The sequence below is a fragment of the Podarcis filfolensis genome (assembly GCF_964270895.1).
Source record: "Podarcis filfolensis genome assembly, chromosome: 10".
NCBI lineage: Eukaryota > Metazoa > Chordata > Lepidosauria > Squamata > Lacertidae > Podarcis > Podarcis filfolensis.
The window spans coordinates 29,675,155-29,939,176 of record NC_139612.1 but is presented as its reverse complement, the minus strand read 5'-3'; the positions used below and the strand labels follow the sequence as shown (position 1 = coordinate 29,939,176).

The following is a 264,022-nucleotide window of genomic DNA, read 5'->3' as shown; positions in this document are numbered from 1 at the left end:
TCACCAGCACATTAATGCTTAACACCTGTATTAGTTTGATCTCCCTGCAATGTTGTTGTGCAACTGCTTCAGCATCACATTTTGGGGACGTGTTTCTTCATGCGAACATCCATGCATGTGAAAAAAGCATGGCTCGCTATTTTCCCCACAAGAATTCTGCCGTATGCCACTTCTACACAGACACAGACACACGCACACACACACATGCATATGCATAAATATCAAGCCAGAAATTTGAGTGATTTTCCCACGACTGTTCACATCTCTCCATATCCAAATTGGAAAGAAATAAAACATACACTAAATAGATTCATATAAAGAAAATACCATAAGCTAATGAACATGCTCAACGAACATGCTAAAAAAAATAAATGGTTTTCCTTTACAGGAAAACACTAAACATACCAGGAATTTGCAAGAAACACCCTTATTTCAAGTACTGTAATGCTGCAACGTTAATATGCTTACCCGTAACAACTTGGAGTGTATGTCTGAAATTTCATCCACTTCTGACGGTGCCAGGTTGTTTTGATACATATTTTGATATCTGTTCGCCAGAAGACAAGACACACAAAGTCAACTTATGTACAATGGCCCACAGATCTGTTTAGCATGATCAAATAATTGTTAAAGATAAAAATAAAAAACCCTATTTGGTGATATGCCAAAATAAAATAATAACAATTATTCTGGATCCAACAGAACAGTACATCCACAAACACCTGAAATAGGGAGACCTGGCTATAAAATTGAGCACTAAATGTGCATGGAGATATTTCTGTAGACCTTGAAAGCAGTTTTGCTGAAGGCTAGTTAAAAGTAGTTTATGTAGTTAACCTACATTTTAGGGTAACAAAAATTATTTTATTTATGTTTTATATTTATACCCCACCTTTCTTCCAAGGAGCTCAAGCTGGCATACATGCTTTGCCCGCCCCCCGTATCCCTACAACAACCTTGGAAGGTAGGTTAGATTAAGTGACTGTCCAAAATCAGCCAGTGAGCAGGGTGGAGGCATTCTGTAGCAAAGGCCCATCATTGTTCAACAAGACTAAGACTGGATATTATCCAATGACATGAGAAATGCAGACCTGCCCAGCATGTAGCATTCGTTCTAAAAAAGAGCATTTATATACTCACATTTCCCCAGCTTTTTCTATGTTTCTGTTGCAAAATTCCAGCTTGATAACCACCTCTGTCTTTTTGTGTAACGTTTCATTGTAATCCTCTTTGATTATTTCGCTAGAATGAAGACCAACTGTGTCAGCACAGATATGAAAAATACCGGATATGCTAACCGCATGATACAACAGAAAACATCTGCTCTATTATAAAAATTGACACACTCCCACCAACCCATGGAAAATAAATATGCATTGTTCAACTTCTTGTTGGTTGTCTTAACTGTTTTTATATGTTATTGCATTGGTACGTTCCGAACGCCGAAAACCCGGAAGTAAATGCTTCCGTTTTCAAACGCGCCTTGGAAGTCAAACGGCTTCCACTGAGTTTTTTTCAATTTTCTCTTTTGAATTTGCAGGCTGCCCTTTGTGCCTCAGTTTTTGAACGTTTCGGAAGTCGAATGGTCTTCCGGAACGGATTACATTCGAAAACCGAGGTACCACTTTATAATGTAAATCACTTCAGTATGCCTCATGGGAAATGATTCATAAATGAATTAAGTGATAAGTAATGAACATCAACTTCTTCCTGAAAAGGTACTATATTCTAAGAACGGGTGGTGACCATTTTTGGCCCGATTGCCAACCTGCAGGTCCTTCTGGACCCAGGAGAGGGCAGAACGGAGACAGAATGGGGCATAATGGGGCAGGGTGTGATCTGCTGGAATGCAGGGGAGCTGGGAACGGAACCTCCATGCAAAATGGCAGCTGCCTGTAAACAAAGGCCACAATTCTAAGTACTGTTAATCGGGTGATAGTCCTCTTCTGAGTAAACAAGCTTAGAATGCCATAATCCTGCATACAAGAATTGCATTTGTAGATGGAATTTGATGATTAACAGAAACTTAAGTTAATAGTTTACTGCAAGGAACAGGAAAGCCTGTCACGCTATAACTACCTCCTATGCAGACCAAAGGATACACTGTATTTTTCGCTCCATAAGACGCACTTTTTTCCTCCTAAAAAATAAGAGGAAATGTCTGTGCATCTTATGGAGCGAATGTGTGGTCGATCGCTGGCTCCCTTTCTGGCCCTGCCCCCTTGCCCAGGCCTCCATTGTTGAATGTTCTGCAGACGGATGCTATTTGTTTCCCCAGCGACATGTGACTGGCTGATTAGATTATCTGTCTGGAAACTGTAGAAACGGCTCCCTTTCCTTTCCTAAAGAAGCTGCAGAACTGTGAGTTGAACCCCATAACAACAGGATTTTCCCCCGTTGCAAAGTAAGCTTAACCACTTTGAGATGATCCTCAAAAAAGGGGCTTTCCCCCTTTCCTCCTCTAAAAACAAGGTGCGTCTTATGGTGAGGTGCATCTTATAGAGCGGTAATTCTATTCCAGCTTAGGTTTGTCTATAGCTGGATGTGCACGGCAGTTGTTGGGCAGAGATCTCTCTGGGGCTTTCCACCTTTGTAACTGGCACTTGGAATACCCGGGGTCAGTAAGTGCCAGAGAAATGATTCACTCTGCCCCATCAAGCAAATCACAGCGCCACTCACATTAACCATCTGATGCCCTTCCGCATCAGTTCCTGGTACAGCAGTAAAGCATGGGCAACTCTGCAGGCGTAACAAACAACCCCTGTAACCGCCTGGAAGACCAAAGAAAGGTGTGAGCAGTATACACTACAGTTTGTCACAAGCAAACAGACTGCGATAAAAACTGTAGGAGTAAAAGAAGCATATTTTTAGGAAGCTAAATCATGAAAAGGTTGTACATTGAAGCAGGTGGGAATACTGAGCAACACACTTATCACCAAGACAGAATTAAAGTTTGAGGTTTCTAAACTTTAGTTTTACAGTCTGGACTTCCTAGACATCTGTGAGGTGTAAAAGGAGCACATACACTTTAGAGATTTTGGGATATTGGGCTGGGACAAAGGGTAACAAAGGCAACAAGGAACTCAAGATACTACCTGGTAGGCAGGATACTGTATATTAAAGTTGGGGTAGAATATTTGGGCTGAAGGGGAGACTCCATCTAGAACAGGGGCTTATCAGGTGTTCTGCCATATCCAAGTTCAGTACCAATACATGTATTTCCCTTCTAGGAAATGGTTCCATGACACAATTATGAAGAGATACTCACTTTTGCCATGCTTGCATCAGTATCTAAGTCATAACGTTGATGGACCTTTGGAAGCAGAACTAGAACAGAAGTATTTTTTAAAAAATAAGCAAATAGTACTCAAACAAATTCAGAATATAAAAAATAAATAAATTATAATTAGGATTGCTTTATTTCTTACAATTTCCATTCCACCCTTCCTCACATGATTTTCCAGGACAGCAAACCAATTACTTGCTCACAGTTTTTAAAAAAGTAACTTATTTGGTCACATAGAGGGCTGATGTTCGAAACAGGATCCAACAAAGTAACGTGTTTAAAATAATAATAATAGAATCAAGTAATAACAATTCAGTTCAAATAAGTCAGCCATTAAAAAAGAAAAGAAAAAAACAAGAGACTCCATCATACTTTCGTCATAGAGTAATCCTGTGATTTTCACAGCCTCCCTGCTCACGACGATTATGGGATTTTCTTCAGTGGTTCTGGGGAAAGATTGTGCCAATCTGCTGGGCTCTAGGACTAAACGCCGGCCTTCATATATCAGTTCTTGATTAACTGAAGCTATTTTTGTCTGTTTGTAGACCAAATCATGAAACATGGCAGCACTGTTTAAAAAGAAGAAGAAGAAATACATTTTTAAAATGGCTCCTAATGCAGTAATAAAGACAGAGTGAAGGTGAAAGAATTCAGAGTTAATAAGCAAAACTGTTCTATTCAGAGGTAACCTGATCCTATCAGTTTGAAATGTCACCTAAGAATAAAGATATGAAAATGCTGAAATACTTACTTATTATGAATGTGAATATAAATTTTGTGTGCAGTCATTTGTTGCAGAGAGAAAACATGAATAATTATTCGGTGGAGTATATCGCTAGTCTCTGCAAAAAACTGATCAAATCCCCAGCACTTCTCTTGATCTGCTTCAAGAATATTTGCAAGAACAGGTGTGAGTAGTACTTGCAGGCCCCTAAAATAGAAAAATGAACACATTTGTTTTCAATTCTGAGTAAGTACGACATTCCTTCTTTTCCTTCTGCCCACTCTTGAATCTGCTGGTTTTTGTGTATGTATAACAGCACTCCCAGGAGTATAAAAATCTCTAGGCTGCCTTGCCTAGGATCCGACCGGTCAATGATTACTCATATCCTCTATGAAGCAGGGAAGACATTACCCACTGAGATATTTCCTCAATGCTTCCTCATCTAATTAATCAGTATTTTGTACAGTGCGAAGGGTGTCAACTATTTTCTATTAGTGGTGGGACAGTTGGTGGCAGCAACAAGAGAGACGTTTGCTGAGCACATGCCCATCACGCTATGTTATATTGCAGGATTCATGCATGAAATGCATTTGCACCTATATTGCAAGAGAATGCTCTTCACTTGGGTACATCATTTCTGGAATTTCTCATAGTAATTTAATAGGGTGGGAGCAATGTATTGCAGAATATGCAGCGACAACCCAAAGGCAGAAAAGAAAAGGAAATCCACCAGCAGATTCAAATGTGAAAACAAACTATAATTCCAAGGCAGCAAACCTTAGGGCACTTATTTGAAAGCAAATTCTATTGAAATTCATGGGTTTAGCTTCCAAATAAAACTCTACATGGACCATACATTTTGCTTTCCTGGTTAAGTGTTGCAACTAAATAGCTGAACCGTGGATGAGGATGGGCCACAAGCCAGGATGTGAAACTATGGTTTGCAAACCACAGTTTGTGCTGATTTAAGCATTTCATCTGTACCTTACAAGGCACAGATGGTTACAGCTGTTTCCCCAGCTCCTAAGCTAGAAAAAAGAGACTTCAGCTGTACAAACAGAACCTTGGCTTCACTAGTTAGGATCTTAACCAGGATTAAAGCAATGAACCATGGTTACTGCCAGACATATTGAGTCTAACCATGCTCCAAGTTGGGGCAGTGATATATCATCAACAACTGAAGCATAATGAACAAAAAGCCCCAAAACCTTGGGTTTCCAAGAAGAAGTTGTTTCTTAGCATCCTTAGCAGCAACATGAAAGAGAGATATGGTATCAGGATCATGAAGTTGAAAGAGTTATTGGAGGTGACCTAGTCCAAACCCCTTGCTCAGTGCTAGCATCTTCTTTGAAACCCCTTAGGGTAGTGATAAAGCTGGGTATAAAATCCAAACTCCTCTTCTTCTTTACATCTATGTTTCACCTACACCAATTTGTCTGAGCTCTAATGTTGTTGTTGTTTAGTCGTGTCTGACTCTTCGTGACCCCATAGACCAGAGCACGCCAGGCACTCCTGTCTTCCACTGCCTCCCACAGTTTGGTCAAGCTCATGTTGGTAGCTTCGAGAACACTATCCAACCATCTCGTCCTCTGTCATCCCCTTCTCCTTGTGCCCTCCATCTTTCCCAACATCAGGGTCTTTTCCAGGGAGTCTTCTCTTCTCATGAGGTGGCCACAGTATTGGAGCCTCAGCTTCAGGATCTGTCCTTCCAGTGAACACTCAGGGCTAATTTCCTTAAGAATGGAGAGGTTTGATCTTCTTGCAGTCCATGGGACTCTCAAGAGGCTCCTCCAGCACCATAATTCAAAAGCATCAATTCTTTGGCGATCAGCCTTCTTTATGGTCCAGCTTTCACTTCCATACATCACTACTGGGAAAACCATAGCTTTTACTATATGGACTTTTGTTGGCAAGGTGATGTCTCTGCTTTTTAAGATGCTGTCTAGGTTTGTCACTGCTTTTCTCCATCTGCAGTGATCATGGTACCTTTCTAAATAACAACCTTGGGCAATAAAACAGTGGCAATAAAATAGCATGTGTGGGAAAGCAAACGTTCTATATGCACAAAAATGGTTTCCAATACCAACACAAATGAAGTGAAATACGTCTGATATCCGCTAAGGAAAGCAGAGGGAGAAAATACACTCAGCATCCAATTACTTAAGTGAGTCAGCAATTTGATGAACTTACTTTGAAAGACTGCAGGAAACAGGCATGTCACGACTCCATTCAATGGGGCCATTTTCTGCTTTTTGTACTCCAGATATTGCACCGGAAAGCTTTCCAGTTATAATTTTATACCTTTGGGATATTAAAAGGTAAACTGCAGTCATTTGAAAACATAAGAATTTCTTTAAAAGCTTAATCATAATCTTAATAGGAATTATCTGTTTGTGACCTTGGACCAGGTTACTGCTCAGTTAACACTGTGTTAACAGGCAAATTTCCAACGCACAAGAGTTTTCCAGAATCTTTTCTCAGGAATGTGAAGTAACTTATGTTGTATAAAGATCTGAGACAAATTCATATTTTTTTGGGGGGGGGGGAGGAATAGAACATGCCTCCAGAACCAGAACTATTAGTTATTAGAAACAGCAATCAATCATTAGCATTTAAATAATAATGATGATACATGATTATTGGACTAGAGGTATAGTATCTGTGTAAAACAAACAGAAGTATTTCATTAAAAATTGTGGATGAAGAAAGCTTGTGTCTTCCCTGATAAATTTTTGCAAGGTCCTTCTTCCCCAGGCAGTCCTCGATGACACCTCCCTCACTTTTCCAGAGAGCCCTCTAACCCTTTGAAACAGCTTATTGGGTGGTACATAAGGAAGGAAGACTCAGCAAGAAAAGCATACTCCAACAGGAGCACCCCTGAAGCCGAGTTCCCCTAAGCAGAACTCTGGATCCAATCCATTGGCTTGCTTTCTCTAACTTGCTAAAGCAAGTTGGAACCCAAAGCAGATCAATTCGCAGGTACGGCTAGTGATTTACCATATTCTCTCTCTACTAAAAGACACGATAATGTGTAATTCAGTGGCATGACTACTGCATAAATGTCACTCCCAGATTCCGAATGACAGCCACTGCTGATGTGAAAATCCTGCAGGGCTTTAAATTATATTAAGGTTGCCATGTGAGTTGCTACCATGAGTGACACTTTTTGGAAGTTTCCATCTGGAAGCTGAATGTATGGGTTGGATCTAGGGGTGAGGAGAAGGCCCAACCCACAAGTTGGTGGAAGATTATTACGGGACAAAAGAGAACTGAAATCCTTGGTGCGCTAACGTTTGCAACAAGGTCTAATATAGCATCTCAGGAGACACACTTGTGCTATGTCCATGTTTTACAAAGTCTCCTGCTGGCTCTTCTGCAACAGTCTGCACCAAGCCAGGAACTAATTCCACTTGGGATGCTACTAAGTGGATGTGCCCTGTCTTCTTTTAATTGATGGCCACAACTTTGGAAACAAGGTAAGAATATAAGGAGAGCTTGCCTGCTGGATCAGGCCAATGGCCTATTTAGTCCAGCATCCTGTTCTCACAGTGGCCAACCAAATGCCTGTGGAAAACCAACAAGAAGGCTGTAGCACAAGAGCACTCTCTATGTTGCCCATGTGGCTTCTAGCAAGTTATTTCCTACAGGGTGTTAACACATATATTCCAAACACAGTTCTCATGCTTTGATGAAGATGCCAAATCAAATCTGCTCTCAACACAACTAGAATAAAAAAACCCCAGTTCTACATGCTTGCAAAAAAGCAAAGTAATTTGACAATAATTTAACAAATTCACAACAGCTGGTAAAGAATGAGGAAGTGGCAGTACATGTAAACCCAGTGTTAGGAATTCAAGAGTTTACCCAAATCACACAAGATTTTTATTCCCTCAATTCTTACGTCTTCATTTTCTATTTTTATTTGACAGCACAATTTGTCGATAAAGCATTTCCTCTAAATTACCTACATCACTTCCTTGTTTCTGCGAGGCCCTTCGAAAGGTCGAAAGGGTAAACTTCCAGTTGCAGCGTGGTAAAATGTCACCCCTATGCTCCACAAATCAACCGTTGCCCCATATTTTTTCTGATGTTCTTTTCTCAATACTGCTCGTTCGTACATATCGGGATGCTAAAGGAGTAAGGGACAAAGAGAAGCAATATTAGAATAAATTGCTTCATCAGCAAGTGGCACAACATACTACGTGTCCAAACTTTCCAATTGCTACATTTAATAAAGGCTGAAATTACCCTTGAATGTGCCTTTGAATGTGCGCCATGGACAAAACTGGCCTCTGTCCCTCTTTTGTTCCCTCCCTCCTCCGATGCCCACTCGCATCTCCATCACAATATGTTGCTGATCAATGAATTCACAACTCAGATTCTGCTAGCAGCCATGCAGACTGTTGCTAAGATGTTTGCCCCAAGCATCAACCGATTACAGATTACACAAATAAGGCTAAGAAAAAAATAAAATGTGTGTAGGTTTACCAAGTATTCTTCTGTACCGTAGAGGGAGACAAATTGTTCATCATCATCCAGCTCCCTAGCAGCCCCGAAATCTGTCAGTTTATAAACAGATTGACCATCTTCACCTATAACCCGCATGATATTGCCTGGCTTGATGTCACGGTGCACTATGCCATTCTCACGAAGATGGTTCATGCCAGCCACTTAAATGCATGGGGAAATGATGAGAAATATATGTAAATTTTAAAAGACAGTTACATTTTTATTGGATTTATTCCTCTAAATCTGTATTTATAAGCACTGAAAGAAAGCATGCAAATATCCTGGCTGAAATTCTAAATGAGTTTCCACTGAAAGGAGCGTTCCACCGAACAGAGTTCCACTTTTGGCATTCGCTTCCCAGAAGCAGCAAGGGAGGAGAGAGTGATTTCTACTGATTCCCTTCCCACCTTTGCCCTGCAGTCCATTGGAAATCTGCCCCGTAAGGTTGGGGAAAGCTCGGGAACAGCATGCAGGGTGGCACACGGGCATAGAGAAATTAGCAAAAAATACCACCCTACTCCTCCTCTCCAGTGAGAACTTCTGTTGCATCACAGCATGAATGGAAGGAGTCCTGCTTAGGGCTTCCAAGGTGATAACCAGCAACTTTGAATAAGGCATAGAATCAGACCAAAAGTCAATGAAACAATTGCACCAATTGAATAGCAGGATCATGATAGCTGGTTCTATAGTCAATGTTCTAACTGCCCCATTTGGACCAGCTTTAGATTCCAAACATGGATCAAAAGTACGTTTCCGAGCACAATTGGTGCTGACCTTTAAAGCCCTAAACGGCCTCGGTCCAGTATACCTGAAGGAGCGTCTCCACCCCCATTGTTCTGCCCGGACACTGAGGTCCAGCTCCGAGGGCCTTCTGGCAGTTCCCTCACTGCGAGGAGCCAAGTTACAGGCAGAGGGCCTTCTCAGTAGTGGCACCCGCCCTGTGGAACACCCTCCCACCAGATGTCAAAGAGAAAAACTACCAAACTTTTAGAAGACATCTAAAGGCAGCCCTGTTTAGGGAAGCTTTTAATGTTTAATAGACTATTGTATTTTAATATTCTGTTGGAAGCTGCCCAGAGTGGCTGGGGAAACCCAGCCAGATGGGCAGGGTATAAATAATAAAGTATTATTATTATCATTACTATTATTATTAAAGGAGCACCATGCAGAGTGCACTGCAGTAGCCCAGTCGTGATGTAACTAAGATATGTGTCACTGTGGTCCAGTCTGTTTTCTCCAAGAAGAAATGCGATTGGCACACCAGCCTTCCTTAAGGGAAAGAATCGTGAGCACTCTTGGGAGGACCACTTCCTGTTAGCTTATCCACTCCACAGTCTAATAGATGGGAGTGGCATGTGTACATTTAACAGCAAAAGTTACCCCTGTGTAGCTTAGTACACCTGCATGCGTCAAAACCAAACTTAAATGAGATTGAATCTATCCTATGGTTCCATATCTGCATGCAAATATGTTCTAACTAGGCTAAGCATTCGAAGACAGTGCCATAAACAAAGTACTGTATTTTTCACTCTATAAGACACACCAGACCATAAGACGCACCTAGTTTTTGGAGGAGGAAAACAAGAAAAAAAAATATTCTGAATCCCAGAAGCCAGAACAGCAAGAGGGATTTGGCTTCTGGGATAGCCTCTTGCTATCCTAGCTTATGGGATAGCGGCGCGCAGCCTCTCCCGGGCAGCGGGAGGAAGGCTCCCCCAAGAGCCACGCTCCCTTTAAAGAGCACGCAGAGCGTGTGTGCGGCTCTTGGGGGCTTTTCCCCAAGGAGGAAGAAAGGCAGCCCTTCTCCCTCCTTGACGAAAAGCCCCCAAGAGCCGCACACATGCTCCAAGCGGCTCTTTAAAGGGAGCGTTGAGCAGAGCCTCCCGCCTGCATTCGCCCCATAAGATGCACACACATTTCCCCTTACTTTTTAGGAGGGGGAAAGTGCGTCTTATAGAGCGAGAAATACGGTAAGCCCATTATTATGTGACATTAAAGTACATAAGGAAACAACTTCCACCTACCAACATCTCTCAATACAATTAAGAATTCTGCTTCTGGCAACCCGTAGGCATTAGCCGGCTCTTCTAAAACTGTATATAAACTGCCACATGGGCAAAATTCCATAACAAGGACTTTATGTCTAGAGGTTGTCTAGAAAAGAAAAACATGAAAGGTTTGCAAGTTAACATGCAACAAGTCCCAGTGCCAGAAGGAAAGCAAAAAAGCTTCACTGCCAAAAAGTTTAGCCAGACCCACAGTTAGTCTAGAAGAAAGATGTAAGTTCCTTTCCTATGGGTTAAGAAAGAAAAGCAAATAAAATTATCTTGAGCAGAGATAAAATCAATGTAATTTACAACTTATGGTCTTTAAAAATCAAAGAGAGAAGAAGTGGAAAACTGCTAACAAGGGTTTTTGTCCACTCTTTTCTCCACCACTCAAAAGGTCAGTCTTTCTGGCTGCCCAGAATATACTTGATTCCCCTTAGAAAGCAAATGATACTATGCACATTTCTTGGAAGTTTTTCTGAAATTGATGTTAGTTATTGCCATCAGATATTAGGAATGACGAGCAATTCTAAGAAGGAAAGCTTCAAGGATGAATTCCTTTATGTGTGTCTGCCACACCATTATGTGGAAGCATCATTTGAAAGCAATTCTATTCTGTACTGAATGCAGTCATTAAGGGAAGACTCTTAAAAAAAGAAGGGCCATTATTAAAAATCAAACAGGTGTTTCATAATTATGTACATCATATGCAATAATGCAATGCAACCTGTTCTAAGGCACATTATTAAATGTTCAAAAACGTATCAGAAATCATACACTGTCCCTGTGAACCTCAAATCAAAGAAAAGGCATTCTGATCACTGGAACCCGAAATAAAATAATAAAACAATGCTCAGTAGGCTACCAGAGCAATAGAGTTGTTTTTTTAAAAAATACCTCTTCTTCTATGGCAAATAATTTGACAATGTTCTTATGATTCAGTTTCTTCAACACTTCAAACTCTCTCATCTGAACATCCACGGGACGAAGGAAGCTAAAGTTATTGAACACTTTTACGGCATACAAGTCTCCTGTTTTCTGTAAAACAAATAGAGAGTATTTTTTTAAAAAAGAGAAAAAGCATTTCACACAATTGACTAGGGAATAAAAACCTTGTTCCTGCATTCATTACAAAACTCTAAAAATAGACTATGCATATGAATAAAATAAAATAAAAACCCTCAACACAGTGGGATTTACTTCTGAATAAACATGTATGTGAGTTTGCTTTAAAAATAATGTGGGGAGGGGTTTACACTTTGAGTTGTATCCAACAAACTCAATGCACACATGGAACAATTTCTGTGGCCACAATGGAACTTCTGCTCTCTTTCCTCAGGTAAAGGTAAAGGGACCCCTGACTATTAGGTCCCATCGTGACCGACTCTGGGGTTGCGGCGCTCATCTCGCTTTATTGGCCAAGGGAGCCGGCGTACAGCTTCTGGGTCATGTGGCCAGCATGACTAAGCCACTTCTGGCAAACCAGAGCAGCGCACGGAAACGCCGTTTACCTTCCTGCCGGAGCGATACCTATTTATCTACTTGCATTTGACATGCTTTCGAACTGCTAGGTTGGCAGGAGCAGGGACCGAGCAACGGGAGCTCACCCCATCGCGGGGATTCGAACCGCCAACCTTCTGATTGGCAAGTCCTAGGCTCTGTGGTTTACCACAGCACCACCCGCATCCCCTTTCCTCAGGAGGATTGGGCAAAAACCCAGAGAAGATTTGGGGGGGCATGTGGGAAGGGAAAAAGAGAGAGAAGTGGGGAAGGGAAGTTTGGATGTGCTTGTTTTTAAATACTTGGTAACTATGAAAGATAACAGACAACTTCAAAATGCATGTGTTGAATCCAAGGGTGTCCATACATGTGTGAATAAAATTTCCACTTGCGGAATGGGATTTCCCTTCCCTATTCCCCAAAATCTGAAGGATTTGGGGCCCTTCCAGAGCAGAATTGGTAGTGCGGGGGTTTACAGTGGGAAGAAAGAAAATCCATTCATGCTATGTTGGATTAAATGTTGTTACTTCAATACCCCCCCAAAAAAAGGAATAAATGTCATTTTCTAAAGGTTCCAGTGTGAATAACTTGCTAATTACTAACTAGCACTTTACCTTCAGATTAAGGAGGGATATGATTTCAGTTATCTCCAGTAAGATTTTCTTATACTCTACAGTATGATAAATCTTTTATATTTCATGAGCCAAGCAGTTACATGTGAAAAGGGTATTATAATTAGACCCTCTTAGTCATGCCTCCTGTATTTCCAATAATTTGCACTGCTCATTGTATATTCATTTCATAAAATAAAAGGGAAAAAACCCATCTCATTTAATTTTACAATGACAACAGAGACTACTTTAAGATCGTATAAAAGCCTTTCCAGCAGACTGCTAGAACTTCTGTCTCTATACAAACCTTGTGTCGTCCACGAAAAACATTTGCAGTAGCTCCTTGTCCCAGAATGTCCGAGAGAAGCCAGAGATAATTCGAAGTGCTTTGCATTTTTGCTCCTGATTGGGCAATCCTTGTTTGATCTGAATAGGGAAATAGATACTCCGGAGTTAATTGCCACAGTGCATGTGACAGTAGACAAAAGTTTCATGTTTTATTCAAAACCTAAAGGAAGTACCCTAGGAAGATTAGCCTGAATAGTTTCAGAAATTCCTTTTCACTGAAATCCTGGAAACCACAGGATGAAGTAATTCTAGTTCAAACCTATTATTGGAAATGGAGTTTCAAAGGTTTATTTCTGACTTCTGAATATGGATGCAGAATAAAATGGAGGCCATTAACAGAACTCTATGCGTTGTTTTCAGTCCCCATAGGATTTTTATCATTTTCTACATTTGTTTTCAAAATTTGTCAAGTTGTTCACATTTAAGTGTAAAGTCTGCAAAAATATGATACAACTCCATGGAAATTATGTTACCAATGGGCTCCACAATCCAAAACATGATCACAATATTGCTTCACAATATCATCTTGCAAAAGTAACTGCCCATGTAAAATTCAAAGCAAGGCTACATTCATATTAACTCCATTCTGATCCTTTCTTCTGCTTTCTTACCAGCTTAATTCATTTTCTATGATATATTCACAACTAGCCTTCCATGCTAGTGCTCCTTTTATTTCTATCTCTTTTGATTTTCTTTTCCAGCTTTCTGCCCATTTTGTCTTATTATTATTTGCAAGGTGTCAAGTACCAGATTGGGATGCTTATAGAGATTTAACACTTGCAGAAACCTATCAAAAGTGAGAATGGGGACAAGGCAATTCCAACATGGATCCTTCTCCCTGAATTAAGAAACACACGAGAGAATTGGCAATGGTTCTCCTTGCTTGCTGAAGCTAGCTAATCGAACAGTCACAGCCCAACCTGCCTCTGAAAGTCTTAAGAATGGTTACCACTGAATCACCAATTGAGATAAGTCAGGGGTAGGCAACCTAAGGCCCAGGTGCCAGATGGGGCCCAATCACCTTCTCAATCCGGCCCATGGATGGTCCGGGAATCAGTGTGTTTTACATGAATTGAATGTGTCCTTTTATTTAAAATGCATCTCTGGGTTATTTGTGGGGCATAGGAATTTGTTCATTCCCCGCCCCCCCAAAAATATAGTCCGGCCCACCACAAGGTCTGAGGGACAGTGGACCGGCCCACGGCTGAAAAAGTTTGCTGACCCCTGGTATAAAGCCAAACCAGCCCTGGAGGTAAAAGCAGTGCATAAAAAGGGGGCATTTCTGGCAACAGAATTTGGTGTGAGATCACTTTGGGATGCAGGAGTTGAGATTTGCTTTCCCTTAGTAAAGGTAAAGGGACCCCTGACCATTAGGTCTAGTCACAAACAACTCTGGGGTTGCGGCGCTCATCTTGCTTTATTGGCCGAGGGAGCCGGCGTACAGCTTCTGGGTCATGTGGCCAGCATGACTAAGCCGCTTCTGGCGAACCAGAGCAGCGCACGGAAACGCCGTTTACCTTCCTGCTGGAGCGGTACCTATTTCTCTACTTGCACTTCGACGTGCTTTCGAACTGCTAGGTTGGCAGGAGCAGGGACCGAGCAACGGGAGCTCACCCCGTCATGGGGATTCAAACTGCCGACCTTCTGATCGGCAAGTCCTAACCTCTGTGGTTGAACCCACAGCGCCACCCGCGTCCCTTGTTTTCCCTTAGGCACAGCCAAATTCCACCACCGCTTGGGCCAACACACTTGATGCAGCTTCAAATGCCAATTCCTGCCTCAGGATAAGACGTAGGAGAAGAACAGCAAAGCAGAGACTGAAGAAAAAAATCTACCCATGTTTGGGTAGATTGGCTTGCTTCTCCCCACCTGTCCTGTTTAGGTAGCTTAATGGTTCTCCTCCAAGTTTATTTACGTAATTCAAATCAGCTGAAGTGTGAGCTAACATTTACCCTGAGTAATAAACCTTATGTTTTCTTTATCGCTTCAACCAAAGGTTTTACAAGACTATTTCTTTCTACAAGCATGCCGCAATATATTTACCAAACTCCAACAGGGAAAAGAGGTGCAACACGTAGAATTTTGATTGATTGCTCTTTCTATTCTCCTGTAAAAGCGGCCACAGACTTTTCAGCCCTTTCTTGATCTAAAGCTTCGCATGCAATCTCCTGCTGGAGACAGGCAGGCCTTGTCCTTGCACCCATCTGTCTCTAGCAATGCAACTTGCAGATTTATTTTTTTAAAAGCATTTACAGAGATTTATAAATCCAAAAAGGATTTTCCCCCCTTCTTATACGGCTTCAATTTGAAATAGCTTAGCAGCAATTGCGGTTCATTATGACACACCTCTTCCTCCTCCTCCTTTTTAAAATGTATTTTATTGATTTTCAAGATGCAATTCCTTCTTCATCAAAGTTGACATAATAGAAGGGTTAGCGTATTGTTACTATAAATAATCACCACTATAATACTGCCCACTTGCAGAGAACTTTACAATCTATATGGTGAAATTCTATGCAGATGTGCTCAGAACCGTGTCCCTTGACACCACAGATCCAGCTTGGTATAGAAGTTAAGAGTATCAGACCATCGCTGAATACACACTGTACCTTCAAAGCACACTTTCTCCTTCAAAGAATTTCCAGCTGACAAGTTACAATTTACCAACCTAGCCTACATCACAAGTGTTGGACAGATCTGTCCCAGGGATCTTTCCCAGAGGGATTCAAGTTTCCCTCTAAAAGAAGGAGTCTACACCACGATCAACATAAGCAGATTTACTGTGGGCAAAGAACTCCACCCCCCCAGCAGCAGCTCCTGCTGGAAAGAGGGGATTGCACATTCCAGTTCACATCACAGATAATTTATACCCTAAGACCGTTCAATATCCCTACTACAATTCCTATTGGTTAAGAATTTGCAGTTTACAGGCTTCCCGATCTGCCTGCATCATGTCTGCTCCTAAAAACTAAACATGTAAAACAGGTACCCCCAACAATAACATATATCCCATGTCCATTCAAATTAGCAGGTTTTTACAACAGGGGTGTAATATTCATGAAGCATTTGAGCACGCGTACTAGTGCTTAAACTATCATCTTCTATTTCTCCTTGTTATCTTGGCTCACCTCTGAACTATAAATCTGTATGATATTTACAACTCTGGTTGTAAAACACGCTGATAAACAGTTCTGCAAAGGGGGCCTCCTTGGGGCTCCTTTGAACCTCTTTGTTCACAGAATCGGTCTTAAGGCAGGCATGGTCATCCTCACCATACCTTCCTTAAGAATAAAACTCATTTTCATTCATTTATCCCACAACAAGGAAGATAAAATGGGGCTTGGTGAGCACACAATATGCATTACCTTGAGCTCCTCGAAGGAAAGATGAGAAAGAAATTTCACATAAACATGCATGCATGTATACATACATATGTACATTATCGCAGCCTTATTCTTCCTTCCCCATTCTGTAGCCAGCTGATGAAGCAAAGTCATCATATTTACCTTTTCATGGAACATTAGCTAATTCTCATGACTACCCAATGAGCCTATCAGCACAATCATATGCATATTTATTTTGAACCCCAGGTGAATTCACATGGGGCTTACTCTCAAGTAAGGAAAAACAGGATTTAAATCTTTGACACCAGCCCCCCTGACACAAGGGGGGGAATCTGCATCACTCCAGCTGTTTTGTGATTTTATATTGTGAATTTACATTGTGAACCACCCTGAGACCTGCAAGTATAGGCCAGTATACAAGCTGAATAAACAACAACAACAACAACAACAACAACAACAACTCATCAGTGCCAGGCAATGATCTGGAACAATGGGAGTTAAGAGTCCTGCAGCAACACCAGGTTCTAGATTATTTCATTAAGATATACAAAAGAAAAGTTAACATTGAGTGGCCTAAGTCTATTTGTGAGAGGGTGAAAGCTGAATCTAAGGCAACAAGCCCGTCATGGAACTATGGAACGCTGGCCACAGATCTGCAAATCACCCAGTGCTCCACAGCTGAGCCCATAAATGATCTTTACTGCCAAAATGTTATGATTGCACTTGGGCAACAGGAAACTTCCGCTTCCATGCGCAATCAGAGAAAGCCGCTTCTCTGTACACAAGCTCTTCAATTAGAAATATGCAAATCACACACCTCACAGTTGAGCCCATAGGGGGATCTCCACTGTCAAATATTATGTTTGCATTCCAGGAAGCAGAAAACCTTTCTGGTGATTGATCCACGGCGAATGCTGCTGCACACAAGCGATCCTGTTATAAATGTGTATCTGTGTGAATACACCCTAGTAAGTAAGTGCTAGGTCACGAGGGGCAGGAGGACAGTATCTGGGGTGCTTGGTTAAGAGCTGGAGGAAGGAATCACGGAATTGTAGAGTTGGAAGGGGTCCCAAGGGTCATCTAGCCCAACCCCCGGCGATGCAGGAAGAATTCTTGCCCAACGTGGGGCTCGAACCCACCGCCCCAAGATGAAGAGTCTGATGCTCTACCGACTGAGCTACAATGTGACACCTGCCATCTAAAGAAAATGTCAGCGGGGTGATGGGTGGAGGAGAACAGGAGGAAGGTGGCAGCAGTGCCACCAAGTCCCCGAATAGTCAAGGAGGGCCGGCTAGATGCCCAACAGAGGCTCCTGGATCTTTTATTTTATTTTTATAAAATATTTTTTATTAAATTTTCCATTTTAACAATCCAATCGAATCCCATTAAATATTCCAAATTATACAAATACATATCATATAGTCCGAATATTCTGCAAAATTATAAATTTTGGCTCCTGGATCTTTTAGATATGCACACATCGGGCCTCGCTCCTCGCTGGGCACGTCGAGAAGACTGCGCAGCTCGGAGGGCGAAATGTTTAGAAGGCAAAGGAGCAAAGACGCCGGGCAGCTGCAACGAGGGAAGGGTCAGGATTCGAACCCGGCTCCCGGGTCGCTCTGCGTTGCGCGGGGTCGCCTCTGTTTTGAAGCGCCCCTCTCCGGAGGGTTGCACCAGAGCAGGGCAGTGCCGGGAAATCCCCGCTGCCGTCAGGCCTGCAGAAAGGCTGGCCGAAGCCTCGTCACTCGCTCGCCTGGGCGAAAACGAAAGCCAGGCAGCCACGTTCCCCGCCGGCTTCGCCTCTTCCCTGCGCGCGCCCCTCCCCTCCACGCCGCCTCACCTGGGTCCCCTCGACAGGCCCCTTCCGACGGCGAGCGCGGGAAGCAGCCCCCGGCCGAAGCAGCCCCGCTCTCCTCGCAATCGGCGCGGCCCGCCGAGCAGCCTCCCTCGTCCGGCTCCCGCTCGCCTGCTTCCGGCTTCCTGACGCTTCGGAGGCGGGGCAGCTCCGTGCGAAAGGACCCGGGCGAGGCGGGAAGGTCCCGGGGCTCACGCGCTTGCCTGCCTGCCTGCTTGCTGCCGGGCGAGGCAGGAAGCAGGTTTACTCGGGAGTAAGGCGCGCCCAGCCCCTGCTGCAGCCTTCGTGGAACTAGGACAGGCCCAAAGGGCTCAATGGGAGGCGGAGACATTTTCACAAATGTTGGCTCTCGGCGGTGCATCCTGGGGTCAGCCAACTTCAATTCAAAAAACGGGGTAGGGGCAGGCCTGCCCAATCTTTTTTTAAAAAAATTTATTTATACATTTAACTGATTTTACCATAATTTTAACATTTCCAAACTTGACTTCCTTCCCCCTCTTTCTGTGGTTCCTTACATTTATTTTTAATATCTTCTGCATATCCAAAATAATTTTCTTCATTTATTCATCTTCTTTAAATATGTACTCTTATGAAGCTGCAGGTTATTACAATGTTCCTGCCAATGTTTTTATCTTGTTTACAATTTATCTGTAAATATTCAATACATAAACTGTTTCCGTTCTTTTACAAAACGTTTTGTTATCTTGATTTCTTATTCTTCGGGTAAGTTTCGCCATTTCTGCATATTAAGTTTTTGTATCCATTCTTCCTTTGCACAACCGATCACAAGACATGGTGCACACAAACCATTTGAATGGCAATGCCCATCCACTTGGTGCCCCCCCAGCCCCCTCGAATATTTTTTTTGGGGGGGGGGAGGAGTGAAGAGAGCCAGTGTGGTGTAGTGGTTAAGCGCGGTAGTCTCCTAATCTGGGGAACCGGGTTCGCGTCTGCTGCTGCTGGGTGACCTTGGGCCAGTCACACTTCTCTGAAGTCTCTCAGCCCCACTCACCTCACAGAGTGTTTGTTGTGGGGGAGGAAGGGAAAGGAGAATGTTAGCCGCTTTGAGACTCCTTAAAGGGTAGTGAAAGGTGGGCTATCAAGTCCAAACTCTTTTCTTCTTCTTCTGAAGAGACCTTGGCCCCTACGAGTTGGCTCCTATGCGCTCAGCCTAACCTACCTCATAGGGCTGTTGTGAGGAAAAAGGAGGCCTCACGGATGCCGTGCTGAGTTCCTTGGAGGCTTAAGGGCAGGAGATAACAACTCAGGGTTCTTGCCAAAACAATGTCTTATACGGATAAGCCTGCAAGTTAGGCCTGCAGTTGCCATAGCTTGAAAACTGCAGGGCACAGTTCAAAACGGAATTGTGCCTAAAGGAGAAATAGAAGGGGCTGGCCAGGGTGGAAGGACATAAAGTGTAGATGTTGTGAGCAAGTTTTGCAAAGACCAGATATACAGGTGGATGCAATTGACAGGCATCCCCAAACATTTCCAATTGTTTTAAAATGAAAGAAACTGCCAGTAAATGAGCAGGAACAGAACTATTTACCCTTCTCGAAGAAGGCAATCGTAGATTTCAGCAAATTCACCTGCCTGACGAAAACTTAGCAGGCAGCATCTGTGTGCATGTGGAATGAGCTTGCGGACTTGTTTTGTGGAAAGGCAAGCAATACGTAGAATCAATACAATTGGAAGGGACCACGAAGGTCATCTTGTCCAACTCTCTGGAATGCAGTAATCTTTTGCCCAACCTTTTAAATAGTGCTGAAATTAAACCTAGCGCTGGAGTGTATTAATGCACTTGTCCCTGCTGTTTCAAAGTTCTGAAACACGGGCAGATACAACACAAAACACTGGAATCTCAGTTCAATGCTAACTACTGATCGGGTCTCAAAAGGGCAGCTCAATGATGAAGATACAAAAAGTGTGATGACCATAACAACTTTATTTTGTAATCACCACCGACAGGGGTCAGCAAACTTTTTCAGCAGGGGGCCAGTCCACTGTCCCTTAGACCTTGTGGGGTGCTGAACCATATTTTTTGGGGAAAAATATGAACGAATTCCTGTGACCCACAAATAACCCAGAGATGCATTTTAAATAAAAGCACACATTCTACTCATGTAAAAACACCAGGCAGGCCCCACAAATAACCCAGAGATGCATTTTAAATAAAAGGACACATTCTACTCATGTAAAAACATGCTGATTCCTGTACCATCTGCGGGCCGGATTTAGAAGGTGATTGGGTCAGATCCGACCCCCGGGCCTTAGTTTGCCTACCCATGACCTACTACGACATTACGACGTGGCTTTTAGGCATGGTGACTATTATAGTACATCCGTTATCAGAGATGGTGTGCCTCTGAAGATCTTGATGGCAACTCAAGGGGGAGAGGACTACTACACTCATATCCTGTGGTTTGTCCTCTAAGAATCACAAGATGGCATTTTATGGAGATAAGCATGTGGCACAGTGCAGTTCACCAGCCACAGCTTATCATATACCTATCTCAGCAAGACCACTTCCCCCTAGAAGTTACTGCAGTGCCTATACTTGTGTGTGGTCAAGGGATTGTCAAGGATAATGGAAGAAAACTCCATTGAGCCCTATACTGAGACTTCCCCAGGGGTACAAGAAACTTGTAAACACCACCAAATACCTGCTCAGTCATGATTTTTTGGGGGGAGGGTTAACCCCCCCCGAAAAGACCATTCTATGTAGTGTGTATAGCACAGACACAGCCTTCCATTATTTAACCACAGATGCCAAGAAAACAACCAATGACTCATGAGAACTTGTGGATTTCATTGAATAAAATTTATTTTTCTGTATAAAAATGCAGAACCAGATCTTCTTGTAAATCTGATCTATTAATAACTGTTTTGTAGCATACACTTCAGCATTAAGACCGCTCCAATGAAACATCTATCTACAAAACCAAGTTTGATTGCTTTATTTTATATCACCGTGCATGAACAAATGAATTTCATTTCTAATATGCAAATATCTTACTCAGTATTTAAAAATGTACACAATTTATAACCATTCCTATGGGCTTGGAAGGAATTTATACATTTTTTTTTTAAATTTCAAAATAAAAAAGGATTTTTCTTTTTGCTGTACTAATTACAGCACACAATTATCAGAGTGTTTCTGAGTAGGCAGGCAGGCAAGACGTGTTGCCCATATGCCGCAGGTGCATCAACCAACACAATGTAGGGCATTTCATTTGCACTTTTACACCAAAAGGCTAATACACATACTGATTGAAGCACAGAGCGATGTCTTCCAAAAGAAAAAGTAAGCCTGAATGGCACAGGAGTTTGCATTCATACAAATTAATATCTGGAGATCCTGATTAGGGGAAACAGTCAAAGGTTTCAGTAGATCTCTTAGGGCTTTGCTCTTTGAAAGAATACCTGTTTTTAAAAGAAAGTAAGTATCGTTTTAGAGAAGAAGAAAGCACAGAAGAACAGTACCACTAAGCTAAGAATAAAAGTACATTGCCAGTGGCAGAAATCAGGTTTAAATGGGACCATTTGCAGCTAACAAAGAGAGTTATCAAATCTCTGGGAGGAATTCAGCGTAGCGCTACAGAAATGTGAAAGTATTGCAGATTGCCAGACAAGGCCATCTCCCCCCTCATTCCCACATGAACTGGGAGATACCCCCAACCTCCCAGAACCATTTTGGGGGTATGTGGGGGGAGGAAAGCCCCATTGTGCTAGTGGAAGTCCTTGAGCAAGCTTCCGCTTATGGGACTCATTTCTTAGACACCATGAAGAGCAGTAAGTAAGTTGGCAACTGAGTCTCCCACCTGGATAGGAAATAGATGTGATTCTTATATTGTGTGCTATTTGCCTTAAGGGTAGTTTCAGCCCTCCAAGATAAGTTGATAAAATGCTTCAGCAACTTTTCACGTGCTATTTTTAAGGCAAGTCATCAACACAGCTATCTTGGCCATAGTTAAATTGAAAAGTCATATAAAATACTGTAAGCTGCATATGAAATTAGTAATTCAACCAACGCCACCTAAAACGTTATTTAATGAAACTTACATACTGCTTGACTAAGAAAACCTCCGAGCGAAAAGAAACATTAAAACTATCAATTGAAAACACACACCTAAAATATTCAAAAAATGAGTAAAATGGAAAGGGGTGAAATGCTACAACCTCAGCCCAGATCTGTTCAAGGATGTGGCTAATTTTCCCTTACATTCCCTTCACATTATTAACGCATGAAAGTGGTTTCTATGTTGGTATAATAATAGCTTCCTGTAGCAAGCAGTATTGTTCAGAGTTAATACTGGTTTGAAAAATCTATAGCCTCCCAGATGTTGGGACTCCCACCAGCCCCAGCCAGTAAGGTCAGGGAAGATGGGAGCTGAAGAACATCTGGAGGGCTGCAGGCCCCCGCCCTTAATTCAGAGTTTATGGTAAATGCAAGCAGATACATGCAAGGCCTATTTAATCCATGACAAAATGCCTTCACCCGTGAAAGATGGAATACTGATGCAAATTTAACCTACCTTTAAGTAATTTTTAAAAACTTTAGCATCAGGCTGCTGAAGTGCTTGACAAAATTCCTACAAGAAAAACAAGAAAAGCACCATAATAATGAGCAAATAGTTTGCACTGTTGTGTTGAAGTAACATGGTTATTTTTTTCAGCAACTACGAATGTGTTCCTTTCAAAATAAGAATAAGAATAATGAAAGATTCAACAATAAAAATGCTGTATGTGGAAACTGTTTCCATTGTACCTGGAAATTGTTTCCAATCCTAATGAAAATGTAACCATTTAGAAATGGGATCTATCTATAGATCTGTGTGTGAGGAAGCAGGTGACTATGTGTGTTTGGGCTCCTGCATGCAATGATCTCTCTGTCACCACAAGGATAACTGTGTTATCTCTGTGAAACCTTAAATTCTGGTGGTGGCTTTGTTTCTCCCTGCACAAAACCTTCTACAAGCACAGTTCTCATATAGCAAGACAATCTGTGTGCAGAAGTATCTTCTCTAGTGCATATAAAATACACCTTGCAGATACAAGTTAGTTCTCAGTCATCTTTTAGAAAGTAAATGACACTTACTGTTTAGGATAAATAGACTGATGACAAGAACAGTCATGCGCTTTTACCTCAATTATTAGATGCGCTGTGCACCTTGAGCACCAGATAAACAATCTGCTCCAGAAAAATCATCAAACTCTCTTGCTATAACTTGCAATCATACTACAGTATGTTTTGCTTGAAAATAACAAACGTCGTTACCCACAGGAAAACCCAAACTGGATTAGCTCCAAGGATTTTTGGGATCTCCACCTTTCACCTCAGCTTAGCATGCTACCTCATTCAACAGGATCCCACCGCCCTCAGGGGAACTGTGGAGCTGCCAGGAAGATGGGATGTAACCTTCACTAGTCCTGTTAGATCCAATCCTATGCATCAGCCAAATAATAAGTTTTACCTGTATTATTTCAGGAGCTACCTGCAGCGAAGGTAGATATTCTTGTTGGAGATACTGTATACATTCAAGGCCCTACGAAAAGGAACATCCAAGCAGTGTTTTTGCAGTTAGGTATTTTATCATTTGAACCTGTTCCACATTACAGGTTTTTATCCAGTTAATAAAATCATAGATTGGCTTTGGCCAGTGTAGCCAAAAACTGGAAGAGGGGGATCTTAAACCAAATTGATTTAAGATCCTGACTTGTTCCAAAGCTGGGAACTATAGTTTTCTATTTCAGATTAAACAGGAAACAATGGCTAATTAGAAACTTCATAGTTTAAGCATGGCTTGAGCAAAGGGGCTGCATGTGAGGGCAAAAAGCTTGTTCATATCTCAGCTTTTTAAATCAAAATATGATTGTCTGAAGTGGGGCTGTATCACTTCTACATTCAAAAAGGCACCACACAAGCTAAAGAAAAGCAAACATTAAAAAAAACGTAACTGTGTAAGTTCCTATGTTAGATAACACCACACCCCTCCTATCACTTTGCATATACAGACTGTCGTAACTCTGACATATGACCATTTTGAAAAAAACAGGCTGCAAGAATGGCAAAACATTTTTAACTAATCAGGAGGCTCAGTATTTTTGCAGCCAGAAGGAATGCAAACTCAGCTGAAATGTGCAAGTACCCTGTTCCTGTGACTTATTTTTAAAAGCAACATTCAGGAAGTTTACTTGCAGAATTTTCTTCCTGGATTTCATACAGGAGTATGACCAAGCCAATACAGACTAGGGGGAAAACACAAGCAAAACAGGAAATCCACCCTCCACAGAGCCTCCCTTCTACAACCTGCAAATTGTGAACTGAAGCAGTGTTTTTGACAAGGTAAAAAAAGGCTATTAATAAAATAGTCACTATTTCCAAAAGCCTTACCCTTTTGAGATGAATTGTTTTTAGTGTCACTGCACACTCGGATAAAGCCTTATAAAAATGAAACAAAAATACTTCAGCACAAACATTTGAGTATTGGAATTTCGGTAGTTTGAATTACATGCTACACTTACACTTTCTGGGGCTAATAGTTCATTGTAAAAGTAACCTTTGTTAGCAGCAGAAAGGCTTCAAAATAAAGCCAGGGCTTTGCACATTCTTCAAGAGAGCTTTAAGCTTACTAGAGTGGCTAACTATTTCTACCAATGCCAGAATTCTAAGCCAGATGGAATCTGCTGCCAGATTTCAGGATTGCTGAATTCTCTTGTGGAGTTTATCAGGAGCTCTAAACAATCTACATTTGACAGACTGAACCCAGTGGAGGCCCTGAATTCTACTACTTGTGTATGTCGGCATTCAGGGTATCAGCCATGGAGACATGATTTACCAAGAAGCCACATGGCTCCAACTGCCTCTTATGTATAGGAGTTCTTTTAAAAAGCACCAAAGGTTTCCATATTCTGTGAACAGGCTTTCCAGATTCCTCTGAGCTCCTGCATCTTAGAAGACCCCAGGAGAGCCACCCACCACCCAATTTGGTGTGCCTACAAGACATTTAGCCATTCACTTCCCAATGTTGTCAGGCTTCGGAATACATACCAATACTGTCTGTGCATCTGCTAAGTCAAAGGTTTGCTTTAAAGGTGCTAAGAAACATGCAGGAACAATGTGTTTGTAGACAAAGTCAGCAAAACCCACAGGTCCATCTTTGCCTCCTGAAAAAGCCAAACAAGAATATTCAGACTTTTCTCAGGTTCTCATCACCAAGGGTAAGCATCACACAGTATGAAGAAAAAGACACATTTGCAACGTTTGAAGGCGGAACACAAAAACTGAAAATCATTTTTCTTGCGGGTATCAAACTTAAGCCATTATGGTATGAAGGCAACCTTACCCCAGAGTTCCACTAATTTGGAAAGAATAATAAAGCATGTCTTCTGAGAAATAGGATCTGGGTAATCAACTGCTCCTTGGATGATTGTGAACAACACATGTTCTACATTCTCTGCACCTAGAGGAAGGAAATCTCAATTAAATCTTATTCAAACCAATGAAGTGGCAATAAATAACAAATTGTTCTGGTCTGTCAAGAACAAAGTGCGAAGCTGGCCAATTTGTTTTCCATATATAAATCATGTGTTACAAAGCATTTCCCCTCCAAGGAATACACACATAATAATTGTACAGGGTTATAGCTGACCTAAGGCGTACTCAGAAAAGATCTACTGAAATAAATGAACTTGGTTAGATACAACCCATATGCATTTTATCTAAGCAACTCACTTTAAGAACTTTCTAGAACTGAACTACACAGTTCTTTCACTGCTGAAGAACCACACTTCCATACTAGAAGAATTATATGGCTACGAAACCAGTCTCCCATCATGAGCCATGCCTTACCCTGATTGGCTATGACTTCACTCATTCCACTACCAGTGACGGTTTGCAAAAAGGCAAAGTAACTCCTTCGTAACATCTGCTTTTCTAATGAAGCGGATTGGTCATTTTCTTCAGCTGGGCGGTGCAGGACTTCAAAAATAGCACGCAGCAGAGGCATAAACATTTGTTGGAGAAATGGGGAGACCTGGTTCTATTGGGACAGGGAATATATAAGTTGACAAAATTAAATTTATGGATGAGCAAGAGCAAAACATACCATAAACAAAAAGGCAAGCAACTTCTCTTTAGTTTATTATACTTCCATATTAAAGATACAAAGTTCTAACGGTAAGTCTATATATCTAAATGTACAATGATTAACATTGCTTATTTCTCTCAACTCAAACTTATTAGATCAATGCAAACTTCCCAAGATAAATCCAAATTTTGTGATAACAGAGAGCATCTACATTAAGAACTTCCTCTGCCTTTTTAGCAGGGATTCCTGGAGTTGAAATACAAAAACTGCACTTTCACATAAAAGACATTTGGCATTTGACATTTGACTGGATTTCTGCAGTACACAGAGTGCTATTTTGGATGACACCATGATGATGGCCAAACGATTCTCAAGTCTTAGTTTTAAGTTAGTTAATTTAGTTATAATTACCCATGTGGAATGGCACTTTCAGCCAGCCAAACAAGCCACACAAGATAATTTATTGCTTTATGTTCACAAGGCATTATATTAAAAATAGTGTTGAAAAGCCTATGGAAACTGCTTTACATTCCTTCCCTTTGAACTATGCAATTAATTGGATGATGCAGATCTACTCCTGTTTTACAGAGAATTAACTGCAGCCAACCCATTGGGCTGGTCCGTCGAGAACCCCATCTCTTTCCTTCCCTTGGTTTGACTAAATTCATAGCTTGCTGTTGAAACCAAACTGGGTAATGCATGGTTTGCCCACAACCTGGGGACTAAAATATGATCTGAAATGGGCTTCAGTCCCCTATTTTGGAGCAAATTACAGTTTGCACAAGCAAGGGAGAGAATCTCATTATAAGAAGGAAGCAAGGTTTTTTTAAAATGTTGAAGGCTCAACTGCACAGCATCACTGACTGTAGCTATTATATTAGAATTCTGCATCTATCACTAACACATGAATGCCCTCAATTGAATACAGTCTCTTTTTCAAATTCCTTTTCCAAAAAATTCACTTTCTAACAGAGGGATTAAAAAGAAAATAAAATAAAATCAGGCTTTCCTGCAATTAGACATCCTGCTTCGGAACGTATATTTTCAAACATCTTGTTTCTAAAAGGTAACTGCTGCCCTTCAATACAAAATATTTCCAGGGCAGCTTGCAAATACAACCGACAGGTAAAAAACAAATGACACTAAATGAATGATAAATTCAGGCACTAGACTGATAAAATTTGTTAAGGGCCTGGAAAAACAAAAAAAGGGTATTTGGCACTGAAAACACACTGAAGGAGGTGCCAGGCATTCCACAATTGGGGCACCATCACCAAGAAGGCCCTTCTGACTGCCACCATCCACCTAACTTCAAATGGTGAGAACACTCAGAGCAATGCCTCCGGTGATGATCTCACTTCGTAGGCCGGCTCAAGAGACACTTAGTTTAGTTCCTCACCTTTTACATCGAGGGAGATGCCTACCTTGAACTTAGCTGTGATCTGGTTTATGAGAGGGATGAACTCTTGAAGGTCTTTTGCCTCACAATCCTTGAGCATATGTTCAGAGGCTGAAGGGATAAACGGAAGAACTTCCTCCTCTAAGCAAATAATCATTCGGTGAAGGAAGGTGCGGACACCGCTTCGGAGAACTTCCTTCTGCAAGGGGCAGCTGAGAGCCGGTAAAAAGGTTTGCAGGCAGTCCAGATACACTTCAGAGCAGCCACATTGTTTTACTGTCTGCTTGTTGCTGAAAGCTTTGCTAGTACGGCTGTGCAAAAGAAGAAGAAGTCAAGGTTTTTGCCATACACAAGCAGGCAGATCCTTAGGTTGAGCCATTTAAAAATATTTCAGCTATGCTATTCTCAAATCAGACCAGTACTAAAAGCAAATCTGATGCAACAGCTAAAACATTTTTATCATCGTTGCCATGTTTTAGTTAAAGTCACACTTAATTGCACTTTGAATTTACAGGGACTTTTCTGAAGAAATTTTGTAAATATATGCCTAATAGGCTCTTTGGGCTACATCCTACACTATTCGAAGGAACCGGTATATAAATATTTATTAACAACACATTTAGTCATAAGTATTTTTTTCCAGATTTGGGAGCAATAGAATTCGGTTTCCACAAGGCCTTTTTATTTTTGTAGCTCTCAATATTTCTAGTCACAGAGGGATGTACTTTTAAGAGACTTCCTTCCACCACCAAATCAGATTCCCAAGCTTTATTCCCATAACAGGGTAGGAAATTAAGCAATATCAGGAGGGGGAAACCCCCCCCCCCAAGCTTAAGACTTTAGCAAACATGTGAACCTCTGCTAACACTGGAGTTTGCAAACAGCCGTCCGCAACCCTCTTCTTCAAACTTATACCTCTGTATGCATGTTGAATAAACTATATATTGTTCCCACCTTGCAAAGCCAACAGCATGATTCAGACAATCAGCTAATGCCATTTGTCTATCCTCATCTTGTGCCATCATAAGTTTTTCTAACAGCACTTTAAACTTCTCCATTAGAGGAGTCAAAAGATTTCTCATTAAAGCCTGCTTCCGTTCTGCAGAGTAGTCACTGTTCACTATTAGTACTCCAGCAGTCTCATAAATGAACAGTTGGTCATCACTGCTTAAAAAAGCCTGGTAGCCATTTTCCTGGAACCAGAAAACAAAGGAGAGCTTTATGTTCAGATATTTCCTGTTAAATTCTACTTGCAGAAATCTAGAATAGCTTTTTTTTAAAAAAATCAAACACAAAACAACCTATTTGTACAGCAACACTCCACGCTACCTTACCCCAAGCTGCTCAAATCTTTCATGAGGCTGAGTTACCACTATGGATGCTACTTATTTGGAAATAATCACTTCCGTTAGTATATTCCACCTACTTTGCATGCCACAACAACAATGTGAAGTTGATCACAAAAGTCTCAAACGCCTATGGGTCTGGAATGCAACATTCACTCTGGTCTGCACTGGAAGTTCCCAATGTAAGAGATACTAAATGGGTCCAGGAACCAATGAGAGATTTACATTCTGAAGGACTTCTTGTTAAATGAAGAAACAATTGTTTAGCTGCTCAAGTTCCATGGATTGCATATAAAATAGTGCTGAGTAATGATTCCCATCAGCGCAAGAATTTCCACTTGTGCAACTGGACTCCCCCCCAAAAAAAATCTGTTCTAGGGGTTCCCCCAATTTTCTGGAGCAGATATGGGGAAGCCATGGGTGGGAAGAGGAGAAGTCCCACCGCACAAGTTGAAATCTCTGCATGTTAGTTGAATAATGCACATTGTATCCTATTTAGGGAATCTGTATGAAAACAATAAGCAGTTAAAGATGTGAAGGCTGGGGGGGGGGCAAAAACCTGGGAAAATGGAGGTGGGGAAACAGTCTCCATAGGTAGTACTATGCTATATGATAAGAAGGGTATTGGTAAACAAAGGATGGCTCAGAAGGTTTAAGCAGCTCCAGGGTTCTAGAAACCCGGGTCATGAACAGCCATAACACCCAGTCTATAATCTGACATTGTATCTATGGAGTGCCCCAGGAAGCTTCCGACGTAGGTTTTTAAGATCATTTAAAGAACAACCCAAAGGAGGCATACATTGGTAAGTTGCAGACTATAAGCAACATGACTACCTGACAATCATGCAAGCAACATGTGTGCATTTGCATTATCTCCTATGTATTGACAGCAATTCAGAATGTGTAACGTTGTCCTGCCTTCCTCCCCGCTATTATGGGCCCAGCCTCTTTGACCTTTTCATTGAAGACAAAAGGAAATACTTACAGGTGGAGAAAGTTCTAGGAGATCTTGTATTCTGTTCAGCACATCTTCAATAAAAGGGTTCATTTGTTTGCTGAAACACAGGAGTCAAATATGCTTACAAACATTTTACAGTAATGGATGTGTTGAATTGTACAGTCCAACAGTATTTTTCATCAATTTAGAAGTTATAACATCTTGTACTGCAAAAGTACAAAGGGGGGGGGGAGTACCCGAATCTTCTCTATTTATTGGAATGAGTTGTTCATCAGTAGATGCAATCTTAAGCCAAAAACACTTAATTTGTTTATTTAGAATTAAACCTGTAACCTAATAGAAACACATTTACGGAAAACACATTACCAGAATTTTGATGTCCTGGAGTAACACTGAACTGATTTAGAAGAGGTGGGTTAACTACTGAACTTTTCCATAAGTCTCCAGACCCAAATTTTCAGTCGTGTACAGTATTTCTAACAACACATCAAGAAAACAAGAACCTGAATTCATGGCCTCAGTATTTGAAGATAAAAATTAAAGCTGAAGATCGGTAAACCTCACTTCTATTTTAGTTTAGAAAAGATCCTTCGGTAGCGTCCTCCAGACTCTGCACAAAGTGCCAAGCTTATTATGACTATTTATATTTTGTTGTGCCTTGGCATTGCTAGTGAATTAACTTATGTAAACTTTTTGATGTTGTGAGCTGCCTTGAGCATGGCTGGCCATGGAAAAGTGGTTTGCAAATACGCAGTACCTCGGTTTACGAACTTATTCCGTTCCGGAACTCCGTTCTTAAACCAAAACCGTTCTTAAACCGAGGCACGCTTTCCCTAATGAGGCCTCCCGCCGCCGGTGCCCTTCCACTGTTTGGATTCCATTCTTAGACCGAGGTAAAGTTCTCAAACCAAGACACTATTTCTGGTTTTGCAGAGTTTGTAAACCAAATCGTTCTTAAACCAGACTGTTCTTAAACCGAGGTACCACTGTAAAGAATGATGATGCTTATGAAGCTTCATTTTCCGGGGGGGGGGGGGGCGGGAAATAGCACTTTTATTTCTGAAAATATTCTCGTTAAGTCTCTAGGTTTCAAGCAACTTACTTGAGGGATTTGACAAATCTGGAGAAAAGATAAGCTGCTCTGCTTCGCACTTTTGGATTACTATGGCGAAGACCTCTGTGATCCAAGAAGGCCATCTGCAATTGAAGACAGAAAGAGTTTGATTGCTTTAAGCCACATTGCACGATGGAAAAGGGTAATAAATTGGGAAAAGAGGTAAAACTGTTTCCCAAACTCCTTTTACAAAAAACTGTCTGGGGGTGTAGAAGCATTACTGATAACCAATGCAAATAAAAAAAAAATAAAAGGAAGCAATTACTATGGACTTACTAAAACATTTGGAATGTGCTGAGGTTCAATGGAGAAAAACTTTTCATATCTGACCACAGTCTCAAAGAATTCCAGGGTTACTGATGTATGCTGATAGGTGCTAATACCCGATGTAACCAGCTGCAAGAGAGGGGAAAGGACGAGTCACCTTAACTGAAGAAAGGCTTGCTGAAAAGGAAAACTGTCTTGAGTTCGTTTTGTACTTACAGTCCGCATCATGTCCTGCAGAGCCCCAGCTTTTGTATCACCTGAAAAGTGAGCCCCGTGAGACACTGGAAGAGCTTCAGCCAGCATATACAGCAGCCTGATTGCGACTTCCACTTCCATAAACGGCTTAGTTTGCCAATTCCTATAAAACATAATAGAATAGGCCCAAGTAAGGCATATGCATGCACACACACACACACACACACACAAATTTAAAAAGACCCCAAAATAGCCACAATCAATCTTACAGTGAATGACTTATTCGTCCCACGCAGATTGGAACAGACTGATAAGAAACACACAATGGCCAAATTAAGCACCAACGAATGAATCCTGACTTACCAGGTGTTAATAAGATTATATTGGATACCAGAGACTAGAAGCTCCAAAGGAGCATACAAAGATTCAAGTATTTTCTCTGTATCATTTAATGTGGACGAGACAAGTAATCTCTGGGATTCTTAAATGTCAACATAAATTTTTGATGCTTAAAAAAAAAAAAAAGCAACAAATGACCAGGATGGACTAGAGAAAAACTTAACAAAGCTAACACAAAACTTACTGCAATGTAGTGTTAAAAACCCTCCGTACGGAAACCAGGAGTAATTCAGGCGAAACCTGTGCAAGTCTGTCCAACAACAGCTTAAGTTGCTTCCGATATTCTACAAACATCGCTTCATCTTCACCCTGTCAACGTGTGTATTGGCATGAACAGGACCAAAGGTGTTACTTTTTATTCTTTGAAATAAGAACAGATAAAACACAAACATACGTCTGATCTTTTTGACTGCAGGGACGTAAAATTTCTTTGTGTAACAATGAAGTGTTTAGCTAACTAACTTGTGATAATATTGTCTCACACTGGCAAGAGTCATTCATTCCGAATCATGGAAGTTTGCAAGAGTTGAGTTAGTACTTTTGTCAAGCTGCACACACCACCGTCAAGTGGTCACATGGAAACTAACCAGAAGTTAAGTCTTTGAACCATCGCCCCACTGCAAAATTCAAAGAGCCCTTATTTGGTTTCACACTGCTTTTGGTCTTTATGAAGACCACCAAACTGGATGGGCCTTCTCAACATAAAGAAAGGAAATGGGCAGTAGCTGTTTATCCTCAAGTTTCTTCAGGGGGTTAGCATAGTATTAGGGGAAAGCGTGGCTCCATAAAGGTAGGAGTTTCACTTCAACTGAATCTACTCAAAAAGGCATTTGTACAAAGAAAAGAGCTATGCCTTAGAATGTTCAAAGGCCCTTCCTCACTGCTTTGGCTTCTTATGCCTGCCTGACACAAGGAGAAGAACAACAAAAAGCTCACACATTCCTCATTTCTACCCGCGTTTGATAAAAATAAGATTTCTGCTTCACATGCAATGAGGACGCATGCAGAGAGCTTCAAACACATGCATTTAAGAACACACGTCCATGTTTGCTGCTTGGCGCTGTGGTCCCTAGAAACTAAAGTGTCCCCTTCTCCCTGTCCTATATGGAATGTTTACATTGGCACGTATTTGAATACTAAAACAATTCCTCAAGAGTTACCAAGACATTATTGAACCACTTCTCGAAAAGCTAAACCATGAAAAGATAAAACCTGCCAAATGTGACAGCTAACCTCATTTTCAAAGTTGTATTCTTCATCATAGGTTAGTTTCTTCATAACAGCCAACATAATTGCCTGTAGTAATGGAAAACAGTTGATCAGCTAGCATCAAACTCTCGACTTAAAAAAAGAAGAAGTATGCACTGCATCATCTCTTTTAAAAATAAAATAAGTCAATTCAAAGGGTTGTGTCCAGCGAGGCAATCCCATTAATGCAAGGACTTCCTTCCACCTATGCAACAAAACTTCCTCTCCCTGTCCACTCTCTCCAAAATCTGCTTCACAGGGTATGGGGAACGTCCAGAACAGAAATATAGAGGGATACAGGGAGCATGGTGGGGAGAGGAGGTGCTGTTGTGCAGGCACAAGTCCTTGCAGCAACAGGATGATGTCACTGGATAGAGTCCAATACATTTTAGTCATAATGAGGTTTTGGGGGATAGAAGACAAAAGAGATCTTTCTTTTCAGTTACAAGCTCTGGGGAAAAAATATTTTAATCACTCTTACCTCTACATTAGCTTTCTGCTGTTCTGAAAGCATAGGAAGCTGCAAAAAGGAAGAACAAACTTTACTTTTGAAGTGTCTCAAGCAATTTATTAATCACAACAACAACAACTCTGGGCAGCTTCCAACAAAATATTTAAATACAATAGTCTTCAGATATTAAAAGCGGCTGCCTTCAGATGTCTTCTAAAAATCTGGTAGTTATTTCCTTGACATCTGGTGGGAGAGCGTTTCACAGGGCGGGTGCCACAACCGAGAAGCTCCCCTGCCTGGTTCCCTGTAATTTCGCTTCTCGCAGTCAGGGAACCGCCACAAGGCCCTCGGTGCTGGACCTCAGTTTCCGGGCTGAACAATGGGGGTGGAGACGCTCCTTCAGGTATACTGGACTGAGGCCGTTTCTGCATATTAACACCAGTCATTGGTTTCAGAAACAAAGCATAGAGATCTGTTTGGTTTTTTAAAAATCAGATATTTCAGAGAACAAGATTTCACCAGGCTGCATCTCCTTCGAAATGAAGCTTTACTGTTAGCCTTCATGCAAGAAGAGCAATTTACCTGCTTCAGTATATGCAGATAGTCGTAACAAAACCCAATAATATTAGAAGAAATATCATCATCCTCATGAACCAGAAGCTGCAACATTAGGGCCACTTTTGCTTCAATAGCTTGCAGAGTATCCTGGGCATTCTTCATATCTCCAATTTTCACAAGTTTAGTCCAACTAGCTATCAGTGCTTGTCCCATTCCATTCACCAGTTTGGAGAACCTGGCTAGAAAGTCCACATCTTCTTCCTGTCATGTTGGTTAATCAAATTATTATTAAAATTTTAGTTTATGTCACCAAAGCAACTAACCTACCTGAACCTCTAATTACATCAACCAAAATGGCATACACATGGATACGGTTATGATAGACTTATAATTGCATTTATTATATTTACTTATGCTGCAATCCTAAACACACTTCTAGAGAGCAAGCTCCATTGAGCTTAGTGGGATTTCTGAGCAATTATCTGCAGGGAAGTTATCAGAAAATGCCAAAAATGTTTCCTGAGGATCAGAGGCAGAATATCCCTACATATCACTTGCCAGGGAACAATGGCATGAGACTATTGTCCTCACTTCCTGCTTGTGGACCTACCATAGACATCTTGGTGGCTGCTGTGGGAAACAGGATGCTAGGGAGGCCTTTGGTCTTGTCTAGCAGGGCTTTCCTTATGTTCCCGGCAGATGGAAGCATCCTATTCAGCCCTACAGCAGCTGGAGGTCAGCTAATGATGCAAGCAACTTAACACAGTTTGCACGGAAGCCCTGAAACTATCAACCCAGTAGGACTCTATGCACATTTGCTAGCATATTTATATGACTGGCATCAGATATACTATATTTTTCGCTCCATAAGACACACCTGACCATAAGACACACCTAGTTTTTAGAGGGGGATTCAAGGAAAAAAATATTCTTTAAAGGGAGCACTGAGCAGAGCCTGTATGCATCCCAGGCTCTGCTCAGCGCTCCCTTTCACGAGCTGCATGGAGAGTGTGTGCGGCGCCTGCAAGTTTTTCCCCAAGGAGGGAGAAGGGCAGCCCGTCACTGATGTCGCTCTTTAAAGGGAGCTTTTCCGGGAGGTGGAGGAAGGGACAGAGGGGCTAAGCCAGAAGCTAGAACAGCAAGAGGGAGCACTGTGCAGCGCTCCCTCTCGATGTTCTGGCTTCTGGGATAGCTGCACAGCCTGCATTCGCTCCATAAGACGCACACACATTTCCCCTTACTTTTTAGGAGGGGAAAAGTGCATCTTATAGAGCGAAAAATATGGTAATTGCCAATCTCTACATGCGTAGGATTAGGTGCGATTGGGGTGGTGAGAATCAGTTTGGAAACAAGATAGTATTAAGACAGAAATAAGAGTTTGGGATGGGAGGGAAGAGTAGCAAATTATACTGGCATAAGGGGAAGAACCAGCAGCATTGGCAAATTGCATACAGGCTCTGATGGCATTGGCAAAGAAATATATGTTACCTATTTCTTACGCACACAGCAGCTGCCGACGCTATCACGACACAGGCCTATCAGCACAAGCTTTTTCTCTCTCTTTACGGAAGGCAACTCACCTGGTCAACACTGAAGAGGCCAGCCGACTGTAACACTTGACACAACGTTTCCACCAGTTTTGTTTTATCAATTGGGTCCATTCCTTTATTTACAATTTCAAACAAGCAGTCACACGCTTCTTCCCGTAGAACCTCTACAGACATGTGACCTAGCAGCATGTTTATAAATCTTAAAAGGGATACACAAAAGTTTTACTCGGTAGATGCAAACATCTGAGTTACATTTACCAATTTGCTATTGCTTGTTTTGGACAGGAAATAATATAACCGAGCTATAATGCCCAAACAACCTCAAGACTGTTGCTTCTGGAATTGTGTTTTTTTTTAAAACCAAATTTTATTTAAGAAATTGAGTTTAGTCTGTGCATTCCTAATTCAAAAGAAACATTACCTTTCATTGGCGATTAGGCTCAATTCTATCCAAGAGACGTAAGCTCCAACTACTTCAAGGCACTGACATGTCAACTCTGAATTTGTGTACTGATACGTTTGTAAAATTTGGTACCATGATTCCACCAAACTTGGAATGCATTGCTCCCTCATAGCATCTTTTAATAAGGTATTTCGGCGGGCTTCCTGTAAATGTAAGAAGTTTGTCAGTCTTGGAAGGGAAAATGCTGGTGCCAGTCTAGACACTAACATTTAAGCTTTTAAAAAGGAATATCAAATGCCAACTTTGGGGGTAGCACCCTGACTGCTTTCTTATACACCAAAAAATGGAGGTAGTGGCTGCAAGAATTCCAAAAGGTTGTTTTAAAAAAGTGTTAGGTGTAAAAGCTGGCTGGCAAAGAATCTCTGCTTTGAAATGTCTGTTTAAATAACACAGTTTTTAGAAGGTGTCAAAAAACAAGCAGCCATGACTTCTGCTTGAAAACTCGATTGGCGAGGTATTCCACAAGACCTGCCACACTGAAGGCTTGGCCCCTGGTAAAGGCCAGCTGGCCCTCAGGGGCATGTGGGACCACCAAAATTGTCTCATCAGAAGGCTTCTGTGTTTGAAGAGGAGCAAAAGGAGTCAGGCAGTAGCTGGGACTGTCCTACTGAACTCAGTAGGACTTAATTCTGACTAGACATGTGTAAGATTGCACTGTGAGTTTACTTAAACTGCAGACAGAAACTTCAGAACAGAAAACACCATGAGAGCAGAAATCATTTTTTTAGAAATGCTTTTCACAGGCAAGGCAAGTTAGGAAAACAGGATTTACAGAACAGTGTACATTTGAATTGTAAGAAGGGAACTTACCTCTGATGTATGAACAACATCCCTATCGACCAGTTCGGCATCGACTGCCATAAGGATTCGAAGGTACAAGTCCACACCTCGAGGATTGAGACCCACCACAGACAGGATATCAAAGAAAAACTTGGGCCATTTCGTGAGATATTCAGTGACAAACAGCAACGCGAAGACTTGTGCAGCTTTGTTCCGTATAAATGTTTTCTCCGATTGAGAATTCACCATCTGAAAGGAACCAGCATTTTATAGTAACATTTCAAGATGCAGTAGGTTCAAAATATGCAAGAATATATTGGAAAAATTTTGGGAACAGCGGCAAGCAGATATTTGCATACAATATTAATAGCCAAATTGTGAAGAAACCTACCTGGGCCTGTAGCCATGCTATGAGTGTTTCCCTAATTAGCTGATGTTGTACCTCAGTCAACTGGGAATACCTGAAACACAGGACAAAACAACATTCAACTTGCATATGTATATTTTAAACCCTGGAACCTGCAGCCCATCAGCATCATCTGTGCCGTAACTGTTGTGTGCTGGCTGATGTTCAGTTAGTGGGATGTACCATGCACTAAGAAACCACACAAGGATTAATATACACCCTCCAGGAAAATATGCAGGCATCAGAACCACCCCAATTGTCAGGGAGCCCCAAAGGTTTTTCATCAAACCGTCCAGCACAAAACCTCAGTAGCGCTTTGGATGGCACAGAGTGAACCTTTGGCTGTTTCAGTGCAGCTAAATTAGACAACTGAGAGTGAAATAAATGCATTAAATCGGGGGTTTCAATATTCAAGGAAGAAAATAAATGAGACACATGAACTACTAGAAACGCAAGCAGTTATAATTTCTCTACATTTACTTTCCGTTTGCTGCAATTCTATAAATGTAAAGATGCCGCCTCACTTGTATTTAATTTGATGTTCCAGGACTTGAAAGCAGAAGAACTTGATGTGATCATCGCTGAAACAAAGAAGAACGGTACAATCAATGCACAATCAAACAATGTATGTAACAGTCACTCGGCATGAAAGGTGCATTCTGAAAACTGGATACAAGCACCAAGGTTTTGTGGCTAGATTCCATTGGGTATCGTGGCAGAAAACTAAACCCTTGGGGTGGGGACACAGTGATTCCAGTTTCAGTGGGCTGTGTATTCTAGGGCTACACTGAACAAACCTAAAATTCAGTATTTAGCATCCTGAGCACCTGCGCTTTCACTTACAAAATCATTCCTTTTTAGAGAGCTGCAAGTTGTATGAAGTCTAGGGGAGCTGGGCATGTGGAAACTGGAAGCTGCTACCTGTTAGTTCTGCTGTTCTGCTGGCAGCTACCGGCTGTGCATATTTTGTGGTGGGTCTAGTTCCAGTCGTTAAGCTGGAGCAACAAGCCACCCATTGAATTCATCTGGTCTAGTGACCTCCCTAAAATTGCTTGGTTCTTTAAACAGAGACATGTACATCACCAAAATAATAATAATTAAAAAAAAAATCTTATGTCAAGGTGATATAACTTCAGGACATTCTCAGATTAAATGTAAAAAACAAAACTATTTATTATCTACCTGTAGATTCTTTGGGCTAAAGCTTCAGCACACACTTGCCAAGCATCTGGAGAGATCTTCAGCTGTTCAAAATAGGCCAATGCCTAAAATGAATGAACAAATGAATAAATAAATTCCTTTATACTGTAAAGTTTCCAGAAACTGTAAAGAAAGTTGCTAGAGTAGCCACTTGAGGAATCTTCTCCAAAATAATGTAAACATATGGGGTTGACTCAATGAAGTCTTCCCATTAATGCATGGACTATAAGACTCTCTCTCTCTCTCTCTCTGCCTCTTACCCCAATCTGGGATGGGAGAGTCCTCTGGAGCAGATGAAGTGGAATGCAGGGGGCATGTGAGGAGATGAGAGAGAGAGAAGTCTTGTTGCACAGGTAATTCTGTGCACTGGGCAACTTTCCTGGACACAACCCTGAATACAAAGTTCTCTGTAACTTTAAATCAAGCAAGGTGGGGTGCAGAGGAGGAGAAAAATGATGTTGACATTATGCCAGTTTTGCAAGTACAAGGTTGCCTATGGAAAGGGAAACAAGGGGGACAACTACCAAGAAAAAGGAATTGGAGGGAGGGATGAGAGGAGGAAGCAACTGAGAAAAATGAATTGGGGTGGGTGGCCAAGGCACAGGAGGTAGAGCAGGCACAGGCAAACTCGGCCCTCCAGATGTTTCGAGACTACAATTCCCATCGTCCCCGACCACTGGTCCTGTTAGCTAGGGATGATGGGAGTTGTAGTCCCAAAACATCTGGAGGGCCGAGTTTGCCTACGTCTGAGGTAGAGAGTTGAGAAAGAGAGACCAGTACGAAAACTAGGTACCAAAAGAGGGTGGAAGCCTCATACACTTTCACACCAGTGGAATCTTCGACTACGGTCTGAACTATTTACTCTAAGCTGAAATCAACATCCTGTTCATGTCCAGTGAGCTACCTGTTGTCACACAGATTATGAGAAAAAAGTATAATTAAACTTACTCGTTGCCTGAAGTCTAAGTCAGCATTCGGGTTTAATCCCAGAAGAGCTTGTTCATCCATTTCTGCTATGCTCCAGCTTCCCTATTTTTAACAGGATTATCCCATTCACCCACAGCAGAAGCTGCATACATCTGCAGAGAAAACAAATCAAGAAAACAAGGAGTCTGAATCACTGGTGCTGATCAATACAATTCCTTATTTTCCCGTATCAGGTGCTGAAGCCTAACCATGTGAAATGCAACTGCCCTGTTTATTAGAACAGGGGAGAGGGACCTGTGGCTCTCCCGTTGAACACCAACTCTGATTAGTCCTTGCCACTATGGCCAATGATCCAGGGCGATGGGAATTGAAATCCAGCAACATCCACAGGGCCACAGGATCCCCACTCCTGTTGTAGAACTTGCTGTATATAAACTCAACAACCAAATGAAAGCTTGAACTACAATGGGAGATGAAGGCTCTGGGGCAAGGAGGGCGGTTAGAGGTCATAAACACAGCAACTGTGTTCTATATTAAATAATACAGTCGTACCTTGGAAGTCGAATGGAATCCGTTCCGGAAGTCCGTTCAACCTCCAAACGTTTGAAAACCAAAGCATGGCTTCTGATTGGCTGTCGGGCATTCGGCTTCCAAAAATAGTTCGCAAACCAGAACAGTCACTTTCAGGAGTCAAAACATTTGGGAACTAAGCTGTTCCAAGGTACGACTATATGCAGTTTAGTCCAGAAAGAATAAAGAATGAAGACTTGCTGCCATAACGTTGCCACAGAAATCTTTAAAGGGTTACCAAACCTCCTTGTACAATTCTCTTCCTGAATAAAATAAAATAAAAATGAAGGTATGGCCTGGCTGCCAGGTTCAGATTTTTACTAAGGCAACAATGGGTTGTGTGGTTTGTCTGTGCAGTACATATGAACTGAAAGGTGCAGAGATGAATAAAAGGTTTGTGTTATCTGGGGAGCAGTTCATTGTTCCACTGCTGCAGGATCTTCAACCAACTCATCAGGTTTCCTAAAGGACACTTTGGTGCCAAGGCAGCAAGCCGAAGAACAATTGTTAGTCACACCCTTGCTTGGTGCTGGTTTACGGGCTTTGGAAAAGTTATATTTAGAGTGGGATGGCCTTTAATGTTCATTTGAAGTGTCACAGAGATGATCATTTAAAACAAGTCCTGCTACTTGCTAGGTCTGTGGCGTCCTGAGGCCAGATTCTTTGAGGCTCAAATGGGGAAATATGGGAAGTCACCAGAGCTCAGAAGCTCAACTACAAGTGTGTGTCTGGAACTGCAACCTGGTCTACATCAAGCACTGCATGCAGATGAGATACTTCAGGCTGCATATCAAAAGTTGGGGTTGGGAACGTTTCCAAAAAGCGAAATCATTATATCAACACATTTCAGCTTACAAAAACATATATTTCAATGTGCCAAAATCTGGATACCCATGTGAGCAAGACGTTTTTTGCACAGTTTTATTTGGAATGTAACAAAGCAATCTAGTTGTTCACAATTTCATTAGGCGTTTATACCACTGCATTAGAAACTACTCGTTGCTCCCCAATATAAAACACACTTGACCTACATCTTTTGGATTTTGTGAAGTTGACATCTGTTTTAAATCCTTACATTGTGTGGGCCCCTGCCCATCAAGTACCAGTCAGTATGACCAGTGGTCAGGAATAATTGGACCTGTAATCCAACAGCATCGAAGAATTCTACAGGTTAGCCATCCGGAGATAAAGATTTATCACAAGAAAGCTTTCTGCCCTTCATAGAGATTCCACAAAATGAGCAGTGTATTCCTCTACATGTTTATCCAGAAGTTTGATTCAGTTCAGCAAGTAAATGGGTATGGAGTTGCATTCCAAGTTGTTTTCATTTTCCTTCCATTTTTGTAGAAGATATAGTGACCCAGTATCCTGTACTGGAGTTAGTATTTGATCTGATGGATTTCCACCCTCTAGAGTGGGGCTGGGAAACCTTTAGTCCTTCAGCTGCTAGCTACAATTCCTATCATCCCTATCCATTGGCTGTGCTATCTGGGACCGAAAGGAACCAGCAGTCTGACATGACTAGTGAAAGAAGACACATTTTCATTTTAGTGCTAGAATGTTCCTTGAGTAAGTACACTGAAGTTGAATGGTACAAGAACTAGGCCTCCCCATGTTGTTGTAGGAAAGAAGGAACACTGTTCTCTACCTCCTGGGGCATCTAATGTTTGCAAAAGACAGTATGACACTGTGCTGAAATTCTTGCAGCACACAGGATTTTATGCAATATGTAATTTTACTCCCTCTACAGACTTAAGGGGAGGAAAGAGCCCTACTCCTATACAAAGCCCTGGTAAAGACTACAAGACCTTAAAGGATTGAATACTTTGAACATGCACCTCAGTAGAAGTGTGAATTATCCACCTTATTTATACCAAAAAGTTCAAGTATTTCTAGTGAAAAACAAGAAACTCCTGGACTCATAAGTGACACCCCTTTTTAAAAATACCAGTACAAACAACATCTATTTTAGACAGACTCAAGACACAGTCATTTTGTTTCAGGAGCGAATCTGTGCAAACAACATCAAATTTATCTGTTCCCACACAGATAAATAAAGCGGGACACAAGACCTTAAAAAGCGAGGATTGCCAACATGTGCCCACTGAGATCTTCCCAGTCACTTACATGGTCCCCTTCTCTCATTGCAATAAGGCTTGAAAGAAGCATTATACCCTAGCCAATAGAATAGGTTGCAATGTGTGCTTGGTTGGGGTGAGTGTGTGGTGTCTGTGTGGGTTTCTCCTAATTGCAGATGTACTCAAGGGCCCAAAACAGCTGTCACCCCCTGCACTGAAGCAACTTTAACCGTCATACAGAGAGTCCCAAGCAACAAATTTTAATTTCCCCTTTATTTAAACTGACCTAGGGAAGAAGAAAAGAAACAGTGAACCAAAAGCCTAAAGGATTGTTCACAATCAGACTGACAGCACAATCCTGTACTTGTTTCCTTAGAAGTAATTCCAGATGGACGGGGCATAAATAATAAATTGTTATTATTATATTCCTCCTGTAGTCAATGGGGCTTACACAGTAGCAACTGTATTTGGGATTGGAGGGTGGGGGAAAGTGTCAGCCTACATCTGGTTGCTGCCTCCTGCTACATTATTAGTGTCTTTTGGGTCCTGTTTGCTGTTATTATCCAAACAACCAAACTCACAGCCTTTCCCTCTGCATTTATTTACAACATCATGGATTAGACTAGAAATAAATGAATCATTTAAAAAGTAAAAATGCTGTCATTCATTACTACAGTATTCAGCTTTCCCAAGGTAGCTATTTTAAGGGATGATGAATTAATGTCACACATACTCCTATGTAATGTGACATCACTTTCAACACTTGATCAGGGTGTGTGTGTGTGTAGGTGTGAACTGTCACCACTATAAACTACTGTAGTCAAGGAGATATGGAGCTTCTATCTATGGTGATTCTTACACATGCAAATATTACTAATTTAGGGCTATCAGTGAGCAAAGAGGCGTTTTAAGGGTGTGTTCTGAACACTAACAGGCTTATCTTAGAGGTACTGTTCAGTGTACTGCAGTTTTTTAATTTCAATCCATTGCAGCCCACTTGACTGACTCCCATCCCTACGAGCACATTCACAGCTCAACTGCACCATCACGCAATGACTCGCACGTTATGATGCACAACAAAGGGGGGGAAAGTTTGGCGTCAGCTGAAGTATTGCTTTTGGATGGCTGTAAAGTGATGAAACATCAAGCGACGGATGGGCATGTGTGAACCGATTCTTAATGCAAATTAATTACCCCCCTTTAAAAAAAAAAAAACAAAAAAACCCAAAAACGATTCCTGCCCTTGATGCTTCTCACTAGCTACCAACCAGTCGATCGGGCTAAGAAACCGGCCCCAGCCCCACTCCGTACCAACTCAGCAGCTGCTGCGCAACGGGTGCAACGGGTTCATGTGCAAGAGGCCTTCGGGTGCAGAACTGCTTTTATTTCTTATTTAAACTATCCTCTCCCCTCCATGCTAAAAAGAGGAGATTAGCCCCCCCCCCGCAACACGTTCCCTAGTAGGCACGATCATTGGCCAAGTGGGGATTTGAGAGAGCCGGATCCCCCACCCCGAAGGCGAGGAGTGGGACCCACAGGGATCCCTCAAGTGGGGTCCCATCTACTGGGAAGAGCAGCGCAGCCCCCGAACCTGCCCGACGGGTCGACCCCACCACCGCCCCCCGAGGGGCCTGCCGGGGCCAAGCGCACCCCTTTGCTGACCCGCCCCCCACCCCAATAGGGCGCCCCCCCAGCCCCGCGGGGGCCACCAGGTGGGCCACGCGGGAACGAGCACGCGCCCCGCGCCCCCTTTCGTTACCTTCCCAGCTATTCCATCAGGGAGGGGTGGCGTCGTCGTCCCGCACTCCCGAGAGGCCGCCACAACCGCAGGGGAGCCGGGCAGAGGAAGAGCCGCCCTCTGCAGAGTGTGCGAGGTCCGCCGCCGCGGGGCCACTTGCGCGCCTTGGCTGGGTTGCGGGGAGACGCCGCGTAGCCCACCTCCCCCTTTCCGCCCGGGAAACTGCCACAAGCCCAGCGAGACTACAGCTCCCAGCCTGCCCCGCGGCAAACCCTTTGAACAGGCACGCGGTGCGCCCTGTAATAACCCAGAGCAAGGAAAAGCCCTGGACCCAGGAACAGGTTTTTCCCGACGCTTGCTTTGGCTCCTACCAATCAAGGCGGTAGGCCGGGGTGGGACGGGGAATGCTTTCTCCGGGGTGCAGTGCATGCTGGGACTTGTAGTCATCGCGCAGAGATCGAGAGCGCCGCATGTCCTGTAGGTTTTCGGCTGTTTTTTTTTGGCCGTAAAAGAGACAGTCATCGCCACAAATAACCTGAAGCTCCGACTGGGATCAGTGGCTATTTTGGCTTCGTGTGTGAGATCCACAAGTCATTTAAACAGACTACCACCCCCTTAAGCCTGTCCGGTTGCATTACTTCCTCTCGACCGCATGCGAGCTGACAACCGGGGACGCTCTCGGGGCATGCCAGCGCTGCACACATTTCTGTTTAGCTATCATGGCTTCCCCCAAAGGGACGCTGGGAACTGTAGTTCTGTAAATGAGATTAACCTACTGTAATACATTCTGAAGACCCTCAGCTAAACACTGTGGAAGGAAAAACACAACAGTGCAGCCTATGTTTACGTAAAGAAGACCCACTGATTTCAACGGGGCTTTATTTCCAAACAAGAAGCTACACTGTTTTAATCTTAAAACTAGTATAAAAGCTGATTCTTCTCTGGACTATGGTTGGAAAGCAAGTGAATGAAAAGTTGGGGCAAATATTAATGGGAGAGTTCACTGCAGGGTAATCCAGAGGGTTTACTGTTGTTGTTACTGTTTCTGAGTATCTGGGCTTATGAAAGACATCCTGTCACATTGCTAATTCCTGTGTTGATCAGTTACTGCTAATCCAAACAATGGACTTACTTACCTTTTACCCACCCCTTTTGCACTCTCTATGTATTTATGATGGCTGTTAATTCTTGGGCAGATTAAGCCTTAAAATGTAGAGAAGCATATTCATGGTAATGCTTGCAAGCCAAGCAGTTGCGTTTTTGATAGCAGTGATTACCCTATGCTACCATCTTCCCAGTCAGTAGTGAAAATTTAGGGAAAGCGCCACAGATTTAAAGTCAAATCCAATTGAGCATATACAGTACATTTCAAATGAGGGCAGGTGGGAGGTGCAAAGTGCCTTGTAATTTGGACTGCGTAGAGATTATAACATCTCTAATCCAGGAAAAGGGGAATTTATGTTTCAATGAGTTCTAGGTCAAGCAGAAGTATATCACTCTGAATTTTGTTGATGGAGGACTGAGAATGCATTTTCACTAGGCCAATCTCTAATGAGGTGGTTGTTGATTCTCGCTGGGTGCATGATAATAATTTTCTGCTGCATCATGTGATGTTCCTCAAAAGGTCTCTGGGAATACAAGACCTATGGCATCTTCCTCTCCGAAACGTGTGAGAATAGCTGGAGTGGAGGGGACAGATGATCCAGCATCAGAATTGATGCTTTTCTCATACAGATTATGGCATGAGTGGCAGCTGTCCTGCCTTGAACACAGGCAACTGGGGGACTGTAAATTTGCTAAGCATAGCAACGCCATCATTTTATCCTTTCAGAATGACAGAAGCATCCGAATTTAAACTTTCAGCTGCCTTATTTGCAGTGACGTGCCTATGAGAGACCTACGCTATTCACGTAGATTTTGTCGCGCCGCGAACCACAAGCTATACACCCCTCCTTGAGGCCGTTCACGTCAATTCCGTTGGAAAACTGACTAATAAGCGACGTGTTCCGTCTCGAGACGGACGTTTCTCGCGCCCATTCAGAATGCTTTCCGCATGAAACCAATAGCGGGCGGCAGCTCCCCCGGAAAGGCGGGGCGTCGCGTCGGGTTGGTGACGTGCGGGTGTTCGCGCATGCGGGCCTTCCTTTTCTGGGTGGCAGCGAGAGAGGCAGCACCATGAAGGCGTCGGGCACCGTAAGCGAAGCGCGGGTCTCGCGGGCTTGCGGGCGTGTCGGGCAGACGCTTCTAATAAGGCAAAGCGGGCGGGGGTGGGGGAAAGCGGCTGAGGGTGGTGGCGGCGGCCCAGGGAGGAGGCGGCTTTCCGTGGGTCTTTCCTCGGCCTTGTCTGGCTCAGGCCACGAGCGAGCGCCCAATATGGCGGCCTTGGCGCCGTCAGCTCCTGGCAGCGTGGAGCCTCCGGGAGACGCGCTTGGCTGAGAAGCCCCGCCTAAGGCGGATGGTTCCCCCCCACTCCAAGGCCGTGGTATGGGGAGGCTTCCCCTTTATATCAGGCCTACTCCTCTCGCCTCCATTCCACCCTCATGGGAACATGCAGTTTCCAGTCGGGGCTGGTCTTCCTGCATCTTTTGAACTGGGCAAACTACTGATCGTTGAAATATACTTTCCCTGTATGTCAGGGATGGGCCGATATGTGTGCGCACAATGTACAGAGCTCAGTATGATTAACGTCAAGATACCGTTGCACAGGTGGCGCTGTGAGTTAAACCACAGCGCCTAGGACTTGCTGAGCAGAAGGTTGGCGGTTCGAATCTCCGCAATGGGGTGAGCTCTGGGGTGAGCTCCCGTTGCTCGGTCCCTGCTCCTGCCAGCCTAGCAGTTATAAAGCATGTCAAAGTGCAAGTAGATAAATAGGTACCACTCCAGCGGGAAGGTAAACGGTATTTCCGTGCTGGCCACATGACCCGGAAGCTGTACGCCGGCTCCCTCGGCCAATAAAGCGAGATGAGTGCTGCAACCCCAGAGTCGGTCACGACTGGAACTAATGGTCAGAGATCTCTTTACCTTTACCGTTGCACAAGTAATTCATTTTTTACAATCATCTTGCAGGTAAATACACCCTGGCTCTAAAAGCAGTATGGATTTTTCATGTTTGTTTTCTCTCTCTCTTTCAGCTGAGGGAGTACAAAGTTGTTGGGAGATGCCTCCCCACTCCTAAGTGCCCAACACCACCTCTCTATCGTATGCGCATCTTTGCTCCTAATCATGTTGTTGCAAAGTCCCGTTTCTGGTACTTTGTCTCTCAGCTGAAGAAGATGAAGAAATCTTCTGGGGAAATTGTGTACTGTGGACAGGTAAGACCACGAACAAACTTAAATCTTAAAGACCTGTTTAATTTTGTGGTTGGAATGCTTGCTTATTTGCTTAACCCAACATTCCCAGGTACCTAGCTTGTATATATCACCTGTGGGAAACTTCTGTCCCTCCAGATGTTGCTGCATTACAACTCCTACCATCCTTGTCAATTGGCCATGCTAGTTCAGCAGCATTTGGAGGGCCAAAGGTTCCGCATACATATATTTGACCAATGCTTTCAGAATGTCTGGTCTAGCTTTTTTGGCTTCGTCAAAAGTATTTAAGTGCTGTAGGTTGGCTCAAAAATTTTGCTGAGTATTTCGCTGCACATTGTCAGTGCAATCCTAATCATGCTTACTCAGAAGTAACTCCTATTGAATGCAGTAGGGCTTCCAGGTAGGTGGGAGTTAGGATTGCAGCTTGAAATGCTTTCCCTCCATTTTGAAAACACTTAAAATTAATGTTGCTGTGTTTCTCTGTAACATGCTACTACTTCTTTGAAGAATCTAATTGGTGTAGCGTGTGGATTTGGCAGGATATTCTGTATTACTGTAATGTTTTGGGCATTTTACAGTTTTTAAAAGGGGTAGACATAGGACAAGGACGTAGAAAAATATTCCTTATAAACCTCCAAAGTAATCTCTTGATTTCAGCAGAATTTACATAGGGTAGTCAAATCCCAGGTGGTATGGGATGATGGGAGTTGTTGTCCAACATCATCTGGGAACCCAAGGTTGAGAAAGCCTGGTCTAGAGATTGTTTCTCATTTAAAAGAATCCAAATTGGCCTGGAAGGGTTGAGATTGAAAATTGGTTATAAAAATCTAATTCACATGGAGAGATTTCTTTCTTAAAATACTATAATTTGAGTTCACCCAGTAGAGCTTATTGGCAATAAGCTGGAGTCAAATGAAAGAAAGTGAAACTTAACACTTAATCTGCAGCTAATTTACCACCACAAGATGTGTTGATGGCCGCTAGCATAGTTGCATTAAATGGTTAATTACTAAATGAATCTTTCATGCTACAAGGCAGTATACTTCTGAAAATCAGATACTAACCTTCATATTTATATACTATTTTGAGCTTCTGAAAGCATCTTCTGGCATTCTGTCCACAGTTGTTTTTAGATTAATTCTGCAATCATAAGCACACTTACGATATAAGCCCTTTTGAATACAGTGGGGCTTCTGAAAAAACATGCATAGGATTACACCAGGATCTCCGAAACTGGTGTCATCTGGATTTCAGAACTGCATCTCTCATCAGCATTTGACAATGCTTGATAGGACTGATGAGAGATGGAGTCCATAGCAGTTGACGGGCCACAGATTAGTCTATCCTGCTGCAGATGGACATTGGTTTGCTGTACCAAGGAAATTTTACATTCTTACTAGGTTGTTTTGTGATGCCTGCATATTGGTTCCAGGAATGATCCACATACAGTACTTAAAGCAGTACTTTGTACTCAGCAGCATTTTGTAGTAATGAAAGCCATATATACCATATAACAGAGATGAGGAATCTGTAGCCCTCCAGATGTTGCTGAAATAAAACTCCCATCATCCCGGTGTTAGAAACACAGATATGAAAGCTAGGAGCTAAATGGCACCTTAAACCTTGGTTATGAGTACATCAACGGAATGTCTAGGCATGCTTCTTTAATAACAGTACAGTGCTGAAAATGAATGAACAGCTAAAATATTATGTTCATTTTTCACATGGTCGAGTCCTTCCCCTCCCACCACCTAATATTCTTAAGAGGGTCTCTTCTCCAATCTTCAGAGAGTAGCTGGAAAATGGGAGTCAGAAAAATGTCCTCCTTTGCTTCCACTCTGCAGTTTTAATCTGAAATCTTAGGCGCCATACTGCTCCCAGAGCTCAGAAACTGCTCGCACTAATGAAATTTCCTGCCACAAAATGTGCCTAGAACAATGGGAGTTTTGAACAGTTTATCATCCTGGAACATTGGCCATGATGGCTGATGGGAGTTGTAGTCTAAAACATCTGGAAGTTAATAGGTTCCCTATTCCTGCCATATAAATTTAACAGCAATGAAATCTCTCCATTCTGATCCATTTGTTGATTCTTTCACTTGTTATATAAAGCACTGGTAGTCTGTAATGTGATTTTTCTGACAATTAATGCAATCATAGGTTTTTGAGAAGTCTCCGTTGAAGGTGAAAAATTTCGGTATCTGGCTGCGCTATGATTCTCGTAGTGGAACTCATAACATGTACAGGGAGTACAGGGATTTGACAACTGCTGGAGCTGTTACACAGTGCTGTAAGTAGAGACCCTTTGGAATGTTTGGTTTCCTTTCGATACCACTATTGAAAGATAATGAAAAAGAGGAAATAATTCAAAGTTTTTATTGTGTCATCCATTGCATTTATTTTGATTAGTTATGCAACCTAAATTGACTAAGCATTTTATATAAAGCCAGGTTATAGTTGGCTGCAACCTATATTTCTGTGACTTAAGAGTTGTGGTGGTAGTTTTGCTCCACCCATGCAGATTCTTTAACATTAAAGGTTGTTTCCAACAAATGCCCTACCACAGACTTATATGTGTGCAACAGAACTTTATCTCCTGACCCTCCCAGCACCTCCTGTTCCCTCAAAATTATCTCCTGATGGTTGGGGGACCCCCGCTCAGAGCTGATTTTTTTTTGGGGTGTGCACTGGGGGGAGAATAAACAAGTCCCGCACAAGTGGAATTTTGTTCATGCAGTGTTGGATACAACTCTTAAGGTTTTTTGAAAAATAAGTTGCAGCTTTGTGTGCTCTAGTCATAAACAAGTTTGGGACTGATGCACATTCCATTGTTCTTGACGGGTCTTAGTTATGGATAATGTGTCTGGCATTCTTTTCATTGACCCAAGCCAGGTCAAGATAAGTTTCATTCTTTTAATCTGTTCATAGCCAGACTTATCTTGACCTAGTTTGGGTCAACGAAAAGGTTAGCATGGCTCAAAACCAACCTGCTGTTGTCGGACTACAACTCCCATTACCCCTAGCTCCAGGACCAGTGATCAGGGATGATGGGAGTTGTAGTCCAACAACAGCCAGGGACCAAAGTTTGAGAAACACTGTATAAACTGTACTCTGCCACCTAATTCATGTGATTTGTTGTGTGAAAATTACTTTTAACTCTTTTTTTGTCAACTGGGAACTTTGGCTGTCCTTTAGGACTATCCACATGTACAGATTACATGATGGAAGAGCCACAAATTGTTACTGGTGTTGAAATTTAAAACTGCATACAAACCCAAAGAGCATTGTTTATAATAAAATGTTCTTGCCGTGTGTGCAGATATTAAATGTACCTTGTCGCCTTTCAAGAGCTGCTGTGCCTTTGAAAGTGAAATTGAAGGTCCTACAAATAAATACAGAAAGATTGTGTATTTGTGTATGTATAGATAGTTACAGGGCTCAACCTTGTTTATGTTATTAGAATAGTTCATAATTGTCTGGCATATTACAGATCGCGATATGGGAGCCCGTCATAGAGCTCGTGCTCACTCAATTCAGATCATGAAAGTTGAAGAGATCGCTGCTAACAAGTGCCGCAGACCAGCTGTCAAGCAGTTCCATGTAAGTAGATTAAATGCGTACTTTTGACATCTCTACAAAGTTGAGAATGGAACAGTCTTCATCAAAGTGAAGTCAATAAAAAACTACAGTACTAAACCAAATCAAATTTCAATCATGTAAAATTGCCTATACTGGGTCTGCATGAGCAGATCTTCACTCAAGAGAATCCCCCATCCTCCTAGATCAATTTCTGGGACAAGAGGGGGTGCAGATTGTAGATGAGGGAGGGAAAACGCATTATACTCATGCATGGACCCATTTTCTTTTACTGTAAAAATACTTTTGTGTTATATAACATGAAACAACATGCTTTTATTTAATAAGAGAAACCTATTTCTCCTCTTGCTGCTTAGTTTCAAATTTATAGTATTATGTATACACACCTTGTTTTGTTCTTTAAAATGTTCATTTGCAAAATGTCCTCTAAGGATTCAGTCTTTGTTTCTTCTTTGCTGATTAAAACATACAGATGTTTGTTTGGTTTTGGCTTATTATAAAAAAATCATATAATTTTAATGCAGTGCAGTGTGTCCCCCTGCTTTTTTTTACCACAATGCAGATTCTGGTGCAGATATGTAAGTGGTACCATGATATTACTGGGAAAAATGGATTTATATATTTTTGTAGTCCCATCAGAAAGGGTATGGAGCCTGAAACATATCTGATATTGAAGGACACCTAAAAGACATTTTGCACTAGTGACTTTTTAGCAGCTTTGGGATGCTGCCTTTATTACATGTGCGTGGGGATTAGAAAGGTGCATCCCTGTTGCTATTAACATCCAAGATGTTAATTTATTTTTACTAACTCTATTTTTCTTGTGTAGTAATGTCAATTATTAAAACATAGTAGCCATGAATTAATTTTACTAGTTAGTGTCTAATGAACATTTACTAATGCTTTGTTTTCCTACAGGATTCCAAAATCAAGTTCCCTCTGCCACATAGAGTTCTGCGTCGTCAACATAAGCCACGCTTCACCACCAAGAGACCAAACACGTTCTTCTAAATGCAGACTTGGTTCATTTGCTCTGAGTTTCAATAAAGTTCTTTTTGAACTTCTGATTATTTTTGTTAGGTCTGGAACATAATTGTCCTAACTTTGCAAATACAATGTTGAGAGAAATTGCACATCTGCCTGTCATCCTCTTCCCACCTCTCTGCTGTGCATCTGTGGAAGGACAAGGGAGCTGATGGATCTAGAGTATCATTCACAGAACAGGATGCTCTCTGATAGACCCATATACAGACTGGCTTTGTCACCTTATCACAAAGAGCCTTGCTTTTAAGTTTAGAAAAGAGAAGAGCAAAGTTTCTCAGGTTGCTGAGGAACAGGTAATTGTTATTGCCACAAGTAGTGATTTGCTACCTTAAATTGCTAGGCACACGTCTGTGGCAGTTATAGAAACTACATATAGAAAGTTACATTTTGTACTTCTTATTTTGCCTGTCACTTTCCTTAACATGTAAACAGACTCCAACTCAACAAAACTAGCAAAGAAGAACACAATACTTCCATTATGAACACAGGAAAATGCTAAGTTGGTGTAGCCTACACATATTTATTGCTCCAGTGTGCAAACTGTGTACAAAGAAAAGCAGTCTTGCCTTGATCTTAGGAACAGCAGATGAAGTACAGAAGCTGGAGGGTACTAGTTGGCTGCAAGTAGGTGGGTTGAATGCCAGGCCTAGTGGATCCTGCCATGACATAGAGGCCTCCCCAAATTGCCCACTATGCCAGGTGCTGAAAGTGTCCCTGCATATTTGCACCAGAGTTTGTGTCTCCTATGACTGAGCTGAATATTTTGACTTGACAGACTCACTATAAAAATAGTTGAAAACATTGGGAAGGGTAATGTGAGGCACAAAAGTTGTGGCTATAGTGGGTGTGGAGAATCTTTGGCTGACGGCGTTTTCCCAAGCTATGCTACACAAAATGCCAGATATGGGGCTGGTGACGTTACAGCTGACTGTGCAACTATGGCACAGCCATCACTGCAGAAAGCAGGCACAACATCTGACAGGTGGTGACTTAAAAGGCTACTGGACAGATGCAATGCTGATACCATGATAGTGATCTTTCCCCTGATGTTGCTACTGTAAGTTTGGAAAATTTATCCAGAGATAAATTTTATGTCTTTCCTCTTAGTTCTTTCTCAGAATCCAAACACAGGAAGCAAGGACAAATTGACCAATAATCTTGATTTTACCAGAAAAATATAGGACGACTAAGAAAGCTGCAAAACAGACTGGTGGCATGTCTTTTGGTAAAGAACTGGGTGCTGAGTTGGAAGTACAGTGGTACCTCCGGTTAAGTACTTACGGTAATTTGTTCTGGAGGTCTGTTCTTAACCTGAAACTGTTCTTAACCTGAAGCACCACTTTAGCTAATGGGGCCTCCCGCTGCTGCTGCGCTGCCAGAGCACGATTTCTGTTCTCATACTGAAGCAAAGTTCTTAACCCGAGGTAATATTTCTGGGTTAGTGGAGTCTGTAACCTGAAGCGTATGTAACCCGAGGTACCACTATTGTGTAAGTGTGTAGCATGAAAAAGGAAGCCTGATACAGTTTTGGGCATGGGTGGCCAATCCCCAGCCTGACTGCGCCCCAAACCTGGCCATTATCAGTGGATGAGCAAAGAAGGAACGAGTTCCAACCCCACCGCCGATGTTCCTGTGAACATGCAGCTGTAGTACAAGGTTCGCCCATGCCGCCTTCGGGCCACCGCTCTAGGACTTGAGCCCTTCTGTCCTCGCTGCGCTCCTATGGAAATAAATTAGCCCCCGCCCCGCCGATTGTTGGATTCACTAACCAATAGGATTCGTTCCCCTGATGCCTCGTCCCCGCCCCTCACCAGCCTCGCTCGGGTTCCCCCGCCCTTTGGCTTCCCTGATAGATCACGTGGCGCTGCGCCTTCCCTACAGCCCGATTGGCTCTTGAATAGGGAAGGGGCGGGCGCGCGGGGGGCGGTTATGATGGCCGCCCTCCGGTTCACGTGACTTGTCCTTTAGGTGTATATGTCTGCGGGAGCGCGCGCGTGTGTTTGTGGATGTCTCCGCGTTGGGGCGCGGGAGAGGTGGCTGCCGTGCGCGTGGCGGCGGCGGGCGAATGGGGGAGTCTACCCCTCTGGGCGCGCCGGTGCCGGTGGAGCAGGCGGTGCTGGAGACCTTCTTCTCGCACCTGGGCATCTTCTCCTACGACAAGGCCAAGGACAATGTGGAGAAGGAGCGCGAGGCCAACAAGAGCGCGGGCGCCAGCTGGCTCTCGCTGCTGGCCGGCTTGGCCCACCTGGCCGCGGCCGAGAAGGCCTATCACAGCATGACCTTCCTGGGCCAGAAACTAGGTACCGACCGGGCCGCGGCTGCTGCTTTGGGGCCGCTTTTCTTCTCTCCCCTCCTCCGCCGCCCCATTCAACTGAGGCGCAGGTCTCCCCTTGACAGAGAAGGGCAGTTCTTCCTTGATGGGCGGAACTTCTCCTCGGGCCCGCCAGCAGTTGGTCCCGAGGTGTAGATGTTGAGTGAGGGCAGGGGTGCCAACTTGAATAAAATATCGGGGTGGGGGGCAGATATTATGTGAACTGCCCTGAGTCCCCCAGCTATAGGTAAAGGGACCCCTGACCATTAGGTCCAGTTGTGACTGACTCTGGGGTTGTGGCGCTCATCTCGCTTTTTTGGCTGAGGGAGCCGGCGTACAGCTTCCAGGTCATGTGGCCAGCATGACTAAGCCGCTTCTGGCGAACCAGAGCAGCGCACAGAAACGCCGTTTACCTTCCCACCGGAGCGGTACCTATTTATCTACTTGTACTTTGACGTGCTTTCAAACTGCTAGGTTGGCAGGAGCAGGGACCAAGCAACGGGAGCTCACCCCGTCGCGGGGATTCAAACCGTCGACTTTCTGATCGGCAAGTCCTAGGTTTAACCCATAAGAATAATAAGCCGCATCCCCGCCATAGCTGTCAACTTTCAGATTTGAGAATAAGGGATCAGCAGCTTCACCTGTCCCCAGGGACAGTCTACCGGATATCTAACAATCCGGGATAGCAGCGGGAAGCAGTGGGAAATGGCGCTGGAATAAGGGAATTTCCCGTAAAAAAGGGAAGGTTGACAGCTATGATCCCCGCATAAACAAGGTGTGGCGCACGCACCTCATTTGAATGGCAACACCCATCAACTTTGGCTGCCGCCCCCAGCTCCCTCAGGTATTTTATTTGAGGGGGGGGGGCAAAGGGACCTCGGCCCCTAGGAGTTGGCTCCTATGCTGAGGGGTTGGGCCTATGTCATCCCCCTTCTGCACTTCACTCACCTCCACACACCTTTCCAGACATCCATATCCACGACAGCCTTGGGATGTTCAGCAGAACAAACAAAAGCTAGGGACAGCTCAAAGGTATATTTGCAGGCAAAGGTGTACGTGTTTCATGGAAGAGTTGCTTCAGACTCCCAATGTTCATCACAAGCAATACATCCTGTCATCCTGCCATTATAGTTCCCGTTTCTTGCCTGGCAGAAACTGAATTCAATAATAACAATATTGAGGGCCCCCTTTTTTAACACAATACATCGGCTTTTTGTTCTGATGCAGCCTGATAGTGAAAGCAAGTGCTGGAGCAACTGCTTTGCATGCAGTTAGATCTGAGGTTCAGTTGGAAACACTGGTGTGGAGATGTTGCCAGTTAATGTAGGCCAGTGGTGTCCAAACCTTTTTCAAAGAGGGCCAGATTTGATGAAGTGAAGGGCCGTGAGAGCTGGCCAAAGGACCAACCAAAGTTGTTGAGCTTTTTTTAAGTTGGTGAGCTTTTTTTAGGCAATGCTACTGAGCTAGCTAGAACAGAAATCTGATTCATGCAAGGCAGTCTGTTGCCGAATGGAAACTAATAGGCAGGAATCATTTTGGGTGCTGGAATGGCCATTTAAATGTGATAGAAAGAGTCCCAGTTAATAGACTTTGGAAGGAGAGGGTGGTGAATGGGTCCTTCATCGTACAGGCTGCAGATTAACTTTCAAATCATTGAGCAACTTAAACGTTTGTTCAGATTTATAAAGCTACTCTAAAACAGCATTCTTTGACATGGCACTGGCAGTCCAGGTAATGTGCTGATATCAGTAACCTGTTAGGGCTTTCTGCTTCTTCTAATGCTCATGTTTGCAGAACTAGGTTGTCACATGGAACTGTCAGCAACACCAGTTTAATAAAATCACCCAATAGGCACTGTCCAAAAACAGAAAAGCATAAGTCCTTCCTGAGGTCTCATATTCTGAAAAAAGCCGTGAGACAAAAGGAGAGAAGAGTTGCAGAGGAACTTTGCACTTGCTGGAGTGGGAAAAATAAAAGCATGAAAAGAGTTAAAGAATCTTGGAGGGATTTTTAGTCCTTGCTTTCAAAATCACAGCTGGTTACAAATAAGAATTATATTACTCTCATGCACTGTGTTCTTTGCATTTGATTACTTAACTCTGCTTCCTTCCCTTAATGGGTCTTGTGACTCCCTTAAGGTGTGATGTGGCTCTTGGGAAAATACATGCTTAAGCTTTCTTAATCTTAAATAATTTAAAATGTACTTGCTTGTGTGCTTTTAAGGACTAATGAGCAGGTCTTTGAGTTCATCTGTTTTCTTTGAGTTCTGATTTGCAGTTAGAATGTTGGTATATTCATGACTGTACGTTTCACATTTCAGGGTTTAAAAAACTTAAAAGTGTTTCGTGTTGTTTGGTCAAAAACACATTCAAAAGTCTAGCTATTAATAGCAACATGAGTTATTAACTGTCAGAGACTGCCTCTAGGTCCCGGCTCACAAAGGACCAACGCTAGCCGGTAGAACGGAATAAAGTCTTTATTGAAGTATAGTTTCCATTTCCACATCTTAGCGTGCGTCTCTACGTCTATTCCCTAGATCGGCGAAGTCCCATCTGAATCTCCGCCTCCTGTACACCAGTTCAAGACCCTAGCCTTGCTCCACCTTTTGCGTCTCTCCTTTCGCCTCTGGGTCCTACCACCCCCCGGGGTTCCTTCCTTCCTGGATGCCTCGGATGCGGACCCTTCGGATTCCTCCCCCTCCCTTCGGCGGGCTTTAGGACCTGGCTCCCTTTCCGGGCTGCTCATTGCGCCTCCCTCTGGTACATTTGAACTTGGCGCGCGCGCGCTGTCTCCGACCCTCCTCTCTACCGTTTCCTCGCTCTCTGACGCAGGCGTGGCTGCTGCCGGAGAGCTGCCTGTCGCTGGTGCCTGGAACTCCTCCCCCCTGCTGCTCTCTGGTGGAGTAGCTGGTCCGGATTTCCAGCTGCTGCTCTCTGAATCCCCTCTGGTCCCTTCTTCCTGGGGTGCCCCTCTTGGTAACCCCCCAGCTCTGCCCACGGGAGCCCCTTTCTGTGAATCCTCCGATTCGCTGGACAGACTTAGAGATCTCGGACGGCTATCATCGCTAACCTCTCCTTCCGATTCCTCGCCATCCGTTCCCTCTGCTCCTGAACCCCTGACATCCATCCCCCCCTCGAAGCCCCCCCTTCCCCCCTCCCCTCCTTCCGGTGTGGGTTCTGGGTGCTCCGTCGTGGCAGGGGTGAGTGCCGGATACAGTTCTTCCCTCGTGTCGTACATTACATCGGGCAGGTCTGGCTCGTCCTCCGTGCGCTCGTCGACGTCGATCTCCTCTGCTTCCATCTCCCTGCCTTCGTGTTCAAATCCCACGTCCTCCCCCAACACGTCCATGTCCATCTCTCCCCCGTTCCCCTCTGAGGGTGATGCCTGCCAGGGACCCCCCAGCCACTTCCTGCGCCACTGCTCCTCTGGTTGATTATCCCACCAATAGGAGCGGTCTGAGGCAGAACCCGAGGGTGAACCTTCCGGAGAGCGTATGTGTGGTGCCGTCTCCTCGTCCGAGTCGAACCCCTGGAACGTGCTGCCTGAAAGTGTGGGTGTGAAGAGCCAGTCATCGAAATACTCGGCTGGCATGGGCCTGTGTGGGAAAATGGCATGGAACTCTTCCTTGAGAAGAGGCTCGTCCAAGGCATAGCCCGGCACCCAACTGTTGGCGCTGGCCGGGGTATCCTCTCTGGCAAGAAGGTATTCTACTCCCTCTTCCCCCCATCTCGAGTCTAAAATCTCTGTGGCTTCGTTGATGCGCTCCCCTCTTGGCGACCCCCTTTCCCTGGGTCCTTCTCTGGGCGGATCTGGTGCTGTGCCTGGCTCGTGAAATCTATGCGGTGCTTTGTAGGGCGTGAGCACCGATCTATGGAAGACCGGATGCATTCTGGAACCCTCCGGAAGCGCTAACCGGAAGGCCACTGGATTGACCTGTGCCTGGACTTGGTAAGGCCCTAGCTGCTTATGCCCTAGCTTCTTCTTGGCCAACGATCTGGTCGGCACTGCTTGCGCTGCTAACCAAACCCAGTCTCCCACCTGTATGTCTTCCCCTACTCTCCTGTGTCTGTCAGCCTGCAGTTTGTATGCGTGCTTTGCCAGTTCCAACTGCCTCCTAAGCTGTTCGTGGACTTCCTGCAACTCTGACGCTAATTCTTCCGCTGCCTGCGGCTCCCCCTCCCCCACTCTCTCTAAACCTGGGAAGGTTCTGGGATGCCTCCCGTTGTTGGCGAAGAACGGCGTCACCCCCGTCGACACGTGCTTCGTATTGTTGTAAGCGAACTCTGCGAGGGGCAGGTAGTCCACCCACGTGTTAGGCTGCTGATTGGCGTAGCATCTCAGGTACTGCTGCATGATGGCGTTGACCCTCTCCGCTTGTCCGTTGGTCTGCGGGTGTCTCGCCGACGCTAGATTGATCTTGACGTTCAGGATGCCCATCAACTTTTGCCAGAAGTTCGAGATGAACTGCCGCCCCCGGTCGGATAGAATAGATCGTGGCAGACCGTGGACCTTAAACACGTGGTCTATGAACAGTTTGGCGGTCTGTTCTGCCGTGGCCACCTTCGCACACGGAATGAAGTGTGCCATCTTGGTAAACATGTCCACCACCACAAGCACTGCCGTCTTTCCCCTCGAACTGGGCAGATCCGTGACAAAGTCCAGGGCCACCCGTTCCCACGGCTCAGACGGCGTCTGCAACGGTTCCAGCAATCCCGCCGGCGGTTTGTGCACTGACTTGGCCCTTTGGCAGGTGTCGCATCTCGAGACGTAATCCGCTACTTCCCCCCGCATCTTGGGCCACCAAAAGTCTCTGGTCACTAGTTCTACAGTCTTTTCTCTTCCAAAGTGCCCGGCAGTGGGGGCGTCGTGTAGCTGCTGCAGCACCCTTGCGCGGAGGTCATTCCCCGGCACGTAGAGTGCTCCCTTGCGGATGAGCAAACCGTCTCTGATCTGGAACTCGTCGTCCTTCACCGTGCCCTTGTGCACCTCCTCCATCTTGGCTAGCGCGAAGGGGTCCTCCTGCAACGCTCGACGTACGGCGTCCAGATCCACGGTCGCCGAGGCGCAAGCCCACGCTTCCGGTGCGAAAATGTGCTTGGCTGCCGACGGTGCCTCCTCCTCGAGGTATTGCGGCTTTCTGGACAAGGCATCCGCCATGATGTTGTTGTCACCCGGGATGTACTCTATCTTGAAGTCGAAGTCCGCGAAGAACTCTGCCCATCTAATGTGCCTCTGATTCAGGAACCTCGCCGTGCGCCAGTACTCTAGATTCTTGTGGTCCGTGCGGACCTGCACTGTGTGTCTGGCTCCGATAAGGAAGTGCCGCCACGCTTTGAACGCTGCATGGATGGCTAGCAACTCCCTGTCCCAGATGGTGTAATTCTGCTCCGACTTGCTGAGCTTCCTTGAGTAGAAGGCGCACGGCCTCCAGTCCCCCTGCTGGTCTTGTTGCAACAGTACAGCTCCCACGGCTCTGTCTGAGGCGTCCGTCTCCACCCTCATCGGTCTGCTGGGATTCACATGCAGCAGCTGCTCCTCGGAAGCGAAGAGACGCTTGAGTTTCTGAAAGGACTGCTCCGCTTTCTCCGTCCAGATAAACTTCTTCTTCTTGGAGCTGAGCGTGTCAGTGATGGCCGCCGTTTGCATAGCGAACCCCTTGATGAACTTGCGATAAAAGTTGGCAAAGCCGACAAACCGCTGGACTTCCTTCCTATTGCGCGGGCTTTTCCAGTCCAATACTGAGCGAACCTTGGCGCTGTCCATGGCGAGCCCCTTGTCCGACAGTTTATAGCCCAGGAAATCCACCTCCGTCACGTCGAACTGGCACTTCTCCAGCTTGGCGTACAGCCTGTGCTCCTTTAGTCTCCGCAGAACTTCCCTGACATCCCTCTCGTGCGCTTCTCGCGACTCAGAAAATATCAGGATGTCGTCCAGGAAGCATACGCATTTCTTGTAAAGGAGTCCCGCCAACACGTGATGCATAAAGGCTTGAAAACAGTGAGAGCCATTTTGTAATCCGAAGGGCATAACTCTGTATTCGTAGGTGCCCAGTGGTGTGAACATGGCCGTCTTCCACTCGTCGCCCTCCCGCACACGAATCAGGTTGTACGCGCCTCGCAGATCCAACTTGGTGAAAACGCGTCCTTTCCTTACCGTCGCGAGCAGGTCGTCTATTTTGGGCATGGGGAAGGACGAGGGCTTGGTTTTCGAGTTCAAAATTCGAAAGTCAACTACAAGCCTCTTCTGGGGCGTGTCTCGCTTCTTCACAAAGAATACTGGACTGCCCCCTACAGCTTTCGACTCCCGAATGAACCCGCGCTTCAAATTGTGGTCTATGAACTCCCTAAGTTCCTGCAGTTCGTCCTCAGACATGGAATACAGTTTCCCTGTTGGCAGCGTTGCCCCCGGCAGGAGATCAATCTTGCAGTCATAGGGTCTGTGGGGGGGCAGTTTGTCCGCCTCCTTCTCGCAGAAGACCTCCAAAAACTCCTTGTACTTGTTGGGCACCGCTTGCACCATGCCTAGGTGTAGCTGCTGTGCATCCTCTCGCCCCTCTCCTTCCTGGCAGGTCTGGATGCAGTGCGCTGCGCAGTAGGAAGAGCAGAAGGTCAATTGCCGCTGGTACCACGCTAATGCCGGGCTGTGCCTATCCAGCCAACTCATGCCCAACACTATGGGCGTGTCCGACAATTGGGTGACGTTGAAGCTGATGATTTCTCGGTGATTCCCAATTTGCATCACCATAGGTGGTGTCTGCTGCACCACCTGCCCCCCGAGCAGTTCCCTGCCATCCACTGTGACCACGTTCAGGGGCAGTGTGGCTGGCAGTAGCGCTATGTTGTGTTGTTGAAGGAATTCCAGTGCGATAAAGTCCGCATTACTGCCAGAGTCAATCGTAATCGGCACTTCTAAAGTGAGACCACTGGGCAGCTGGAGCGATGCGGTGAGCTGCACCACTGGTTTGGGCGGGAGGGGATCCGTGGGCTTCAAAATCTCTGGGGACTTCTTCACTGACTCGCCTGGCTGGCCCCCAGTGCTTCCGTTTCCCTGCCGTGGTTCACTTTGCTGAGTTGCTCCCATTACTGTCATTGAAGCTGCAGTGTGCTTGTGGAGCCTCTGGGGACACTCTTTCGCCATGTGCTTCGAACTGTCACAGATGTAACACTTCCTGTTCCCTCTAGGCTGCTTTGTTTTGACTGCTCCCGGTGTTAAGGCTCTGGTGGCTGAATGAGCTCTAGCACCGCCGATCTCCATTGGCTCCTCCCCCCCTGCTTGCGGAGGCGTTGATTGCGCACGCGCGCCATCCCTGGGCAAGAGGGAGGGCACTCTGGCTGGTGTGCGTCCCCAACGCCCTTCTCCTCTGTCCCAAGGGCGGTCCTCCAGCCTCACCCCCACTGCAAGCGATCTGTCCACCACTTCCTGGGTGCTTTTGGGTCTCTCCCCCCGCGCTATCTCATCCTTGATTTGGGGGTTCAATCCTTCCCAATAAAGATCTCTAACGGGGGGGGAATCCTTGTCCCACCCCAAGGCATTGACCAATGCAAAAAAGCGGGAGTGATACTGCCTCACGCTGGCTTTCCCTTGTCTCAGCTCAAATATGTCCTTACGGGCAATGTCAATGTCTATTTTCGATAGAAAGCAAGAATCCATCGCTTTAATGAATGCAGCTGAACTCTGGAGCGCTGGGTCCATATCTCTCCACAGATTGCGCAGACATGCTTTCGCCTCTCCATGCAAATGAGACAAGATAAACCCCACTTTTTCTTGCTCATCTCTAAACTCTTTCTCCAGCAGTTTCAGCGCAAACTGCACGTCTGCTCGGAAATTGGGGTACTGCTGCAAATTCCCATCAAAGTGAGATACAATGCTGCCTCCAGTCCTTCCCAACCCGATTCCCTCGGATCTGGAACCCGTTTGTGCCTGCTTAGTAAGCACTTCCAACCTGGCTTGGAGATCTCGGCATGCAGCAGCCGCTTCATCCTCTCTTTTCCTGGAGGCGATTATCTCTGCGCTGAGCTGCGTTACCGCTTCTCGCAGGGAAGCAATTTGCTCTTCAGTAGACATGTCGCTTGACTTTTGTGAGCTCCAAAGGCACCAGTCCTCTTTCCTCCCTGCTTCGCTCCCCACACGCCGCTTGAGTCAAAGAGAACTGATGAAAACTTCAGTCAGATGGGACTTACTGTCAGAGACTGCCTCTAGGTCCCGGCTCACAAAGGACCAACGCTAGCCGGTAGAACGGAATAAAGTCTTTATTGAAGTATAGTTTCCATTTCCACATCTTAGCGTGCGTCTCTACGTCTATTCCCTAGATCGGCGAAGTCCCATCTGAATCTCCGCCTCCTGTACACCAGTTCAAGACCCTAGCCTTGCTCCACCTTTTGCGTCTCTCCTTTCGCCTCTGGGTCCTACCACCCCCCGGGGTTCCTTCCTTCCTGGATGCCTCGGATGCGGACCCTTCGGATTCCTCCCCCTCCCTTCGGCGGGCTTTAGGACCTGGCTCCCTTTCCGGGCTGCTCATTGCGCCTCCCTCTGGTACATTTGAACTTGGCGCGCGCGCGCTGTCTCCGACCCTCCTCTCTACCGTTTCCTCGCTCTCTGACGCAGGCGTGGCTGCTGCCGGAGAGCTGCCTGTCGCTGGTGCCTGGAACTCCTCCCCCCTGCTGCTCTCTGGTGGAGTAGCTGGTCCGGATTTCCAGCTGCTGCTCTCTGAATCCCCTCTGGTCCCTTCTTCCTGGGGTGCCCCTCTTGGTAACCCCCCAGCTCTGCCCACGGGAGCCCCTTTCTGTGAATCCTCCGATTCGCTGGACAGACTTAGAGATCTCGGACGGCTATCATCGCTAACCTCTCCTTCCGATTCCTCGCCATCCGTTCCCTCTGCTCCTGAACCCCTGACATTAACATTTAATGATGGCAATGCTGTGTAAAATCCTTAGAGAAGAGGTTACTTCTAGGTTGAGTATATTCTTCCCAGCAAACTTAGAAGTAATATTTAGACCTTTCTGAAAACAAGGCATGAACAGTGCCGCAATGTGGCAGAAGGCCCCTGATGAAAAATTAATTTGGAACAAGTAGAGGTTAAACTGGGACGGAGGTGGCGCTGTGGGTTAAACCACAGAGCCTAGGGCCTGCCGATCAAAAGTCGGCGGTTCGAATCCCTGCGATAGGGTGAGCTCCCATTGCTCGGTCCCTGCTCCTGCCAACCTAGCAGTTCAAAAGCACGTCAAAGTACAAGTAGATAAATAGGTACCGCTCCGGCAGGAGGGTAAACGGCGTTTCTGTGCGCTGCTCTGGTTCGCCAGAAGCGGCTTAGTCATGCTGGCCACATGACCCGGAAGCTGTACGCTGGCTCCCTCAGCCAATAAAGCGAGATGAGCGCCGCAACCCCAGAGTCAGTCACAACTGGACCTAATGGTCAGGGGTCCCTTTACCTTTAGAGGTTAAACTTGCTAAAATGCAATCTTCTATTACGTAATAATGAAATGTCTTACAAGTCATTGTTGCTGCTGAACATCCATAGTATGGGTAATATATACTTCTTTTAAAAAAAAAATACAGGTGGACAGTCATTCTTCAGCCGAAAAGACTCTATACGAACCATATATACATCTCTGCATAATGAACTGAAGAAGGTGGTGGCAACGGGTCGGAATGCATTGGGGGGAACAGCCCCTCACCTAGAAGAACTGCTTTCTCACCTGTCTGAGCAGCTCTGTTATTTTGTTCAGGCTCGAATGGAAATTGCTGATTTCTATGAAAAAATGTATAGCCTGAGCACCCAAAAGTTTATCAACTCCGAGGAACTGGTCAACATATTGGAATCCATCCTTAAAAAATACAGCTCAAGGTCAGTGTGTCCTTTTAATGTCATTGATGTCTTTATTTTAAGCAGAAGGATTGAAAATTTACATTATAGCTTTGTCAATGTAAAAGCAGTCCGGAATCCAAATGGTTTAGTCTTTATACCATTTTACATATTAGCAAAAAATGAGTTTAAAATATATGAACAATGCCAACAAAGTGTCTGCAATTCCCCCCAACCCCGGTGTTTTATATGACCGGCTGTTGGAACAGGGATCTGGCAGTTTCTATCATGTTTGCTATCCAACAATTTCATTAACTTTCATCTTCCCCTACCCCTTAATTTTTTTTTTGATGGGCTCAGGAAGCCTGCAAATTTATACATAGTGTCTAAATTTAAGAACATAATCACAGATTTAGGGTTGGTACAAAATTGTATCCTCTCAGCCTTATCATCATGATTTTTCTAAACTGCAACATCCACTAATTAATTTTAAATAGTTCCCCATAATTTATTTATTTTTTTTTTAATATGGTTTCATATCTGTATTTCTTAATTGTCAGTGTCAGGAGTAGACATTTTTGTGTGTGTAGAAAGCAGGTGTGGAAACGACTTTGTAATGGTGTCTGTGGTAAGGCTTTTAATTAGTACACATTTCTGAGTTTTGTCATTTAGCCGCCTTCATCATCATCATCATCATTCAGTTGGCAATTTTCTGGAATTACAGTTTTTCACTAGATGTCCCCGACAAGGCTTGCATTCAGTTTAAATTCTGCTTCATTTAAACTTGGTTAGCTGAGAGTCTTATATGGTGGACTGAAGGCACATTGTCTCCAAGTAGGCAACATTTTTTCAGACACAATATCAGGAATGTTCCTCTCATTAGGAAACAATTTGAGCACTGGTCTGTGCTTTTTCTTCGTTATCTAGTTTGCAGTAACAATAAAATGGCTGTTGACCTGGTCGTTGGAACCAACTGGAGCTGAAATTTTGTAGAAATGAGTAGTGGGTCACTTTCAAGTGGATGTTTATATAATTTAATTAGTATAACTTATTCTGACCAAAGTTTTCTGCTGCATCCAAATGTGAAGCATTCTATGGTGAGTTGGAGGGGCTTTGTTTTTTTTGCAGAATTTGGGAATAAATCATATATTATCCAATACTTGGAAGTATTGGCCCACTTCACATGTATGCTATAATTAATGGTTTACCTTGAACATACATTTCTGGTGTGTTTATGTCCTCTCCACTACTGTGTGGAGGAAACAAACCATGATCTCTGGCTTAATGTTCTGAACTCTGCTTTGTTTTGCTCCCAACAACCATAATCAGTAAGCCAAGAATAAACCTTGGCTAAGATTATGGTTTGTTAGGAGCGAAACAAACCATGGTTCCTTGTTCAAATACAACGCCTAGCTGGGGATTATGGTTTGCTTTCTGCCAATGTGATCCAAGAGGAGTGAAGCAGGCATGATTTACTATGGTTGATGGCTTCTTGTGATGTGTGAATGTGGCTGTTGTGCCCCTTGGAGACAAGCATAGAAATTACTCAACTTGGATACATTGGTGAGTGGAACATGGGCGAATTGCTTATTCGGTGTACCTGGTACATGATTGTAACATGCAGAGTTGCCAAGATCTTACAATCCTATTAGAAGTAGTGACAAAGCTCTTCCATTCTGTTTTGTACCATGGTGTTGTTTCTGGGAAGGACAGCATTTGGCAAGCATGCTCTAGAACTGTACACTCTCTCTGGATTCCTGGCTGATTGAGAGAATAGCTTTTCTGTGCAATGCGTCTCATGCATCTCGAAATGTCTTCCCTTCTCTAGATTTCATCATCCAATCCTTAGTCCTCTGGAAAGTAGCTTCCAGTTAGAAGCGGATGTGCTTACCCATCTTTTGAAGGCTCAGGAACAGATCTCAGAGTGGAAATTCCTCCCATCCTTGGTGCATTTGCACAATGCTCACACAAAGCTGCAGACCTGGGGACAGATTTTCGAGAAGCAACGAGAAACCAAGAAACACCTGTTTGGCGGCCAGTCTCAGAAGGCTGTGCAGCTGCCACACCTTTTCCTGTGGCTCATGAAACTCAGGAATATCCTCCTTGCCAAATTTAGCTTTTACTTTCATGAGGCACTTAGTCGGCAAACGACGCCATCAGAAATGAAGACATTGACTGCAAAAGCCAATCCTGATTATTTTGGGAAAATTTCCAGCTTTATCAGGAAATACGATGCTGTTAACGTTTCCTTAATCTTTGACAACCGTGGATCGGAGAGCTTTCAGGGACATGGTTACCATCATCCCCATTCCTACAGAGAAGCCCCCAAAGGTGTTGATCAGTATCCTGCAGTAGTATCTCTGCCCAGTGACAGGCCTGTTATGCACTGGCCCAATGTCATCATGATTATGTCTGACAAGGCTTCTGACCTCAACAGTTTGGAAAAGGTGGTCCATTTCTATGATGACAAAGTTCAAAGCACATACTTTTTGACTCGCCCCGAACCTCATTTTACCATTGTAGTTATTTTTGAATCCAAGAAGTCTGAGAGAGACTCTCATTTTATCTCTTTTCTCAATGAAACTTCCTATTCCCTTAAGAACTCAAAAGCATTTGCAAGTCTGAAGCCTGGATCCAAAGGATAAAAGGATTTGCTATTAAAATTGTTTATTGGACTGCAAGGAAACTGGCTTTTAAGGCTTCTAGAAATGCCTGTTTGTGTATGTTGGTCATTTTTTAAAAATATAGAAGCTATTTTAATATTAAGTATTTAATGTTTAATATTAATATTCAGCATTTTTGGAATGAATAGCTTGAATGATATAAAATTGAATTGGAAGGTGGCAAACTCCTCAAATGTAGTGCACTAAAACTATCAGGATGGTGTTTTGCTCAACTGCTGTATTTTTTTTAAGTCTATATGACACTTGTTTGCCTTTACCTAAATGCACTTTATCTGCTGCTGGTCTGTCACTTAGCATTTGCTGGAAACAGATTTGAATAGGAATATGGAGTGTGAATCCCACCACCAAAAGCAATTGCTTATATTAAAAGTATTCTTTGGTCATATTCACTGGAAAATGTTGGAACTTGAAGCAAATAATTGCAATAAATTAAATGCATAATGGAAAAAATACCTTTCTTTCTCAACTCTGTAAAACCTTGGTCTGGAATTCCATAACCCACATATAAGGCCCCATTTCATCATCTTGTGGCAGTGTCTTTACAGATCCCTTTCTCTCTAAGTCTTATGCTTAGTTATGCTATAGGAAGCTGTATATACTTGTTATTATTTATTTTTAAAAAATTATATCCCATATCTTTCCTTGAAAGAGCTCAAGGTGGCTAATAGTAAAAATAGCTCATGGTTTGTATCCAGTAGTGCCACCTACATCAGCTCTGGAAGGTTTGGGGGCTCCAGAGCAGGTTCAGGGAGAGTGCCAGGGCAGAGGAATACATTTCAAGGGGGGACAAAAGGAAGAAGTCCTATTGTACTTGCAGAACTCAGCTTTTACAACCTTGGATCCAAACTCAAATACAGCAATTTAAACCATCAAGCTAATACAGATACATGACAGCATTAAAACGTCACCAGGAAGCAACAACTCTGCCGTGAAATAAAAATCAATCAGCCTCGGGGCATTTAAGGATATGCAAATTTCTTAAACTCCCTTTCCAAGTCAGCTATGTACCTAACCAAGGACCTTAGCTTTTATAGAGGTATTGTTAACTGGTTTTTCTTTTCTGGCATGCTGCCACATGCTGCCATCCTTCAGCTACTATTCCAGAACAATGTACTCAAAATGTTGTTTTTTCCTTCTAGAAATGAAAAGATCCCGACATTTGCAAAAGATTCAGAATGGATCCTCAGTATTGTCATTTGTGTGGCACCACCCCACTTTCTGTGGGGTGGGTGGGGGCTTGTGTGGGGTGGTTTTGGAGATAGCTGCTTCATGCCACTCCCTCTGACCAGTGCAGGCTGTCAGTTTGTGAACTATTCAGAAACGTGAAGGGAATTCAGGGATCAGCTGTAGCTCAGGCAGACACAGAGAGTTCCTCTTGTCTAACCCTTTATAATTGGTTAGAATTCCAGAATACAAGGTATTATATACCAAGAAATCCAAAGAAAACTTGCACGTGCTTAGAAATCCTACGTTTACTGGCTGGCAGGACACACGGGAGGGTAAGGAGGGGTGTGCCTACAACCACAGAAGTTTTCTCAGTTTGGGTGCAACCTGCCATTAGTGTGGGAGGGGGGGAAAGGCACTCGCTTTGTAATAACAGCAACCATGTGACAAAAGGTGTAGAATATCAGCTCCAAATGCACTTAAAAATGGATCCAACCACAGCTATAGCACCATACATGGCAAGTGTGGAAAAGCCCTGACTAATGCATGGCTTTTTTATTTTCTTCTCTTTGGAGAGGTTAGTCATACTTCTCTCTCGTGAAGAGATAATCACACTGTGCAAACCACTGGCATGGCTCTGTTGGCCACTTTGGAATATTTGGGTATGGAGGGAGATTTTAGGGACAAGTTACTTTTCTTTTTTTCTTAGAAGATGAGCCATTTTGTATGGTTGGGTGCTATCCAGACCCAGTGTTTTGCCAGTTTTAATGTCAGTAGGGCCTAGGATGTTGTCTCTTACCACCATTTGCCTGAGTTCCTCAAAACTCATTTTCTGTGAAAGGGATCTGTCTTACACCCTCTGCTGTGAAGACAAAAGCAATGCATTCAACTTCTCTGCAATCTCCTTTGGTTGAGATGGAAGTACATTCATTCATTTTTTGCAACACAACAGTTCCAGGAAAAGATAAATGTTCCAGTATGGGAAGAAAGAGCATATATCTTTCAGAGAAAATTAACAATAAAATAAAGACACGGTATGACTAGAGGGGGAATTTTGTTATTGATACCATGGGATCTATCGGTAGGTTTCTATGACACTCCTGCAACCACCGTCCACGCACCACCTCAAATTGCAAAAGCCTCACTGGTTGTGGATTTAATTGCATTTTCCCAATGGTGATATATTGCAGCTGAGTGCTGCAATAATTCAATATCCTGAACAGAAGCCCTTTCTTGAAGGAAAGACAGTTGTGTCCTACAGAACAAATGAACATCAGCTGTGCTACATTTGTTCTTTGAAAAACTGGTTGGGAAGATCCTTGGGGACCGGAGAATATAGTGTGCAGGTATTGTCAGGTGTGCATGCAGGAGACAAGCCCCGTGACCAATAGGACTTTGCAGGACTGGGGCCTTCCTAAGTTTGTTCTGAAGAGGCAAGGCATGGCCTCACAGGTGAGGCCGATTGGTAACTCACAGCACCTGGTGGCAAGAGCTGGGAAGGGATATAAGGTCAGCATTTCCCTTCGGCTCTTTGCCACAGCAACATGCTTCCTGTCTTGCTGCGTTTGGCTTCTTGCTTCCTGATCCTTGAACCTCAGCTTCTTGACTCCCTGCTTCTTGATCCTGGGACCCTTGACTTCTTAACTCCTTGCTTCCTAACCCTCAGACCCTTGGCTTCTTGACTCCAGCTCTCTGACCCTTGGAATCTTGGCTGCTGACTCCTGGCTTCTGGACCCCCGTTCCTTCTCCCACCCTGCCATCTTGCCCCTGGTCCTGACGTCGCCTGCCGGGACTTCGATCACCCGTGACAGGTATGGTTTAACTGTTGTGATGTCCAACTCTCTTTACGCATATTACACTGATGGCATTAGCAATAGCCTTTAGAACAATATAAATGGAAGATTAAAGTAATAGTCAGACCTTGCGCTGGTATTTAAAATCACAGTCTGTTTTCAAAAGAGCAGTTGAAAGTACACCTGTGTACACTTTGGGTTTGGTATAAAAATAAAATGGGTTTAAAAAATAATTTTGGTTTGAGTGACCTGGGAGCTTCATTAAAAATCATCACATACTTTCATTTACAACTTTACAACGGCAAAAGAACTGTGGTAACGTTTATTACTGAAATAACTACTTTTGGTTGTGTTACTAGGTGCAATTCAGCTGCATTAATTGTAAGCACTTTGATGTCACTTTCGAGACGATTGCACTGACAGTCTCTGGTGCAGTTAAATGCACAGGGCTTTTTGTCAGCTAGAACTCTTCTGCACTTCTTGGCTGGCTCCGGAAGTGGGGGGGTGGGTGGGTGAGACCTGACCATCCTCAGCAAAGCCCTGATACACATCAAGTTCATGAGGGACCCTCCCCAAAGCCCAAAGGAGACCCTCTATGGTCTCTGCACAAGCTGGATGCACAGTGGGGCTTTGCTGAGGCTGGTCAGCCTCCCAGCTAATAGCTGATGCAGAGGAAGGCTGCACCTCAACTGAGCAAGCTCCCAGCTGAGAGGTGTGCAGGTGTCAAGGCTCAGGGACTACTATCCCTCCCCTGGTGGCAGCCAAGAAGAAGCAGATAACACACAGAGTCCTTATCATGCAATTTATTCAGTATTCACAGAGAGTAAAAGGATGTAGTCTCTGCAATGATGGCGTTGTTCTCCCCTAATCTATGTCAGTCCTGCGCCCGCTAATCTGAGCCTTCTGCCGCTGAGCGCTCTGTTCTAGTCTCAACGCCCGTCTGGTCCTGGGAGAAGCAGGGTCAGGAATGCTTTCCAAGGACACTGAGTCTGTCAGCTATCTCTCCCCTGGTGCTTCTTCCTGCTGTTCCAATATTTCCCAGCTTCTGCCCTCTGCAGCCTCTGAACTATGCCCTTCTGCAAACCACTGATCTAAATCTATACTGTCCCCCTGTTCTCAGGAAGGGCCAGGAGGAGGAAGGCAGTCCCCACCATTCCTCCTCAGTCCAGCCCCTGACAGCAGAGTGCGCATTTGTACTTGTTAAGCTGCTCAGCTGAGGTTTGGAAGGCTCCCCTTTCTTGCCTCAACTGAGAAGCCTCAACAAGCCTCTGGCTAGTGAGGAGACACCCTCCACAACCCCGAAATAGGTCCTCTTTCTGCTCTGGGATGGGTCTTCTGAGGGAGGTGCGTTCCAGCACCTTTTTGTCTAGAAAAAAAGCACTGGGTATGCTATATTTTCAAAGCATTTAGATCCAATGTCTGTACAACTGGATACTGAAGCAATAAAACCTTTGTCTCTTAGCAACACGCTCAGGTCCTGCCTCCTAGATATGTTTTCATCAATACACACTTTTCTGTTTTATATCTTATAAATAAGCCACTGTGAACCTCACAGAAAACTAAAAACAAATACTACATTCCAACTGGGAATAAACCTGTATATTAACTACAATTCCTCTTCAGAATTCTACGGAATGCATATGTAGTCCCACTCCTTCAAATTATCGCGAGAAAGCAAAAGTACTTAGCTGCAATGGAAGCTAGAAGAGTCCAGCTATTGAAATAGAAGTTACCACTTGTTTGGTTTTGGAAAAGATCTTAAGGCTTGACCCTAACATACGCTGATCCAAGGCGTTTTTGGTCAGTGCCTTGATTTTGATATCAGGAAAATAATAAAGGAAGGGTTTCAGGCAACAAAAATGCATTTGTGCTCCCTCAAAGTGACAGCCGTTCTTGATGTAGTGCAGTGACCAGCAGTGAAAGGCAGTGATGAGGATGCCATCGATCTTCAAAGTTTGTACATCTGATGACATTTTGAGCGCAGCAGCTTAGAAAGGATAATGCAGCAAAAAGGCAGGATTATCAGGCAAGGCAGAACAAGGTCTACTAAAACACATTACAATCTGGAAGAAATCTGCCAGTTGTCATGAGAGTATAAAAAGTCCTGTTGGATCAGGCCAAAACCTAGCACAACACCCTTTTCTCCCTGTGGCCAGTTAGATGCCTGTGGGAAGCTGGCAAGCAGGACCTGGGTACAACTGGCCTTGTTGCTCATCTAATACTCTTCAAAATTTGGTGACCATCACTACATCTTGTAGGAGTGAATTCCATAATTTATCATTTTGTTTGTCCTGAATCGTCCAACATTCAGCTTCAGTTCTAGTATTAAGAGATCAGCGTAGGCTGGTGGACTTTCCCCCCCCCATCCACTTTCTCCACCTAGGATGGCCAGGCCACACCTACCAATAATAATAATAATAATAATAATAATAATAATAATAATAATAATAAATTTTATTTATACCCCGCCCTCCCCAGCCAAGACCGGGCTCAGGGTGGCTAACAATCAATAATAAAAACAAATTGATTAAAATACAATTTAAAAAACAAGATTAAAATACGACATTAAAACATTAGGATGCAGCCTCTTCACAGGAGGAGAAAGGAAAAAGAAAGAGGGGGAGGGAATCAAACTGATTCTAAGCCAAAGGCCAGTCGGAACAACTCTGTCTTACAGGCCCTGTGGAAAGAAATCAGATCCCGCAGGGCCCTGGTCTCATGAGACAGAGCATTCCACCAGGCCGGAGCCAGTGTTGAGAAGGCCCTGGCTCTGGTTGAGGCTAATCTAACTTCCTTAGGGCCCAGGAACTCTAGGTTGTTGCTATTTATGGACCTTAAGGTCCTCCGTGGGGCATACCAGGAGAGACGGTCCCATAGGTACGAGGGTCCTAGGGTGTGAAGGGCTTTAAAGGTCAAAACCAGCACCTTAAATCTGACCCTGTACTCCACTATATTTATGTATCTATCTAAACCTACCTATGTATCTACCTGGGTGTTGGTTTAATAAGAGAATTAGTCAATACATAGTGAGGGGTAGGGGGAAGAATTGGCTTAGTCTGGAAAAAGTGCAACCTTTGCAGTTTTTACATTCAAGAACCATTGCCCTCTGTATCACAGTCCCAGACTTTGGTGGCTCTAGTTAAAAATACCTGGGAGACAGGCTAGAGAAGCCCTCTAAAACTGATGATTCATTGATAGGATGGATCATTGGGCTGACAGGTCCAAGCCAGCTCCCTATATCTATATATAAAGCTCCGACCTGCTCTATAATCACTTCAGTTGCTCAGAATAGCAACCTAAAAGCTTTTCACATTTCAAATTCCATAATCTTGTCACTTTAGTTAAAGGCCTGCCTTCAAGATGGAGTAGATTTTTCTACCAGAAGTACACTTGCAACTCTTACATTTTTAATACGCTTCTCACTTTCAGTGTTTTCCCCCTAAAACACACACACATCACTGCCCCAACTTTGAAAACATAAAGTTCTGAAAGTTGAGCAGCAAATATATGATACACAGTGTGCTTTAGGAACGTTTGTTAAGCATGCCGTGTTATAGAGTCACAGTCATGGCCCTCTGTTGAGATGAGTCTGAACCCCATTCCACCACTATAATGAGATACCTGGTGGAGGAAGAACTGGCTTTATGGCTTATAGTTAGACAATGGTTCAGTTGGCTGATTTGAAACTTGGCGGTGCAGGGAAGGTAGGTTGGAGGATGGCCCATGTTGAATTTGGGGTAGAAAGGATCAGAAATGGCTAATTTCCAAACGTTTGATGAGAGGCTTCAGCAAGTGGTGGGCACCAGGGCAACATCTAGTATGGGATGAAGAGCCTTAGCCTTGGGGGCCAAATGGGGCCTTCCAGGACACTCTCTGTGACAGGTGATGAGACTCTTTGAAGATGCATTTCCAGCACACCTTCAAATAGGAGTTTCCTCCATATTTAATTTTAGCACTCTTGTTGATACAAACTACTTCCTGTTTGTATCAGGTACTTCCTGTTCCTGGAGCAGGACACACTCCTATCATCTGTCAGTGGGTGGCTGCCTTGCTGCAGCAAAGCAACGACGGGGAGCTCACATTAAGCTCCTGGTTGTTCCTTTGAACTCATGTCAGTACCTGCCCACACCTACTGTCAGGTGTGGAGCAGGTGGGCTTGGTTTTCCATGCCAAACTGGTGCTTCAGCTGGACCATATTTGACCCACAGGCCAGAAGTTCCTCACCCCTGACTTGCAGATTTCTATACAATGCAATAAGCAAAACTACAGTCAGAGTGGATATCACATTGAGCATGTGTGCTTTAATTTGAGAGCTGAGAACCTAATTTTAAGTGAATTGCTAATGAATCCTACATATATTTTGAAGGCCATGAAGCTTGAGCTAAGACTTACCCACAGTCCCCAACTGTAACACTTTAAAATGGACCCAAGATTTTACAAACAATTTTATTCAAATCTTAGCTAGGAAGTCCTTGGTCCAACAACTATTTTTTTTCTGGAATTTTTTGGATCAGTTAGCTATTCTCTATCATTTAGGCTGAAACTATTTTGTCCCAAATTAGCATTTTGAAAGTGCAGCCAATCTGCACTTCTTCTGTGGCTCAGGGCTGCAGAGATAAAATATTTAATGGTGCTAAATTTTTGACACTATGCTGAGTGCACCATTTGCTCATGAAGTACTGAGGATTTTCTATGCAGCATGAAAAATAACTGCACTGTTAACTGAAAAAAAGTCAATTAAATATTTGAGCTGATTATAAGAAGTAGCAGATAAAAGTGACACAGAGTCATCTGACTTCATTACATAACCTGCTAGCTAAATGTCAAAATGTTCAGATGTTGTTGGACTGAAAACCTTTGTTATCTATAACCACTGTGTGGGATAACCAGCCTCATATAACCAACATGCTTAAGTTTAATTAATGCATGAAGGGGTTAAGATCATAGAGCAGGCATCTCCAAACTTGGCCCTCCAGATGTTTTTGGGACTACAATTCCCATCATCCCTGCCCACTGGTCCTGTTAGCCAGGAATGATGGGAGTTGTAGTCCCAAAACATCAGGAGGGCCGAGTTTGGGGATGCCTGTCATAGAGTAAGCAGTCCTGCCAGGTTTAACTCATCTTGGGAAGGAGTAGGTAATCAAGTCTTTGTTTTCCTCCAGTCTGCCTAAGAAGCTCAGTGTATGAAGAGGCTAAGCTTGTTGCTCCAGCATAACCCCATGGCTTTCACAAGCCACTTGAGTTCCTGTACTAATAATTTAGGAACTTTCAGCACTGTATCTTAGCCAAGTTTTATTTCTTGTGCAGCTTTTTCTGAAGACTGCATGGAAAAGGACATGAATCTAACTTAGCTGGAGAGTTTGTAAGTAAACCATTTTAAACTTATGAAACGTGGCTTCTCCAATGCTGGGGGAAGAAGGGCTACTTTGGAACTTCCTTGAACATTTTTAATGTCTTAATCTATATTTCTATTCTTTCCTTTGCTGCATATTTTGCGATTTTAAACCTCTGCTGGGGTTCTCTCACCAAAGAGTACCTGTATTAAACCTGCATCTTGGCAGCCAGAGACTTCTCCTTTTATACCTATTTTTTCCTTGCGACCAGCACATTGGCCATGCTGGCTAGAGCTAATCAAGCTCCACAACATTTGCAGTACCACAGGTTCCCTATCCTGGTAGAGAGACTAAAATTCATGCCCTTTGATTGTCAACGGACTGTATTTTACTGGCAGCGGTTTCTGTGCTGCTACCCACAGGAAAGAGATTGATAAAGCAGATTGGAGTCCTCTTGTTACTTGCTTTGCCTTACCAGTGTGGCACCCATGGGCACTAGTGTGCCTGCCAGTACCTCCTTTGGCACTCATGAAAGGTGGCATTAAACATCCGCTTAAAAAATCCACAATGCATGAAAGGCTGATTGCTCTTCCTGCTCAGTTCTTTAAACTGGCTCAGCCACGCCTACTTTGAAGCCATTATCCCACACCCCTGTGGCAGCCATCTTGTGATAGGCCACACCCCCCACTGCCCTATATCAGAATTCCACATGTGATCACTGGCCCCCAAAGGTTGGGGCTCCCTGCTTTACAGACTCTCTTCTAGAGCTGAATTCCTTATAGCGGATCAGATTATTTGTCCACCTACCCTGGTATTGTCTATTCTGTCCGTCAGTCGCTCTAGGGTCTCAGATGGGTTTTTCTCATTACCTGCTACCCTCTCCTTTTTTAAAGCTGGAGAGATCAAGTACCAAGGCTTTCTACAGGCAAAGAATATGCTCTACCACATGGGTAGGCAAACTAAGGCCCAGGGGTTGGATCCAGCCCAATCGTCTTCGAAATCTGGCCCGCGTTTATTTTACATGAGTAGAATGTGTGCTTTTATTTAAAATACATCTCTGGGTTATTTGTGGGGCATAAGAACTCATTTATTTTTTATTTTTAGTCCCCCGCCCCAAGGTTTGAGGGACAGTGGACCGGCCCCCTGCTGAAAAAGTTTGCTGACCCCTGCCTATCATATTCTCTCCGATGGCAAATTTCTTCACACCATGAGCCCCTCCAGACATCATTTTAAAGGACTTTTTAGGGCTGATTATTTGTGCTCAGGGTGGTTATACATGATCCCACTTTCAATGTCATTTGTGTCTGCATAAGTTTTCCCCATTCACTTTCTTTACGGTAATGAGCTTAGGGTGGTGTACATTGTTTCCTGCCTCCCAATTTTATTGTTTCAACACTTATGTTAGGCTGGGAGGCAATGACTTGCCCAAAGCCACCTAGTGAACTAGGATCTGAACCCAGGTCTTAAGTCCAACATTTTAACCACTGCATTCCTTGGCTGAAAAACCTAATCTCCACCCATGCAGGTATCAGCATGCTTGCAGAAGTACCTTTGGGGGGGGAGAAGCCTCAGGGTAATGTCCCCCTAAAAACAGAGTCCAGTAAGGACCTGGAATGGTGGGTGAGGGTTGGCGTGGGGAATGGAAAGCTGGCAGAGGGCAGAACGGAATGGAGAGACTGGGATCCTGGAGAACATTCTATGCTGCAACATTTTGTTGCAGGTACCTCTTGTTCCTCTCCTAATTCCAGTGTAGCTTTACTACTCCCAGGCTGCAGCTGTATGACTTTGTGTAAGGATTCCTGCATGTTCACCTGTGGAGCAGATTATTGGATCTGTGTTGGGGAGCCCCAGGGAATATAGTTTAGGGCTGGATGGGACAAATCCCAGGGTGTATGTGTTTTAAAGAAAGCTCAGCACTGGGCTGACTGTGTGAATGAAAGCAAGCCACTAGGGGGAGATTCTGGATTAGAAACCTTAAAAAAATCACAATGCATCCAGTTTTGAGGCACACCACACTGTCTAGCTCTCGCTATAAAAGCCCAGAATGCAGTATGACACTGTCGTGAAGGAGGCTCTTCTCATGAATAAGGTTGATCCATGTGATGACACACATTGTCACTGCATGCAAGTATGCCTGGACTGATGGGGAAACTCTAAATAGCTTTGGGGATGTACACAATGGATATAGTATTCCCCCCTCTCCATTTTTGAATTAAGTAAAAGATTTAAAGGGGGGGTGTGCGCGCGCACACACACACACACACAGTGGATCTCCATTCCCTCTCTTTTAAAGCAACCTGGTGGGATGGAGGCAAGGAAAGTTAGATTCTGGTGCTGATCAGAGTAGAGGTGCTGGGAGAGGAGTCCTTAAGCCTCCTGTCTGTACTCCCTTCCTGATTGTCATTTCTGCACTCTGCTTTTAGCCCTGATGGGAATAAAAAAAGGCAAGTTGCTGAACCAAGGTGTTTTTCCTCATGTAGGTGGAATTTAATAGTTACTTAAGATAAGGGAGGGAATTGATTTACATCAGGGAAATTACATTGGAGAGTTAACCCGCCAGATTGTTTCAAGAACAAATCACAAGCCTCCCAAGGCTGTTTTAGCCCATCGTCATTTGTGTAAGCCCAGGCTGGGGAATTGGTGACAGGGTGGTAGTTGCTAAATACTATTAGGTCCAAGGTGGCTTTTTCCCCAGACGTGGCCACACTGTCACATCTTCCAAGGTGGTTAGAGCCACCCACTCATGCGAAGACTCATTCACCACACCCTGAACCCACCCAGTCTTGCTAAAGATAGCTATGGCTACCTTTAATCAGCCATGAAGGTCGAGCATCCAAGCGCCATGTTATTGGGTGCAAATTCACAAATACTCTTGTCAGTGCCACCAGGCTGCAAAGCTGAAGCTGGTCCTACAAAGCATGGCTTGATGGGGCATTAGAAAGCTCACTCAAGACGGCATCGATCGTGGCATCTTGCTTGCAGTGGAGATGACTGATTTTTGTCCTCAAAGTGCCCAACTCTTCAAGGTTTCTGAGGTGTCCTGGTCTCCCTCCCTCAATGTAAGGCTCGACAGCTTATGGATCACACTTAATAATTCCATGGGCCGATTTATCGAGGACAGAATGCAAACCGTGAAGTAGGTCCTCTTCTGTCAGCCTGGTCTTGACACAGGGATAGATCAAGAAAGCAATCTTCCTACTGAAGAGTTACTGTTGTTAATCAGAAAGATTGGACCGCCGTAGTAAATGGGGAAATTATGAATGCTCACTTTCAGAGAGCTGGTCTATTCAGGATTTTTTTCTTAGGGTATCACTCAACCAGTACTTGCTGTAGAAGGTAATGATATTCAATTGGTTACTATGGTAATGATGCACTAGTTGCCATGGTGCGCAAGTACTGTATATATATCTATTTATCAATTTATTTGAAGGCAGCAAACGGCGGCCAATTTTTCAATGTAATCAAATATGCCATAGGTAGTCTAGGGATAAAATGTAGATATGTACCAATTGCACAAAGAAATGGAGAGACCCCAGAGATAAATTCAACACTTCTTGGCACTCCACATTTACATAGCTGCTAAATATGGGTGTCCCCCCCCCCCCTCGCCGCACAACTTTGTGGAAATTCAACCCTTCCTCCCTGTCCCTTTGTCTAAAATATTCATTCATCTTCACTAGTGCCTGTTGGGACTGGGGTGGAGGCAGAAGTCAACAGTAGATGGAGCCCACTAATTCTATTTTTTGAAATAAGAAACACACAAATAATTTGTTTTGTAAAAGAGCATGACATTATGTTTCCCCTTCCCGTCCCACTCCCGCACAGACTCCTATGAGAAAGCATTGTTCCAAAGTTTCAAATGTATCTAATGCTCCTGTTTCCTTGCAAGAGATCTTTGTGAGAAGCGAAGGCTAAGGAATATACCTTACACAAATCTGGAGTGGAGTCCCCAAGAAGGTTGGATGGTGCCTTGTATGCCTCCTTCCAGCAACTCCTGCAGCCAAGCTCTAGTGCCAGATATATTGCTCTGCTTTCCTTTGGACGACATCAGCAAGGCAGAGAGGGAGGTCTTGTCGTCTGGGTAGCCTAGGACCTCCATACGCACTGCAGAGGCTTGCATCCCTGAGAGGTCACTAGTGCAACCCCCTGCAATGTAGGATTCTCAGTTAAAGCATCCATGACAGATGGCCATCCAAGCTCTGCTTAAAAACCTCCAAGGAACTGTCAGTTTTCCCCCCCAAAAGTTTATTCGGGATCTCCTTTCTTGTAACTTGAAGCCATTGCTTCAAGTCCTACCATCCAGAGCAGGAGAAAACAAGCTTGCTACTTCTTCCACGTGACAGCCCTTAAGAACTGTGATAATTCTGTGATTTTATGATCACCATGGAGAAACGCTTCTTGTTTTTTTGTGGCCCAGCTTCTTGGCCAACAGGATTCTGGTACCCCAAGAAGGGAGAAGTCAGGTCAAAGCATCACTCCTCTCTCCCTTAACCAGGATTTGACCCCAGGTCATGGCAGTTATATGCTGAATCCTCACTACCTTGGACAACTGAACAAGCTTCTCAGGCCTCAGCTTATAATCTCCATAGAATGAGTCAGTTGGCATGCGCCGTGTTATTTGTGATGGCAAGATATCCCAAGCAAACTTTCCAAAGTTTGCTCCAAGTTAAGTAGATGTAAATCAGCTGAGCAGGGATGTATTTTCCTTTAACAAAACCACTTCAGAGGGATTCCTTGTTCATACCCTACCTAACATTTTCCTGACGCTGTTGCATCCATAATAAGGAACATTTGTATTAGTTAAATATTGAAGCAGGTTTCTTGTTAAGGTACAAAAAGGGATGTGATGGAGATAAAACAAGACAGGCAGGAGATAAAAGGGTTGTGCCTTTGCGACATCAAGATTTACCATTGAATAGTAGGGTGGATATGCAGCTACCTCCCTTTGTAACTCTGTCGTGCTGAAGAGGCTAATTCTGGAGACACAGCTGCATGCAAAATGCATGATTTGGCATCAATGTTATATAAAAAGAAATGCAAGGAATGCAATGCAGTGCACTGAGTTTTCTCTCTTAGCATTCCGTTATCTCCTTCATGCATATAGTTTTCCTGCATTATTTCCTTCCAGAAGATGCAAATAATTCAAACTTGGTATATCGCCGTTCAGTTCTTATTGGCTCCTTCAAACTGGCGTTTTATTGCAGCTGCATTCTGCGACATGTTCTTGACACAATAATAGTGCTTTAGTTAGTGGTTTTATTCTGCTATATGGATGTATATGGATTTATTCTGCTTGAGTTTGTACTGTGCTGCTTCTCCAATGATACCACATTATTGCTGTCCTGAGGGGCTATGGCTCAACCAAAGCGGGACAAAATAAACCAGGACATTTGTGCTATAAAAAAAAGTTACAGGATTTCAGCATGAAGTTACAGGATATGCTGTGATTGACACAGCGGAACCACTCCCAAACTTGCTGTCACAAACAGTATTGAAAGTGGGATTGTGTGTAACCACCCTATAGCATCATGAACACAAATCATAATGAACGCAGAATAAAAAGAATGTTTGCAGGGCTCCTAGAAGGTATGAAAGTCAGAAAATTATTGGCTCATAGCTGTTTTGAAGGGAAAAATAACCTTCAAATGGGATTTTTTGTGGAGTGCCTTTTGTGTGTGGTCGACACCTCGAAGGCACTCCTTGCAGCTCCACCCTGCCATCCATGAGGGTCTTGGATGGCAGATAGCTTGGGTGAGAGCCAGATGTGCTAGTGTTATAGACAGTAATCTGTGTGATCCATGGGTAGGAATTTGTTTATATATTTTTATGGTTCTGCCAGTGAATGTTTAGTCTCCTGCCGTTTTTGCAGCTCGTTTTTTGTAGAGCAAAAATGGTGCTAGAGTTGGAGTGAATGTGTGCAAATAGAATTGTGCAAGTGATATCGGATGACTACTGGGTATTGTATGGTTTGTGTAGATGTGAAAGAATGTGCCTTAGACGAGAGGTGAGAAGGGAAGGGGTTCCTTATTTTTTAAATGTGCTGCTATCTTAATGTTTTGGGGTTGTTATTGTTTTATATTGCAGTTTTTCAGTTTCATTCTTTATTATAGTTCTTTGTTATTTTTGTGAACCGATCAGAAGTTGTGTTATTAAGCAGTATGTAAGTAAATGAATCTACTGTACATTTTGGAAAATGGCTCATTCATTTGTTCTCTGTAGTTTTGGCTGCCTCTTCAGAGAGTGTTGCCAAGCTTGGCACAAGAGTTTCCATAGTGGAGGCAGCCATCTTTGGGAATTTTGGGGCTCTAGCTGCCCTTTTGAATCAAGATGGTGGACTAAAACATGACTCTGGTGTGACTTCACCCCTTTTTTTTGGCATAGGTTTGCCACCTAGTGAAAATTGTCGTCAAACAGGGGTTCCTGAGGTGGAGCAAATTTGATCACTGTTAGGATGCCAGGTGTCATTTTGAATCAAAATGTCAGACATCACTTTGGTGTTACTTCACATGATATTTAGCATGACAAGCCCTAACTCACAAATCACACCATTTGGAAACCACAGTATTTTTTGCTTTCTAAAAAATACCTGGGCAGTGCAAGAGACTCCTCACTTAGATAAATGTATATGGAGTCATCTGTGTTCTTTGTCTACCATTTCCACTATGCACCCTTGAATGTGATAGTTGCTTTCATGAGCTGGAACTGAAAGAGGAGAGTTTGTTTGCTTTGAATCTGGACAAGGAAAAAAACGAGTTCTGAGCCTTTTTTAAAATGGCTGGTAGAAGTGGTCTTTGTACTTTGTGGCTGTCTGGGTTTGCTGTTGGCTTTGGGAACAGCACTACCTTCATGAATGACTGCTTGCTTACCTGCTCAGCTTGTACACTTGTAAATAAATGAGATATTTCCGAGCACCATAAGACTCCCAGGCTGCCTCCACTAAAGGTAAATATGACCCTGTAAAGGTGTCTTGGAACTTAGGGAATTGGGCCTCATTAACACTGAGCCTAGAAAAGGCATATGCAAGGATACGCACACGTAGAAATATGTTGATAATTAGACATCATTAAAACAAAACAAACACAGACAAAACTACCCTTATTTATTATATAAAGTTACACTATGAGAAACAAATCTGAATGTATATTGAAGCCTGTAATGGTACATGCCAAAATGTACAGTACTATACATAAAAGTGCATTGTCACAACAGCTTAACAGTACGTTTTCTTTTAAAACTGTGCAATTGTAACTCTCCTGTTGTCTGAGAATGGAAGGAATGCAATGGGAATGCAGCAGAACATGAAATGGAACTGCAACAATACAAGAGCAAAGTTAAAGCTCCTCTAAAAATGTAAAGGCACTTTCACATGTACATACTACAGATGTACATTGACACAATTAGGTAACAGTCAACAAGCAGGAAGCTACCAGCACTGCAATCTATCAAACTGACAGTCAAGGACAATACTGATTCGATTAGGTACACAGGCGGTTACCCTTTTACTATACAGCCTGTAGCTGTATCAGTCTTTCCTGTTAAATATCCATTCACTATACTTCAAGTAGCTATAACAAACCATCAAACTACACACATTTAACTCGTGTGAATGTTCTAAGCAGAAGCAATCACTGGATGCACTGTTTCTAATTTTTTTTCCCTTCTCCACTAAACAATCTCTAATATAAGCAGTATGGAGGCCGGTACAGTTATTCAGACATACAGAGTTTCCCTATGCAATTTCATGATACAGGCACCCACCTTAAGTTTTGCCACACAACCTATTAATAATAATACAAAGTCACTAGGCTATAATGCACTTAAAGGAACGGCAACGCTTCCGTTTGTCCCATAGGTCCTAGATTTGGGCTCGTTACAAAAATAATTCCTTGCAGGGGCCACGGCAACACTTCACTATGATTAGCATTAGCTAAAAGCTCACTGCAGAGTCCAGGATCTTAGTTAAGCTTCCAGGGTGCAGTCTAGGGATATGGGATCGAGTTCCTTTCTAGATAGTGGCAGCTTTGGTGAATGTAACATTTCCTATGGTCTACTGTGGCAAACAAAATCATTATATATACTGTAGTGCCAAGTGAATTCTTTGTCATCTTGTTTTTCAGATTTATGAATTCCACCCAGATCTGGTTTCCAATTTAGGTTTGTAAATAGCCCCCAGCTTCATCAACTGAGATGAAAATGTTTGTCTCTCCCCCATTTTGGGGCACAAATAACTAACAGAGATGTGTGAGCAGGGCTGGCTCACAGATGTTCATGTGGGCAACTTCTTTGCAAAGCTACTTAGGTCTTTGCCACGTCCATGCTACGTGTGATTTGGCAATCCCATTCAGCTAAATATAATTAGTAAACAAACTGCAATGGGAGTAACTCAGTCCCAAACAACAATGGTAGCTACGATGTCCTTAGGCAATTCTTTCTGCCTAACAACTAGTCTGCTCCTGTTTGATTCCGCATAGTGCGAAGGACCCAAATGAAAACATTCATTTTGAAGAATGACAAGTTCCTAATGTGGCAAGTTCTATGCCAAAAGAAACCCCTTATTTTGATCAAGCTTTTCATATGTAGACAAGTATCAGCTGAATCAATTCCTTCCCCCAACTCCAGTCTAGTACTTATAGTTTTTAGTTAAGTGTTTGCCTGATTAGTAACATACGATAAATTCTCCTGTGGAGTGAGGTGGTGACCTTGTAAAAACATTCATGGAAATGATATAGCTTACTGTTAAGTTTGTGCAAAACACTTGTTAGTTCATATGTAACAATAACAACAAAGATGAAGCACTATGCAGGTTGATAGCTTCACTCACACATAAACACACTTGAAAAAAGTAATGATATGTTAATTGGGGGGGTGGTTCTGATACATTTTGTTCAGATTCTAGAGTAGAAAATGAGATTTTTGCCCTGTGAACAACCTCTCGCCTCAAAAGGAGTTATTCCAGTTTAGAAATCAAAATTCACCTGAATAAATACACTCGAGAAACAGAACACTCGTTTGTACACAGTAGCCCCTTTTGCATGCCACAAGGAGCAATAAAACCATGACTTACTCTGAACGAGCCTTATACCAGTGCATGCTGTTCAATCTGTCCTACTCTTCTCGGAGCCAGGAGTAACAAACCACAAAACTTGGCTTTGTCTTACTTATTAACCCGCACCGGTTTGTTTCTTGCAAACAAACAGCTAGTGGCAAGCTACAAACAAATTGCAAGAACTAGCTACCACTTGTTCCTGGCTTACCGCTCATGGTTTGTTTGTTGCTCGAGTCAAGCCTTGTGGTTTGTTTCTTCTAGGAGCTAGCACACTGCTTGTTCACACAAAGCCATGTCTTACTGTGACATGCAGACCAATGTGTTTCATAATCATAAGGATACAGCAGCTTTAAAGTGTAGGTTTTCTAGGAATGTTTTGTTACAAATAATTGATTAGCTAAGACTATCTGCAGAGACATCTAAACCATCGGCTCATAGGAATGTAAACATATTTTTTGTAGTGATTTGTTTGTGTGAACAGTTATCTGAAAGAACTGGTGGCTAAAAATCTACCTTTATTGCAGTGCAGCAAGCCTGAGTGCAACCATTAGAAACTATTCTATATAGCATTTCTGACAACAGGCTTTAACTTTGATTTAGAGAGCTGCCATCTACGTCGGTGTGAGATGCAAATACATTCTCCATATGCAGTACTAACCCTACCAACACACATACAAAGTATTTTGAAGGAAATGTCTTTCCTGATTCACTTCTTAGCAATTCTCAAGATACAAACTTTTAGCCCATATAAAAAATCTGATCTATACTGGAGCCAATTACAATATAGAAGTAAACAAATCCATTAACTAATCCCTTTCAAATGGCCACTCATAAGTCTAAAAACTAGAGTAAGTGTAACTTATTGAACCTCACGGGATGCTGGCTGTGACCTGTGATGCTTTTATTAGAAAAGGTGCAGCGTGGAGTTTTCAAGTAAAAGCACGTATTCCTGTTGTTTTAAAACGACACACAATTAACTGTCCAGTTTAAAAATTGGACCCATGTTAACGTAGGTAGCTTGGAGACATTACACTAAAAAAACAACATTTTTTAAAAAACGAAACCTCTCCCGTTATAAATTAGAAACGAATGGTGTGATGGAACACAAGACATTGATCAGCGCTCCATCCTTTTGGTAGTTCACTCCACGCTTGCCACACAAACTGCTTGGTTTTCACATTGTGCAAGACTTGTCTGCTGGACCTTGGGAAGGAGAGGAAGGGCCCACGGTTGGGTTTGTTTTTGGAAGAATGATGGGCTTTGGCCTAAGGGCAGGCGGTTTCAGTTGCACCCCCATCCTGGGTGCCACCATGGGCTTGAAGGTACTCATAGTATCACTGGAAGAGCTGGTGCTACGCCGAATCTGAGGCTCCGTGCTTCTCAAGAGGACACTGTGAAGAGGGCTCAGGGATTCCGTGGAGGCGGTGCTGGAGGGGGAATTTTTCATTTGTTCCAAGGTATCCAGCACTACATCTGGGGCATGTTTTGCAGAGCTTTGACGTTCCAGTTCCCGGAGTTCATTCAGAGCTGTGTTCATTGTTTCTTCAATATCCTGTTCCAAAGGAAGAAGCAAGTTTGCTAAAGGTTAATGAAATACCAAACACCAAAGATGGCACAGGCCATTGCATTGAGCCTCCTCCCTACATCATGGTGGAAACCAAATCTCTTTCTCTGTTGTGCGAGAGTAAACATATTAACCAAGCACCAGTAGTACTGAGGCGCAGGAATGCCTCAATAGATAACTACATGTTTAGAAAATACCAAGAACACCATGTGTAGAACTATTCAGTCACAGCAAGGTGCAAGCAAGAACAATACCAGGTGTTTCCTGCTTATCTGAAGCACAATACCTATTTTTCAGATAATAATAAAAAATACTCATGTTTTTATCCTTAGCACTATACTTGGGGCTAGATGAACGAGTGCTACAGTGCTTCTCCTGGGCAACAGAGAAGTGGACACGCTGCAAGAAATATGTGTCATTTGGGATTTGCTGTGCAGACTTGCTATTTTTCAAACTTTAAAAAATAGTTTAAGAAATACTGATATTATATAAATGCTCTTCGCCATGAAGGCAAACCGGTTGGAATTCAATGCTGGGCCTATTCATGAGTACACCCACTGAAGATAATAAACATGAAAAACTTAGGTTCATTGGGTCTATTCCAAATAGGACTTAGCTGAATAGAATCCCCAAGGTTCAAAAAGGGATGTGAAAACATGTATGTTTTGTAGTTGATTTTTAAGGAGTGGAAGAGACTGGACCACGTGAGTATCTCCCGAGTTCCAAATATAAGGTGCAAACAGCATTAATTTAACATTAGTATGACAACAAAAGGAAAGGTAGTGCAAAGATCATATTATGGGCAAGGAAGATTAGATGAAATGCAGAGTGAAGAACAGATATCTGTAGTTTAAGATGAAATTGAGGAATTCCAACAAAAAAGGCACTGAAGTAATCAAGTATGGCTAAAATAAGAGAATTAGTAAGAGTCTCATTGCTAACTTCTATCTTGCTCACCTTTATCATTAAATATATCCAGCCATCATGTAAAGCACAGAATTAACTCAGAGGCAAGGCATCCCTTTTTGTGCACCTGCACACATTACCAAGCTGATATGAACAAAACACAATCAAGGAACTAGAAATAAACACTAATAGCACAGCCACCAGGACACCAGATTGAGGTTATAAGCTTATTTATCTCAAACGTTCACACTAGCATTCCCTGTAGTAGAGAAAGCAACAACTCCTATGTTAACTCTCAAGACACACCTGAGCAATTGCCTCTGGGTCAAGTGGTTTGTGATCATTGAAAACTGGGTATTGGCCAGATGATGTTGATCTTCTAATGGGTGGGCTGTCAATTTTCTTCAGGGATTCATGCCTACTAATATTGGTAAGGCTGCCATGACCAGGCCTTCGTCTCCTTTCTGGGCTATCTGTATTGAGGCTGCGGTTTTGAAGGGCAGCACGAGAAGCGCTGTGGCTTGTCATACTGGGGGAACCCAACTCCAGCGATGAATTGGCAAGGCTGTGCGGTTGATGAACTGGGCAGTGTCCGTCGCTGGTTCTGCCAGGGCGTCTGCCGGGAAGCGAGAGTTCAGATCTCTTGCGCTGCTGCCTGCACAGAGAGGCAAAGTGAAGACACAGAAAATGAAACGAAGAACATATGAATCATACCTGTCAATACATGTTGCCCAACAAAATGTGCTGGTGTGATGAGTGCGAGCTGTGAAGCAAGTCCACCAGTTCAAATATTATCTCACCTATGAAGGTCTAGATCAGTGTTTCCCAAAGTGGGTGATACGGCCCCCTGGAGGGTGCTGGATTAATCCAGGGGGTAGTAGCCTCAGTTGCAACTGGGGGGGGCGTGGCATTGAATAAAAATAAAGGGGCGGTGGAAGCATAAAGAAAGAAGCTAACAAAATTTTGAAAAACCATTTGTATAGGTTTCATCTGTTGTGTTATGACACTGGCCACTAGGTCAGGCACTGTTGTGAGATGGCAGTAATGCCTCCTCCTGGATCTGGCGGTCATGCTGGAGGTGGGGGGCTTTCTCGGGGTTGGGTGAACCCTTTTCAGCTGCACCCAGTCCCAGGAAGTGGATCACAGCTTGCCTACCTATTTGGCCAATGGCAGGCAGGCTGTGGCACCGCCCCTGGGGCAGATTGGACTGAGCCGGCAGGGGGGCGCCGAGTAATTTTTTTTTCCTGAAAAGGGGGCGGTAGGCCAAATAAGTCTGGGAACCTGTGGTCTAGATGATCTTTGTCAAGACGCTATATTTTATGCCTCAAACCCCCATGAATGAAAAACTGACACCGTTGTTTCACGGATTGCCAAAACAATACACCTGGTGTGCTTTTAACGTTCTCAAATGCAATATAAACGCCACGTATTTAGTTAATGCTGAGTGCTCAGTTCAATTTACCTTCCGGAATATATTTCGGGTTGACGATCTGTGGGTGAGTTCATATCCTTAGATGAGGACTTGTCCTCTGTTACTGGTCCACTGCTGGCTTCACTATCTGCTTTCTGGCTCAGTGTGTCTGAAAATGTATCATCCCTGAGCAGAAAAGACAGGTGACAATTCTTGACAAACCAATATTACTCGGTGGAAAGAGTAAGAGTGGTTCATGATCTTCCCCCTCTCCATTTTCAGTCATCTCATTCTCGTTAACAACCACTATAAACATTATATTCAAAGGCATTAGGTAGATATATAATCAAACGTCGGCCAATAGCAGGAATGCAATTGAAAAATTAGGAAGCTCTGCGGGGCCAGAAGAATATCCCCAGCTGAGCTTCTCTTTATAATTTGCCTTCTAGCTTCAGCTTTGTAGATGCTCCTAAGTGACATTTTGCCTTCCAAATGGCAACTGAGAAGGTATCATAATAAGGAAGCAAGCAATGTATCTTACAATTAGCCTAACAACAGTGTTGATACTTTTAGGAGATGGAAAGCACGATTTTTCAAAGAGGGAGCTGTATTTTTATTCAAACAGAATTCTGAGAAAGGCAGAGAAACAGGAAAAGTGCAATCATATACACATTTTAAAAAATCTGTGGGCTGCAAATGACATAGAATTTGATCTTGAGAAGTGAGGATGGTTTCAGTTTAAGACTAAGAATTCTCACCATACAGGATTTGGCAGCCCTCTTCCATTATTACAGCTGCTGTAAGCAGTGTTTCTGCTTATTTAAGTTATTTCTATGCTGCTCTTCATATAGATATACTTCGCGATATTTAGTGCTTTTTGTGTGTGATGATATTCACCAGTAAGAGGAACAGTCATTCCTCTTTTTTTGCTGCCTATGGAGGCCATTTTATGCAGCCAGCTACAGCACTTTAAGTTATGAGTACCAGCAACAACAAAAAAGCACTGTCAGGACGGTTCACAATAAGAAATTACAGTAAAGTATATCCCTATATGCTACCAGAGGAGAGAGGGAGAGAATGAAGAGATAAAGGACATTGATTGGCTCTTGGCAGCATGAAATTGTCCTAGGGTCCCAGTTTCCACATGCACTCCTTCCCCCTATCTGGAACCCCACTCCAGGGGCTCTGCTTTGGTTTATAGGGCCTGCATAATGTCTACGAATCAACCATCAGTACTTGACTAGACTGATCTGATTTGGCACATGACAACTTCTAGGATACTTTGCACCACTTAGCTGTTACTTACATATCTTGAACCACTATGTATTGGTGAGGTACAAGGCCATCAATTCCATTGTGTCTTCCTTCCCACCAGTCATCAGAAGCTCGATGATATAAGAGCAGGGAGGCCCCTTTTTTAAAAGACAGCTCTCGTGCAGATCTTCCAACGTAGTCAAACTTGGCAATAGCTTCTATTGGTTCACATTCTGCGGAGGAAAGATGAAGCACAATGTATTAGACGGGGGTGGGGGGGAGAGAGACAGTACTCAGGAGGAAGAATTGCTCATAAGGAACACATAATGGATGAAAGCAAAGGTGAAGAGAGAAAGACTTTTATCCAGAAATGACATACTGTTGATCAAGAAAATAAGCCCCCATAGAATTTGTGGAGCTCTTTTTCTTGCCCTTACAATATTTCAAGTGACAGGGACAAAGAGAAGACTTGGGATCTGTAAGAAACTTAAGGTTTTTGGAATGGTCAGTCGCAGAATGAATGAGTGCAATTTTCTATCAGCTGTTTACAATGACGCCAACAATCCTGCATGAGACTTTTATGGGCTGCCTTCAGAGTTTTGATTCCCTGGAAGAAGCCGTTTTAGAAACCAACTTCAGATCCAGATAATACTGTCATCAAGTTGTGGGATAATGATTCTATGATGAATCAGCCTCATGTAGCCAATACCCTTAACTCTAATTAAAGCATGAAGGGGCTAAGACCATAGAGTAAGCTGTGTTTACAAAAAACACCAACACAAGTTACAAAAACCTTTTACAGAGATTTGATAAAATGGGTCTTGTGAGCTTCAGTCAGTGTGAATACAGTTATACCAAGGAACAAAATAGTTCCACTTTTGCAGCTCCTTTGAAATTACAATGACAGAACTACTTCCTTGACCCGTTTTTTATTTCCTTCACCTATCTATAAATACAGAGGAGATAGCATGGTATTCCAACAAAAACATTGCATTTCTTTTGTGTGAATTCTACATCAGCCATGATCCATCTGTTTCGGGCTTCCTCAGGAAATTCTCTCAGATTTCCTCTGCAAACGGATACTGTAAACTATTCTATTCGATGCGAATTAGAGCAAAATAAATTCTACAATGCCTCAGATATTGCTGATGAAATTTATATTTATATCTAGTTTGGAGGCTGCCAGTATGGAGACACATGTGCTTGCAGAGGACTTCCCTGGTACCCACTGGGTCCCCTCTCCCAACCCTTCCCCCTGCTGAAATGAGGCTTGAAAAAAGCACTCTTTTGCAGCCGATAGAATAAGCTAAATCTTATGATGTGTGAGTGGTGCCCACAACAGATTCTTAGGGGGGGGGTTTGAGGGGTCCAGCTAACCCCCCTCCCACCTGCTATTAAGCCAAAGCAAAATGCACAAATGGCACCTTCCTTCCCAGAACTAATACTAGCTCCGAAGGGGGATTTTCAACAGCAACCGACCCCCCAAGAATCTGAAGACAGGCTTTCAATTGATGGCTCAAAAAGAGGTGAGTCCCTGACCAGAAAGACGACTTTGGGTAAACCCCACAGTAAAGCCAGTAAGGAAACTGAGGTGAAAATAACCCTGACCAGAGGGAAGACTTCAAGTCAAGTTCTCTGTATGGCCTGTGAGTTAACTAAGATTAATGGTCTTTCTGCTGGGATGTGGGTGGTGCTGTGGTCTAAACCACTGGGCTTGCCGATCAGAAGGTCGGCGGTTCAAATTCCTGCGATGGGGTGAGCTCCCACTGCTTGGTCCCGGCTCCTGCCAACCTAGCAGTTTGAAAGCACGCCAGTGCAAGTAGATAAATAGGTATCACTGTGATGGGAAGGTAAGCAGCGTTTCCGTGCGCTGCTCTAGTTCGCCAGAAGTGAGTCATGCTGGCCACATGACCCGGAAAAACTGCGGACAAACATCGGCTCCCTCGGCCAGTAAAGCGAGATGAGCACCGCAACCCCAGAGTTGTCTGCGACTGGACTTAACTGTCAGGGGTCCTTTACCTTTACCTTTTTTAATGGTCTTTCTGTAAATAGTGGAGGGGCAGGAAGATGAGTGCGAAGGTCTGGGTCCATGACATGATGGAGCAAGCCAAGGCCTGAGTGCTCATGCACACCTGGAGCCAGGTGCGCTAATGCCGGAGGAAACGGGCCTCTAGAGACCTTGCTGACTCCCCCCCCCCGCTCCGCATTTACTTAAAAGCAGCAACGCAAACCACAGCACTGTGCACAAAAGAGTTTAAAATGGCACTTAGAACGTGACACTGAGCCAGAAATTTGTGCTGAAATGCAGAATTCTTTCACTTGACCTTCCTTCTAACTGTGTTTCGCAGGAAAGAAGCAAGGAAACAGCTGGCCAATGACAGGCAGATCAGTGTTAACAACAAAAACAAGAAATACACAAAAAAAGAAAGGAGACACTGTGCCAGAGATTCTTCATTTAAAAGGAGAGGTGATGAGGAAAACAGCATTTCCTTCATCAATTACATATACATGGAAGGGGGAGGGGGGAAAGGCAAACAACACAAGGGGCCTACCATCTTCACTGGTGTGTGGTCCTGTACCAGCATCTAGGTCCACTTCTTCTAAGGTACCATGTTCACTATAAGGACTATCACTGTTGAGACAGTACCATATGAATTAATACCTTATGAATGGACACATTTGTCACTAAAAAATCAATTAAGCTGCCGTATTATTAGCATCGTGCTCCTGCAAACACTACTTAACATATTCAGTTAAGGCAAAGCACTCCTAGAATCTTAAAACACTTTTATTACCTCTTTTCTTTTTTAATCTAGATGTCAGATAATCTCCTTAGTATTATTTTTCTCTCTCTCTCTCAACATCTTCTTTTTAAATTGGATCGTTTTATGTAACCTGGACAGTGTTTTACCCATATGAAGGGGGGGGGGTCAAAAGGTTGCCTTAATGGAATGCTGCCTAAAGAGACAAACTAGAAGTCCTTCTAGTTACAGGCAAACCTGTGTGATATTAGTCTGGGTTTAAAATCCAAAAGCAGTCTCCAAAGAAGGCAACTGGGAGCAGAAAAGAGGTTGTAGGGAAAGGAGGAAGCAAAGTGATCTTTAATCCATTCCCTGATGGTCATTTCCCTACTCCAAAACAGCTGTTTCTAAACTCTCCTTCCTCAATATACTATAGATTTTTTTTTTAAGAAAAGACTGTCAAGATAATGTTACAAGCATCTGTGTGTAACATCTAGTTTGACCCTGAGTACTGGCGCCTGGTGTCCTGATCTCAACACTCTTCAGTGACAGAAAATCACAATGGAAAAAGAATCAATTTTGCTCTGTGGCATCAATTTCATGTTCAAACCCACAAGGGATGAACTGATGACACTTTAAAAACGTGTAAGGCCAGCTGCACCAGAAAAAGCTCCAATATGGAAATGGTATGGGTCACAAAGTATTACTCTTATTTGATGTATTTTCAGCTATTCTCATTTTAAAGCCCACCACCTTGTTTTAAGTGACAGGTCTTTAAGCGACAGGGTTAGCTGTCTGAATTTTTCAGGAAAAGAATGAATTGATGATGTTTTGCTGTTTCAGAGATTGCGTCTTGAAAACGAAGTACACTAAAAACTTACTAATTGTTTTAAGATAGATGGGAGAAATTTTATTTTAACTATCACTAGATAGGCTAACTGGGAGTAGCTGATGTTCAATAAAACCAGCCAAAAGATCTTATTTATTTTTAATGCAAATAACAATCATGCTAAATCTGTTCAGTCCTAAAGGACACTTTGTAGGCATCTTTCCCACAAATTGGTCCTCAATGCAGCTTGCAATAAAATAATTAAAGACAGAATAAGAGCAGCATAAGCACTATTTTTTTTAAAAAATAATGAAATGGTGCTAAAAGTAAGGAAGAGATAACAAGGCAGTTTGCTTCAAAATGACTTCCTGGAACGCACAAAACCTGACCAAACTGGCATGCTTTTACTAAAGGCACAAACATCTGCTTTTATGTAACATGGCCATTTATGCTGAACCATTTCCCTGTCAAGCAGACCTTAATCAACTGGCTTTTAAAACCACTATAATGATATTAGGCATAATTTCACGTAGCTGACAGACTGGAAAACACGTGGGCCACAAGCAGACTTGCTCAACCTGACAAGTTTTATTTTAGAGAAAAAACAGCTGTGGGTCGTCAAGTCAGAATATGTTTTAGGTCTGGACCCCCAATGCCAGTTTTCTGCTGAAAAATACGGTTTATTTTTATTTAAACCGTTTTAAAAAATTAATTTATTTATTTCATAAAATTCATATACTGCCTGGTTGTCAAAAGCCTCCACGCAGTTCACAAAAACCGCCTACTTTTAAGACCGCTTACTATCAATAGATCTTGAAGTAGTTCCCACGTAAAAAATATCTGATAACTGTGTTGTATATTTATGTACTTGGATTTCCTTTTTACTTAAGTATACCATAAATATACAACGCAGCACAATATCCATTTGAGCAACAAAAATCCTATCCAGATAAAATTCTTAAAAAGTGAAAGAAAAGCACATTATCACTTGTTTCCTCCTGACTGCTTGTTGCCCCTGGAAGTACTGTTTACTGCAAAAAAGGAGGAATCTGGAGCCAGGCAGGGGGCAAATTTCAGTAAAAGACTGGTGTGGGCCCTGACCTGGTTAAACAAGTGACTAACATCACACATCGTTTGGCCCAGAGTTACAGGCATCTATAGCTTTTTTTTAAAAAATGGTAAACAGGGGTGAAACTTTTCACAAACTAAAAGTCATTCATACAAAACGGAAGCAATCCGACCTGGGCAAAAGAATGAAGAGCTTACCAGTATTCATCACCAGCCATACATTTCTCATAAACGGGGCCATCCAGCTCCTTAGAATCTGGAAAAATGGTTTCGTGGTGAATGATGATAGTTTTGATTATTTCGTTCACGTGAGCCTGACACGACACTTGCTCTTGAATGTCTGGAACAGGCATCAACGTTGGGCCAAAGCAAATGGCCAGGTTATACGGATCCATCATATTTTCATCGCTGTACTGCGAAAGGCTGTTTTAAAAAAGGGGAAAGAAGAAGAGGAGGGTTCTGGGATCGTTATGTGACCTTCTGAAACAAAACTGCATGCTTAAGCTGCATAGACAATACAGTGGTGCCTCGCAAGACGAAAAGAATCCGTTCCGCGAGTCTCTTCGTCTTGCGGTTTTTTTGACTTGCGAAGCAAGCCCATTAGCGGCTTAGCGGATTAGCGCTATTAGCGGGCTTAGCGGATCAGCTGATAAGCGGCTTAGCGGATCAGCTGTTAAGCAGCTTAGCGGATCAGCTGATAAGCGGCTTAGCGGCTTGGGAAAAAGGGGGGGGGAGGAAAAAAACCCCGCAGGAACTCGCAAGACATTTTCATCTTGCGAAGCAAGCCCATAGGAAATTCGTTTTGTGAAGCACCTCCAAAACGGAAAACCCTTTCGTCTAGCGGGTTTTCCGTCTTGCAAGGCATTCGTCTTGCGGGGCACCACTGTATTACTCAACCCACCCACCACAAGCGGGTTGCTTAATCTTGCACTGAAACGCCGTAAGAGCAATTTAATTAAAAGATCTTTTTGTGACGGGCTGACATGAAGATATATGGGTTACTTGAATGACTGAGAATAATTGGTGAGAAGATGCATGGGTAACACTACACCTACACTACACGATCTAAAGGCGAGAGCATGAGGTGGGATGCCCAATGCTGAGAGGTGATGGGAGCTGCAACTCAACAGTATCTGAACAGTTACAGCTCGAAGATAAAACTTGCAGAAATGTAACAGGTGCAACAGGTTTTCTAGCCCTGAAAACCTTGCACCTGGTGCTGTCAAGGACACAGGAGTTGAACCAAAACTACATTTTGTTCATGTAAATATAGCCTGACACTCTCAAGGGCTATTTCAAACTATTTCAAACAGTTTTCAATCTCCTTTCTATAGTGATGGAAATGAGAATTCATATATTGCTATATCATCCTAAAGCAGCTGTTGAGGATAACTTAAGCGTTTATTACAACTGAAGCTTCAAATAATAATTCTTCTTCTTCTTCTCAATTATGCAAATATTTTGGGCAGTTCATTTTACATTTGCACAACTGCTGCATTCAAGTCATTCCTATTACAGCGAGATCTCTCAGTTCAGGGTAAAAATTATTCCAGTTTGTTTGGAAATCATGGCTTCGCTGCCGACTGAAATATTCTCCTCTGTTAAAATGAAGAATTAAAGATCAATAGAGTGCTTCTGATCAGAAGTTAATGTACTTACTGATTGAGGAAAGCAAAAAGATATCTTAGCACTATGAGGACTGATCTGGGCAAAGTCAGGAGGAGTTTTCGTATGTGAAGAGCTCTCTCATAGAGATTTTCTATTCCTGCAACAGACAAGTAGACAAGATACAAGTAAAATCATTGGCTATGTGACGGTACAGTATACAGCACTATGAAGAAGAAGAAGAAGAAGAAGAAGAAGAAGAAGAAGAAGAAGAGGAGGAAGAGTTTGGATTTGATATCCCGCTTTATCACTACCCGAAGGAGTCTCAAAGCGGCTAACATTCTCCTTTCCATTCCTCCCCCACAACAAATACTCTGTGAGGTGAGTGAGGCTGAGAGACTTCAAAGAAGTGTGACTGGCCCAAGGTCACCCAGCAGCTGCATGTGGAGGAGCGGGGAAGCGAACCCGGTTCACCAGATTACGAGACTACCGCTCTTAACCACTACACCACGCTGGCTCATTTCTAGGGCATCATTTCTAACATTTCCTACTATAGTGGTACCTCTGGTTATGTGCTTAATTTGTTCCTGAGGTCCGTTCTTAACCTGAAACTGTTCTTAACCTGAAGCACCACTTCAGCAAGTGGGGCCTCCTGCTGCCGCCAGAGCACGATTTCTGTTCTCATCCTGAAGCAAAGCTCTTAACCCAAGGTACTATTTCTGGGTTAGCGGAGTCTGTAACCTGAAGCATATGTAACCTGAAGCGTATGTAACCCGAGGTACCACTGTAATATTGCTGATCTCATCAAGCTCCAGCTGATAGCAAATGGCCAATTAAACTCTTTAGCGTATTTTGCCCATAGCTGGAATAAGTCTAAACTGGGGGAATAAACTCTGCTTCCCTTCTGACCAGAACATCTTGTCACTCAAAGGAAGCATCATTCCCTTTTTCTGCAGGTACATAGGATTCTCAAACACCTTGGCTATGGTCACTTACAAGCCTGTTAAGATGATTTATTCACCTTATAATCTGGTCCAGTTCCTACCCTCCATTGGCTTGCGGGGGAGTCAGGATGCATGCAGGGGGAGAGGATCCATTGGGCAAGCGGAAAAAGTTGCACAGACAAAACATTTGTAACAGGGCAGCACTGAATTTCACTATATCTCCTGTGTTCTGGAAAGGCGGCGTGCCTGCTACATTGAGAAGGTCAACGGTACATTGAGAGCAGATTCAGAAATATGTATGAATACACATATATTAACTGCAGAGGATAGCAAACTGTCTTACAGAAATTGGTTGGCGGGACTTCTGAGGTGCTAGTGCATTTATTAGTAAGTAACTTTACAAGCTGTTAAAACAAATTTAACTTACTGACACAAGAAATAAGATCATTAAATCTTTCCTTAGGAAAGACAGGGTTCTCCAGCCCTCGGAAATAGAGCTTCAGTACTCCAGCAACTGAGTTAATGTCATGATTACTTTGGTCATCTGCCAAAGGATTTTCACCTGCAAAAATAAATCAAGTTAAATACTTAATATAGGCATTCTAGCTGAACAGCATTTTACTACCTAGTAGGATCCTGAGCTGTATTAAATAAATCATAACTGGTTTAGTTAAGTCCAATCTTCGATTAAAGTGAATGTAAGAGAGTAAAATAAACCTTCCTCTTAATTGCATAGGCTAGGCACGCCTTGAGTCATCAGCTGAGAAAAAAAGTTTATTGGGTCAGACATGCAATACTCAATCCATATGGTCTATTTATGGACTAATGCACCTACTCAAAACTAGTCCCAGTGAAATAAAGATCTAATACACTTGAGAAAAATGGTCTGAGGATTGCAGCATGCGTCAAGTAAGTCTTTGCAACCATTTGTTCAGTCAAGTCACATACCAAGCAAATATAGATGTCTTCAAGGTGCACATCTTTCTTAGCGCCGAAGAAAGTAATTAAAGAGATTTCAAGAACATGTGGACTGCTGTGTATTGTGATGAGAAAAATGGATTCTAAATGCCATCCCCCAGTGGAAAAGATCGAGATTTCAGACCGTAAAATGTGTTTAAAAGAGGGATGCTAGTAGTTGAAAGGTTGTTGGCTGGGTAACTGTTTTCAGTTTAGGTAGCTTTAAAAACCAAAGCAAGATGCTTAGCACTTCACTGCAGTTGATATTTGAGAAAGTCAACAATTTATATTGATTTAATATTTCCTCATAGGTACTTAGTTAGGTGCCTTATGTGTATTCTTTCAGGCACCGGCTAAAAACTGTTCTGTTTCAGCAAGCCTGCCCCAGATACATAAATAAAGTTGACAAGTATTTTAACCTGTAATTTCAGTCTATTATGTATATTTTTAAACCGCTGTTTTTTCGTATTTTAATTTTGTTTTTTATTGACAATTTAGAGCCAGCATATATTTTGTATTATCTTCAAACCACATGGTGGTTTTATTTCATGGTTAAGCGGCATATGTGTTTCATTAGATTAAACATCTAAAGTTTTGTTTGATTAAATAAATAAAAACATGTGAGCTCCTCCACTCCCTTGATCTTTTTTGTTGCTCCTTTTCTGTATCTTTTTGAGCTCTACAATATTTTTGAGGCGAGGCAACAGGAATTGCGCATAGTTTCTCCAAGAGTGGTCACAATGCTACAACACGAGCAGTTTTGTTTCTGATCTCTTTCCTAAGGTAAAGGCACCCCTAACCATTAGGTCCAGTCGTGACCGACTCTGGGGTTGCGGCGCTCATCTCGCTTTATTATCCGAGGGAGCCGGCGTACAGCTTCCGAGTCATGTGGCCAGCATGACTAAGCCACTTCTGGAGAACCAGAGCAGCACACGGAAATGCTGTTTACCTTCCCGCTGGAGTGGTACCTATTTATCTACTTGCACTCTGATGTGCTTTCGAACTGCTAGGTTGGCAGGAGCAGGGACCGAGCAACAGGAGCTCACTGTTGCGGGGATTTGAACCGCCGACCTTCTGATTGGCAAGTCCTAGGCTCTGTGGTTTAACCCACAGCGCCACCCGCGTCCCTGATCTCTTTCCTAATGATCCTTTTAACACGGAATGTTTCAGTGGGAACTGTTCGAATGAGAAGCGAAGGCGGTCACTTGCTTTGGCTTGGGGGGGGGGATAGCTGCCTTAAGTGAGCAGATGAGTGCATGACCTGAAGCTTCAGCAGTGAAAAAGAGGCATACGTGCATGAAAGGAGAGAGTAGCTGGAAGTGAAAAGAATAAAGTGGTATTAATATTAATGTGCAAAAGAAGAACTGAGTAGGAAAGAAGTGGCATGGAAGCTACGAGACAAGTAAGGTTTTGTGGGTGACAATTTTACAGAGATTTACCCATGCCGCTTAACATGTAAGGTACTGGAAGCAATTATTACTAAAGTCTTTGGCTGCTCACATGACATAGTAATAATTTAAAATGTACAGTTTGTACAAGGACTTCCACTTGCACGATGGAAGCCCCCCCCTCCTTCTTGCTGCATATTTCCTGAATCTATTTGGGGAGTCTGAAGAAAGATTTGGGGAGTGGAGAGAGGAAGGAGAGGCAGTTTAAGTTCCACGGAAAAATTGGAAGTCCTTGTGCAAGTGGGACAACTTAATTTCATATAACCCTTAATAATAAGGAGGGCTTAGCCAAATTCATTAATTTTAAAAAATGGTTGCGCAAAAACAATCCACAAATAAGTGTTTCAGCATGATTTGATTCTTGTGTACTCCTGATTTGGAGACCTGAACTGATTCTCCCCCCCCCCCCATTTTATTTAAAGGACTGACTTTTCTCCATGGATCTATTTGAATGAAAAAACCATCTGTAAGTGTCTGGCTGTAAATTAAAATGTGCGCAGCCATATCCCCAAAGAGGGCACAAGTTATTATACTTTTAGTAACTTTCACTGTTATATCAGGATCTAAGATAATTGCTGGAGCCCAAAGGTTCAAATCCTGACGGGGTCACACACTTAAATTTCCATGTTGACTTTCACAATCGATATTATCATTTCAGTATGCATACGTATGGGAGATAAAACGCCTGAAGCCCCTCTCGCTATTGTTGAAAGCTCCTTGTTCCTGAAAAGCTGGAGAAGTTCTGGCTAAGTCCTGGGACGAGTGTATATGCTGAATTTATGAATGGGATCATTTTTTTATTCTAGTAAAAGTCATGTCTTGGAAATCCACTTTGTGGGACTTAACCCTAGTCCTAAGCAGAGTGTGAAAGACATTAAGAGAAAGTCCATAGCTTGCCTATGGCTGGGCTTTGGATCTGCTGAACCAGTATGCTAAACTGCTGCCACCTGAATGTGTTGCACCCATGAATTGCTTACACTCCTTCTGCCGTAATCTGCACGTTACCCTAAGGTATTACAGTATCCGTATTGCTGAAACAGCCCCACACAAGGACAGAGATGCAGAATCTGTCAAACGGGCCGCCGCCCGACATATTTGCTTATCAGGACACACCACTGTGGGCAATAACGATTAAGTTTCAAGGAACGGAAGCATTTCTGTGTGGTTAAAAGGTTTAGAACACTGGCTCTCACGTTACCGAAATGGAACAAAATACAATTATGTATGCATGGCAGAAAATATAATTACCTCTCTCAAATGAATTTTTAATATCATTGACTTCCACCTGGGAGCCAGATACTCTGAAAATGCCCTGGTGCTGGAGACCTGAAAAACAAGAGCAATAAAGAAATATGTGTCATTAAATTGGGTACCAAGTTATTTCAAATCAGGAGGAAATACTGACTTGTTACTGATTTATTAGACATATAACCTGTTTTGTTTCTTGTTTTTTTATTAAAAAAAGCAGTTTACACCATTTTGAAACACAATTCTGACTTCTAATGCCACAATTCTCACCATGTCTACTGAGAAGTAAGTCCTTCTGAATTCAGTAAGTGGAGTTAGGACTGCAGCTGTATCCTCCTCCTCTCTCCTGACCTCCTCTCTTAGCTTACTCCTGACCCTTTTCCCCTGCCCATTCTTCGCTTCTGCCATTATATTGTGTACATTCCATTCATAATTCCATTATTTTTGCTGCCTTTCCACAGCCTCACTGTCCCTGTTGTTTTATGAATGTGTTGTTCCACACTAGGCTTTATTCTAGAGCTCCTCACACTGCCATACTGTGAGCCTCCTTAATGCTGGATTAAAGCTTTACGACCTCCCTAGCTGTAATTAGAAAGTGACTTAAGCATCAGAAAAAGCATAATTATTAATAAGCACAATATTCTGAAGAAACCACAACTAGGATTAAGTAAAATTGAATTTTGGAACTCACCATACAAGTTGATAAACCGGATGCAGCTTTCTACAATGAGGGGGATTACTTGCCCGGAGTCCTATGAAGGAAGAAAAATCACCCAAAATATACCAATAATAATATAAGAGAGATTTTCTCTGCAAATAGGAATTATCACTGTTAGGAATCAGCCTCAAACTCATAATGATCTGTAAACACAAACCTCACTAGAACCATACTCGTTCCAGTAATGCATTTGAGAATCAAAGGCTTTATCTTAAAAAAATAAAATCTTTCCAAACTGAATTATCTTCCTCAGTTTGTCAGGAGCAGAAAGTAATGCACAGTCTTTAAAAGTATGCATTCTGTATGTTTTTCTTGAAGGCAGCTGACCAAATGTGATAGCAAGTACCTTAAAAAAACTGGACTCTTTGCTAACACTGACAAGGAAACCAATTTGAAAATAGAGAATCCTGACTTGGGAGCATGAAGAGTTGTCAGCATCTTTTTCAGAACTCCAGTTCAGATGTAACAACCTTGATCTAATAAATCTTACCAAGAATTAATGTGCTTCTGTGTTCCTCCTTTTTCTTTTTTCTTTTGCTTGTGTATTTCTAGGGTTTCTTAAACCACAGTTTAAGAACCACAGTTTCCTGTTACACCTGAGCTGGGAAACTGTGGCTTGACCCCTGTTTATTAATCAGAATATAAAACCAGGAGCAAGAAAGATGTATGGAATCTTCAAAGATGAAGAGTATGTAGGCACTAGTAAAGGTAAAGGGACCCCTGACCATTAGGTCCAGTCGTGGCCGACTCTGGGGTTGCGGCGCTCATCTCGCTTTATTGGCCAAGGGAGCCGGCGTACAGCTTCCGGGTCATGTGGCCAGCATGACTAAGCCGCTTCTGGCGAACCAGAGCAGTGCATGGAAACACCGTTTACCTTCCTGCTGGAGCGGTACCTACCGTATTTTTCGCACCATAGGACGCACTTTTTCCCCTCCAAAAATGAAGGGGAAATGTGTGTGCGTCCTATGGTGCGAATGCAGGCTTTCGCTGAAGCCTGGAGAGTGAGAGAGGTCGGTGCGCACCGACCCCTCACGCTCTCCAGGCTTCGCACACCTCTCTGCAAGCAGCGGGAGCCCAGCGCTGGGCTCCCGCTGCTTGCGGAGACTTGCCTGCATGCCAAAGCCTGCGCGCGCTGAACTCAGCGCGCCCAGGCTTCGCGGACCTCTCCGCAAGCAGCGGGAGCGCTCCTGCTGCTTGCGGAGAGTTGCCAGCATGCCGAAGCCTGCGCGCGCTGAGATCAGCGCGCCCAGGCTTCGCGGACCTCTCCGCAAGCAGCGGGAGCGCTCCCGCTGCTTGCGGAGAGTTGCCAGCATGCCGAAGCCTGCGCGCACTGAGATCAGCGCGCCCAGGCTTCGCGGACCTCTCCGCAAACAGCGGGAGCGCTCCCGCTGCTTGCGGAGAGTTGCCAGCATGCCGAAGCCTGCGCGCGCTGAGATCAGCGCGCCCAGGCTTCGCGGACCTCTCCGCAAACAGCGGGAGCGCTCCCGCTGCTTGCGGAGAGTTGCCAGCATGCCGAAGCCTGCGCGCGCTGAGATCAGCGCGCCCAGGCTTCGCGGACCTCTCCGCAAACAGCGGGAGCGCTCCCGCTGCTTGCGGAGAGTTGCCAGCATGCCGAAGCCTGCGCGCGCTGAGATCAGCGCGCCCAGGCTTCGCGGACCTCTCCGCAAGCAGTGGGAGCGCTCCTACGGCTTGTAGAGAGCTGCCTGTTTGAGGGCTGGGGTCGGGGGAAGCTCGAGCTTCCCCCGCCCCAGCCCCGCGCCTGGGGGAAAAATAATTTTTCCCCTTTATTTCCCCCCAAAAAAACTGGGTGCGCCCTATGGTCCGGTGCACCCTATGGTGCGAAAAATACGGTATTTATCTACTTGCACTTTGACGTGCTTTTGAACTGCTAGGCTGGCAGGAGCAGGGACCGAACAATGGGAGTTCACCCCGTCGCGGTGATTCGAACCACCGACCTTCTGATCGGCAAGTCCTAGGCTCTGTGGTTTAACCCACAGCGCCACCACTCAGCCTAATACAGTCGTACCTTGGAAGTCGAACGGAATCCGTTCCGGAAGTCTATTCGACTTCCAAAACGTTCGGAAACCAAAGCGTGGCTTCTGATTGGCTGCAGGAAGCTCCTGCCACCAACCAGAAGCTACTGAAGCCCCATCGGACGTTCGGGTTCCAAAGAACGTTCACAAGTCAGAATACTCACTTCCAGGGTTGCGGTGTTCAGGAGCCAAAATGTCCGAATGCTAAGGCATTCTGGATCCAAGGTACGACTGTGAACCATAGTTTATTAGGTTATTACACTTGAACTCATCCTATGTATTAGATTACAAATGTAGTGCCTTATGCCTTGTATTAGTTTTATGCCTTAGTATAATTTATGATGATGCTATACTGCTATGACATATGGCCCAAATAAATAATAACAGAAAAATTTACTCGTAATTAGTTAAACAACTGCTTTGGCCACTGGGCCCCTGTAGCCTAAGGCTGCCCTCGCTTCAACATCCTTGCAGTCCTAAGAGCATCTTCATTAAGCTATTCAAGGGAAATCAACAGCAATGCTATAGTTTTACAAAATTAATAAATGCATATATATAGAGAGAGAGGGAGGGAGGAAACTTCTATAAACCACATTCACCTTTGCAAAGCTGAAATATGCAAGGAATGTAAAGCAACCCCAAGGGTACTGTTTGCAGTAAGAAATTTCAAGATTAAAATGAATGTATCGTTAAATGCATTTCCATGGCATTATGAAATGGTTTGCTAAAATTTCACATTTACCTAATTCAATGCAATCACAAAAGCTGTCAAAGATTTTTTCAGTCCCTTTACAGGAAATAACTACAAGAAGGAATCCATTACTCAAGGTTACTATGGGATGACACGAACTGAAATAATGCATTTACCATTTTGCTAATGAGAAAAATGTTCTCACAGGTGATCCCTGGGGTTTTCCCACCACCCCTGGAAAGCCCGGTGTGCTTTTTTAATGGGCAAATGCCAGGAAGTACTAAGCACCAGCCCCTGACCCAATCACTATGAGTTCACCCCAAATTTCAGCCTTCCACAGGCCATTTTGTTATCCAAGCAAAGAAGCAAACAAGATGCAGGAGGGTCTGCCTAGACATAATTTGGCCTCAATTTGTCAGAGTATTACTACAGCTGTTCTCCTGCCGCTGCTATGAAAACTACATAGTTAGTATTCTGAAGACATATCTGTGTTCTGTCACTAGCTCTGTGGGGGAAAGCAATTATCCTCTCTCTTTTTCTGATTAATAGTTTTCGCATCCATTGTCTCCTAATGTTTTTTACAATGTTTGGATTTTGACTTTAGTACAAGAAGGCCAGGATAATTTTACCTCCTGGGTATTAGAGACTAGTCATATGCCTGCTATTATGCTTCCGTCTATGCTTTAGTTGAAATTCCTGCATTGCAGGGGGTTGGACTAGATGACCCTCAGGGTCTCTTCCAATTCTATGATTATGATGGCTAGCATGTTGATAGAGTGCCTGTACCTTGTACGGACCCCAAAGGGAGCAGACAATGAATCTCTGTGTGAAAAGAAGCCCTGCACATTAATCCTAGGGTCTTTGTAAACAGAGGCCAAATCACTCAGAGTAATTAATGAACACACGCTCATTTCCTTTACTACAGACACTTCCAGGTGCTACAACTAGCAGATAAATAGAACCAAACTGGAAATAAGAGAAGTGACACTAGGAAGGAGCAAACTACTTTGGAGTTGCCATCGCAAGTTTTTGCATGATGCCTTCTGATCCTGCCAGCTTGTTTGGACTAGCATTAGTTGGTTAAGAAATCAGTACAGTCCCCATGTGAATGACAGGTGTATGTGGCATGCTGATGAGCCACAAAACTGATTGGAAGAACTGCTACGGTCAAGTTCAGCACCTTAAAATCCTACTGAGGGCAATGGATCTTAAAAGTTCAACAGGGTATGCATTTATTTCAAAAGGATCCCATATTATTTGGAAAGATGACCTCCCATTTGTCCATCATGCTGCCATGACAAAGGGATAAAAAGAACACATGGGCCAGAAAGCACATCGTAAATGCATACCCTGGATCCAATCGCAGCTGTGAATGGCGTATGGTTAAAAATATACAGCTTATTTTATAAATTGCGAGAAGATCCATATACAAAGCATGGCCTTCGTTTGCTTATTCTAAGTAGCAGTGCTTTATGTGATACTACAAGCTGTTTGTACATCTTTACTGGGTTTAAAAAGCAAGTTACCGTGCTGTGCTGGGGAGACAGGTAGGCAGATCTGGCATTTAGGAAATGGTAACAAAAGCCAGGCTGCATCTGTCAACTTCCTGCGCACCTGCGAAAGAGGTACTATGGATCTGGGAGGTTTCACCTTTTATTGCAGAAAGTGGATTCCATCAAAGCATTAGGGATAGCTAATTTCTCTAATTTAGAGATCCATTAGAAAAACACCAGGTAAGTGTGACATGCCCCTCTCATTTCTTAATGCAGACAGTCCCCAATAATCAAGAGATGGTAAATGTTCGATTTAATAGGCTTATACCTGATGCCTTGTGTGGGAGTTCCTTCGCCCTCGGCTATAAGCGTTATCAGAACAGGGGGGGGAAACACAGGATGAAGATGTAAATACAGCAGTCAAAAAATAAACAGAACAGTACTTTAAGTAGCATAAGGAATTCCTGAAAACAATACAAGCATTGGGTTTTCAGAACCAGCATGTTGTAACATAGTCTTTTGAGTCAATCTGAGCAACACGTTAATCAGAAAATGTTGCATACCGACAAAAAATTTTTACCTTCTTTAAATAGACTGAAAATGCTAATCATCCTCAGAATTCTGGTATTCCTTCATCACTGTGTATATATTGTGGGTATATTTGTCCTGATTCCAAGAAGCATTGTACTGAGCAGCTAGGAAATAATACCCCCAGGACATCTCTGCCTCAGCATAGTATAACAGACCATGGCCATTATGGCAAGGTTTTGAAATGAGTTGCTCGGGGAGCAAGGTAAACGATCCCAAATCACCATTAAACAAATTGTATTTCTGAGATTGAGGAGGAATACTTCGTAATCTGAGAGAAGGGAATATATTTATTAAGCAAAAGATAAATAGTAACAAAGCACAAAATCTGAGAGGATGTTAAGGAATTCAATAAGATTTGCGCATTAATATTCATGGTGGGTGTAACAAGAATGCAACAAAGCTGCTAACATTAATAGTGCATATTTATTTTTGAAAACGTACGGAACAACATTGCACTCATCATCCACAACATTTATTTCCCCTGCTTGTGAACGTTATTATCATCACAGCTTTCTGTAATACAAACCACATAAAAAAGTTTCACTGTCTTACCTTGTAGTCATATATTCTGCTCTATGACCTAAAAGATAAGGGAACAATAATCTGAAAACGAATGGAACTAAAAGTGGATTTTCTATGAAACTATACATACACCATCTAGTTCCTCTTCAATCTTCAATTATTTTTAACTGCACAAGAGTTATACTTGCATGCCAAGGGAACTGTTTTCCCACTTCCAGCGTTAAAATGTTCAAAAAGCAAAGCTGGTATGTGAAGCTGCTGTACTAAAGCTTCTGTCTTATGGGAGTAAAGAGTTAGTTTGCTTGCTTGCTTGCTTGCTTGCAAGTAAAACGAAAGAAAATTTCAAGCAATCTTGAAGGCTTGCATATTTTAATGAGCTATTCAAAGTTTACATAAAGAGAAAGGGCTGGCAAGGCTGGAAGGCATATTGCCAAAGGCCGTAGAGTTTAAAAATGCATCGTCCTTAGATGTAGATGTAGTTATGAAAGTAAATATTTAAATGTGTGCTGCATAAGAATGCTTAACTGCATATTATGTAATATAAACACCTGGTGCACATCTGCCCAACACGGCTACTATGCATCCTTCATGCATTTCAGGGGCCGCAGCACAGCAGTTCCGCAGCACTACCACTCATGAAACAAATGGAGGATGCACAGCAGAAGAAAATGTTGGCTTGCCCCTAGGACAGGAAGTTCAATCACACATGCATAAAACAGATCTGTACTTCAATGCGTTCTCCTTTACCAAACAGATGCTAGTTCTATATTATTCTAAACAAGCACAATCAAGGCACGTGGGTGGCAGAACATTTAAAGTATCAATTTTCACTCTTGCATTTGCTGCAGTTTCTGCCAGAAAAAGTTTAGCACATGTGTTATGAAACGGTGATTTGAAAACAGAAATCTATCTGTGCTTTTGAGGGATGGGATGGTTCTAGTTGCACTAAAACTCAACTCGACCCACTTTTGAAATAAAGGCTTCCATTAGCGTGCAAAGTTGCTAATTGGGCTCAGAAACAAGTATCCAGCCTGTTTCATAACATTTATGATTTCACATAAAGGGAAATGTCACCACTTTCTCATAAGCGCGGTATTATCTGCAAGGGGGCGGGAGAGGAAAATAAAGCACAGAACCAAGCAAAGGGGTTGGCCTTAAAAGCTGCTAAAATATATTTGTGATTCTTACAGCCTGATCCTGAGCTCTGCTACGGAGAAAGCCAGAAGATATGACTATGCAGAGGGCAGAAAATATAGGCAGGCACTTATTACATTCTGTGGGTAGCAGATATTTATAAACTTGTTTTTGCAAGCCTGCAACAGCCTGATTATTAATCCCACTGAAAAGTATGAAAGAGAGATTTTCTGTGATTCATGATAATACAGGAAATCCCACTGTTACAAGAATTACTCTACAAGGAGCACGTTTTAAAATGCAAGGCACATTTTCTCAATAATATAATGAACAAACTGATAATACCATGCTGGTGCATAGAAAGTTTATAATGCATTCTGTTCATAATGAGGCACTATTTCAGCCTACAGGGAAGTAGTTAATAAATTCGGCAGCAGAAGATGCAAGGTAATGCTATTAAGAGACAGAGATACCCAGACTCTTAGGAGTTATAATTTAGAATGTTTCGCACACAAAATAGGTCACATATGACCTTGCACAGTGGGCTGTCCAATTCTGCCAAAGAAAGATTTCTCCATTTTCTGTTCTATTCACCCTGCCTGGGTTTTTTTGTTTCGTTCGTTTTTTAACAATGCCATGTACTCCCCGAACCCACCAAAAATACAAGCCAAATTGAGACAATCCAGTACATAAAATAAACTGGCTTTCAGGTCTCTGTCTGGGGTTTTATATTTTGCTTTGCTTTTGTTTACTGGAAAAGGAACCAGAATATTTCCTAACAGAAGTATAGATTCTGTGATTAATCTACTATGGTTTCAGGACAAGCCAGGTTCTGAAACCTTCGTTTGATTCTGGCTTGTTTATACTAACCGTAGTTTAAACAAGTCATAGTTTCCTGAGTTTAGATATCATGGGGACCTGTCATTAGTTTAAAAAAAGGAAGCAGATGCATTCAATCTCTTTCCCATATTTGCTAAAGAGGAAGAAGGGCAGGGAGTATGTGAGCCTCATGATCATTCACATAGCTTAAAATCATGGCTTCTGGCTACATCTGAACCATGGGTTTAAATATACGCATTGTAAATATTTTAGCAGATTTATTCTGAGGTTTATTCCAATTCATTTACCTTCTCCAAGTGTTCGCTGCAGTAAATCATGCTTTGCTTGGAGCTTTGTGATGAGATTACTTCCCTCCAGATACTCTCTGAATTTCTGCAAAGACACAGATCAATGCATTACGCATCTGAAGAGGTGCTATCTACATTTCAAGAACGTTGGGGTGGGGGTGGGGAGAGCGTATCACATGGAAAGCAGGCAACACACCATGAAATAGAACTGTTCCGTCTCCTGCTGGTTCGCTCTTCTCTTCGCAATGCTAGGCTTGCTCAAGTAGGTCTCAGAAACTGTTGACTTCACAGACTCTGTTGAACGACTGTGCTGGAAACATTCAGAAACGTCGTAGTCCTCAATGGTGACCATATCTTGTATTGTCTGTAAAGTAGCTTCAGTCGTCTTCTTAACCTGGAGTTAAAAAGGTGCACTTCATAGTATCAAGCAGAAAAACAGACCAATTATGTTCCACCATCAGTAGGAAGAAGGGAGCTGCTGAGTGTGCTACATAATACTTGTTTTGCATTAGTAAGAAATCCGTATTTTACTATGGCAGTGCCAAAACATGGAATGCCTTTTGACATCAGGCAGCCCCCTTCACTTCACTGTTCAGGCAAGCCCACCCAGAGATTTAGATTGCCGACATGTGTTTTATTCTCCTTTTTAGCTTATCGTCAATTTTAATTATTTTTATTGAATGTTTTAAACAGCTGCTTTCAACTGTTTTTATTGATAATATTATTGTGTTGGGATTTTTTCGTGAGGCTTTCCCCCCCCCTTGCAATCAAGTAGTTAAATGCATTTTATGAAATAAGTGCAAAAATTAAACAAACTAGGTTCCTGACTGCCCTTTTTGCTCAGTGGGCCCTGGGTCCCCTTTGAGACTCTGCAAGCCACCCTGGCAGCACCTCCTCTGTGTGTCTCCCTGGTGGTCTGGCCCTCCTTGCCCCTGTGAGCTTTCTGGGAAGGCTGCTGAAGGAAGAAGCAGAAGGAGAGGCCTACTATGGAGCTGCCAAGGGCTTCTCCTTTTCGCTCTGGATCCTATGAAAAGGAGGGAAGGGAAACAGCGCTGGTCCACCCCCCCCCTTTTTTTAAAAACTGGCCCTGAAAGGAGAAGTGCAGGGCCAGGTGTCTCTGAAGGGCCCAACTGGGCCTGCCAGGCAATCTGGCCTCTCTCAGGGCTACAGCAGCCTCCCTTTGCGTGTTCTGGGTACCAGGGCAAGCAGCAATCTGCTGAAACAAAAGCTGATTCAGAGCCACCTGATCCAGCGCATCCCCTTTCAGGGCTGTTTCCTTGAAAGAAAAAGGTCATGTCAGCCTGGGCAGTACCCTTGCCTAAGTGAGTGTTACTTTATTCCCCCTGTGGTGAAGCGGACATGCCAGCCTGCATCTTCTTTCCTCCAATGGCATCTGGCCCCTCAACAAAGCATGTTTTGAGCACAACACTGAAGTCGCTTCAACCTTCCATGCCGCTGTTTTGTTTTGTTTCCCCCCGGGAATCACTGTGGCTCAATGGACAAACATCTACTTAGCACGCGGAAGATCTCAGTTTCGATCCTGGCAGCTCCAGGTAAGGCTGGGAAGGTCCCTTGCCTGAAACCCTGGAGAGCCACTGCCAGTCAGAGCAGGGAGTACTGAGCTATATGGAACAACGGTCTGCCTCTCATTTTCGGTGCCAAATATGATATTTTCAAAAATCTTGGAGTCATTGTAAGTAGGCCCTGATATTTGTCAGACACTACGTGGAGTGTCAATGCTACGCCTGACGAACTGCTGTCCATCTTACCTCCTCATTTTCAATTTTCAATGTGGCCAGTCGTGACTGAAGCTGCTGATACCTAAGCATGAGTTCCCCTTGGACTGGCTGCTGGACACTGACCTGAGAAACCTGAATATGAAATATCAAACGAAGAGATTAGGTAAAAATTTGGGGGCGGGGCAGGGGGGAGTTCACGTCAATCAAATCACCAAACACCTGGTTAAAAAGGAACATTTTTGCCTGGCATCTAAAGGTATATAATGAAGGCACCAGGTGAACTTCCCTTGGGAGAACATTCTATAGACGGGGAGCCATTACACAGAAGGCCTGTTCCTTGATTGCCACCCTCCGGATCTCTTGAGGAGGCGGCACATGAATAAGGGCCTCAGAAGATGATCTCAGAGTCTGAGTAGGTTCATATGCAAAGAGGCAGTCCTTGAGGTATTGCAGTCCTGAGCCGCTTAAGGCTTTATAGGGTCAAAACCAGCACTTTGAATTGGGCCCTGATATGAATTGGTAGCCAGTGTTGTCGGACCAGGATAGGTGTAATATGCTCAAACCATCTTGCTCTGGTGAGCAACCTGGCCCCTGAATTCTGCACTAGCTGAAGTTTCTGAACCATCTCCAGAGGCAGCCCTACATATAACACATTGCAGTAATCTAACCTTGAGATTACCAGAGCATAGAAAACAGTAGTCAGGCTATCCATGTCCAGATAGGGGTGTAGCTAGGCTACCAGCCAAAGCTGATGGAAGGAACTCTGGGCCACTGAGGCCATCGGAGCCTCGAGCGACAGCAAAGGATCCAGGAGTACCCCCAAGTTATGAACCTGCTCCTTCAGATGAAGTGTAATCCATCAAGAGCAGGCGATCTCCCACCCATCCGGTCTAGGGAACCACCCACTAACAGTGCCTCAGTCTTATCTGGATTGAGTTTCAGTTTGTTGGCTCGCATCCAGTCCATTACTGAGGCAAGACACTGATCCAGCACTTCCACTATCTCACCGGCAGATGTCAAGGAGAAATAGAGCTATGTGTCATCAGCATACTGTAGACAACGTACTCCAAACCTCCAGATAACCCCACCCAGCAATTTCATGTAGATGTTAAACAACATAGGGTATAGGATTGAGCCCTGCGGAACCCCACATTGAAGGTTCCATGGGGCTGAAAAGTATTCCCCAAGCAACACCCTCTGGGAACAACCATCCAAGTAGGACTGGAACCACTGCAAAGCGGTGCCACCCACCGCTAGTTCGGACAGTCGCTCCAGAAGGATACCATCATTGAGGGTATCAAAATCCGCTGAGAGGTTGCGAAGAATTAACAGGGACATGTTTCCCTTGTCTCTCTCTTGACAGAGGTCATCATACAGGGCGACCAAAGCAGTTTCTGTGCCAAAACTGGGCCTAAACCCCAACTGAAATGGATCTAGAAAATCAGATTCTTCCAAAAGCATCTGGATCTGGTCTGCCACCACTCACTCCAGAACCTTGCTCAGGAAAGGGAGATTGGCAACTGATTAGTAGGTAGTTAGGTTTTCCAAATCCAGGGAAGGTGTCTTAAGGAGTGGTTTTACTACTGCCTCCTTCAAGCAGACAGGAACCACCCCCTCTCGTAAAGAGGCATTGATCATCTCCCAGGCCCAGCCAGCTGTTCCCTCCATGCTGGTTTTTATCAGCTAAGAGTGGCAAGGATCTAGAGCACAAGTGGTTGCACTGACGGATTTGAGCACTGTGTCCACATCCTCGAGCCTTACCAACTGAAACTCATCCAACACAACAGGACCAGACTGTGCTCTGGACACCCCATAAGATTCATCTGCTATTACAGCAGAATCAAGTCAAGGTTTGGTGGATGCAAGCAATTTTATCCTCAAAATGCTTTGCAAACAAGTCACAGCGAGCTACCGTTGGTTCTACCACCTCCTTTGGGCCAACCTGTAAAAGGCCCCGTACAACCCGGAAAAGCTCTGCCGGACATCATAATGAGGATGCAATGGAGGCAGCAAAGTATGCCCTCAGACTCTCAGCAGAGTGGCTCCCGCTGGGATGTATGGTTGTTACTGTATTTATGTGTCAGTTTGTACATACGTTTATGAGATAGCCATATAAGAAAAAGAAATAGCGGGAATGACGGCAATCACATGGATGTGTAAAATGCAACTGTTTTAGGCATGTGTATTTGAGGCACAGATGGGGAGTTTACAGTAATAATCACCATGGACACATAGGCAACACCCAACAGAGCCACATATTCACACATCTATAACAGAAATCGGGATAAAGCTCTGGATATTGGTTTCATCTTTTTCCCAGCATTGCTTGATGCGACATGGAAATTTGCAGGTATAGAGTCTGACTAAAGGCCATGGGAAGACACAAAAAATGAACATGTGTACTGTAGGAAGATGGTTCTAATACTGTCTCCAAGTTTCTGAAAAGTTATATGTTAATAGCCAGTGTCTCACCATACTTTTGAAGATGCTCAGGGACGCTCTAGAGAAACACGAGCAGCATAAGAATGCTATAAAAACAACTTTCCTCTTGCTCTGTTTGTATGCCGAAAGCTACTTGGCCAAGCTGCAGAGAGTTTACCCATGTTGTGGCAGATTTCAATGTGCAGTAATGAAGGGTTCATTTGGCATGGGATTTGTTTAGAGCAGCTGGCAAATTAAGTTCTACACAAAATATTCTCTTGGTGTAGTTTGTTTGCTGATCTTCTTGCGTCTGTATGAATAATGTTGGCTCTCATTTTACTCTAACTAGACCCTTTGTTTGAGTGGATAAAAGCTAGACACGAACAAAAAGGAAATCAAAGTTCACAACAGAGGGAAGTGCTCATCCAGGCACAAACAAAAATTTTGTTTGGATTTTTATCCTTTTCTGTCTATGAAAAGTCAACAGCTACTGACCTCGTCACCCATATGGGGCTGGAACTCAAATCTCATTGGAGGGCAAAAGGCTGTCGGATACATTTCCATGAATCTCTGCTTGTCACTTCGTGGTTCCAAATTGTCAACAGCATTTTCAATGATGTCCAGACCCTCGTGTCGAGAGGTTTCAAGGTTATACTCTGCAGAGAGATATGTTCTTAAGGCTCTGTTCAGGCTTGCATGATATCCAAGATCGCAACACTAACAGAATATGAAGGAGAAGAAGTTGTGTTTTTTAAAAAAGCAGAAAGCAAATTTCAGCAGTACTATCTAATGAACAAACAAGCACTTCATAAGAGAAACCATCCATAGTAAAAATATTTATCTTTCAATGGGCTTGACAAAATGTTATTTAATCTTTACCATAGTACAATTTATTATACCATTTTGAAGACAGAAAAGTTGGATCACATGGAACTGTGCACTACAATTGTTTGTTTATTTGATCATTACATTATTCCAAATTTATCTTATGCTTCTAAACAGTTTTTTTTATTTAAAAAAACACAATTCTTGTATAAGGAATGAGAATATTTAATGAAAATGGGCTACCCATCGTATAATGCATGCCTATTATCACAAGAAAAACTTTAGGAGATATGTTCAACCTAATCATAACATATAGCATATAGACCTGCAGTGCCTGTGCATAAGGGAAATGTTTACAAAATAATAATAATAATAATAATAATAATAATAATAATAATAATAATAATAATAATAATTTATTTATACCCAGCCCATCTGGCTGGGTTTTCCCAGCCATTCTGGCCGACTCTCAACAGAATATTAAAAACACAATAAAAGATCAAACATTAAAAACTTCCCTAAACAGGGTTGCCTTCAGATGTCTTCTAAAAGTCAGATAGTTGTTTATTTCTTTGACATCTGATGGGAGGGCATTCCACAGGGCAGGCGCCACTGAGGTCGGCACCATCACTCTGACTTGTGCTTGGAAACGTACTGGGAGCCAATGTGGGTCTTGATAATAATCTAATGGAACTTTAGTTAGTATTAGTTTGTCCAGATGTTAAGGGATGCCCTTCAGCAACAAACAACTGCTTCTCCAAAAAAATGGCTTGCTTCCCAACACAGCATGAAGAAAAGAAGCACCTGCATTTTCAGCAGCGTGCACCCGCATGCTGTGTGTTCACATTTAAACTGTAATTTAGTGTAAAGGTAAAGGGAGCCCTGACCATTAGGTCCAGTCGTGACAGACTCTGGGGTTGCGGCGCTCATCTCGCTTTATTGGCCGAGGGAGCTGGTGTACAGCTTCCCGGTCATGTGGCCAGCATGACTAAGCCATTTCTGGCGAACCAGAGCAGCGCAAGGAAACACCGTTTGCCTTCCCGCTGGAGCGGTACCTATTTATCTACTTGCACTTTGACGTGCTTTCAAACTGCTAGGTTGGCAGGAGCAGGGACCGAGCAACGGGAGCTCACCCCGTCGCGGGGATTCGAACGCCGACCTTCTGATTGGCAAGTCCTAGGCTCTGTGGTTTAACCCACAGTGCCACCCGCGTCCCTGTAATTTAGTGTAGCTCTGCTTTAAAGTGATGTGTGAATCAGGCCACAGTCTTAGGTCCTTCCAAACTTCTGGCTCTAATCAGAGCAGGATACTTTAGCGTCAAACAATTTTTTAGGCCCATGGGCACATCTGGATTTTTGAACAGTAGCTGCCTCCACTGGTCACTTCACTCTCTCCTAGATAAGCCTTGCCCCAGAGGGACAGAAAAAGAGAAAGTACACGTACACACACACACACACGTACACAACTGTTTTCAAGGGATCTGAGTTCAAGTTAGATCCAGCAGAATTAATGTGAGCTTTACCCTAATGTGACCCACCCTAACCATGTCAAGGCCAAGGGGGCAGTGAGTAGGGGGCTCAGAGGCTTTGTGACCCCTTCATGTAAGAATTGCATGAATACCAGCTACTTACATCAATCAGATCTGAAAGGTCATGAATGTAATACTTGAACACAGTGCCGTTTGTTGCTTCAAGGGTTAGAAGATATTCATTTCTGGCTTTAATGGATTTCAGCTTGTTTTCAGAATATTTTGCTTGACGCTGAGGGGGAAAGAATAGCATTAAAATATGGGGAAAATGCACCAGTTATCTCACTTAGCAAATTCTAAATGAATGACTGTTGTTCAAAAAGTAACAGCAAAATGACTACATGGTCAGTATGTATTAAATTGCTGCTGCTTTCCAATATCCTTGTATGTTGCTATTTTCAAGTCTCCATTGTGTATGCCTAGCTTCATTCTGCCTTAGATTTAAGATCTAATCATAATATAAAACAACAAAAGCAGCAATGGGAGTTCCAATCCCCTTTCAAGTCAACCTCCTGTTGACTGGCCATCCTTACAACAGATCTATGCCCCCATCTCAGAAAAATATTGGAACTACAATTCATTAACTTCAAATGATTAAGTGGTATTAATGGATAAATGTACTTTTTCCTTCATCTTTTCAATTTTCTTCACAGAGCTGCGTCTCTGGTGTCTGTCCTCCAGCCGAATGTGAAAAACAGGATCTCCCGACCTCCCAATTTGCTTCTCTTCCTGTTTTTCAGCTTCCTTTAGTTTGCTTTCTGCACTGATGCTTTCTGTATGATACATATGGTAAGTTTTCATGACCTATGACAGAAGAAGTTAAAGGTGAGCTTAGAGAAAATGAATTATTACCTGTTTTAGTCTTTGGACTCTGGGCAGGCTATAGAATTTTTTTAAAAAATAAAGTGATAAATAAAACCTCTAAATGTGCACAAGCTCAAACACCTGAGCAGCTTATGAGGAAATAATCTAATAATGGTGGGGCTCAGAGAATAATTCCCTATGTATCTTCACTATCTACCTTGATCAGCAAGGCACACATGGTTGATCGCAAGAACTGCATAGCTATAACCAGGTTAACATGCCATTCACGTCTGTTACTCTGAAGCTAGTATTTTTCTATGTTTACAGAGGTAAGTAGTTTTCCCTCCCCTCCTGAACATTATGTTGTTCCCTTCTAGTAGAGAATCATTAGCCCAGACTGCTTAAATAAGAAGGACACTTTGCCCCTTAATTCGAAATGCCCAGGCAAGTATAATAACCCTTACAAAATTACACATATGAAAATTGCCTCTGGGAGCTTTTTGGCTGAAGAGAGAGACAAAACTGTGTAAATAAGTAAAATAAGGCAGATGGTAGAGACATCATTAAAAAAACCCAACACCTGACAGATAAGGAGCACAGTGAAAGGAAATGAAAGTACCTGCTGTATTTAATTAGTTAATTATACAATAAAACTCAATATTTTATCCTTTTCAGAAAATGTTTTGAAATCTTAAAAGTAGGAACGGCTACATCAAACGCGTGGAAATGCAAGGCCTTACTTTAAAAAATAAAAAGAAAGTCTATAAAATACACTCCAGTACATTTATGGGCATGATTTATTCAGGAAAAACAGTCCCATCGTTTCCAGACCTTGGGTGATACCGTATTTTTCGCCCTATAGGACGCACTTTTCCCCCTCCAAAAATGAAGGGGAAATGTGTGTGCGTCCTATGGGGCGAATGCAGGCTTTCGCTGAAGCCTGGAGAGCGAGAGGCGTCGGTGTGCACCGACCCCTCTCGCTCTACAGGCTTCAGGAAGCTATCCGCAAGCCCGGCGGGAGTTCCCGTGGGCTTGCAAGGCTTGCGGGCAGCAGCCTGCAGCCCGAAGCATGGGGCGCCCTCCGGAGGACGCCCCGTGCTTCGCGCAGGTGTCCGCAAGCTTTGCGTACCCGGGGGGAGTTCCCGCAGGCTCGCAAGGCTTGCGGGCGGTAGCCTGTTCTGGGGGCTGGGGTCGGGGGAAGCTCAGGCTTCCCCCGCCCCAGCCCCGCGGCTGGGGGGGGGGGGAAATAAATTTTTTTTATTCATTTCCCCTCCAAAAAACGAGGTGCGTCCTATGGGCCGGTGCGTCCTATAGGGCGAAAAATATGGTAAATACAATTTTAACAAATGAGACTTCCAACAAAATCCTGCAGGGTCTCCATACCTCCTAGCAGGAGTGTTCTTGTTCAGGGTTTCTGCAACCACACATGCCCACCTGCAAGTATTGTAAGCAAAAGGAGCCCAACTACAAAATTCAACATCTCTTTCCATTGCCCTCCAGTTAACTGTTTTTCTTTTCCAATTAACAGTCAATCATTCTGTAGCTACTCAGCATGTTCAATCCTCATTGGGCAGGGGTTTTTTGTGTATGTTCTGCCACAATAATATTAGTAGTAGTAGTTCTGCATATCTTGGCGGTCTCCTAAGTATGTTAATATATCCCTACTATTTTTGCAGTGGTCCCATCCTGGCTCCATTTTCTGCCACTCCCAACACATGAGTTTGCTCCTAGAGGAAGCCATGGCTGCTTTCTGGATTGTTTTCCCCACCCCAAAAAACCACATGGCCTTTTGTGTAACTGCTAACTGGCTTATTTGCTGCTGTTTGTTCACTGTCTCAAGCCTGATCATAGGTTAAAGCAGTGAAACTAAATGCATTTAAATGAAAATAAAATCCATTGAAATACGTCTTGCCTAGTTACTATGCACTGTGCTTGGCTTCATGTTGTAGCTCTGCTTTCGCAAGTTCAAATAAAGCCCCCAAACTGAAGTGTTTTCCTATTGAATGAATAAGCAAGACAACAGTGAGAGGATGGACTTGAAGAACATGCATATCAGAGTGTATGCTTGAACACAGATATAAACAGAGTAGTCTTTCAAATCAATTGTGTCAAGGGACACAGTTCACTTTTTAGAATACTAAAATCTTGCAAAAGGCCTGTGGGCCTTTTGCAGTTTTTAAAAATATTCTTAGGAAGAGGTGGATTTTGGAGATACTTTTCATTCCATTTGCATGCTTCACATGCTATTTAGCTTTTTACTTTTGTACTGAACATGCTGCAAGATCACTTTGTAGTCCATCTCAAAGGATGGGATTTTTGAGCTTCAGAGAGACGCAAGACTTTCAACTGCGTAAAGAACCCCTCAGCAAAAGGGAGATATTTTTCAAAATCAAAAAGGCTTTTCATGCTCCAAGACCATGTTGGCAGGAGGTGCGAAGCACACCAGACTCCAACGTCTTCATCTCCTTTAACCTGTTCTTTTTTTCTTAAACATATGACATCCATTATCTACTGATTGCAAGTGTGAGACTAAATTCTCATGTCAGTGATATGATAATTCATTGTCTAATAATGAGGTGGCTGAAAATGAGCTGCTGGCATGGCGAAGTAGTCAACACATGACCCATTAAAAATGGCTTTTCTTCAACTTTCAGTCTGCACTGAGGCAAGGAGAGAACTATTAGGCAACTATCAGGATCACCATTGTGCCGGTGGGACTGTGGAGAGCACGGATCTCACTGTCATGTGTGCAGTTGTGCCAATGTCTTGGAAACAAAATCTTGGAAAAAAGTAATTACAGAAATCAGTATACTTACAGGTAAGAATGTGATCCTGGACACTACACTATGTATTTTGTCTATTACTGATAAAGGCACTGCAGTTAATCATATATATTCTGGAAGTTACTTGATTAGCAATCACTCACGGCTGAAAAGAATCTTCATACTATACCTTACACCAGTGTTTCCCAACCTTCTTCTGACTGTGATCCCCTTCCGACCTTGTTTCCTTCCTGTGGTGCCCCCCATGGTTGTAGCCAAGGGGGGCAGCTGACCCCCAGTAAGTAAAAGTCAATACAAATATGAGGTTCTGAACCCCCCCTAACAAAAGCCTGCTGCCCTAACAAAAATCCTGGCTATGTCCATACGCCCCTTTCTACCAGCAGAATGGTAGCTTATTTAAACGTTTTGTTTTTAAATGGAACATGTTTTATCTATAACTTATACAATTTATACAATATACAAATACATAAAATAGTAGGAGCATAATGAAATATTGTTGAATCAGAAGAACATAGAATCACTGAGATGGAATGGACCCAGAGGGTCATCTTTCTAGTGCAACCCCCTGCAATGTAGGAAACTCAGCTAAAGCATCTATGGTCATTCAGCCTCTGCTTAAAAACCTCCAAGGAAGAAGAGTCCATAACTTCCTAAGGGAGATCCATCTTCCATGTATTATAAAAAGTAAACACTTATTTGACCCCAGTTATCTGATGCAGAGGGGGAAACCTACAGAAACAGTCCAAAAGATGCACAGGGAGTTCTGTATATATGTGAGAATTTGAAAAAGCAAGCGGTCCTTACTGACCTGGTGCAAAAAGATCTTGTCATCCAGAGGACTCCTGGCTGCCTAGATAAAACACTATAGCCCCACACATCCTTACTGAACTCAGTGCGGCTTTCTTCTGAGTACACACTTAGTTATTTGCTAGATGCAAGTCAGCAGCACCAGATGACCCCACTCGGCTAGGCCTGGGGTGGATTTCACCCCATGCCTTGCAGAGCTGGGCCAGCGCTGCCTCTGGGACCAGCACTGGTGGCAGCAACACACAGCTATGGCTCGCCCAGCCCTACCCATTGCCATCCCACCACTGCACTTTCCTGACCTGGGGGATCGCAGGCTCAACTGGTCAAAATGTGAGCCTCAGCAATCGCCCCTCTCCCATCAGAAACTGTTACAATAAAACGCACGTGGCAAAAAGGAGTGTTAGGCCCTGGTGGACTGCCCCCTTACCCGCTTGTGATTGGTCAAGCCGATAGCCAGCCAATCAGGATTTATTTAAAAAATGATTTCTCCCCCCTTCACTTCTCACTTCCCTTACCAATTTAATAATATTGCCTATTGGCCTTTTTTTGGTGGGGTGGGTGGAAGCTTTTGCTTGATTTATAAATTCTGAAGTCATATTGTTAGCAATATTCTCATATTCCGCAGATGGACAAATGGACTGGTTCACACATGTCACTAAGCCATGGTTTGTTCATAAAGCTACTATGAGTTGTTGTCCCACAGACAAACTAATGAACTATGGCTCGATTCTCAAAAGTGTGATTTGTTTTCCAGCTGTCTCTGCCTTGTGTCTTTGAAAATGGAAAAAAAAAACCCAGAACAAAGGGAAATGCACACGGTCTAAAGAACATAGTGCATTTTTTAAAGCAGTGAGTTGTTAATAGTCCAAATAGCAACAACAACAAGTGGAGCAAGAAGCAATTAGTACCACTTGCAATATAACACTGTGCCACAAATTAACAGGATTCGAATGAGCTGCACTAAATACTAAAAGGTAGATCTCTATAGGTAGTAGTGAAATTCACCAAAACTAGTATTAGACTGAAATATAGACACTGCTTGTGTTTAAGCTGAAATCAACACAATATACATCTATCTGAGAGAATCCATTTTACTAATTTGGTCCCCATTAAATAATTAAACCAAGACTCTTACAAGCTATTTTATCTGCACGGTGGCCTGACTTCTCTTCAGATTTTAAGTCCCGTTGTAATTTACTTTCCAAATAGTGGTGCATAATGGTGTCTGCTGCCCCTGGGCAGAAGAAATTTGCTGCTGCTTCCATTTGTCTACTCCTTCCAGATCCCAGCTCTTCAGAATGTGCAGGTCTCTTGACTTAACCCCAACCACACACACTCTTAAGCCACAGTGGAATCCACAGGGCTGCCTGGAAAGAAAGGAGCGTGGGCATGACTTGTGCCCAAGCAACCACCAAGCAGGAGGTGGAGGAAGTGACAGCACACCCAGGATGCCAATCATGCCAGCAGGCTTGTGGCCACAAGAGGTCAGTCAGTGCTGATTTTTGATGCTCTGTCACCCGCTCCCCAGGCTTCTTCCTCTCTCTCTTCGTAAGGCCACTGCATAGGTAACAAACAGACCTCAAGGTGATGGCGTGGCCGCCCATCATTGTCCTGTTCTGAAGCTCCAGAAGAGTCCAGGCAGCTCTGATGCATTGGCATGGTTGAGCCAGGAGAACAATAATGGCCGAGGTGCAATTCTGGGTTGAGTGATGCTAAGCCTTGGAAGACTTTATCCCCTGTTCCTGGTTGTGTGAAGAGGGAACCCCCAGCCACAGATGTACCGTATTTAGGCAACTCTAATGTGCCATCAAATCGAATGTGCACCCTAATTTTTGCGACGTAATTTGGCCAAAAAAAGGTGCACATTACATTTGAGTAAATATGGTATTTATGTGACGGCAAATCAGCTTGTTCCCTCCTCAGATTTGCCATTCTGGGCAACTGCCCCAGTTTGCCCTTCCATAAATATATTCCTATTTCAAATTGGTATATTCTTCTACCTACTTTCAAGTGGAGTAACTTTTTAATGTCATAGAAATGCTTACTTTTACAGATACCTTTGAACAAAATAATCCACTATACTGTGGCAGCACTGAGATTAAAAATCTCTCCTTCTCACTCTGTTGCAGTAGATTTAAAACTTTAATCCCTTTTTTCCACCAAGTGACTCCACAGTTCTATGGCACACCTGAATGCTAATCAGGAACCAGTCATTTAAATTTTAAAATAGGTCCTTTTGGGAACTGTTCATTTCATCAAACAAGTACAAGAAACTGGGCAAACCACTGGGGCCACGTACTGCAGAAACAGATATTCACCTTTCATTTACTTGAAACAAATTTCTATTTCTACAAAGGCACGGTGCCAACAGAGCTCTGAGTGTTTTCTGGCTTTTGTTACCAATATCCATGGGCTGTAGCCAATGCTAGGCACACTTGAGAGTAGACCCACTGGAATTAATGGATGTGACTTAGGTACATTCACTTCAATGTGCCTAGTCCAAGTAGAACTTAGGTGGATACAACCCTTTATCAACAACAGACACTGTTTGGTAGATATATGCCTACACAGAATGTCTCAAAACGCACAAATTAATAGCTGCTGGAGTTTTATTTTACTGTTCATTTTAGCTTTACATCAATTTGCCTCCAAATGTTCAGACGAGGTAAAACATTTACATATTTAAAGTAAAGTAAAACCAGTTAAAAATAAAATACATTGTCAAAAGGATCCCATCTCTGGGCTCCAACACTTAAATTTCTAGGCGAAGGAAGAGTGGTGTTTTAGGCATGGGTATTCTAGAAGCACCCACTTGTTGCTTTGCTGTTTCGGACCACTGATGGAATAGCAAACTCTGCTGTCCTACCTGGTAGACAGGTGGGCAGTCTCCTTTACCTGCCCAAATGGTGGTGGTGGCAAAACTTGAAAGAACATCAGACCTACCTACTTAGAGGTTTATGTTAGGACAAATATAGAATTTTAGTATGCAAATAGTTCATCTTATTCTCTGTTTTATTCAGCTGCGAATAACGGCAGGCTTTTATTTCGACTTGTATTTCATTATACCTGTAACCCACAAACCACAGAAGCCACTCTAAATTACACAGCTAACCTTGATTTTGCACTGTTTACAAACATTCTTATTTACATTATAAAAGTAATAAAAAGGGGAGTCAATACTAAATTATCTAAAGGAACAGTGCTGCAGCATCTAATTACTCCGAACTCTACTAAAGGGCTAATATAATATGCTTTATGGAACAAAACATTATCTTTTCCTGTCGAAATAACACAGTTTTATTTATAAACTGTTTACAACTTTTCTTTTCAACTATTTAAGGAGGGGGGATTGTTATGAGACATGGGATGGCCCATAGCTCAGAGGTAGAGCTCCTGCCTTGCATGCAGATGGCCTCGGGTTCAAATCTCAGCATCTCCAGAGAACCTGGAGAGCCATGGCCAGGCAGGGTAGACAATCCTGAGCTAGATGGGCCTCAAAAAGGTCTGACTCTGTATAAGGCAGCTTCCTAAGTCTGGAGTGAGCAAGGCTTAGGACAGCGAGCATCTATGAGACCACAAGTGAAGCAGCACCCCCAAACAATGGCATGTGTTTTATTTATTTTCCCATTTGTTGAACATGGGTCTTGCTCAGAATTTTCATACAAATTCATGTACTACGTTTACCGTAAAATGCTCTGTTTTTTCCATGAGATTAGGACAATATAACAATTAGAAGCCAGTGAGCACGAGTACACCAACCTCAGAGGCTTAGCTCTTCATATCAAAAAGTCCCCTCTCAAGAGTAGTAACTGGGGTGAGGGCAATAAAGGAATTTGCTCCCATGCAAGAAGGACAGAGGCAACCATATTATGCATCCATGTATGTCAGTGAAAAGCTCTGACTGACATAGCACTGTTTCAGGTGGGAGGAGACGTGAGGTTAAGTCCAGGAACACTTAGAAACCATGGTTCATGACATTGCTGGAAAGGTGAAATTACAATGAACCACCTAAGTGCACTAAGCATACCTAGGGAACTCAAGACACCATCCAAAGTCCAGTTAAGCATATGGCAGATTTCAAAGGAACAGCGAGTCTTGAAGATGATTAGACTCCCATAAGAATGTCTCTTTTGAGACCACCTCAACAGCCTTATTTGTCAAGATGTCACCAAATGAAACACACTGTATTCTTCTACGACGTGTCAGCTCAATTAAAAACATTCAAACATGTTACAATGGATTTTCGATGAACAATTCTTTCAAGCAAAGCCAAATCAATATGCTTACCGTATAAAGCTCATTAAGAACCCTCATTAAATCCTCATGAAGCTGGAATGCAATCTCTTTGCTCTGTAATTAAAAATAAATTATTAGGAAGAATCACTTAAAACTAGAACCAAATCAAGAGGGTTGGGGAGGTACTTTTTTTACTGAAGTTTTGCAGGGAACAAAATTTGAGTATACACACACACACACAAGCTTTTTATGCCTCCTTGAGAAAGGGAGCGAAGTTGTTCTTCAGGCAGGTGTAAGGGAAGAGAATACATACCGGCTAGAAAGACAACTGAGCCAACAGTCTTCATTTTGCTACTCTGCGGCAAATAAATCTACTGCATACAGCCCTGCAAAGCAGCCCAGTGTTAGCAGCACTGGCTCAACAATGGGCTGCCATTTCTTTTTGCTGAAGCTGATTCAGGGTGAAGGCACTGCGGCTTTGTTTGGCCCCTGGTGACATCACCCTGTAGGCTAAACCTGATTGCCTATGTGGCACTGTGATACCATTACATCTCTAAGCAATCTCTAAAAAGGCTACAATCGCTCAGGGGAGCCAGGAACACTAGAGGAAAAAAACTAAGCAGCAACCCAGAGAGGAATCAGTAGCTGAGAAGAGCTGTAAACAGTCATAGCAAGGGAGAAGATGCTGCCCCCCCCCCCAAAATTTTTTGGAAATGTTTCAGGATGAAAATGTGGTGCAGGCAGTGCTTTTTTCCCAGGTGTAGCACTGACTTCGTTGTGAGTACCGACACCTTTCTAGAAAAAAAAGCATTGGGTGCAGCCATACTTCAAACCCAACCAAAATTTGCTGTTGTGCCTTTTTATACCATTCACTCATATTATCTGAAGGGCTGTGCAGTGGAGAGCTTGGCATTTTCTCTTGACAGCATTTCACTATTCCAAATATTAATGATTCAGTGATGCATTGGCAGACAACAGCTGGAGAAAAAATGCTCTCACACAGCTGAACAGCATAATTAGAAGACAGGGGCCAAACTGAAGGGCTAAAGTTCAGGATGTAATAAGCCTTTTGAAAATTAAAAATACGCTGTATTAGACAGAATGATTGTGCATCTAACAGATTCACAGGTGATTCCATTTTATATTCAAACCTGCTTTTATCTATGAGTAGTACTAAATGTTAGCCAATGGAACTCACACACTATCTACTAAGACGGTAGTAGGCTCCCTGCAGTTTTGTGTAAACTACTTAAAATAAGGACAAAACCTAGACTGCTTGTGTTCCATCAGCCTCAGGATCTCTTATCCGTCAGAATTAACCATTCTGTGTTATGTGATCCTGAGAAGTCACTCTTGCCTAAGAACATAGGGATACCTTGATGGACCAGACCAAGGCCTACCAAACCTGGCATCTTTAACAAGACTCTCAGATTTGTGTAGTCAACTAGAAACTGGCCAGTGCTCCACTAGTGGACCCTGGTCTACTTTCTAACCACCTTCATATTAAGGTAAAGGACCCCTGGACAGTTAAGTCCAGTCAAAGGCAACTATGGGGTTGCGGCCCTCATCTCGCTTTCAGGCCGAGGGAACTGGCGGTTCGTCCACAGACAGCTTTCCAGGTCATATGGCCAGCAAGACTAAACCACTTCTGGCGCAACGGAACACCGTGACTGAAACAAGAGCACACAGAAATGCCATTTACCTTCCCGCCGCAGCGGTACCTGTTGATCTACTTGCACTGGCTTGCTTTCAAACTGCTAGGTTGGCAGAAGCTGGGACCGAGCAATGGGAGCTCACCCCGTCGCGGGGATTTGAACCGCCCACCTTCTCATCGGCAAGCCCAAGAAGCTCAGTGGTTTAGACCACAGCGCCACCCGTGTCCCATCTTCATATTAAGGCCTAAAGCAATACATGTAATGCTTTCAAGAATGTAATGTTATTTATGATAAACATGTGCAGCCTTGCATACTTGAGGTTTTTGACATGTGGGTGGCAGCAGGGGCACTTATGAACGCACCGCCCCCAACAACCCTGTGCACAGCATACTCCCCATAGTCTCTGTGTTGCTCCAGGAAGACCTACAGGCAGCTGCTATTTGCATCTGCTGGAAAACACAAAGCCATGTCCCTGAGCACACAGGGGTGTCTACCTGCATTCAGGTGAAGGCGAATGCAAGTCCCCTGCTGATTTTCACTGTGCTATGTAGCATGACATTCACAAGGATGTTGGGGGTGAGGTTTACATGTGCAATCCTGCCCCTGTCCACACACAAAGCATTTATGTGTTCAGGCAAACGCCTGAAAATTTAAACAAACTTGCTGATGACTTCTAGTTTAGCAAGTTGCACAAAGTGCTTAAGTTCTTTTGCCGAAGAATGCTGACTTTCAGGTCAGCAGCAGAGTGTTCTGAGAGTGTCCTGGAATCAGTGGAAGGGCATTTAAATCTCCTAGGACACTCTGCTGCTGCCTGAAAATACACCATTCTTCAACATTGTTCCTAAACCTGGCTCTCCATGATCTTAGAAATTAGCTGCTTTACAATCCTCTCACACTCTCCACTCTCTAGTCTTGTTGCTGCGCCCCTCCACCACACTGCATAGAACTGCTTTTCCATCCGTACAGGCAGTTTTAAGTCAATTCAACATGCAGGGGCTAGCAGGGTCTAACTTATAAACGCTACATATTTTTGTGCTATTAATTGGAGACCCAGCTGTCACCTTATAAAGAGTTAAACAATTTCTCACTCTCATTATCTCCACTTAATCTTTTGGAAACAAGCAATTCTCATTTGCATGTGCAATCAAATTAATGATTACATCTTTGATTGTGTGGGTTTCTCTATTTGCAGACTTGCAGCATGTACAAAGGTTAGAAAGGTTGCCGAGAAGCCCGGCTTGAGACCAGTGCCAAAGCATACAAAGAGGGGGCCAAAAGAAGCCTTCTGCATTATCCTGACTTTCAGTGTAATTCTCTCCTTTTTTAAGCTTTCATTCCTTTTTGCCCTAACTTTGCGTTTTTATACCTGTACCCCAGAAACCCGCACCTATACCTTTTAGCACTTCCCACAGGCAAGCCAATTGATTTTACATTAAACTTGGTCCTGTTTTTTTTTAAAACAGAAATGGGCAGTGCCCAATTATTAAATAGTTCCATTGTGCATATGTGGAGAACACCCAGCCCTCTGACATTTTTGTTCAAGGCCACTAAAAGTCTGCTGATCAAAATAGTTCAAACACCACAAAAAGTGCTTAGTAGACGAATACATACTTGTAGGAACTATGACGACGTACATTTGTGCTGTAATTGTAGGATTTGGTGTTATATTTTATTGGTGTGCCATAGTCCATAGGGCTGTTGGCTGCAGCTCCCTGCAGAATGTGTGCATGTAAGGAAATGACTGTTTTCCTTTGGCAAATATGTGACAAGACTCTATGAGGTACTCAGTGTGTTTTTAGAAAGAAAGAAAAACCTTGCTGATATAGAATGCCTACTTGTATTGATAATTTCACTAATGAATACATTTAAGGATTTAACAGAGATGACTCGTATTAAAACTTCATTGAAGGAGATTAAACCAATCTTCTTGTGTTAAATTAAGGCCACTATATTCTTCCTAATTAATTTTCCCAGAGTTTACACTATTTTATTAATCTGTTTGCATTGTATTTCTTTTTAAAAATATCTAGTAATAAAAAAATACATATTTCCTGTCAAAAAAGTAACTGGCTTCGTTTATTAATGCACTGAGGAGTTTGAGTGCAAACTGATACTTGGTAAATTAAGTGGAATGACATTGCTTCTTAATCATGTCTACTCATAAGTAAGTCCTAAAATTCAACAGGTAAGTGGGGTAGGACTGCAGTCTAAGATCTTCTGTCATTATAATACTAGAATGACCAGCTGACACATTTCAGGGATGGGTGGAGCCTGATGGAGCTGGTCTTTCAGCAAATCAGATGGCGGGAGCCCTGCTTCCCATCTCTCCTACGGAAGTAGTCTGATGAAATGGCTGTCCCCAGCTTGCATGTGAGAAGAGAGGAAGCCCGAGATGCAAAGTAATGTTTATGTGTACCTTTCTGACGCTCTGCCTCCCTGCCTCTTTCGAACAAGGGCACCAGGCAGCAGCCATGCCACCTGCACAGTGACCCACTCCCAGTGTCTTCCAACACTCTGGTCACCCTCAGTGAGCAAAGCAAGTGGTAGCAGCTAAGACCATATTGTGCCCCCAGTTCACTAGCTGTTGCTGAGTATATCTAAACTCTGGAGAGTCACTTCAATTCAAAGGCACTAGTACAGCAAAATGGGAAATCTGGGAATCCAGGCATCTAATATTGGAAGACTTTCTCCTGTCTGTGACAGTAGAAAAAAAGACTACACATAGTGGATTTCTAGGCCACTGTGACCTAAACCAGGCATAGGAAAACTCAGCCCTCCAGATGTTTTGAGACTAGAAGAGTTTGGATTTGATATCCCGCTTTATCACTACCCTAAGGAGTCTCAAAGCAGCTAACATTTTCCTTTACCTTCCTCCGCCACAACAAACACTCTGTGAGGTGAGTGAGGCTGAGAAACTGGTCCTGTTAGCTAGGGATGATGGGAGTTGTAGTCCCAAAACACCTGGAGGGCCGAGTTTGCCTATGCCTGACCTAAACAGTAAAACCTATTCTTGGGTGTTTTTTTTACAGCATCTTCAATACAGATACAAGTTCTCTGAATACGACTCTGAACAGCACCTATCTTTAAGCTTGGCATATCAAAAGATGCACCACTGATCCTGTGCCCTGCTGACAAGACAGTTTTAACTCTGAGCATCATCTACCCTTTTTCCTTCTCTGCTTTTCTTTTTGCAGGTGTATTTCAATGAAATCAAGTTCCTGGGCCCAGTAATCTTAAACACTACCCACAGCATAGATTCAAAAGATCACATGCATTGTACTGTAACACTGCCTTTGAGTTAAGGTCTCCTTGAGCTTGTACATGACCTAAAAGCTGAAGGAGAAATTGAGTTTTAAAAAAAAAGTTTTATTGACTTTTAGATGGCCTAAAAAGCTTTCACAAATACCTACTTGGCATTCATGATGAAAAACAAAGGGCAGTGTTTCCAGCTAACTGGATCCAATAGCCACTGTACACCTCACATCATTCCTGGCAAGACAGCAAATGGAACCAACGTCTCTTCCCCCTGATCCTAATCAGAGAGTAGAGACAGATTTAATCTAATTAATCCTTTAAAAAAAGAGAGAGAGAGAGAGAGAAATGTTTATCACTGACATAGAATTAATAGTGCAACTGTGGTAAACATCTTAATTGAAAGGAGAGCTTATTCTAATTAAATTAAATGTGAAGTGATTATATAGCTGTTTTATCTTCCATGCCAAGGAACACTATTAGATGCCTTAACAGGCAAATAAGCAGCATTAAGTGTGAACTAAAAGCTATTCTGCAATGTAACTTTTTGTCTGATTTCTACCACAATCCTATGCATGCTTACTCAGAAGTAAATCCCACTGAGTGCCCTGATGTTTAATGCCTAGTACTGCAGCCCTTGACATGTAAATATTATTTTGCATTGGATTACATATTCCAATTGCTGTTAGGAAACCGTAATCAGGAAGGCAAGAAACGTGGAGTACAGACAGATGGCGCATGCAATGTAAGTCTGACTTTCAGCTATGGAGTAATTTACATGTAGCTGAAGGGAGAAGCAGGGTGGATTTTTAAAAGGCTGATCTTCTGACAGCTGGAAAGCCCACTGGAAATGCCCAATCAGTGCTTGCTCTGCCATCTCTTCTGTATAAAAATGGAAAGCCAAAAATATCTTCAAAAACTAGGCTATAGTTATATGGCTGATGGACATGCCATCATCTAAAAATACTTCTTTAGTTTGCAGAGAAAACAGAATAATATAAAAGGCAACATGCTGGAAGGCATCTAAGCTTGTGATATGGTGAACAGAGGTTCCACTGACCTTGCTGCAAGTTTTGCAATAAGCACAATTAATAGCTAACTACCGTATCTCCTAATTATAACACAGAAATAAAATAAAATAAAATGCCCCAATTCAGAGAGGCTGGGCACATATGTTTCTTCTTCTTCTTTCTTTGGAATAAAAAGAAGAGTGCTGTACTTCACTATGTTGTGTAGCTGCAATGGAGCACAGAACTGAAGATCCCCATTTTAGAGCAATTCATTCTCTTTGCCTCAGGCATTTCACTCTGCCACATAATTTTATTATATTTTTATTCCTCTTTTCAGACTAGTATTGTCTCCCAATGTGGCTCTCGGCAATGAGGGAGGGGGTACATCTTCAAGCAGCAGGATTATGTTGATTTAAGAAAGACTTCACACCCATCCACCACATGGTCCATTTAGTGAAAAATGGGCACACACACCCTCAACCCATTTTATAATCAAATCAGAAAATGTGTGTTTACCATCTGGTCTGGTCTGGCCCTGAGGACAACATATACAGACTGTAGAAAACCCATAATAGTTTAATATATTGTCATCTGGACAAGAAAGAGCAGCTGAAGCTTGTAGTAGTAGTAGTAGTAAGGTAAAGGTAAAGGGACCCCTGACCATTAGGTCCAGTCGTGGCCGACTCTGGGGTTGCGGCGCTCATTTCACTTTATTGGCCAAGGGAGCCGGCGTACAGCTTCCGGGTCATGTGGCCAGCATGACTAAGCCGCTTCTGGCGAACCAGAGCAGCGCACAGAAACGCCGTTTACCTTCCCGCCGGAGCGGTACCTATTTATCTACTTGCACTTTGACATGCTTTCGAACTGCTAGGTTGGCAGGAGCAGGGACCAAGCCACGGGAGCTCACCGCGTCGCGGGGATTCAAACTGCCAACCTTCTGATCGGCAAGTCCTAGGCTCTGTGGTTTAACCCACAATGCCACCCGCATCCCTAGTAGTAGTAGTAGTAGTAATAGTAGTAGTAGTAGTAATAATAATAATAATAACAATAATAATAATAATAATTTGCACCCCACCCATCTGACTGGGTTACCCCAGCCAGTAAGCTTATAGCACAGCATGGAGGTTTCTTGCTTCAACCAGTTATTTCTCAATTCTCTACAAATGGAATCTCTTTCAAGTAGTTTAAGAAGAATAGAGTATTATTCTACTTTGGTAGGTTCAATCTATGAACTTCCCTCCCTATTGTGAAGACGACAAATACGTCTCTTAATAACAAAGTGTAGGGCTTATTTTTAACCCTTCCTGTATTTAAGAAAAACCTTCATCACGAAAAGCACTTTATGGTCTACATTTACAGTAAGAAATGCTGTCAGTGAGACAGTAATATCCTAATGGATATTATATATTCATTTAAAAATTATGTATTTTATGCTGCAATCCCACACACGCTTACCTAGGATTAAGTCTCACTCAACTCAGAAGGGCTTACTTCTGAGGAAACATGTATAGAATTGCTTTAGGGCACAGCACTCTTAAACTGGGGGGAGAGTGAAGTAGTGGATGGTTTCCTAAGCCCTGTCAGCTAACACCAGCCACACATTTCTTTTTTAGACAGTAAGTTTTGCCTATCGTTTTGCAGTGGGGTTTTAAAAAAGTATGGTAGATTCAGGTTGGGCTTTGCAGGGAACGAAGGAGGTTTGGATAAGCTAATAGCAGTAGATAGCTCGTAAGACAGAGTTGTTCCGCCTGGCCTTTGGCTTGGAATCAACTTGATCCCCTCCCCTCTTTCCTCTTTCCTTCTTCCTTTCTCCTTCTGCGATGGAACTCCTATTTGGGGACTTCCCTGGCTTTTTTCTGGCCCACATAGGACCAGTCTGGATAGTTGGCCTTGGTGAAGATTTGACGTTTCCATCCCCAAATAGTTTTTGATTTGAGTTTCTACTGAAATGAGGCTGCATTTTAATGTTGTACTTAATATTGTTTTTAAGTTGTATTTTAATCAATTGTTTTTACCTAGTGTTCGCCGCCCTGAGCCCGGTCTTGGCTGGGGAGGACGGGGTATTAATAAAATATTATTATTGATCTGTGCCTGTGGAGCTTTCTTTCCATGGGTATAAATGTGGCCTCTAGAATAGAAGCACCCAGCTACTCACAGGCTCCACCCCATGCTGATTCCCTCCAGCTGGGATCTAGGGGCCAGGATTGCTCTCATAAACTACCTGGATAGCTCAGTTGGTTACAGCGTGGTGCTGAAAACACCAAGGTTACAGACTCGATGGGACAGCTGCATATTCCTGCATTGCAGGGGGTTGGACTGGGTGATCCTCGAGTTCCCATCCAACTTTACAATTCTATCATTTCAAGATGAAACCCGAACAATCAAAATACAATACCTTCTTGAACATCCTTGTGGAATCTTCACTTATCTGCATAAATCGCATGATGACGTTGTTCAGGTAGATATCACTCAAGGTTGCATGATCTTTGCTTTCCCGTCTCACTTGGTTGAGGAGTAAATACCAGCAATTTACTGGAGACAGCAGATTCTGGTCTTTCCTGTTGAGTACAGATATTTTACATCATTTGTATTTGCTACCAGTATCAATAAGAACATGACGACAACCATTTATTTGTATAAGTACATTAAGAGAATGGGTAACTTAAACATATCCAGAATTGTATTACTATATGCAGTAATAATTTCTTAACACTCTTTAAGCAACCACTGACAGTGAACATCAGGGCGACTGCAGGATTGCAAAAGGGATTATTACAATGCATATTTAAGGGTGGTGGAGATTCTAATCTTTCATGGTTGTCCTCAGCCAGGAAATGTTAAGAATCTCAGATTTACTTGACAGGGGTTGTCTATTACATTAGTAATAAAACAAAGTACCGTACTTTTCGCACCATAGGACGCACTGGACAATAGGACGCACCTTGTTTTAGAGGGGGGAGAACAAGAAAAAATAAATCTCCCTCTCTCTGCCCAGCGCCCCTTCAGCAAAGCGGCAGGAGGCGCTGCGCAGAGAGGGGAGAATTTCCCCCCTCTTGTTTTCCCCCTCTAAAACAAGGTGCCGTTTAAGGTGCGTTCAGTCGCCTTCAGGCGGCTACCTTGGAAGCCTGGAGAGCGAGAGGGGTCGGTGCGCACCGACCCCTCTCGCTCTCCAGGCTTCAGGTTCCTTTCGACCTGCTCTTTGGGGCTGGCAGGGGGAAGCCCACCACCAGCCCCAAAGAGCAGGTTAGGGAGCAGCGGAAAGCTTCTATGGCTTCTTTAGCCCCGCACGCACTCTCCCGGCTGGAGAGGTGGCGCGTGGCTAAAGAGGCTGCTGCAATAGCCGTGTGTCACCTCTCCAGCTGGGAGAGGGTAAGCGAGGCTTCTTTAGCCCCTTGGGCGCTCTCCCGGCTGGAGAGGTGGCGCGCGGCTAAAGAGGCTCCTGCCATAGCCACGCTTCACCTCTCCAGCAGGGAGAGGGTCGCGGGGCTATGGCGTCTTCGCTCCATAGGACGCACACACATTTCCCCTTCATTTTTGAAGGGGAAAAAGTGTGTCCTATAGAGCGAAAAATACGGTATGTATTTTTAAAGATATAACCATTTAAATGACACTCCATTTGCCAGCATCATTCATATTCATGCAGAAAGTCACCAAACAACAAAGCACGATGCTTCCAGTTGAACGTTGTAGCGTGCAACTGAAAACAAGGACATATCTCGGGGACAGGATGTCACCACGCTTCTTTGTGGAAAGCAGGTCACATCAGGTGGAAAGACTAATAGTATGAATGAAAAGGAGCACAAAAAGACACACGATTGTTTCATGCTTCTGCTTTCTACACTCTGATTTCATGGAGGGAAATAATGGTCCCATCCACTACACCACTTCCCAACAACCTGGCTATAGAATTACTGCAGAAATAGTGCTTTGGTTAATGGAAATGTTGTAAATTTATGTACTACCTAAATTACAGCCAGCAGATACAGCTAGCACAGTCAATTAGATGGTGTTTAGGATGCAATCTAAACTTAAACCCATGACCCCTGCCAGGGCTTTATGAGAGTGACAGGGCCACTGCCACATTTGCCGAAGTAGAAGCAGTAACATAGCTGCCCCGGCCTTGAGCTGCTGCCGTGATCAGGCCCAGATTGGCCATCATGCCAATGAATAATGGCAGCGTGACTGACTTGAGAGCCAACCATCCCAGACCAGATCAGTTCCACCTGTGAAACACCCTATTTCGGCACCTTCTGCTGACTATTGATCTCAGGCATCCTGCTGATGGCACTCCTGCCCTGCCCACATGTTTGATGGTGGAAAGATGTGTGTGATGAAGTGGCTGTTTGCATTACTGCATTGGTAATGTCTTACTCAGCTGAGCTGCCCAATCTACCCCCTTGCCCAGCTTAGTGCAAGAGATGGTTGGGTGGATCTGGCTGACAGGAACCTTGGGGATTCAGTATTTGGACCATTGTTTAGTGATCATAAACTCACAGAACGGCATCAGTCACTATCTTTCTACCTCATATCTCCTTCTCTCAAATGACAATCACAGATACCTCCCAGAGTTATCAGGAGGACCAACCAATTCTATGGTAATCACTCACGTTAAAAATCAGAATACAAATAAATGCACACTGCTGTTTTTAATACTATATAAAACTGATTCCTCCCCCCAGCAAAAAACAACAACTGATCCCCAAGTAATTTCATTTTAAGAAAAAAGCACTTAAACTACATTGAAATATCATGGTCTTGATCCAATTGGACTAGAAATAAGCCACATGCCTGCACACTTCCTCCTTGCCTGCCTGGTTTTACCCAATAGTTCTTGGTTTAAAGTCTCCCTCCAAGCTACGACATGTAACCAGAATACAGTCTTTGTTTCACATTGAAAGGAGCCCTTAAAACAGTTTCCTCATTTGGAAATTCCAACTAAACATTAGGAAGAACTTTTTGACAGCAAGAGCTGTTTGGTAATAGAACAAACAACTACCTCAGATAGTGGTGTCCTCTCCTTCACTTAAGGTTTTTAAACAAAGGTTAGATGGCCATCAGAGATTATTTGGTCAGATGGTCGGAGATTATTTAGTTATGATTCCTGTATTGCAAGGGGCTGGACTAGAGGATCCTCTGGGTCCTTTCCAACTCTACAATTCTCTGACATCATAAGAAACTGATTTTTTTTTTTTTAGGAAACCAGGATATATTTGCCAAAGCCAGGTGGGCAGGCACATAGCTTGTTCCTACTCCAATGAACCATGGCTTATCCGACTAAGATTACAATAGCTGAACTGGACTACTGAGTGTATAAGGTTTCTTGGCTCACTTGTATTGTTGATGGTCCTTAGTACTTCTTGTTTTCGCCATGAACCTTTCTGCTAATTTTTCTAAATTGCGAGAATATTCAGTCTCTATTTCCGCTTTTTTGCGAAAGAAATCTTGCAGGTCTTGAAGAAGTTGCACCCTCATCTCCGTCTGCTGCTCCAGACATTTCTGTTGCTCTATTAGCTGAGCTCGAATCTCTGGAAAGAAACACACAGAAGGTGACAAATAAGTATTAATGCAACAACCCTCCCTGCAAATAATATTTTATAAAATCATGAAGGCACTGCATTATACTTTTACCACACTGTACATCACACCATTGAGCAAGAGTCACATTACAATATGCTAGCACACTCAGCCTGCCCAGAATATGCCCCCCCCCAAGAAGTTAACTGGGGCTGGTCATAGGAAACATGTTGCATTTGTGTTAGAAAGACACCACTAGTTCCCAGTTAGTTCCCAGGCATGATTAAAAGTGCTGGTTTTAAACTTTAAGGAACATCTTTTAAATGAACAGAAATTCCCTTGTGTGTTCTGGTCATCCCCAAAAGTCCTGTTTTGAGTACCAGATCCAATGAAGTTTGTTTGGTGGCTAGGAGTAGAATTTGTTCTCCAATTTGTGGAGAGCCCTCCCAGAGGATTTTGTTGAGCTTACTCTTATTTTTATCCCACAGGAGACAGGACTGGTTTCATTCTAGAATGGTTTCAAGTGAGTTCAATTCTCAAGCTTTATTCATGTTTTAATAGGTGTGGAAATCTCTTGCTTTTGATGGGGGGATTATGGTTGTTATTATTTTTTCTTTGTCAGCTTTCAAAGGAAATTTCAAATTCTGTTTTTACGTAGTTTTTAGTGCATTTGAGTTACACCTTTTGAGTCCTATCATGGAAAAAAGACCAGGTTAAAATGAAAATAAACAAACGGTGAGTGGCTTATGGTCTTAAGAAAAATGGGTTGGCACTGAAGAAGTGCAAGCAAGTGCCAACTAGATGTTTTAAAAGACACAGAGCTCCACATCTCTTTTTCCTCACTTCTAGCATCTAACACAAACAACATGTGACATGCCATTGCACTGCATGGTTCCTTTCCTCATATTATTTGCAGAGGAGGGCAGAGGAATGCATAGTGCAATGAATGTCACATGCTGTTTGTAATTACAGTGGTACCTCGGGTTACATATGCTTCAGGTTACATTCGCTTCAGGTTACAGACTCCGCTAACCCAGAAATAGTACCTCGGGTTAAGAACTTTGCTTCACGATGAGAACAAAAATCGTGCTCCAGCGGCGCGGTGGCAGCAGGAGGCCCCATTAGCTAAAGTGGTGCTTCAGGTTAAGAACAGTTTCAGGTTAAGAACAGACCTCCAGAACGAATGAAGTACTTAAACCGAGGTACCACTGTACGTACAAGGAAGCAAGAGAAATGAGACACAAAGCGGGTGGCAGCTCCAATCTAGTTTGGCCTGGAAGTGCATGAAATACATATACAGTGATGGATTTATCCCCTTTATACAGACTGGAAAGGGGGAAAAACAAACACGTGCTTTGCATTTCCCACTACAGTTTCATCCTGCAATCTGGCACACAAACACACATTAGCATCTGGGATCCTTTATTTAGCACTCATATTTCTGTAGCAACCGAGTGCTAAGTATGTCTTTGATTACACGAGACCACCTAAAATTAAACCATTAGGAATGCTGTTGCCATAAAACATATTTTATTTTTCCTTTCTTTTCAAACACAATTGAAACACCCAACAGGGTAGAGGAGAAATTATAAAACTAAAGACTCAAATCATTTCCCTCCATCTCTCTCCCCCCCCCCGCCCTACTGTTGTCAAGCTCTGTGGATACTGGCCTCATTGGTCCAAACTTAATTATATGTGTATAATATATATATACACACAAATACATACCCCGCCCATCTGGCTGGGTTTCCCCAGCCACTCTGGGCGGCTCCCAACAGAATATTAAAAACACGATAAAACATCAAACGTTAAAAACTTCCCTAAACAGGACTGCCTTCAGATGTCTTCTAAAAGTCAGATAGTTGTTTTATTTCCTTGACATCTGAAGGGAGGGTGTTCCATAGGGTGGGCACCACTACCAAGAAGGCCCTCTGCCTGGTTCCCTGTAATCTCACTTCTCGCAGTGAGGGAACCACCAGAAGGCCCTCAGTGAACTGAGTGAACAGGGATTAGAGTGAATTGAGATGTGCATATTGCAATGACTGAAACACCAAGCAGTCACACTTCCAGGAGCAAAGCAGCTTGTAGTTCCAAAGTCTAGAGAGCTTTCCCATATCACCTGCCATCACCTGAAGCACAATATTTCTCTGTGGAGGCAGCTGACACAATTCAGCTGTAAGTCACTTAGTGATGAAACACGGAGTAACACTCATCAATGTATTAATCAACAGCGTGCGCAGAAACAGATCCAGCTCCTCCCCTGCTTATCCCTAGCTTGGCACCTGCCCTTGATACTTCTGCCTACTCTCAGCTTTCAACACTGCATGCCCGTCTTGCGTGTCTCCCGTATATCCTTATTGTTCTGATTTATCTTTGGCTTTCTGAATCTTAAGTCAGAATTTCGCTCAGGCAGCTCCTTCAGCACTCTCGTTTTAGGTTATTTGAGCAGACTGGTTGCTCAGCAGGTGCTGAAAGCATTGTTTATAACCTGCAGTGCACCTGGAGAAAGACATTCCTATGGGAGTATTACAGCATTCCCTTGGCTTCTCTTCTCTTATATTCCCTATTGCACTAGGAACTGGGAGACCAGTGTCCAAAAATCCCCATTCTGCCATGAAGTTCACCGGGTGGCAGTCAACTAAGTTTTACTTAGACCTACTGAATTTAACAGAGCTAACTTAACCATGCACATTAATTTCAAGGGTTGTACTTGAGTAAAATTAGTTGGAGACCACTCATTGTCTCTCCGCCTAACCTACCTCACAGGGTTGTTGTGAGGATAAAATGAGGAAGGAAATAACCATGTACTGCATGCCACCTTCAGGTCCTTGCAGGGAAGATGGAGTATAAATGTAATCAAATAAAAATAAATAATTGAAATGGTTGCAGAGTGTTAAGCTAGCTTACAAAAACATATACCAGCTGAAATAGCGTGACTTTTGGGGGGTGGGGTCTGACAACCTGTTTTTCTTTAAATGCTGACACAACAAAAAGCAAACTACAGAGCCCTGTCATTACTAACGGTAAACACCAAATTACTGCTAATTACTATGGGGATTTTATGGACCCAGAATTATGTTTAACTCCACCAAGACGACTGTATTCCCATCAACCATTCCACTTACCAGCAAAACAAAATCCTATGAGTATTCCTACCCTCTAAGAGCCTGAAAGCAACAGCAGCTTGCTGAGAGTGGTTGTTTACATAGTAATTATCATCTATGACTAGGTGCTCTCCAAGAGCTGTGTGATGCACCTGAATCTCCTTTTACTGTGCTACCACCACGGATCTGTCAAAAGATTTTGTAATAGCAGGGTCATTTGGCATCTGGTAAGCAGCAGTAAAGTGTGCTTGCTCATTCATCGTACACACAAGCTCAGTCCAGTCTAGCCTGACACACATTCTGCCTCTAGGACCTTAATATTTATGCTGCAACCCTATACACGCTTATAGACACTTAATCTGGGAGTGACACTGAACACAATGGGCATCACTCCTGAGTAAACATGAACAGAAATGCATGGTTAGTTTGTGTGTGTGTGTAGATTAAATTCTGTTACATTCATTTGCCAGATTGTCTCATGTGGTGGCAAAAATTAAAACTTATTAGCTGAATATTAGCTTACACATCTATTTAAATACAAGTGGCTTCAGTCCTGCAATGAATTACACATATGGAATAGGGACTGCTGGAAGTCAATCAGACTTGATAATTCTGAGGCAAAGATGGTTATCATGTTCGATGGTCTGAAAGCAGTCAGCACACAAACTAAGCATGGAGTATTCTAGGCATGGAGTTTCCCAACCTGGTGCCCTCCAGATGTTATAGCACCAGATTGCTAGCTCCTAAACATCTAGAAGACACCAGTTTCGGGAAGGCTGAACCACCTGCTGGTCTTGGTTGTTTGAAGACCTACTTTGTCTCTAGGACTGTTGTGGCCTACATCTTCAGGCCGCAGCTAGCAGTGGTAGTGGTATTCACCAACTTCACCTTGTGGCAAAGATTCAAATTCTTGTCATGGGTTTGGATCCAGCAACCATCAAACTTGCCTTTATAACAAATGGTCCAGGAAACCTCAGGGCCTGTAAGCACTAACAAGTCTGACACCATTTCTGAGGGGCTGCATAAGGATTATTGGTGGCTTTCTCGCTTCAAAAAGTTTCTCAGCTGAATGTGGTATTCCTACTGTGCTTAGTACTCCTGAAACAAAGACTGCTACATTATCTTTCTAATTTTGATAACCTGGTTTTCAACCCATATTTACATTGGCCTAATAAGGCCACAAAAGTTACTAGCCTGCAAAAAAGAAAAGAAGGCAGGGCAGGAGGAAGAAGTATCGTCCTGCTGGAGGCTGCAAAAGAAGGAATGGACAACTTCAATATAGCAGCTTCTTGCATTTCTATTCTGGGCATGGGGAGGGCTTCCCTCCTCTGGTAGCCCACTTGGTTTCTATGCTGTGCCCAGAGGCGAACAGAGTGATTCATCCCTCTTCTGCCAGCTCACTCACTCACTCACCTACATGCAGTTTCTTGTCGCCTTGGGCTACCAGGTGTGTGCTGAAATATGAGGTTGAGTTATATATACTGTACCACCATACACATACTTATCTTCTCAATCCATTTCATTCATCTATTATGTAGAGTTGGCCATGGCCTATGAAAGGACTTGCCCAAGTAAACCAGTCAGTCGCTGGAGGTCCACAGAACTACTTTTATTTTTGTTGCTGCAGACAAATGCAGCTACTCTTCTGAATTAAATAGGGATCTTGTATCCCACAAAACCAAATAGATCCTGGCACGCAAAATCCAAAACGGTTGCCTAGACTATATTAAGATGCTACTCACTAAGGTATATTAGGAGTGCCAAAATGCTCCATGTAGCTGCAGGAACCTTTGGGTGTTTTTATTGTTGTTGTTCTTGGCTATTCATAATTACAGCTGATAGTCATTTGGCTGCCTACACCCAGAGGCATCTGAATTGATGGCACTCTGCCTGCCCACAAGTTGGTAGGCCTGAAACATCACAGCGGCAATGCTGAGTTACAATTTGGGAACCATCCCCCCTGCAGAAACTGGCCATCTGTGCCAGCAATTAAGTGCTGGCATTACATCTGTCCTTCATGTTGATCACACAGAAAAGTCTGTATTCTGCTCTCTGGCTGGTGGGGTCTGGGAACTCGAGGTCAAATCAAGGGAAGGAACAGAGTCTTCTCTTGCACTGTCTTAATTTCACTGCCCAAACAAAGCAGAGATGCATTCTAATATCCTTTCATATTTATCTTCAAATTCTCAGCTTAAGGTAAGAGCTTGGGTATCAATAAAGAGCAACTTTTTGCTCTCTCGCATTCACACTGGAAATGAAACTGGAGTAGGTGAGATGATGCTTTGAGAAGGAATAATGCTGCATAGAGGGATCCTTTCACACTGCTTCCATGCCAGCTAACAAACTCAGTTCCCTCCTTAATCTCACAATGGCTGCACTGCGCTCAGGTAGGTACGATATAATGCACTATCAGCAATGTTCAGAGACATAGTGGACTAGAATGTAGCCTCCTGTTTTGTCTAGTGAAGATATACTTTTGGATATGACGAACACATAAGAGCACAATCCTCCGGAGATATCTTAGGCTCCCGTCAAGGTCAGAACTATCAGAACTCTTGACAACTGTTGGAAGGAAAGCTGAAAAAGCAGAGCTACTACAGTATTATAATCAAATCCCTGTAGAAACCTCTGCCTACAGCTAACTTGGCTGAATTGCAATAGATGCCTAGCAAACACAGGAGAGCAGTCAAAATGTACTTGACAATCTGCTTTCAGTTGTGAGGTGCTTTAGAATTAATATCTATCTATCTATCACCCCTCTTATGCTCTGAGAGTTCTAAAAGCAGGAGAGAAAATTACTTCAATAACTCTCCTTCAAATGACTCTTCGCCCCCCCCCTCCTTTTTTTGTAGCACTGTTAAAAATACCAAGCACTTGGAAATCTTTTGACAAGAGCATTTTGGAGGACAATCTTCCACTCCTCTGCAGTGGTGTGCCGTAAGATTGATTTACATTTATTAAAATATTTAACATATTTTGCTGCTGGTTCTATTCTCTCCAAGGGATAGATACTAAATCCTCTGCATTTGAGGCACACTGCCAAAGACAATTAAAATAAAAAGGGTAAATAATGGCAAAGAGACGAGGCAAACCATACTGCATAAAGCAGTCTTAATGACAGAGCAATGACACTAGGTATAAAATAAATTATCAGGGAAGCTAAGAAATTATTAAAGTCACTATAAAGTACCAGTGAGACCAAATTTGCAAAACTTCCCTAAGCACTTCAGTCAGGGTTGTTTTAATCAGTGCTTGAGGTGGCAAGCCTATGCAGCCTTAAAGCCCAATTAAACACAGTGGGACTTGCACCTCGTGTTGGATTATCAGACCGCAACCTTTAACTACAACCTGTGGGACCAGCTTCCAAGTAAAATGTGTTTAGGGTCATGATCTTTTTTTCAATCAGGAGCCTAAGGCTGCAATACTAAGCATGCTTCCCTGGGATGAATGCCAATCAATTCTATGAGTGAGCTGCTCTGAGGCTTTACAATATGGGGGAGGGGGGCAGTTCCAATTGCCTCCCCCTACCTGCAGTGCCTCCACCACATCCCATAGTATTCTAGAGGGTCTCCAAGAGTGGCTTTGGAGGGGGTATAGGGCCAGTGTTAGAAATTAGCTATAAGGTCAGCCTAACTGGTATCTGAAACATGGTGCTGTTATCACCCGATTTCTTTAAGTTCAGCATGGAATGTCAACCTATTTGCTAGAAAAGCTACTCTTTGTGGACCGTAAGGCAGAATAATGTATCAGGTTTTGTTCACACTAGCAGCTTGAAACTCTGCAAGGTGGTGGGTTTCCAAGTTGCTTTTTCTCCTGCCACATCAGAACGGGAGCAGAGATGCCTTCACCCAGTGATTTCTTCTGAGTAAAGCTTTCATCTGCACATGCGCTGTTCACATCACAACAGAATCACGGCTTCCATTTTCAAATCAGATGGAAGCTGGTTTGAGGGGAAGTGCGTCAAGAGGCGTATTTCTTGAACAGCCACAAGATACAGAGGGACATCCTCCCTTGAGGGAAAAGCCTTCTCTGGCAAGAAACAATATCTAAGGCGCAGAAGAATGAGGATCCATCAACAGTCCTAGGTATTTTTGAGGTTTCATGAATCCTTTGATATGAAAGAAGCAAGACAGCTCTTGAATATGATGCAGGATTGCTTCATTGCCAGGATTTGGGACAGGGATGAAGGTAGACATCTGATGTATCATATGGGAATGATTGTATTAATTTGTTTGTTTCTGTTGCTACAGCCTAAGGTCCCAGTGTGGGGTGCAGCATTAAAACACAACATTAAGATAAATAAAACAAAACAATTTAATGCACCATCTCTATCTCATTAATCCAAAAGTATAGCTTTTGTATTGGGTTGGACTTGTGCATCTTATCTCCCTCCCCGATTCCTTCTTGTTCAAATTATGTTTTTCCCAGGACATCGACTAAACTTTCAAATATGCAGAAGTGCATACTGAACTCCATGCACACATGGATGGGTATGTTGGATTAAAGGTTTCTTTTATCATGGGATGACAATCTCCTAGCCTAAAGCACTTGCAAATGGTTCTGCCAGACACACTGTTACAGACTTCCCCCTATGATTATCTTACAGACACAAATCCAACATCAGAAGCAGCAATATTCAAAAACTAGTAGGGCAGCATTTCAACCACCCAGGATGCTCTGCTAGTGACCATAAGATGGACATCCCAGAACAAAGGAACTTCAAAGGGAGACTGCATTGTGAAACTGCTGATTTACAATTTATCATGAAGTTTAATTCTACTGACTGTGGTTTGAATCAGGAGAACAGGTTTACCCGCTACATGTGATAATTAGTTTACCAATGTCTGTGAATGGTCACTGTCAAGTTCTAATGTAATTGTCTCTGTACTTTTTTCACTGACTCTACTGCTTACAGTTCCCCCACATGCCCACCCATGCGCAAACATACCTGCCACTTAGGGTAACACTCCATGCATCTGATGAAGTGGATTTCAGCCCAGAAACGTTTGTGCCACAAGAAATTTGTTGGGTCTCCGATGTGCCACAAAACTCTCTTGTTGTTTTCAAACACACACTTAACTTTTATTGATGTAAGAAATGAGGACTGGGGGACTCAGTCATTGAGCTGACCTCATTATAGTTGTGCATACCTCCAGCTTTGCTGGCAGAGCAGAGGCAGAGCAAGCCAATCGGGCACCTGGGGTGGTGTGTGTCCTGCAACCAGGGGCAGGGCCAGCCGGGGCAGGATGCTCCACGGGGCCTCTGAGGACTCTGCCTGCCTCCTCCTACTCAGCCGCCCTGGGGCAGTGCGGAGCCTGCGGGCGCTCAAGCCACCGCGTCACTCCCAGGAGAGACGCATGGCTCGGGCACACTGCAGGCCCTGCGGTGAGTGCCACCTGGCATTTTGTCACCCCCCTCAGTGGTGACACCCGGGGAGACCCACCCCCGCTGCACCCCACTTCCTCCACCCCTGAGCAGGAGAACAATTAAGATCGCCTCATGGAAGAAATCAGAATCTTTTAGAAATGTTGTTTTGGGGACTGGAGATAAGTTAAAATAAGTTAAAATAAAACAAAACACCACAATGTAACTGCTTCCTTGGAAACTAATAATAAGTTCTGCCCTGACAAAGCAGAAAGCTTTACACAATTTGGATAATACAGTACAAGTATAGGAGCCACGTTACAGCAGAAACTAGTGGCTTCTAGATGCTCATTGCTGTTTATGAGAACTGTAGTGTTGTTTTTAAAGAATAAAAAAACCCTGTAATATGTTTGAAAGCACAACTGAACTGCAGCACACATTTAGAAGGCAATAACAAACCTAACTGCAATTGAGACGTATTTTATTTTAAACTTCCTCACAAATCCCTTCCTCAGAAATCCCAGTAACTGTAGTGAGATTTACTTAGGAAGAAATAAGCATAAAACCATGCCCTTCTCTAATTATTTTAAATATTTAGGGCTGACAAATCTGCCATGCTTTCAGAATTATAAAATACTGTACTTTTATTAACTTAATAAAGATGTTGCAAGACTTGAGTGGTTTCTGAGTCAGAAAGTCAGGTTCTGAACTCATTTAGAGTCTAAAATGAAACATGAAGGGTAGGTTTGGACAGTCCAAAAATGGCTGCTGAGAGGATAAAGGAGCTGGTGAGAGGATGAAACACTTTTGATTATTGTTGGGAAGGTGCTTAATTCTAGCTTCCCACTGCTAGGGAGCTTAAATTGGATTGAGGAGCCTATTTAATTAAATGTAGCTTTCATTGTTATAAAGGAAGGAGAGGATGTCCCCCTTGGGTGCTGGAGTTAATGGCATACACAGGAAAAGAAAGATTTTGTATCCAGAGCTTAAGTTTTTATGACACTGGACGCCCAAAGTAGAGGTCAGCAGGTCAACCCTTCTTCTCTCATACCAGTGACCTAAATAAGGTATTGTTCATGTGTAGTTTGCAAGAATATTTTTTTAAAGAATCAACTAAAAGATGTTAAACGTCAATGCAAAACTAATGGGATATTAAGAGGAGTAAACTGAACCTCAATCATCTCACACACATCACATCTTTTTCTTCAAAGAGGCATACTGCACTAACCGTCCAACTTTTTTTCCTAGGTAGGTAATTGCCAACCTGAATTCTTTTCTTGAAATGGCAGCCCTGTTCAGCCTCCATACGAAAGGACACAGCACAGAATATATGAAAGCACCGAGTCCAAGTTGGAACAATATAAATCACTCCTGTCCCTGTTAACATATGACACTGTGGTGAATTTTTTTTAAACGTAAGGTGCTACATAGTGACACTCTTCATTTTGCTTTATTAAAACATTTTAATTTTATTTTATACCTAGAGAGAGATACAAAAGTCACCATTTGCAACCTAAGGAACAATAAAACAATGCAGAAACGAATAGAAAAGCAGTAGCACGCTTGGTTTTATTTGCATGTGCAGCTAGTTGGAGTGCCATTCCTCCCACATATGCAACAACTGGATTATTCAAGCAAGAGACATTATATTTGACAAAGAATTGGACATGAGAAAGGTTAACACACTCTCACCCTGCATTAGAAGCCAGATTGATAAAGGACAACATACTTCCCTGTCTGTCAGGTGCTGAATGAAAGCAAGCCTTGTCATATGCAATACTCCTTAATCAAAGGCAAGTTTTATCATAAAATTGTATCACCTCAGATGCTTGTATGAATGGGCCCTTAGCCACACCATGCGCTCTTTATTCTTTATTAAATGACTGTTAAATTTCCAAGTCACCTTCCTCAAGACTGATGCAATCGATGTGAATTCTGATTTGCAGGCACCCTGCATTTATAATTAAAGTGCACCTATGAGCATGTATGAACTGAAACAGGCATCTTTATTGACGGTGTCCTTGGTATTCTGACTACTCCCGGAGAGATCACCTAGCCAGAAGGATTGTTCTGCTCCCTGTCATTTCCAACCTTGCATAGCACAGACATATTTTGTGATGCAGACTCTGTTTCAGGTTACGTGCAGCTCATATCCTCATAAATTATTGGAAACCTGCACAGCTAAAATTCTTCTACTGAATGTTAAAAACAAAACGTGCCTTTGAAGGGGATTTAGATTATCCAAGCATAAAATGCAATGAACATTGACTGCATACACCTTTCTTTAAGCCAGGGATAGGAGATGGACAATGAGATGAGAAAAGAAGAATATATTTGTGTCCTGCTAATATCTGTCAGCTTCTCCACTGACAAGAGAGAAAGCGTCAAAGGCTCAAAGGAGGGCTAAGCGTGTGCGTGTACACACACACACACACACACAAATAAAAAAGAAAAATGTGTGGGAAAGCAGCAAGAAGCCATATGACCCCATCTCCAACACCTGTGCATTTAGCATTAGACTGAAAGGGTTCTACACGAGTAGTTGTGTGTTGGGCTCCTCCAATTGCACATGTATGCATGTATGTAGTAGGTCCCTTTTACATGGACACTAAAATGTGGAGATGTAATATGTGTGGCCCGCTTCCCCCTCCATACATTCAGTGAGCATGTGAGGGTTCGGAAACGTGTATGCAGTTCTAAAGTTTACCCTTGTATATGAGGAAGGAGAGGTTGCCCACTCCAAGCAGTAGGTTTCAGAGTACAATTAAAAGTGGGGGGTTGTGAATCAGTTTGCTTATTGCCATATCTTTACTCTCACGCAGTCACCATTTAGACATCTTCAGCATCATGTTCCAAAAAACACATTGAATCATCTCTGGGATTAAAACACACACTAACCAGTGTGATTGGTTCACCAATGAAAAATCATGATTTTACACATTTTTAAAACCATGGATTTTATTGAATCTGTTGCAAATAGTTTCCCAAACCACTAACAGTCTTTACTACCTAGCTGCCGGGGGGGGGAGCGGGCCGGGGGAGTGAGAAACCAACCAGTACCCTCATAAAATATCCTCACAATATCACCCATTTTGAAACACTTTAATTTTAACAGACTAAAATAATCAGCAATTACTTAGAAAAGCACTTAGACTGGCTGATTGCCCAATATAGACCTCGTTGAATTTTCATTATCTAAAATTCAATGCTACAAACAGCAAGCCAAAGACATGTAACTATTAAGCCAAGTGAGGAGACCTCCTTAAAGAGGCAGTCATTTTAGTGCTCGGTGCAGAGAGTGCTTATAAACCTGTCACTGCTCCTAGGCATTTCTTGATCTTTTCCATCTGCATTTTTTTTAAGTCGAATGATTTGTTTCACAGAACGAAGGAAACCACCCCCTTGTTTTTCGAACTGTCATTCACCCTGGGTTTAATCATTCCAAAGTGCTCTGCCATATCTCAGGCACTAAAGCCTGAGTATTTGCACTTGTTCTTCCTTTTAAGTGTGTGAGAGAGAGCATAGCTTGGCAGCTGCTTAGTTAGAATGCCAAATTTCTGTTCACTTGCTGGTTGTAATTCACCCACGGTCACGTTTCATCTGGATTACCGTAAGAGCCATTTGCTTAGGTAATGTACTTATTTAAAATGCCACAAAGCGATAAGGGGCATGTATTACATTATTCAGGCTGAAAGCCAAGGCCTGCAGTGCAGGAGGGCCCAAAGATTCTTGGGGGGGGGGCACCAAACCCAGAAAGCTTTTTAAAACAATCATATACAATACTTTACTTGTATGCAACAGTTATAGGACAATTCCAGTTTGCTTTTATTTATTTTTCTGTCACAGAAATGTACCAGAGAGGCCTGCTGTGGGAATTTATAATATTCGAATTTAACTTTGTCATTTCAGTTAATATTATGTATAAAGATGCGTGTTTCTTCTTCTCAAAATCATCTTTCATATCCAATCAGAAAATACGGACAGTGGTACCTCTGGATACGAACGGGATCCGTTCCAGAGCCCCGTTCGTATCTAGAAGCAAACGTAACTAGTGATGGCACCTCTGCGCGCGTTGCTTTTCACTGCTTCTGCGCATGTGCGTGACGTCATTTTGAGCGTCTGCGTATGTGCAAGCGGTGAAACCCGGAAGTAACACACTCCACTTCTTCTGGGTTGCCGCGGAGCGCAACTCGAACGCGCTCAACCCGAAGCGCATTCAATCCGAGGTGTGACTGTAACTGGTTACCTGGTATATAATCAAAATAAACTGGGACATATCCCCCCCCCCCGCAAAACAGGTGGAAGGGAAGGAAAGGAGGACAGCGGCCAGTATTGCCCGTGGCACCCTTGACTATCATTCAAGACGCTGCAGGGTGCCACAGCACACTGGTTGAAAACCACTGCTCTAGAGCATTGTAAAACAAGCTTGCTGCATTATACATGTGATATTTGAAGATGGCTGGGGCTTGGCCACTGGGTGAGCAGAAAAGTCAAGCCACAGTGGTCACCCGAATCGCTGCTGATCTCAATGTTTCTTCACTTGAACAGTCTTCCCGTTTCCCCTTCCAGTTCTCTTTCCTACCGAACTTTCAACAGGGCTCCATACTTCAGTGGTAGAGCATCTGCTTGGCATGATGAAGGTCCCATGGGAGTGGAAGTGGGAATGTCTCCTGTCCGAAACCCTGGAAAGCTGGTGCCAGTCAGCAAGGACAATATTACCTAGATGGACCAATGGTCTGACTCAGCACAAGGCAGTTTCCTATATTCCTATGAACTACCAGATGCCTCCTAATATGATTTTCCCTGCATGTTTCTGGGATCCCTTTAACCACTCAACCAGATTTCCCTGAGAGGCAGATCCTACCACGCTCCTTGCCAACTTCCATAACTCCCTGCAGAGACAACATCTTCATGTAGCTGCCTTAGAAAGAGAACATTTCAGCCAGCAGAGAACCCTTGGAACTGTCCAAGGTTCTGCTCTTGTCTGCCCTCTGACTGTGACCTGCCTTGGCTTCACTGGACACTAATCCTTATGCCCTTGTGGAACTGGATAGCTTACGCAGCTAGGCTTCCTCCTTCCTAAAAAACACACCAAAAAAACTCTCATAAAAACACTGTATCTTTTAATATCCATGCAAGAGTATTGGTTTTCCTAGCCGAACTTAAACTCTCGTAAGTTCTCCATGCAACCTGTCTCTCGATAGTGTAGGGCTACACGAACAACCGTTCTTCCTACCCTTTGTGTTTGCCAGTCATATGCTTTCTTCTGGTTATGCTCCCCAGAAAATTAAACTCCTGTCTGTTAGGGACTGGGAGTTGTCAGCTGTGGGCTCTTGCAGACTCTGCCATTGTCATACGTACTTGTGGTACTAGGTTGTGTTTTGTTTGCGTAAAGGCGTTGGATCACATCACGGGGCTGTTTTGTTTTTCGTTAAGTCTTTCCATGCACAGCATTGTAATTGAGCATTTGTCAGTGTCTGTGTTAATATGTCATTTCTTCTTTAAAAAGGTTTCGTTTTGCCACCTACTTTGTGGCTGGGAGTATGCAGGATGTAGCCAACGAGAAACATGCCAGATGTGCCAGTTGTTAAAAACTACAGCTTCCATGCCCAGTGTCCATGCTGGCCAAGGTCAATGGGAATTGTAGTCCACAATGTATGGAGGGTACCGCTTTGAATACTGTCCTGATCCAGCCCATATTCAGCAGAGCTTAGCAGCTGCCTCGTATCATGAGACCCCCTAAGGACTGCTGCAATTCACTGTCCCATTTTGTTTGAAACCAGTGCAACGGGATAAGCATCAGAAAGTACAATCTGAGACTTGGACAATAAATGGTTAAGACAGAAACCTGCTGTTTTGGGAGGCTAATAGGATGGCTGGTTGGGGGAGGAAAGAGAGGGAAAATAACAGAATTGTAGAATTGGAAGGGACCACAAGGATCATCTCGTCCAGGCATCCCCAACCTTCGGCCCTCCAGATGTTTTGGACTACAATTCCCATCATCCCTGACCACTGGTCCTGTTAGCTAGGGATTATGGGAGTTGTAGGCCAAAACATCTGGAGGGTCACAGGTTGGGGATGCCTGATCTAGTCCAATCCCCTGCAATGCAGGAATCTTTTGCCCAATGTGGGGCTTGAACCCACAGCCTTGAGATTATGAGTCTCATGCTCTACTGACTGAAGAAGGCACTAAGCAGGTTCTGTAGAGCTGAAATTAGAGTTCCAATGCCCTGAATCTCACTAAAATTGGAGGTTAAAGTGAATGCTGCACAGTAAAATAAAACAATTCATTGTCACAATAGGTATCAGATCCTGATTGTGCAGAGTCTCTTTGTGTTGCTCAATTTTCTACAGAACAAACTTCCCCACTTTTATTTTCAGTGCTATGTGGCTGAGCAAGCTGTCACACAGTGTATGTGCCTCCTGTGTCGATTTTTTTTTAAGGTGCAAAGAAATAAGCGTCTCTGTAAAAAATGTATTGTCTTGTGCTGCTAGAAAACAACCCGCAGAGAGGCCCAGCAGCTGTCATTGGGATTAAGTACTGAGGAAAAGCACAATCATATGAAAAAAAAAAGCTGTAAAAAGCAAAAGCAAAAAAACCCAGCACCACTGTAAGGAAGGAAGAGGCATGGTCACATTTGATTTCTCTCTTCTTGTGTTAGGAAGAGGAGCATATAATAGTAATCCGCTGAATTATGAGTCATTGAGGAAAAGGGTTTTCTTTTTTTTAAAAAAAAAGTGTCTAATTTACAACAAAATATAATAGGGAAGCAAAAGCAATAGAGAATCAAACTAGGCATTCATAGGCAGAACTAAATGAAGTGTGAAATATGTATTAATATGTTTCAGCAAAACCCAACCAAAGTTATGCACTTTGAAGACCTATTTGTTTCAATGAGTATTAAGCACAAGCTAAATTTTGTCTCTATTCATATATAACGCCAAACCACTGTTTGCGCTTCTGCATTGCTTTCAGCCTAGCTTCCTGTTTAGCAGAAACCACTGTCTTTACTCCTGAACAGGCAAATTATGGTCACCAACCCAGAACTGGAAAACACATTTTGATTTGTGGTTTCCAGTCGTGGCTAAAAGGGCAAACCACTTTTTCCTAATAGAAAACTATGGCTTGCACTCCATAGTAAGTCAGGGAGAGACTCAAAGCACATATGTGGATAAGGGAATGAGAGGAAAAGTGAGTGTTCAGACTGTCTCACTCAAGTAAAAGGTAAATGTACCCCTGACCATTAGGTCCAGTTGCGAACGACTCTGGGGTTGTGTGCTCATCTTGCTCTATAGGCCGAGTGAGCCGACGTTTCCAGGTCATGTGGCCAGCATGACTAAGCTGCTTCTGGCGAACTAGAGCAGCACACGGAAACACCGTATACATTCCTGCCAGAGCGGTACCTATTTATCTACTTGCACTTTGACATGCTTTCGAGCTGCTAGGTTGGCAGGAGCAGGGACCGAGCCATGGGAGCTCACCCCGTCGCCGGCATTCGAACCATTGACCTTCTGATCGAAAAGCCCTAGGATCTGTGGTTTAAACCACAGTGCCACCCACGTCCTGTCTCAAGTACTCACATTAAATGTCACAGCTAAAAATTGGCCACTGTTTCTTTAATGCTCAAAGAACTAAGTCAGCATGAGTCAGCGGCCTACAATGACTCATGCAACCTTTCACCTAATTGTACCTGTATATATAGAGTGGTCTGAGGGACGCGGGTGGCGCTGTGGGTTAAACCACAGAGCCTAGGACTTGCCGATCAGAAGGTCGGCGGTTCGAATCCCCGCGACGGGATGAGCTCCCGTTGCTCGGTCCCTGCTCCTGCCAACCTAGCAGTTCGAAAGCACGTCAAAGTGCAAGTAGATAAATAGGTACCGCTCCGGTGGGAAGGTAAACGGCATTTCCATGTGCTGCTCTGGTTCACCAGAAGTGGCTTAGTCATGCTGGCCACATGACCCGGAAGCTGTACGCCGGCTCCCTCGGCCAATAAAGCGAGATGAGTGCCGCAGCCCCAGAGTCGGCCACGACTGGACCTAATGGTCAGGGGTCCCTTTATCTTTATATAGAGAGGTCAATGTTGGTGTGGTGGTGGGTTGGTTGGTTAGTGAAAGCTGGTAGTGTTGATGTGTGTACAGTTGGTCGGTCGTTTTGCAGATGAAGACTTTTAATAATAAAAGCAGAAAGTACTCTGCAAGGACACTCTTCTCGTGGACTCTTTTATGCCGACAAGGGTCCAAGGACCAGGCTGAGGAGACAAAGGAAGTCAGAACCTATTCTTCTTCAAACACTGACATTAAATGTGAACAGAGTCTCTGCCACTGAAATCTAGGATACAAAGAGGTGCTTAACTTGAGCTGGGTCATGGCCTGTCTTCTTTCTAAAAATGGTATCTGTGAGAAGAACCAACTACACAGGCATCCATGCCATGCCCTTGTTTCGGAGAAGTATTGATTTGAATGTCCTTTTAGATACCACCCAGGGTTGAAGATTGAGTAGATGCCCATTTACTGGATACCTCCTCAAAAGCAACATGCCCTCTTACATATTTTTTAACACATACATTCCAAAATACAGCACAGTCACAAGAAATAGTACTACTGATTGAGCCATAGTTCAATACTTAGAAAACAAAAGATAGGGTAAATGATCTGCAAAACACATTTTCAAGTGCTTCTACTGTTCTACAAACACATTTTCAAGATCTAGCGTTACCTGTTTACATTGTTCTTCTCTTTCAAGAGTGAACACAAGAAGCCTTTCCGCTTATGCACTCAAATTGACTGTCACAGGGACAGATGAAAACTGTCCTTGATGCTTCCTTTAGTTTAACAAACAACAAACATCTCTTGGCTCTTGAAAGCTGTGTTGTCTAAACTTTAAAAGGCAGGAGTTTCTGGCAGCTGTCTACACCTGCACACTCAGAAACTGCACTCTCAACAACTGAGATGATGTGGTGGAACTAAGGTTATTACAAAGAACAAGAGTGTCTGTTGTGAACAAAAATAAAGAAAGAGTCATTCTGGCCACATGTATAGGGTTGCATCCAATCATGTCCTTCTTGAGAGCAGACCCACTGAAATTAATGTACCTAAGTTAGTAAGGTTAATTCACTGCAATGGGTCTACTCTGAGTACAACTAATGTTGGTTAGTCTGTAAAATGATTTTGTTGCTTGTTTGAAAATAAAACAACTCAATAAAATATTTATCCGCTCGTTTTAAGAACTGTCTACAGCTGTTTTTTATTTGTAAACATTTGTTCCCCAAATTGTCACCCAGAGATCTCAATTTTAAAAATCTATTTGTGATTATTATATCAAGATGCTGATAACTTTGATATCAAAGTTTTTTTATATCAAGATGCTGATAACAAGATCCACATAACTTTGCATTTTCAATGTTACTGACTCCAAGCCAGAAACAGTGATTTCTAACCTGATAAAGAGTTGATGTTTATCCTGTAACACAAGACGGAAGTGAATGCAGTGCTAACAAGGCTTGAATTGGGTGCTTTATGACCCTCCATATGTTGCTGGACTCTTAATTCTCATCCCATTCCAGCATGACCAATGGTCAGGTATGGTGGCAGCTGTTGTCTAGGAACATCTGGAAGGCCACATGTTACTCCCCCTCCTTTGTAGCCAGATGTGCATCTCAATGCAAACACATGTTTAACCTAGCTAAAGATGTTCTCCACAAATTTGGTCAAAATGTTTGGAGCTTTCAAAGGCTGATAGGTATTCAAAATGTTATGGAATTACGTCTGGCTGGACTTGCCACCAACTTCTAAACACACATTAGGACAAAGGTGAGAAAAGGCTGTGCGATTGTAAACTCTATGTTTATGACAGGAAATCCTGTGGAGGAAGAAGTCGGGGACAGCAATGATCTTGCTGCCCTTCCACATGATGACTAAATACTTGGAAAAGAATGACGACATAGAGCTTCTGATCCCCACCTGCATCTGATATGCATATGTGTGTTCTCATCCTGAAAAACAAACTGCATAGGGGTCTGTTTCCCCTTATTTATTCGCCTTGCACAGGAAAGCTTCTTGATAGATTGTGCATAGGCTTTTAAATCCTATGGAATATTCAAGTTACCCTAACTACCTTTTTATCACATTCCAGCGCATTTTCACAAATCCTCATCTGCTTCATCAGATGGCTGTGTTTGCCTCATATCTCAGGTCAACACTAATTCCCATAATGATTACGGCTCCCCTCCCCCCCCAAAAAAAACCTCCAGTCAACAGAAATACCCAACACTATTTGCCTTTGTACATGTGCGTGACTTCATTCCAAAAATCATACTAATCTGAGCTACTACGAATCTGCACCAAATTTAATTTGTGCTGACACAGATGCTACCCAATTCTGGTTGTTCTTGTTGGAACATTTTGAACGGTTTGCAGAAAACTTTTCCTTTTCCCCAGTCGCCCTTTATTTCCAAGTGCCATATTCAACATGGGAAAAGTGTGATGCTATAAAAGAATTCGCTTTGTGGATCTGCACAAGGAAGTTCTTAGGCAGCAAAGGGGAAAGCAGAGGGCTTTGGAAGTGAAAATCTCAATGCTGAACGCAGAGCAGAATTGCTAAAAGTCAGGTACCTAGTATGACAATCACACATTTGACGGCCTGTCCAACTCACCCCACATTAGAAACTTGTATATCTCAAACTGCAGCAGAGGAAACAGCACTCATTCCTTCAAGTTACCGCTGTCCTTGCATACGTTTAATGTATAAAACGTAACCACCGCGACAAATAGAAGTACAGTGGTACCTCGGGTTAAGTACTTAATTTGTTCCAGAGGTCTGTACTTAACCTGAAAATGTTCTTAACCTGAAGCACCACTTTAGCTAACGGGGCCTCCTGCTGCCGCCGTGCCGCCAGAGCACGATTTCTGTTCTTGTCCTGAAGCAAAGTTCTTAACCTGAAGCACTATTTCTGGGTTAGCGGAGTCTGTAACCTGAAGCGTATGTAACCCGAGGTACCACCGTAGCTGCAATGACCTATGCTTTGAACATGGACAAGCCGAACTGACTACTCAACCAATCATTGTTTGGTAACTGGACCGATATTCATACGAATGAATACAATGGTGTTTGGGCTCAAAACATTTTTGGGATTAATAATTATTCATATACTTTTCATATATTCTATCTTTCCTCATTCCTTATTTGCTTCCAGTTCCTCAGAGTTCAGCAATAAGAATAGCCATATTAATAGAAAGAGAAAACCCTCTAAACTGGAATACATTTGGGAATTTTAGTATTAATTCAGCGCTGAAAATATTCTTATCTTCTTCCAGTGTCACATTAGGAAAATCCACCATCTTCCAACACACTCTCAGGACTATAGAGGTATTTCAGAAGCTCAGCTGCACTAGAATTTCAGAACTAATTTTAAAACAATACATAAAACAAGAACAATTAAACTGGGTAAATGAGTTGTTGCATTTAATAACAAACACAAGAACGCACACATTACAAATATGTAATCACCCATTATGAAATGAACAATCTAAACTATTATTCTCCAGGGCTATAAAACCTACTCCATAAACAAACTTATTCCAATATTTCAGGATTACAGATAAACAAACATTTTATTAAAAAGTGAAAACTTGATTTAAGAACATTTAGTTCTTCATTTAAAAAGGCCATTCCTAACAATAATCAGCAAATGAAAACTTGCATGATTAAAAGCTCCCCATCTGGATTGCAGTTTTAGTTAGATTATAACTATAGGCTTTAACACAGATTGAAAATAACCCCCCACCCCCCACCCCAAATCAGGAAAACAATACAACAAAAAATATTTTTAACCCTGCAACTTTAAAAAATGCAACGTTTAATCTTCAAAAACGCATCCCAACCTTTTCATGAACTGTGCTCAAAGCTAAAGGATATTAAAAAAAACACTACCTAATCTTTCAGACATTAAATATTCATATGAAATATGCATTTGGAAGCTACCATCAGTCTTGATCTATGGGCGAAGGTTCTTTATCTAGACATGTAAAAGCAAGATATAACTACTGCTATGATAACAGGTCTAATCATTCCCTCCATACTCTTGCTATTCACCATATGCCGAATGTGCATAATTCATAGGTTACACCAGATGCTGTCTTAAGGAAGCACCCTTTAAAAACATTCGCTGTGCTACTAAAGACACGCCACTGTTAATTACACGCCACAAAAATACGATTCCACAAAACTGCAGCCTCCTAAATACTACACAGATGTACTGATCCTCAAGTTATACTATCAAGTCACCAATGTAGGCCATTAAGCTAATACACCAGCAGTCCAAGTTGCCTATTGGATGCATTCGATTTTATTTTATTTATTTTTAAAAAGGTAAATCAAGTCATCACTAAAGTTAAGGAAGCCAGTTGGAAAGCACAGTCAATGGAGGCTTGAGGAGACTTTGAACCAAGTATGAGCTAATGAGAAAGTAACCACACAGAAATTAAGGTTTGGTCTGGAGGATCTGTTTGATGCTAGAAGTAGACAAGAATACTGAGTTACAGATGGGCCAATGGTCTGACTTAAGTGCCTACATTTCAATGTGCTTAAGAAGGTTAACTTAAGTGTTAGATTTAGGCCAGGATATTTTGCAACTGAAAACAAAATGGTCCATGAGTCAAAAGGAAACAGAATTGTCCTTAACAAAAAAACAAGCTTGTGTACCATCAGGAAGGATAATGAAAGGGGGTGGGGTAAGACAGGGAGTAGCAAAATAAGAATATAACATATTGCAAACTTCATTTTTATTCTCTTATGTGTTCATTATGAAGTATTAGACAAGAGTCGACAATCAGACATCATGATAAACCATTATGGTGATGAGAATGAGACTGTGGGAGTCTTGGGCTTGCACGCTCCCCCTTCCTTTCCCTCCTTCATTGCAAACATGAAGATTGGAAGCTTTCATTTCCATTTTTTTATTAACCATATTTAGCATTACATACAAGCACCAAACGGTGGCTTGTTGCAACATTGCAGCTTCATAACAGCCCAGTTCACACATCACAGCATAATAAAAAAAGTAAGGTCTTATATATATATTATAATGTTCATAAATGTACCAACCAAGCACGTACATAGATATGTGGACCACATGTCTGGAGCAGCACAGGAAGACCGTTCTGAAACTATTTTGACTCCCAAACTGACCAAATGTTTTCTCTGCAAGGAGGGAGGGGGTGAGGGAACTTTCCCATTGTCTCAGGAATTGGGTAATCACCATCTCAAAGGAATGGCCAGACTACCAGGAAAGGCAATCAAATAAGGCATTATCAGATAACCTGGCAGACAGGAAAAACAACATTCAGATTTCTGTTGTAGACTGCCTTTTCTGTGACGTAGGTATGATGTTTGTGGGAGGTGGTCTTGGGTTACAGCCCTTCTCTGATGTATGTATGATGTATGGAGGGGTGGTCTTGAGCTCCAGGGCAGGGAATTTAAAATGTCTATATAAGGGCAGGCACACCTTTGTTCTGGGTCCTCCTCCTGTGTGTGAGGGGAGCACCCTGTTGCAACAGCTTTAATAAAGATCAGGCTTGCTAGCTGCTTTGCTTCTCAATATTCTTTGGTTGGCCTCTGTTATTTTCTCCTACCAATAGGGAACCCACTTAAGGACTCTATACAGGCTCTTGGATACCCCATAAGGGAAGAAGGACAGATATTGTTTACAACAACAGCAAACCAGAATTCCATAGTGTTTTATACATTAAACAAGCCAATCTGGGTTCTCTTGCTCTTGGGTCTGCTAAAGCATGAAAGAAAGAAACCATGATCCCTGGCAGTGTGTTATGGCCAAACAAGGGTATGTGATTTCTTTTGTCTAACAAACCATAACCAGTAATCCAGGAACAAACCTTGGCTACAGACTGTGGTGTTGGGAGTGAAGCAATTCACCACCCCCAGTTCAGACATAATCCTAAAGCAAGTGATTGTACTTTGTTTCCTTTTCATGCTAACAGGGAGGAGCAAAATGGCCAAGACTGGTGCACTCATGGTAAACCTCTCAAACTTAAGGTTAACTGCAGTTTATCATGATGGTTTCAATCCATGGTTTTATGTTTCATTATGTGAAACAAATCATAGTTAAGATTGACGACAGTTTAGAAGGTTCTGATCACACAACAAGCCACAGATGATAAAAAAAATGAAAGTGAAAATTGCTTTTCACAGCAACATCAGTAAAGACAGAGGTGGGCATTCAGCCTCAAATATTGCCTTGAGGTCAATGAATAATATATTCATTTTATTCTTCCAATTTAGTGCCTGAAAAACTGGGAATATTAGAAGTAAAACTGCATAAATGTGAATAAATCCATTATCACCTGGAACTCTTCTCACCACCAAGCTTTGCAACTCACAGCTGGTAAGTTTCTGATTTTGGGAATCTCTGCCCTCAAGAGCACTGCAGTGGAAAAAAACCCCCCAAGATTATACAAATTGTTTCAGGTTAACAAAAAAAAGCCAAAAAAAAAAAAAGAGCTTTCACCTTTCTGAGCATAGCCCACTTGCAAGTCTTAGCTTTTCACACACACAGTTCGCTACCTTACAGAGATAAGCTTATAAGAAATGGCAGACCATATCTATCTACAACCAACACACATTTTACAGTACCCATAGAAAACAGCTGTGGGGCTACTTTTAGCTAGTGAAAGCTTCATGCAAAGAAAAGAGCAAAATTAATGGCAAAGCCACCCTGAGTTGCAATAACTTCTGTGCTCTAGGCAAAGTATAGCCCCAGATAACCTTAATTCTATTCCTCCTTTAATCAGAGGAATAATTTACACTTCTGTAACCTAACTTCCTGTTTGGATTTTCCTCTCACTCTTTAAACTGCTATGCCAATATCGTTTCAATGTTATTATCAACTCATTACTTGATGCCTTGGTGACTCACCGGCGGTACAATCCAAGTTGTATGATTGCCTCATTAAATTCCTGTCTCACTTCCATTAGCGTTTTATAAATTCCATGGGATTTTGGTACGTTGTAGTCCAGCTCCATGTGGTTAAAGTTTTCTTTTCCTTGAATGGCTTATTTTAATGATTACTTACGTCCTTTTATTGGAAATGATAGAAACAGTTTGCTCTAAGAGGTATGTCATTAACGAAGCTAAAAGAAGATTGCTTCTTGCCTTTGGACATAAATTTGTAATACAAGCTTGATCCTTTTAGCCATAAAACACACACTATGTGTTTTCATATTGCTGAAGCTCATAATGTGTTATGAGTCCCAGTGTGATGTTGCATCAGGCCTCTGGAGGAATATAGCTGAATAGATATATATTAGTTCCAGAAGATATATGTAACCATCTCAGAAGACAAAACACATATGAGCACAATTCTTCACTTAGGAAGGCTTCTCTGTTCACATCAATTGACAAGGCAGCATGTTTATGACATCTGGTAAAATAGACCTCTACAGATGTTACTGGTGCTCCTTCATCTACTAAATACAATACTCTGGACAGGCAAAGGCTTCATCCCATATGCATGTTCTTTTACATGTCTGCAACATGTGTAGATGCTCTGCAGATGTGTTTAGGAATCAACACCCAGTAGAGTTCAGAACCTGCCGCTATGATAGCAGAATCTGCTCTATGTGTATTGTTTGCATACATTATGCAGAACTGGGTGTGGCAGACTTGAGGAAGTAAAATACAGATGCATACAACCACATGCTGCAGGTAAGATGTCATACATGCAATGCCCCCATGAATCCTTTTAACATAAAAATGCACCCCTGACCCGAAGACTAAAATAGTGCACACAAGAATTCTACCCACCTGCTTCTGCATGGAAACTCTAAAACAAAGGTCAATTGGATGCTTAAAAGACAAGAATATGGTCTTCTGTATATACAAAGGAAGAAAACTATTGGGTAACAGGAATTAATTTTCATGTATGCATTATTCAAAGCACAACCACAGAATAAGCCACATTGTGGATGTGGTTTATAATACACTTTACCCACGAGATTATGACAAAAATAGGTATGTTTCCCGCTGTGTTGTGGATAACTGGCAAAAACTGTAATTGTCTTAAAACGGTTGCGCAATGTGTTAAGTGTTTGGGGACTAGGTATGGAATGAAATATGGGACTTGGTTAAGCTTAAACTTTAATGTAAGTTAAAGCTAAATTGCCACATTCTCTGAAATAGTATGATGGGAAGTAATAGAAGTCATTCGAGCATTCTTGAAGCTACCGACATGAGTTTGACCAAACTGCGGGAGGCAGTGGAAGACAGGAGTGTCTGGCGTGCTCTGGTCCATGGGGTCACGAAGAGTCGGACATGACTAAACGACTAAACAACAACAACAATAGAAGTCATTATAGAATCACAGAATTCTAGAGTTGGGCCCTGAGGATCATCTAGTTCAACTGCCTGCAATGCAGGAATATGCATCCCTCCCATTTGGGGATCAAACCTGCAAACGTGGCATTATCAGCACCATGCTCTAACCCACTGAGCCATCCATCATCGCTATCAAGTTATTATGTTCAACAGACCAGAATAAAGACCAAAATTGTATCATGATTATAAGAAGCACAGAGCAAAGTAAAAAAGCAAGGTATCAACATAAATGCCTTTGGCTTAAGTCGACGTAGATGCAAGATAGCAAATGCCCCTAAGGAGCTCCCAAAATGATCCTTCCAGTTCAAGATGCTTAACTGCCTCCTTCCACTGATAAAATTTGGCTGCTACTAATGACACCCATGGGATTGTATCTCCCAGCAAATATTTAACACAGGACGAAGAGGACCTTTGTGGTAGCTTGGCTAAGGTGCAATCATTTGCTGACAAGCTATAGTGTAAAGAATTACAAAACAAATGAACATATCCCACAGATTCCAGTTCCTGGAGTTACAAGGACAGACCCTCAAGGAGACAGGAACACCAGCATTATCTATGCCAAAGAAATGGAGAGAAGGCAACACATTAAATCTGGACTGAGTAAAAGCCCTGTGATACATGCAAATTTGTAAAATAAGCAGCTAACTTAAAAGGATTATCATAAGAACAAGGTGAGGTAATGGAAGCCCTTCTACATAACATTTCCTGGCAAATAAAAATTGATAAATGACATGATACGTAGTCTTTAAACATGCCACAAATCCTATAAATTTTGGGGTTAGAACAATAATCCAATGAGTCATAATGCTATAGAACTCAAGTCTAGAATACCAAACGAGTATCAGCCTTCACAAGGACACTGGGTTGGCAAAGGCTGACTTAGTTGGAGCAAAAGCACTTGCAAATTAAGCTCCAATATTTCCTTCAAAAGAAACAGCTCAATAGCAGCATGTTTTATAAAAAAATATAATGGGACAACTATGACCATCCTCTTAATACACTGATGCAGAAATCCAAATCAGGTCATATAACGGTGCAGGTATATCTAAATGGGTATGGCTACGCCAGCTGTGGCAGATGTGCACATTTCTAAAAGACAGGTACCTACCCATGTTGAGACTCAGGAAAGCACCCGTGATAATGAGGGTAAGGAAAATGAGAGGAAGTCAACGTGGCTTAACAGAGTGTTGACACGTAAGATATAGAATCATACAATTGTAGAGTTGGAAAGGACCCCGATGGGTGATCTAGTTTACCCCCCTGCAATGCAGGAATCTCAACTAAAGCATCCATGACAGATGGCCATCCAACTTCTGCATGTGAAGTTCACCGAATGACCTTGAGCCAGTCATTAAGCTCAACCTACCATGCTTTGGTTCTTTTGAGGATAAGGGTGGTAGGTATAAGAAGCTCAGTGGTGAAAGAATGGCACAATGGTTAGTGTGTTGGTCTAGGATCTGAGAAAGCAGAGTTCAAGTCCTCACTCAGCTGTGAAGCTCACTGGGCGATCTTGGGCCAGTGACCATTTCTTAGCCTAACCTGCCTCTCCAGGTTGTTGTGAGGGTGAAATGGGGGGAAGGATACAGCACTTTGAGATCTTTGGAAGATAAAAGTGGTATATAAATGTAATAACTAAATAAATATAAAGTATATGTTACACAATTTATACCAGGCATAGGCAAACTCGGCCCTCCAGATGTTTTGAGACTACAACTCCCATCAGCCCTGACCACTGGTCCTGTTAGCTAGGGATGATGGGAGTTGTAGTCCCAGAACATCTGGAGGGCCGAGTTTGCCCATGCCTGATTTATACCATGCTGTTTCCTTCTAGGACTTTTCTCATGACACACATATATGCCACCCATCCCTAATCAGGAGCTGCTCTCCCTGGCCCCAAATAACTTCACTACCTCTAAGGCAGGGATGAATGGTAGCTCTGCAGACATGTGGCTGGACTTCATCAGGCCCAGTCCACATGACCATTCATCAGAGATGATGTCACAAGTTCCCCATATCTGTCTTAAAAGGAAGTAAGTGTGTCCATGGACCTGAACCTCTCTCTGGCTCACTCTTATTTCGAAGTCCAGAAACTAGCAGAACACCTACAGCAGCAGCATTCAAAGCTAACCTGAGCACCGTGACTGACACACTTTTCATTTCCCCCCCTTAAAAAAGCAACATCCCTAACACATCACACTATTATTCCAATGTGAGCTAAAGATGACTGAAGAGGAGATCAGGCGCTGTGCACCAATTCTGTTGGAATGACATCAGGGTGACAGAAAGGCCAGAGATATTGTGCTTTTTGCAGACTCAGTGGAGAAATGAGAGAAGAGGGCTGATGCAGCCAGGGCCAAGGCAATAGGGCTATGGGTGGGCAGTCAAAGGAGATTATCAAAAGCGCAAGAATGGAAAGATTTGTTAGACATGCCAGTCGCAGCATGAGAAGCGTGGGAGGATTTGATAGCCTGCAATCAGCTAAACATTAAGATTTAAGAATTCACAAGCATTTATTTTTATAGCATCTGCCACATAACCAAGGTCAAATGAAAGAGCTGTGAACATTCATCTGTTTGTATTGTTTATTTTGATTTATTTTGACTGACTAATTAGCATGCTAACTCAGCAGTACTATGCAAAGTCCTCATCTTGTCTGGTATGTAAAATAATAATCTCCAACATAATTCCATACATACATTATATAAGTATGCAGATTAGTATGAATGCTGCACTTGATAGTTCAATTTAGTAAAGATAAAGGGACCCTGACCTATTATAATAGATGGCACGTAACTTTATTAAGGGGCTTAAATATTCAGGAAAAGCATATGCACTGATCATCTTTTGTCTACAAAGAAACAAAACTGTATAAAACATTTTCCAGTTGTTGAAATTATGTTTGTATACACTGGTACCTTGGTTTACAACCATAATCTGTTCTGGAGGTCCGTTTGTAAACCAAAACAGGTTGTAACCCAAGGTGCGCTTTCACCAATGGGGCCTCCCCCAAAAAACTGTTCGTAATCCCAAAAAAAAAGGGTTGTAATCTAAAAAAAGGTTGCAAACCGGGACACGCACTTCCGGGTTTTATGAGTTCGTAATCCAAAACATAAGCAAACCAAGACGTATGCAAACCAAGGTACCACTGTATTTAAATCTAACTTAATTTCTTGCTTTGCAGGCAGACACCCGGTTTTCAATTTTTGTAGGAATTATTCTGAGGATGCACAACCCTATACTTGCATTATGCCATATCTGAAGAAGCCCCACTGCTATCTTAGTGGGAGGGCAACCAAATTCAACGTGTGCTCAGCCCAGGAAAATGCACTCACCAAAGGGCAGAGAAATGAGGGGCACACTCAAAACATCCCTGCAAACACTTCCACAGCACACCAATCAGAGTCTGCACTAGTGATGCCACCCCCAAATACCATCCCCACGCGGAGGCAACCAATGAACTCATGACACAGCAGCCCCTTGCATTATGACACACACAACAATGCCAGAGAACCACAACTCTGCCAGCTGCACTGGCTAAGCCAGGCGTCAGGAATTCCTCCAAAGGGTTCAAGTGCCATGATACCACACCTCAAGGGAAGGAATGGGAAGACACACAACACAACACCCACATTGTTTCCTGGGCACAGTGTTCACACACAGCCCTATGGGGGGGCAGATGGACGACAAGGTTCAAGACTGACCCTGGAAGAAAAAGATCTTTTTGCCAAACAGCCAAGGGAGGGGGCAACCAGGACAAGAAACAAGGGTGGCCACAGAGAGAGAGAGAGAGAGGAGAGAGAGAGAGAGAGAGAGAGAGAGAGTGTAGCAGCAGCAGCAGACTCCATTGGCTCAAGCAGCTGTGGACTATAGTCTTTCAAATCTCAGTGGTGCACACATCATAGTTGCAATGCCCTGCTGCAACCCACTCGGCTTGTCACCCAGTGTGGGGGAACCAGTTGTGCTGCCTAACTCTGCGTCTATTCAAGCCACACAGCGCATGGTTGCGAAGTAGGGAGTGGATGTTCACACCTCACAAGGGCAAAGGGTAGAGAGAAATTTAGCCACACAAACCTTTTCCAAAAGAGAGGGAGCTCCTGGGACGCAAACCCCACATTGCAAGGTCCCTGGCCAGCCAACCACAGCAGCAGACAGCTATCGGACACATCCTGGGCCTTTCCCCATCCCAGAGGAACTCATAAATGCCAGCAGCACCGGAAGGAGCCCCAGCCAAGTAAACAGGCCATGTTTCACATGCAGGGGGACCCTGATCAGAATACAGGGTAGAAACTCCCATCAGAGAGAAGGCCCCGGTTACGCAGATATATCTGGGCCAATAAAGAGTACTGCGAGGACAAATTGCTTGGTTCCTGCATGGACCAGCGAGTGCTTTGGGCTCACAGCTTCCTTTGGCAAACCTCTCAAGCTTCCCAATAGGCCAGTGCTACCAAGAAGCACCCCAACAGACCTAAATGCCTGTCCTATGCCTCTTTGTCCCTCCTTCTCCTCCCTCACGTCAACCAACTGCCTCATCCTCTAAGACAGCAGCACCCATGCCTCTCGCATACCCAGAGAGGCCTGCACCCTTCAACATCCTGGGAACCTAAGCAAGGAGAGAGGACAGGCCACTGCCCCAGAGCCCATCAAATCTCCCCATTCGGTCTACCAACTACATTCACTGGCAGGAATGGGTCCACCAGTGGAGTCTTGCAGAATATGCTGTGGGACTTCCATGGCTGCATCTACCTCGGCTGGTAAGAGCATGGTGCTGATAACGCCAAGGTTGCAGATTCAATCCCGGTATGGGACAGCTGCATATTCCCGCATTTCAGGGGGTTGGACTAGATGATCCTCAGGGTCCCTTCCAACCCTACAATTCTATGATCTGTCATGCCAGCTGCATATCTCAAGTTCCATTGGCATTACCAGAACTAAGACTCTCGGTCAGCAATTCTTTTCTACGAGGATTGTGCCCTATTTCAGCAATCCTGTCCTGAAAAGACTGATAGATCTTGAGGCAATACAAAGAAGATGGAATCTCTCTCATTGTTCTTGCCAGGCCTTTGCATTTTTGCAGTCTCATTTGTTTCCCTGGCAATAGTTGCTAAGATCACTTTCAGTGCTCAGAACGTAGCTGTCCTGCAGGACAACCTCAAGCTTCACCCCCTACAATGCTGCTGTCTGGAAAACAAATCACATAATTCTTGTGTTTTTCATTAGATTTAGCACCAGGAAGCTGAATTTGTGCCAATATTTCAACATGGCTGTTAAAACTCTTATTTGTTTCCAATGCATTCTGTAAAAACATTCTGATTTACTGTCTGGTTCATAGGTCTGATTCATCATATACAGCCACCTTCCGCTGCTGAAACTGAAGGCGTTTACACAAGCTCGGGATTAGTTTGTGTGCTTGTCAAGACTACCCATCAAAATTCCTGATCTTAATCCTATAGAACCCGATGGGATTATTTATTTCAGTTAACTTGTTGAAACTAGTTCCATACCAACATCAGCCTCTTGAGCCTTCATTGTTCTCAGGGCAGATTCTCAAACACGTGGGACAGGAGTTGTTCAAGTGATAAGTGATCATCACTTAGATAAAATAGTTTCTCCATTGATTTGGATACCTATTCGAGATAGGTATCTGTGATAGCTATTTCACACAATCAAGCTTTTGTGTGAAAGTTGCAGTTATCACTTGATAAATATCACCCCTCAGAAACTGAAGCACTGATATGTAGAATTTGTTTGACTTTAGTTCTTATAACTATTAACCATTAACTGTTAGGAGGGTTGAAATATACTAAATAAAAGTATATACCTATTGGTAAACAGAAGCAACAGCTGCCAATGCCTGAGAGTTTGGAACCCGAAACACCTAAAAAAGGGGAAGGGACTGTACTTTCAAACGGGGGACGCTATTATTATTTAAATGCAGGAAGGCTCAGCAAGGAAACAAGCATTTTGTCCAAAATAAATAGTACAGCCCAATCCTAAAATTTGGGTGCAAGTCCTGTTTATTTTAATGGGACTGACCCCCAAACAAGCGTTCATAAAACCACACTCAAAATTTAAATTGAATTTCAGATGGACATGCAGGTAGCAAAAAACAAACTCAGTTTTGTCAAAGTTAGCCAGTTTTGTCTCTCAAATGACATCTGAAATGAAAGCATTCATTCGGAACACAAACATAGCTTGGGTTTTCACAGATTTTTCACGGAACTGCAATAAAGAGTCTAAACAGACAACCATTTGTGTGTCAAGCTGTCGATGCTCATATGTTTGTATCTGGATTAAGGAATTTCCCTTGATTGAAACAGACTAAGTGCTAGGGAAAGTTGAATTACTCTGTGGTTATTTGAATAGGATCAGCAAGCCAAAGGCTGCACAGGGCAAAAGAGGTAAAGGAATACTAAGCTCTGTCGTTCCACACTGTAACCTTCTTTTTTTAACCTCCTGAAAAATAGGGCTTGAAAGGATGCCAGGTGATACTGAATTTATGAGAAACAAAAATGTGGCTCTAATTTAAATGTTGCTTTACTATCATGTAAAGCCCCCAAATGTGGGAGGGGGGGATTAAGATTATAGACTAGGCAGTACACAAACCCCTTACTACAGACCATGCAAGGGAGTCAGAGGGGGAAATGAATTTCCCATTTCACTAGAATAAAGGATTCCAACCTCCACCCAAGCCCTCCCTGTTTATGCCAAGATCTGTTTCCCTAAGAACACGAAGAAGAGGCATGGGGAAAATACCCAGAGACTTAATTAAACTATAGCAGGGCTTGTAATAAATACAGTTGTGTCAAAGAAGAACCAAACCATGTCATTTTCCCATTTTTGACAAGGTAGATGAGTCGTAAAGTTTGTTCAAGGATATCATTCTTGTGCCTTGATAGAAAACAGTCTTCGCCCTCTTGCCTGTCTTTCATTTGAGCTGCCAAACAGGGAAAGAAATGCTTAAGTTTCCTTTAAGGAATCTTTTGTGCTTCCTCTACCACTAGTTTCAAAGTGTTTCTTTCACTATTTGCTGCACAGAAAGCATCTCCATAACTAATGTGATTTTCCTATTTTTAAAGAAGCCTATAAAGGGGAATAAACAAAGGCTACTAGGTCTACTCCCCCCTTTGGTGCTAGCAAATCATTTCTTTCTATTGTTTTCAAAACAAGTAAACAATAGGCAGTCACCCCCCCCCGAATTAATTATTAAGGAAAAGGTCAGGGAGAAAACCGTGAATGAATAATTGCTTTGTTTAAAAGCACATCTTTAAGAAGTGCCACACAAGTATCCCCAAACCATCTAGGAAACATCACCCAACAAAGCATCATTGGGGTCGGGGAGGAATACACTTTCACAGCTACTAAAAGGTAAAGGACCCCTGGACAGTTAAGTCCAGTCAAAGGTGACTATGGGGTTGCGGCGCTCATCTCGCTTTCAGGCCGAGGGAGCCAGCATTTGTTCACAGACAGCTTTCCACTACTGGCACAACGAAACACCATGACGCAAACCAGAGCACATGGAAACACAGTTTACCTTCCTGCCACAGTGGTACCTATTTATCCACTTGCACTGGTGTGCTTTCAAACAGCTAGGTTGGCAGGAGCTGGGACAGAGCAATGGGAGCTCACCACATCACAGAGGTTTGAACCGCTGAACTTCTGATCGGCAAGCCCAAGAGGCTCAGTGGTTTAGAGCCAGCGTGGTGTAGTGGTTAAGAGTGGTGGACTTATAATCTAGTGAACCAGGTTCGCTTCCCCGCTCCTCCACATGCAGCTGCTGGGTGACCTTGGGCTAGGTCACACGTCTCTGAAGTCTCTCAGCCTCACTCACCTCACAGAGTGTTTGTTGTGGGGGAGGAAGGGAAAGGAGATTGATTGTTAGCCGCTTTGAGACTCCATAAGGGGAGTGAAAGGCAAGATATCAAGTCCAAACTACTACTACTACTACTACTACTACTACTACTACTCTTCTTCTTCTTCTTCTTCTTCTTCTTCTTCTTCTTCTTCTTCTTCTTCTTCTTCTTCTTCTTCTTCTTCTTTAGACCACAGCACCACAGCTACTACACCCAGCCAGTGACTGTGTCTTATGGAGCTGCAGTGGGAAACCCCTGAAGTTAGACAGAGAGATCTTGCACCACCAGAGTGTAATATCCCTCCCCACAACAGTCAGTTAATCCCTGCTCCCACGGCAGCCCCATAGGACACAGCCCACAATGTTTTCTGGCCCAAAGGCATGGGAAGCTGCAGATGGGGAGGAGAGCAAAGAAAATACTTTTTGTGCAAGCTGCCTTCCACTTGAGAGCTGGGGAATGTGTTGTATTCTCAGTGGAAGAACATCTCCAGCATCTCTAAGTTGGACTGACAATGTCCCTTCTAAAACCCAAGAGAGCCATCCAAAACCATTGGATGAACCAATGGTCTGAGTCAGTAGAAAGCAGATTCCCATGCTATATGTGGACAGCTGTACAAGTCCTTGTTAAATCTCTAAGGCAGTAGGATCCAACACAGGAGTGAAAAATACAAGGACATGCATATGAATGAAACAGAAAGGCAGAAGGGATGGAGGCAGGACACAACAAATAGAAAAGGGAGCTGACAAATGCCAGAGCAGGCCCTCCAGCTGTTTTGGGACTACAACTCCCATCATCCCTAGCTACCAGGACCAGTGGTCAGGGATGATGGGAATTGTAGTCCTAAAACAGCTGGAGGGCCAAGTTTGGGGATGCCTGCACCAAAGAGAGAGGCTAGGAAGTCCACGTTAATTGGAGTCCCCCTTCTAGGTCAGGGTAGATTGGAAGGTCACAAAGGGACCGGAGACTGGTATACGGTTGGGATTCCTAATCAAGATCCTCTCTCTCAAGTTCACTATTGACTTGCTATGGCTAGTGCTACTAAATAATGCTAGGACGAAAGATAGAATGGAAATCTTTTACCAAGCCAGGAAAATAATTTAATCTGTGAAGGCTCTTAGTTATTTGCTTTTAAAACTGTGCCCATATGGCTATAAAGCACTTTCTCTTGTTCTTCCAAGTTAGATGGACTGCCAAAGTATGAAAAAGTTGCAGATTACAGTAGTCTTCCAAACACAAAATTAATCATGCTTGCCTAATAAAAAAAAAATGGTTCCCTTAATTTAATTCAAATTTACTACCCTTTCATGATATAAAATCACAGATTGGGGGTATTGCTATTCCCTGCTGTTGAGTAGAGAAAGGACAGTGGTCTTGTTAACAGTGCGGAATGCATCTCTCTTTCTCTCTGTTTGTGCTACAGGGGGAAGGGTGTGTGTATTTGTGTTTGTGCAGCCCCCTGACCCACCAATGTATGTGCTCTGCCTCTCCAAAAAGGTTACCCAGCCCTGCTATAAATGTTAGGAGGAAGAAGTCACAAATGATTTTTAGTTTCCAGGCAGTATCAAGGATTCAGCTCTGGAGCACTGCACGTAAGACATGCAGAAATCTATACGGCTTTTGATACACAATAGGGTGTTTGTTTCTTTGCTGACCACAGGTGCACCCTGAACGAACACACCCAAGCTTTGCATTACAAATGGCATTTCTGCGCAGCCTTTTCCACAGGACAGACATGAAGCAACACAGCTGAGCAAATCTTACAAGTTATCTACCTCTATTCATCTACAGAATATATTTACAGTCCTCAACCCAACAGAGAGTATTCCTTTACAAAAAGTTTTGGGTTTGGTTCTTTTAGAAAAGCAGTAATAATGCAAATTGCAGCAGCTCTATTATATAAACACACACACACACACACACATATATATATATATATAGCGGTATATAACAATACTCGCTTGCAATCCTGCTGGTGTCACATTGCATCTATTAGCAATTGATGAATTAAGCTTTTAGTAGCAACAGTAGCCACATCCATTCATGCTGCTGACCTCTGCTTTTCTGAATGAATTAAGAGGAGGAAAAGAAAAATGTGACTTCCACAAAGCTTCCCTTCCAACACAGGAAATCCTGTGTAGTTAGACACAGTATGTGTCATGCACCGGGTTTTCATTCTATTCCCCTTTAAACGCCCACATTAGTAGCATGTCACAGGAAATTATTCCTTATTTTCAGTAGTTCCAGAACAGGGCTTCTTTGGATACAAGGTCAGCATGAATACATCACTGCCTCCTTATCATTGCAAAGCAGCTGTGCAGAGGATGCAAGACACAATATAGCCTCACGTTGCTGAATACCTCTTTTCATAGAGCTTAGGCACCAGTTTTGGGGTGCCTTTGTGTCTTCTGAATCCCCCCTTCCCGTCAAGCCATATCCAGAAAAAAACCACTAAAACAGAGTAGTCAATGGTATGCAGAAGAAAGATCCAAATCTAAGACACAGCAGCATTTAGAGAGAAATAGTGACAGGCGGTCATCAATGAGCTGAGAAACAGGAAGGGAAATTTACAAACACAGTGAAAATAAGGTTCAATCTCTGTGGGAAAATATGTCTTCCTTCTCCTGGAAAGAGAAGGCCTGAACAAAAATTCTGTAGCCATTAAAGCCCTTCCACCTTGTACTGCAGCATGCTTGTTTTCAAAAAGTCACAGATGAAGCCTCCTGTGCAGATAAACTAAAACAATATTTTGGCACTGTTTTGTTTATGGCTACCGTCAGAAGAGCTTTTGTGCAACTGCAGAGAAAAATAAAAATGCATTTGTTGAAAGAAAATGACCCTCTACCTCACTTGGTATCCAGTTAGCACCAAAAAACAACAAACCCAGTCATTGGAAGCTTTACTTAAGTAAACAGTGAAAGAAAATTATCAAAACGCTGCAGAAACAGCACACTGGCTACTGCCCAAGCCACTTACAGTACTTGCAAATATCTGGCAGAATGACTTTGCGAGATGTCAATCTTGAACTTGGAAACCTGTAATAAGGATTAGTACTGAAGGAATTGTTTCTATCACAGCCTCTCTCTGTTGTGATTGTTAGCTACTCTGGATGCCTTTGCCATTCATAAAACCAGTTCACATATGCATGTACATCACATGAATTGCACGTGTGAATGAGTCATCACAGGTCAAAGGCCACTAACAGAACTTTCATATTCTCTCATCTCACTTAAAAAAAAATGGTTTTCGGTTCAATCAGCTTTCATATCCAGCCAAAACCAACGCATGTGCAAATCAGCCTTCACGGGGTCCACACCAGCATATATCCCAGTTACAGATTCTTTACTGACTTGCATGTAGCCATTTTGGGGTACAGCTGTTTTAAAATACAGTGGACGTTTGGGTTGCGAACGTGATCCATGCAGGATGCACGTTCACAACCCGCATCTGCGCACACACGGGTTGCAATTTGGCGCTTGTGCACATGTGGAAAGCGCAATTTAGCACTTCTGTGCATGCGCGACTGCCAAAACCCGGAAGTAGCCCATTCCGGTACTTCCAGGTTTCGGCAGTCCGCAACCCGAAAAAACTCAACCTGAAGCAGATGCAACATGAGGTATGACTGTACTTTGGTTTTATGCTGTTAATTTTGGTGCTGTTAATGTACTAACTCTCCTGAGCCCACACAATATCATGTAAGGCTTCATTAAATGCCAATAAAAAAATACATAATGATGCAAGTTTAGTCACTATTTGAAATAATCATTCAAATAACAAGACGTGCATGACGAAGAACCCGAACAACTGTAAATGTATATCTCATGAAAAGTTTTCCTTTGATGAGTTTTCAAGAATAGATATACATTCTGTTTTAAGCTATGAAAGAAACATATCTTAGCCAGACATATCTTAGTATAACAGTCATCTCCGCTCTGAATGAGAAAGATGGCCACACAGCCACTGCACACTTAGTCAGAAAGTATTATTCACCTCAGGAGGAACTCTGCATTTAGAAATAAGCATGCATTTGTCAGAAAGCCATTTTTCCCAGGCACAAAGTCTTTAACAATGTTGGCTACACGGCAAATAGACTTATTCCAATTTTAGGTCAAATAAATATCCTTTCCTGTCATAGGTTTTGTTTTACTTGAATGGCACTTTTGGTAGCAAGCTGGGTGGGGGGGACAATTGCTGTGACCATCTGTGACTCCAGAATATATTCTTGCAGCTTCTATAATAAATTTGAATTCAATGCCACCACATTCTTTCCTGCTGAGACTTTCAGGCCCTTTGAAAATGTAAAGAAAACAGATATATTCAGGACATGAAAGAGAGAGGGGGCTCATCAAGCCTGACCCTGAATTTAAGCAACAGCAGACATCATTGTAACAGCATGGCAGATGTTAGTCTTTACTAACTTTCATCTCCAGACAGATTTGTACAATCTCTGGTTCCATCCTGTTTGCCTGTCTCACATGTGCAAGTCTTAACAGAATATACAAAAGTTTCAACTTTTATTTATGCTACCAGATTACAGAAAATTGTATAATTTTTATGCAGAACATTTCATTATAGATTTGATTGTGGACAAACTAGCCTACGGAATCTTTTGAATTCCCAAACTTTGCAAAGTCGGTATCTTTAGTTACTCTTTTAGAGTGACAGCCTTAGGATGGAGGGTTATATTTTAAACAGTTAAATGCCATATTAAATGTTTATTTATTCAAGTAAAAGATCCATACCCTGCCTTTATATTTCAATACTGCAAAAAAAGGAACACAGCCCACCACATAAAAAAGTAAAAAAAATTACAACCACGCAAAAGCAACAGAAAGGTTTTTTTTTTAAAAAAAATAGAATATAGTGGGATATAGTTCAAGTTTAGTGTTCATTTCTGTGTTATTTGCTTCCAGAAATTTTTTTGTTGAAATGACTCTTAAATGAAAATGACTCTTAAATGTGCATGATATTCCACTGTATTTCTGGAAGGGGTTTTTATGACATGTGAAAGCTCAAATATAATGCAAAGATTAACGGCTAGGGAAATCTCAGGAAAACAGAATAAACTGCTGTGTGAATTTAGCCTATGTCTGCTGTCATTACAGTGGTACCTCAGGTTACATACGCTTCAGGTTACATTCGCTTCAGGTTACAGACTCCGCTAACCCAGAAATAGTGCTTCAGCTTAAGAACTTTGCTTCAGGATGAGAACAGAAATTGTGCTCCAGCAGCACAGCAGCAGCAGGAGGCCCCATTAGCTTAACTACAGTGGTATCTTGGTTCTTGAATGGCTTAGTTGTCGAACAAATCAGCTCCCAAATGCCGCAAACCCGAAAGTAAGCGTTCCAGTTTGCAAACGTTTTTTGGAAGCCAAATGTATGACGTGGCTTCCGCTTGAGTGCAGGAAGCTCCTGCAGCCAATCAGAGCTGCGCCTTGGTTTTTGAACTTTTTCGGGAGTCGAACGGACTTCCGGAATGGATTAAGTTCGAGAACCAAGGGACCACTGTATTCAAGTTTAGGACCTCAAATGTGCAGACTTCCTGTACTTGGCTAGGCTTCTAAAATATTCATTTTAAAATAAATCAGAACGAAGCTACTGCAAAAGCTGATCCCATGCATGTTTAGTCATAAAGGGGCTCACTCATCTCCTTTCACTTGCTGACGTGCATCATCTCATGATGACACACCAGTGCTCTTTTAACCCTAAACCTGATGCCCTCTAAAGCAGGAGCTCCCAAACTGTGGTCCATGAACCAGCAGTAGTCTGTGAGCTTTATTCAGGTGGTTCGTGGCATGTCTGCATTAAATATTCCATATTGCCACTTAATTGTATTTTTATTGCTTCCTTATTTCTTAAACTGCATGGAATGCGAACTACAATTCAATAATAAAAGATAATAAATAATAGAAGCAATAAAATGTACTTTAAAATCATAGCACAGCACATTACAATTGCTACGACAGGCAGAAAAATCATTAGGTGGTCTGTGAAGACCCTTAGTCAAGTGGGGGGAAATTTTGGGAACCATTTCTCCATGGAGCTACAATAATAATAATAATAATAATAATAATAATAATAATAATTTATTTATACCCCGCCCATCTGGCTGGGCCTCCCCAGCCACTCTGGGCAGCTTCCATAGAAACAAAAAATACAGTAAAATATCACACGTTAAAAACTTCCCTGAACAGGGCTGCCTTAAGATGTCTTCTGAATGTCAGGTAGTTGTTTATCGCTTTGACATCTGCTGGAAGGGCGTTCCACAGGGCGGGCGCCACTACCGAGAAGGCCCTCTGCCTGGTTCCCTGTAACTTGGCCTCTCGCAGTGAGGGAACCGCCAGAAGGCCCTCAGCGCTGGACCTCAGCGTCCGGGCAGAATGATGGGGGTGGAGACGCTCCTTCAGGTATACTGGACCGAGGCCGTTTAGGGCTTTAAAGGTCAGCACCAACACTTTGAATTGTGCTCGGAAACGTACTGGGAGCCAATGTAGGTCTTTCAAGACCGGTGTTATATGTTATATACTAATATATAGTATATGTTATATACTAATCTTGACTCTATCCCAATATCATTGCTAATCCAAAGCAGAGGATGGTCACTTTCTCAATAGCGTTCTGAGCTTTCAAGGTGGAAAAATATTGGGGCTGAAAGGCCAAGGAAGTGTGGGAGCATGGAGACTATGTTGTAAGTGAGAAAATAGAGCAATTTAAGAATATGCCTGCTGCTAACATAAAATGAAAGTTAAGCTTGGGTATCTTACAATTTCCATACTTTTTAGTGCATGAGTGAATTTGCAATTCTAAGTGCCTTAACTCTTTCTGTAAGCCAAATATGTTTTCTACTTTTTTGAATATTAAAGAAGCAGAAGGAAATGAAGTAATGTACTCTTCAAGGCTGTCAATCTGTACTAAACCTCTGGCTATAGTGCCCAAACAAGAGAAATACAGTGATGGAAAAGTTACATCCCCTGCACGTAAAAAAAGGAATTGAAGATTACAGTATACTTGTTACCCATCTCAGGTAAATGACATTAAAACCAGTGCCATTAACATCGAGAAAACTGAATGGAAAGGGTTGTTTAATTCATTAGCTGGTTATTTATGAAATTTCTACAGTAGAGAAAAATGTACCAATGGGTTGCTGGCTTTTGGGAAAGTGAAAACCACAATTCCCAACCTTTAGACAAAATGCAAGCATTTTGCAGGACATGATCAAGACTTTCCTGAGGCACCTGAATCAAGAAAAGGCTAACTAAACTTCTGTTGTTTAGTTGACACAGTAATCTATAAGCTAAATACATTTTATCAAAGAGCTCATTGCTGACGTCCTTGCCAAAATGAAACATTTCTAGCATTGTGAAAGCTAACCTGTCTCTTATCACCATATTTCCAAATTATGGCACTATACCAACAATACCCAAGGAATTATGGCATCAAAGACAGATAGCCCAGTTCAAGGGGTTAAGATTGAGTATCAAATATGTGGAAACAGAACAGATTCCAAATCTTATGTACAGAGAATGAGACCATTGGTCCGGGGTTTCCCAAACATGGATCTCCAGCTGTTTTTGGACTACAATTCTGATCAACCCTGACTACTGGTCCTGCTAGCTAGAACTCATAGGAGCCAACTCCTAGGGGATGTTGAGGCCAAGGCTCCCACAATAAAATATTTGAGGGGGCTGGGCCCCACAAAGTTTGTGGGCATTCCCATTCAAATGATGTGTGTGCACTGTGTCATGTGATCGATTATGCAGGGTGGGGCTTACCTGGGTCCCCACAATATTTTATTCAAGATGGCAACCCTGCTAGGAATGATGGGAGTTGTAGTCCAAAAACAGCTAGAGACGAACGTTTGGGAAACCCTGTTCTAACCCAATACTGTCTACACTGGCTGGTAGCAGCTCTCAAGGGTTTCAGATAGGAGTTTTGGGGTTTTTTCAGTCCGACTGAGAAATGCCGAGAATTGAATGAGGGATATTCTGCCTGCATAGCAGTCCCTCCACCACTGAGCTACAGCCCTTCCCCAAATATACACCACCATGGACTGTTTTGACAATATCTGCAGTCATATAATGCACTGATTAGCTATATGAAGTCACTGATGTTTCCATTAATGAGCACAACATATTTTTAAATTTCCTTATTTGTCCTTTTTGTTTCATAAAACTTTTCTGCATCACATTCATTGTTGCACATTTTTGTTCTGGCTGTATTGACATTTCATGTGTTAATGGAGCCATAAGCATTCCGATTATGCAATAAAGACAGTCAACACAGCTGACAGAATGTTGTTAACATTTGCAGACAGCAGCTGGAAAGGAATGGCCATGTGTTTGTTTATGTAATAGACCACTATGCTCCATGCAGTTTAAGCTTTTATCTGTAACCATTTTATAGTGCTGTTCTTGAAGCAGTGAAAAACCTTCCAGTAAATGCAAAAGTAGGTCTCTTGATGTTACATAGGTTTTAAAAGATTAAAATGTCAAGATGTCAGCCTTTTTTGGTTGGTTCGTAGGTTTGCATTTTATACGAACAGTTATGTGCAGATAAGCAAAACGGTTTTCCCACGTTTCATCTTCCTTACTGTAGTTCAGTTTAAAAACTTGTATGGCTAGGCCCGTCACAGAAATCTTTTGCTCTATTTAGTATTTCATTAAAAGTCACAAAATGTAACATGACACATTTCAAGGGAACACCATGCTTCAGCCAATATGGAAATCGCACAATTGCTTTGTAGTGTTTTACTACAGGAGGCTGAATGGGATTTCCATGGCTAGGGGGGAAAGAACAGCACTGGTTGGTGTGGGTAGGCACAACCATGTTTCTTGAGAAGGAAAGAAAGCAGGAAAAGCAAAGCTGGATCTTGAGGCAAACGGCCTGGTGTGGGAAACCCAACCAGATGGCATTGGTAGGCGAGCAGAGAGTTGTGAGGCAGAACATGAACACTGGGAAGCCTGTGTGGCCCCGAGGTCCCTGGACCTGCGCAAAAAGTCTTCTTCAGCCTCCTTCTGAGGTCAGGAGGGCTGGGTTAGAAAGGGCAGCGCATATTCTGTGCCTTATATAACTTGTGTAGAATCACATGAAATATGCAACTGAAATTTGCAATTGATCCCCCTTGTCAAGAGGATGAGCACAAAAACCCAAAAAATTATGTAAGGAATTATACTCTACAAAGGTGCATGTATGGAATTAAGGCAATGAAGTTTATTGGGGTGGCAAACAGCAAATTTAAATGTCTCCTCTTAAACGAAGAAGCAGGCACAAGGCAGATTCCATCTGGATGTTGTAGTCAGAGAGGGTGCGGATATCTTCCAGCATCTTGCCAACAGAGATCAGCCTGTTTGGTCATGGGGAATGCCTTCTTTATCTTCAAGGTCTTGGCCTTGATGTTCTCAGTGGTGTCACCTCCTTCCACTGGAAGACTGCTTACGCCAGTTCATGAGGAAACATCTGTAAACTTTCAGGCATATATATATATATATATATATATATATATATATATATACACACACACACACATACACACACACATATATATGCAAGTATGATGTAGCTGGAGATGACAGCAAAGCAGTTTGGCTTCTTGCCCACGGCAGCTGTTTGGAATGAAGTCCAGGTGTGTTGAAGGGGTGTGGGGGGTGGAAGAATATAGAGACATGGGAGGGGCTGTTTATATGCAGCAAAGAAATCACTAGGCAAACTGGAGAGAGAAGAAAGGATTAACGAAGTTAAGAGTGTGAGAATGGTTAATGGGTGTTTAGAAGGGATAAAGGTAAAGGTAAAGGGACCCCTGACCATTAGGTCCAGTCGTGACCGACTCTGGGGTTGCGGCGCTCATCTCGCAGGGATAGGCTGTGCTCAATCCTACCTGATGAGTTGTGGTTCTTGGGCCCAAGAGCAGAGACCACAGGTGGCTGAGAACAGTCTGACAGCCGTGATCTTGTGAAGAACATAGTAGCAAGCCTACAGACTAGAAACTTGTTTACACACACATATGGAAGTAGAATGTCCATACCTGTATGCTGCAATAGCAGCAGAACTGAGACGTAACCCACAATCTCTTATGGGTGCAAAATGGCAAAAGAGAACAGACTGTAGGACTGAGCAGGGCCTTTGCCTCCGCATGATAGTAAATGCTGTTTAAATATTGTGAAAACAGGTCTATGGGAACAGATTATGCAGTATTCTGGAAGATTCAGCGAGATGTTGTTTAGCATCTCTATGAAGCCACAGAGTAAGATAATCTGAAGCATTGAGTGAAATGTCATCAGAGTCCGGATGAAACTTGGTTCTGTGCTTTTCATTAAATAAGCATTCAGGAGCAAATGACAAATCTAGATCAGCGGATGAAGTTAAACAAACTGAAATGGGATCATTAAGATGGAGGCAACGCTGATGGGCAATTCCAATGCTCAGAAAGAAAATATTATTGTCTAGTGTTTGAAATGAGGTGGTAGTAATTGTCCCATCTGACTATATATAGTGTGGAACTTGGGGATGGCTCCTGAATCCTGCTCAGATCAGAGTGGCTATGGTTTTGGGGCACCTTTTACCACTTGCATTTGTGTTACCAACAGAGATCTTGACACACTGATCTTATCCATGCTACTGTAACATCAAGGACCGAATACAGCAATATTCTTGACATGAGGCTCCCCTTGAAGATGACGTACAATCTCCAGGTGGTACAGAATGCTAAATCTCACATACTGGAAGGAGATTATTTATTCTGTCACCTGTGTAGCAGCTGCACTAGTTGACTGTGATGTGAACTTCTGGGCCCAATTCAAGGTGCATGTTTTTACCCTTTTAAAGCAATCCATAGCCTGCATACAACATTCCTTAGATACAATCTCTCCCGACACATTACGATAATTTGATGAGGACATGCTCTGTATATCTTTGTTACACGAGTTTAAATAAGTCTGCTTTTAGGGGCCAGGCCTCAATTGCAATTGCCTCAAGCCTCTGGAATAATTGCCCAATCGCTGCGAGTAAGAGCTGTAAATCCCACTTAATTCATGGGTGGCTTTTTGGCAAGGTAATTGAAGGGCTGTTCTGATTAATTTAATGTAAGAACCAGGACTTGTTAACCACCAGCTATTCACAGTTCTCTTAACTGCCAGGCATGAGCCGTGGGCAGTAGCCTAGGTGAGTCAAGAGCCATGAGACAGCTCGGAACCGAAAAGCAATTCTGATTAGAAGGAGCAATGGAAACCACAGGTCTATAGTAGGAAGATGCACTTTCAACACCCATCAGCTGATGGGCAGCAGAAGCATGCCTTACTCTAGCAATCAGGAGCTTTCCTTTGTAGCCACATTGGTACCTGCCCCATACCTGACATCACATATGGCATCAGGTGTGGGGCAGCTGTGTGTGATTTAGAGAAAATAGCCTGGTGGGACAAATGGGGAGACATGGTAGGCCCAGCTTGACCCATGCAGCAGAGGTTCCCAACCCTTCACTGGAGCTTGAGCAAAGCTCAGTTGAAAAAAGAAAGTACTTGTGTTTTCCTGCCTGCCCAGAAACAGTCAGGTCACGATCCAAATGTTCTTTCCTGATAACTTTCCCACATGGAGCAATAGTCGGTAGTTCATGACACCTACATTCAAATAACGTATAAAAATAAGTGTGTTTTGAGATTAGCATTTAAACATGCCTCCCAGGACAGCTTATTTTAACTATTTTTCTTAAACATAGGAATAAGACAGAACAGACTTAAGAAGAAAATATGCAGAAGTGATAATGACTGATCAATCCATTTCTAACCGTAAACCAGTCTTTGTTGTCCCATCTTTGTATCTGGAACACAAATTTGCAGATGTATCTACAAATAGAAGCCCATTATCCACTTGGTTCATAAGCCTTCTGTTCTCAATATACTTGCTTTTCAAGTATATACATGAATGCATAACCCTCTACTCATCCAGCCGGAGGGATTGATCATTATTCTACCATAGCAATGTACATATGGGCACTGTGAATGATAAAAACTTGCCTGGGATACTGGAGCGCAGAAAGAGACAACTATGAAAGCCAATGCAAAACCATAAACCTGTAAAATACAACTGTGAAATCCTGTGATACAGAGAGCCTCTGATCTATTACCGACCTAAGCAAGACTCTAGTTGGCAGCCTTTAGCCTATATATTCCATGTCCCGTCACTAATCTCCCCCAAGCCGTTCTGGAACTATCTTATTAGCATTCTGCTTCACAGTCCATAAGGGAATTAAAGATTTAGAGAATTCTCGTTTACCAAATGTTTCACTGACTTTAACCTTCTGACCCACTGTGGCTACATTGACCCATTAACATTATTAAAATCAATTGCAAGGGCGAAAGGTCTCACAGAGCAAGTTCCCTCTTTGTACAGGGCAGAAACTACCCTACACTGGGTAGCTGAAGTCAGGACACTCAGCTATGCGCATGCTGTGCTAGATAACCAGCTCTTTAATTAGCAGAACAGCTGTGCTAAAAAAATGGTGTTTGAACTGTGGTAGCTTTCTGTAAGCTATGCAATACATAAATACAAATGTGATCAGCTTGAAAGAGTATGTAAACACATTTCTTGATGAGCTGCAGGAACTTAATATATAATAAAGACATTGGTAAGTGAAAGGGAATTTAAGCTTGTTAATTTACAGGCTTTCAGGCTAATAATCATTCATGATGAAACGTCAGCATGCACTGGCTCAGCCAGTTTCTGCTAGGCAGAAATTCTAAGCTAATGCCACACAAGAAATATATATTTATATGTGTGTGTGTGCGCTGCTCCACTGGGAGACACTCTGGGTTCGAAATGTATCATTTCTTTATCATCTCTAATGCTCTTGCTCACATAGCATAAAAATATAAGCTTTCTTGATCTGTTAAACCACAAGTGTGTGACAGCAATCTTTTGAAAGTGTGTCAAATCTCAAATTAAGAAGGAAACAGAGGAAAAATGGGAAAATGCAAGACAATTTTAGTATAGGCTCTAGAGTGCCCATTATCTACATTCTGAAACACTCAAATGCTGCTATAGTTCAGCTAGCTGCGCATCTCCTGTGGAGCCTGATGTTCCTATAACTCTTTCCCAAACAAGCTGCCATTATAATCCTACAGTATTTCTAATGCTCTGGTATATGTATCTAGACACGACTTCCCACAGTGCACTGGCTGAGGCTGGCAGGAGTCACAGTCCAAAAGAAGCCTTTTGAGGGCACCAGGTTGGTAAAGCCTGTTCTATCTTATACCCTTTCTAGCAATGTGTTTTTAAGAAGGGTTGCAGATTCCATGAAGGCCTTTGCATGCATAACCATATACATGAAGGTGTCCCTGGTACATATGCTTGCATTGTATGCCCAAGTACCAAGGAAGGGGCCTACAATGTCCATACTCAGGGATACTCACAAGTCATATGCACAAATGTCAAGGAAAGAATGAACAACAACAGGGGCGGGGCTGTTCATGAACCTGCATCGCCCGACATGGGAGCAAAGAATGCTGAAACAGGGTTGAGGTGTATGAAACGCAAGTTCCAAGAGAAACTATTTGGAAATGTTTACATAGTAGGCGCATAGGCAGGGCTTACTCTATTGTTTTGTGCAATGCTTACAATACAGAACCCACATTGTTAAATTACAAGAGTAATTTATAGTGAAGCCAATAGATGAACTTCTAAAGCATTGTGTTTAGGTTCCAGGTATGAGAAAGAGAACGTAATAAATATGTATTAGGCCACAGCCCGTATATATGACATTATCTTTGGTGAACAGTGATTTGGAAGCATATATACACGCTGTCAAAGTAGCAAGACTCCCAACTCAATGCTCTCTGCTAATAGATATTATATGCAGTGCTTTAGAAGAAAGACTGCATCTGCTTAAGAGCCCGGAGACACAATATTCATGGATCTACTATACTCCCGTTATTTCCCCACTGTGGCCAAATGTAAAGAGTTACAATTATTACTTCATGGAAATCATCTTCTGGCAAATCCGACGGTGTTTGTAGTAATTCCAAACGTGGTTTACAAGAACTGCCACATCATAAAGAGTTCAATTACAGCACTCTTCTTGTAAACTACTACTTCTGCCTTCCCTGCAACCATTTTATAGAGGGCATCTTTAAATTCTCTTTTAATCACTGCGCTCAGTAGCACCGCTTCTTTTCTATCCACCCACAACATAAAGTGCATGCAATTGCAGTTAGCAATGTTTGTGGGCAAAAGCAAAAGATCCTGCCGGCTAGAAACAGGAATAGCATGCATCGTAACTTAGTTCCAAAATTCTCATTAATTCATCTATAAAGTGTGACATGTGTCAGCTATAGTGAGGAAATAGAGGCCCAATTCAGATTTAATGGGGAAACATGACTTACTACATTCTGAATAAACTATGGAAGGCTCGGGTGCTCAAACTTCCCATCTTCTCTTGCACACCCAGGATGGAAGCATCCACTTTCTGTTTTAAAGTTAGGAAACTGCACTTTAAGTGCAGTCCAAGAACAGTTCAGGATATGGAATCATTGATTCAGATACCGGCTTGTTCTCAAATGGTAATTTACACAGTTTCCCAAGTCTGGATGTCACAGAGGACCTGTTGCTTCTGAAAGAGGAAGAGAGCGGAAGGTTGAACATGTGAGCCTTGGCGCACTGTGACTTGTTCACCCGGAAATATCTGAACTGGAACCAAGCGCTCTTTTTATACACCAAACTGGCCACATTCTACATGTAGATGGCAGTTCAACTGCTTATAGTGAAACATGATGGATCGGTATGGCTGGGTGATAGCAGCATCACCCAGGTTTTTCCAGAGCTGCACAGCATATCCACTGCTTCCCCAGTATTTCTCAACCATATGACACCATTATATCCACAAAGTGTGAATATAATAACATTTCCCCACTCTCTTTCACTATGGCATGAATAACTAGGAGACTCAGGGACAATGTAGATTGGTCTTGTGATTCAAATGGGTCTACTGTGGTTTATGTGGCAAAATGTTAGCATGATAGCCAAATACTAATTTTAACTTGGGGTGCTCCGGAAGTTAAAATAATTACCTTCCCTTCCAAAAAAAGGGAAGATTATTAAAATGTAAGTTTTGCTTAATCATTTGTGAAGATGCCATTCATTTTCATCTTACAAACAATTAAGGAAAGATTTGTCCTCATTCATATTTCTTGCCACAATACTACCCACAGAATCAAGTTGGTTATTCTTGGTTACAATTTTGTTCCAAACCAAAACTGTCACCTAGAGATCCTAAATATCTTGGGACAAATTTATCTGGAAATACAATTTTATTGCTGCAAAAAAGCCAGAGACTCTGGACGTCTGAGACAGCAGCTGTGTCTCTCACCCAAACACAGCCATAAAGAAATTCACAGCTCTCCCTTTCACACTTCTGCAATAAGTGTTAGCAAATGTTCTCCCTACAATATGTGTTTACTTCTGAGAAGCAAGCTTAAGAAGTATAATATAAAGCAAGTGTGAAATATCAGCACTGCCTTTTAAACAATGAAAAGTAAGAATAGGAAAAGATAGCTTCTGTGTTTGATTTCTGACAAGTGGCTATGGCTACACGCAACACTAAATAATTGTACAGTGATACCTTGGTTCTCGAACGGCTTAGTTGTTGAACAAATCAGCTCCCAAACACCACAAACCCGGAAGTTAAGTGTTCTGGTTTGCAAACATTTTTCGGAAGCCGAACATCCAACGCGGCTTCTGCTTGTGTGCAGGAAGCTTCTGCAGCCAATCTGAAGCCGTGCCTTGGTTTTCAAACGGTTTTGGGAGTTGAACAGACTCCCAGAACGGATTAAGTTCAGGAACCACTGTACAGATACCACTGTATAGTGTAACATGCATGAGCAGAACGGACCCTAAGCAAAAATTCAGGCTCTCATTTCCGTTCCCACGAGTCTTCTGCTGCAGGAGGAGGACTTTGTTCACATTTAATTTCACTTTCCACAAATTCTGGCTTGGTGTGTCCTATGAACCACAGATCATTGTTTAAAACTGACTCGGAACAATGGGTTACAATGGCTTGCTTTGCTTAACTAACTAGTTTGGTTTAAACCATGATTTCCAAATCATATAGCACAACAACCATGGAAGCTAAGAACTGGTGACGTCCTTCTGCTGGCCACATGGGGGTTGTAAGGAGGAGTATGCAGACCTAAGGCTTTGGTTAGGCTTCTTCTTAGTCATGCATGTAGGGTCAAACCATGGTTTAGCATCACAGAAGAACAAGGCCAGTGTGCTATTTTGAAATGCAGCACACAAACGTCTTCTGGAGCCTAAATGAATGGGCACATTACTTAATACAATTCAGAGGGACAAGCAGAAACAGAAACTCCTGCACCTCATTGAATAGAGAAAATTTGCAGGTTTTCTCAAGGTTGCATGTGAAACTGTCGATTGCAAACGTAAGTGGATTTTTTCTGCCTTCTCACACATGATACATTTGACGAAATTTAACTGTACCACAATTTTATTTTCTTCTCTGAAAAAATGATAGCTCTCTTCTAGATTAAACAAATTTTCATCTACTTTGAGATGCTTGGAAGAAGACAGTTACATAGCATGGATTTTGTATACTTTGTTCTGCTAAAACTTCTTTCCTAAACAGCTGCAGCTAATACAAAATCTTTTAAAAAGTAGGGCACGGAAGATTCAAGTAAATATTAATTATTACACTGAGGCTTATGCAAATACTAAATGTTCCAAGATCAGAAAAAGCAATATACTTTAATGTCACCTCCATAATTTCCAGAATTCTGCAATGCAGCTTTTGGATGTTATCATTTAGAAGTAGGTGTTTTGTGTTTGAGAGAACTATCATGGTGCAATGACTAGAATATTAGGTTTGTATGTGAGAAGCTCAAGTCCGTTCAGATAATCAATGGCCAGCAATTCATCGGGTGACAAAATGGGCAGATCACTATCTCTCTTGTTTCACAACACTATATCATGAAGTGGCCTGGCAATGATGGCACAATTACAAGCAACTTATCTGGAGAAAATTCAGAAAAAGAAACATCTGCACCACACACCTCTGACCTAAGAACCTGGCCATTGTTGTTAGACAAACTCCAGCTATTTAAACAAATTCATTTAATGGTGCATATGATAATGTGCATTATTTCTTGGGCTCCATGATCACTGCAGATGGTGACAGCAGTCATGAAATTAAAAGACACCTGCTTCTTGGGAGAAAAGCAATGACAAACCTAGACAGCATCTTAAAAAGCAGAGACATCACCTTGCCAACAAAGGCCCTTATAGTTAAAGCTATGGTTTTCCCAGTGGTGATGTATGGAAGTGAGAGCTGGACCATAAAGAAGGCTGATCGCCAAAGAATTGATGCTTTTGAATGATGGTGCTGGAGGAGACTCTTGAGAGTCCCATGGACTGCAAGAAGATCAAACCTATCCATTCTGAAGGAAATCTGCCCTGAGAGCTCACTGGAAGGACAGATCCTGAAGCTGAGGCTCCAGTACTTTGGCCACCTCATGAGAAGAGAAGACTCCCTGGAAAAGACCCTGATGTTGGGAAAGATGGAGGGCACGAGGAGAAGGGGACGACAGAGGACCAGACGGTTGGAATATTCTCGAAGCTACCAACATGAGTTTGACCAAACTGTGGGAGGCAGTAGAAGACAGGAGTGCCTGGCGTGCTCTGGTCCATGGGGTCACGGGTCGGACATGACTAAACAACAACAATAATGATAATGTTCCATTCCTCCCGGTCCATGTTGTGTTGAATCTACACTGCCTCCTGGACCATCTGCAATATGACTGAAATGGATACCGCATGGGTTACAATGGCAAGTACAGACTGCATGGTCAGAAAAGTATTTCTAAACTACACTGCTCCTGTTTCTTCCAGATAATTCCTGTTTCTTCAGGAAGTACAGGAAACTGCTATGTAAAAGCAGTATTATAATCCTGGGATGTTTTGTACATTATATGGTCACCCACACCGATACTGCCTTGAACAGCAGTTACCAAATGTGAAATACAGCGTTTCACCATGTAGACTTAACAATATTCATTACAAACCTTTCTTTTTCAGGAAGTTTGCAGTGACCTGGAGAAGACTGCCAAATCAGCACCTCGAATTACTGAATAAATAGAGCTTGTTATATGCCAACAGCTGCCACATGGAGTAATCTGAAACGTCTTTCAAATGGCAGCTGTAATGCATAAATTGCCTTCAGAAGTATAATTGCTGGGTTCCTGTAAAGATTAATAGATAAAAGTTTGTATTCCATAGGTTAGGCTAGGCCTCAATCTGCAGTTAAAGCCTAAGATTTTTTTTTTAAATACTAATAAAACACCAGTGACCTATGACATTTCCTTGTATTCAGTCCTCCAACTGAAGAATCTCACTAAATTATCCAACTAGTTTTAATGGAATGCAAGGCACATTCTCTCAACGTGTCATGCTAATTATTTTTGTGTTTCTTCAATAAGTCAAAATACAAGACTTGAATGAAGTCAAGCTCCAGCAGCCCCTGTAGAACACTGTGGGACACAGATAATCTTTTAAATATTCTAATACTAGTAGATCTCATACACAATGACTGACTTTGACTCTGTTTATATATTATTAAGCTTAAATATCATTAAATTGTTACATGTTAACAATGGTTCCATGCTGTTCTTCTTGAAGTATTCTTCCAAGTTTTACCAGGACATGGAAAAACATAGATGACTGACTTGAAGCAGAGTGGCAAAATGAACTTGGTAAACTACCAGTCTCATCGCCCATTTGGATGCAGAGTTCAGCATGCCATACCTAATTCTGCATACAACGGCAGCCTTGTATACTTTGGCTTAAACCCAGCTACAGTCATGCACATCTAGCCAAAGACAATCAACAGCTCCAGGATGTGGGCATCCATCCCCAAAGCACACCCCTACATATCTAACTGGTCCAACAGGGGCAAGTGCAACCATGGATTACGATACACATTTCCACCTGCCTTAGTTGAAGGCACAGAAACATATTCCTGTACACATCTCACTTGCCAGATATGGCATTTATCATCATAGTCCTTTATTAACAAAGGCTATTTCTGCAAACTGAACACTTCATTTTGTGACGAAAACAGTCTATGTGCACTAGAGTGAGTAGCACGTCTATTTTCTTGTGGCCAGATATAAGAAAAAGTAAACTAGACTGCCATGATGACATGCCACAGCCATGTGAGTGGAGCTTATTCTTCATGTGTTTTGTGAGGAAAAATAGGATAATTATTTCCACTGGGATAAACTACACATTTGAGACTGTTGTTGTTTATTAAAAGTGTACTGCAAAGAACAGCCCCAGCAACCACTTAATTGGCCAAATTTATTTACCATGTTTCTTATTCCTGAACTCAATGATATAGCCAGTTATCTAAAATCATGACAGCCCAAATCCTCTTCCTTGTATGGTTATTTTATTATTATTTATTCCTACTTTGGGAGAAAGGTTGATATATTAATGTATTAAATATATGCATACATTCCTAGACCACCCCTTGGCCCAAGGCAACACACAATATTTCCAATAAAATTCGTAACATATTAAAATCATTCTAATACAAAATTGTCAACCACAGACCAACAGCCCTTGGGTCAAACTCTCCCCATAAGCCTGCAGGGGAAGAAATATCACCTTCTGACTTCACAAGCCTGGAAGTGATGACACAACTATGCCTTCAATGGAAAGGAGTTCCACAATGAGAGTTCCACAACAGAGAAGGCCCAGTTTCTCATCATCATAAACAAATCATGGCCATTGATAGGAGCACAGATAAGGCTCCCCTGCAGATCTTAGGAGCTCAGACAAGCAGATGCTGGGAGAGGTGCTCTATCAAGTACTTGGGACCCAAGTTGTGTAGGACTTTATGTGCCAAGTCAACATGAAGTCTGGTATTGCTCATAACAGAATATTTTCTTTAAAAAAATTGCCCAGTGATCTGTTCAATCTAGTATGCTCACAGAATCCACAAGCCAAAAATTATTTGGTGGTATAGGTAGTTTGGTGTTGTTACTAGTTGTCAGAGAATTTAGTACCTCTGTAGTGTTTTCTTCTTTCCCATGTTTAGCAAATGCAAAAACAAAACCCATTAAACTGTACATAAGTTTGTTTCATCTGAATAACATATACTTTCCCCACTAAATTTTTACTTTGTTTTCAACACAATACACACAACCATTTAAATTATTTATATTCTAGTACTACTGCTACTTTGTATCTGTGTTCTGATAGTTGTCCCATATATCCCTGCCGAGCAACTGAATTCCTCAGATGGCACACAGCTGAGAGTATAGTTATGTCCCAGAGGTGCACTTGGCTTGTACAAGAACTCCCAGGCAGTTTGTGTTACAGAGTTCCCTAGGAAAAGAGATTGATGGTTAAACCACTCTGTAAGGGGTAGAACAGTATCCTAACAACTCTGAGCATCCTTAAACTACAGTACCAGAGTTCTTTGGGGGAAAGGCACGACTGTTGAAGCAATATAATAGTGTTTTAAATACATAGTGTGGAAGTGGCCTGGATTCAGTTACCAGCTGAAATTAGATAGGCTCCTAGCGCTGCAATATTTAGCCACCTAAACAAAAAGCCAACTTTTTGTTTAAGGCAGCTTTCCTTCGAGATCTGATTCAATAATCTGTGCAGCAATTGCATATCTGAAAAAAGTGGGGCTTTCATACCCCCAAACTCTGGAGGCACCAGCTAGGCACTCATCCTTCAAGCTGAACACAGTCACGTAAGATTCTGAGACAGTGCTGGCAAAGAATTGGAAGGCCAGTCATACATTTCAAAGCCACGTGTGACTGTACGGTAGACAATGCATGCCTGGTCTTTTTCTGGCTGCTGCTCTACATTAAAAAGCTAGTAGGGTGGAACTATAGCCATAGGTACCCAGTTGCTTGTCTGGGAACCCTTAGTGTTGAGATCAAGGTTTCCCAAACTTGGGTCTCCAGCTGTTTTTGGACTACAACTCCCACCATCCCAAGCTAGCAGGACCTGTGGTCAGGGTTGATGGGAATTGTAGTCCAAAAACAGCTGGATACCCTTTTGGGAAACCCTGGTTGAACAGAGTTCTACCAAAGCCAACAGAACACTATGTGAAACGGAGTTCCTGATGACATCACATGTTGGATTTGCATATGTAAAGGGTATTTCATTACTATGGACAAACTCAAAATTGCAATATAAACTTTTATTATGTACACACGCTGGAGCAAATTAATGTGTATGCTCCAATATAGCCCACATTAGTTTTCGACCAATGAAGTGAAGAACTTAAATCAGCACATACAAGGAACGTGAACTAGCATATTTCTAGAAGGAAGATCTTGTTTGTTTCCAAGAGACATTTTATTCAAAAGCTGCCAAGTGCTAGAAAACAGAAGCTGCAGATATAATGAAGCTACAGAACAGGAAAGTGAAACTCTTAAAATATTATGTATGATTGTATAAACACAGTCTTCCGCTGCGACATTAAAATAAAAAAGCAATCACGGAGAAACAGAACTGATGTACAATATAGGCAGGGAGGATGTTGTAGCATTGTTTCTACTGTTAAAAGACTGATTTTTAAAAGGCTACAGAACATTTGTAACTGATTAAATAGAAGGTGCATGGTCTAAGCCAGCCATTCCAGATACACAGGAGCTGTCAATCAGTTACAACCCTCCCTTTGCCAAATCAAAGGGCATCCTGGAAGTAAATTAAGTGTAGCAATTGCAATCTACGCTGTTAAAACTGTGCAATCAAGCAGTATTTTTAAAAAGAAAAACAAGAAGAGAGTTCTCACTTCCAGTTTAACTGTGGTTGGGAAAGAGAGGGGCTGGAGAAGGCTATTCAAAGAACGGGTCTCGCAGCTTCCCTCTTGCTATGCAAGCCCATTTCCCTTTCCACACTGGATACTGTGACTCTATTAACCAGATGACTCTGTGATGAGTCTTCAGCTGGAAGCTGGGGCACTTATCACCTAAAATGGTTTAAGCTTATCCCCCATGACACACACTCGCCGACCAATTTATCACACTCTCAAATCAGCGAGTGGCCTGAGCGGTACAAAGGTGGACTTTCCCCCACCCTTTCAAACCCCTTTCGATTGGGGCGCGGGGGGGGATCGGATTTAGCCAGGATTATAACCCCCGTTATAATATGAGGATGCCAGTTTTTTGGGGGGTAATTACTCGGAATGGAAAGCTGTGCGCTCGCCTCCTTGCATTGGAGTTAAGGCAGGGTAAAAACCAAGAGGAGAGTCAGAAACGAGGAGGCGGCTTTCCTGTCCCACCCCGACGGCCGCCTCGGACTTCTTACCTTTCACTTGACTTTCATATTCGGCCACGATCTCCTTGTCCTTCTTGAATCTGCTCGGGGTTGACATATTATCCTCCCGGTTCTTCTTTCAGAGAGAGGGTAGGGAAACACTTGGCAGAGTTTCGCGCGGCACAATTTGTAATTGCTTCGCTTACAGCAGAGATCTTCCTCGAGGTGGGAAGGACGGGTGAGCGACTTCGCTGCGCGTCCCAAGCTAGATCTGCCGGCGATCGTAGCTGGAAAGGCGAGAGAGAGAGAAAGAGGGGACTTTTAGGCTAATCCCGGAGCAGGCACCATCTCCGGGGCGCGGCAGCGGCAGCAGCAGCAGCAGCAGTAACCAAAGGCTGGGCGTCGAAGCAGCCGGGACCAGCCCTTACCCTCGAGTCTCGGGAAATCCCTCGCTCTTCTCTTCCTGCGGCCGCTGCCTTTCACTCAGTCCGCACCAGAGCCTGGACGGCCGCCCGCAGCATCGCGGGACCGAGGCGGCGAAATTTCGCCTGCGGATCAGAAATTTCGCCGTCGGCTACGAGCGCGGCGAGAGCCAAGCAGGCGGGACTCGGGCAGGGGGCGCCTCAGAGCTCCGAAACAAAAGTTCTCTCTCCTCCCTAATGGCTTCTCCGCCTTCCCGCTCTCTCCGGAGCCAAGCCCCTCGCGCCGCCGCCGCCGCTGCTGCTGCTACCACGCCTTCGCCGCCTCAGCCGCGCTCTCCGCCTCCTCCTATCGGCAGCTGCCGGCCTGGGAATGCAGGCGAAGGCGCACAGCCCACCCGAAGCCGCCGCGCGCAGGCAAGGGACTAAGCCGCCAGCCCGGGAGCTTCCAAGCGCCTCGCGGGTTCTCCTTCTGCCGCCCCTCCCCTGCGCCGAGCCGACACCCCTCGCGGCCAATGGGGGCCGCGCCGCCTCGGCCGCTGCCCAATGACAGGAGGGCGGAGGGCGGGGCTTAGCGGGCCAGGCTGCCCGGATGCCTCCCCGTGTGAGCGAGGAGCGGACCCTGCCCAGGCTCGCGCCTAAAGCGCCCGCTTTGCCGGGCGAGATGCCGCTAGGAAGGAGAAGGGAGGGTTATTGCTAGCAGCTGCAAAAGGGGAAGCGGCGAGCCGAGAGGAGGGGGGGTGGGGTTGGGGGTTCTCCTCCTCCTCCCGGTTTCTCGCCCCAGGAGCATATGGTGAGCGGGGCTTTGCTGGGGAAAGGGGTGCGAGGCAGAGATAAGGTCTTGCAAGAGCCCTTGATCCTGGCGTGGAAAGTTAAACCCGCCGCTGTCTGGCTGGAAGTGGGAGGGGGGGAAGGCTGCTTAGTTTGGGGATCACGCTTTTGCAACCTTGCCGCGCAACCGCCGGAGCATTGTTTCTGTTCTACAGTATTGGCTTGGAAGCCCCAGTTCCTCAGGCTGGTTCCTGCTTGCATCGCTTGCCGCCAAGACGTTTCGTTGAAACTGCTAGAAGGCGATAGCGGGGCTCAAGGGTTAATCTCACTCACCCAGCTTCGCCCCCTCTATATAACCTGAGATGCGGGCAGCTTCCCTTCTGATGTGACCACAGTCTCGATGCGAAGTGACCACACCCATCTTTGTGGAGGGGACACACACACACACAGTCTCGGTAGACTGAAATCTGAATAGGAGGCGAGGCCCTTCTTGCCTGTGGATCTCAAAAGTGTGTATTTTAAGCAGCACGGACCAACATAAAGCAGCTGGGATTTTGCTATTGTTGCTCAATAAGAAGCAAAAATCAACCAAGCCTTTCATAACATTTTTATTCAGGCTGGCTCTGGCAGTGACTGAACATCAGGTCAATAATTGTTTTTTTTGCAGGGGAGAGGAGTATTTTTTAGTTTTTCTCTCACTCAGTATGTATTTTTGTATTTCATTGTTATCCTGCATTTGCTCCAAGCAGCTTCCAAGGGCAAACATTTGCCTCCCCCTCTCTTTTATTCTCACAACAGCCCTTGGTTAGACTGAGAGATATAGCAACTCGTCCAAGGTCAGTGAGCTGAGTGGGGATGTGGACCCAGGCCTGCTAGTCTGACACTCTTAATTTATCAGACCTCAAGGGTTCTCTAATATAAACAAAGCATTGAAATTCCATAGAAAGTTTAGTAGTCAGATATGGGCCGGCCCAGGACGTACAGTGGTACCTCGGGTTACATACGCTTCAGGTTACATACGCTTCAGGTTACAGACTCAGATAACCCAGAAATAGTACCTCGGGTTAAGAACTTTGCTTCAGGATGAGAACAGAAATCGTGCTCCGGCGGCAGTGGGAGGCCCCATTAGCTAAAGTGGTGCTTCAGGTTAAGAACAGTTTCAGGTTAAGAATGGACCTCCGGAATGAAGTACTTAACCCGAGGTACCACTGTATTGTCATTTCAAGCAAAACAAAAAACGCTGCACCTGCCTTCTCCTCTTCCTCAGTCTGCCATGGCTGCCACCACCTCCCATCCCAGAGGGCTCAGTGGTGGGAAGAAATCTGGGTTCAGAGAAGTCAGGAGTCAGCTTTGCCTTGTGCTTCTACCAGGAAGCCCATCTTATGCTTTGAGTCACCCGCCCCCCGGTCCATATAATTTAAAGCAGTGGTTCCCAATCAGTGGTCTACGAACCCCAGGAGTCAATGTAACTCACCCGGGGTGTGTGTGGCACCATTCACATAACAAAAACTAGCATAGACATAACATTTCCTAAAAAGTAAGCAGTCTACACACTGGTGGAGGAACGGGAGTGCAGAGGGAGTAGACTGCCCCGGCACCACTATTCCGGTAGGGTGCTATCGCGGCAGGCCCCCCCCCCGACACTTGCTGTGTGCTGTGCACCACACCCCCACAGGCAGAATGCCACGCCCCCAGAACATGCACCACACCCCTGCGAGTGGCACGCCATGCCCTCACGGGAGGCGTACCACGCCCCCGGGATGTGCATCACGCCCCCACCTATACACCCTATACACCCCCCTATACACCCCCCCCCGGTAGCGGAGCATGTAGCTTCGCCACTGAGTCCACAGCTTGACCCTAGAAAAGGAGTGGGACTGCAATACTTGGCTAATTGAGAACCACTGATTTAAAGCAGAAGAAGATTCATTTATTTATTTCAAAGTTCCATCCCTACCAGAGAGGAGTGGCAAACCAAGCTAATGGACTATGTCGAGACTGCAAAACTGAATGGAAAACTCAGAAATCAAGAGGACAATAACTTTATAAAAAAATGGGGAAAATTTCTAAGTTACTTAGGAGAGCACTGTAAGCAGATGGAAACATTAGCAGGATTTTTATCTCACTTATAGTGTAACAATTACCATGGATAATATGGTTTGATATAAAAATCGGAGTATGGAAGAATAAAAGGTAAAGGGACCCCTGACCATTAGGTCCAGTCATGGCCGACTCTGGGGTTGCGGCACTCATCTCACTTTACTGGCCAAGGAAGCCAGCATACAGCTTCCGGGTCATGTGGCCAGCATGACTAAGCCGCTTCTGGCGGACCAGAGCAGCACACGGAAACGCCGTTTACCTTTCCACCGGAGCAGTACCTATTTATCTACTTGCACTTTGACGTGCTTTCAGACTGCTAGGTTGGCAGGAGCTGGGACGGAGCAACGGGAGCTCACCCCGTCGTCGTGGGGATTCGAACCACCTTCTGATCAGCAAGTCCTAGGCTCTGTGGTTTAACCCACAGCGCCACCCGCGTCCCAGTATGGAAGAATATGGAGTAATAAATGTTTAAAATGGGACTCCATGGAGGAGGTGGGAGAAAGTCCTGAAATTTGGAGGAATCTCTTTATATGGGTATGTTTTTCTTTTCTTTTCTGTATATAACTTTGTACTTGTAAAACCAAATAAAAATTATTTTTTAAAAAAATATTTCAAAGTGCCAAATTGTCTATGACGACAGAAATTTGACAGCCATTCTGGGGTCTCTTGCTTGCTTTCCTGCCTGATGGCTACTTAACTGTGCAGTACTTCCAGCAGAGTTCCTCGTGTGTTGCAGCGGAAGCCACGTTCCATATATGGCCATTAGGGTGACGTATACATTCATGTTTCACAGTAGGCTTGGGAACATGCCAGAGGTCGAAGCTTTCTTTGAGCAACAGAGATAAATGTTAGTTTCTGGATTATATCTGGACTCTAGGGCAGCTTGGCTGAATTAACCACAGTAACCGTTTCCCTCCCCTCTCTTAAGGATTGCAGAAGGATTGTACATTATTACATTGGTGTAATCTTCTTCCAAGATGTTTGAAGGAGTCAATAAGCTCAGGGCTTCAGACTAAAGTCGTCTCTGACTTACATGCCACGCAATCACATTGCGGTGGCTTGGATCACAGAGAGTAAGTCCCGGGAGCATTTAGGCTTTTAAATACCAGAGGCAAAGATGGGGAGAACTTCTAAGGACACATGCAAGATTATTGCAGAAAACCTATTTTTACATACGCTGGCTCAGGAAGGCACTTCATTAATGCTTTCATTTAAAACACACCAAGAGACAGAAAATTGTTGTGTTTTGGTTCCACCCACACCCAATTTGGTCTTGAAGCCTCACTAGTTAAACTTTGTTTTTTGATAGCGTTTTTGGTCCAACATCAGACAATGCAAATCTCTTCATTTGCCCCTGAATCCTGCTTACTTAACAAGTAACAAAAGGAAGTCCATCTGCCAGCAGGCAAAATCTAGAGCAGGATAGTCTGTGCCTAGTCATTGATGCAAATCACATAAACACACCATAATGGGAATGAATGAGGCTGCAAGAGATAATGAGGCAATAATTATCTAAAACTGGACAGCAGGACTTCTTAAGTTTCCTCCTAGAGTAAGTGTCACAGTCTGTCACATCTCATGGGCTAGTTTCCTTTTTACTAACTGCAGTCTTTCTTTTTACATGCTGTATCCTGTTCAGAATATAGTACATAGTATATAGTGGTTCATATACTTATTAAACCAAACAGAAGCTTATTCTCTAAGATGCAATACTCAGTTCCCAGAGATAACTTATTTCTTCTACATTTCTGTGACATCACATGTAGCACAACTTACCCAATCTAATAAATAGATCTGTTGTGATTTATACCAGTGTTCACCCTTTCGAAGTTAACACTCGTATTGGGATATGGTTGTCAGTATTAAATATATGTTAAATAAGAATACTGTAGTAGTATTTGTAAGACTGGTACTTAGTGACATTTGTGCCAACATATACTTGTATATTGTTGTGATATCAGTGTAATCTTGTGTCTAGTTTCCAACTACTTGTGGGCTGGCACAGTCTGGCTTATAGCTAGGCTGTAAATTACTGTGGAGACTTAATGGTTAGCTACTTAGATAGCACAGTAGAAAGGAAAGATAATCGAGACTGCAGTCCTATCCCTAGCTGAACTCTGTGGGACTTACTTTTGAGTAATTTGGATTACACTGCACAAGGCAGAATGGGTTTTGCAATAACAATAGCAAAGGATTTGTTAGTGGTTTGAAATACTCAGGACATACATAAAGGGCACTTGGTACTGCTGTGCTGTGGATATATGTAGCATTTATTATCTGAGGGCACCTAGATTTGGGATCATTTCAATGCAATGACTTGAGTTTAAACATATATATTTTATACATATATGCAAAAGAATAACATCCCGATGGTACTTAACACTAATATATGTTCTCATTAACTGTTGCAATAGTTGATCACAGATTCTACTTATAAAAATACACCCTCTAGCTGAGTGCTTTTCCTGGAATAACACTGAGAGACGAAGCATCCAGCATAATGAATCCTATCAGCCTCCTTGAATGAGAAAGCCAGACACTAATTTTTCAAGGAATGGGCAGATGACAGCAATAAATTCATTAAGCCTTGTGAAAATCTTTAATAAATTATCTGCTGGGTGTATGTAGCCTGCATAAAACACTCTTCCTCTTTTAAAAAGCAAGACCTTTTATTATTAGTATATCAAATAAGAGGAATCCAATAATTGCCAGCGTTGTAAGATGCATCCCATGTGCAATGCCAACAACATTGATAGATGTATTGTATCTTCAGAGTGTGGCTATTTATTTAAAAGGTGTTACTTAATGTACAAGTGCATTCTTTGTAGCAGTTGCCGTTCCACTGTGCATAAATCTCGCAGTTACCAAAAGAAAAGCTGAAAGATTTGGGTGTAAGTAAATAATAATGCCACATCGCTAAATTCTGACTTGATAGTTTTTTTCAGTGTGTACAGCAAATCTGATTCATGCACCTAGAAATCTTTAAAAATCTCGTTTTCTTTCATATCCCCTCTATACTTGTGTGACTATAGAGGAAGTACACGGAAAAGAACTGGTCACTTTTGGCAGGGGGAATCTTTCAGAAAGCACTATCTAGAGCCCTGTTTTAATCTGAAGTGGGCTTTCAGAATAAAAATGGAAAGCCCATCTATCTTACTCATTGAGTGTTTTTAGAACAGTAGCTTGAATCCATATTCTTATTAACTATTAATAAGACAAAAGTCTATATGAAAAATGAATCACTTCATGCTACTGAGGGCTAAGTGCATTTTTAGTAAGCCAACCAGTGAACACATTACTGTTTGAATGGAAGATGCATGCTTGCAAGCTATGGTTGTATTGTTATAATGGGCAAACACCACTGGCTGCATTTTCCAGCACAGGTTCCTAGATGACTCCATTCAAACGTGGGGTTTATTATGTTAGTTTTACTGGTTATAATGCTACCCCTTCTGTCCCAATTTCTGATGTTGCTTTTACACAGCAGTACATATTGAGTAATGGGATGGTGGCTTTTTGAACAATATACTACCACGTAGCGCTAACTTTTAAATATCAATACACGGAAGCTGTCTGCGGACAAACGCTGGCTCCCTCGGCCTATAGAGCGAGAGGAGCGCCGCAAGCCCAGAGTCATCTGCGACTGGACCTAATGGTCAGGGGTCCCTTTACCTTTACCTTTAATATGCTGGGAGGAAAATTGAAATTATTGTGCTAGTAGGTTTTTCTCTTGTTTCCAGCATATTGGTCTTAATGCTTCTAGAACTTCAAAATTACTGAACCTCCTATGATCTATTTACGGTAGGTAAAGGTAAAGGGACCCCTGACTGTTAGGTCCAGTTGTGGCCGACTCTGGGGTTGCTGCGCTCATCTTGCTTTATTGGCAGAGGGAGCCAGCGTACAGCTTCCGGCTCATGTGGCCAGCATGACTAAGCCACTTCTGGCGAACCAGAGCAACGCACGGAAACGCCGTTTACCTTCCCGCCAGAGCGGTACCTATTTATCTACTTGCACTTTGACTATTTAATTTGTCTATTTAAAAGAGTGTGAATCAATTTACTGGCATAGATAACTAAATCCAAAGTTTTGCATCACAAAAAATTTAATGGCCATCATAAAACCTTTAAATATTACTAATAGGAGATCCATTCTCCAGTTGTAGATTCTTAGATAGCTAATTGTACTACCCACCTAAAGGAGGGGAGGTATTAACAGGCTTGGGGGAAGCAGCCTAGTGAGGACTGAAAGTAGGGAAATGGGCAGGCCTCCTTGTCTCTGCAAGAAGGACTCAATCTGCAACTTATTTACTTACTTGTCCTTCCAAACCAGTAGCAGAGACAAGCTGTTGTAGTTCATGAATAGGGCAGATCCATGGTTTAAGTAAAAATTCACGGCCACTAGAGTTCAAATTATAAATTGAAAGGTTTATTTAAGATCAGTAACAGACCATGGATTAAACAGAGGTGGCAAACAATGCAAACGAACATTTCTGATCTCTTATCTTTAGAGAGACTAGTAATTACACAGCATCAGACTTGCTAGACGCAAGGGACTCAGTAATCTTTTGATGATTCTTGAGAGACATAATGGGAAAACTTCATTTTATGCTGAATGAACAGTTGGGTGGGGAGAAGGCATCCAAACAGTTTGGGTCCCAGAGCTTGCCAGGTCCAACTTATGCAGAGAGATAACACCGGTTAGCACCTTGCTTAGACCATGGAGGCAGTTTTAGAAGGTGTAAATCAGAGGGGAGGTCCTTTCTTTCCCAGTGTATTTGAGAGGCCTCCTAGGGCATGACTTGAGAAGGCTCATGGCATGGAGAAGCCATACTTGTGGCCCAGATAAAGATATTCTAAAGTGACAGGCAGGTGTCACCATGGCATGATCACAGCATATGGACAAGGACCAGGGTCTGTAAAATATGCCACTTTTGATACAGTGTAAACAGATACACGTCTCCAGCGTTTTAAAAGTTTTGTTGATTTCAAGTGTCTCTGCCATCTAATTCAAAGGAAATAAAAGCGCTTAATTCTCACTGGAAGAAGGCACCCCTTAATTCACTTATCTGCATTTTCAGATACCACAGCTCCCTCATGTGGCTTGCAGAAAGAGAGATGCCCTTTTTGATTATCAGAAAAGTGTAAAACAAACAAACAAACAAACAAACAAACAAACAAAGCTCTCTTCATATTCCCACACACCCAGCCGTTAAATGTATATTTTAAGAGACAATAACAAGTGACAAGGGTTAACTGAGAAGCTGCCTTTGTCCATCTGCTGACACCATCAGAGGAGGTCTTCGTTATTGACATCATTAGAGGAGGAGGCCTTCATAGGGGTGCCACATGCCCTTCAAATTAATCTTGGGTCTTCCTGGAGTCATGCCTTTCCTGCCACCTCAAACATTCTTCCTCCTAAAATAAGGCCTGCACCGAATATCTTTTGTTTGTTCTTCAGACCAGTTGTCAAGTCTGCTCCTATCCCTCTGGACTTTTATTTCATTTTACGTATTTAGGAGAAATATCAGCTTTTGTTCCTCGCTTTGTCCACGAACCCATCTCACATTGCTGGACGCATAGGCTTATTTCTTCACACAGGTTTCAGATCATCAACATCTGTAAATCGGCATGACTTCTAATTCTACACTGCCCTATGTTATTTTCTCGCTTTCCTATCTATGTTTCCTGCTGTGCCCTCATTTTATCTCACCGCATTCTTTACTTGTCTCACAGTTTATAAACACTCATCCACATTTCACACATGTACACTAATGCAGCAATATTACCTGTCGTTGGTTTCAGACAAGGCTACAGATATGTAGAAAAGCTCTTCATTTAGGCCCTGGAGATGTGTGAGGCTAAACTATGCTAAAGTGTATATGTATAAACTACACATTTAAAGCAATCCTTCCCCAGCCCTGCCAAAAATTCCTGGGAACTGTAATTTCATCATCAACCTTTATTACGGCCCAGAGACCCAACAAATCGTTACAAAGCAATAGCTTCCAAAAATAGGAATGAGAAGGATCCCCTTGTTGTTATATGCAGATAACACGGCCATCATCTCACGTTTCAGACAGGGTTTGAATTATCTGCTGAGGAAATTTTCTGATTACTGTTCTGGAAATGGTTTATCCATTAATTATGAAAAATCTAAAATTTTAGTTTTCAAAAGAAGCTTCTCCCGGTCTAAATGGGTGCTGGATGGCCATAACTTTGAATTGTAATTTATTAAGGATTTTGGGTATTGTAGCTCTCTGAGGGCCAAACTACAGCTCCCAGGATTCTTGTGGGGTATGTGTGGTATGAAAAACCTTCCTATCAGGCATTTACACTTATACAGTAGTGCCTTTTTCAGCAAACTGCAGCCTTTACTTCACCCTGTGATGGTCAAATCTTTAACAAGTGAATTTGAAGGAAAGTAATTTCATGAATAGGTAGAGCTGACTCTCAAGCAGAGGAGACAATTCCATGTGGCAACAGGCGCTCTCAACCATTTCAAATACTATACTTTAAAACACTTTGTGGTATATGTAGCAAGAAAAGCTGCTATCTCGCCATCAGTCAAGTTTCACTCGGTAAGATAAGAATGGTATGATATCAGGTTGAAGGGTGCAAGGGACCTTTTATTTTTAGTCCTTTTCAAAACCACAGTGAAAAGTGTGTCCAAGCCCTCTTCTTCTGTGCCTAAAACAATGTTTCCAGCAGATACCTCAAGGCCCATGAAGAGGTCTGAAGCTGCAGGAGTGTCTTTCACAAACATACCTTCTCTGCTCACACAAAGAGGTCACAAAAGGGATTTGAGCTAAATTAGGCAAACCTGGCAAGAGAACAATTAGGTAAAGGTAAAGGGACCCCTGACCATTAGGTCCAGTCGTGACCGACTCTGGGGTTGTGGCGCTCATCTCGCTTTATTGGCCGAGGGAGCTGGCGTACAGCTTCCATGACTAAGCCACTTCTGGCTAACCAGAGCAGCGCACGGAAACGCTGTTTACGTTCCCGCCAGAACGGTACCTATTTATCTACTTGCACTTTGACGTGCTTTCGAACTGCTAGGTTGGCAGGAGCAGGGACCAAGCAACGGGAGCTCACCTCGTCGTGGGGATTCGAACCACCGACCTTCTGATCGGCAAGTCCTAGGCTCTGTGGTTTAACACACAGCGCCACCCGTGTCCCTAAGAGTATAATTACATCATACCAAAATAAAAAAGCACATGTGAACTTTCTGTTAAGGTAGTAACTGTTCTGTAGGCGAGTTAATATACAGAGCTGGCATCACCATTAGGCACACTGAGGTGATTGCCTCAGGCGGTTGGATATCACCAGTATCTAGAGGTGGAAAATCCTGCTAGTGTGCCTGCCTGCCGCTGAGGCCACCCATTCCTACTCTTGCGGGAGAAGTGAGGAGAAGCAGCAGCAGCCTGGTCCCATGAGCTCTTGCTGCTGCTGGCTCTCCTCCCTTTCCAGCGATGGCTCCCAAGTTCTGCAGACGCCTCTCCTCCTGCCAGACAAGCAAGGAGAGGTGGCAGCAACAGGAGCCCGACTTCTGTGGGGTAAGGGATGGGGAGGCAGCAACTTCCCATTTTGCCTCAGGTGGCAAAATGGGCCGGGCCACCCCTGCCTACTTAACATGAAAACACAACACCAAGTTCAATATTGAAAATCGTGGGGAGGATCTTCATACGCATTTCATAGCTAGCACTTGCAGATTCAACAGAATCTCCTGCACGGCACATCCAAAGTGGCCATAATATTATGTCTCTTATTCAATTCAGGTTCAGTGCACTTGTGAGCATTCCATGTCTGTGTGCCACTTAAATGAATGGATGCTGCACTGAAGAATAAATGTGATATTTAATTCCCCCACCATGGGTTATTTCATAGGTTTTGGTGGGTGACGTTTGTAGGTTAACATTTTGTGCAGGCTGCTGGGGCTCCTGGGAATTGGAGATCATCAATATCTAGAAGGACATAGATGTCTCATTTCTCCATATATTTATGGAGTTGTGAAATGTTTCTGTACTAAAGACTCAGAAAACAGGAGGAAATAAAGGCTTCTTCTAATATATATTTTCTGATGATTGACTGAAAAGTGCCATATACTGTATTGGCCTGAATATAAGCTTCACTTTCCCCCCAAATTCCGACCATGAAAGGTTAAAGTGTGGCTTATATTCTCAACCTTTTGGCTTATATTCGGGCCAATGCGGGAAATTATGACATGGTATTGTGATGCTTAGAAATATGTGTAATAAGACTTAGAACATCTTTAATTCTTTAAATAATCAAATTTAATATGGCATGACTGTAATAAAACATGAGTTGAAAAAGGAATCCAGGATATACTATTTTTCTAGAAAGGGAAAAGGTATGCTAATTTTTAAAAATTACAGGGTTACAGCTTTGCTTCCAGTACTGCTGACAAAGCAGTTATACAACATTGCGAGGCGTAGTTAGTGCTTTGCACTCTGTAATTTTCTCAAAATGAAGGGGTATTTCAAAACTTCCTGATGATAACTTGTTAAAGGGCAGGAGGGGATTCTAAAAACCACAGAAGCCCAGGATTGCCTGAGGCTGCATTATGCAGACGAACTCTGTTATAGTCAGTTAAAACAAACAAGGCCTCAAAGACGCTTTCACCTAAAACACACATCAAAAGAATTTGCTATCATGAATATTTGATATTTCACTTACTTCATCCTCTCATATGTTGTATGAAATATGAACACATACAGCATTTCATTGAGAAGGCAGGTGATGGTAAAACATTACATGGTTGATTTCAAGGCAATCTATAAATCCTGTACAGAACAACTGAAACACCCGATGGAGGGGGTCCGGATGGGGCAGAGATGCCCTGTTACCCAGCCCTGGCCAGATCTGTCTATTAAGTTGCGGGTGAACATATCAGATGACACAGCGATTCTTCAAACGGCTCTTGTTTATTCACAGGCCAGAACAGAACTGAACTGAAGGGTTCAGTCAGCCTGCTTATATAGAGCTCCAGTACAACGTAACTGTAACAATTTTCTAAAACTATCCAATCACTGAACGTCACTTTCGATCCCTTATTTGCATAACTATCTACATATCCCCCTGCTGGCCCAGGGTGAGAACTTCAGTACATAACACTGTCGGCCTTTGCTACTGGGGGAGTTCCACAGTCAGCAAGGAAATCTCATTCGTGAGGAGCACCCCAGTGCATCCAACCAACCAATTTGTGGGCAGGCAGATGCTACAGCTGGCAGTGCTCCCGCCAGTGGTAACCAGTGATGGGGCATTTTGAGGGAGTGGGCTATTCTGGCACAGGATTTGATGGATCCTGTGCTCACCTTGTTGCTGTCATGTAACAACAATGAGCACACTCTGGGCCTCTTTGCTATGCCAGCCTAGGAGGTAGTACAACAAATGAGTCTTCCCTTCCTTGTTCCACCCCTGACCAGTGTGAGGGGCAGGACCATGGCAGCATTGATGGATACACCATTCCACCAAGCCCTAGCCACTGCCAGCCAGGACTTTGGACTGAATCCTAGGTCTACTAGAAGTATAGATTATAAAGTCCTACAATAGTCTTGCCAGAGTAGACCTGGGGACAGAGTTCGCATCTGGGTCTGCCACAGGATCTAGCCTCTATGTCTGTACAGAGGTACCTCAGGTTACATACGCTTCAGGTTACATATGCTTCAGGTTACACACTCCACTAACCCAGAAATAGTGCTTCAGGTTAAGAACTTTGCTTCAGGATGAGAACAGAAATCGGGCTCCGGTGGCACGGCAGCAGCAGGAGGCCCCATTAGCTAAAGTGGTGCTTCAGGTTAAGAACAGTTTCAGGTTAAGTACGGACCTCCGGAATGAATTAAGTACTTAACCTGAGGTACCACTGTATATTTATTGTGTGACCTGTTGACTCTGATGAGTACCTGTCTTAGGTTGTGGGGTTGTGGGGTTGTCTGTAAGTTAAGTGCAGGCCTACCACAGACCCCCCAAGTATCTCTATTTTCTAGGGACACCCCTAATTTAGATAAGTTTTCTGATTTGATCCTGGAATGCCCCACTTTTCCTTAGGATGTTCCTGTTTTCACTGGAGAAATGTTGGAGGGTATGGAGTTATCCACCCCCTGAGCCATCTGAAGGCAATCCTGTATAGGGAAGTTTTTTAAATGTTTAATCTTTTATTATGTTTTTATATATATTGGAAGCTGCCCAGAGGGCTGGGGCAACCCAATAAGATGTGTGGGGTATACTGGTAAATAGTAAAATTATCATTATGGAACGGGACATCCCTATTTTCATCAGAGAAATGTTAGAGGGTCTACTACCACTCAAGACCTGGGAATGGGAAGCATTATTGTCCAGATTACTGAAGTTACATTAACTGGGAGCTTAAGTGACAACCACTGGTGGCCTGTCATTTTCTCTTCTGTATCTGTCCTACAGAAGATTTTTCCCATGTACCAGTCTGGCCCTGATTATCTGCTTTCTCCACTGTGCAGATTTGGAAATAATTATCATCATTTAACCATGGTAGGGAAGACTGTATGTGAGCCTTCTCAGTCTGCTGTCCAGGTACTGTTTGTGTGTAACTCCAGTGTGTAACTGCTCTTCTCTCTTACGGTTGTTGTTGTTGTTTAGTTGTTTAGTCGTATCTGACTCTTCGTGACCCCATGGACCAGAGCACGCCAGGCACTCCTGTCTTCCACTGCCTCCCGCAGTTTGGTCAAACTCATGCTGGTAGCTTTGAGAACACTGTCCAACCATCTCGTCCTCTGTCGTCCCCTTCTCCTTGTACCCTCAATCTTTCCCAACATCAGGGTCTTTTCCAGGGAGTCTTCTCTTCTCACGAGGTGGCCAAAGTATTGGAGCCTCAGCTTCAGGATATGTCTTTCCAATGAGCACTCAGGGCTGATTTCCTTAAGAATGGATAGGTTTGATCTTCTTGCAGTCCATGGGACTCTCAAGAGTCTCTTATGGTACTTTCTCTTTAAACCAGGCTTGGACTGGACAGCCCTTCAAATGGGGGATTATTTCAATCAGTGGACTGTACTCTGCAAACTAGAATAAACAGCCATCCTAGTTGGGTCCACTGAATATAAGGTACCGTAATAAAGGAGCAACTAAAGAAGCAGGAAGAGGCAGCTGGAGCTATATTGAAAAGGCTGGGCCAGATAAATAATCATGGGCCACGCTAGGTTTGAAGACAAGTTCACCTTGGCCCACACACAACTTCAGCTGCAGAATGATGGATGTGATTGACACATCTGGAATGTTTAAATAGCTGATCCTTCCTTGTTTTTTAAGCATCATGGCAGATGGGGTCTTTCTTTAGCTAAACAAGGATACACTTCGGTTATAATAGTGCTTTAGAAGTTGATTGATTTCTCCTTCCTCTCTACCCTCAAGTCTCTCAAAAGCCCTGCTGAGCGAGAATTGACTTTGAAAATCTGTAAGCTCCTCAGTGAAAATCTCTCCACCTTTTCGTTTACAGAACATGTTAGTAACTAGCACTAACGAAGGAACAAACAAAACCCATTTGGGCTTGCTAAAACATACCCAGATACATGGAAGCATTATATGGAGTGGTGGCAAAATTAATTGGGCCATATTTAACTAAAGAGGGAGGAAATAACTTCTTCTAGATAAATACATTAATCCATGCTTCTCCGACCTGTCAAAAAGCAGCTATAAGGATATGCACATCCAAAACACCATCTGTGGATTTATGAAGCTGAAGTGGCCTGTTAAACACAAATGAAAATCATGTCTTCCCTCCAGCATGGAAAACCAAAGTCTTTCCTGTTCCTTTTGATGTACAGCTGTGCTAACATAATCCCATATGCCTCTTGTAGGATGTGATAATATGCATGCCATGGGAGCAATAACGTGACCTTGGAGCAATAATAATTTCCCCCTCAAAAAAGAAACACAGCAAATCATGATAATTATCCTTTAGTTTATTAAGGGGAAAGAACTGGGCATTTATTGCATCACCAAAGAGATTATCAGCAGACTTTTTAGTGCTGACATTCCCTGATTAGAGGGACTGGCTCCAGACTCCACACGGAATCTGAAAAGCTGATGGGCAGTGTCAGAGCTGGCATCATCTCTGATTGGTGGATGTAATCCTTGAAGGAGTGCAGAAAATTATAATTTGAGGAGTGCTTGTTTAATAGAAAAGCATAGCATAGGGCTGGCATACACCCGAATTATCCCAGACATTAATGGAATTTCAAAGGCAGAATTGATGTCCGGTGGGGACTTCCGGAAGATGGTGCTTTGTCCTGGATCTTAGGCAAGTCATCAGTTTTGGGGTCTTCCTAAAAAAGCTTTTTGAAATATGGCAACCCTAGCATAGCAGCAAAATAGCTAATGGGAGTCCAAGCTTGGCCAAAATTTCCAAGTTCACTTATTCAGCTCAAGGTTATTTGTCTGTAACCAATCAGGAAAAAGGAGCTTGAAGTCATAATGCGAAGTTCAGTAAAATGTTAGCTCTGTCAGTCATATAATTGACATTAACCCATGTGATTGAAAGAGTGGGGATAACAGAATTGTTTTATGTTGAAATCATCTGTGTCAAATTTTAGATTGTAAACTCTTTGGGGCAGCAACTTGCCCTTTCATACTTTGTGCTGTTGGTGTGTGTGGCAATTTACAATCTAAATGATAAGTGACAGCACCCTAGCCATATTAGCAAATTGCAAATATATAAATATATATATATAGAGAGAGTGTGTGTGTGTGTGTGTGTGTGTGTCTTTTGGCTACAACTGTAGTACCCTAGCTAGCTTTCTCTAAATTCAGACTAACCAAGATTACGTCATCCTGCCCTTGTGGAAATCACATTCCAGGAAACAGCAAGAGGTTTCCCCAGGGGTATTGTCTCACATCCCTTATGATTGTAGCAAACCAGGTTGGAGCAAACTCATTCTTCAACTCAAGTTACTGTGGAGTTAAGATTTATTTGATTTCTCAGCAAAGATAATTTGGGAATTGTCTCCTGGTTCTGTGTTGTACCTGGGAATTGTAGTTGTCAGTTGCCACCACGGCTCACAGCTGCCACAAAGACTTGCAGGAGAACGAGCAGGGAGTTTTAGATATGGTGGGGGAGAGCAACTGCAACCACAAAATCTATTCAGAAGGGACAACTGAAATAATGGACTGAAACAGAGAGAAGATATTCACAAGATTGCTGTTGGGTTGTGTGTTCTGGTCATGTGGTTCACAGCAATCAACCAGAATTTAATCATGAGAAAGGCTTTCAAAAGGAAGATCTTTGGTGCACTCATCTGTAGAGCAGCCAGGTCAGCCTGAATGCTGACCTCAGACATGCACAACTTTGCTTTGAGTCCTCAACCAGAGTAGGACTTCTGGAAGAAATGATACTCAGTTTGCAATAAAACCAAGCACGGCACGCTGGACAAATTCATATTCCAAATCAGGATATGATGAACTTCAGCAACTTTGCTATAATGTTCTTTCTAAAGCATCAACTGATCAATGTCTGGTAACTGGTGATAGCCAAGGAAGATCTACGGTACATCCTGATAGTTATATTTTCTTGATCTCACCCATCTTCAACCAGGAAGGCCTGTTTCAAAGGCCTGGACCAAATTTGCAAGTGGTCACTAAGCTCTGACTCTCAGGTCTGATCAGTATGAGAGTCCCAGAGGATAATTTTACCTCCCAGAAGCCTTGGTTTGAAAGAGAGAGAGAGGTGTTTATGGGTTGTGATGAGGTACGTAAGACAAAGCCCATCTTCATATGCAGGTTTCTGAGCACTGGCAATTTATTATGAATTAGGAACAGCTCAAAATTAGGAACACCAAAAATGCAGAGCTAGAGTAAATGCCTATATTGTGTTATATCTGAAATTGCCTGTTTTGTCGGTCCCTATTCTCACAACACACACACACACACGACAAACCAGCTCAGCTAGATACCCCATTTGCCTCCACATACTCTGTGTCTTAATGTTATAAGAGGTGAAAAGGCCCCACACATACGGATGACCACAAAAGGCTTTGCTGGTTTTTTGGTTTTTTTTAAAGACTGTGCTTTCCATTTGATAGGATTAATGTGACCATAAAACTTCCACCTCTATCTCATCAGGTAGATAGGCTTGGTTTGGCTTGGCTTGACCAGCATATGACATGAAATTAATATAGTGTTATGTACTTCACAGATCACAGATGGTGTCCCTGGGACTTGGCCTTGTGATATCTTCCTATACATAGCTTTTTCTACCACTGTTTCGCTGTCTAAAAAAAAAATCAAACCTCCCTTCCCTTTGAATCCATTTTGATGATGTCTCCTGTAGGAGACATCTTTATTCTAGAAAGAAAATTATGCCTAAAACACCACTCGTACAATTTTAAGAACTACTTTTTAAACTTACCTTGTAAGTTATAGATAAATTCCATTTCAGGCCTGCATTATTATTATTATTATTATTGTTATTATCTAAAAATAAACATATATATAAATGACTGTTTACAGCTGAAACCTCTATGAAATGTCTTAGGCTGGAGGAAAGATGATGGAAATTGCTTACAAGCCCAAGTACTCAAAACCCAAGAGACCTGATTAGAGACTTAGGATTTTACATTACTAAATGTAATTAGTAGAGAGAAATCACTGGAACAAACAAGCATGAATAGCTGCAGGCAGAAGAAGCTTCAAGGCATGTGCTGCACTCATCAACAGGGAAAGCATAACATCATTTGATATTTAAAGCTGCCTTGTGGGAATCATTCTACAAAGGTAAAAAAAAAATACAAACACAACCATCAGCAACCACTATATTTTCATCCTTGATGTGTGAAAGAGCAGGTACCTTCAAGAGACATGCAGACCACTTGGAAAGGATCTGCCATCTTATTGCTGTACGGAGACAACACAATGAACCAGCCACTGGGCAGTATTTGAAGGACAAAGGTCCTGTTTTTGTCCTTATGCCCCAACATTTGTGTTTGTTCATTTCCATGTAGCATTAAACCTGTCTTGGATATACAACTTTCCATTGTGTCTCTGTCCAAGAAATTAAATAAAATAAAGCTTCCATATGGTTGCCTGTTTAAATGTTTTTTTATTGACTGCTTTTAACACTTGAGACAGGCCAAAATTCAGAATGCAACATTTTCCCCTGCATGTACATGCAGTGATGGGCAACAGCTTAATGTGTTGTTTTCCTTGTGCAACTGGAAGACCTGTTGAGCCCAGATGGGGAAGAAACCTTGGGAGCCCTAAGCCACTGCAGTCATGTAGTAAATGGAAATGTACGAAGGCATGAGTAGAATAAATATTTTGAAAGCAGCAACTTTAAAACAGGTCAGGAATTCAGTGAATGAACATTGTACACCAAAATGAACACACTATTTAAATGTATTTCATTAGCTGAAGCTGTTTCCTTGGTAACAAAAAACAGAAACCAAGGGAAAAGCTTGCATCCATCAGATAATGAAAATGTTGAAAATGAACCTGCTATTGTAAAAAATAAATTGACAAAGCGTTCTACTGTATTGCGGTAGTAAGAGGGGGCGGGGAGCCAGGACCAGCACCCACCTCCTCCGTTCCTGATCTAGTATTTCTTACGATTCCTTCAAGATTAATCTTCTTGTGATCTCCAGGCAACTCTTGACTGGCAAGAGCATGACTTTCAAGTGGGGTTTAGCTGCATCTAATTTCACTTTACAGTGTTGGTGGGCCAATGTAGAGTACGTTGGGAGTGGTTTTGCACCCAGTTGACTGAGTTGCATATTGTACTATATGCAGAACCTTCTGTTAAATTTCTGAATGCTGTATTTTGTTTTAAAAATAGATTGATTTTAAACTGCATGAACTCCGTAGAACCCTTAGTAATGTGGAGTGTGCAAACACCTGCCTACACATATATGAATGCCCTTCCACCCAGACCTGCAAGACATTAGCCCCATTCATATATATGGGATTGGTGACATGGCAGCCAAAGATGCAATCACACAGAAGCTGCTCCTTGCAGCAAGCTGTTTGGCTGAAGTGATTCCCCCATGCATTGGCAATGGTTTTTAACCATCCTATGAGTATGCATTCTCAAGGTTAAAAAATAACTGACCCTCACTGGAATACACTTCATACAAATGGCATCTGGACTCCACAGTCATTATGTAGTTGTGGTGGTTGTCCCCACACCCCGTAGCTATTACTGCAAAATTACCACTCAGAGTGCATGGCAACCCAGTCAGATGAGCGGTGTACAAATAATAAAATTATTATTAGTAGTAGTTTGCATGAATTGGGCCTTGCTAATAGAAGAGGGCTCTGCTATGACCTTGATTTTGATATTGTGTTTAAGTAATTTGTATACCACTTTATGAACACAGAAAGTCTTTTAACACACAACCATAAAACAAGTTGTAAGGAAAATTGAAATACAAGAATAAAACAGCTAGTCAGCAGAACAAAGACCCTCAAATCAACAGCAAGAAAGAAGTCTTAACTTGCCTCCCAAAAGATAACAGGGAAGAAGTCAACACGGCTCGCCCACGGTAGATCAAATTCCAAACTACGAGGTTACAAACAGGGAAGGCCAGTTTAGTGTGCGGAGGCCAATATGACCTTCACAAAAAAGCAGAGGCAAGTCATTTTTTAATGCTGATGGGGGGCAGCGGGAGATTGCTGTATTTTTCATACTAGAAGAGAGGCAATCAGGACCTGAGCTCTCCAGGGAAACAGATTGGTAGCTGGTGCAGGAGTCTCAAAAGAGCTATTACAGGATGGTGGCTACTTGTACATGTCAACAGCCAAGCGGAAACATTTCACACTAGCAGAAGCTCCTGAACCGTATTCAAATGCAGCTCTACATAGATTGCAATACGGTACTCCCATCTGAAAGTCACCACACACCTGTCTCTATGTCAAAAGTGGTGAATTCCCGTTTCGAACCCCACGTTCAGATAGCAGTGGTAAAGTGTCTTGTTTTTGGGGAGACAAGAGCTCATCTGCTGTGGAAGAAATAGACTGAAACTTCCTGCCCACCAGCAGCTTACAGAGTTTTATTAATTCTCTTTGCTGGAAAAAGATTAGTTTGGATAATTTTATTCTGCTCACTGAACCTGTTTTATTCCACACTCAAACAAGCTAATTAAAACCCCACTGTGTTTCTAATCCTATTTTCAGAAAGTCAGGAAAACAATGAAATACCTCCATCATTTTCCTAAGCTTGTCCATCCTGTTGCACTGATGATCTTTGTTGCTGGTGTTATTTTGCGGCTGGTTTTGTCGTTGCTTAGATTTAACATACATTTCAATATAAGTTCTATGGCTTTTAATTTTTACTGACGAACCGCTCAAGGAACTTTAGTTATTGGGTGGTAATTAAATATTGAAAATAAACAAATAAACTTACTGACGTGATTTGAGGCAGATTCTTCAGTGACAAGACTTTCTTTCTTTTTTTGTAAACTGAGTTCTTAATTAATTTTCAGCCCGTTAGGCAACATCTAACACTATACAAGCAGACTTCTGCTCATGCAAAATGACGTCCTTTCCTCTTTTTCTCCCTGCAGTCTCCCACCAAATTTGCTCGGAGAGTTCCATAGTGGATGGGACTGCAAGGTGGCCTGCGAATCCATTTCGTCAACACTGACAGCTGGTATTCATGCAGGATCCTTATATTGTGGACATGCATTTATGTTTACATTTTTATTTCGTTGGGGAAAAACCAATGTGGGAAGCAGCTCTGGCTTCCAACGATCCGCATTACACTATAGTCTATTCAGAGTAACAATTAACTTCCTCCGTCCTTAGCTAAAAAGGAATTTTCCAGTGCGCTAATAAATTTTTGTCTCATTTGTGCTTTGAATTGCCGATACCATTCCATAAGCTGTTTCCTCCTCTGAATCTTTTGTTGCAAAGTCATATTTTGCTCTTTTTCTAAAAGGGCAGGCAGTTCTTTCCAGTTTTTAATAAAGATAAAGGGAGCTCCCGTGGCCTTTAGTAATTGCAGTGGGGCACTGTGGGACACAGATGAATTTCCGCAATTGCCTGGTGTCATTACATCTTCTACAACAGGAACGGAGCCAAATGAGCATGCCTCATAAACCCTGTAGCATTCTGTATTGACTCCCACTGGGCATAACGTGAGATCACTCTGTAGCAATGCGTCGTGGTAGTTTCGAAGGCTCTCGTTTGTTTCCTGAGGCCACCACCTAGGAAAAAAAGACAAAAGGATGCTGAAAGTGCATACTTCGTCAACAACAAATTTTGCGGAAAACAAAAGATTCACACCACATTTTTAGTGCAGCCGTTCGGTGTAGCAGCCACAGCCACAACAGTAATATCTAAGAACTGGGGAGTGGATAGTTTACATCACTGTTTCCCCATTGCCTTCATCAATCATTACTGCCTTGTTTTAAAGAGCTTAATGGCATGGATCCTAAGATAAGTTAATGTAAGGAAGTTCACAGAAGGAATGTTTCCTGTCCTCTCCTCCATCTCAGTAGCCTCCTGACTCTCATCCCACATTGTTCAGGAGACTATTAGGGGGCAAAGGGGGCTTTTGAGGGACACACACAGATGGAACAGATCCAAGTCATTATGTTGATTTTCACTTATTTGTGAGGTTGATCAGAAAGAAAGAGTGCATATTTTAAACGATTTATAAAATAACAAACTGGAATAGTCAAGAGAATGAACAACAGTGCTTTGACCTTGAGTGCTGCACATCTCGAACTATTTCTAAAGAATTTCCGTTCAAATTCTATGCATTCATACACACAGCTCAAAAATAGAAAGTGGGCAGGGATGATGGGAGTTGTAGTCTAAAAACATCTGGAGGGCTGAGTTTGCCTGTGCCTGCCCTAAACGGCCTCAGCCCAGTATATCTGAAGCAGCGTTTCCACCCCCATTGTTCAGCCCGGACACTGAGGTCCAGCTCCGAGGGCCTTCTGGCAGTTCCCTCCCTGCGAGAAGTAAGGTTACAAGGAACCAGGCAGAGAGCCTTCTCGGTAGTGGCGCCTGCCCTGTGGAATGGCCTCCCACCAGATGTCAAGGAAATAAACAACTATCTGACTTTTAGAAGACAGCTGAAAGCAGCCCTGTTTAGGGAAGTTTTTAATGTTTGAAGTTTTATTCTGTTTTTAGTGTTCTGTTGCCAGATGGGCAGATCATCATCATCATCATCATCATCTTGGAACTCTACCTGCACATCACGATGCATATAGCAGTTTTATAAAGTGCTGGTATGGTATTTGAACCCTTATCACAAAGCCATCATCCAACAATTTTGGCATTTCAAAACACACACACACCCCATGCAGGCAATTTTTGCAAATTGGTATCAAAATCCTGATGCAGTCAACATAAAACATTGGTATTTTTAACTGTTAATATTTTTGCTGTTATAGACTATAGTTCTTACTCTTCTCTGGCTGAAATCCAACATAGCTTTTCGAGTCCATTTTGTTTCAGGACGTCCACTAGGATCTCTCTTGTTGAATTCTTATAAATGGTTCCTAAGAAATTACACTGGTATGGTCTTGGGGTGTGGAGCATTGACCAACTCGGTTCAACGACAGGAAAGTGTCTGTAGCTGTAATGAAAATAAAACATGTCTCTGTGTATTAAGCAGTTGTCCGGGGGGGGGGGGGCGGGACCACGAATGCAAGGATTTGGAACTATTTGTTTATGAAGGTTGCAATCCACAGCGTACTTACGGGACTGTAAATCACATTTCATTATGCCTACTTCAGACTGTAATCCTACACATGCTTTCCTTGGAGGAAGTCTCATTACATTCAGAGGGACTTATGTCTTAGTAGACATGCATAGGAATCTGTTTAGCAGTCAAACTTATCTGTCTCCAACTCTGCTCACAGCCTTTTCCATGCTAGTCTGCCCCTTCATTTTATTCAAAACTTTCTATTCCTGATCTACATCTACTTTCTTGCCAGCAGAAGTGACTGGCTTCTTTAAAATTGACACCCCTAATTGTTTATTTGGTTACGTGAGCCTGTTGAGAAGATGCAGAATGTAAAGCGCCGTTCTTTTCCCCCTAATAAATGGTGCATCAATTCAAAGGCTCTTTCATTTGGCTTCATTCTTTCATTTCTATGTCAGCCATTCACAAAAGTGAAAGGTATGTCCTTTCCCCTCTTTCCATCTTAGTACAGCATTCACGACCACATTTACAGCAGCGGAGTACAACTCCCCAAGTACAACCTTTGCACACAAGAGCTCTCCTTGCTTTTTTTGTCTCTGTGATATTTTTATCAATCTTTGATCCAAGGAAGGACAGCCTGTGATTCCCCCAGATGTTACTGGATGACTGTCTATGGCCACTGACCGTGCTGGTTGTGGCTGTGGAGAGCTGAGCCCCACAACATCTGGAGGCCATAGGATCACTATTCCTGCTTTACCCAATTTTTAACACAGCACAATCTACTGAGCTCCTGAAGAAATGTACCAGCAATGCATTCACAATCCAAGAACTTATTATTATCATCCATTTGACAAGTAATTCCACTTCATTCTAAGATTTAGGCTGCAAGGGAAGACCCCATGGTGAAATTCTTTTATAAGCATCTCCCATAGGATATACTGGTGATAGGAGGAGCCCTTCTTCTTGCCCCAAATCTGCTAACATTAATGGAGCAACAGAACAGTGGCACATGCTATAGTTATTTCCATCCCATCAAGAGTGCGGTCTGGGGGGCCCAAATACCTGCAAAACCATGTTTCATTCAATTCTGTTGTGTTCAGATCCACTATATCACCGATATAGTTATGCAACTACCCCTCAGTGAGAAAAAGTAGTATACAAATATAAAATCAGATCTCTTTATTTAAATACAATCCTAACTTTTTAAAAAAAGAGTCTCAATGTAAATGCTGGTATATATTAGCTGAAAGAATGCAACCTGTGAAGACATCACAGCAATTGGCTCAGTATACCTGAAGGAGCGTCTCCACCCCCATCGTTCAGCAGGTCCAGCTCCGAGGGCCTTCTGGTGGGTCCCTCCCAGCGAGAAGTAAGGTTACAGGGAACCAGGCAGAAGGCCTTCTCGGTAGTGGTGCCCGCCCTGTGGAATGCCCTCCCACCAGATGTAAAGGAAATAAACAACTCTCTGATTTTTAGAAGACATCTGAAGGCAGCCCTGTATAGGGAAGTTTTTAAGGACTGATATTTTATCATGTTTTTAATATTCTGTTGGGAGCTGCCTAGAGTGGCTGGGGAGACCCAGCCAGATGGGCGGGGTAAAGTAATAAATTATTACAGTATTGTTGTTGTTGTTGTTGTTATTTACAAGTTGACTCAGAAGGAAGGGCCAATGTGCCCAGTGGAGTTTTCTTCCAAGGAACTGTGTTCACAATTGAATTCCCACCCACTTAAAACTGTAGTTTAATCAACAAATCATTTCTGATTCTTAAACACAATAATCCTAATCCAAAAGTGAAAACTAGCACTATCAACAATAGGAAAATGCTATTTTTTGCTTAATACAGCTATTCTACAAAGCATTATGTATTCAACGTATATCCCATCTTAATTAACTGTTATACACGTAAATACATAGGACATTTTTAGGCATATGCAAAATTAAAAATATTTTCCTGAATGTATCCAGGACTTACGTAGCAACTCCCAAAGGCCAGTGGAAAATATCTTTTTCGTTCACTAAGGGGCTGTCGTATATTACGAAGAGCAGGTCCACAAACCCTCCATATCTTTTTAAGTAAGGGGAAATCCATTCATTTCTGCACTGTTCACTTCCAAGCAACACAACAGCAACATGCTGCAGCTTGTGAGTTTGTACTAATGTTTGTGCATAATGCAGCCACTGAGTGGCGTAGGAGATCTTTCCTTCCTCTCGGCCATTCAGCACTAGAACCACATTGTCAGCTTCTACTGAGAAGTAGCCGGGGACTACAGCTGGACCCGTAATGAAGCTGTGAATGACAAAGGACAGGCATTGCAAGGTTTACAGGTATTACAAATAATGCAATATAACACACCAGAAGGACATTTTAAATAATAGTTACCACTGATGCTCAAAGGATTTTGCTCTATTGTTTTTGTAATGGAATGAAGAAGAACTGTGCAGTTTCCCCCAAGAAATTAAGACCACCATCTGTTGCTGCCAACTCTTCATGGCCTAACCCCAAGGCTTGTTGTACCAGCAATATATATATATTTACACACACACACACACACACACACACACACACACACACACGGTGAGATGTACCAACCAATGTGCAGGCAAGTATCACATTATTCATTGTTGAATAAACATTCTGTTTGAACAATTTCACTAACTAATGCACAAAATTACGTTAAATATGTTCACTGGGCTATGAAATACTGTCACCACTAAACTTAAAAGAGGTATCATACAGTCGGTACCTGAAGAATGATTTCCCTGCTGTGACGCTTCCTTCTCTCCACTGGGCTGACACATCAGCCGGCTCAAGAAGACCTTCAAAGATATGCTGCCACAGGTAAAGGCCTATAAAAACATGATTTATAGTTTGAACAATATGGGACGCATCTGAACTCCTAGATACCTTAACGAAAAATGAAGATAAAAAGAAGCAAAGCAGGCCAACTCAAATAAAGCAACGCAACCTGGCAAGGTAAATAAAGGTCTGCAATAAGTAAGAGCAATGAAGGGTGCTTTAGGGAGGGGATCTAAGCAGACGAGAAAACAAGAAACCTACAGGAGTGCTGATGCATGCAAGGTGCACTTATATCTGCAAGGTGATATAAGGCTTTGGGATATTTGGCATGGAGAGAAGCCCTGGCCCACCAGGAGGAAAACCTGAGAGCAGAGCTGCCTTTGACAGATCCCACTCTCAGACTAACATTCCACCCTGTTCAGTATTGAAGAAAGACACCCTCAGAGACCTTAGAAGCATCATAGAGAGTGTCCGTCCATTTACCACTGCAAAGGGCTTTACACCATCAAGGTGTGAAATCAATGAGAGGAACACAGAAAAATAGGAAAGGTGTCAGGGACTGGCAGGGCTCCAAGGAATGGGTGGAAGAAGAAATGGGGTCAAAGGCTAATCCAGCAGAAGGGGGGGCGGAGATTTATGGAGGTTTGTGCCTTCCACAAGGCAGGAGCCAGAGCTGAAGGAGGAGTCTCAGCAAGGTAGCAGGAATGGACTTTTCCTTGGGGTTTACTCCCGAAGCCTTTCTCATGATGAATGAGTATAGCCGCAAGGCAGTGGAGCTTTAGGATCAGGGTTTTCCTTCTCCTATGGGCTACCTTCCTAGGTTGATGAACCCCATCTGCCCCTGTACATTCAGAAACTTTTAACATCTGTAGTCAAATTAATTTTTTAGTCACTGGGCAGGAAATGTTATGCTCCATTTTACAAGATATGATCCTAATAATATCTACTAGGAAGTTAATGCAATGGAAGTTAACAAGGCTTGCTATCAGCAAAGTGGGCTTGGAATCCTGCCTACAGTGGTACCTCGGGTTACATACGCTTCAGGTTACATACACTTCAGGTTACAGACTCCGCTAACCCAGTAATATTGCTTCAGGTTAAGAACTTTGCTTCAGGATGAGAACAGAAATTGTGCTCCGGTGGCGCGGCAGGAGCAGGAGGCCCCATTAGCTAAAGTGGTGCTTCAGGCTAAGAACAGTTTCAGGTTAAGTACGGACCTCCGGAACGAATTAAGTACTTAACCCGAGGTACCACTGTAATCCTAAACTCAGTTACAAGGAAATCCACTGAATGCAATAGTTCAGTAATGAAATGTTAAGGATCGAACCGAAGGAGTGAAGCAATATTATTTAGAAACAGCAATCACATTGCTAATGACAAGCGCTTACCAATAGCAGCTTTCCCCCAAATTTGCACCCTCAGGTCTGTTTGTTCCTGTTGCACTTGCATCTTTTTTAACAGTTGAAGACTATTTGCAGACTTCCGCTGCAAATCGTTTTTCTCATCAACTTCCCAAGGATTCCATTCTTCAGTTCCCAAAACAGCATGTTCTAAGTATAAAAAATGTAAACAACGTGAACCATAACATCAGAACTTTGTTGAATGTGTTGTTACAGGCCCATACTCTACATATACTAAAACTGTGACACCTGAAGTGCATAAATACTTTTTTATATAATAAAAAACATCATGGAAACATAACTCAGCATATGCTTTCTATGCTAATAGTCTGTCATGACCTCAAAGTCCAGCAATGATCAGGAAACCAAGCAGAAGGCTACAACATCACTGGTTAAGAAGCCAGATTTTGTTCCTGACTGTGATCCTAATGCTGGTAATCAGGGGACCACTGAATCCAAGACTGGCAGGAAGGAGCCACTGAACCAAATGCCACAGCATCAGACCCCATAGATTGGAGCCAGGATCCTTGGAGATACCTTCACTTGAATCAAGGGTCCCAATAGTACCTGTCCAGTTCAACAGGTCAGTAGAATACAGTAGAAATATCCATTTGCATGCCACAGGGTTGACCCTTTAAGAGACTATTTCTCCCAAAGGGCGAAGAGCCTGGGAAATGTGGATTGGAGGCAGAGACTCAAAAGGCCTCAGTTCACTTCCAACCCTTGTTTAGAACAAGTGGCTTATTAGGAGCTTTCCATGGTGCTGAAATTATTCTGGGGGCTCCTTTGTGAAACCAGAACAATACATGGTCCCAGCTTCTAACCCTGGCTGCAAAAGATTTCTGTCTGAAACACTGGATATAATGTTGGGCTAGATAGACCAATGGTCTAACTTGGAATAAGGCAGCTATCAAGGAGTCAGTTATAACTCTTTGTGATGTGCTTCTTTCAGTGTTGCCTCTCATGACTCACAGAGACACAACTGTCAGAACCATATTCAGGACCCAACTACGGGGGATGGTATTGCCACCTCCTTTGGTTCAGATGACTCGTGCATGGTGCCCTTGTCTCCTCAGTTCCACAGGAGCAAAAAATGGCAGAATAAGGTAAGAGCCATTTAACAGGCTGGCGTGCAGGTACTTGTCAAGAAAACAGTTCACAAAGCTATCATGTTAGAACTCTGGGAGCTCTCCAAGGTCCTGCAGGTGCTCTGTGTGCCTTGAACTCTTGATGGGACACAGGTGTGAACCTCAGGTGTGTACTGTCCCACTCCTCTCCAACCCCACATCCCCACCAGTCTTGCCCATTCATTTTCCCTTTCCTCCATCCTAATTGTGGTGAGCAGTTCTTCCAGGAGGGAGTTTCACTTGGCTCAGCTGGTAAGGCTGCCTCTCGTTGGCTTTTCTACCTTCTTTATGAAAGTGTGTACATTTTTGATCCAGTCATTTAACTTCATAGAATCAATAATTAACAGCAGCATACACAAGAGCTCAGTAAAGTCACAGCAGCTAACCTATTAGCCTTAATCCCTCTTGAATTTTGGAAGAAGGGAGAGATTCTCTCAGGTAGCTGCTTACGTTATTATGGAGAATGTAATAAATCACCCATTGCATGCCTGCCTGCCTGGCTACCTTACGTGGCATGCAAACTGCCTTCCTTAAAAGACTGAGCCATGGAAAAGCAATAGGTAAAGGTAAAGGGACCCCTGATCATTAGGTCCAGTCGTGGCCAACTCTGGGGTTGCGGCGCTCATCTCGCTTTATTGGCCGAGGGAGCTGGTGTACAGCTTCCGGGTCATGTGGCCAGCATGACTAAGCCACTTCTGGCGAACCACAGCAGCGCACAGAAACGCCGTTTACCTTCCCGCTGGAGCAGTACCTATTTATCTACTTGCACTTTGATGTGCTTTCGAACTGCTAGGTTGGCAGGAGCAGGGACAGAGCAACGGGAGCTCACCCCCTCACGGGGATTCGAACTGCCGACCTTCTGATCAGCAAGTCCTAGGCTCTGTGGTTTAACTCACAGTACCACCCGTGTCCCTGGAAAAGCAATACCACCCAAGAAAATATGATGAGCACTTTTACTGGGGTAGTGGTAGTGGCTATCCAACAGGCCAACACAATTTAAACCTGAAGCTCTTTCCTTCTTCCACTTTACACACACAAGATAATGGAAGAATGTAAAATGTGGCAAACTGTCCATTATTAGAGAAACTAAATCCCAAAGTGCACTATGGCAACATGCATGTGAGAGTTTCCTTCACCATGCACACACTGATCTTACGAAGCAGGAGAGAACAATTGTAAGCTTCAACCACGTTAGAAACACAACAGTTGAGGTGTTTGCTCAATATTAGTAGGCCTTGTGGCTCCAGCTTGGCTGAAGCAGGAACTCAGAAACAGACAAACTAGATAGCTGTTTCACCAAGCAGTGTTATTCGTACCTATGCACACTAGAGGGCAGATGAGCTTGTGTAGGAACTGCGAGCCTATATTGGATGAGTGAAGAAAGGATTGTTTCTTTGCACTTCTCATTTCAACAGAGCACGCATCCAAAGGAAAGCAAAAAATTGCTAATAAATTATATCTGTGCTCAGGTGCACATTTAGACTGATCCTACCTAAAGTGCTTTTAGGAGTTTGGAAGAATTTTCCTGCAAACCTTGGTTGTTTCACAAACTGTAGAGACCCTCTCCACAGTCTTGTCCTGTCCTTCATTTTGGTTGCCACACATAATAGGAGTGATCGTGATAGTAGCTTGGAGAAAACTGAAGTGACTGGCTTGGATTCAGGAAAAAAAGGCCCAACTTTTATTACAAAGCTTCTAATTTCCAAACTCTGCCGTGCTTCGACCACTTGGAAATTGCAAAGGGTTTGGCAGACCACTTAATGAATTTTCTGCACTAGATGCTAAAGTATTTTGGAATTCAAATTTCAACGCGATAATATGAAAGACGTTATAAAAAAAAATAGGGTTAAAATCAATATGACTATTTCAGTGTGATGGATATGTCTGTTGTGCTAAACAAATTTATTTCTTACTGTTTCCATTTCCATATGTAATAACTCTCCATTCCTCTTCAGTGCCTTATCTGTCTCTTTTCTCCATTTGGGTTCTTCCTTTGTTTTGATGCCAGCCCTGAATTTATTCCTGTGAGGAAGTCAGAGCCTCTCTCCCCCTCATTTCTGGCCCATCCCATCCATCTTCCAGGCAGACTTCTGGGTTCAAAGAAAGACAGAGCAGCCACTGTGCTTACACACAAAACATTCTTCACACGTAGCTCCACTGCTCCACAGAGCTACCACCAGAGTTGAAGCTCACAGATCATTGGAGGTCCATGGACCACACTTTGGGAACCCCTGGTTTACTCGGCCTGCAATTCAGTACCAACTGTTTCCAAACGATACAAAGTAATAGTAACAATAACACAAAATATGATAGACAATTGTGATGGGATGGTGAGCTGCTTGTGCGTAAAATCCTGATCCCTCAGAGTTTGGCTAAGTTCCCAAACCTCTGTCTGTGATGGAGCTCCTTAAGCATGGCTCCATCAATCGCTCGTTGAATCGGACAGTGGGCGTTTACGGAACTTCTTCCAGCATAAAAGCTCCTTAACGGAAACACGTCTTCTGGACTCTCGGCGTGACAGTTTCCGCCGAGGAGTGGGTGTCCCTACGGGAGGTCCTGAAACCTCCCCACTGTTCTCGCTTGAAGTGTCTCTGAGCCCTCCCTCCGATTCACTTTCCCTTGGAACTCCACTTCTCCCCCTGCTGGTCCCCTCCTCCGCTGAGTGGTCTCTCTCACCCTCCATGAGCCCTTTCACCTCCTTTGTCTCAGATGACAGTTCCCTGACATCCACCTCCCCTCCAGGGCCCCCTTCACCCCCTTCCCTCCCCTCCTCTGCGGGAGGCGAGGGAGCAAAACCCCTGAAGGAACCTCCCTCATCTTCCGAAGTTTCGAACACTTCCCTCCACCTTTTGCTGTTTCCGGTTTCCAAGTACTCCTCCTCCTCGGAGTCTGTACCTCCTTCCAACTCCGATTCCCTGAATCCCTCCAGTTCCTCCTCATCGTCGGTGGTGCCAAAGTACTCCCTCCGGAACCTCGCTGCTGGCTGAGGTTTCCTGGGGAACCTTTGGTGGAACGTTTCGATCAAGACCTCGTCATGGACCTCCTCTGCCTTCACCCAGGTGTTTTCCGACTCCGGTTCCCCTTCCCACGCGACCAAATACTCCACCTGATTACCCTTCCACCTGGAGTCGATGATTTCCGCCACATAGTTGCGGCTTTCCCTTTCTTCTATGGCTGGCCCCCGTGTGGATACCCCTTCACCTTCCCCCCTGTATGGTGACAGTAATGACCTGTGGAATACTGGGTGCAGTTTCATGTGGTTCGGTAACCGGAGTCTGAAAGCCACTGGGTTGACCTGTTGGATGACCTCAAATGGTCCCAATCTTTTGGGTCTCAATTTCTTGCAACCCCCCTTGAACGGCAATCCTTGGGTTGATAGCCAGACCCGACTCCCCACTCTAATTGTTTCACCTTCCCTTCTGCTCTTGTCTGCCTGCCTCTTATATTCTTCTTTGGCCCTTTCTAAGTTGTGTTGGAGTTGACGATGGATCGCTTCCATTTCTTCTACAAAAAGTTCAGCGGCCGGAACACTCCATCTCTCTCCTCCTTCCCCTGGAAACGCCCTGGGGTGGCACCCATAATTAGCCAAAAAGGGGCTCATCCCGGTGGACACATTCTCTGCATTATTGTAAGCAAATTCCGCTAGTGCCAACTTTTCGACCCAATCGTTTTCTCTGTCATTGACATAACACCTCAGGTATTGTTGAAGGATACCGTTTGCCCTCTCCGCCTGCCCATTGGTCTCAGGGTGCCTGGCAGTCGAAAAGTTGACCTCTACGTGCAACAAGCTCATAAGCTTCCTCCAGAATCTGGACGTGAACTGTTTCCCTCTGTCGGAAACCACCCTCAAGGGGGCGCCATGCAGCCTAAAAATATGTTCTACAAACAATTTCGCTGTCTCTTCCGCCGTGACTGCATGTGAGCAAGCTACAAAGTGACCCATCTTAGTTAACTGGTCTACTACGACTAGTATGGCGGTTTTCCCCTGGGATTTGGGCAGATCAGTCATAAAATCTATCGACACCGCCTCCCACGGTCGTTCTGGTGTGGGTAACGGTTCTAATAACCCCGCTGGTGCCCGCCTTTCTCCTTTGGCTCTCTGGCATTGGTCACACCTTCTCACATACTCCCGTACATCCTCCCTCACCTTGGGCCACCAAAACTCCCTGGTCACCAACCACATGGTCTTGTGTTGCCCAAAATGCCCCGCTGTGGGATTGTCGTGCAGCTGTTTGAGTACTCTCCCCCTCAATTCCCCTTCGGGTATATATAGCGCCCCTTTGCAATACAATGCCCCGTTTCTTTCTTCAAAACCTCCGGGGTCTTCTCCCTCTCTCCTTAAACCTCTGAGCTTATCCTGGGCGTACTCATCATTTACCGTTCCCTCTACCAGTTCTCTTTGCCCCACCCAGGCCGCACCACACACCCAGTGGTCCTCTGGGATAATATGTCTCTCTTCTGGCGCTCCCTCCCCCTCCAAATATTCAGGTTTGCGAGAGAGAGCGTCCGCTCTGATGTTTTCTGGACCTGGCACATAGCAGATTTCAAAATGGAATTTGGAGAACTCCTGGGCCCATCTCACTTGTCGTTGGTTGAGCACTCGTGCCGTTCTCCAATACTCCAAATTCTTGTGGTCCGTACACACTTGCACCTTATGCTGTGCGCCAATTAGTAAGTGTCTCCATCTCCGGAACGCTTCGTGAATGGCGAGTAGTTCTCGGTCATATACCGTGTAGTTCCTCTCGGATTTGTTCAGCTTACGCGAAAAGAAGGCACACGGTCTCCATTCCGACTTATTGCTCCCTGGCTGAAGCAGCACCGCCCCCACCGCCCGGTCTGAGGCATCAGTTTCCACTCTCATGGGTTTTTGTAAATCCACGTGCAGGAGCTGTTCTTCCGAAGCGAATGCCTTTTTCAATTCCTCAAAAGCGTGCTCCGCCTCCGCCGTCCAAACGAATTTCTTCTTGCTGCTTAGACAGTCCGTGATGGGAGCCGTTAAGTGGGCAAAGTTCTTGATGAATTTACGGTAAAAGTTCCCAAACCCTAAGAACCTTTGCACATCTTTTTTCGTTTTCGGTGTCTTCCATTCCAGCACCGCCTGGACCTTGCCTGGATCCATGGCTAATCCCTTGTCTGATAAGCGGTACCCCAGGAATTCCACCTCCTTGGTGTGGAACTGACACTTCTCCAATTTCACCCACAACTGGTTTGCTTGCAGCTGGCTCAGCACTTCCCTGACATCCTTTACATGCTGCTCCTCATTCTCTGAATATATCAGCACGTCATTGAGGAAGGCCACGCAATTCTTGTAGAGCAAAGGTCCCAGTACATGGTTCATGAGCGATTGAAAACAGGCGGAGCCTGCTTGTAATCCAAAGGGCATAACGAGATATTCGAAAGCCCCTAGGGGGGTGAACATCGTTGTCTTCCATTCATCCCCCTTCTTTATTCGTATCAGGTTGTACGCTCCTCTCAGGTCCAGTTTCGTGAATATCTTTCCCTTCCTCACCCTGGTCAAAATGTCATCAATCCTGGGCATGGGGAAAGTCACTGGTTCTGACACGGCATTTAGCCGCCGGTAGTCCACGATCAATCTCGGTTTATCCGTGTTTTTTTTGTCCACAAAAAACACTGGGCTGCCCCCCACCGCTCTGGACTCTCTGATGAAACCTCTCTTCAGGTTTTTGTCAATAAACTCCCTCAACTCCTGCATTTCCCTGTCTGACATGGCGTACAGCTTGCCCACAGGGAGCTGGGCCCCAGGGACCAGGTTAATTTGGCAGTCAAAGTCTCTATGCGGTGGTAGTTTATCTGCTTCCCTTTCGCTGAAGACCTTGCTCAGGTCAGCGTATTGTTTGGGCACCTTCCCTTTGTCCGCCACTTCCGTCCCTGCTAGGGAGGCTTTTGCCCCTTCTGGCACCTTTCCCTCTTTGCAGTGTTCCAGGCAATGTGCTGACCCAAAGGAGACCACTCTCTGATGCCAGCCCACTAGCGGGTCATGCAACGCTAGCCAGCTCATTCCCAAAATGACAGGCGCCCCTCCCAGGGTGGCTACATTGAACGCTATCCTTTCGGTGTGCCTTGCCACCCTCATAACCATTGGGACGGTCTGTAGGCTAACTTCTCCCCCCAACAGCTCCCTCCCATCGATCGTGGTGACCTGCAGGGGGTTGCTTAAAGGGAGTGTCTGTATCTGGTGTTCAGCTGCAAACTCCTTGCTCATAAAATTACAGGAGCTGCCTGAGTCCAACAGCGCCTTGGTCTTTAGTGGGTATCCGTTTGCCAGCTCTAGCAACACCTCTATTACTAGGGCTGGTCTTGGAGGTTCCGGAGCGGGCACTTTTACTGCTCCTTGGCCTGTCTGCAGTGCCCTGACAGTGGCAGACAGGCGTTGGCTTTTACTGGCTCCTGGACTTCCTCCTCCTTCCCCCCAACAGCTCCCGCCATCCCTTGCCATTCCTTTCTTTGCGGGCAGACTCTGGCAAAGTGACCTGGCTGCTGGCAGAGATAACATTTCTTGGCGCTCTTTCCCTCCTTCTTCCTCCCTTCACTGGGATTTGAAACTGCGCGCGCGCGCGCTGTTCCAACTTCCATCGGCTCTCCGGGCGGGAAACTTGGTTCTGGAATCTCTGGAATGCGGAAATCCCTCCAACGCTCTCCTTTCCCCTCCCGCTTCTCCAAGGCTTTTGCCTCCTGGCGCGCTCCAATGGTCAGCGCTGATTTGGTCAGCTGGTCCATAGACTCCGCCCTGGGCGCCCGGGAAAGTTCGTCTTTCACCGCCGAAGAAAGCCCCTCTTCAAAGAGCATTTGAATGGGTTCCGCCGATAGGTCCCACCCCAATTTATGTATCAACATTGTAAACTCAGTCCAGTACTCACGAACCGATCGGCTCCCCTGTTTGCAAGCCATCAATTGTCTGCGCACCAGTCCCTGTTCAATCTCGCTGGAAAACATCAAATCCATGGCGCGAAAAAACTTCCTCGCGTCCTTCAGCATGTCACTATTCCCTGCCATCAGGGGTCTAACCCAGTCTCTCGCCCCCCCTTCGAGATGGCCAATCACAAACGCCACTCGCGATGCCTCGTCGGGAAAGTCGTTAAACTGCAGTTCGAGAGCATACTGCATCTCTGTCCTAAAGGCTTGGTAGTTCCTGGGGTCCCCCCCAAACTTCTGCACCATTCCTGGCATCTTTCTTGCTAGTGTAGCGCCTTTTGCCTTTTCTGCATCCTGCGCCCTCCTTTCTTCTAGCCTCGCCGTTTGCATTGCTAGCTGGAGTTCCAACATTCTGTACCTTTCTTCCAGAGTTGGACCTTCTCCAGCTCCTGCTGCTCCTCCGGCTCCGGCTGGGTTGCTCATGATGCCTCTCTGCACAAGCTGCTTTCAGGGACTGTCCGATTGCTGTGATGGGATGGTGAGCTGCTTGTGCGTAAAATCCTGATCCCTCAGAGTTTGGCTAAGTTCCCAAACCTCTGTCTGTGATGGAGCTCCTTAAGCATGGCTCCATCAATCGCTCGTTGAATCGGACAGTGGGCGTTTACGGAACTTCTTCCAGCATAAAAGCTCCTTAACGGAAACGCGTCTTCTGGACTCTCGGCGTGACAGTTTCCGCCGAGGAGTGGGTGTCCCTACGGGAGGTCCTGAAACCTCCCCACTGTTCTCGCTTGAAGTGTCTCTGAGCCCTCCCTCCGACTCACTTTCCCTTGGAACTCCACTTCTCCCCCTGCTGGTCCCCTCCTCCGCTGAGTGGTCTCTCTCACCCTCCATGAGCCCTTTCACCTCCTTTGTCTCAGATGACAGTTCCCTGACAACAATCTACACCACTTTCTTCCTACGCTACCACCTTAATGAAAATATAATGAATATAATGAATACTTATGCTGGAAGCTGCTGACTTTACTCCAAAAAGTGAAATTCTTGTTCTAAGGCCTAATACATAGTCTACACCAGGTACAGGCAAACTCGGCCCTCCAGATGTTTTGGGACTACAACTCCCATCATCCCTAGCTAACAGGACCGGTGGTCAAGGATGATGGGAATTGTAGTCCCAAAAAATCTGGAGGGCTGAGTTTGACTATGCCTGGTCTACACCAGCCTTTGCTAACCTCCAGATGGCTACTAGCCAAGGCTACAGCTACTCGCCATGATGGCCCTGCTCTGTTCCACAGACAGAGGAGCTGATTGAAACCACAGGAGGAGAGAGTGCTCTTGTGCTCAGGTCTTGCTTGTGGGCTTCCTGCAGGCATCTGGTCGGCCACTGTGAGAACAGGATGCTGGGCTACATGGGCCACTGGCCTGATGCAGCATGCTCTATGCATGCTCTTAGATGTTGTTGAACTACAACTCACATCATCCCATCATTGGCCATGATAGCCAGAGTTGATGGGAGTTGTGTTGCAAAACATCCGTACGGCATCCGGTTGGTCTATTATACTATGAAGTAATCACCTGATAAAGGACGTGGGTGGCGCTGTGGGTTAAACCACTGAGCCTAGGACTTGCCGATCAGAAGGTCGGTGGTTCGAATCCCCGCGACGGGGTGAGCGCCCGTTGCTCGGTCCCTGCTCCTGCCAACCTAGCAGTTCGAAAGCACGTCAAAGTGCAAGTAGATAAATAGGTACCGCTCCAGCGGGAAGATAAACAGCGTTTCAGTGCGCTGCTCTGGTTCACCAGAAGTGGCTTAGTCATGCTGGCCACATGATCTGGAAGCTGTACGCCGGCTCCCTCGGCCAGTAAAGCGAGATGAGTGTTGCAACCCCAGAGTTGGCCACGACTGGACCTAATGGTCAGGAGTCCTTTACCTTTAATCACCTGATATTAACATCTGCTTCAACAGTTAAATACCAGTTTGTGACATCTGCTTGTAATAGATTTGCTTAATGAAAAACAATGGTGGCAACCTTAACCTGACACTGTTCTAACCTCTGCATGAATCTCGTTTCCTATACTTTGTTACCATTTTCTACCACAATCAAGCCCAAAAGAATCTACAACAATATATACTTATCCCTCTCTCTTCTTAAAAGCACTTTGGAGTTCTTGGGAAGCGCCTGATGGTACAAGACTGTGGACTCTCAGAATCTGGCCAGCAGGGATGCCAACTTGAATAAAATAATGGGGGGTGGGGGTGGGAAAACAGGTAAGCCCTGCCCCCACATAATGGATCACAAGACAGGCATGCACACCATTAGACTGGCAATGCCCATCCACTTTGAGGGTCAGTCCCTTCAAATATTTTTGGGGGCCCCCCCGGAAGTGACCTCGGCCCCTAGAAGTCTGCCCCCAATGCTGGCCACTCCCCTGGATACATCACTTGAAGCACCATATAGGAACAGAATAGGACTTGTATGTGCCTGTCCTGTCTTGCAAACACTGCATTTCCCTATAAACTCTGTAAATGCAAATTCTGCTGTAACGGGGAGTGCAGAGAGTCGGCCTCTCAAGGAGCCAAGACTGCAATGCTATACACACCTAAAACTAAATACTAATAATAATACAGTAATAAATGACTGTGGGGATGCTTGTCACACAGAGAGCAACAGGGCAGGTGGTGGGGCGGCAGAATTAGAGGAGGCGTTGTTGTTGGGAAGGAAGGAAGGAGTCCCCTTTACCTCGCCCCTGCTTCTCCCTCGGGGCCGCAGCTCGCGAGGCGGCCGGGCGGCGGGGCTTCAGGAAGACGCTGTAAGCCGCGTAGAGGGAGAAGAGCAAGTAGGCGGCCAGCAGCGCGGAGCACAGCCGCTTCCGAGTGAGCCGCATCTTTCACGGCCCCGCGGGCGCCGCCATCTTGCCCGGGAAGTGACGCGCTGAGCGAGGCTTTGCTGCCCTCGCCTGCCCGCCAAGAGACGCGCGGAGAGAGAGGCAGGCGGGCGCGCCCGGAGGATTCGGGACACGCGCGTCCCGGACGGACCCAGGGGGGCTCCGTGGGTCACGCACGCTTGGCTCGGGGCTGGTTCTCCCGGGGAGTCTCGACAGCAACGGGACCAGGGAGGGGAGGCTGCCTGTTTGCGCAGCCCTCCCGGAGAAGGCGAGGGTCTCATCCTCCGTGCGTGGTTTCGGTCCGCAGCGTCTTCAGATAGGGCTGGGAAAATCTCTTCCCAAAAAACCCAGAACATTTATTGCCACAGGCTGCATGCATTACGCGGCATACATCCAAAGCATGGGCGTCGTGGGGGGGGGGGTTGGGGGTTGGACAGCAGCCGCCCCTAAATCAATCAAAATCAATACAAATCTTGAGGTTCCCAACAAAAATCCAGCCTACACCCATGATTCAAAGCACACCCACCCAGAATCCTGGGAGCCTGCAGTTTAGCCATCACAGAACTACAATTCCCAGCACCCTTAAGAAACTATCGTTCCCAGGATTTTCTTTTCCCCCCTGAGGTGGGTGTGCTTTAAATGTATGCACATGCAGCACATACCCTCCAACATTTCCCCAATGAAAATAGGGACATCTTATTCCAGGGTCAGCAAACTTCTTCAGCAGAGGGCCCTTCCACTGTCCCTCAGACCTTGGGGGGGGGGGCGAACTATATTTTTTTGAGGGGGGAATGAACGAATTCCTGTGCCCCACAAATAACCCAGAGATGCATTTTAAATAAAGGCACACATTCTACTCCCAGCCCTGCTCAAGTAAAAACACCAGGCAGGCCCCACAAATAACCCAGAGATACATTTTAAATAAAAGCACACATTCTACTCATGTAAAAACACGCTGATTCCTGGACCGTCCGCGGGCCGAATTTAGAAGGTGATTGGGCCAAATCCGGCCCCCGGGACTTAGGTTGCCTACCCCTGAGTTCCATGGCAGCAGCAGCAGCAACAACAACAATATTATTTATACCCCACACATCTGACTGGTTTGCACCAGCCACTCTTGGCAGCTTCCAACATATAAAAAAACACAATAAAACATTTTTAAAAACCACTTCCCTGTACAGGGCTGCCTTCAGATGTCTTCTAAATGTTGTATGGCTATTTATCTCCTTCAGGGGTGCATAGCTCCATACCCTCCAACATTTCTCCAATGAAAATAGAGAGGACATTCCGGGATCAAATCAGAAACCAGGACAGCTTCTGTAAATCTGGGATTGTCCCTGGAAAATAAGGACACTTGGAGACCAGTGGCTCTCAAAACTTTCCCCATGAACTACTAGAAGATTCTCTAGGGTCACAGCACCACTCTTAATAAACTTAGGGCAGATCCACACTTTCCTCTGCATTTTCCAGGCACGGTCTGTGATTAAAAGCTTTATGTCCGAGTGCCCCTCCACCCCCCTTTTTTTGCTATGGAGCTTTCCCTGCGAAAACCTCTTTGCAGCTTAATCAGAGCAAATGTCAATTTGCAGAAAACCCGAATTGACGTTTGCTCCGACTCAGCTTTATAGAGCAGGTTTTCAGGGGGGAAGCTTGAGGCAAAAAACCAACAACACTCAGACAGAGAATCATAGAATTGTAGAGTTAGAAGGTACCCCAAGGGTCATCTAGTCCAACCCCCTGCAATGCAGGAATCTCAGTTAAAGCATGCAGCTAAAGCGCAGACCTCTGCCTGGAAAGAGCGGGGCGGAAGTTAAATGTGGGTAAGTCCTTACTTTCAGGAGGTTGTACAAGTCAAAGCACATATCTCCCAGTCCTATCTCCCCCCACTCCTTCAGTGCCTTCATCATAATCAAAGTGAGGGCCCAATTGAAATATCAGGACCTAAGCCAGCTTGCTGAGAAGAGTCCTTTTAATTTCAAAGATAAAAAATACTGGACTACAACAGCACTGTACTCTATTATAAAAATCACAGGCACCAGGTGAGATACTTGTTAGCTTAAAGATCCGGCCCTAATCAAAATGTGACCGGCCTCCCAAAAGTTAATCAAATGCAGGTCTGAATACTGTAGATATTCTTGATTGCTTCACAGCTTTCTGGCAGGTGACCTAAATAAAGCCTGTGAATCACATTTTGAAAACCTTTGCTGTGACACTGCACTGGACTCGATGGGGCAACTTGATATAAAACAGCTCTTTTCATTTTGGACACCCTTGATTAATCATATCCATGCCATCAGTTTTCCTCTCGACCATCTGAAGCTGAGGTAAAACTACTTTTGCATCGACGTTTCTCTTCCTTGTTGTCACCCTGCCTGCATGACTAGATCCTGGCTTATAGGTTAGACTCAAATTTGACAGACTTCTCTCTGCAGAACAACAGTTTATGGAAGGCTGACTTTGGGAAGTACTCAAAACAAGAGATGGGAACAGTGGCGTAGCGTGGGTTGTCAGCACCCGGGGCAAGGCAAGTAATTTGCGCCCCCTAACCTGTGGATTTGCGCCCCCTAACCCGTGGATTTGCGCCCCCTAACCCTAACCCCCAGATGTTGCACCCGGTGCGGCCGGCCCCCCCTGCACCCCCACACTACGCCACTGGATGGGAATGGAACTTGGACAGCACTATTCTATCTGGTTTGTTTGTTTATTCCATTTATATCCCACATTTCCTCCAATGGGTGGGGCACATGGTTCTTACCCCTTTCTTTTATCCTTATAACAACCCAGTGAGGTAGGTCTGACTGAGAGACTATAATTTGCCAAGGTCACCAAGAGAGCTTCATGGTTGAGTGTGGATTTTGAATCCCGGTCTCTCAGATCCTACTCCAATTCTCAAACCAAACTGACTGTGTCCTCATTGCAATGTTTCGTTACAATTATTTCCCCCAAACTAGTCTAGTGTAGGTATGCCTAGGCATAACCATTTAGGCTTGCCATCAACAATTTAGGCCTGTTGCAGAGAAGGAAAGAGTGTGGTTTGCTTCCACCTTGATTTTTGGACTTGTGATTGTCTGTGTTCCAGCATTGAGTGACAGGTCCTTTTAAATGCCACCTGCAATCCAAGATGAGCCTCTATTCAAATGTTATTCAGCCAGATGTTTGACTACACCATCCTTGTCCTGGCTACACAGGCTAGGGATGATGGGAGTTTTGGTTCAAGATCATCTGGGGCTCCAGGGTTGAAGCACAGATGACTGACAGCAGTTGCTTTATAATTATGAGACTTAATTAATTTGGAATAAACTTTTGGGAGTAGTATAAAGTCAGTATCTAGAACAGAGTAGATAAGGGATTATTCTTAGTCTAGAACTTTGCAGTTGGCTTATGGTTTTGCCTTGAATTTATTAAGCCCTTTAGTTGAAAATCTACTTTTGCAGATTCTTTTCTTTTCCACTCTGCATCAAAAACAATCATGGTAAGGCTTCCAAATTTATGCATGCTGTCCTTTGCTGTTGGATAGCCTCTTTATCTGCTGTTTACTGTTTTAAGTTTCTTAAGGCCAAAGTAATTGGTCATTGTGCTGTGTTGATACATGGTTTCAATTATGCAGAGAAGAATTTATTCACTGATGGAATTTCAAGATATGATACCTTTGATAAAAGTTCTTTGGAAATCTTTTTAGACTAAAAGAACACCACATATTTAAAGTTTTCCAAAGTATCTGTGTATGTAATTCCACAAATCCCTTGCTGATTGTTGGAGGGTGAAAGATGTTTATTTAAGATGGAACAAAATATTTTTCCTTTTAAAATGAGCAGGTGGGAGGAATGGTGAAATAAATATTGTCACTTGGGAGTGGTTTAAAAATAAGTTAGAGAACAACAAGTTAGCACTAAATTATAACTCTGTTGATGACTGTATTTCTTGAAATAAGGGACAGGGGAAATTTTTTTTTTAATTGATTTTAAAGTGTTGTCATTGATTTTTGTGACTGAGAATAACGAGCAATGATACCCCATTTATGAAGTATGTGTGTTTTAAGTTTTTCAGAGACAATGCTTTTGCAGCCATGCAGAAGAATCAATTATTCAGGTTTTATTACAACTATACAGAAATGAAAGGCAAGACTCCTTTATGCTACGTGAGCTTTAATACATAGGAAATATATAATGGAATCACAGTAAATAAAACCCCAAGAAATAGCAGCTCAGCAGAATACTGTTATTAAAAAGGCAGCCTGACAGATATTTGTCTGCAGATACCCAGCTGAACGAAATAAGGTGCAGCAGTCCTATTATGCCTGTTGAACAGCCCTAGGAAGTGTGGCAGTAGCTGCTCCATTGGCATATTTGTGACCCGGCATTCCACCAAAAATATATTCAGAAAAAAGGAACCCATATAGGAGTGTGACTAGATTCTCTCTCTATGTGTTTCTCTCTCTCTCTCTCTCTCTCTCTCTCTCTCTCTCTAGCACACATAGCATTCGTGCACAATTTTTTTTGCATTTCTGCATTTTCTGTTATAAACATTCATTTATTTCACCATAATATTCTATTAGCTCTTTTGCTACAACAACAACTGATACAACATCTAATGGTAATAGTAATTACCTATCTATTACAACCGTAAGACATATCTACTTATTTCCTATCACAAGCAGAGTCGTAGCAAAGCCAGGTGGTACCCAGTGCGAAAAACTTTTTGTCACTCCCCCCACATTGCAATTTTGGGGGGTGCCAGTGCCGCCCGCCGCCCATGAAAATCTGACCGCCAATTGCATAAAACTGCCTGCCAGGGATGCAAGCACCACTTCCAGGGGTGCGAATGCTGCCTGCCAGGGGGAGCCAGGCTGATCACAGGGCGTATTTGCATGATCAGTGGGCAGATTTTCACAACGGATTTTCATGGAGGATTTTCACGACCTCCCCCCTTTCCCCCTATATATCATTGTTTAATATTGATATGGGCCTAAAGTCTTTGGGATTTAGTATATCTTTCTCAGATTTGGGGATTATTGTTATAAACACCTTCTTCCAAGTTTCAGGTAGACCACCCCCTTTTTAGAGCTCCATTCATTACTTCTTTCTTGAAAAGTTTTATATTAAATAGATGTGAGTCCATCTTGTCCTGGCGATGTTCCTATTTTTGCTTGTTGTATGGCAATAGTTATTTCTTCCATTGATATTGGTTCATTGAGGTAATTTGTTAGCCGAGGTAGGTCACTTTCTGTAATGTACTGTATAATGAATTGAAAAAAAATGTTTAAAATAACTTTTGTAAAAACAAACAAACCCAGAAGCCTTTTATTAGGAATTGTAGGTACCGACATTCCAAAGGAACAGAAAAGACTTTTCATGCATGTGACAACAGCAATGCGGATGCTACTAGCCCAGAGATGGAAAGAAGACAAAGTCCCTTAGCAAACCAAGCTGTTGGACTATGCCGAATGACAAAACTGACCGGAAGGCTCAGGAACCAAGAAGACCAAAACTTCAACGAAGAATAGGAAAAAATTATAATTTATCTAGGAGACCACTGTAAGCAGATGAAAACCTTAGCAGGATTTTAATAACACTTGTAATGTAGTGAATATTATGGATAATATGGAAAGATATAAAATATGGACTATGAAATAACATGCAGTTGAGAAGGTGGACAATAGGATCCATGGAGGGGAAGGTGGGAAGTCCAGAGATTTGGATAAATCTCTAAATAGGGATATGTAATTTGGATTGTTATAATTCTATATTTGTAAAATCAAATAAAAATTATTATATATGTAAAAAGGGAGGCTTGGGTGGTGGTGAGTGCTATGTATATGTAAAAAGGGAGCTTGGGTGGTGGTGAGTTGTGCATTGGGTCACCCCAAATTCTCCATCAGATCACATAGCATGTCCATGGCTACGATCTGCACCAAAAACAACAACCAAAAATGCATCCACTGTTTCGTGTGGCCTCAATGGCACAAAAACGTAGTTACAAAGCATGGATCCACATGGATCCTCAGGATTTTTGCATTGGGCTACCCCAAACTCACCGTCAAATCACATATCACGTCTGTGGCCATAGCATGAACCACAAAAACTGTACATCCACAGTTTTGTCGGGCTGCAATAGTGGAAAAACGTGGCTACAAAGCACGGTTCCACATGGATCCTCAGGATTTTTGCATTGGGCTACCCCAAACTCACCGTCAAATCACATATCATGTCTGTGGCCACAGCATGTACCACAAAAATCATACATCCACTGTTTCGTTCAGAATATCTTTTTTCTTGTTTTCCTCCTCTAAAAACTAGGTGCGTCTTATGGAGCAAAAAATACGGTATGTGTCCATTTTCTCTTCATCTTCTTTTCCTTTTTCATAGAGTTTACTTGAGTACTTTTGGAATTCTTTACAAATGTCATTGGGATTACAGATTATTTTATCTTCCACTGCAATTTTGTTTAAGGTATTTGGTTTTCTTCCTATTTTCAGTTGCCATGCCAGTAATTTCCCAGGTTTGTTTGCCCATTCAAATTGTTTCTGTTTCAGTGATCTAATTTTTTGCTGTAACTCATCTTGCATTATCACAAACAACTGTGTTTGTAGGACTTTCAATTGTTTTTCAGTTGTTGAATCCACTGGTTTATCCATAAGTTTATTTTCATGCATAAGCATTTCTTCCATTAATTTTCTTTTCCCTTCTTCTCTCCCCCCGCCCCCGTGGTATACATTCTGTTGTATGAAGAAGCCTCTTACTACCACCTTGCTTGCATCCCAGACTGTCTTTAAATCTGTCTCATTGTTTAGATTGTACTGGAATTATTCATTTAGTATTTGTGAACATTTCTGGATTACATCTTCATTTCCTAATATATTTTCATTTAATAGCCATCTTAACCACATCTTCCCTCTATTCCGCAAAGTCATTTTTATTGGATTATGATCCGATAGTGCACAATTTGTTACTGGCCACGGATTTCAGCAAATATGAAGTACTTCAAGACTGAATAAGCATGGGTCATTGGTAACAGGTAATGCATATTACATTGCAAAGTATTACATTGTTTAGAAGATAAAACCATGGTTGCCATTTCTTTTTAAAACAAAACTAGTAGACACATCTTTAAAAGATGAACAGAAATGATCAACACCTGCTTTTGTAAACTGTGTATAATCTCTACGACAGGGGCCTCCTCCTAGGAAGATAATACTGTGCTATCTGCCTTCTTAAATGCAGACCCTTGAGATTTCATCTCCCTGTCAAGTACTTGGCATGAAAAACCAGAACATTCCTCCCTCCCCAAGACAGGGTCCTGCTGTAGAGACTGACAAGTTGTTGGTGTGCAGAATTTAATGTAATCTATGAGAGACAAGCAGAGTAAATAAAGCATCCTCTTTGTCTAATAAATTTTCTCCCTTCAGTTCGTAACAGAGCAAAATTCTTTCTTTGAACTGCAGGCAAAAATCAGGAGAGGCCACATTGGGTTTCTGCTTTTTCATATTATCCATAGGCAAACAATTTGATCACTGCAGAAAGTTTTCTGTTACATAGATTTCTGCTATTACATTTCCAACACAAACTGCAAGTCATCCGACTATTGAAAGGAATTGGTAGCCAACGTGGCGAAACTTCAGGTGTTGTTGGACTACAATTCCATCATTCCTGACCATAAGCTATGCTGGCTGTGGTTGATGGGACCTAGATTCTGACATATGAAGGCATCATGTTGGCTACTCCTTCTCCTGGTTCTCTCGATGAAGAACTGGAACTCGGATTACAGTTTCTGCCAAAAACTTTAATGCACAAATCCGTACAGTACATAAGCAAGGGTTAGAGGCAAAGCAGGAGATATGCATGGCATGCCCCCTGGACTTCTGCTTTAAAGGAACAAGGTGGGCAGAGCTTTAGCATAGCAAGCAAGAAATACCTTTGGACTGGGCAAGCAATCAGGCACTCCTTCGAGTGGGTTGGGCTGTTAGCTGCCTCCCTGGATCATCAAAGTCCAACTCTTTGAGCACCTTCCACCCTTCTTCCTGATTTGACCATTCCTCAAGGATGTTTCCATGGGGATCATGACATATTCACCCAAACTTTATTTGGGTGGAGTAGGTTGTGGCGTTTACCCTCCTAGGTGGGTCATAAGGAAAGGGTTAAATGAGTGTGAAGTGATTGGCCAGTGGGAACGCAAGGGGAGGAGTTAGAGTTGGAGTTGTTGGGAAGTCAGTTGGGAGTTGGAGAAGGAAGAGGGAGGATAAGTCTGTGGGTTGGTCGAGTTGTGTTGTGAGAGAGTGAGAGAAACTGATAGGAGGAGTCAGATAGACAGTTGGGATAATCAGTTAGCAGTTATTAGGGAAGGTATAGGCCAGTAAAGAAACTAAGATTAAGAAACTGACAAGAAAAATTATCTGAAACCATAAACTTGTTAATGCTTATAAAATAAACTTGTTTATTTGATTTAATGTTAACAACTGTCTGGACTCTGTGTGTATCCGAGAGAAACGGGTTGGTGGCAGCGGGGAAACCATCACAGTGGTGGCACAGGGATCAATAGACCGTCAAACGTCCGGGGACCCTGTGTGATCGCCACATAGGTAACCACCCTTGCCTCCTCATGACAAAGGGGTGAGTGGGAGGTCAGAGGTTTAGCAGGTAACGAGGACAATCCTCAAGGGCGTCATTGCATCCATGGGTGGATGTTGGTGACCTCAGGCCCAAGAGTCAGAATCTGAAACCTGCACTTGAAATGAGAAACCCTTAATTTCAGCAGTCAAGAGGATGATGAAGAAAATCTATTTTGATTCTGTTAGATCATGAAAAAGTATTGGCCAATATGGGCAAAAGGACTAAAAAATAGGATTTGAAATTTCAGACGTGTCCTGAGCCTTGAATTTGGAACCAAGGTGTTACCTTACTGTGTCATTGTCATAACAGACGTATTTCTTTCAAGCACGGGGAATGCAATTTGGTGTATCGTCGCAGTTTGCATGTAAGCAGGTACGTCTCATCTTGTAACATGATCCCACCAACTGGTGGTGAGAACTTTACCACACATCCATGCTCACTGGGAAACCTGGAAATCCTGTTGTAACAGGATATTATAGGTGAGTTACCTACTATGAAGTCAGTGTGCTAAAGCTGGGATGGGAAGCCTGGAGTGCTTCAGATGTTGTCAGACTTCAGCTCCCATCATTCCCTATTGCTGGCCTTATCACCTAGGGCTGATGGGAGTTGGAGTCCAACAATCTGGAGGGCTACAGGTTGTGCTAAGGATTTAAGAGTATTGCTTAAAATCTTATTTTCTCAATTGTACTCTTCTTTTCCATCATGTGAGCTAACGAGGCTCTACTGAAATGTTCCTCCATCATATATTCACAGCTATATAGGTAATAAATGAAAATTCCTAAAGAATTTCCCAGTGGATTCAAGCAACATATACTAGGACCCAACAGCAGCCGAGTAGATTCTTTGACCTTAATGTGTGACATCTGTTTTTAATTATTTTGTTTGAACAGTGATGCCTTCCGCATTATCAGTCCAAACACTTGCAGGTGTTTGCCCCTGTTTTAATTACCTGTAATTTGTCTTGAATTGATAAAATGAACACTATGTTTATTTTTACGTTGGCAAATAAAAAGGGGCATTCTTATGCTTTGAGTCTGGTTATGTGATAATATTGTGTGCAATTTGTAAGTTTTGTGTGTGTGTGTTTTACAATATGGTAAGATTTATATAATGAGTGATATTGTGATCCCACTATGCCAGTCAGTTGCTACACTGGGACTAATGCTGGCATAAAGAGCTATGAACCTAATGCTCCACTGGCAGCAGTTGCAGTACAGCATCATCAATAAAGCCCTAAATGGCCTTGGCACAGTGTACCTGAAGGAGCGTCTCCACCCCCATCATTCAGCCTGGACACTGAGGTCCAGTTCCGAGGGCCTTTTGGCGGTTGCCTCACTGCGAGAAGTGAGGTTACAGGGAACCAGGCAGAGGGCCTTCTCTCTCTTTTTTGGTTAAATATATTTTTATTGTTTTTCACAATTCCACATTAACACCAATAAAAAAGAACATTTTTACTCCCCAATCCCCATGTGTAGCAATATCTTCTCAAAACCTTTTCTTCGAGATTCCAAGAATCTCCGGACTTCCCTCCATCCCCTCTTCTGGTTCTTTATAAAAACAAAATTCTCTTACATTTCCATATCCATTTACCCAATTTTCTAATTACACATAGTTAATTAAAACTTACACGCAGGTGGTGCTGTGGTCTAAACCACTGAGCCTCTTGGGCTTGCCGATCAGAAGGTCGGCAGTTTGAATCCCCGCGACGGGGTGAGCTCCCGTTGCTTGGTCCCTGCTCCTGCCCACCTAGCAGTTCGAAAGCACATCAAAGTGCAAGTAGATAAATAGGTACCGCTCCGGCGGGAATGTAAAGGTGTTTCCGTGCACTGCTCTGGTTGTGGTGTTCCGTTGCGCCAGAAGTGGCTTGGTCATGCTGGCCACATGACCCGGAAAAACTGTCTGTGGACAAACGCCGGCTTCCTTGGCCTGTAAAGCGAGATAAGTGCCACAACCCCAGAGTCGTCTGTGACTGGACTTAACTGTCAGGGGTCCTTTACCTTTACCTTTAATTAAAACTTACTAGACTTGCCAATCGGAAGGTTGGCGGTTCAAATCTCCCCGACAGGGTGAGCTCCCGTTGCTTGGTCCCTGCTCCTGCCAACCTAGCAGTTCGAAAGCATGTCAAAGTGCAAGTAGATAAATAGGTACCACTGTGGCAGGAAGGTAAATGGTGTTTCTGTGCACTGCTCTGGTTCGCCAGAAGTGGCTTAGGCATGCTGGCCACATGAACTGGAAGCTGTACGCCGGCTCCCTCGGCCAATAAAGCGAGATGAGCGCCGCAACCCCAGAGTCAGCCACGACTGGACCTAATGGTCAGGGGTCCCTTTAACACCTCAAATCATTTCCCATTATTTAACACAGATACGATTTAAGCATGTAGAATATCATTTAAAACAACTTTCTGCATTCCACATCTGTGCTTAACTATTATTTACCAATTTTCAAATAATTACCCATAGTTAATCAAAACTTACTAACACTTCAAATAATTTACCATTATTTAACACATATGTCATTTAAGCATCTAGAATATAATTTAATACAACTTTCTGCATTCCACATCTGTGCTAAACTATTATTTCTTCTTCTTCTAATTTTATCCCCATCTCTACTAATTGCAAGTGTTTAATCAAAGCCTGCTAATGTACCAATATCCACCATATTTTGCACATAAACAATAACAATTTCCAGGACTGTTTCCCATTCTTTTCCCTAACTTTAGCGTACTCAAATTTCATCAGAAGGCATCTGTCAGTTGAGGCAAGTTCTAGATCCAGCTCACAGAGGGCCTTCTCGGTAGTGGCACCCGCCCTGTGGAATGCCCTCCCATTAGAGGAAATAAACAACTAGACTTTTAGAAGACATCTGTAGGCAGCCCTGTTTAGGGAAGTTTTTAATGTTTGATGTTTTATCATGTTTTTAATATTCTGTTGAGAGCCGCCCAGAGTGGCTGGGGAAACCCAGCCAGATGGGTGGAGGATAAATAATAATTTTTATTTATTTATTATTATTATTATTATTATTATTATTATTATTATTATCATCATCATCATCATCAACAGCTGTGGAACCAAGTGCAAGTTTTTGCAGCACCAACAGGCATGCCCACAGCATCCCTTGTGAGCAAACATGATGTCCCTCCTTAATTATGCACCCCCATCAGCCATTCAAAGAAGAAACCAATCACAATCCTATATACCAGTTATGCCTCCCATTTTAAGGAAGCATCATTCAGTGTAGAGCAGTGGCTGGATAATCCCAGACACAAAGATGGCAGCATTGATCAAAGCTCCCTTGCTAGTGCAGACTATCATTGCACAGTACCCAGGAGTATTCAGTTGCTAACTCCAAGGCTCTCCACCTGAAAGATCCTAACAGAGGCACCAGGTGAACTTCTCTGAAGGAAGCTGCAAGACTGGGTGCCACCACTGAGGAGGCCATTTCTCTAGTCATCATCCACCTTGGTTCACTAGGTGAGGAATCTGGAGAAGGACTTCAGGTGAATATCTTAAGGTCCAGGAAGTGATTTGCTGGGACTATTGGCCCAAAGATGTGATAAAAACGAGACTTTTTGCAAGAGAGAGTCACACGAACACACAAGGAAGAGCAGAATATCACAACAGGAAACCCCACAGGGAGCAACACAACAAACCACCTGCTAGCTCAGTGGGAGAAAGGACTGAAATAGAAAACCAGCGGGGTGGGTTTAAGTGTTGCCATGGAAACATGTTGACATGACCTCCACACAACATCCTTTCCCTTTTCTGCCAGCAACAACAATTTTAGGGCTAAAGAGCATCTGACATTAGTTATACTGCTTCATCATGGAGGGCTTTTTTTATTTGTCTGTTTCTGTCTTGGGGAAATAGCTGGCATGGTTGTCCCCCCAAGTTAAATACCACACACAGGTCACCTGTTGTCATCCCCGTCCCCCAATTTGGACCCCAGTGTTCAAAGAGTGGAGATTTAAACCTTCCCTCACCAGCCATGAATTCCAAAGACCCCCCGCCCTTCCTGTGCTGCAATTAGAAAGGGTAAAATCTCCCAGTTGTAAAATCTTCCCCCCACCCAAAGTTGTGGGTAAGTTTTGGATCATGACTGGCAAGGGAAGGGTAAAATCTCATTTCTTTGCATGCTGTGGTCCTGAGGATAATCAAGCCTTCCTCTACCTAGCATTAATTCATTTATTGTTGTTGTTATTTAAAAAGCCAGATGTAGTTGTTAATCACACTGTTAATATCTGCTTTGGCCCTGGCTTTCCAGTGACTATTAACACAACAGATGGGACACAGATCCTTATGAATCATACTGCTTAGCATTTGTATAGCACCTCTGTTAACACAGCATTCAGAAAACTTCACACACACACACACACACAAAATAATCTTCACAACCACCAGGTAAGATAGGCCTATGAAGGACAGAAGGTGACTTGTCTAGGGCTGCCTATCAATTTGAGTTTTAGGTGCATGGGCGTAGCCGGGGGGGGGCAGGTGACCCCCAAATCAATAAAAACCAATACAAATCAATACAAAACTGAGGTTCTGCCCCTTAACAAAAGCCTGGCCACCCACCCCCCCAGCAAAAACCCTGGCTATGCCCATGCTGAGGTGAAATTTAAGCTGGTAATATCTCAGTTCTCACCCACTCACCTCTCAGATGTATATTTGGGAAAATGTCATCTCACACTTCTAGATTAGATGATCAAGTGGTAAGCTTTCTGTTCCATTTTGGAGTTGAAAGAAATCTCAAGCGGCCAGACTACAATCAGAAATGTCAAATTGCAGGAACCAGTGATACAAAGTCCTTCAGGTAATATCTTTCAGTAGCTAAAAGTAATTTTAAGGGTACCGGTAATGAAATTGGATTGCAAATGGCAATAAAATCATTTTCATGTAAAGTTTCGGCCCATAGATACAGAAAAGGGAGTTGAGTCGCAAAAATAAGCAACGCCATACAAGTTGCACTACAAAGATTATTTTATAAGCAGATATGTCAAAAGCAGAACTGGAAAAAAATGATATTTTCCACATTGCTTGATCTCCCCCCCGCTTGCATTAGGACTTGTTTATTTATACTTATATCCTACCCTTTCTCCAAGGAACTTGTAATGGTATTCGTGGTTCTTCCCTGACTCACTTTTTCTCCTCACAACAATCCTTTGAAGTAGGTTAGGCTGAGAGAAAGAGAGCAATGGACCCAAGGTCACCAAGAATGGAATGCCACACAAAACAGAAGGTATATATTTATTATAAGCTTTCCAACCAAAATTGACTTATGTGCACATCTGAATATAAAAAGAAAAGTTTCTTTTTTAGACACATGATCTTATTAAGCTAGCATTTTAAAGCAACTTTCTTTACTCTGTCACGTTATTCTTACAATAAAAATGGATGCCAAGAAAGCAGCTGTTCACAACCATACTGTATATTTGTGACACCAGCATACAGAACACTGGCATATGCATATCTGGATAAATGAATGTTGATTCTTCAATATCAACTTTGTTGGACTGGTCATGTTGTGCCTGATTATCATCTTCCAAAGCAACTACTCTACTCCGAACTTAAAAATGGTAAGTGTAATGCTGGTGGTCAACAAAAGAGGTTCAAAGATTCTCTTCAAGGCAAATCTAAAAAAATGTAGTATAAACTCCGACAACTGGGAAACACTGGCCTGCGAGCGCTCTAATTGGAGAACAGCCTTTACTAAAGGTGTCATGGACTTTGACGACACTCAAACTCAGCATGAAAGAGAGAAACATGCTAAGAGAAAGACATGCTTGGCAAACCTTCACCATGATCAACACCCAACCAGAAACCTATGTCCCTACTATGGAAGGACGTGTGGATCCAGAATTGGCCTCCACAGTCAATTTTTAAAAGACTGCACAGACTCATTTTTAAAACTGTGTTTATGGAAGACAGTCTTACTTGGTTACAGAAGAAGAAGAAGAAGAAGAAGAAGAAGAAGAAGAAGAAGAAGAAGAAGAAGAAGTTGTTTGTGACACCAGCATACAGAACACTGTCATATGCGTATTTGAATAAATGAATAGAGTGCAAATTCTTCCCACAGTAGACTTGATGAGTACTGCAAGAGCAAATAACTGTTTTGAAAGAGACTTGCTCATGGTACAATAGAATATAGCAGACATGATCTGAGAATCATGGTTGTAAGGTATGTTTCTTTTCTTACTTTCTCAGCAGAGACTGCTAATGATCATCCTATTTACCAGCGTCATGTTATGAGCCTAACCTTTCTGAAACCACTGGGCAATTAAAGTGCTCTCAGTTAGCAAAAATGATCTATAATAGGTATACATTTACACATTGCTTCTAATGATAGCTTGCATATGTGAAAATGCAATCAGAGTGAACAAGCAGGACTCTTATCATAAAATGAAACCAACATGTTATTATTATACAGCCACAGACCTGGTAAAACTATCACCGTCATTATAATTCCCTCTGTTTCAGTTGTCTTCCTGTGATAGTGGCCGATGTAGCCAAAACCAGAGCAAGTGAGGATTGCAGGAGTAAAAGGGGAAAGAAAAGTTGCAGGACTTTTTAGTATAGAGAAAAAAGTGAATAAGAGGTGACATTATAGAAGTTATTGAATTTGTTTAATTTAAAGTTAATTAAAATTAATTAATTAAAATTAATTAAAATTAATTAAAAATTACAAAATTATCATGCATGGCATGGAGAAAGTGGATAGAAGAAAGGTTCCCCCCCTCCCCCGTCTCTTAAAACTCCACAACTCATGGACTTGCAAAGAAATTGAATGTGGTAAGAGTCAGGGCAGATGAAAGGAAGGATTTCTTCATGCAGCACATAGTTTAAACTCCCACAGGAGACCGGGATGGTCACCAACTTGGATGGCTTTAAAGGAGGATTGGCCAAATTCATGCTGGATAAGGCTATCTGTGGTTTCTAGCCATGATGTCTATGCTCTGCTTCCAGGGCCAGAGACAGAAGTGCTTCTGAATAACCGTGCTGGTAGCCACAGGAGGAGACAGTGTTTGGCTCCTGCTTAAGGGTTTCCCACAGGTATCTGGTAGGCCACTGTGAGAACAGGATGCTGAACATTGATCTGACCCGGCAAGCTGTTGTTATGTACTCACCTGTGTTATGTACTGAAGTTCTCACCCTGGGCCAGCAGGGGGGAATACTGTAGATAGTTTTCACTCAGGTACACATATGCAAATAAGGGATTGAAAGTGATGTTCAGTGATTGGATAGTTACAGAAAATGGTTACTGTTGTGTTCTAGTGGAGCTCTATATAAGCAGGTTGGCTGAACCCTTCAGTTCAGTTCTGTTCTGGCCTGTGAATAAACAAGAGCTGTTTGAAGAATCGCTGTGTCGTCTGATATGTTCACCCACAACTTAACAACCTGCACACTTTTCTGTAGGTTATAGGGGAAGTACAAGCTCCCCAAGAAGAATGAGCTACTCTCTGTGCTACGTCTACGCTTGGAAAGGAAACACTTTTGATGTAGCTGGTAGCTCAGCACCAGAACAGGAGAGGTTTTCCCCTCCCCCCTCTGCAGTAATGTCAGTCATCTCAGTTAAATACACCAGAAACGGTTTTTACATTTATTTTTCTATAGTAAGCTAGCCAAAACACCACACTGACTGCAGGTGTGCCTCAGACTTGCTAGTGTTTCTATAATTGCAGACCCTCCCTTGTTCTCAATATGTGGCAATGGAGCGAGTCATAATCATATTTAGTATTTATCTAGAACACCTGTGCAATCCAAACTGAGCTGTTCCTATTCTGATTGACATTTCCTAATGATGCCTTGCTTATTATGCAAAGCTTGAATAGCTTTCATTTTGGTAAAAAATATACTATTTCTGTTCCACTCAGTGCAAGCTTCTGAGTGATTGCAAGCTGTGTTATTTATGCAGGACCACACCCTGGTGCATTATTGAAAAATGTATGAGTTGATTTATTTAACTCTTGACAATGCACATTATCTCTAAATTTGCTGGTTGTAAAACCTGGTACACTCATAAAGAACTGCCTGGTAGTTTGACAAAAGGAATAAAATAGATGTAGTCAAAGTTCTTCCAGAAATTTTCTAAAAAGAAGGGGTGATGTATCATTGCCCAGCTTGCAGTTTCTTCATATGCATCTTCAAGACTCATGGCAATATCATTTCCCCTAAAAACCTGGACATGGGGTGAGCTGTCTCTCCAGTGTATGTGCAAAACAGAGAAGTCTAATACAACTCAGCATTCATTATGACCAAAAATGATTCAGCATTTCAGAATCAAAACTCCAGAAGCCTTTGCCCAATATTCCAGGTTCCACAGGCTATGCAAGATCAATCAAACAACCATACAAAAGAGGAAGCCATAATTAAACTTGCAGAATCACAGTACAAATGAAAAAAAAACACTAGTGATAAATATTTGTAGGGCCACAGGCAAGAAAACAATACACTTCATCAGACAAACACCTGGATACATAGCAATGTCTTTTACCTTTTCTTGAAAATTTCAACTGCAGGGGAAAGACTGGATGCTGCCTGGCATTGGGGGGGGGGGTTTACATAAACAAAGTGCCACCACCAAGAACATGCTGCCGCATGCCCCCACATTTGAAACATTATGAATTTTGTAATTTTAGAGCAACATGATATTATGTAGCAATCAAAAATCACTTACTGAGCAACCTATGTGTGAAAATGTGATTTCAGGCAATAAGAAAAGTATTAATGTATGCACTAATATTTATGTAAAGAAAATGGTTTTTTTGGTAGGGTTTTCTTGCCCTGGAATGGACTTACCCATTTTAAGGTGAGGGTTGTCAGTCTGCAAATGCCTTGTTCACCGGGTGTGAAAAGGTTGTACTTATTTTGCTCGGCTTGGCACGGGAGAGTATTAAAACAGGACTTTGTAAACATCAACCACAGACTGAGCATCATCATTCAAACTACAGTGGTACCTCGGGTTAAGTACTTAATTCGTTCCAGAGGTCCGTTCTTAACCTGAAACTGTACTTAACCTGAAGCACCACTTTAGCTAATGGGGCCTCCCGCTGCCGCTGCACAATTTCTGTTCTCATCCTGAAGCAAAGTTCTTAACCTGAAGCACTATTTCTGGGTTAGCGGAGTCTGTAACCTGAAGCGTATGTAACCTGAAGCATATGTAACCCGAGGTACCACTGTAGTAGTTAAGGACACAAGTTATCAGAACTGAATGTACCTCATCCTAGTGATGCCTGCATAATTTTAGAAACCCATTTCCCAACCCTGCCGTTGTTATATCTTGATTGTTCTAGCCATATACCTAACAGCAGAACAGAATGTAAATCTCCCCTAGGAGAGTGTACCGCAAAGGAAGTGGACTTCAGAACATCCTGAAGAAAATGCAGTATCACATCTGACCCCAATGCCATCCTAGAGACTTAAGGAATTCTATTCCCCAGTTGGGACTGCAATAAACTATAGCAGAGTGCAGAAGGTCAGCTTACTCAAGATGATTCATATCAGAGACTCCACTTCCTGAATAGTTATGGAATATCCCAAGGTAGTTCTGCAAAGTTTGGTGAACAGTAGATGACCTCTTTTGCCCCAGCTTGCCCTGTATAGGGAAGTTTTTAATGTTTGATGCTTTATTGTGCTTTTATATTTGTTGGAAGCTGCCCAGAGTGGCTGGGGCGGCCCAGTCAGATGGGCAGGGCACAAATGTTATTGTTGTTGTTGTTGTTATATATCAGGAGTCAGCAACCTTTTTCAGCCATGGGCTGGTCTGTCCCTCAGACCATGTGGTGGGCTGGACTGTATTTTGAAAAATATATATGAATGAATTCCTATGCCCCACAAATAACCCACAAATAACCCAGAGATGCATTTCAAATAAAAACACACATTCTACTCATGTAAAGACACCAGGCAGGCCCCACAAATAACCCAGAGATGCATTTTAAATAAAAGGGCACATTCTACTCATGTAAAAACATGCTGATTCCCAGACTGTGCGCAGGCTGGATTGAGAAGGCGATTGGGCTACATCTGGCCCACGGGCCTTAGGTTGCCTACCCCTGTTATATATGATCCCCCTTTATGCTCACAGCAATTCTGTGAGGTAGTTTAGGATGACAGATAAGTGACTGGCCCAAAGTTACCCAGTAAACTTTGTGGATGAGCTGGGATCCAAACCCAGATCTGATAGCACACTGGCTTTCAGAGTTGGAAGCTGTCTTTTCCTCAATAAGTGTTGTTGTTGTTCCCTGTCCATCTGACTGCATTGCCCCAGCCTCTCTGGGTGGCTTCCATCACATACACAAACATAATAAAACATCAAGCATTTAAAACTTCCCTGTACAGGGCTGCCTTCAGATGTCTTCTAGAACTTGTACTTTTTCATCTCCTTGACATGTGATGGGAGGGTGTTCCACAGGAACGGTGCCACTACCATGAAGGCTCTCTGCCTGATTCCCTGCAGTGAGGGAGCCACCAGGAGACCCTAAGAGGTGGAACTCAGTGTCTGGACTGAACAATGGGGGCAGGGACACTCCTTCAGGTATACAGGGCCAAGGCCATTTAGGGCTTTAAAGGTCAACACGACCCAAAGGTACATTACGGAAAACAGAACACCCAAGACTTTCCCCTGGGCTTTACCTAATGGCTTTTATTTCATGTCAATGGGTGGACTGTATAACTGCAATGAACCAAAGTTGCATTTTCACACAATAGCACATTAGGAAAAAGCCAAGTGAGGATTCCCAGGTAAGATCCTCCCTCTATTGTGTGGGCAGGTAATCCCTCCCATACCTGGCCTGGTCTCCTTGGCAACGCTTCCCCCAGGTGGGATTGGACAACTGACTGAGGTAGGCGGAGACCTCCAGGTATCCCACCTGAGGGAAGGCAAAGCCAAGCCTATGCTGTTGGAGCCGCTCCAGATCTAGGGGCTGCACGCGTCCACGCAAAGGGCGCCCCCCGTTTTAAGCGGGGAGCGGTCATTACGGAAAACAGAACACCCAAGACTTTCCCCTGGGCTTTACCTAATGGCTTTTATTTCATGTCAATGGGTGGACTGTATAACTGCAATGAACCAAAGTTGCATTTTCACACAATAGCACATTAGGAAAAAGCTTAATATAAGCTCTTAACATGGTGTCACAAGTAACTTTTTGTCAACCTTTCATAGAATGTTATCCTTTTCTACAAATTGCTACTTGAAATTATGATTTCGTAGTTCAATATTGTTAATAATCTAATTAAATCACAATAGCCTGCTTATGTCAAGAAAGTTAACTCTTAAAGAGCTAACTTTTCCCCTTTGCTATTTTCCATCTGTTTTGGATAATAACTAAAGTTTTCAACTGACTGGTAGTCTCGGGTTGTCCTTCCTCCATTAGTACAACAAGATTCACAAATTAATGGAGAGTTTGCACCGTGTAGCTAAAACGCTGCAAGTAAATTGAAAAATTCTCTAGGTGTTTCATTGTAACTGCAGTTTCACCTTATAATAAATTTATAAAATCAGTTTAGGTGGGAAGCAAGAAAAGCAACCACCATAAACCCTGTAAGCCAAATTCTTCTTGTAGGCAACAAGCACAATAATATAATTAAGGGTTGTGGCTCAAAGTGCAACTTGCCAATAAAACAGACTGTATTTCTAATGAATGGATAACCAGATTTTGCATGTTACAGCCAGCAAAATGTTTTTACCATGAGAATCCTACTTCAGTTTCTAGGCTTATGTTGTTACTGTGTGACCTGTTGAACCTTTGGCTACTGATTCAGTCCTCACCACACAGGTGCTTAGATTATCTCAGGTTTGTTAGGGTTACATAGCTCACTGGCAGGGTCCTAAACATAAGCTCACAGCTGGGGTATCTTCCACTCCAGGGGAGGGGAACTTACAAAGCGCTTGTGAAGACAAAATAGGAAAATCTCATGGAAGACATTCCGAGATCCTTGTGGGAAGGGGGCTCAAACTGTGGTATAAATTATTATTATCTCTCCCCAAATTGCGCATTGTCAGTCTTACAGAAAGGGTGGGTAGCATTAAGTTTTTGTCCGTGAATGCCTTCTGAATAGCGTTCTTGTTCCCAAGCAATTTGTAAGGTAAATGAAAATATAAAAAATTGTCTCTTCGTGACAAAAGGGGGGGGGATGCCATTGAATGTTTTGATCCAATTTTATGAGCATTTTCTGAACACCTGGAAAATTGGCTCAAATGCACAGTTATGTTACCTCTCATCAACCTCACTCCTTCAGAAAAGAAAGAAAGAAACAGCACACGGCTGTCAGAAAATAAGAGATCTATTTGGAAATTGACCATATTCTGTCAGTGTTACCTTCCAAACAGAACAGTGTGTTGCTGTCAGTGACTTCCTTTAATTAAAGAAAGTAGCTATTACCAATATCCAAATGGACAGTTTTCTGAGTTTCTGTGGTAAAGTTATTCAGCAAGGAGAACCACTGATTTTTAAATTCTTGACCTTGTAATACCTTCGCTCCTGAATCTTTAATGTTATCTTTAATGTTCGCTCCTGAATTTAATGTTAATGTCAAAAACAGGCAGACAAACTCAGCCCTCCAGATATTTTGGGACTACAATTCCCATCACCCCTGACCACTGGTCCTCTTAGCTAGGGATCATGGGAGTTGTAGTCCCAAAACATCTGGAGGGCCGAGTTTGCCTATGCCTGGTCAAAAACTTCTTGCTGAACTGACATTAGCATTGTACAGTGGTACATGGGTACAGTGGGTTACAAACGCTTCGGGTTACAAACGACTCCACTAACCCATATACAGTACATCTACCCATGTACAGCTACAGGCTGAAGCATCTTAGTATCTTAATAGCAATTTTAATTGCAATCTTGCATTTAAAAATAAATAAACATGGTTTTGATCAGGGCTTTTTTTGAGCTTGAACTTGCTGGAACTCAGATGGGTGCTATTGCCATTACAGTGGTACCTTGGTTTGCATACGTCTTGGATTGCATACATTTTGGATTACAAACATGTCAAACCTGGAAGTGCATGTCCTGGTTTGCAACCTTTTTTTGGATTACAACCCTTTGGGGGGGTGGGATTATGAAAAAAAAAATATTGGAGGCCCCATTGGTGAAAGTGCGGCTTGGGTTGCAACATGTTTGGGTTTACAAACGGACCTCCGGAACGGATTATGGTTGTAAACCAAGGTACCACGGTATAAGAGAACAGTGGAAGCATTCATGGTGCGTTCCAGCACCTCTTTTACTACGAAAGTTGCAGTGGCTTTGATATTCCCATACTGGCAACAGAGAGGATGCCTAGCTTTCTGAAAAAAATACCAATGGATTTCTTTCATGGCAATTTTTCCTGCAGCTGCACTGCTAGGTTAAATTTAGCAAACCGCATTATGTAGCTATGGAATTTCTTGTGGTGAAATAATTGCCTATCTGCCATCTTTATAATTTTTAGTATAACACAACAATTTGGCTGTAATTGGATTCAAGTTTCCACAAATCAACATTCTGGGCATGGCTATCTGGCTTGTAGATCTTCAATTCCTGCTAATTGTGCTGGCTTCCAACCACTACATTTGGCTACTTTACTGCATTACACATAAAAATAGATATAATATTCAGTGCACCATTGAGTAAACTCCGTGATTTGCCATTTCTAGTTAAGCCCATTATTACAATATACTATAGGAATGCATCCCCTTGTTATTAAGACAATTGCTACTTCTCCTGCTATCCATGATTGGCATTTTTCAGAAAGAATTTCCCTTTCTCTCTCTCTGTTTAGGTTTCCCTATCATCAAAGTTCCGTGGCTTTCAGTGGTTTACAGGGATTAAAACACAATAGCAATAAAGGAAAATATAGAATCACAAGTTGCATTAAAGCAGAAAGTTTACACCAACAAACTGGTTTAAAATTGAGGGCAGAGGAATACAACTGACAGAGCTAAGCCAGTATAAATCTGTAACTTCATTTAAGAGGCCTGGGGAAATGAAAAGGTATTTTCCTGGTGCAGAAAGATATTAAAGGGGGCATCAGATGAGCCTCTCTGGAAAGGACATTCCAAAATCAAAAAGCCACCAATGAAAAGACCTTTTCAGCGTGGGAACACTTGGTGGGGCTCATCCAGACAACCTGTTTGTTGAGCAACAATCCTGATTTGCTTTGCAGGAAACTTGTGTGGAGATATACCTGGTCTTTATTGACCATTTATTAAGTTTTGTCTGTGGGGAGGTTACATGGCAATGAATATTCATCGTGAATTGCTTGCAGGGTGTCTATATATTTTCCCAGTGCTTTTTTTCTGGAGAAATGCAGGAGTACTCCTACCCCTAAACATTTTGTGAATCTAATAGGAGAAGAAACTAATTTAAAAAAACAAACAAACAAAAAAATCCAACACAACACGTTTCTTCTCTAGCAGGGTGAATCGCTAGTTCCACTGAATAGCATGGTGAATTGTCAGTTCCGTTGCTACCCCCAATGGCGGCCTCATTTCCTGTCAAAGTGTTTCCTGAGTCTCAGACAGAATGAAAATACCCCTAAACATTTTAAAAGAAAAAAATGCACTGTATTTTCCCATTAATCATTTCCCACACTTTTCGATTCATTTCTAAACCACAAATAGTCTTTATCGTTTTTAAAAAAGTGCATTTGTTGCACTTGGGCAACAGAGCCCATTAATCCACTTACTGCAGAAACTTAAAACTCCTGTATGCACTTGAATTTCTCCTGCAAAATAGTGACAGTCTGGCAGCACCCCAAGGCGTCTTTTCAAGTGCCACACACTCTTTCCCTCCTTGATGCCCATTCTACAGTACATACAGTACAGTGTATAACAAGAAGGCTGATCGCCAAAGAATTGATGCCTTTGAATTAGGGTGCTGGAGGAGACCCTTGAGAGTCCCATGGACTGCAAGAAGATCAAACCTATCCATTCTTAAGGAAATCAGCCCTGAGTGCTCACTGGAAGGGCAGATCCTGAAGCTGAGACTCCAGTACTTTGGCCACCTCATGAGAAGAGAAGACTCCCTGGAAAAGACCCTGATTTTGGGAAAGATTGAGGACACAAGGAGAAGGGGACAACAGAGGACGAGATGGTTGGACAGTGTTCTCGAACCTACCAACATGAGTTTGACCAAACTGCGGAAGGCAGTGGAAGACAGGAGTGCCTGGCATGCTTTGGTCCATGGGGTCATGAAGAGTTGGACATGAGTAAATGACTAAACAACAACAACAACAGCTTCAGTCCAAGTTCACAGGGCGGCCCAACTTTTCATACCAAGTGTGAAAAGTCCTGTGGGTTGCACACTACTTTTGACCCTCACACCTCCTCCCCTTTGGGAAGGCAGTGTGAGCGTGGGTGTGTATGTGTGCATCAAATGTTGCCAAGGGCCACACGCGGCCCTCAGGCAGCATGTTGAATCACTCTGGTATAGGAGCATGTTGCTATAGGATGCTGAGTGTTGCTGATTCTTAATTATGGTGCCCTCTCATTCACACACTCCTATACAGATAGCTTTTTTATTTCGATGTTTTTTTATTAAAGGAAATACAATAAAATACACAGTTATTTTTCACTTCACATTTGAAACAAATGGAAAAAAAAATTCTGAGTATAAACAATGATAATCTGAAAGGATCATATTAATGATAACTGAAAATAGCGTACCGCCAGAGAGGTAGTAATTATTTATTACTCATTCCTGTTTTATTTATATAGGGAACTGGGGGGCAGTTTGGGGTTATATTTTAGCAGTTCACACATTGCTAAGAAAATGAAGAGCTGAATGTGTGTTGCTTTTGATATTTATGTAGAAAAACCAAGTATTGCCATGTCTAAATATATACATATATATTTCTTCATTTGGTCTCTGTGTAAACATAGGTTTTTTAGTCAGGTTGGTTTTTTGTTTTGCTTTTCAATGGACCATATTTTATTTACCATCCTTCTTTTGTTACCCTCTCTATGTGTTTCCAGAATCTTGTAATGATAATTACTGCAGTTGTTGAACAAGTGTTGTGTTAGGTTGCGGCTGGTACCATCCTTGTTTGGTTCATCTCATATACCCCAAAAGGATAACTTAGCAACTGGTACTAAATTTCATTTTGCAATCTGTTTAATTACAACAAATGAAACCTCCCAAAATTGTGCAATCCCAACAGAGATGTAAGTAGGTGCTTTTTGCTTTTTTGCATCTCCAGCAGAGAGGGGAGAGGTTTTTTGTTTGTTGGTGTACAATAGCTTTACATGCATTTTGTACCACCTAAACACAATTTGTAACATTGATTCCTTAATCGGGCTGAGACTGGATCTACTAACATTGCGGACCAGATTTTCCTAATGTGCTTAATATCTAACCAGTTATGGCCCACACTCACTATAACATGCACTTCATTACAGTCCATGAATGTAAAAGTCACTGAGTCCCTTAGCTGAGCAATTCAAGAAGCCTACTAACCTGCTTTTACTTTTTTAAAAAAATGGGTGAAAAAGTCTGAAGGTTTCTTTGGGAAGAAGGGTGGGATAGAAATTCACTATACACCCAATCCATATTTTTTAGGCTTTTCTCAAGGAACAAAGCAGCCCGAACAAGTACTCCATTCCATGCCTCCTTTTCAATACTCACTCAATTTTTTGTGCCAACCTGTTTAAATATCAGGAGCATTTTGGACAGCTGGTCTGTCACAACAATGTACCCAGATAGTTGGGGTACCCCAACCACTGTCCCCTTTAGTTCTATATAAATAATTATTTCTTAATTGAGCTCAGCCCCTGAAAACCTCCCTTGATTAATTTTTGTGAGGGTGGTAATATTTTAGATGGATTAGGGGTTGGCTAAATGTAGAATAATGATAAAAGAGCAGGCACGCCAGACTTAACATTTTCACAGCCACCATTTCCCCAAGTAATGAGAAGTTAAATCTATTCCATTATGTCAGATTTTTTTTAAACAAAAATGTATATCAAAGGCAAGCCTGGAATGGTTTGTTTACGTTCTTTGCTACATTAACTCCTAAATAACAGAAGTGCTTGGCATCTGATAGGAATCTTATATCATTTTTACTTACACTTTGAAATTTAGGGTTGAGATTAAACATCATTATACTGCATTTGGAGTTTTTTTTTTATTCCAAGGCCTGCAACATTTTCATTTTTCTCAAATTCACGTTGCAGATGGGAAGTGTTGGTTAAAAGATCTGATGGCATGGCGGCCATGTTGTCTGTGAAGAAGAGATTTATTAGGTGTTATTTTCCGTTTATCGCAAACCCTTTCATGTTATCACCATGGAAAGCAGCTCTAAGGCCAAAACAAATAATACGGGGAGTAGGGTACATCCCTGTTTCTCCCTCTGGATCTGATGATAGGATTAGAGCTATAGCCATTAATTCTGATTAATGATGTGGAGGGTTGATATGTAGGTTGGATAGCATGGGTCAGTTTGGGGCCTAGATTTAGGTTAGTAATCTGCAAAAGAAATCTCCATTCCATACAAAGGCCTTAAGGCACCTAGGGATACAATTCCAAGCAGAGCTATTTTTCTAGAGAAAGAGGTACCAGAACTCACCCCCCTTGTTCTCTTATAATGGCAAAGGCGCCCACCTGACAGAACTGAGTTCTGGCAAGTTCCGGCTAAAAAACAACAACCCTGATACCAAGGGATACTCCGTGTTCCTTCTGGTGGTGGATTACATTTAAATTAAATTAAATGTAATCTAACCGGAGCTGCAATAGTTCTACCCCGTGTTTTTCCCCCCTGGGGGTACACAGGGGTACGCATACCCCTAAACATTTTGTGAATCTAAGTTTGGCCTCATTGAGGGGCAGTATTTCAATATGAATAGGAAAATGTGATTACCCCTAAACATATTTTTTTTAAAGCACTGGTTCTATCTAGCAGAAGGCTGGACTGATCTTGATCAATATATTGAGGAATGAAAATTGTAAGCCTATCAACTATAAAAGGCAGCCAAAAAATTATAGCCTACATTAAGCAATGCAATCTAGTTGTTCAACATCTGTATCAGGTTTAGTGATAAAAAACTATTCTAGCCAATTTTTCATCAGTGGAGTCTCTCCCGCCAAACTGTGACTCTTCCCCAGCAGTAAGTGCTCTTAGTTTAGCAATAAGTCTTAGTCCTGGATTCACAGCAGTTTTAGCTATGTCATCGACTGTGGAGATTAAATAAGCATTTCAAGGGTTGATATTTCAAGGGTTTGAAAGGCTTGTCCCATTTTTCTGTGAGCGCTGCAATGAGCTGTTGGAAGTGTGCCATAAAACCTTGCACACTGAGGGGCCCTCCTCTAAGGACTGAGGAGTTTTGAGGGAGAAGTAAGCAGCATTTTGGAATGATTAGCTACTTCCCCATCTTCCTTTGCTTAGCCTAAAGCAGGGGTCAGCAAGGTTTATCTTGCCTGGGCCAGATCGGTCCTGCGGAGAGCCCTCTGTGGGGCAGATCGCGCGATCGCCTGCGATTTCCGTCATCTGAGTCTGCGCAGACGCAATTTCCGGTGCCACGGAAGCGAGTCCCCGCGCCACACTGTGCCATGCCGGTTTAGTGCAGCGGGCAACTCGATTCGGGGACTCATGGGCCGGTCAAACGACCTCTGCGGGCTGCTTCCGGCCCATGGGCCTTAGGTTGCTGACCCCTGGCCTAAAGTAAGCAGAACAGCAAGTGGCCTTTCTTGGTTTGCCATAGGACCAGAGTTACTTCCACATTGCTCCTACTTGATTTGGGAGCATTTTAAATTGTGGGTGGTAGGTTCCAAGGTTTGTTTTTCTCCCACTGAGACCTGGGATTAAGCTTCTGTTTTCTTGTTCCTCATGATGACAAAGATAGGTATGCATATAATCCGTAGAGAATAATATCCTATTACAGTGGTACCTCGGGTTACATACGCTTCAGGTTACAGACTCCGCTAATCCAGAAATATTACCTCGGGTTAAGAACTTTGCTTCAGGATGAGAACAGAAATTGTGCTCTGGTGGCAGCGGGAGGCCCCATTAGCTAAAGTGGTGCTTCAGGTTAAGAACAGTTTCAGGTTAAGTACGGACCTCCGAGGTCCCACTGTACTTTCTTACATCTGCATGACAATAATATGTGATGTGTATGTCTAGTTTACGTGTGGGGGTGGGGGGGCTGCTGCCTCCCTCAAGGAAAGATCCTGTAGGGAAATGCACAGAACAAAAGAGAACCAAAAACTGAACACTTGTGCAATGTTTGGCTGTGTATCTATAGGTTATATCCACAGAACATGCTTCCCCTGAATAATCCTGTGAATTTACAGAGTTGTGCGAGCAGAGAAAGATCCTGAGGCTGTAATGCAAAGCTGTTGACTTTGCAGATTAAAAGTTGTGCTTTATGCCAGTCTTCCTTCTGTAATATTTATTATTGGACCCAAAATCATTACACATATACTAGTGGAGCCATAAACACCAGTAAAGGAAGCAATGTTTTTGTCAATATAGAGTCTGGAGAGAAGGGCAAGTGCCTTGCAGGGTTCACCTTCATTGAGTGTTGGATTAAAGGCGAACTGAAACATAGGTTCAGGCTTGTTGAGATGGTAGTTTGTGGATATTGGATGTACCTGCAAGGATATAAAGTTTTTCAAATGGTTTTGGGTTGTCCTTAGGCTTTATTTTTATTTTTTAGTCAATTATACATTTCTGTTCAAAAGACCAATATAAAAATTAAGTAAATTTTCACATCCATTTAGTAAATAAGCAAATAGGCTTTTAAGCTGTTATGCATTTATTTCTTTTTAATTCCCCCTTTCCCCATGGTCAAATATAAGCGGGGAGAAAAATCAATATGTTATAAGCAGAAAGCAGCACAATGTCAGGCAAAGATATATTGGAAGAAGTTTCAAGTGCTTTGTGAGGCAATGTATTGATCATTATAATAATAAACCAGACTATAATATCAGTGGAGGCCCATGGCTGATTGTTTCAAATTGGTGGGTAAAACTGGTAAGGAGATACCTATCGACTGGTAGCAATGTGGTACTTTGCTGAGGGACTGTGAAATCTGGAGCCAGCCCTATTGCTTTAGCTGTTTCCCTCCACTATAGCCATAATTTGTTAACTCAGTTTGTGCAGGGAATCCAGATAGTTAAGGATAGCTTGTGGGTGTTGCTGTTGCTGTTGTTTGCCAATTAAATTGGCAGATATGATATTCAAGGTAAAGAGGTAATGGGTTGAAAGTTACTTAAGTCTGCAATCCAGTACACACTTACTCAGGGCAAGCCCCCTTTGAATATAATATTTCATTCTAATTGTTCAGTGCAAGGAACTTGATGAATTACCTAATTTGGGACATTAAGCAATACAGTATAGTCAAGCTGTTACCACTGCAGGCTATCATGATTACCATATGCAGATGTTATTTATCTGAAACATTAGGCCTCAAATGATAATTCCCTTTCTTGAATTATGGAGATACAAAATGCAAAAGAGAATGCTTCTATTGTTAATTCTATTATCGGTACTTTCATTTTCACTTAAAAAGCAAAACTTTTCATTTATATAGCGCTTTAGAGTGTTTGGTGCTTTGCATATGTTATGCCAGTGTGATTTGTGTTATGGAAATGAACCACCTATCTTCATGACCACAATGTTTCTATTTCTCGGTTTTTGCCAGAACATGAAGACTGAAAATTCATTCAGGGGGGGAAATGGGACCTGCAACAAAATACTACAGTGCATAGGAACCGGTTCTAGGTTCCAGCCTGCCAGAGAAACCTTCTTCCAGAATGGTCCATTGCATTCCCACTTCCAAGAACATGCATGAATTGGAAATGAAGCAGTTAAGTCCATCCCAAAGCTTTATCAGTTATATTGAAAGTGGGTTCACATATAGCCACCCCAAAACCATCATGAACACATCATGAATGCGCAATAAAAAAGAGGGGCCATCAGCTAGTCTCATTCCAAACAATCAGTCACATTTCTGTATTCCAGATTCCTAGCTGTTCCTCCAGAAGCCAGAATGATACCCCGCAATCCTTTTCTTTACCTCTATCTTCCCCTTACTGGAAGGGTCTGCTTCTGCTCCCACCTGACAAATCACCAGGTGTCATTCTACGAAAACCTGGTAAAAGACGGTAGCCAAAACAAGTCATATTTTTGGTTGAAGTAGATGGGGAAATTTATGGAGGAAATTGCACAACATCTCACTGTCTCAAGGCATTCCACCCAGAGTTCCTTCAAGACCATGAAAGAACACAGAGAGATGGAACTTTGTTTCTTCCAGGCACCAAAATGCCAAATATGTCTGCACTTACGAAGCACAGGGGAAACACGCACAAAAAAAGACCCTCTGATATATGCAGGGTCAATTTATTCATATTCAGTGAAGCTGATGTGTTTCAAGCAACTGCAGCCTCACTATCCAGGGAAAATGAAAAGGAATATAAAATAGCACACTTGTTATATATAACATCCCAAAAGAGACACAAAGGTGCTTATGGCTCACAAAGAAGGAATAGCAAATGCAAAGCTTTAGCTGCCTGCTTCTTTTTAAAAAAAATGTGGGGGGAAAACCAAGGAAGATGCTATTCCCATCCCACTGAATCTTCTTTTAATGACTCATGGTCAGATTAATATTTTTCTCTCATTTGAATCTGCCATAAAAACGCACACACACACAAACAACCTAATTGCTATTACTACTCTGGATAGTGTTCAGCAAAGAACAATCTATCATTTGCCTTCAGAAATAACTGGGTTTTGGTTGCACCCCGGGGAATGTTGTTTCAGAGTCTTAAAGTGCAATGCCTTTAAATTGGTTTATGTGACCTTCTTTTTATCTTAATAATATTCTTATTGAGGATGTTTTGAAAGGGCGTATAGCTGTGATTGTACCTGTGTGCTCCATGGGAAGCTTCATTGCAGGCTAATATTCTTCTAAAATAACAAGACTAAATCCAATTCTTTTTTGTTTATTGACAATCCTAAAGGAGTAATTTGCAAAAGAAATGTGCCATTCGGGTGCAAACCTATGGAGAAGATCTTGGCTGGAGGTCTCTTGCATCCAACAGATAGTCTGCTATGCTGGTGGACCTTGAGATGTGCTGTCATTATTTAGGCAATATTGGTGTGGGTAGGGAAGTGTACAGCCATGCCAAATCCTATACCCCTTCAATGCACACCCATTGATGGAATATTACACCAGTCCTAGGCTTGGTGAAAGAGCCCTGCTCCCCAGCTGCCTTAAATTGTCTTAATTTTTTTAATTACAAAAAAATAGCTGTCCCCACCTTCTGTAATGCCCACATTGTGATGGTAAGGCATAGCATATGGTATAGCCTAGCACTCAATTGCAGCAAAGCACCACAGGTCTATCAACCCCACAAATGAGGACCAGAAGCCATATAACAGGATATTCGGCTTGGGGCTCTTTTGCCTCATGTTGTCCACACTGGCAGTTCACAAACGGTGATGGGAAACAGGAGAAAGAGGTAGTTAGCCGCGTTGGTCTGCCGTAGTCGAAACAAAATAAAAAAACTCCTTCCAGTAACACCTTAGAGACGAACTATGTTTGTTATTGGTTTGAGCTTTCGTGTGCATGCACGTTATCTGAAGAAGTGTGCATGCACACAGAAGCTCATACCAATAACAAACTTAGTTGGTCTCTAAGGTGCTACAGGAAGGAATTTTTTTATTTTGCTTCGAGGAGAAAGAGAACTTTGCACATGAAAGGGTCACTTCACACATAACAGCCTGGCTTCACAACACATGTGGGATCTTGAGCTCATGGCCAACACTTCTTTGTCTACCACCCTAATGCAGACTCTCCAAGTACCCCTATTTTCCAGGGACAGTCACAGATTTACAGAAGCCATCCTGGTTTCTGGTTTGATCCTGGAATGTCCTGCTTTTCATTAGGACATCCCTATTTTCATTGGAGAAATGTTGAAGGGTATGGAATAGGGCATCCCCGAGGCTTCCCCCCCCCAGGTGGAACTCACCAGAACTCACTTCTGGCACCTCTCAGGTGGGCACCATTGCCATTCTAAGAAAACATGGGAGGTGTTCATAGTGAGTTCTAGCACCTCTTTTTCTAGAAAAATAGCATTATCCACCTCTATTTTCATCAAAGAGATGTTGGAGGGTTGGATGTCCCTATTTTCATTGGGACTGCAAACACAAACACCCAGTGCCACTGGAGGAGTGCCAGGATGGAGCAGCCAACACAGGTAAACATGGAGGGAACCTGCTCTCCCCTCACCGCCCCCTTTGGCATGTATGAATATTGTGTCTTTTCTGAAGTCTATTGCTCCAACGCTGATCCCTTCCAACAGTGGGGAGAAGGGTTCTGCAGACACAAGGGAGGTCCACACACAAACAAGCTCTCCCTTGGCAAAGGCCAGGCACTCCAACCGAACCATCTCTACCGCTGGCCAAACATTACATTGGCAGTGACTCCACTCACCTAGCAGTGAGATAGATTAGGCTATGCCCAAAGCAAAGTCCAGAATGGTTTGGCTTAGTTATGAATCTAAAATAATACCTTGCATGCCTTGGTACAGGTTTGTTTGTTTTTTAAAGAAAAATCCTACAGTGGAAATGGTTGCAAGAAATCATGCATTACTTCAGGTTCAAAGACATGACAGAATAATTCTGACCAAAAGAAAATTGCACTGGGAGATGTTTGGGCAACAGTAAAATCATTATGATCTGAACATCTGACCAATTATTATTATTCGTATCTGTAGAGCTTCAAGCGTACAAATTTATTTTCAACTGCAATTCCCCCCCCCCCAATGAAATGTGTGAGGCGGTATAGCAGCAAGCAGATAATTTGAGGCAGTTTAGGAGTGGCCCTAAAGTCCTGTTGGGGCATTATCCTTCATATGATCTTATGTGGAGAAATAGAGCAGAGCTGTAGGCACTGGGTTCCCCCAATGGGCCATGCATTGGGTGGGCCTGAAGAGAGGGCTTTCTGTTCTATGTGCATAAGGTATCTTCTGTGATTCAGAACCATGCACAATCAGCATTCCACATCATGACGGGAAGCCAACATGCACAAGGCAGGTTCCTCTGTACAGATGTACCCCCCAACACTTAAATGATTGGGGTAGTGGGGTAAGGATAATGTCCAAACAGAAATACAGTCTACCATCTCTTCAAACTATGCAGAAAACAAGAGGAGGAGGATCATGTGTCTGAAGACCATATAAGAGGGAGAAATGATATTTTTCAATGAAGTCAACAAGGGTTCCAAGGAGGAGAAGGAGAAGGGGAAGAAGAAGAAGAAGAAGAAGAAGAAGAAGAAGAAGAAGAAGAAGAAGAAAATGGAGGAGACGACTTTCCTATCAGGCCATACCTTGATCACAAGAATCTGAAGAGTGGGCCTCCTCCTGACTTTCCTCAATATCTGTCAGGGAACTGACATCGGAGCTCAGAGCGGAGGTAGGGCTCTCCGATGATGCAGGAGAAGGGACCAGCAGGGAGAGGGAGAATACTTCCATTGGGGAAGGAAATAGGTGTGACACCAGGAAAGAAGGGGAGGAGGGAAGGTCTTCGGAGAGAGGGCTCCAAGACCCTTCCACAGGGTCCAGCGGGGAGAGCCCAGGACCTCTGCTGGCCACGCCCACTCTGCGCAGGAGACTTCCGCGCAGAGAGGCTAGGAGGAGACTTGGCGTCAAACAGCTTTTATGTTGGAAGAAGTTTAGGGAACGCCCACTGACGGATTCTGCCAGTGACTGAGACAGTCGCCTTGTAAGGGCTGTCAAATCAGGGAAAGGTTTAGCTACCCCAACAGCTGGGAGCAGTTTGGAATTTATGCACAAGCAACCCCAATTCCCATTACAATATCCATCTATCCATTACAGGTGAATCCACCATACGATGGGAATAGAATCTTCTGTGTGGACAGTAAGGTTTGGGGTCCTCCAGGATATCCTGGGGCTTCAAAGCTCCTGATTTGAATCCTTCAGATAACTGCCAAATGTGAGATTCAGTAATTTTCTAGGCTCTAGTGGCTTAAGCATGATCAAAATGGTTGGCAGTACTGATGAGTTCCAAGTCTAATGTCACAAAGATTCAAATGAGATGCGAGAAGATCCACTCTTGTCACATTGTAGAAATCAAATCCTTGTTTCCGCAAGGAGAAAAGGCTTGGAAACACAGCGGTGAGAAATACAGGGATGAGGATAAATCTGTTGAGTTTTGCTTCTTGTCCTGTTACAGGCCCATTGTAATAGGACTGCTGGGAAAGACTGCAAACTCCCACCGTTTAAGCTGAAATAAAGCAACACAGTTCTGTTTCTTAAGTTTCTGATTCTTTTTCTATCAAGTAGCAGTGCACAATGTAATTTTGTTTGCATGCCCTCCTGAAAGTTATATTTTAGAACTCATTTCTTAAGGTTCCTGATTTATCGAAAAGGTCTTCAATTTGTCTTTTGTGGAACTGTGGAGCAAAACAAGAGTCTCAAGGGTCTAAAACAACCCTTTTGTCAAATGGCAATAAATCTTCCTTACGTGCACCACTGTGTAAAACAAATATGAAGCCTCTGCTTGAAAATTGATAGTAATCTGGTGTGTTAGCAATCTTCCGCTTCTAAGTTGATTACTGCCAGTTTCTCCCTCTTTCTTAAAAACAAGTTTGCATGGATAATTTCGTCTGTTCCTATCAGTTTTCTGTGCATCAGCAGATGTCCTATATGGCTAAGACCCGCTTATGGTGCAGAATACATTCTACTTATAGGGGTGAGATCTTTCACATAGCCTGTTCTGGCCCAAGATGTTTGGGTGGCTCTTACATTTGGGGATCACCATGTTGGTATTGAAGTGAGAGCTGGACCATAAAGAAGGCTGATCGCCGAAGAATTGATGCTTTTGAATTATGGTGCTGGAGGAGACTCTTGAGAGTCCCATGGACTGCAAGAAGATCAAACGTATCCATTCTTAAGGAAATCAGCCCTGAGTGCTCACTGGAAGGACAGATCGTGAAGCTGAGGCTCCAATACTTTGGCCACCTCATGAGAAGAGAAGACTCCCTGGAAAAGACCCTGATGTTGGGAAAGATTGAGGGCACAAGAAGAAGGGGACAACAGAGGATGAGATGGTTGGACAGTGTTCTCGAAGCTACAAACATGAGTCTGACCAAACTGTGGGAGGCAGTGGAAGACAGGAGTGCCTGGCATGCTCTGGTCCATGGGGTCATGAAGAGTCGGACACGACTAAACGACTAAACAATGTTGGCCTCCACTGGGCTAGAGGGTTAAGCACAAGTCTATCCCAGATGGGCTTCTTAGTGCAGCATTTGTAGTATTATTTGTAGTATCAGAGTCATACTTTGCAATGGAAGGCTATCTAATGCCGCAATATAGGGCACATGGCTGAGCGACAGATAGTGAGCATGACAACGCTGAACAAACAATGAACAGAGAAAACTGTCTCATTCCTCACTCCCCATCCTGGCTAGAGGGTGTTTTCATGTTGGCCATCACTATCTTCTCTTCCTTATGATGTCTTTTAGATATGGATAATATATTCTTTGGGTGAGGAGAAAAGACACATGAAGTGCGTATTTAGAGTTGCTTCGGTAGAGTCTGCTATTCTGCTCATTAGTCATGAGACGTCTGAAGTGTCGGGTCTCAAGTTTGACTTTTTGCATAAAAGGGAGGAAGAATAGAAGGAACATCATTACCAGAATTAAATAAATGCTGTGCCGTGAAAGAAAAAAATGATGCGTATCACATCTTCCCTACTATTAGTTTTATTGCAGTCAGAACTGCTTCATTGTTTGAAATTACCACAAAGCATGTTCTCCGAAGAAGCTCCCAGTGCTTTAAAATTGTATTTTGAAATAGACCTTCCAAGGCTTAGCTTCCAAGTGCTGTAAGTCACTTACACATTTTTTTGCAACTATCCAATACAATTCACCAATTGAGAAGTAACTGGAGGTAATCTCAGTGGTGTCAGTAAGAGGGCACACAACATTCTCAGCCATTTTATTACAGTGGTACCTCAGGTTGAGAACTTAATTCGTTCCGGAGGTCCATTCTTCACCTGAAACTGTTCTTAGCCTGAGGTACCACTTTAGCTAATGGGGCCTCCCGCTGCCACCGCGCCACCACACGATTTCTGTTCTCATCCTGAAGCAAAGTTCTTAACCTGAGGTACTATTTCTGGGTTAGCAGAGTCTGTAACCTGAAGCGTCTGTAACCTTGGGTTGTAGCCCAACCTCTGGCAGACTTTTCCTCCTGAAGCCCCTGGCTGTCTTCCTCTGTTGGAGATCAGAGCTATGTGTGCCACACCCACACACCCCTAAACTCACCTGCTGCCTTCAGGTACACTGGAAGATGTTATCCATTGTTGAATCAACTGGCAGTCCAGTCAGTTTATGTTCATGGAATCGGGTGATGGAGGTAAATCTTCTCCTTTGACCAAAGCAGCAAAATACCTTTGGCCAGCCCTGGCGCTAGAGTAGGGAAGGCAAACCAAGAGAAACTCCTTTTGGTATGCTTAAGCATTTTGAAAAATAGCCATACCCACCACTATGTGTAGCCACAAACTGATTTTAAAACTTTCACATGTAGTCCAGTTGAATTATAA

General features: G+C 43.0%; 6 protein-coding genes and 2 long non-coding RNA genes across 12 annotated transcripts in view; 4 read left to right on the top strand and 4 right to left on the bottom strand.

Moving 5' to 3' along the window:
• Positions 1-18,374, bottom strand: part of TBK1 (TANK binding kinase 1) — a 27,372-nt gene extending 8,998 nt beyond the window's left edge. The window contains exons 1-13 of the mRNA XM_083574797.1: positions 18,211-18,374; positions 12,986-13,104; positions 11,465-11,605; positions 10,544-10,673; positions 8,499-8,680; positions 7,979-8,139; positions 6,201-6,311; positions 4,038-4,217; positions 3,659-3,855; positions 3,269-3,327; positions 2,680-2,771; positions 1,141-1,242; positions 441-547 (exon numbers count right to left, since the gene is read on the bottom strand). Of these exons, the coding sequence (XP_083430923.1) occupies positions 441-547; positions 1,141-1,242; positions 2,680-2,771; positions 3,269-3,327; positions 3,659-3,855; positions 4,038-4,217; positions 6,201-6,311; positions 7,979-8,139; positions 8,499-8,680; positions 10,544-10,673; positions 11,465-11,605; positions 12,986-13,072 (1,549 nt within the window). The 5' untranslated portion in view covers positions 13,073-13,104; positions 18,211-18,374. The remainder of the gene's footprint in view (positions 1-440; positions 548-1,140; positions 1,243-2,679; positions 2,772-3,268; positions 3,328-3,658; positions 3,856-4,037; positions 4,218-6,200; positions 6,312-7,978; positions 8,140-8,498; positions 8,681-10,543; positions 10,674-11,464; positions 11,606-12,985; positions 13,105-18,210) is intronic.
• Positions 18,375-21,024: 2,650 nt separating this feature from the next.
• XPOT (exportin for tRNA) lies at positions 21,025-44,646 on the bottom strand. The gene is made up of 25 exons (XM_083574441.1): positions 43,984-44,646; positions 39,598-39,728; positions 38,632-38,714; positions 37,974-38,030; positions 37,435-37,504; positions 37,074-37,292; positions 36,222-36,406; positions 35,831-35,999; positions 34,275-34,511; positions 33,723-33,761; positions 33,227-33,289; positions 32,178-32,302; positions 31,616-31,757; positions 31,409-31,528; positions 31,121-31,215; positions 30,046-30,115; positions 28,669-28,907; positions 27,740-28,025; positions 26,078-26,267; positions 25,572-25,688; positions 25,277-25,392; positions 24,620-24,667; positions 23,700-23,771; positions 22,761-22,817; positions 21,025-21,648 (listed from the first exon to the last, which is right to left on the bottom strand). The coding sequence occupies exons 2-25, from the start codon at positions 39,655-39,657 to the stop codon at positions 21,622-21,624; spliced, it is 2,886 nt and encodes a 961-aa protein (XP_083430567.1). The 5' UTR covers positions 39,658-39,728; positions 43,984-44,646; the 3' UTR covers positions 21,025-21,621.
• A 1,352-nt stretch (positions 44,647-45,998) lies between these two features.
• On the top strand, positions 45,999-51,933 carry RPL18A (ribosomal protein L18a). Its single transcript, XM_083574751.1, has 5 exons — positions 45,999-46,155; positions 47,094-47,273; positions 49,430-49,559; positions 50,760-50,869; positions 51,785-51,933. Exons 1-5 carry the CDS (start codon positions 46,138-46,140, stop codon positions 51,875-51,877), a joined length of 531 nt encoding a protein of 176 aa, XP_083430877.1. The 5' UTR covers positions 45,999-46,137; the 3' UTR covers positions 51,878-51,933.
• A 1,881-nt stretch (positions 51,934-53,814) lies between these two features.
• On the top strand, positions 53,815-67,157 carry KICS2 (KICSTOR subunit 2). Its single transcript, XM_083574615.1, has 3 exons — positions 53,815-54,210; positions 63,777-64,065; positions 65,852-67,157. The coding sequence occupies exons 1-3, from the start codon at positions 53,976-53,978 to the stop codon at positions 66,666-66,668; spliced, it is 1,341 nt and encodes a 446-aa protein (XP_083430741.1). The 5' UTR covers positions 53,815-53,975; the 3' UTR covers positions 66,669-67,157.
• A 7,812-nt stretch (positions 67,158-74,969) lies between these two features.
• LOC310744009 lies at positions 74,970-118,739 on the top strand. 4 transcript variants are annotated; one of them, XR_014539334.1, is made up of 4 exons: positions 74,970-75,026; positions 107,257-107,322; positions 115,494-115,629; positions 117,321-118,286. It is a non-coding gene; the product is annotated as an uncharacterized lncRNA (long non-coding RNA). The 4 variants fall into 4 exon arrangements; XR_014539335.1 differs by lacking the exon at positions 74,970-75,026 and adding an exon at positions 81,411-81,455; XR_014539333.1 differs by lacking the exons at positions 74,970-75,026; positions 107,257-107,322; positions 117,321-118,286 and adding exons at positions 110,112-110,229; positions 118,299-118,739.
• On the bottom strand, positions 82,076-190,782 carry SRGAP1 (SLIT-ROBO Rho GTPase activating protein 1). Its single transcript, XM_083574419.1, has 22 exons — positions 189,929-190,782; positions 134,717-134,912; positions 131,783-131,945; positions 123,522-123,584; positions 115,462-115,644; positions 114,944-115,072; positions 112,983-113,204; positions 110,097-110,198; positions 108,524-108,721; positions 108,328-108,412; positions 106,097-106,124; positions 105,282-105,315; positions 100,710-100,770; positions 100,019-100,096; positions 96,793-96,927; positions 95,476-95,581; positions 94,015-94,239; positions 91,731-91,810; positions 89,231-89,411; positions 87,976-88,110; positions 86,820-87,168; positions 82,076-85,595 (listed from the first exon to the last, which is right to left on the bottom strand). Exons 1-22 carry the CDS (start codon positions 189,993-189,995, stop codon positions 85,218-85,220), a joined length of 3,198 nt encoding a protein of 1,065 aa, XP_083430545.1. The 5' UTR covers positions 189,996-190,782; the 3' UTR covers positions 82,076-85,217.
• Positions 120,418-126,579, top strand: LOC310744033. The gene is made up of 2 exons (XR_014539365.1): positions 120,418-120,718; positions 126,318-126,579. It is a non-coding gene; the product is annotated as an uncharacterized lncRNA (long non-coding RNA).
• A 19,800-nt stretch (positions 190,783-210,582) lies between the features above and the next one.
• Positions 210,583-228,090, bottom strand: RXYLT1 (ribitol xylosyltransferase 1). Of its 2 annotated transcripts, none has more exons than XM_083574618.1 (6): positions 227,733-228,090; positions 216,986-217,147; positions 215,545-215,647; positions 214,773-215,087; positions 212,560-212,730; positions 210,583-211,348 (listed from the first exon to the last, which is right to left on the bottom strand). In XM_083574618.1, the coding sequence occupies exons 1-6, from the start codon at positions 227,875-227,877 to the stop codon at positions 210,928-210,930; spliced, it is 1,317 nt and encodes a 438-aa protein (XP_083430744.1). In that variant the 5' UTR covers positions 227,878-228,090; the 3' UTR covers positions 210,583-210,927. The 2 variants fall into 2 exon arrangements, with proteins under 2 accessions (XP_083430744.1, XP_083430745.1); XM_083574619.1 differs by lacking the exon at positions 227,733-228,090 and adding an exon at positions 220,038-220,283.
• Positions 228,091-264,022: the final 35,932 nt, after the last annotated feature.

Coding starts and splice junctions, on each gene's coding strand:
- KICS2 (XM_083574615.1), top strand. CDS start 53,976: ATGGGGGAGTCTACCCCTCTGGGCGCGCCGGTGCCGGTGGAGCAGGCG. Junction 54,211..63,776: donor CTTCCTGGGCCAGAAACTAG/GTACCGACCGGG, acceptor AAAAAAATACAG/GTGGACAGTCATTCTTCAGC. Junction 64,066..65,851: donor CTTAAAAAATACAGCTCAAG/GTCAGTGTGTCC, acceptor TCCCTTCTCTAG/ATTTCATCATCCAATCCTTA.
- RPL18A (XM_083574751.1), top strand. Junction 47,274..49,429: donor AAATTGTGTACTGTGGACAG/GTAAGACCACGA, acceptor ATGCAATCATAG/GTTTTTGAGAAGTCTCCGTT. Junction 49,560..50,759: donor TGGAGCTGTTACACAGTGCT/GTAAGTAGAGAC, acceptor GGCATATTACAG/ATCGCGATATGGGAGCCCGT.
- XPOT (XM_083574441.1), bottom strand. CDS start 39,657: ATGGATGAACAAGCTCTTCTGGGATTAAACCCGAATGCTGACTTAGAC. Junction 30,116..31,120: donor AGATTTGTCAAATCCCTCAA/GTAAGTTGCTTG, acceptor CCTGTGTTTCAG/CAAACAAATGAACCCTTTTA. Junction 26,268..27,739: donor AGATCACAGCTAAGTTCAAG/GTAGGCATCTCC, acceptor CTGTCCCAATAG/AACCAGGTCTCCCCATTTCT.
- SRGAP1 (XM_083574419.1), bottom strand. CDS start 189,995: ATGTCAACCCCGAGCAGATTCAAGAAGGACAAGGAGATCGTGGCCGAA. Junction 131,946..134,716: donor AAGGACCATCAACAATACAA/GTGAGCCAAGAA, acceptor TGTACTCAACAG/GAAAGACCAGAATCTGCTGT. Junction 100,771..105,281: donor ACTCCCACACAAGGCATCAG/GTATAAGCCTAT, acceptor CTTCCTTCATAG/GACTCCGGGCAAGTAATCCC.
- RXYLT1 (XM_083574618.1), bottom strand. CDS start 227,877: ATGCGGCTCACTCGGAAGCGGCTGTGCTCCGCGCTGCTGGCCGCCTAC. Junction 217,148..227,732: donor GAGGGAGAAGCAGGGGCGAG/GTAAAGGGGACT, acceptor TTTTATACTTAG/AACATGCTGTTTTGGGAACT. Junction 212,731..214,772: donor TGGCCTTTGGGAGTTGCTAC/GTAAGTCCTGGA, acceptor TTTTCATTACAG/CTACAGACACTTTCCTGTCG.